The 267,370-nt window shown below is 40.0% G+C and overlaps 8 protein-coding genes and 1 long non-coding RNA gene across 24 annotated transcripts; 5 read left to right on the forward strand and 4 right to left on the reverse strand.

Moving 5' to 3' along the window:
* The first annotated feature begins 5,687 nt into the window (after positions 1-5,687).
* On the forward strand, positions 5,688-15,248 carry lyl1 (LYL1 basic helix-loop-helix family member). Of its 2 annotated transcripts, none has more exons than XM_084715549.1 (4): positions 5,688-6,297; positions 7,602-8,966; positions 12,157-12,248; positions 14,690-15,248. In XM_084715549.1, the coding sequence occupies exons 2-4, from the start codon at positions 8,236-8,238 to the stop codon at positions 15,229-15,231; spliced, it is 1,365 nt and encodes a 454-aa protein (XP_084571675.1). In that variant the 5' UTR covers positions 5,688-6,297; positions 7,602-8,235; the 3' UTR covers positions 15,232-15,248. The 2 variants fall into 2 exon arrangements, with proteins under 2 accessions (XP_084571675.1, XP_084571674.1); XM_084715548.1 differs by having other exon boundaries at positions 5,689-6,297; positions 12,157-12,254.
* A 6,666-nt stretch (positions 15,249-21,914) lies between these two features.
* LOC146330090 (GTPase IMAP family member 8) lies at positions 21,915-30,639 on the reverse strand. 2 transcript variants are annotated; one of them, XM_084715550.1, is made up of 8 exons: positions 30,499-30,639; positions 29,103-29,440; positions 28,717-28,827; positions 27,408-27,530; positions 26,510-26,885; positions 26,018-26,080; positions 25,572-25,885; positions 21,915-23,871 (listed from the first exon to the last, which is right to left on the reverse strand). In XM_084715550.1, exons 2-8 carry the CDS (start codon positions 29,436-29,438, stop codon positions 22,279-22,281), a joined length of 2,916 nt encoding a protein of 971 aa, XP_084571676.1. In that variant the 5' UTR covers positions 29,439-29,440; positions 30,499-30,639; the 3' UTR covers positions 21,915-22,278. The 2 variants fall into 2 exon arrangements, with proteins under 2 accessions (XP_084571676.1, XP_084571677.1); XM_084715551.1 differs by lacking the exon at positions 26,018-26,080.
* Positions 27,419-28,662, forward strand: LOC146330091 (uncharacterized). The gene is made up of 2 exons (XR_014769846.1): positions 27,419-27,548; positions 28,363-28,662. It is a non-coding gene; the product is annotated as an uncharacterized LOC146330091 (long non-coding RNA).
* Positions 30,640-32,776: 2,137 nt separating the features above from the next.
* hmgxb4b (HMG box domain containing 4b) lies at positions 32,777-37,530 on the reverse strand. 2 transcript variants are annotated; one of them, XM_084715555.1, is made up of 6 exons: positions 37,331-37,530; positions 36,142-36,178; positions 35,312-35,421; positions 34,742-35,047; positions 33,241-33,363; positions 32,777-33,096 (listed from the first exon to the last, which is right to left on the reverse strand). In XM_084715555.1, the coding sequence occupies exons 1-6, from the start codon at positions 37,442-37,444 to the stop codon at positions 33,052-33,054; spliced, it is 735 nt and encodes a 244-aa protein (XP_084571681.1). In that variant the 5' UTR covers positions 37,445-37,530; the 3' UTR covers positions 32,777-33,051. The 2 variants fall into 2 exon arrangements, with proteins under 2 accessions (XP_084571681.1, XP_084571680.1); XM_084715554.1 differs by having other exon boundaries at positions 36,142-36,181; positions 37,307-37,527.
* A 4,074-nt stretch (positions 37,531-41,604) lies between these two features.
* hmox1b (heme oxygenase 1b) lies at positions 41,605-44,425 on the forward strand. Its single transcript, XM_084715553.1, has 6 exons — positions 41,605-41,712; positions 41,870-41,926; positions 42,990-43,101; positions 43,217-43,432; positions 43,524-43,796; positions 43,967-44,425. The coding sequence occupies exons 2-6, from the start codon at positions 41,877-41,879 to the stop codon at positions 44,153-44,155; spliced, it is 840 nt and encodes a 279-aa protein (XP_084571679.1). The 5' UTR covers positions 41,605-41,712; positions 41,870-41,876; the 3' UTR covers positions 44,156-44,425.
* Positions 44,426-46,545: 2,120 nt separating this feature from the next.
* On the reverse strand, positions 46,546-53,593 carry rnf11a (ring finger protein 11a). Its single transcript, XM_084715556.1, has 3 exons — positions 53,167-53,593; positions 51,490-51,662; positions 46,546-48,298 (listed from the first exon to the last, which is right to left on the reverse strand). The coding sequence occupies exons 1-3, from the start codon at positions 53,263-53,265 to the stop codon at positions 48,127-48,129; spliced, it is 444 nt and encodes a 147-aa protein (XP_084571682.1). The 5' UTR covers positions 53,266-53,593; the 3' UTR covers positions 46,546-48,126.
* A 905-nt stretch (positions 53,594-54,498) lies between these two features.
* LOC146330095 (uncharacterized) lies at positions 54,499-56,913 on the forward strand. The gene is made up of 4 exons (XM_084713222.1): positions 54,499-54,697; positions 56,140-56,295; positions 56,377-56,526; positions 56,612-56,913. Exons 1-4 carry the CDS (start codon positions 54,695-54,697, stop codon positions 56,675-56,677), a joined length of 375 nt encoding a protein of 124 aa, XP_084569348.1. The 5' UTR covers positions 54,499-54,694; the 3' UTR covers positions 56,678-56,913.
* Positions 56,914-69,704: 12,791 nt separating this feature from the next.
* On the forward strand, positions 69,705-84,075 carry LOC146330096 (uncharacterized). The gene is made up of 14 exons (XM_084714472.1): positions 69,705-69,839; positions 72,267-72,366; positions 72,474-72,606; positions 73,610-73,859; positions 75,409-75,556; positions 76,553-76,646; positions 76,753-76,815; positions 77,700-77,899; positions 79,116-79,247; positions 80,608-80,795; positions 81,191-81,345; positions 81,442-81,687; positions 81,782-81,944; positions 83,945-84,075. The coding sequence occupies exons 1-14, from the start codon at positions 69,705-69,707 to the stop codon at positions 84,038-84,040; spliced, it is 2,103 nt and encodes a 700-aa protein (XP_084570598.1). The 3' UTR covers positions 84,041-84,075.
* A 6,520-nt stretch (positions 84,076-90,595) lies between these two features.
* Positions 90,596-224,546, reverse strand: LOC146330097 (nuclear factor 1 X-type-like). 13 transcript variants are annotated; one of them, XM_084715558.1, is made up of 14 exons: positions 223,558-224,530; positions 213,138-213,221; positions 178,167-178,698; positions 116,616-116,678; positions 116,232-116,306; positions 114,868-114,991; positions 114,333-114,368; positions 113,815-113,942; positions 111,508-111,582; positions 105,799-105,927; positions 101,621-101,790; positions 99,610-99,757; positions 96,753-96,841; positions 90,596-91,213 (listed from the first exon to the last, which is right to left on the reverse strand). In XM_084715558.1, the coding sequence occupies exons 1-14, from the start codon at positions 223,558-223,560 to the stop codon at positions 91,199-91,201; spliced, it is 1,671 nt and encodes a 556-aa protein (XP_084571684.1). In that variant the 5' UTR covers positions 223,561-224,530; the 3' UTR covers positions 90,596-91,198. The 13 variants fall into 13 exon arrangements, with proteins under 13 accessions (XP_084571684.1, XP_084571691.1, XP_084571687.1 ...); XM_084715565.1 differs by lacking the exon at positions 105,799-105,927 and having other exon boundaries at positions 223,558-224,546; XM_084715561.1 differs by lacking the exon at positions 111,508-111,582 and having other exon boundaries at positions 223,558-224,540.
* Between the last annotated feature and the right edge of the window lie 42,824 nt (positions 224,547-267,370).

A 267,370-nucleotide genomic window follows, 5' to 3' on the forward strand; every position in this document is an offset into this window, starting at 1 on the left:
ATGTGGCCATGGAGCCCACTTTAGGGAGTGTGTGTGTGTTTTCTTGGGCATGTGCATGTGTGTGTGTGTGTATATCCTCACGGTATGTTCATATGACTTTTATGACTCTAAGTTCACACATTCTGTAAGGGTGGAAAGTGCCATAAGAATATTGCTTTGGTTGCTTTCTCAATTCATTCTCCAATTATCTTTTTCAATCAATTATCTTACCACATATTTCCTTTGCAACACCACCTAATTCAGTACAATGCAAAAAGTTGCAAAGGCAAAATTCATCCATGTGTTTAGGTTTAGAAGCTTATTGACACAGACCTCCTCTCAAGACGAGCTGGTAAACTAATGTAGCACGCAAGTTAACCGTTAATATGCTACCCATCCACTGGGTATGCTAACACTCCTGAGCCACAATAACTCCCAACACTTTTTTTTTTTTAAGTTCTGGCATTTTGTTCCTGGGATTTTATGTCATTTCATAAAATGAAGAGGGGAAAAAAGCTAAAGAGCTTGTGAACTGACAAGTAGGGTTATTAGTCCTGTCATTAACGAGAGCAATACAAGTTCCCACAGTTTCTTATAAATATGTATTTATACCATCATCTCCTGTTTTATAACTGTCTGCTAAAAATGCTTCTTTACTACAGCAGAGGGTTTCAATAAAAGTCGATGGTGCAACACTGCTAATAAGCCACGATAGCTTCCTTCTTCTTCCACTCTTCAGGCTCCCCCCACAGACAGCAGAAGAAGGGGATGGAGCTTCTGGGTTTGAAAAGTGAAGCTAATGCTGAAGTGCCTTACCGGTAGAATCAGTAGGATTTGTCTGAGCTGTTCGTAAACACACCAGAAATATGCCAGGATGTCAAATACCAATGTTTTGGTTTGGCCCCAAGCATCCTGAGCACAGCAAAATTATGAGAAACTAAGGAAATACAGACAGAGGGCTGCAGGGTCTCTGCAGACACAGACACCACCACACACTTCTCATGGGTCATAAGTGATGATTGAGCAGGATTATGTTGATGTGAGTCGATACATTATCTTTAGGGAAATGTTGCCTATAATGCCTTTAAACCTGCATGATTCAGGGCGGGTCTACAGTTTGATTGACAAGTCATTCTTGAGTCCATCCAGTGCAACACACAGAACTCAAATCAAACTGTCAAACTTAGCAGTGTTGATCAAATATGGATCAAGATGATGCTACTGCACTGCCTCTTTCTCACTCAAAATGTTTTCAGAAGCATATTTTAGCACACTGTTTAGCTGTGAAATGAGATACTATATAGGTGAACCAAAACCAAGCAGCACCTAAGTTGCAGTATGTCACCTGCCAGCTCCATGCTCTCTGTGGTGCGACACTTGTTCTGGTTGAAACAAGATGGTGACTTCCATAATGCCAAATTCAAGGGTTCAGAATGGAAGTCTACAAATCAAAGGGGGTGATGACAGAGGCGTTGTCCACTCAGCTCTGTCATGGATTGCTATTTCTTAATTGTGCAACCTTATGTGACAAAGCTTCTTACAGTTGAACTCTACATGAAAAATTGTGCAGATTTACTTCAACTGGTCACAGTTCTACTCCCTGTGACATATGTATATTATTCAGTTTGGTTCCTGGACTACAATTTAACAGCTGATATTTTCTCTTGGTCACAAATAAGCCACAAGGTTTTCATTTTCCACTCGTCACACACACATGCTTACTGGCCCAGCAAGAAGATCAAAGTTGTCTCTGCAGGTGTGCACACACACACACACACACGCAAACAAAGTGAGAGAACCTTGACATCTCAAGGGTGTTTAGCCTTCCATACACACACACACACACACACACACACACACACACACACACACACACACTTCAGTCATGCACAAAGGCTCTCCCATCAATACTGCGTTTATTGAGTGGGGTATTTTGAGGGAGCCAGGAGGAGGGCGTGACAGCTCGGCTCTGAGATTAAAACAATCCTCTCTTGATTTCTTCCTCACTCAGGGGAAAAGCGGAAGCTGTCTGTTATCGTTTGTTTCTATTATTATTCCCCATTTACAGTTTGGGTGTTCACACGGGGCCTTAAATGAGAGAATAAACGATTTGTCTTCTGTGTCTCTCCTATTTTGAGGCAGCTGCCCAGAAAACTGTGACTGTCTGAGAAGTCAGGTTGTTACAGTAAGAAGGGGGAAACCCAAAATGTACATTGATTTGTTGCCCGCTGGCTCGCAAGGTTTCATCTGATATACTCTACAGTGCAGGGAAAACTGTGGCGTCATACTGTGACCAATAGCTTCTTTAGTTAAAGCAATTTAAAGGCTTTTGCAACTAAAACTGTATTTTCAAACCCTTTGCCCACGTTCAGTTTCAGACTTTATTTTATGCCTTTGTTTAAAACCTATTGAACCATCTTTATCCCACATGGTATCAGCACAAACTCTATGAGTCAGAATTATAATTTCTTCAATTTAACAAACTATAAAACTGCCAAGAACCATAAATAAATGAGAAATTTACAACTATGTAAAAATGCACAAATATTTCTTTATTAGATCATCTAGCAGCACATAAAGCCACAAATTAATGAAAAATAATAGGTGAACAGAGCTAATGGCACTGAAGGCACTTTTCATTCAAGCAATTACAAGAAACGTTCATATTTTGTTGATTTCTGAGGCCTCTGTGGGGAAAAGTGGTAATGTTTCCAATGTAATTACAACATGCAAAGTCAAAAATAAATTTATCTAAAGAAAAATCCCCTCTGGCCACTCACTCCGCCGGGGAAAATGTAAACACAGGCTCGTTTCATCTGATTTCAAGTAGAATCCACCCCAGGTATTAAGAACACCCATGTAGAAATGGCTGATCTTCTCACAAATGACCTTGTTTGCTTCTGTAGGTCATAGAGAAGCATCAGTATAAAACTGAGACTGCTTCATAGTTAAAAACTTTGGTAGCTTTAAAGTTATATTTTGAATGAACTCTAAAGAGCAACAAAATGAACATCTTTAAAGAACCAAGGCAGCAATGACAATATAACATTGTGATAGTATTAAATTATATTACTTTTAACAGGAGCACACACAGCTCTGGAAAATGTAATCCCTTAAGGACGTCTCTCTGTCCCTCGTGTAGCTTTTTATATGTTTCAGGCAAATTCATGCAGCATCTGCAGGCATAGTAGTGCCACTGCAACGTTATTCTGGCTCACAGAGAGTAATCAACTGGAACCACAGCTGCCGGACGGACGCAGAGCAGTGTGACAGACCAATAGATGACACTGTCTGCACTCTGATTGTACTCAGACTATTGTTACTTCGGCATACTCTGACCCCAGGGCAGTTATTGTTCATAATGATGATGATGATGGTATTGATGGCTACAATGACAAAATAAAATGTAAAAAAAACAAGGAGGTGGAGGATGATGAGGATGATGAAAGCGATGACAGATTTGTTGAGCAGTTGCTGCTTTGTTTCCCAGGACCTTGAAGGTCACGTAACTGTAAAGCCTTTATAATGTTTGTGTTTGAGTCTGTCTAAGAAGGAAATGACTGAGGGAATGTAAAAGAGGCGTCGACCCTGAGGTTGACAGAGACAGAGAGACTTTGGGAAGAAGAGAACAGGAATGGGTGAGCGCAGAGGAGAGTGGGCGAGAGATAGATTTAGGAAGGAAGTTCGGGAGCTCTTGCAGAGGAAAGTTACCACGATGACGACTCGTGTGTTGGTCATCAGCAACACAGGTGTTCTCTGATGTCATGAATGCCAAAATCTGTCTTGTGTCCAATGAAAAGAGATCCTTTGTGTTTGTACAATATTGTGACATGCATATACTGTATACACTGTAAAAATCATACGGGAATTTGGTGGGACCATCTTTTTTCAGTAACTTAAAGTAAACATAGTATTTATTGTATTTTCAAAACACTCCTCTCCTAACCTGAATTCTTTTGACTTCAAATGATGAGTTGAATTAATGTATTATACAGAGTTCAATCAACTCATTAAATTAAGTTTCTAAATAAAAACATGAGCAGCCTATTAACATACTTCCCAGCATGCATTGCTTGAGAGTTAAAAATCTCCTGAGACCATTGTTATTTTATAGTTTGAAGAAAACATATAAGATGAAAATTTGCTGTGTGTCTTTAATACACTTTAAATTCAGTGTGTACCCCCGTTCACTTAAATAAACGCACTGACAGCAGTTTCACATATCGAAGTGGCTCCAGCAGGAGCAGCTGCAGCTATAAGTTCTTTGTGTGACATGAAGAACCGACTCTTCAAGCTGAGAAAATGTAAAAACACTTCTCTTGTAAGGTTTTTGTAACACGTTTTCTCACATACAACTGAATTAACATCAAGTTTGTGACTAGAAAAGTCTGGGTTTTTTTTTAAATCATTACACGATTACCTCAATTTGTCTTTTCATATTCAGAGAACTTAAAAAAATTAAGGCGGTCTGGATACCAACTATTATAAGATGAAACAAAAAAGTTTATTTTTATAGTGTATAGGGGAGATTTGGGCTGCACCTAAGCATTATTTATAATCTGCAGATAATTTTCTTCAATAAGCAACAAATTGTTTTATCTAGTCTTTAAAATGTTGGGTAAATGTTACAAAACAGTGAAAAAACAAGCCCAATGTGACATATTCAAATTACTCATTTTATACACATAACAAAATCTCAACATCTTTAATTTACTGTTTTACCAAATTCTTCATATTTTAAAAGGGAAACCAACAAATTAGAATAGTTGTCCATTCACGTTGTGTTGATTGACCCACACCATCCACCTCCACTCTTTTCTTTGCTGTTATGTCTGTTCTATTCCTATGTAAGTACAAGGAAGTCCAATTCCTTGTGTGTAGACAGATATTTGATAAAATCAATATTTGATATAATATCATCAACTATCTCATCTCCTGGTTTTGTAATGCTGCTACAAATACATATTAAAAAGAAGGTCACCGCTGAATCACGATGTAAAAAGTACCATTTACAGCAGACATTACAAAGGACCAGAATTTAGCAGCATCCTTCCCCTTCAAGTGTGTAAGAGAATCTATTGAGGCTGCATGATTTGTCATTTGATTTGTCCATAAATCTTATGCCCTGGCCCCCTATTTTAGGACCCACAGTTGTTCCTCTTCTCTTCTTCTTACCTCCTTTATCAATTAGTCTCAAATACAGAATAAAATACAGAATAAATTAACACGTGTGTTTTTATAATGCTTCTACAAATACATATTGTAACGGATTCATTGGTTATAAAAATATGTAAAAATGTCAATTAATAGCCAACATTTTGAAGAAGATAAAGAAGGTGATTTCCAGTCTATGTATGAGTATGTATGAACATTCACTCAATGTGTTTATTAATAAGCATGTGCATATACACCTTTGTCTGTTTATTATATTGTGATATAAGTGCAGTTGCGGATATTTTCTTGGAAACAATCCAAGACCCTTCAAAGTCTGGGGACTGACCAGTCTGGTGTGATATGTGTGTGTGTGTGTGTGTGTGTGTGTGTGTGTACATGCACGTAGGCGTGAACCTGCTTGTGTGTGTGTTATGAAAAGTGTGTATGTGTGTGTAGGTATTGGTGGTGGAGGGGGAGGAGGGGTGGTGGAGGTTCCTTATCTACAGGCCACAGGCAGCTTTTGAGGCTCTTATCAGCAGCCACCATATTGTACGAGCACATCCTCTTGTCCAGCAGGGAGCGGAAAACTCTCCTTGCAACATGGTTCTCCCTCTCTCTCTCCCCCTCTCCTCTCCCTGTTTCTCTCTCTCCCACCTCATATTTGCCAGCACCAGAGCTCTCCGACTGGCAACCAAGTGGAGCATTGTGTCTTCTTGGCGAATGAGAGATAGAAGGGACAGACAGGACAGTGAAAGATAGAGAGGTGAGACAGCCATATATGGAGGCAGATCTTTGTTCAAAGGAGCAACTTCACAGCCAAAAAAACAAATAAGTACGTTTTGGACTGACTTCATCCCTCTGTGAATATTTGGGACTTTTATTTTTTTAATTTAATTTCATTTTGTTTTTAATTTGTTAGCCATTTTTAAAGAGATTTACATGTTTTGAGCCATGTCAGACAGTTTGGCTCCAGTTCTGATGTCAGAGATTGACAGACAAACACTGACAGGCTGCAGTGGAGTGTGAGCGACCTAAGGAGAAGGAGGAGGAGGAGGAGGACGTTAAACACTGAGGAGATACACCATGTGCGTTCACAGATCACTTCAACTCTGACGGATTTTGCATGACAGACAGACGAGCCACACTGGAAGCCACAATGCATCTGTGAGTACTTATTTAATATGGTAAATTTGATTTTTTTTTATCTTAGCTTGTAGAGCGCGAGTGGTCTGCAGCCGCTAACTTAAAAAAATAATAATAAAAACAACAAAAAGCATGTGATCGGTGTCATTTGTTCCATATGTCATAGACAGTGTGTACTTTTGGTGAAGCAGTCTAATTTCCGTTGAAAACTGGTTATGAAAATGTGGTTATTTAATGGTAAAGAGACACAAATTTAATATCAGGTCATGCCAGATGGTTTGCTGGATGGTCATTTACTGTACTGGGAAAATATATTTTTTCTGAGAGTCTTCTGGTTATGATAAATATTCATTATCGGGCTGCAACGAGTGATTATTTTCAGTTTCCATTAACCTGTTGATTATTTTCTCAGTTAATCGATCAGTTGTTTGGTCTATAAAATGTCAGTCAGTGTTTCCCAAAACCCAACAGGATGTCCTCAGATGTCTTGTTTTGCCCACAACCCAAAGATATTCAGTTTTGGGGTGAAGAAACAAGAAAATATTCGTATCATGTATTTGGCTTAAACAATAATATGGGGCAATAACAAAAATATATTTGTCAGAAAGAAAAGACATATATTGGGCAAACACAAAATATAAAATCTAGTGCAATGAAATTAAAATATTTTGATATAAAATATTTTTAAACACCTGTGCCAGAGAATACTGGCTTGAAATCAAACGCTCTATCATCTATAGTGCAACACAATATATGAGGAGTCATACTGGGCAACCACAGCAAAATTAATTAAAACTGTGCAAAAATATTACATTGTTACACTATTCCTTCGCTACGGGTTCTTCTCACTAAGATATTTATATGACACTAAATATGACAGTGCTGCAAAATTTGATGACAAAAAAACTCTCTACAACATAGTGAAAGAGAGAACTGTCCAAAATAAAGTCATGACCACTAGAAAAGACAAAACAGGAACAATTGCGATTGCAAAACCTGTGAAATCATAAGAGTGTTACTGCCTTTGCATGGCAGACTAAAACAAACGGTGAATTGACTTAATGTCCAGCATTTCAACATCATCCCTATCAGTACGTAGTATGAGATGCATCTGTAAATGTCCATGAATTAAATTCAGTTTTTAATGTCACTGAGGAAACCAGCACCAACAAGTACTCGTCACATTTTAACACCAGCTCTCATGGTGCTTATCTATAAAATCTTGACCTTTGAGCATGTTTTCATGTCTTGAACCTTTCACTAAATATACACCAAATATATATCCTGAGTGCATTTTTTTTTCTTCTTTTTCTTTTGTTCAACAGACTCTTTGATTTCAATCCAATCTTCAGCGGTCTGGGACGTTTTGAACGCTTAAAAGGATTTTGACTCACATCCTCAAAATACACACAGACACAGACGGACAGATTCATTAAGAGCAGCCACTGGAGACTCGTTCAAAAACCTAGAGTCTGCTGCTCAGGATGTGCTGTAAGAAAAATCCACACCAAATGAGACCGCAACAACCACCCGCCGACTCTACACTGCACCCAGAGACGACACCGCAGAAATAGTCGTCCATTAAAGACTAAGAGGACAGAAAACGTGTTTCTTCTGCAGAGTTGTAATGAGGGGATGAATTCAGGCTAATGAATTTCAGGTTTGCCAGAGGAAAATCTACATCTTTAGCGAGGTAGAGCAGCAGAATATTGCATAATCTACAGGAAAGCGGAGCAGAGGAAGAGGAAATAAAGGGTTAAAAGTTGCCTATATGGAAAATACCCACACATTTGGTAAAGAGAGGTTTAAAGGACTCTGTAGGACAAGCTGCAGGTGGTACATGAAGATGTTAGTTACTGACACACACATATAAAGACACCACTGGGACAAGACACACTGATACACACACACACACTGGAGCTTGGCACTGACAGAGATTCCTCCAGAGACTTCCCCACCATGATGGAGAAGCTGAACCCCACCAGCACACCTGTCTCGCCCCCCAACCTACCTCGCTCCTCTTCCTCCTCTCCCACCGCCTCCTCCCCATCCTGCGCCTCCGTCGAGCAGCACAGTCCCCTCCAGAACAAGACATCCTTGGACGCTCCCACCAGCTCACTTCCCACTAACAAGACAGGGCACAAGGGACACACGAATGTCCCCACGACGACGGTGTTAACCAGTCATCACGGAGATACAGCTGCTGCACCTGAGCCTATCGTCATGGAGACCGAGGAGGAGGAGGAGGAGAGGCAAAGAGGACCGACATCCACCCCAGCTGCCCCAGCTGCTTCTGCCAATGGCTCCCCAACTCTTTCCTCTCCACCTCCACTCCTGCCGGCACCAGCCAAGACGTCCCCATGCCCTCTTCCGCCTCCTACCTCCAACACGTCTTTCCCTTCATCCTCATCATCACTCTCTCCTCTTCCTCCACACATTCCGGTCATCAGCCTCGGTCACAGCAAACCCCCTCTTCCACTCACCAGTACACCTTTGACTGCCCTCCACCCGATTCCCAACCTCCTACATGGACCCCATGGGGAGCTTCGCCGCAGTCAGCTGACCGGCCTGCCTGCAACCAGCCCAGGAGCTTCTGGATCTTCTGTAGGCTCTGTTGGGCCTTCATCAGCTCCCTCCTCAGGGCCCCTGCTGCCTCAGCAGTACCTGTCTGCACACCCCTTCTTCACCAGGTGAGATATGGCTCATAAGCATTGTGGTTCCAAACTTTTCTCCTCTGTGGGAGGTAAGAAGAGTAAGTTGAATAATAAGAAAGAAAATAAGATAACTGTCTTGTAACTGCTCTTGTTTTTTTTAAGCTTGGAACCATAGCATCAGCAGACAGTACTTATCAGTGGTGTGGACTTGAGTCACATGACTTGGGCTCGAGTCACACTCAAATCACAAATTTGATTTGGACTTGACAACTCAAGATGGACTTAAACACAATGACTCATGACATCACTTGGACTTGAGCCTTTTGTCCTGAAAATACTTACTTCCCAAAAAACAAAGATTAAAAAGTGTGCTGATTAAAAAGCGTGAATGTATGAATCAATAAATTTCCCTTCATTTCCTGACTCTACTAACACTGGAGTCAAAGGTAGAATCAGTGGGATTTGAGCTGTTCATAAACTCACCAGAAAGATACCGGGACAGCAAATAGTGACACTGTGGGCTGGTAAAGCGTCATGAGCACAGCAAAATAATGAAAAATAGGAAACAGAGGCAGAGGGCAGGGTCTCTGCAGTTACAGACACCAACACACACTTCTAGTGGGTCATATGTGATGAATGAAAGGAAATATGTTTATATGGGTCTATACATTGTTGTTGCATATTATACCTTAAAAGCTATTTGTTCTCAGAAAGTTAACATTCAGTTCCCCAGATCTACTTTATTTGAACCAATCCAACATTTGAAGGAGAGAACCATGAAGAACTAATGTTACGTTACTGAGCTCTGCTTGGAAACATTATACCAAAGACAAATCTGTTTGTATCCAAAAACTATACAGTGGGCAACAAAAAACTAATTGCAGTATGGAAAGTGTGTTAATAGGGATTAATCTAGTGATTATTTTCACAAGGAATCAATCAATCCTTCAGTCTATAAAATGTCCAAAAAAAAGTGGGAGATGCTTCTTTCAATGAGCTCAAGATTATGTCTTCTGATTGCTTTTTTGTCCATAAGTCCAAAACACAGACTCTTCATATACTATCATAAAGGACAAAGAAAAGCACCAAATCCTCATATTTGAGAAGCTGCAACCACCAGATATTTCACATTTTTAAAAAAAAAAATTTAATGATTAATTGAATTACAATTGAATTTTCAAAATGGTTGGGACCTAGTTTTCTTTTGATCAACTAATTGATTAATCAACTCAGCTACAGTTAAAGTTACACAAAGAACGGCACGTCAAGGCTTTGCTCTTGAAATGACATACCGTTAGGTCAAGAGTGCATTATTACTTGATTATGACTCAGAACTCAACGATCAGGACTTATGGAACTTGCAAAGACTTAAAACTTTGCACTCACGTTGTTGTAGAAAAAATTACATGGTCCCACCACTAACTTCACTAAGCATGCAAACAGATGTGAAGCTCTAAATCAGTGGTTCTCAAATAGGGGTCTGAGGACCCCCCAGGGGTCTGTAGCACTCAGCCAGGGGGTCTGTGAAAAGCTTTTTTGACTCATTCATTAAAATGATCAAAAGTTATTTATTTTTTATGTTTGTTTATTAATTTAGTTTTTACAAAAGCCATCAGTATAGCCTGCATTTGTTTTATGATAAGACTTTAGCAATCCTTACTTATTTACATAAACTATTTCCTAGCCTTGTTAGTGTTGTTTTTAGTGTTTTTTTAGTAAGACCTATTTTATTTCACTTTTATATATATATATATATATATATATATATATATATATATATATATATATATATATATATACACACACACACACACACACACATATATATAGTATTGTATGTCATTAAAATACACAACATTTTCTGAAAAAAACAATGCACAGACTGAGAAACATAATCCCTTTCAATCATCACTTATGACCCACTAAAAGTGTGTGACGGTGGCTATATCTGTAGAGACCTGCCCTCTGCCTGTATTTCTCATTAATATAATGTGATTGGGACACTTTACCAACCCACAACATCTGTATTTGACGTCGGAACGAGACACAATAATAAACGATCTTTCTGGCGTGTTTACAAACAGCTCAGAAAACCCTACGGATTCTACCTTTAAAATAATCGCGTGTGTAATAATTCTGTGTTGATATTTCTAATGCATTTCTCTTGTGTTGTTCTTTCACATAACTCAGTAAAAGTGTAAAAAATACTCTTACTCTTGTAAGGGGTCACCGCCTGAGAAAAAACAGAGGCCCTCTGCTCTAAACTACAAAATACAACAAATATGCTTTCTTGAGATGTTACTTTATGCTGCTTCGTTGGTAACTATGGGAAGTTTCTGTTTCATAGGAAACCTCAACTGCTGGGATTTCGTGACTTCCCATTGTGATTAATAGTCTCTGTGCTGTATGGTTACATGAAATTGACAGCAGGATGTGTGGGACATTCACTCACATTTCTCACAATGCTCATGTTTGGCCATGTGTGACTACTGAACACGTTGCATCATGCAATTTCTTTTGTGTGCATTTAGGACCAAAATCCTGAGGAGATATTTTGAAACTATACATTTAGTTTTAATTGCAGCTAAATTTAGTTGCTGAACTGACAAAAGGTGACTTAACAGACCTTGTGAAGTACTTTTTGGGCTTATAAAATTGGCAACTCTTAGCTTACACTCATGAAGAAAGGCGTCCATTTGCAGACATTATCAAAGCCCTCCTACTGTTCATCTATTCACCACTCCAAAAAGGATTTTCCACACAGTTTCTGTCTGTAACAGAGGAGCATCAGCTATGTTAAAAGCAGAACTTTCTTCACAGTGACTACATCTATGGTTTCACCATCTGTCATGGAGGTCTGGGAATAAGGTTCCCTCCTCACTTCTCTCTGGTGTGTTTATAACAGGAAGCATTGATCTATTTCACCCACCCCTGAGGTAGAATCAGCTAGTAACCAGACTTAATGAGACTGGGCTAAAACTCTGCATGCACACTCAATCAATGCCACCAACATAATCACACCTCAGTTAATGGCTTCCACCATCTTCTTGATTTCTCCAGCCATTCGCTCAAGACTTCTCTCTGTTTAAGAGGAGAGGTGGTTGAACAACCTTAGATGTCTGTAAAATATTTTCGTATTCGTCTGCATTTTATCTTCTACTTTGTTTGTGAATGCAGTTACATAAAAGTCACATTTTCACACAAATTGTTCTGTTTCTATGTCTAGTTCTTACCTGGGTCCTTCAGGAGGAAACTATAGTGTCATCAACAACAGCCGGATCAAGAGAAGACCTTCATCACACTTTGAGATGGAGATCAGTGAGTGTAAGTTTCTTTGCGACCAAATAAAGAATTGGATGTTAGTTTTAATACAACCATAGTTATCGTATATGAACTGCTGATTAACAGGGGCGTATGACTGTGGGGAAAGGGGATGGAGATTACAGGGCCTTCATTAGGAACAGTGCTGACGATCTGGCAGCAAACAGAAGCACAGCTGCCTCTGAAAACGATGAAACACAGGCTCATATAGAATACAGTGCATCATGCTTCAACATGCAGCTAATGAAACAGTTAGCTTTGCAAAAACTTACAAACCATAAAAATCCACAGGCTTTTCATCACATAGACCAGAGGTCTGCAACCTGAGGCTCCAGAGCCAGATGTAGCTCTTCAGCTCCTCTCCAGTGGCTCCCTGTGACTTTGGGGAAAAAAAATTATATGGAAATGAGTAACATTATATATATTTTTTATATATTTTTCATGTTTGATTGTTGTAGGTCTATAAAAAAGTTTAGACAGCTCAAAATTTTAAGCCAACATACTTTATACATAGTACATCAGTTCTGAGCCCAAGTCAAATTCTTCAGTTTTGAAAAGGTTTTCCCAACTTTCTTTCAATCTTTTGTTGAGATAATTTACTTTTCTTCTTTAGATAAATGTAAATATTTGAATTTTAGAAATCCGAAAATGTTGGATTTAAAAAGATATAGTGTAAACCATTTAATTTTAAGGCAACAAAATAGTAACAAATCAGGTTCACAGTTAACTGTGACCAAATTTTGAAAACCTTTTTTTTTGTAGTTTCTCTATCTTTAGCTTTTATTATAAATGTATCAAAGGAAGAATAGTAAATTAACTAAAGGTTAAAACAAAAGGTCAGCGTAAAAGTTTGAGTTGGGCACAAAACTCAAAAATCTATTGCAGTATGTTGTAAACCAAATTTCAAAAAAGTGTTAATATTTCATCAACTAACATATGCATCAAAGACTGTGTTTATGGTTCGGTGTCTTTTCCTCTAAATTGTGATGGTGACTCGTCTTCTTGAGTCTCCATAAGCTATGACTGCCAAAAAAATGTCTTCAGGGAAAAGAGAGCATTTAATAGTTGCAGCTCCAGACAGATTTTTTTTTTCCCCCTTTTTTGGCCAAAAATTGCTCTTTTGATTGTAAAAGTTGCAGACCCCTGACACAGACCAATCCAACTAATGTTGTCTGTAGTTCAAATTAAAAATAACTTAAAATAACGCAGGAGAAGTTTTTCAAAACGTGCTGGACAGTTGTAACCTGACAGCCAGATGGTTTGTTACACAGAGCCCCCTGGGAAATCGTCCTTAGAAACTGTTTGAAAAAGAGCAGGCCAGTTCAGGAAAAAAAAAACAAAAAAAAACATGGGCTAACTTCAACCAATCAGATCAACGCCTCCCCAGACGCTTCTCTCCTTTTGTCAACTAGTCCTATGAAAAAAAACAGCATCACTTTCTCTCAGTACTTTCTTATCTCCTTCTGAGGCTTTCAGCCCAAAGCCCAGTTGACATAAATGTTTAAAATTATGCATCATAGATACATATTTAGATGTATTTAAAAGTTAGTTAATTATCCCAAACAGCTGGACACTAATTATTAGCATGTTTCTCACACAGATGTAACAAGTGCATTTGTTGGTGGACTATTTTCAGTGGTGTAGTAATACAGACTTGGTGCTCTAGTCTAGTGAGTATTTACAGCAGAAGGATAGACTTTCCACCAGAAAACCCTTTCTGGCAGAAATCTTTCTGTCAACTCTCGTGTAAAGGTTATTGTTGACTCATTATTTTTACACTTAGTTGACCTAGTGTCTCATGTTTCTTCTTCTTCGTCTTCTTCTCATTATTACTATTATTATTATCATTATTTTCTGTTTTCTGTTGCAGTTTGGCTGCTGTTATACTAATACACATTCTACAGTTTTATATTACTTAGTTACAGTTACAGTTCTCAGGATTTTCAGGAAATCAGACTCCTTTCTTAATACTATTCACAGTCTTCATTTTCTCTGAAGTAGCCATTCAATATATTTTTACATTCTGCTACTACTATTCTACTGTATATAGTAATCATTAAAGGCGGAGTCCGCCATCCCTGCCCTGGTTTTCAACACATAGTCTACCTACATACAAATACAGGACTTAGAACATGAGTTTATTTGTTGTTTAGGAAACAACAGACAGATTTGTTGGCTTCTAAATAAACGTAAGTTCCCATGTTTACTGCAATGAATGAACGTATCCCAGTGAAACAACGTGGCTTACTGACATGTTTTTTCATAGTTTTAATAGAGAAATAAGCTCTATCAGGCTTTGGCTACACAGTAGTACTTAATTGTTGGTGTTGGTCTTTTTATGGGATTTATTGACAATATGAAGAATATACTATATCAACATTTTCTTATATCTCTTAATGCCCTGCACACTAAACACTGTGTTTCTGTATATCTAACAGGTCCTCCTCAGAAAATTGCTCGCCGTGTCTTCACCAACAGCCGTGAACGCTGGCGACAGCAGAACGTGAACGGTGCTTTCTCTGAGCTGAGGAAGCTCATTCCTACACACCCTCCTGACAAGAAGCTCAGTAAAAATGAAATCCTGCGTCTGGCTGTCAAGTACATCAACTTCTTGGTCACTCTGCTCAACGACCAGGCACAGGACAAGAGCAGGGACTCAGCAGAGGATGAGGCCGAGGATGAAAACACCACAGCTGGGTTGGACAGCAACAAACTGAACCCTCTTTTTCAGTGTGAGACTCCTCCTCCGTCTCACCCTGCCCCGCCATCCTCAGCCCATCCCGCCTTGGCGACAGTCCACAGAGACAGAGACTCAACTGACTCAGTCATAGCTCTGGCCTCTCCAGCAACATCGAGTTGCTACGGAGACACGGACAGTGAGGAGAGCTTTGGGGGTAAGACCTCTTTGGTGACCCACGGTATTCTGGGAAAGGTCAAAGGTCAGATAAGGATGGTGGCAGCCACAAATGATGAGCGGTGACATCAAAAGACAGTAAACACTGATGTGTGCAGCTACCTGGAGTTTAAATGTCACACTGACGGACAGAACAGGACACATAACTATCACCAGGCGTCAAACGTAGTGTGAATATGTAAGAGAAGATTTATTTTTCTTTTCTGTTTGACTGGGTTGCACCAACAAAGATTAATTTAATCTAAGATTAGTCCTCATTAGAGCAAATGCAGGTTTAAAATGAATGAATCCAGATTTAAGATTAAGCAGAGCTCTGTTGTGCAATTAAAAACTAAGTTTACTAAGTTTGGTCAATCAAATTTTAGTGATGTGAACCAAAATTAAATAGTTTAAAATAAATACATAAAAAATAAATGTGTGTGCTGTTGGAACCTAGTAAGCATAAAAGAGGGGAGGTGGGGCCAAAAAGTAAAAAAGACTATATTGTTTGCTTGGTAGCTAAATACTTAACAAAACATTGCATTACTGGCTAGCTGGCTAAAATGTTCTAAAAAAAAAACAAAACAAAAAGTTATATTGTTTGCTAGCTAGCAAAACAGTTGGTTAGCCTAGTTAGCCTACTCATGATGGCTCAGCAGCGAATTATTTTGCTCAATCCATCTAAAAAAGGCAGCCATTTTAAAAGTGACACCTCCTCAAATGTAAACTTAAAGTTAATACTGGATCAAAGTTGAATCAGAAGTTAAAGGTTTGGTGCAAATGTGTTAAATTTAATTTAGATTTAGAGTAAAAATGAATAATTTCAAAGTTAAACCAGGATATAACTGGATTTAAACAATTAATCCTTGTTGGTGCAACGCAGCCTTCATGTTTTTTTCAGTAATGTGTAAACACTGAGTGTGAAGCTCTGTGTTTTAGGAATATACTGAACTGTGCTCTGGGGCAAGTTGAGACACATGAAACATCACAGAATATTCAGATAGACTCATACATGTTTTATATCCAAATAAAGTCACAATGTTCCTTTGTTAAATATAACATATCAATGTCAAACGATATGAATCCATTCCATGGATGAATTATGCAAAACAACATCCTGCAAATCTAATTAGATCATCTCAGACTGGATTTATGCAGCAACTAAATGTTGATTTCTTTGTGATAATATCAAAAATCGAATTATCCTTTCTCAGTCAAGAAATTAAAGATCTTGAATTCTGCCTCTGTAGACCGATACAGGTGTTAATTTTCTCACAAGAGAGTTAAAAACCTGATTTTTGAAATTTACATGTATATAAGCAGCATTGCTCCAGTACTGTGATTGTGCCTGCAGAGAGGTGCACGACACATGTATTCATGGATCAGAGTTGCCGTTTTGAATGTTCCTGCTCTTCTTTTTGTCAGAGAAACAGGGACGATGGTCCCACCCTGACATTGTGACACACTTGTACCAGACAGAAATAAAGTGTGTTTTAGTTTGCTGTTCCGTATTTGACATCCTCTTATTGCACTCCAGAGACTGCTCTTTGTCAGCATGATTTCTCAACACATCCAAATGTTTTGCCGTGCTTGCCAAATGTTTAGGGAACATTTGTGTATCCTCAGAGTGTTCAGTAAGTTGTAATCTCACTGTGACATGATCACAATAACCATCAGATCTTAAATGTGGGTTAGGATTATCAAAAGAACAAACTAAAGTACGAGTGCACACTTTAAACAACAAAATGAGAAGTCATGTTCATATGATCAACATAACAAACGTGTCCCCACATATTATACAGAATAGGGGCCAAAGCCAAACTCCATGATGTTTGTTTGTGCTGTTCACCAGAGAAAGAGATTAATAATGGTACTTTTAACAAGGGAGCTATAATCAACAAGTTAGAACAAGATAAGAATAGTGGGTGATGTAACACCCTGAAGCCTGCTATAACTGTTCACTGACAATCACAGACATGGGGAAAAAAAATAGAAAATGCTTGACTTAATTGTTGTTGATGAGGTGCTGAAGAGTTTTCACAACAGATTTGGGAAGTGTTGTAAATGTATGGTACATGTGTTCAGTGGTTGAAAAAGTACTCAGATATTTTACTTAAGTAAAAATAGCAATAGCACTGTGCAAAAATACTATTTAGCATTTAGCATCTAGTAAACTTGATTAGTATCAAATTTATTTATTTAAAACACCAAATGGAAAAATACAGAAAGGCTCATTAAAAAAAGGATATATTATACAGGGGTGGAAGTAACAAATTACAACTAAAATACATCAAACTGTAAAATTAAGTCTATTTTGCAAACGTGTAATTGTGTGTATTTTGTATGAATTGAGTGAGGCTCAACAGGCCAATGACAAGCATGACATAAACAAAACAATAACAACAACAACAAACACAAAAACAAACTACAATAACAGGTTATAATACATTTGACATAATATGATTTAGAACTGGCAAAAGGGAGCCTTATTGTAAAATGTCAAAGGTAAGCAATATTGTCAAAGCCTTAATGTACGAACCTGATCATTTGATATGATAACTTGACAAATGACACTATTAAAATATGCTGTTAGTGGTTAAATGCTAGCAACTTTAATTAACCCCTTAACAACCGGTTTCACCCTTTTATTTTTCTTTAAAATCATTATAATATCACAAATATATTCTGTACTCTCTTCGTTGAATCTACACTGAGTGAAATATTCAAACCCAAGACGTTTTATGGCTGCACCATTTCATCAGATGGAAATATTCTGGAAGGTGAATCATTATGCTCACATCTCTCCCAAAATTCAATCTGACATATTTAGTATTTTTGGAAACTTTGGAAACTCCACTTGAAATAAAAGAAAACAGCTCTGTAAGTTTTAATAAATCTTGGCTGAACAGACTCAATACAACCATGAGTTTATCAGCTTTATGAATATAGTTTATTGTGTGTTTATGGTAAAAACTGACTCACCCCCGCTGGTCAGGAGTGTTGGTCTCCCACATCCCACTGCAAGATATTGTGCTCATACATTGCTGTAAAATGAGACAGAATAATCATTATCAGAACAACCACCACCGTAAAAAAAAAAATAATAATTAAAAAAGACTGCAGACAGGGTTAACAAATATGTGATAAAGCTGACAGGTATAAGTGCTGCTGATGGAGAGGACAAAGTAAGCTGATTAAGTAATGTGATCTGATGCTTAAGAGTACAGATAAATGTGGGATCACTGTTTGGCAGGCAACAGGTCACTAATGTGTTGTAACAGCCTATTAATGATTTATAAAGTGTTTACAACTTAATTAATAACCTAATTATAAATCATTTATAAGGCAGACTTATTGGAAAGTGGTACCTTATTATGTAGCTTAAAATGGAAATACAGTAAAGAACAAAGACCTCAAAATTGTACTTAAGTACAGTACTTAAATAAATGTATTTAGTTACATTCCATCTTCATCTTTGTATGTTTTTGATGTGTTTGACTGTGACTGTGAACCTAAAGTTATGTAACAGCAACATTTGTAGGTGTGCGGTTGTGTATGAGGAAGGTCAGGGTGGATGTGGGACTGTGGTTAGAGATGGGGTTCAGCCTGGTGGTGGAGGTGATGGGGGACATGGGGGGTGCATCAGTGAGGAGTTTGTGGGTAAGTTGCAGCTGTGTGGTGGTACTTTTGTGTCTGTGCCTGTGTGCTTGTCTCTATCAAGTGGCCAGGAAATGCCTACAGTTAGTGCTGTCTCATTGACGGCCAACGAGTTTCCTGGAGGAGGGGTGGTGGTGTGTGTGTGTGTGTGTGTGTGTGTGTGTGTGTGTGTGTGTGTGTGTGCATGTTGATGGGTGTTTGATGGGTGTTCGGACATGTGAGGTGGCAACTGCTGCATGGAAGAGAGGGAGAGGGGAAAACAGAAAAAAGAATTACAGCCACCATGCAGGATGCTCAGGGAACCCCTACACACCCGGTTTCGGGTCCGCACAACAGGAAGAGCAGCTTTCACAACGCTGCTCCGGCTGCCTCTGACCGCGTTGCTGTGCCAGCCTGCACTGCCAGGCTGCTCTGCCCCCTCCCTGCTTGCGCTCTGAAACCACACAGAGGATTATAGACCGAGGCAGGGGTCACACATATTAAAGGGGGACTACACTTGCACGCACTTAAGATTTTGCTTGGGAGTTATTTAACAATGTATGAGTTGTAGATATTATTACAGCACATCCTTATGACAGGCCTCCTGGTATCAAAGTGTAATGCATTAGACCAGAAGTATCAAACTCAATTTCATCCTGGGCCACATCAGCATTATGGTAAAAAATGAAATATACATAGTGGTAATAAAGTCAAAATAACAATGAGGATTGTTTCAATTTGGGTAGCCAACAAGAAAGGATCCAAATCCAAAATGTATATATGTAATGGGTAATAATATTTAGAATGCATTTTATGATGTTCAAGCACATTGTCTATAACACAGCATAGAGTTGTATTGCAGGCCACATAAAATGAGGTGACCAGCTGGATTTGGCCTGCAGTCCTCGAGTTTGACATGTATGTATTAGGATAAACCAACAGATCTGTTAAAGGATTGTTAAATACGTCTTATGACTCATAAACAGACATCTAATCATATGGCGAACATTCAGTATTAATTTTAACTCTAATAACGTGAAACGGACAAACAAAATCAGACATTCTGCACCACAATGGAAAACTCAAAGGAGAACATGCTGGCTGTAGAAGCCAGTATTTCAACTAGGATGTTTCCTTAATCCTTGATGACAAATCATGGTCATTTTATGATTTAGTCTTGTAATCTGAATCTTGTAATCGCTTCTGTGTGCGCGTGTGTGATGCCTGAACCTACACCTCATCTGCAGCTTATCTTGAATACTACTAAACCGATCAGCCTAATTTTTTTTGCACGTTTATGACTGCATGCTGAAGGTCATCTGTTATTACGAATTCTTAAAAAACCTAGAAAAATATATTTTTTAATGACTTTTATGCCTTTATGATTTTACACACAGGCGTTGTTTTCAGGTCATCTCATGCCAATTATGACAGAATTACACACCAATATCTAACAGGATAAAATGACAAGGTGATGACACTTTTTATCCAAAAGGTCAAATGTCATAATGTTCACCTCTCTATCAGTCCTCTGTACTTCTTTGTAAAAACAGTCTCTAAGTGAAGAAAACAAGTTTCTCACTGGGTATTATTCCCTGGAATCATATTAACACCTTTTATTAAATTGCTTCACAATAATGATAGGGTGCTTATTAAAATCCTTCAAAGTCTTTGCTACTTATATTATATGGGTCTTGACATACAGTACATGGATGTCTGAACTTTGACTGGTTGGTGGAGACGTACAACCATAAGGTGATAGTTCTATTTTTTACAACTGCTCCGTTTTTTACGACCACTGACAGCTGACTTCTCACTCTTCTTAACCGCCTGCTAGGGCCACGAGAGATCAACGACTGCCTCAAGTTGAAATCTTGTTTCAGCTCTGGACAGCCTTTGTGGAGGTCATGTTAATGTTGGTGGAACCGAACAAATTTCAGCTGCAGAAGGTGCTTCACCATCTTTTGCCTGAGTGACCTCTTCTAGTTCTGATATTTTATGGACCAAACAACTAATCAATTAATTGAGAAAACAAAACAAACAGATTAATTAATTGTGAAAATATGTCTTTAGTTGCAGCTCTAGTCTTCTCCATCTCCTGACTGGGGAGAATTTAGTAAAATCAATTAAACATCAGAGCTTCTGCCTGCATTCAGTCTACTTAGAGGAAAGGGCAAACTTTTCTAATGTGTGTGTGTGTGTGTGTGTGTGTGTGTGTGTGTGTGTGTGTGTGTTTAGAGATGCAAGACTTTATTATTAAATATTGTGCCTCGCAATATAGGTAAAAAAGTGAAACCTTATTAAATTGCTGGGGTGTTAACATTCTCTCCTTCTCCTGATACAGGAGGCCAAGCAGGGTGATTCAGGCCAGCCTGGGACTTAGAGATAATGTCCCTGCCTCCACCCCTCCGTTGTGCCCCTCTTGCCACCAGAGTCACACCCACTTGCTCACAGAAATACCAGCAGCTCTATTTCACCAGTCATGCACAGACTAAACCTGCACATCCCACGTGAGGAGGAGTGGACATGCTGGAAGATTCTTGGTCCTTCAGCAGCTTTGCTATAACTCGCTGATGATGAGGATACAGCTTCTTAATGCAGACGCTCGGCAGGTTTAATTAATGCAAAAACAAAGTGTAGAATGGTGAAATTAGGGCTGCAAGTAACAATTATTTTAATTATCAATTAATCTGTCAATCAATTTCTTGATTAATTAATTGATTGATTAGTTGTTAGGCCCCTAAAACAAAAGAAAATGCTGAAAAATGTTGATTTTGCAAATCCCAACAACATCCTCAAATTGTTTTGTCCATATGAGAAAGATATTCAGTTTGCGGTCATAGAGGATTAAAGAAACAAGAAAATATTCACATTTGAAAAGCTAAAATCATTCATTGTTGCAGCTTTGGGTGAAATAGTAAAAAAAAAAATTAAAAAAGCTCATGATAAAACCCATCATATTTACATCAAAATATATTTTGAGACTTTTCCATACATTATATGCTGTGTTAAATTAACAACACTCAGATGCTATAATTTTTTATAATAAATGGTTTTAATTAAGTGCTCAAGAAAATTACAGTATTAGAAGAAGATAAGTGCTAAATGACATAATAGTTATGTAAAATATGTCTTACAAAAGTTAAGTTTAAATCCACCTTGAATTCACGGCTCACGTTATCAAATTTGACATAATTTGACACATCTTGCACACAATATATAAGACAAACACCTAAATACTCATCATTTACCCTACAAAGTCAATTTAGACAAATAAGAGTTTATTTTGTCAAAATCTGTAAAACAGTTTATCTAGTTTCACAGAAGTATTTTTGAAATTAACCTTTAACTTGCATTATAATTGTGTAGACAGAAATGAAAAAAGATTAATCAGTTAAAATAAAAATAAAAAAATATTCAACACTTGTTTTTATATTATACATTCTGAAGATACCAATTCAAAACAAATAAATGTTTTTACATTTTATATACATTCGATCATTCAGTTTTCAATACTTTGTCTCCTTGTTTGACCAGAGAGTCCATGCTGTCCCTCACTGTTCTCTCCACATTTCTTGCAGCTTCATCTGTCTTTTCTGATGTGTTTTTGTTCATGAATTTTCGTCTGCCCACCTCAGACACCGCAGACCCAGCAGCTGCTCCAACAGCTCCGCCGATCACACCACCTAAAATCACACCGAGCACCAGCCCCAGCAGTGCACCCCCTATGACTACCTTGGGCACCTGTTTAGCTGTAGTCCCAATTTTCTCCCACGCTGAGCTTTCAGTGACCATTTTGGCCCCTGCTTTGGCCCCAGAGCCCACCTTCCCCCACACTGGACTCTGTGCCACCTTCTTCGCACCCGCACCAAGTCCAGCTCCAAGTCGCACAGAGCTGTCAGCTACCAGTTTAGCTCCAGTTTTGGCCCCAGATCCCACTTTTCCCCACATAGGACTCTGCGCCAAATTCTTCGCCCCGGCTCCAATCCCAGCTCCGACACGCAAGGAGCCGTCTGCCACCAGTTTGGCCCCTGATTTGGTACCTGAGCCAACTTTTCCCCACATGGGACTTGCTACCGCTGCCTTTGCTCCAGATCCTACCCATGCAGAACCATCCACCACCACCTTGGGAACTCTATCTCCTACCAGTTTGGACACATGTCCGGCACCAGCTCCCACTTTTCCCCACACAGCACTATCAGCCACCATCTTCTGGACGTTTTGTGCTCCACTGCCAACTTTCCCCCACACTGGACTGCCTTTTACCTTCTTTGCTCCCTCGCTGACCCACACAGAGCTATCTGCCAACAGCTTGGGTAAATTCTTTGCACTAGACTCCATTTTCTCCATAATGGAGCGGATAAGTGAAGGGGACATGTTGGAAAGCGTAACAGGAGGAAGGCTCTCAATGTTCATTTTTCTTACACTCATCTCTGCCTCATCCCTTGTTTTCTCAATCTCATCTTCTCTCACTTCCTCTTCTGCCTCTGCCACAGGCTGCATGTAGGAATAACTCACCCGCCTTTCAGAGCTGAGCTGTCCAACGTCTCCTTGTCTGTCTTCCTCTAGTTTTTTCCCCTTTCTCTCCCTTGCTATCTCCACCTGTCTCTGCCTCACTCTGTTCTCTGCCTCCTGAAAAGCAGGACAAGAATAACACTGTCCTCCAGCCTCTTTTACTGTCTGATCCACCTTCTCTAACAGCTCCGCCACATTCTTGCTCTTCCTCCAGCCTCCCATCCTCTCCATCACATGAAACCTGTCCCCGCATTTCTCCACAAGCTTTAACAAATCCCCCCGCTGACCGGCGATGTATGCCTCCACGCTGTTGTTTCCAGCCTTTCCACTCTCCTTCAGTCGATCAGCGTAGGTAAAGAGGACCAGGGTGTGTTTCTGGACCGCCTCTGGGCCAAAAACGGTCTCGAGGGCCTGGAGGGCCCGCAGCTCGGTTTTTGCAGGTTGGTCCAAGGGGACACACAGGAGAAAAGCGTGAGGCCCGGGGCTGGCCAAAGCCACACAGGAAGAGATCTGAGCTCGCACCTCATCTGGAGTTCGCTCTGAATTGAACCAGTCTGGCGTATCCACCACTGCCACCTGCAGGTCAGAGAGGAGACACATGCAGAAACATAAAGAGTTGATTTATGGGAAATCAACCAGATAGTATTCAGGGTGCCTCCATATGTCAGAAAGCTAAATGTAAGACTTTCTAATGAGGGCCTGGCTCCTATTGGATTTTTGGGGTTGATACCGGTACCGACATTAGGGAGTAAGAAATTGCAATAGATATATTGAATGATATTCTTCATACTGAATATCTACATAATATAGAACATAAATATGAACACACATTCTTTGCAGTGATCCCTATAAATTGGCAGACATGTGTGACAATGATATATGTTGGAGACAGGATACATAACTGCTTAACAATAGATGTTTTTTTTAATAATTATAAAAAACTATAAATAACAAACACAAATAGACCAAATGTATGTATGTATTAACCCTGAATTAAAAAAAATAGGACCAAGTATACACAAAATGCTGAATGTAAAACTAACAACTAAAAACGATCTGCATTATCTTCTTGGCACCATGTTCCTTTAAAAGTAATAAAGTTTTCACATCGACGCTTACAGGTGCATACTGGACAACACTGATAACGATATAAACTGTCATAGGCCAATATCGGGCCAATAATTTCAGTTGACCAATATATTCAAGCTCTACTTTTAATGCCACTGTTAAATTAAATTCAAGGCCAATGTAGCAATAAAACTAAAGATCAAATGTGAATATGAGTACTCTTCTAACAAAATAAATATATTTCTAGTTCAAAATGGTAAGTAAGGTAAAATATCAATAACAAGCTGAGTTAAAAGAAATACATTTATTGGTTAATGACAGAAATCACTACAGCCAGAGTCATTAATTAAACCTCTGCATTATTATCGGGGTTCTCTCTTCCATAGGAATTAATGTAAATGTAAATGCCATCCTGTCTCATTTAGCCTACAGTCAGTCTGTCATCATAATGAAACAAGTCCATTTCCTTGTGTAGATTAGAATGATGATTGCCCCACTTTTTACATCTGTTTTACCCAAATATAGGTGGAGTTGATTGAACAATGTTTCCTTCACATGATTTAGCTTTTTTAGCAGTACATTGAAATTGGCTGAACAAATTGATTGAGAGACTGATGTTTGTATATTAAAAAAAACAGTTGAAGCTCTCTGGGATCCCTTACAAAAGGTGCAAAATGGTTTAGTCCATAGGATTCGTCTCTAAATGCAGCTTATCAAGCCAAGTGACTGCTGATGCTGGAGGACCAATGTGCACCGTGAGTCATGTCTTTCGCCAAAAAAGGCAAATCAGTGTTCCAGGAAAGACAAGAAAAGGAAATAAAGAAAAGGAAGAAAGAGCAACAGAACAAGAGAAAGAAAGAATGAATGAAAGAAAGAGGAACAGGGCTCACAGACTGCTTATGTATACGACCCACAATACCAGAGGCATTCAAATTCAACTCTGTGATTTTGCCAAGATTAAATATGCAAGCATTTTGAGGTTGGAGTCAATTTTAGACCATGTTTATAGCACTCAATAAATAAATATTTAAGACATTCCCAAAGATAATTTAAGACTGTTCATTACTTTTAAGGACCTGTAGCCACCTGGTATTCTTTCATGACACAAAACAAGACGAGCGTGTCAAAGGCTTGATGTTTTGGCACATGGTGAAACATGTGAAAGGAAAATGAAACCACACAAACAAATCAACATCAAAATAACTTACTCGTCTTCCTTCAACCACAGCTTTCTTTTTCTCACACTCCTGAGTGATTGCAGTGAGGCTTTCTGGGCGTGACTCAAACTCCTCCTGCCCCAGTATGTCGTTGCCAACTGCACTCTTCCCTGCTCCAGATCGCCCGAGCAGCACCAGACGCAGCTCCGGAGAGGATGAGGAGGATGTGAAGGGGAATGAGGAGGGAGTGGATGTTGCGAAGGTCGGCGAGGAGGGGGAAGAAGAGGAGAAGACTGGCGAGTGAGAAGCAGAGGTTGGAGATGCCTCAGGGGATCTTTCCTCAAAGCTGTTGATTCTGTGGTGAACTGAAAACAATTGGGTGAAAATTTGGCGTTTAATATGGAAAATTAAAAACGACAAATATTTTTAAACATCAACCATCGTAGAAGTGAACTATTAAGTGACACAATACGAGTCTGTGAGCTCTTGTGACTTACAAGTCGAAATCACTTTCGATGGTGATGATTTAACCTCAGACATTTGTGAGAGTATAGCTCCATCTATGGAGGAAAGACAGGAAAGATGAATCTGCCTTCTCATTTTCTGCCTACGTGCATTTTTCTTCTTTTATTTTCTGCATTGTGATGTACAACAACATTAGGTACAAAAATGGGATACTGAGCCAATTATTTAAGACTTAGCTTTTCATTCTGGCTTTTGACTTTTAATTTGGAATAATGTTGAAACCTTAGTTTTTAAGCTTCAATCATTGTTTTTTACATTATTTTTTATTCCTGGTTTCAGTTTTTAAAGTTTTATTGTCATTTTTACCAACCAGAGTTTATAATATACCAGTCATCATAGCTTCCCTGGAGTTCCACCAATCATAGCAGTCCCCCACAATGAACCAACTTCATGTTTTATTATTTATTATTTATATATTTTGTAAAGGTGCTATATAAATAAAGTTGAGCTGAGTTGGTTTTTACCTGCAGTTAGTCTAAAACTGGGCGTCCTCTTCACCTGCCTGTCATTATTTGGCTCTGAGTATGACTGTCGCTCTGGCGCTGGAGTTGAATGAAGCCCGTTAGACACTTGGCTGACACCCGTTCTTTCCTCCGCCACATCCCTCTCTTCTCTTCTCCTCCTCTCCAAGATGGTGCTGTACTCCTCTCCTCCCTCGACACTCCTCAGTGTTTCTGTGTTTGGGATGTGCCTTGAAGCGACCATCTCTCTTCTCTCCTCCTTTTGAGCTCTGAAACTTTCCATTAGTTCTCGCTTTCGGTCTTTCACCCGCTTCTCCAGGTCTCTCTCCTGAGCTGTTTTCATGTAGTACACCCCATTTTTCTCCACCATATTATCCACCTGTTACATAATAAATACAAAAACAAGCAAAAAATTTAGGAAGTATCGCCCCATACTCGCTTTTACACTTACAGTATCACATTTTCTAATTCGTGCAGTTGATCTCCACTGTGGAATGAATTCCCATGTCAGTCAGAGTTACAACATAATCAGTTTTGTCATCAATGCCCAGACTGGTCCTGGCTATTACTGGGTGTGATTGTAGTGTGTGAAACAGGGCGTTGCTGGGAAAAATTACTGCAGACAAAACAATTAAAACAAAGTGCTGTAACACATGCTGTATGCAGGAAAACAGGATTTCACTTTTTGAAAATCTTAAAAAATGCTTAACAAAAATCACAAAATCTGCTGCACCTCATCTCATGTTTTTTTTTTTTAGGTATACACCAAACCCGATAAAATTGACAGCCACCATAATAAGTATGAAAACAGAGAAGCTGTCAAAAATGCTTGCAAAATGCGTAAACTGTACTCATTTCAATATTACTTTGAATATTGAATATATTCATTCAGTATTCTCACCTTCTCCAGCAGCTCCCGGACCTGCTCCCGGTCCTGTCGCTGTCGGTTATTGATGACATGGTACCTCCCCCCACAGCGCTCAATGATCTCCCTCAGGCCTGGGTCTTCTTTCTGCAGGTATTCCTGTGGAAAATAATTAAGGTTTGTAAAGTTTTTTTTCGAATGCACAGAATGGTGGGGAAAAAGTGCAAGGATGTCAGAAGAGGCATTTTACACAAAATGATGTATCATTGTTTGACAGAAGTTTACGAACCCTAACCATTTTGTATTTTAAATTAGTGTCAGTGTAACAAGACTGACCAAAAGTTCAATCTGAACTGCTTCCACAACAAATCACAGGTTAAAACCAGCTAAATGTATAATATGGATGTTCTGCCACTATGGGGTCTCTTTCACATTTAAATAATAACAAAAGATGTAGTTTGATGATGATGAAAGCCCATACCTGAGGATAATCTATCTGAATCTGAATTAACTCAGGCAGAAAACGTATTTATGGCAGAGGTAATATTATAGTTTTATTCACGTCACATTTAGTCGGGTTCTCAGACTGCCTTTCTCACTTTTTGATGCATCCGATGTATCCCAAATTTCATCAGAAAATACAGCAGCTACCAACTACTAGCAATGGCTAGCAGGGAAGGCACCACTACCCTGAATAAATGATTGATTTCTCTGCATTTGAACATTGTTTGAAACATCTGGGGTAATGCCAGCACACAACCTAAAAAATATGTAATACAAGATTAGCATTTAGATACATTTTAATGCAAAAATGTTACATATTATAGCTTTCAGACAGCAGACTGACAAGAAGGGGGCAAGTAATGTTTTGACTTGTGGTGTACTGCCTTAACTATAAGCTTTTGTACACCTAAAGGTACATGTACGGTACCAAAGTGCATACAAGACTTTAAAAATACTAAAATCAAGCACATTTGTTTTGTTTACCCAGCACCCCAAAGAGACTGTCAGGCCTTCTCTATCAACAAGGATCCAGCCCTGTTTCATGCACCTTATTGCACCAAAAGTAAATTGGTTCAGAACCTGAAAAGTTGGTTTCCAGCTGGAACAAAACATAACAAGTTTTCCTTGGGACCCAAAGTGGGTGTGGCATGTTTCTACAGATTGCTGTGCATTGTGCAACACCCTCTGTTGATCAGGATCCTTGATCACAATAGTTCCACTCAAAACTGATGAAAATGATGGCTCTTTTGCTAGATAGCACCAAGGTTCCAAGAATCTTGAATGGAAGTGGTACAAAAAAACAAAAAAAACAAAAGGGGCCACGAGTGTACTAATCTAATACCTCCACTCCTCTTCCCATCAAGTAGTCCCCACAAGTCAGCAGGACCAGTGTGTGTTCCAGCACCTCCTCCCCAAACACCTCCTCCAGCTCTGCAGGCACACGACCCTCCATCTGGGAGCACCAGGGAAAGAAAAAAAATTACCTATCATGGAAAATGTTGGGAATTACTAGAATTATAGCAAACCCTTATTTCTTATACAGACATGATGAAAAAAAGGTAAAAAAAAAAAAAAAAAAGAAAGAAATATGAATGAATATTGCATTGGAAAAGAGGAATGTCAATCAAATCTTATACTTTAAAAACTACCAGAAATATGCCACTGCATGAGTAAATGAGAAAGAACACCAAAATGCAGATGGAAGGGCAAATACGGACTACAACTAACCTCTGTGAACTGGCTAACAGGCACCAGCAGCAAAATAGCATGTGGGCCTGGTGCTACCAGCGTCATTGCTCTCTCTGTCTCCTTCCTAACACTGTCCTCCACCTTGCTGCAGGTCCAGTACCACCTCGGCGCCTCCACCAGGGTCACACACCTGCCATCAGAGTCGCCCTGACGGAGCTGGCAGCTCCTGGAGGCAGTGGGAACAACATTTGACAGTTGGCCCAAGATAGTGTCCGCTGATGACGTCTTTCCACAACTAATGTTTCCCAAAAGAACAAGTCTGAGCTCCTGGGGCGGGGAGGACCCATAGTAACTCCTTCTTAAGTGTTCACTCATAGCTGGGAAGAAAGAAAAGGAAGAGGAAGAGGTCAAATGAGCTCTTTGAATGTAAGTCAGTACCAAAGAATACTAGTTCTATTTCTATTTGGTAGGAAGCAACCGAACAAAAGTAATGTATGCTGAATGTGTGCTCATACATGTGGCTTTAACCAAAGGTGTGTCTCTAGACTGAGGTGAAAATGAAACCCATTCAAATAAAACTGGAAAAACTGAGGATTGGACAGGTTGGGCAGGAGTTTAATCATCTTATCTGACATATGGACAGGATAACTTCTAAAAATAAAGATCAAAGTTGTGATGTCTGTCTTGTCTTGTTTCATCTATGACATGTGCACGATGGCCTCTCTTCTCTGATTGTTTAAACTATTAGACTCAAAGTACAGCCTTTTTATTTAGTTTCCCTTTAGCATCATGTTTCTTTTCTCCATATTTACTCATTGCCATCCCACCTGCTGTGCATGAGTTAACAAGAACTAAGATAATTGATAATAGCCGTGCTCTTACATGAATCTTTCATTTCACAGGAATCTTTCTTCCCTCTGTAACTAAATCCCTTTTTTCTCAGTGTGCCTGATAGGCCACACCTCACCAGTCCTGTCTAACTACATTCTACCTGGACTTTTATATTTGGACTGATATGCAAACATGCATTTAACACCTCCACCTACAAATGCACACAAAAATAAGGACTGAACATATGGCAACACACATAAGAGTAGAATCCTACAAAGACTTCACACATTTAGCACTAAGGTGAATTGCAAAGTTGACATTAAACTACTAATGCTGAAAGTAGAGTATAACTAGACAACAGGCACTGATAGTTTCATTTATTTGAAGCTCACAAAACGCTGACAACCATTTTCTTAGATCAACACACAGTAAAAATACATTACATTGAGATTAAATAGCAATATGGTCAAAAACTCTGTATGATTACTAATAAGCTACAATATGCTGCTTCGGTTAAACTCACTCAGTTTTCCAATAACTAGTAGTTAAAATGCCTTAGTTTAGAAAAGAGAAGTATTATTCAAACAATAAGAAACATACTTACTCAACTGTTTGAGGTGTCTGAAGTCGTGTTCATGCACTGCCTTCTCTGTGTGCTCGGTTTGTTCAGCTGCTACTGAAATATGTCTCTCATTAGCACAACTTCAGTACATGTCGATTTGCAGTGAACTATTAAAAGCTGCCTTCATCTCAGGGAGCTACCCGTCTCACCACTCCCAATTTTGAAGTCATGCACACATGAACGCACTCATAAGTATGTTTTTGCGTGCACAACAGGTGTCTTTGTCCGCAGGCTGCTAAGCATACCAAAATGGGGCGGAGGAGGAGGAGGTGTATCCTGAGGCACATGTGACTCATTCTGCTTTAGATTTATCTACCACACCCATGGCATGTCAAAACCAATAGATGACTGTCAATTAAGCTGAGTTTCAGAGTTTACAGTCGTTTAGGTTGATAATTGGTAAATATTTTGATATGCTGCAGTTGCCATCCCTAATCAGGAATGAGGACAGGTCACAGATAGAGATGACAAGTTTACAATGTAAAGTAAATCATAGAGCGACATCATGCTGTGCGTCATACGGACAGATAAACACAAATAAGTACTTCGAAGTTTCATCCTCCATAGCACATGACAGCCTTGAAGCCTCAGGCTTCAGTTCTTTAGAGCCTGTGACTTTTGCATTATCTATAATCAAATTCATAGGCTTTATTGATTGATTTTTAGAGCAATTACAGACACATGACAGACATCATTATCAAAGTGTCTGACAATAACATTTCATAAATGATAACTTAAGTGCTAGTCTGTGGTAAATGTGTAATTTATAAAACACTGAAATTACTATCTAATTATATACTTAGCTTGACATGAGTGAATTGGTCTTGTTGCAGTATTGTAGGTTTAAATGAACATCTCCTGTAAACTGTGAGAAAACTGGGAAAACATTAACTCATACAGGGTCAGTCTTAGCTTACTGGATGATGCCAACTGGACAACTATACTCTGAGTTTTCAGAGAAATGAAATAGTAGCCTCTGTGGCTCTTGGTCACATCTAGTCAAATTTATTGTCAGCAGTGGCAAAGATACAGTTAGGCTTTTCAGACATATTCTTAGACCAGGGCTATTGTTAACCCTGGGTTACGAGTTAACCCTGGGGTAACTTAAGCCCTTTTCCCACACACATTGTTAACCCAGGGTCAACCTAAGCCCATGGCTGTACGATTCACAGCACACATCCTCTAACCCTGGGTTTAATGTTGAAACAGCAACTAATGTTCTAAATGTTCTAGAATGTCGTGACTCTTTAATAGACTCTGGCCCCGTTTCACAGTGACACATTTTTGCCTGTGTTAAGTCGGTTTACAGGGGTAAACCTCACAAACTCTGGGCTAAATCTGTTCCGGAGCAAGGACAGCAAGACCAAGGCTAAAGTTGTGGTTAGCCCACAATGGCATGTGGCAGGATTTTGCCACACTGAAAGCTTTCTTAGCCTGAGGTTAACATCTCCATCAGGGGCTAAGAAGGTTCTAAAGGTCCAACTGCACTGAAAATAAAATGTGACATGCCCCATTAGACCTGTGATTGATATTCATTAGGTAGTCACAATAACATAGTTATTAACAACAATTTACAACAGTTGAAGGAGACAGCACACCAGCGCGGGGCAGCAGACTTGAACACTAACATAAATCAGGGAGGTGAAGAGGGAGAGACAGCATCTGGACAGTTCATTATAATTTATAATAACACAGCGTAGTGACAGACTAAGACAAGCATATAAAATGTAGATCTGTCTGTCACTGTTTACAGAGAGCCCAGTCAGTGTAATTCACTGATCAACTACAGAACTGCACAGTAAAACTATGATTCATAATCACAAAAAGTTTTGATATAATGTTCAGACTCAGCCCCATCAGCACCTACATGCCGTGCCCATGCCTTTCTTATTCATTTTAGCTCTCTTCAAACAGCCACTGCAGCTGCAGAAAAAAAGTCTATGTCTCATTTGAACCTCCAAAATCATTACTGGAGTAGGGAAGCCAAGACAGTTTGGTGAGCCTCATAATGCTTTTCGTGCAAGTTCAGCCATTTAAAACAATAGGAATACTTCAAACATGCATGTCGGACACTTTCAGTGCATTAAGAGCTTCAGAGTGCTTCTGGTCCTGGGCTAAATGCAGTGTGAAAAGCCTTTTATAATCTTTAAAATTAACAAATGAATATTTTCTCCAATTTTTGTTTTTGAGTATAAACTCAATAATGTGTCTATAGCAAATCTACTGTATGCAATGTCTGATTAATGCCACTGTGAAGCAGAAAAAATAGAAATTGACACTTTTATTGTGTCCACTGACACAGTCAGAAGGTATCTGGCCAATAAGAGAAAGTCTTTACACACACACCTTCTAAACAGAACAACTAATACAAGAAAGTAACTTGACATATTAATGTAAACTTGCACATTTGCTATCAAACAAAAATCGTTTTTACAATGTAAACAAATATTATTTTACAACAAAATAGATTCTATACTTATTTTTCAAGTGTGACACTGACCTATAGTGTCTTTCAGCGTATCAGAACATGCTGTGTCACATCCCAGGCATCACATAGGAAATGTTTTCCAGAGTGGAGGCCTTCAAAAAGAATGATTAAAAAAAAAAAAAACAGTTGTTTCCCTCTAAACACATAAAATACACTGACTCATGTGCTTGCCTGTGCATACAAACAGAGTGTAATTACGTGGTGTTAATGATCTGTTAAGTGGCTGAATCTCTCACCAGTGTGTGCTGTGTGCAGCTCCTCAGCTGCGGTATCTCTGCGGTGAGGCAGATTAGAGGAGCTAGGGCACACAACAGAGAGTCCAAGAGCAGAGACAAGCTGCTCGGCATACTCACCATTTTCTGCAGACACAAAGAAAGAAAATTATCACCCCTAAATACAGTGAATCTACTTTATATTGTCTAGAGGCTTATTGAGACCTGCCCTCCTTGATCATGTAGCCAGCTGCAATCATGTAGAGACTCGTGTTTGTGTTAAAACTGGAGCAGACAAACCAGCCAAGTGTTCTATCACTGCAATATTTCACAGCTTTCAAAATATCCTTCAACTTTCCTTAAAAATTCTGGCATAAATGAGTGTTGTTAACTTTCAAAGTCTTGTAAATCAAGTTGTGTCTAATGCATACCTGGCAGACAGGTGGAAAAAAAAATCAAGTTGAGCAATAGGACAAGTTAATATTGTGCACACTATCAGTGACAACAGATACCTTTTGAGAGTCATAACTAATCAAAATGTTCTGGTACTCGGGTTTAAATTCATTCAAACATGGGGTGCCCCTATAGCTCAGTTGGTAGAGCACATGCCCCATGTGGCTGAGACTGTTGGTCCTCTGCAGCAGCTGCTGGTTTGACTCCCACCTGTGGCCCGTTTGCTGCATGTCTCCCTCCCTCTCTCTACCTCCCTTCCTATCATATCTTTAGCTGTCACTTCAAAATAAAGGTAAAAGCCCCCCAAAAAACTTTAAAATGAATTCAAATATGATTAAAATCACTTAATGTCCATGAACAACATCCACATTGTGTGCAATTTTTGATAAAGGTAAAATGTGTCACAGCTACGATGTCATAATTTCAAAATCAAATGATCCACCTACAGTCACAACAAACCATTACAGACACAAGGGAACATGCTTGTTTGGTACAGACACCAGCCAAAACCACATCATCATTTTTTATATTTTTCAGTGAAAATGAAATGCAAGGATTACCATTCCCTCTAAAATCGTGGCTCATATCGCAATATTCTTCAAAATACTGAATGATGAAAAAAATGCATAATTTCCATTAGGATGTTTTTTTTTTTTACATTTTTCTATGATAAAATATTGTGCCATAATATACCTACAAAATGCTATTATTTAACTCTATTGCACTCATACTGCCTCTTTGTAACACAGATTCATGGGCCTTTCAAGTGGTCATTTAGTCTGGAGGTCTGGTAAAGTAAGCTGTATCCATTCATCTCCATTTGTTTTATCTGCCCTAAAACATGTTGAAAGCAACAGGCTTAACACCACTAATAAGATAAAAAAAGGAAAAACAGAATAATGAGTTAATGAAGTAACACATAATTAGTGTTACATCATGATTTGAAAGATTAAACATATAGATATGAAGGCACAGCCCCTATTATTTATGCTGATATCTAAAAAAGTATCCTAGACCAGTATTGTTAGAAATCAAAAATGAAAGTCTGTATACACACACTGAATTTACTCACACTTGTCTCCTGAAGATGGTGTCCAATCAGGGACAAGGATTCCCCCAACAGGTGTAGGTGAGCTGCAGCCCTGACAGGATCCCAGGCTGAAGCGGTGGGACTGCACAGAGAACTAATGGGACTACTGGTGTCAGTTATGGAGCCAGACACCATGGGACTGACTACAGAGCTCACTATAGAGCCTGTCACAGAACGAGGAACTGGTACGAACGGGTACGATCTGTGGGCTACTGGACTAGGACAGCTGGCCATGCTGTTCTGGTTATCTAGATACACCCAGTACTCAAATATGGAGCTTGGATTTGCCTGTAGGAAACAGAAAAGTAGACAAGAGAGTATAAATAAACTTCTAACAGCTTGCAGGATAATTATCTGATCGATGCTGCCCTCTGCTGTGCAACATGAATGCAACAACTTGTAGGAGACAGTTTTCTCATCAGTCACGAGCATGAATAGACAGGATGAAATCATTGATATTTTTACAATCTTAACACCCACAGACAGACTTAACCTGGCAGAGTAAAATGTACCTAATCCCATATTCTTTTTACACCCCATGACTTTTCTCACCTCCTCTCCTCCTCTTATTCCCCACCTGTCTTGTGGCACAGAGACTGGATAAGCAGGAAGGGAGCTGGACGACTCTGTTCCATATATTCCAGACTCACCTCCACTATTGCCTGCAACATGTCAAGTAATATTGTGGCATAAGGTAGTTATGATGGGCCCCAGTGCACGTTAGTTACTGGTTACGAAGCACATGCAAACAGACACACTATTAGTATATAATTTTGTTATCATTTATTACTGACCATTTTACCTCTAATAAAGGAGGAGGACAGAAACAGGACAGATGGGTTTGTCTTTTCAGGGGCATATGTACCAAATGACACCATTTTTAATTTAATCTGAATTCTTTTTGAATACAGGTGAATTTCCATGGTGCCAATCTTAAAAGTCATTCTCCAGCCATGTTTTAAACAATATAAAATGCTCTGAAAGAAGTAATAAATTGTGTCTGATGGGTGGCACATGGGCTGGTTTAAGTGATTAGAGGGCCTGCTCTCTCTTTGGGCCCACCGACTACATGGCCCCAAGAGCATGCACACTGCCAGCACATCTTCATTTACGCCCCTGCATGGATATCAAACTATCCTGTTGATTATCTTTTCATCTTACAAATTATTGGTTCAGCAGCAGCTTCAGACTGCACTGTCATCATCGATCTTATAATTGTTACATTAGTCATAGCGGTTTGAGCTGAAATGTTCTCACCATTTACCATAGACAGTAGGTCTCTGTGGTAAATGGTGAGAACATATTACGCAATTATGGATTTGTTAGAGTTGCAGTATAAGTACCCCCACCCCACACACACAGTTACATTAAAAGCGCCTTACCAGATCGTTGCATTTTCTTGTTGAGCAAGCCTTTTGGTTCCTGAAAAAAGTGAATAATAACTGTCACAACTGAAACTGGTAAATTAAGTGAAACACAAACTCCAAACATAAAATAACTAAAAGATAGTTATCTCTAATACGTAAAGATAATGGTGTAATCACAAATTACATAATTACAAAGGCGTACACCTAGTATATTTTAGAGATAAATACTGAACCAGTTATATATTGTATTTATTTACTTCATTACAAAAGCTGTCTGTTTCAGAGTTTTACTGAAGGTTTCCATAGAACAGTGTGTATGAAACTTCATAGTCTGAGCCTATTAAAGGGATAGTTTGGATTTTTTGAAGTAGGGTCGTAGGAGATACTAATCTATAGTCAGTGTATGTGCTACAGTAGATGACAGCTGGCATGCTCCAAGTTTGGAAAAACAGCAGGAGCACAGGTGTAAGAGGCTATGCAATGTACTGCTGTGGACAGGGTCAGCAGCAAAATATATAGCTTAAAAAATCTGTATCAGTTTAAGTGTGGGCTATATGTAGAATATTTTAACCACTTTACCTTGCCATCATAGACCCAACAACTCTTTTTTTCTGTGAGATAAAATTTCTGTTTCTGTCAAAGGAGTCTTGTGGCTTTGGAGAGAGTGATATTTGGCTCACAAGCAGTGAAAACACCCTAAATGGAGTGTACACTTAAACTGATTGATTTTTTGAGGGTGGCTTAAATTTGTTTTGAGGCGGACCCTGTCCACAACAATATAACTTGCTTAACTGCCTACTACAGTATTATTCCTGCTGTTTCTCCAAGGTGGGTGTGTGCTAACCCCCATCCCAACCACATACAACTCCAATTAAAAAAAAACTGAACTATCCCTTTAATCTACAGAGACAGAAACAGACAGACACACACCCACACACGGCCATAAACTGTCAAAAGGCTGCCACAGAGTGCCACAAAGCTTAGAGATTATTTTACTGCAGTTAAGGCTACACCTTTGACACTGGAACAGAGCACAGCACTGATGCCAGTGTATCATTAACACATACCAACACACTATGTCATAATATATTATATAATTTGTCACAGCACTAATCACAATTGTTGATACTCTTCAGTCAACTGTTTCTCCAATATTCCTATAACCACCAGTGAAGTCCACCTTATAAAGCCTCTTGGTGATACATTCCTCTAAATCTGAATCCGGTTCCTCCAGCTCCTCCTCATGCATCATCAAGTCATAGGATCTTTTCTTCTCTCTCTGGCTGCATCCACTCGCTTGGTCTGCTTCATCATCCATCTACACCGACAGGGAGGAGAGAGAGGGTGATTCAACAGTAGTGATGTAACTTGAGTACAAGCTCCCCTTGTGACTGAAAGGAAAGCAACACCAATTTAAAAAACAAATTTATGAAAACGTGGAATGAAAAGTAGAAGTTCAGAAATATTTCAGTCACACTATGATTTAAAGACCATTTCATTATAAAATATACTATATTCTAATGCCTAATGTGTGAGCCTATTTGAATTTGTTGTTAGGAATTTTACCAGACCAAGAAGGAGGGTTAACGAAATGTGTTCTGCTAATGTGTGAGTTTGCCACAAGTAGAGCACCAACACCTCAAATCACTGAAACAAACCATTAATTATTATTTAAGGGATTTGAGAGGACTATGGTAATGCCAAAGTAAGTGGTGGATAGTAACTAAGTACATACTAAGTACTGACTTAAGTACAAATTCAAGCTACTTGTACTTAATTGAGTATTTCCATTTTAAGCTACTTTCAGAGGCAAATATTGTGTGTTACACTTTCCTCCACTTTTTGGTCTGACAACTTTAATTACTTGTTACTTTTCAGATTACAATTTTTACCTCTTACTGTCCAGTCAGTTACCTTACCTTACCAGTCTTGTATCCCAAAAAATTTTAAATTTTTAAGGGTTTTTTTGTTTGTTTGTTTGAATAAACTTCAGGATTAAGTGCACCTTTGTGAGTTTAAAAAATTCTACTTTTGGTTTTTGATGGTTCTTCCTTCATACATTGTCTATTTTGACCATATTTGGTGCACTACATGATTATTTGTTAAAGTTTTCTGACCCTGACAGGGCTCATACAGGCTGGTTGGGTGCTTTCCTATTATTCTGAGTGTGCCATTTAAGTTGGAGTGGCCTAACATTATTCTGTTGCAGATGTACTCTTCTTGTCCTATCCATATTTCTGACTGTTGAATAGACTTTACCATTAACACTGTATGAAAACGTACCCCTTGTTTCAGTGTCCCGCTTCTCTTGCCATTCTTCTATTACTTTACTCCAGTTTATTTCCTTCCTTGACTTCCGTTTTGCTCAATGGGCAAAAAATTATGGTGACCACCTCCTCATTTCCCCTCAGACCTACATGTCAGACACGGCACCAGGATTTCAATTTTGGGTGCGCCACGGTAATTTTGGGTGGGCCTTTTAATTACAAAAGTGAACGCTGATTCCAACTTTCACTTAAACAAAAATAACTGATATCATGCTGTGGAGGGTGACTAGCACTGCCAGTTGATTCTGACACTTTTATCACTTAAATCTTTTTAAAAACAGTTTCAGTGTTGAAAGAAGTACTGCAGTGCTGCACAGGTGCCATGGCCTATAAATCTTGTTCTCCAGATGTACAAAAATATGTTTGTTTGGTACAAACCCAAACAAATGTCACATCATCATGATTTTAAGAGTTTTTTCCCCAAGGAAAATGAAAATTCTGATCATTATAACTAATCATGAGTCAATCTGTAATCACAATATTTGTCAAAATAAATGCAATATGATTTCTTTACCATATCATACAGCCCAATTGTAGATTAAAATACCCAACATTACATGTGGCAAGCTAGTTAAAATTAGCACAATCATACTGAAAAACTTAACGAACTAAACGAACTAAACTACTGATAGGTATCATTTTACATGCAGAATGACTACTTTAACTTTTGATACTTAAACTACACTTTGCAGTTAAAACTTAGCGTTACATAATTTTACTTGAATAAAGTTTTAAATGCAGGACTTTTTAAACTAGCTGCTAGCAAACTAACTTAGTTAGCTGCCTGGCACCATGGAGGTCTTCCTAATGTAGCACGCAACAATGATTTCGCTTCAGGGTTGTTGAACTACAGGAGAGTTGAGGGTTTTATTGTCGCTTATAAACTTGGTGCTGTCTGCTCAGGCTTTCCAACTGCTGAGCGCGTTTTTATCGAAGACATAAAACCGATGATAACAAGCGGATACAAGTCTGCGAGGACATGATGTAACAGTTAACTACGTGTCGCCATGTTCAATATCAAAGTCTGCCACGGTTGGGTAACAGCGACAGTTAGGAACGGTAACCTTCGCTGTAAGCTAACTAACGTTAGTTCAACAAAACCTTAGAGTAGGACATATCCGGTTTTGTCCACAGAACAATGAGCTAACGTGTAGCTAACATATTCAAACAAAAAAACTTTAAAACTGGGTCATGTTTTTCGTCTCGGCTAATCTCGCCGCCTGTCGGTCACGGGTCTGAACCGTGTGAATAAAATGGTGCTGACTCACGTTTAGCGTTTGGCCAGACTCTCTCCTACGGTCTCTCCCTCCCTCCTCTGTCTGCTGACTCATGTTAGGCTTCAGCGGCAGACCGATTTAATAGGTGACCAATTATTTATGGCTTTGGCTGCAGCTGACTGAGCAGATTCGTCCTGTGACAGATGTTTCACAGAAAATTGATCTTTTTATGGAAATATTTAATTTGCCTCACCAGTTTATGTCAGTTTAAAACGAAAAATGTTAAAAGTTAAATCTTTCAGCAACCTTAACATCAACAGTCCATTAAACCAAACTATCATAACCCTCTTCAAAACATAATGGTGAGTCAAATCTGAGTATTTGATTTTTGTGTTAAATTAAATACTTGCTTTCTGTTTTCTGGTGTGTGTCTTTTCTGATATATAAAAATATAAAATACAATAAAATAAAAAAATAAAAAGTACACAATATCAAAACTGTCATGGTGGGATTCCGTAATGGAGTGGTGTTACTTCGAGGCAGCCTTTACATTTAAATAGTTTCCCATCAATTAATTATCAAATATCAACCTTTACTCATCTATTGATGTTAATCAATTTTTTTTGCCAGATTGTAAAATGACAACAACAACAACAACAAAAAGACTTTTAAGACCATTTTTGTGGTGAGAGATGATGGAGTTGAACCATATGAAGAGGGATGCAAAAAAGGGATTCCACATTACTCCCAGAAAGTCATGGGACAAATTAAAACACTGTGCTATTAGTTTCCTTGGGACCCTGCCTCTTTTTTAAAGTAGTAAATGACATAGGGAGCGACATATAATTGGATGGATATGTCACCTAGAAGCACCACCATACCATAGAAGGTTAAGAATTAAAACCTTCATTATTCACGTCCTCATTCATTTCTAGATCTTTTTTCACAGCAGCCATTTGACATGAAATAGTAAGGTAAACACAGGTGTTACCATTGATTGCCCTCTACTTAAGGCTCCATTTGATTCAGGTCAAAAGAGTTAGGGTGCTGCTATTGTGCATGTTGGCTCACTGGAGTAGAACAGGGCCTTCATTATTATCACTGGTAACACCTGTGTTTATCCTATTCTGCTATTTATTATAAATATAGCTGCAGTGAAAATGGTCTATTAACTTCAAATATATTATTTTAATATTTATTTTTTATTTTATTACTTATTCATTATTTTTATTTCATGTGGGATCATACTGACAATAAATGCATACTATGCAGCGTAAATTAAATCCTGGGATATGATACTTTTAAAAGTATAATATAATAAAATATAATAAATTATACAATTATTTATTATATATTATTATATAAATATAATTGTAGAAGCTTCCAGTGCCCATATCTGCTCTACTCTCTCAGTATTGCCTCTTGTTTTACTGAAACCTTCTTTTTCCATGTGAACATTCATGCACTTATCAGTAATCTCTAACGTGGTTAAACTTGTTTAAGTTTCTGATGAACTTGTGGTGTATTTTGATCATACAATCATGTGATTGTTCTTTTTTTTCCTTTACCATTAGTCACTGTTTCAACACTTCCTCCCTCTCCGGTTCAGAAACTCACACAGTCATGTTTAGATTCGGCTCCTCCTCCCATCTGGTACAACTTTAGAATTCCAAAGCTGCACGGTCATGTTTAGCACTCAGCCCTCCTCCCTCTAGTTTTCCAGGGCAGTGCTAAAACTTCCTTATTCATGCTAAGTCCCATGGTCCCTCCCTCATGACTTCTCCAATTTGCTGTCATTGTTGCTGCATCATGTTAACTCTCAGTCCCTCCTACTAGTTTTTGCTGAAGTTGCTGTATCATGTTTAGCTGAGGTTTTCCTGTTTTCATTCAGCGGCTGGAGGGAGGAGACAGAGGTGGATATATAAAAGGGGGAGAAGACAGTTAGCAGAGAGAGCACAAAGTGTACAGTACATCCAGGGAGAACAGTGAACCGCTGAGGATACGAACCAAACTATCAAACCTACAGGACTTCATCCTAACTGGTGAGTTAAACACAATATTTACATTTCTGTTAGTCACACTTTGAATCACATCACCTCTTTCTTACGTTTTATATCTCTTGAATCCATAAACAGTGTTGGTGATCATGTTGGAGGATGTCCTGCGAAAGCATTTTTTTAACATCTTAATTTATTTCAGGGCCACAATGGAGACAGAGAAGAAAACTCAGACTGCAGCAGAACAGCTGACTGACAGGTAAGAATGAGCTGCTGTGATTTTCTTCCCCTAACTCATTGACATTTCATCAGCAGACATTGCAATGTTCATCCATGAAATGCAGCTTTAGAGGCAGGTTTAACTTCTGCTTAGTGCTGTTTGCTCAAACCTTTTCTCTTTGAGGGCCAGAACTGAAACTTAATGGTGGGCCGTGGACCAAAAGCAAACACATATTGTATTATATAGTTCAGCTGCAAAATGGTACTAAGACTTTCTCACAGTCAAGTGTCAATCTGCCCGCCTGCTTAGATTATGAAATAAAATAATCGGGGATCCTACATTAAAAAAAAAAAAAAAAAAAAATATATATATATATATATATATATATACATATATATATTTAGACGATTTTTGGCACCCCTTGAAGAGCATTTTTACATCAAAAATAATAATAGCAATTTTATTATAATATTTTTAAATTATTTTTTATTAAGTTTTGATTTAATTAGTTTTAGTGGCATTTTTACATATTTAGATTTTTTTGAACAAATACTTTTTGCCTCTGCTGTTGTTTTGTGGTGTTAACCACTTCATTTTTGTTTTTTGTGAGCATCTTGCCTTACTCTTTGACTTCATAGTCTAACTAAACCAAATTTAGGCCACATTCATGAAAGCTACTTAAATGTCTTAGTTTAACTAATACAGATTAAGGCCTACTCCTGGTTTAATCTAAGACCTGTCTGTAAAACCAGCCCTTAGAAAACATTAAAATTACAGAGTTAGAACAATTATATCAGCATTAGTTATGTAGCATCCAAAATTGGGTTTGTAGTGCAGTATGTGCTTGTACAGTTTTATCAGCTGCACGTTGCATATATCAGATAAACATCTACAGGTGCAGTAACTCCTATAATGTATCTTTTGTACTTTGGAGTCCTATATTTACTCTTTATGTTTTTTTTGCCTCTTACCCTTTGCTCTTCTAGGTCATTTAATAATAATAATAACTTTTGTGTCAGACCTGTATGTGACCAAAGTGGTCAGAAAGTTTCAGATGAAATTGACCTGGCTGCATTGATTATGATTCATTCTCTTTTTGCAGGGATCTGTCAGAACAAATCAAAAAGGTGACAAAGGAGAGTCACGTCAGGGCAGAAAACACGGAGCTCATGCTGAGCTTCCAGAGGGGACAAGTCACGCTTAAACAGTACAAGGTAATACAGTACAGCCCAATTTATTTTAAATCCATTTTTATCAGATAATTTCACTTTTTTCATGCCCTTTGGTATGATCTTCTTGTCTGACACCACCTTTCCTCCTCCTCTTCAGCTCCTCCTGTGCTCACTGTATGAGATCTACCAGGCCTTGGAGGAAGAGCTGGACAGGAACTCGGACCATCCCGGTGTCGCACCCATTTACTTCCCCGCTGAGCTGGCTAGGCTGGAGGCCATCGAGAAAGACCTGGAGTACTTCTATGGTCAGGACTGGAGGGAGAAGATCGTCGTCCCTGCAGCCACTAAAAGATACTGCCACAGACTCAGACAAGTATGTTTCCTTGTATCGTACATATGTATATTACACACAGTTTGTCTGCTGTTTGATTCCACAATAACACTCTTCATCTCTGTTTTTCCAGATTGGCAAAGAAAACCCTGAATTTCTGTTGGCCCACGCTTACACCCGGTACCTAGGTGACTTGTCTGGTGGGCAGGTCCTGGGTCGAATCGCCCAGAAGTCCATGGGACTGAAGAGCAGTGAGGGTCTGTCATTCTTTGCCTTCCCTGGTGTGTCCAGCCCCAACCTGTTCAAACAGCTGTATCGCAGCCGGATGAACAGCGTGGAGCTGATGGAGGAGGAGAGGAACGGCGTGCTGGAGGAGGCCGTCAGAGCGTTCGAGTTCAACATTCAGGTACGGGGTGATGAGAGTCAGACAGAGAGGCAGAAATGTCACTTTGAGAACAACTGAACAGCTTGCTCTTACAGTTTTGTTTGGGGATGAAATGTCCCTTTAACCTTTGCTCTTGCAATTGTTTTTGAAGCCAAAAGCAGCTGATGGATGTTTTTTCTTTTGTTTTACAGGTGTTCGATGATTTACAGAAGATGCTCAGCATCACTGAAAACAAGCTGCAGAATTGTTCGACACACTCCACACCAGTAAAGTTGCTCCAGATCGATGGAACCATTATCAAAACTGCCCCATTCCTCAGGATGGTCCTGGGACTTTTTGTGGCTCTGGCCACAGTCAGTATGGGAATCTATGCTCTTTAGAGAAGACACACAACAAGAAATACTATGTATTTAATGTTAAGGTTGTAATATTTTTTGCTTTTGTACTATAAGATCATTAAATATCTTTCCCTGTTTATAATTTTGTAAGATATTAATGGTCTGTAAATGACAAAATACTGTGCAATAGTGTTGTAATTTAACGGAGAACCACAATTTTCTGTATAACACTGTTAGTAATGAAATGTGCAATATGTGTTTTTATTACTGTAAATATGTAACCTTTTTAATAAAATCTTTTATCAAAAGAAAGTACTCTATATCTTGCAGTTTTGTTCAGGATTTTGCATGTTTCCGCAAGTTAAATTTGAGACTATTGGAAATGCAGTTTCAGGGAAAAAGTATCAAGGTTTTAGCGATGGTAGAAAGGGAACATGGTTTGAAACTGCTCACCTGTGTCTTCAGTGTGAAGGAGTTGCAGGAGTAAATGTTAGTACAGAGCAGGCTCATGTTGATTTCGTTGGGTACTTACAACCTGATCGATACATTTTATCTCGAACACACTTAAAAGAGAGACTGAAATTAATTCAACTTTATAAAATTAACATCAACTTCATAATCCAATCAATTTTTAAGACTGGTCAAACTTGTATTTTAGACATTTTAAGGCCTAAAATTAAGATGATTTTAGTTTAGACTTTTCAAGAACCTGCAGAAACTGTTTGCTAAATATTTGTCTGTCCTTTAGACAGCACCTCTAATGCACACAATTTTCTTGTACAACACTGCTGCTGATGTTCAGGGTCCAGCTGGATGACATTTGCACTAATGTTCTGGCACCAACCTGACCATGTGCCTGCTGTTCATTTGGCCCGCAGTGTTTTAATGGTTCCTGGTAAAACACTGGGAAAGATTCCCAGTTCATACAATTGCACAATTAATGAACATAGTTGCTGATAAACTACGTACAAATACAGAATTATTTTCATCTTCTCTTCGTCAGACTAGCACCCTCTGAAACGAGTGCTGCTGCTAACGATTACTGTCATTATTGCTTTATCTCTTCTTGCAATGGGAGCTCAACCACTATGCTAAAAAACAGTCTGTCCATTTTGCATTTTTTCCACTGTACATTAAGTTGTGAGTCAGCTCATTGAGCACATTTGGTACCTGTCAGCGACTGGAGGCTCTAAAAATTTTTCCAGCTGGTGTAATTATGTCCCATCACAGTATATTCTTGCCAGCTTTCATAAAGAAGAACTATGATTGATAAAAAGACGTCATGCTTTACCACGGTGACCTCTTCAGCTTTAAATGGACAGTTCATCCCACAAATAAAAAATACTGTGTTATTTATCCATTTACATTGTTTTGCTGTGAGCTGCAGATTTTGGAGATATATAGAGCAGCAGAGATGTCTGCCTTCTCTCGAATATAATGGTACTAAATTGTACTTGTTTTCATCTACTCATAGACGAGAGGCTCGTGCTTGTGACAGTGCAGGATGTCAACATTAACGGTGTCATCCTCGGCAGAGCTGTAAATAGAGATGCACTAATCCACTTTTTTCCATTTCCGATATTTGAATTTGTATCTGCGAATACTGATACCACACCAATACCAGGGCTCATTCTTCTTCTTCTTCTTCTTCTTCTTCTTCTCATTATTATTATTATTGTGATTGTATTATGAGGCAAAAACTGAACTTCAGCTTAATGGTGTGAAAAGTTCTGTGTCAGCTGATGTTGATTCACACCCAGTCAGTTTTCACTGTCAGAAAAGCTTGTCTAGTTTGTGTAATGTAACTTGTGTAATGGCATCCTTCCAGCATTGTGGGGTGCTGTAGGATTGTAGCTTGTGGCATTCACATATGCAGCTCATGGGATGATGAGACAGTCCTCATTTGCATAATGTTTCATGATGTTTTGTTTAAGTTAGCTATTTGACGTTCTAAAGTGTAAATGTTATTTTTGTTTGTCATGTGTTTGTAATCAGTGACACAAGTCCCATACCCATTTAATGATTTACCACAATATCAGATACTGATATTGGATTGGATCAATTCCATTTCTAGCTGTAACACTTCGATCACAAGTAGATTCACGCTGCCTTCTGTGCAGTTAGATGGTTGGCAGGTGTAGTTTACTACATAGAAAACAGTTTCTACCTGAAACTGCTCACAACAGGGTCTGTGGATTATCTTGAGAAACCAGGTCATGATTTCTGGAAAGAGACATTGCTTTTGACTTGTATTTATGGTGCTTTAAGCATCACAAGCCAAGTGCCAATTAGTTACATTCCATTATATTTGAGAGAAGGCAAACATCTCTATGGCCAATATCTGTAAAACTCTGCAACTTGCACCAAAGCTATCCAGAACAGCACTATAGGTAAGAGGAAAAACACGTACTAAACAGACATACACATCTTACTTGTGTAAAATTTGGTATCCACTTTAATTGTAGTTTCATGATTTTCCTAAAACATGTGTGCTAGTGGCACACATTATAAATTAAAACACAAAATGATTGTTAACAGCAGCCAGAGCAAATTTCTGGGTTCATCCTAGGCCTATTTCATAGTGACACAAATCAGTGCAGTGCTGGTATCTGTCTCCCTCTAGAGGACAACTAAAAGAAAACCAAAAGTCATGTCAGAAATGATTGTACTTCACAGGAATTGGCTTACCTCAACCTTAAAAGGCACAGCAGCCTGAGTAAATTAGAAATGTCACCTATACTGTCCAAATCTTTAAGAACTGAAATAATGCTTTACATTCAAAATACATTCTTTTTTTTACTGTAACTTTATCTTTCATTAGCAGATAGCACACATCTAATGCAAAAGGTAAAAGCATTTTGTCTGACCAGACCCAGGAGCTCTGGAAATACATCACTTGCTGTAAGAAGGCCATCAACACAACACAAAACCCAACAGCTTCAAACCAGGAAAAGAGAGGTAACTACAACATGTCTTACAACTGACAAGGTTAATTCACAACATTTCCTTGACATGCCAATCTCTACCCACCATCCTCTAAAAAATAATAAAATGACACATACACACATATCAAAACACACAATCATCTCTGAAATCTACAAGCTACAGAGTGCCAGATGAGGGGTATCCCAAGGTGCTTTAAGGGGGATTGCACAGCATATCTTGTCTTTGTAAATGTCACTGACAGTAAACAATGAAAAGGACACACTGAAGACTGATTTTTAAAACAAAACAGAGAGCACAAACTCAAGGCAAAGCAAAGGAGAGGATCCATATTGTGGAAAGGCAAAAAAACAGATCCACATTAATAAAAGCAGCTTCAAAGGAAAAAAAAACTACAGCACAGACAACAAGACCCTAACCACATAAAATATATTCAATTTTCAAAAGCTGAGATGGCACCATTTTAACTTCTGGTGCTGTAGATGTGAACGGTCATGGGACCTCATAGCATATCTTTTTCTGTGTTTTTTAATATTGCATATAAGTAGAGGCCTGTGTTTTTGTGACATTCAAGGCCATTTGAAAAAACACAGTAACTTCACTTCATGTTTTCACTGGATTTTCTGACAAACAAGACAAATTTCCTACATTTTCTCCATTGATAGAACATATTGCACATTATTTCTTGAGAGGGGAAGTAAATTACATTGGTGCCATGCATCTAATTACCATAAAAATCACTAAATTAATTGACTTTCAGTCATACAAAAGTGAAATTACTCTGCAGTAATATTTTGCTACGTGTACAGCTTTCCATATTCTTCATCTAGCTTGATTTGGCACGTTGTCCTACTGTAAAAGGCAAAGAGTTTCCAAAGCCCAAATAGGTGCATATCAGACCAAATCAATGTGCTGCAGGTCACAGTTTTCAACATCTGTCTGCATCTTAACACACCCTTCAAACATCTGCATAATGCCATATCACCTCGGCTACCTGTTTGAACAGCTAGGACATTTTCGGCTAAAAAGGTGCAGTTACTTTTAGGCAAAAGCAGCCATCATGGGGCCGCTCAGTTGGTTTCATAAGAGGACAGCAAGGCTGCATCTACCGGCTCCATGCAGGAGGGGCAGGTGAAGGAGCGCATCAGCCAGGGGTCAATGCAATCCACGTGGTAGATGTGAAGGCAGGGCAAGAACCGAATGGGATCGCTGTACTCAAAATCCATCATACAGATCACACACCTGCAGCAGAGAGAGAGACAGCAAGTTCTTAATCTTTAAGTATAAAGATACTGGGCCTCATGCAAGAACATCTACAATTTATCTTACTCTCTGTTGCACAAAGGGCTCGCACAAAACTATCATGTCAGATTCAGCTAACACTCTTAATTTCAGACTACAACGATGCAAATGATACATCTGGGCGCATTTGAGTGCATATACGTAAGACTTGTAAATTAGCATAATTAACACCCCGATAATAGCGTATAAGGCCTCACTTCATGCCCAACATGTCAGGAAGTGTTTATTCATGACAATGGCATTAAACAGTACAAAGAACTTTACAGATTCAGAGAATTAAGTCCTACTTTCAGAAATCCATAAAGGAAAAGTCTTTAATCTTAACTGCATCAGCAGTGGAATTAAATGACCTGCTAAAGCAAAGAACTGGAAAAATTAGTGCTATTTATGTCGCCTTGAGGGTCGTACTGTAACTGAAATAAAGAAGTGTCTTGATATGAAAATGGCTTCAAAGGAAAAAAAAATACAGCTGATGGGAGGAGGGGGTTAAGGCAAAGTCTCAATCACAGAAGTGGATGAAAAACATGTTATAGTAGTTACAGATGATATTGCAATGGAGGATGTTTCCTTGGACAGCAACTTGCATAAATGTAAATATATGCCTGACAGTAGGTAATTGCCAGTTTAAATGATGATAATATAGGTAGGCTATATGTGCATATACAATATGTCACAAAAGTGAGTACACCCCTCATGTTTCAGCAACCATTTATATCTTCTCAAGGGACAATACTATAGAAATGAAACTAGGATATAACTTAGTCAGTGTACAGCTTCTATAGCAGTATAGATTAACTGACCTCTGAAAATAACTCAACACACAGCCATTATTGTCTAAATAGCTGGCAACACAAGTGAGTACACCTCACAGTGAACATGTCCAAATTGTGCCAAAAGTGTCAGTACTTTGTGTGAGCACCATTGTTATCTAGCACTGCCTTAACCCTCTTGGGTATGGAGTTCACCAGAGCTGCATAGGTTGTTACTGGAATCCTCTTCCACTCCTCCATGATGACATCACAGAGCTGGTGGATGTTAGACCCATTTGCGCTCCTCCACCTTCCGCTTGAGGATGCCCCACAGGTGCTCAGTTGGTCTGGAGACATACTTGGCCTCTCCATCACCTTCACCTTCACCTTCCTCAGCAAGGCAGTTGTCATCTTGGAGGCGTGTTTGGGGTCGTTATCATATTGGAAAACTGCCATGCGGCCCAGTTTCCGAAGGGAGGGGATCATGCTCTGCTTCAGAATGTCACAGTACATGTTGGAATTCGTGTTTCCCTCAATGAACCGCAGCTCCCCAGTGCCAGCAGCATTCATGCAGTCCCAGACCATGACGCTATCACCACCATGCTTGACTGTAGGCAAGACACAATTATCTTGGTATTCCTCACCAGGGTGCCACCACACATGCTGGACACCATCTGAGCCAAACAAGTTTATCTTTGTCTCATCAGACCACAGGACATGGTTCCAGTAATTCATGCTCTTGGACTGCTTGTCTTCAGTAAACTGTTTGCGGGCTTTCTTGTGAGCCAGCTTCAGAAGAGACTTCCTTCTGGGACGACGGCTATGCAGACAGACTTGATGCAGTGTGCTGCGTATGGTCTGAGCACTGACAGGTTGACCTCCCGCTTCTTTAGCCTCTGCAGCAATGCGTGCAGCACTCATGCATCTGTTTTTTTGAAGCCAACTTGCGGATATGATCCAGAGCACGAGGACTCAACTTCTTTGGTCGACCCTGGTGAGGCCTGTTCAGAGTGGAACCTGTCTTCGAAAACCGCTGTATGACTGTGGCCACCGTGCTGTAACTCTGTTTCAAGGTGTTCTCAATCTTCTTATAGCCTAGGCCATCTTCATGAGAGCAACAATTCTATTTCTTACATCCTCAGAGAGTTCTTTGTCATGAGGTACCATGTTGAACATCCAGTGGCCAATATGAGAGAATTGTACCCAAAGCACCAAATTTAACAGCTCTAATCCACGACACACAAACTTGAATGGTCCAGTCAAGCAGGCAAAAACATGAACATGGTGAATAGGACAGGTGGCTTTGCATGTTTGAACGACATGTACAGGTATCACTAAGGGTGTACTCACTTGTGTTGCCAGCTATTTAAACAATAATGGCTGTGTGTTGAGAAATTTTCAGTGGATAGAAAATCTATACTGCTATACAAGCTGTACACTGACTACTCTAAAGTATATCCAAGTTTCATTTCTATAATATTGTCCCTTGAGAAGATATAATAAAATGTTTGCTGAAACGTGAGGGGTGTACTCACTTTTGTGACATACTGTACATGCATAAAATTGAAATTAGATTGTAATTCAAAATGCTGAGTCAAACAGGATAATGTCAACATAACTTAACATAATTATAATTCATAATTAATTATATAAGTGTAATTTAGGGTTTTCAAACTTTTAAGTTGAAGTTGCAGTGATGAAATATGCAGTCATTAATGAAAAACCTGTTTGGATAACAGCAGACTAACTGTGTACAACTTTGACAGGTCTGGATCACTCATACACTGTGTTTATACATTAGAAAAAATGCAAAATCCGAGAAAATTGGTGAATGCAGCAGCTTCTTGTAAATCACTCAAACCACTTAAGTACATATCTTATTGTACAAGTGCTTTTTGCATGAAGTTCAGTTCAGTTTGTAAAATTAGGTCTGGTTAATTGGTTTTACATATTTTCAAACAGACATGGACTATGATACAACATATAGCACAGCATAACATTAAATTTCTACAAGTATTAAAAGTGAGCATACTTAGCATTTACAAGTGGTCTTACTGTCTGTGCCACTGATGCAAAGACAACCAAATTGCTTTTCACGTTCCTCAGAGCTGAGCAGGAAATCATACCCAATGGCATAGAGAATTGCATAATGAAAGCAAGACTCACTGGGTAGCAATCTGAATGTAAATGATGTCATTATTCTATAGCCAATACATTTTGCTATCAATATTCATAATGATATGTTAGACAAAAAAACTTGTCTATTGCCAGTTAAAAAAAGGCACTAAAATTAAACCATTCCATTGTATTTCATCAAAATAACATAAAACCTTAAAACAGAAGAAAAATTAATGTGCTGAGTTATGCCTTTTTGTCACTCACTCTTTCACTTTCTTGTCAGAGGGGTCGGAGCCTGGGTCAAAGATGCCTCTGGGAAGGTGCTGGATGAGACCAATTCGCTGGGCGATGCGGACCTGTTCCTCCTCCGTCAGCTGGCAAGCCAGACGACTCTCACCTGGGGTTGGATGGTACACTGGCAGTGGCTGGGTGCGCTCCTGGAAAAGAAGGAACAGAAGACAACCTGTGTCAACTGTAAAGTGAGTCCTCTCTGTTGGGGGTGGGGGCTGGTCAGATGTGTCAGTGTTACCTTTGCAATAGAGCCTGACAGATAGCGGATTTCTGAATCTGATGCTGTTACTGATATAAGTCATTGATGATGACCATCATTTTGGTAAATTCTATGTCACTTGGAGGACATAAGACATGGCACTGGTCCTGTGCTTCTGTCAACACAAGGAGAATGGCCATCTTACAAGCACAAGAGTGGCTCTGGCTCAGGAGTCAGAGTGGGTCATCCACTCATTGGAAGATCGGTGGTTTGACAGGCAAGCTACTTAACCCCAAATAGCCCCCGTCGGCTGTGGCAGTTTGAGTGGCTGACAGACTAAAAAAGTGCTATACACAATGGGATTTTAGTTGTCATAAAATGTTATGATACAGCTATATAACATTTGAATTAAAGAATTGGACTTACTGTTCAATTAATCAACTAGTCAAACAAAAAAAAAAAAAAAAAAAAAAAAAACAGCAACTACTTTAGTAATGGATTAACTTCATTTTTTTAACATTACAACTTTTTAAAAGTAAGGATCTGTTGCCTTCCTTTGTAATTTATGATATCAAATTAATAGTCTTTGGGTTTGGACTGTTGGTTTGACAAAAGAAACAATCTGCATACATGATTTTGGGATTAATCAATTTAATCATGAAAATAACCAAGAGATTGACTGATAATGAAAATTACTGTTAGTTGCAGGCATACTGAATTATTATTACCATTTCAACCAATTTTCTGAATATACAGCACAGATGGACCATGTCTCTAATGGAATGGAATAGAATAAAAAAGAAAAGAATCAAACAGAACTGAATAGAGAATAATATCTTTATTATCTCTGCACAATTACAACAGGATGTTTGCAACATCCTTTTGATGTTATGAAACACAATAAATAATAATATAAACTGTAGAATAAACTAACATTAAGCAGTACAATAAAACAATAATAGTAGAACAAACAGGATAAGAATAAATAAAATAAAATAACAGCACAGCTATGGGTGCAATACAGATATGAGCACATAGCTGTTGTGTTGATACAGATGTTTCACACAGTAACTCAGGGTGAATATAGCTGTATATTATTTGCTGACTTAGTGCAGAAAATAAGTGCAATTTTGTGCAAATTAAGTCAGTACTAAGACAATTCATGGAGGATGCTTAGTGGTCTGATTCAGAGCAATTATGGCTCTCCACCAATTTACCCATCCAAGATTTCATATTGTATTATAGATTATGTGATTCTGAAAACAGAAGAATTCAACGCAACAGCAATACTGAGAGCTAACTAGCAGTTTGACTGGTATCATAATAACAAATTCTAACATTTTATAGCAATAGCATATTAAACTAGCTAAGTTTTAATATGCCACCGCATTGGACAACATGCTCTTAAATCCCCGGAGTGAATTTAACTTGAGTCCCACGCAGCAGCTCACCTGGTAGGGCGGAGGAGGCTCTCCGGGCAGGCTGCCCCCCTCGGACTCGTTCAGCAGCGACAGGTCATCCGCACCATGTGAAAACAAACAGTTCCCCATTGAACTAGGACCACCATGAGAGTGTCAACGTCGTCTGAGGGCAACAGACACAGCGTCAGCTGGAGCTAACCTAGCTAGCTAACGTCTGAACGATTTGGCGTCGCGTTAGCTTAGCAAGCTGTTAACCGACAGTCTGTTGTCATTCCGTTAAGAGTCTGACAGAAAATCGACGGGAGGAGCGACGTCGATCTCTTGACGAAATAAAAATCCACTGCTGGGCTCGACGGTGGCTAATCAAACAACTGGTGACATAGATTTTAACCGTCAGACCGAGGTGTTTATTATCTATCTGCTTGTGTGCTGCCTACTTGTGTATACAAAAACACAAACCGGAATATCGTCATTATAAAGCAACCACAGACCTTCAGAATAAAAGCGGAAAATTTTAACATTTAAGAACATTTTTATAGACGCTTACGGCATTCACATGAGAAAAATACTCTGCTTTTCAAATTTTATGATAAATTAGCTATAAAATAGGCTAACCTACTACACTATAATAAAAAAAAATATCAGGAAACCACCAAAGAAGACCTGAGATACAGGCTATATTTGATTGAAACTGAGCTACTCTGCTTCATTTATTTTAATTAAGGATGCACAATTATTTTTTTTTCCTTTGTGCAATATGCTGATGTTTTCCACCTCATTCTCAGCGATTGCTGATACCCGTATTCACATATTTTTTCCACCTACTTGCAGAGAACATCAAGTCTCTGATGGCTGACTGGCAGATGCAGACTTAAAATGCAGTGTATTTCAAACTGTACACATTCACTAGGCAAAATACAAAAAACTATTGCTTGACATTTTCTTTTATTTATTTGATGACCCAAATAAAATCTCCTGTTACCCATCTGTGGATCACGGCCCAGTTTGTATACAGTTTAGCCTTACAGTTTGTGGCTATTGTTGAGGGCCTGTGTCTTATTATTTTTTTTTCCCATTCACAGTCACAGTACATGTGATGGTGGTGTTTGAACATAGCAAATCAAAGTTGTCCCAATATATTAACATGTTAAAGGCTATTTTTTCTTCTTTAATTATAAACCGGGTGGTATTGCGGGTGGTGTGCTGGTCAAGAAAGTATATTTGTTGATTTATTTATTTAATATATAACGCATTTTTTTGTTTCCTGGACAAAAAAAAAACTTTTTGGTTGGTAACACTTTTATTCTGAAGGATTATTTTCGGATGTAATGTTGGGGCGGTGCATCACAGTATATATACACATGGATGTCATGTTTCCGTTCAGGGTGTTTCTGTTATTTTGTTCGAAAAAATACTGTTATTTTGTACATTTACGTTGTTAGTGGACAGAAATGAGCAGTTAACGTGTTTTTTTTGTTTTTCACTGAGCTATCTTCGTCATCTTCTGCTCCTTTTCCACGGCTGGTTTTGAGTTAAGAACGACCTTAAGGATTGAGAAATGGTAAGAAGAAGCAAAGCACGACAAACCTAAAAGTTACAGTTTTGTCAGTTTTATTTATCTCACTGTAATACATAGTTTTTTTTAGCGACAGAAAATATTTACTGCTATACTTAGGACAGCTAACTTTCTAACTGCAGTGTGGTGTTGATGTGGGTGGTGTCGTTTGTTAGCACTGCCTCTAGCAGTCGCCAGTTTGACACATGCTCAGATCCTACTTATACAGGGTATATGCCTCTGATTATTCACTATATGTACAAGTCAGTAGTAAAGCAGCAGGACCTTAAAAATACTGAAACATGAGTCCAAGTTTCATTTTAATTTAATATATTCCAGTCTGTCACCTTATATACGGAATTTGCACGTGAGTACATCACAGAAGGCTTCTTCTGTTTGGCAGCTTTGCTCTGTCCAAGTCACTCCTGCACAGAGCAGGAGACTGGGAGGTGATAATAGCAGGTGGATGCTGTGGTGCTCTTTTTTTGTTTTTGCCTATAATCAGACTAAATATATTCTAGAAAGAAGTGAATCTGCTTTAAAAACTTAACATAGATGGAGTTGTGGAGTGTTAAACTCTTCATCATGTTGTCTTCAACCTCCTAAATTTCCAGTTACATTATAGAGGACATGTTTGTGTGTGCAGTGATAGTCACAGCCCTGACTAATTCTCAAACTATGGCACTAGTACCACGGATGTTAGCTCCCAAGGAATCTCTGATGATTTTAAAAATGAATAAATTACTTTAAAACATTTCATCAAATTATATTACAACATCTCAAATGAAATTACCGAAAGCTACTATAAGGATTTTTTAACTGGTTATAAAATCGTCTCACTTTAATACTGATACCTACACATGACCTACATAAGCAGATGAAACCATCAGAGAGAAGTCTGGCTGTTTCTGTACAGTTTTTCATTAATGCCTGCCACTGCCATTTCTGTATCTCATTATCTCAACATGTGTTCCTGAAAATATACACCATACACGTGTTAAATAGTTTAGAAATGAGAAATAAATTCAATTAGGCTGAATTACTTGGCCATCTTATTGCTTTTATTTCCTCTCATCAGAAAAAACTATATAGCATTTTAGCAAACTTCATAAATGAGACAAAATAAGTGTATTTGGGTGAAATGAACAGGCTCTTGTTTCTTTCTCTTATCAGTAAAACAATATACACACTTTAAATAATATAAATAATATTTGCAGAATTTCTTGCATAGTCTCTTATTTATTTAGACACAAATAAAATCCCCTGTGGGTCACAACCCAGGCTGTGGGAATGATTGGTTTAATGTACAGACAGACAACCCTAGTATCATGTTTCAGTTTTCCTCAATTTTTTTCCACACCAATCAGAAATACGCAGGTGGAACAGGGCCCAATTTGGATACAAAGTAGTATTTTGCCTTTCCCTAATGTCAGTCTTCATATATTCAGGCCACAGTTCCTGCACCACCACCACCTCCGCCTCCACCCTGTGGAAACCAGCTTGGTGGAATCAGCTCTCCACCCCGCCCTGGACATGCTGCAATACCATTTTTTGAGAATCCTCCAGTCCCAGAGACAAGTCCTTCACCAGAGGCTCTACAAGTGGTAAGTGTTTCTTCCACAATCTGGGGCTATGTTGGTGTGAGACTTCTAAAAGATTTTGCTGTAACATCTCCAAACATCCAGGATGCACCAGCTACGCCACCGCACCCAGTGGAAAATGAACTCCAGTTTCTACCATCAGACGGACAAGAAAACAATCCCTCTGATAGTGAAGAGAAACATGGTCCAGTGCAGGAAACTGACCCTCCACCACAGACACGTAATGCCCAACAGGTAGATAGTAAATAGAAGTAAACCATCTTTTTCTCGTTCCATATTAAACAGATCATATAACCATTTGTTTTCTTTCTGTCTAAAGATCGCAGAGCATCAAAATGAAGCAGCCATGCAGATGGACCAGACTGGAGAGGACCCACTGCCATGAGGCACTTTAGTTACCTAAAAAACAAGCTTGAAATTGACAAGTACTTTTAAGTGCTGTCTCTACACTGAAATTCTGTAAAATCGTAGTAAATAACTCATAGTAAATAATGTCTTTATCCACCATTTTACAGCCACTCAGTTTTAGCTATGTTTGTCTTCCGTTAAAAGACAATGGTTGTAATGTTGGGCAGGAGTAATGTTTCAGTAAATTAAACTTAAGCCTGCTTTGAACATTCACATGTTTTTGCTTTACTGCTTCAAAGAAACTTCACAATACTTTGTTGCTGCTAATGCTTCAACATCCTGATGTAACACAGAGTCTACATCAGTGCTGTTCCATGTGACATAGGACTCTGGTATTATTTTTGTTCCTTTACAGGTTTATTGCTACATGTGGTCCTTGTGAAGTTCAAGAGCTGTGGTTCACCATTACTTTTTATTTGCATAATGATTCAAAACATGAGATTTGACCATAAATGGTAGAATCTAAAGAGTGTATTGAAATTTTTATATTTATTTCAGTTATAATGTACAACAACATTCAAACCAAGTAGGAAGTTGTCTGAATAAATAAAAGTATTCAATGTAAAAGTATTCAATGTAGAATACTAAATGAGGGGAGAAGAGGAGAGCAAAGGAAAGGATCGGAGAATAAAATAAGGAGGCTCTTATTCTAATTGTTGCAACTGAACACAGGCCTGCTATGTATTCTGCATATCTGTATTTGGAGAGTAGATTAGTTGGTTTATTGTTTAAGTACATTTTGAGTATTTTTGCAGTGTAATATTGATACTTTTATTTCAGTAAAGTATCTGAATACTTCTCCCACCACTGCTCAGCTTCAGCCACTGCTGCTGCTCTCTCTCCTCCTGCCTCTTATACACACACATGAACACCCACCTTATATAAACAAACAGAATACCAAAATGATTGACACAAATGGTCAAATACTGCCCACAGTGCACACACGCACCATACTCTAGTATGGTCTACGAATGAAAGAGGATGCCCGCTGAACTTTGAAAGCACTGGATCCCAGGGGGCTTTAAACTGCGGAAAAGGAGATGTCACATTACGTTACAGTGTGCTCTGTCATGTGCTGACAGATGGTAGCTTTTGAAAAGCAAACCGACCAGACAGAGGCAAGAATAACATCTCTCAAATGCATGTATAAGTCTGTTGCCCCATATGTGTCTCTTGAAGTAGCCAGGTATGATTCTGCTACAGGCCCAGTTCCAGAACAAAATGACTAGGGGTGCATCAGAAATTGGTGGGGGTGCACTAGTATCTGCAGTGCAGGCCAGCAACAGCAATGACGAACAGTGTAGGTGTTAGAGGTTCAGGTGTGGTCCCTAATGAACTGATAATACTGAAACAAAACTGGACATGGTTGTAAGCAGCGGTAATTCAATAGATGTTTTTCCATTTCAGCGACAGTAATATAGTAATAGTAATACTGTGCAATCCTAACTTGAATTTATAATAACTTGTGCAATAACTCACCATACAATACATACAGCACTGTTATTGCACCATTGTGTGTGATTGTAGCTTATTGCACATTTTGTACATATCTATTCATTGTTAACTTTCCATGTATTGCTGTTTTAGATTTATATATTGCTGTTACATATTGTAGATAAGACACATCAATGTTTACACATTGTATTATTGTATATATTTATTTTTTCTTATTGATATTGTTATATTACCTCTTTTATATATTGTAGTAGAATGTCTATATGTTTACATACTTTTTATTTTCTATGTATATAATTTTCTATGCTTATATATATTTTTTATTCTTGAACAGGAGCACCTGTAATGTCAACAGTTTCCCCCTGGAGATCAATAAAGTATTTCTGATTTTGACTGGCCTAACTGTTTCAAAGCTATGAGACCAGTGATGTGACTGAGAAAAATACCCTCTGAATTATATTCACTTTCACCTGCCCTTGTGCACGCTGTGCTGCTGTGCATACATTAACCAGAAAAGATGATGCATACGCGGGGCACTCGATCTGCATGGTTGTGTCTAGAAAAGTACCCCAGAACCGCAAAAGATCTCACCAAGAATAAATAATGGGCCAAATTTAAAAACTGAAACATAAACAGAAAAAGAAATGTGTTAAAATCTCTTACCTATCTGTCTTACTTATTTAGGCACCTGTAGGAGAGTCATTTTCACCCTGGGGCAAATTTCAGAGTCAGAACCAGCTTGTCAGCACACATTTCAGACAGTCCTTTGTTCTTTTTACAGTCTTCACTAAAAGAAATAAAGGAATGTTTTTGCTTTTCACTTGAGGAGATGATATGCAGCATGATAACGGCACCAACTGACAACACTATGACAGCATGTCATCTTGGACGTTATTGATGTACATGTGAGTGGTGGGTGCTGCAAAGAAGACAGAGAGGAGAGATTATGAAGCAGAACCTGCCCAGCTGCATTTCTACAAACTACTAAATTACCACAAAAAAGATTTACTCAAAGTAACTTTTGATCAAGTGTAATCAAATCAAACCATGCCACTAATCTTTCTGTCTTCGTGGGATCAACCCTAATCTTTACAATCTCATTTCTCAATAAGTAGAATGGGACATATTAGGCTCATAACTATTAGCAATAGGCATGTCATCAATAGCAATAAGAAAGAAAATAAAATGTCTGACAGTTTCATTTAAAAGCATTGAATGCAAACTGCCATGAAAGCACAAAATGACAGTGCCTGCTGTTTTTCGGTTGCCCCGTCGACGCATGAAAAACAATGTAAGTGATACTTGAGACGTACATACATAAAAATCAACAAAATGAGTGCATTGACTCCAAATCAGAAGTCATTATTATTACCTTTGCACTAGAAGTGTAAACAATCCCTCCTCTCGTCTGCCTTATCTAACAATATCTGAAAAGAGGCCCGCAACCTTGGGACCATTTTTTCCTCAGAGCTTTTGACACTCAGCTGACCAAGGTATTACAGTCCTACTTTGCACAACTGAGAGAGACAGCCAAGGTCGGGTCATTTCTTTCTTCTGTAGATTTAGAAAAGGTTATCCATGATTTCATGTCCTCCAGACTGGACTATTGCAATGTACTTTATTCTTGTTTCAGCAAGCGAAATGTCCAAAGATGGCAGCTGGCATCAAATGCTGCAGACAGTCTTTTAACACACTAAGAGAGGCGATCACATTACACCAATCCTTGCTGCCTCTGACTGGTTATTTGTCAGATTTAGACATGATTTTAAAGCCTTGAATGGTTATACTCCCGCCTACATGTGTGATACACCTTCCTATGAGCCTGATTGTTGCTTGAGATCTTCCAGCAGGGCCCTACTGAGGGTTCAGAAATCTCGACCCGTTACCAAAGGTGACCAGGCCTTTGCTGTTCAGGCCCCTGAGCTGAGGAACTCTCTGCCTGGAGATCTTAGACAGGCAAACTCAGTATCCTCTTTTTACTGTATGGCTTTTCTTAAATCATGGTATTTGTTCAAAATTTTATCTTGTTTATGTTGTATGTATGGGATCTTATTTACTTGTTTAACTATTTTTATTATTTGTTTTATTTGACATTTGTTTTTGTTGTGAAGCACCTTGCAATTTTGTCATCAAAAGGTGCTATAAATATTAAGTTAGTTTTATAAACTTTGACGCTAACAGCCAGACAACAGCTCTTGTTTCTCTGCAGACTGAGGAGGCTTAACATGCCCTTTTGGCCTCTGACTAGGTAAGTGCCCTTTTTATGAGACATTTTTTTCTATTTCATTTTCTAATTTTATTTTTTATTTTCTGAATTTGGTCCAAGACATCAGATTGTCGAGAGCTTTTACAAGCTCAGATTTGAAAGTTAAATGTATTCTAATTTGGTTGAAATTTTATTATATGCCCACAGTTTATTTTAAACTGACATGTAGCTACTTTAGCTACTAAATATTAGTATTTTGTCAGCATTATAGACAATTTAATGATATATAATGTGCATATGTTACTTTACAACAGTTGTAGTAACTTATATCATGTATTTACCTTAAACCTAATCAAATTATTAATATATGTCCAGATGTCTGTGCCCCTGGTACTCTGTTTGAGACTTGGTGGCCGTGACACTGGCTCTTCAGTGCCTGCTTGAACCCACCTGGACCTCACAAGGGCATGAATTGCAGATGGAGAGTGGGCACAAGAGGCAACGAGGGCAGTGGAGAATGCAGGGTGAAGAGAGAAGAGACCAATGGCTGCTGTTCAGATTATTTAATCAGTCACAATCATGTGTGTGCATCCTTGAGACGTTTGGGTCACATCACAACATTATCAGCTAATTTAATTCTGCTGTGTTAGTTGAAAAGTCTTGCAAGCTTAACTAAAATGAACATAGCTGATGATCAGACAGTAGTGGCCTTTGTTCTGTGTTGGTATAATTGAGTGCATTGTGCACCTGGGGCGAATTTCAGAGTAAGAACAACCCAGACGGCACCTGTTTCAGATAGTCATGTGTTCTTTTACATACATCACTAACAGATACAAAAGAATGTTTTTGGTTTTGGTCTGCATACGATGAGAAGGAAGGTATCTATGGTATGACAGCTGCACAAACTGGTGACTCTACATTATACCCTGAAGCTCGCAATATGGCAATATCGCAAATTATATATGACAGCTTCTCATCTTGGAGAATATGTAAGTACACGTGCATGATATGAATGACGGTGAGGAGAGATTATACCTGCTCAACTTCAGTTCTGCTGAACAGGGTCCAACTGTCTCTGTCTCTTACTGCTGGAGCTCTGTGCAGTCTTAACCAGGCGCTGACCTGAATTAAACACAGTTACAGTTTTTCTCACTCGCTTTGGCCCGATTCAGTGAGAGCCATAAGTTAAAATCTTTGAACAGTTAGTTTGTTGTTCACAACAGATTTTGATTTCTCATTCATTCAAGCAAATTGCGCATGTGTGCAAAAGAGTAAGTACAACTGTCTACAGTTTGCACAGCAACTACTTGAGCACAACCTGCTGATCAAAACTGAATTGTTTCTCACTTAAACTGTCAAACTCTTCACAACTCTAAACATTGTTTCATTGTTTGAGCCATCACATGCAAAATGATCCATTCAACTATCAAAATCTGGTACATACACATACATATATTCCTATGACATGTTTGTGATGTCTGCTCAATTGGCAAATGACCTGTCAAGTGAACCTGGAGTATATATATATATATATATATATATATATATATATATATATATATATATATATATATTATAAAAGTTAAATTAAACAGAAAAAATAACGGCAAAACATTTCACAAGGCAAAATATATACAAGTAAATAAATACCTCACTGGCTGCATGCTGCTGCAAAAAGGGAATTATAAATAACATCGATCCACCTGCAGAAAAGTATTCAACTGGCAGCTCACCAGTAGTCCCACTCATACATGAGCAAACAACAGGAGTCACAAGCAACTTCAAAATAAACCACTGGTACTTCGCAAAATAAAACAATAATTAAAGGAAAAATGCAACTTAAATTAAGTCTTAACATTACACTTCATAGAAAAAATAAATAATAAAAAAATTATAAAATAAATTACACAAATTATATAGACTATATGATATAGACTATAATGTCAACAATTACAGTAGTATTGGTCAATTTTCTGACAATGACTCACTGGCTTCCTGACTGTATAGATGTGTGTTTAGATAGACAGACAGATTTTTTTTTTTTTTCATTTGTGCGTGTTAGGAAGGATTCTGTGGCATGTGAATTGTACACCCAAACCCCCAAGGGACAAGGGTAAATATGACAACATGTCATCTTGGAAGACATGTGAATGTACAACAGAGGTGAGATCAGCCAAACCTACTCCATTGCATTTCTACAAACTACTAACCACAAAGATTTCTTCGAACCATACCATGTCACTAACTTTTTTGTTTGTCATGTTTCAAGTGTGGATAATTCACTAAAGCATCATAACTAATGAATAAATAACACAGACGTCTATTTAGTAAAGTCTTTGCAGAATGGGACACATGCGAGACCAGTGAAATTTTGAGCCCTTACGCTCGTTACTGACACGTTACTCACACCACACTGATATATTGCACTTTTAATCTACTTTTTTTAAACATCACAGTATACATATATATATTTATTTTATTTTTGTTTACAAGCCGTTAAACTGTCACAGTATGTACATGTATGTACATTACCTCAACTTGAATTTGATTTGTTCCTCTTCCATCTTTTCGCCCTCTTAATTCGTCACCAGTGGCCGCCGTTTGACTTCATGAATGTAATGGGAGACCAGTTGACATATTGATATGCTTTCAGGAATTATTTATCAGGAGTATGTGGCGAAAGCATCCTTTTTCAACAGTTAAGTGACCAGGTAGTCAAGTACTTTATTTGAAATGGTGTATATAAAACCATCCTAACCATAGTATGATACCAGTAAACATGAAGGAGTCTTCATGAATGTTGATGACATTTGTCATCAAGCGTCATTTGGTTAGTTATGTCATTTTTAATGTAAAGTTGACATTGTTTAAGATGTTTTTGTTATGGCAACTTGGCATTATCCAAGCCAATGTCTTTGTTATGGCAATTTAACATTATAAAAGTTAAGGAAATTGTTCAGGTTTATGTTTTAACATTACGTTAAACTGTCATATGTTGTTGGCCGTCATGTGACCATAATAATTGTATCATGAATATTTTCCTTCACCTCAAGTAATGTGGTACATTTTGGACTTGGAGATGTCATTAAGTTTTATTACGCTGTCAAATGCTTTCATAATGGTGTCATAAATAACTTCATAGACTTAAACTAAAGTGGTATCATTTGGACTTGTCATAAAGATGCCATTAAAAGTTATAAGGCCAGTTTGATGACTGAATACAGTATCAAGGTGATGACGCTCACAGAGTTAGTTGTCAGACACACAGCAGTAAACTAGTGTACTTGTTAATACAATAAACTAACTGCTGTCTGCTGTAGCTGGCTGTGATGTTAAAACATAAAGCTAAACAACTTTAAGTTTGATAATGTCAAGTTGTCATAACAAAGACACTGACAGGTCATGATGTCTTGTTCAAGGTTGTCAGGTTGTCCATGTGTCACAAAGACCTATCAAACAATGTCACTTTTCATTAAAAATTACATAAGTGGCCAAATGACATTTAATGACAACAGTCATAAATATTCATAAAGACTCCTTCATGTTCATGATAGGTGTCATGACATGGTTATAACACTGTAACCTTCAAATGAAGTGTTACCTTTCTTAAACACTGGGAATGAGCAGGTGCTTTTCAAGGTGTTTCTTTTAAGATTTCCTTAAAACGGAAACAATAGTCCGGAGGCCTGTATGTTCACAGTAACAGGAATAAATGGTACCTTTTTGAACATCACCAAAGATTGGAATTGGGAATTGAATGCATGATTTTATACATACTGTTTTTAAGAACGCATGCTTTGTGTACACTGAGAGTGACAGCAAGAACAAAATTATTTAACTGAACTGAGCATTAATGGATTTGATTTTCTCAGGCAAACATAGCATATTTATGATTACCTTTATAAATCATCTCTTCCCAAATAACTGTGTTCATGGTGAAACTGTGAGAAATTTTAAACTTGGTCACAAATGTTTTCTCAGCAGTTTCTCAAACATTGCTATTGCTCTTACATAATGACAGTCTTTTGCAATTAACTTCCGAGAAATACCATACATTCATCACTGTACAACCAGTTTCGACTCAGAAACTCGAGATTATATAAAACATGCGTCAGTCTTCAGGGGTGTGCACAAGAATGACCTGCATAAAAAGAGACAGAGAGAGATCCTTGGTAGGCACATCTGCCGGGGAGCAGAAGCATCCAGAGACACCGACTTCAATCTGCAGAGCTTCATCTACCTCCTGCTCCACCCAACCTCCTGACGGTAAGTCAAGCTGCATGCTCTTGCCCTCTGTGCTTCACGTGAACGACGTTTATGTACTTATGTAAAGGTTGACTGCAGATAATTAATATCATTCTGGTTCTATAAAGACAGTAACTCAGCATATAGACATGAAAATTCAGTGACTTCAATTTTGAAGGCAAACAGAATACACTGCAATGCTTATTAAAGTTATCTGGAAAAATGAATGGTTAGTTAAGAAAATACACCATTACCATTTCTCTGTTATATTCTTATAATTTAATCACATGATTGCTATTCATTTTAGAATTCCTCTGATTATTTTCAAAAGACTCAACAGCTCTTTTCTGATCTGAATTCCTTATTTTTGCACCAGATGTTAAAAAGTCAGATGATCAATATTATTGAATGCACATAAAAGGATTCACAAATATATTTCAGGACTTTTACACAAATGACTCCACAAAAAAATATTTTCTAAAGGCACTAAAAAAAGTTTTTATTATGTAAACAAATCTGCATGTGAAAATTAAAGTTAACAAATGTATTTCAGATGTAGATGCATATCTTTCTAGCAGAAAGAAAGTAGATTCTGATAGATTCTACATTCTACTACAGGAAGAAAGTAATTCAGGGAGATTCTACTGAATAAAGAAAACAGTTTCCACATGAAACTGCTCACAACAAGGTCTGTGGATTATCTTGAGTAACAGGGTCATGATTTTTGTTATGCCCCATTCCTCCCACTCCAAGAGGGGCCAGCAACACCAGTAAGCCATGTTCAAAAGGAGCAGTTTTTATTTTTCCTCAGAGGGAGAAAAAAAGCACAATTAATAAACAAATCACACTAAACCAACCCTAATTTCTCTAAACGAAATAAAGTTAAAATAAAAGAATAATTACTAACCTAACTCCTAAAGTAAAAAAGTAAAAAAGGCTTCTCAGTCCTACAAAGTACCAAATATTTATAGATATTTACAAAGTACACATTTTAACTTACTCTATCTACAATCTCAACATTCTTCCAATATTCACAGAGCTCAGACTACCTTGTGATAACTCTTGTAAGATGAGATTTATTTTGTGAAGATATATTCAGTAGATTCTCTTATTTTTCACTGTTTATTATTTTGTGTCCATATAATTTGCTTAATGGTAATTACAGTTGTATTCTGCTGTTAAAGTTATTCTGGACCTATATAATGTGGCGCACCTTATGTGCAGGTAATATGAGTTGTGATCGAGATTGGCGGAGTGATATGTTAGATGTGAAATGTCACTTTTGTTGTCAGTATTGACTTGTCCTACGTTCCTCCGGACATTAAAGTGAATTAAGTGGAAACAGTCGAAGCTCTCCTTGTGCTCCTTCTTCACCCACAGCCCTTCTAAAGTTTAATTAAGTGATACACAAAGTACCGTGTATTACACTCTTTTACTCAGCTTACACATGACAAAAACAAACCATAACACCATGCTGGCACTTTATTGTGGCCAAAATGTTAGAGGTGAAACAAGGTGTACCCAGCTGGAGGTTTAAATAGGCCGGGACCCTCCCCCTGACCAATCATGCTGCAGCAATCAGGCTAGGTTAGCCAATCACTGTGCATCACCTGTTCTCAATTCACTCACTCAGGAGAGAGGGAGATCGCTCACACACACACACACACACACTGAGGAGAGAGAGGACGTTGCAGCAAAAATGACATGCGAATCAAATGACCCACAGTGTCACAACCAGGGGTGGAAGTAACTAATTACAAATACTCAAATTACTGCAATTAAGTAGTAAGGGGTACTTACACTTTCATGAGTAGATTTTCAAGTCTGTACTTTTACTTGAACTTAAGTTTTCATTTCACCATGTAATCTACTTAGTTACTTCCAAAATCATAGTTGAGTACTGAGTACAATTTGAATTAATATCCAGACCTTTCATCTGCATTTTTGTAGCCAATCAGGTGACCTGATCCCAAACGAGCCAATGAAAACGAAGACATACAACTGAAAAACAAAACAAAATGGTGCAGCAGCACACATTTGGAGTACGGCTGCTATTGATAATAATGTACTCAGAATATTCTATATAATTCACTGCATGGGCCTCATCTAAAAGAAATCACATGGAGCCTTTTGCAGTTGTACTAAACTGTGGATAAGCTGCAACTCAAGGTAATCAGTCAGGGCTCATTTTAAGGATTTTAGATACAATCACAAACATTTAAAACTCTTTAATATCCTTGTGCAGAATTTAGAAATAATTGTGTCTCTCCCAGCTCTCAGACAGTTTACTGCCGGGACTTCATCATGGTGAAGTTGGGTGCTCTGTTCCTCCTGCTGGCAGGTAAGCAGCCATTATTCAGTGCTGACCTCATCATGTCATGTTGATGTCCCATGCTGCAGACTAGGGTTATAATGATTAATCGTATATCAATTAATCGCCATTAAGAATTTAAACAATTAAAAATAGAATTAGTCGACATTCTTGAAATGGCAGTAGTTGCGCCTCATTTGACATTGTTTTGTCCAGTTAAGGAAACTTCAAAAGAGAAAGAAAAATAAAAATGAGAGGGGAAAACACTGTTTTGTTTCTTTTTAATTATTAATGATTCATTCATTAATTCATTGTTAACTTTTGCAACTACTGATTAAAAATATGCAACCCTCGTGCAAACAGCACTTCATTTTAAATTATTTCAACTTCTTCACTGAGGAATCAAGTTGCTATGGAGACAAAGTAAGTCAAAACTACCTGCAAGCTGGTTCCCGTGTTGCTCTAGAGATGCCACCATTACTGGAGGCAAAGTAGAAATTAAGCTTATTTCTTTTTTTCTTCTTCTTCTGTTTTTTTTTTCTAAGAGAGAGATCTTTGGTTAATCAGGAAGCCAAGTAGCCTCAGTCAATGTTATTCAGTCTTAAACAAATGTGTAAACTGACACTGAGAAAAAACATTTAAGGTTTTATGTCTGACCTTCATCAATTTGTTAGCATTAGTTGCTAGGCTGTGATTATGAATGAACAAAATTTAAATCCAATTAGATGTAATACATTTTTTTTTTCAGCCTGAAAACACAGCTAACATTAACTAGAGATTTGCAGCAGACTGCCGTCAAACACCTCCGTTCAGTCCTTTGCTGGCAAGATCCAAGTGTGACAAAATAAAGTGGCAGGTATTTTATGAACTGTAGGATTGTGGATTTTGACTTTTGGTTTTTGCCAGTGAAAAGATACCCAGGTCTCCATTCAAACACTGAAAAGTTTTACGTGCTTTAGAGTATAACCTTTATTGTAAAGGCATTTGATGACTGTAGTTTTGCAGCAGGCTCTAGAGGACATTTAATTTTACACATTTCTTTCCAAAATCAAATCAATCTAAAACTGAAGTCCTCTAAGGAGACATTATGGTGTGATTCCAACATTTTTAAAACATATGTTTATCCATGTAACCAAAATAAATTAATAAGGGTAAAAACACTTTTTAACCATATAGTTAAATAACTTCGGGCAGTTTTTGTTTCATACACATGGAGTCTAAATATTTGTATTTTTTATTACTTAATGAGCTCCTTCTATCTTTTACATTCAGAAATCATTGCATTGATATTCATTTTAAGTCGCGTGTGAATTTGGGATGAAAGAAAAGAAAGTTGGTCTTCATGTGATATATATATATATACATATATATGTGTGTGTGTGTGTATATATATATATGTATGTATGACATCACTCATTTCTTTTTCCTTCAAATTTATTCTGTAGTTGCTGCCAGCCAGGTTGGCCTTTCAAGCACAAAAATCTTGGATATTTCAGGATGTAACATGTACTTTTATGGACGCGCCTACACAATGCTGGAGGTGAGTGAAATTAAACCTTGTTTGAAAAAAGGCTTGTCTGTCCCTCTGCTGCTTGACTGACTGTCTGTTGGCTGAGATATCTAATACAGATTCCACTGACAGTTCACCAATTAGTTTGACATTTTGGCAAACCATTTTATTTTCTTGTTGTAGTTTGCATTGCAGAGCACAGTTTCGATTGTATCTTATGCTGGTAATCATCTCCTGACCTTTCAGATTTGTTATAGAACCCAATATCGCCAAATTTTCCCCAAGTGTACAGTGAATTTTCTTCTTTATAATGCTGTAAAGATATTTTTAGCTTGGGTTAATGCACAGTTTGTTGGGTTTCTCATGTTAAACACATCTCTAATGAAATGTACAGTATAAATAAATCTCTAAATAAAGTTACCTTTCCTTGCCTAGAAGTATGTGAACTTGTTGGATTGAAAAGTTGTTCACCAAAATGAGAAAAATGTCATTATTGACTTTAACTCATTTCGCTTCAGTGTAATTCATGTATGATGTCTCATTGTTGTTGCAGATGGGGAACACAAATACATCAGCTAAAATTTGTTTCAAAAACAGCATAAATGAGACCACAAAGGACTGCATTTACCTAAATAAAGACCTTGCAACGGATTTTCAAGTGGAATTTTATAATTTTTCTATGACGGTTCAAACACCAACTCTGGACAAAATCGAGGAGACCATGTCAGACTGCAGTGCTAAAATTGTTACAGCCTTTTACTTCGACGGCAAATATATCAGACGATGTGTAAGTCACCATCCCTTCCATCTTTTTACATTGATTACCTGCTCAGCCTTTTGTACAACAGGAGCATTACAAAGATATTATTTGGTGCAGGGAACTTCAAATAAAAGTTAATTTATAAAAGTTTTTTGAAGTCTTTTCCTAACATTTTGTGTATTTTGTCTGTTTATGCTTTCAGCTGATAATCAGACTCTACAAGTTTGGTACACAAACGGCTCTTGAAGTCACTATAGAGAATAACTATCAAGCAAAGCAAGTGGTAAGTATATGTAAGATGTAACTTTGGTCAAAGTATCAACATACCAAAAGTGGATAAAGGTTGTAATCCTAAATAGATAAATAAATATAGAACAGAATAGGATGAAATATAAAATACTGTAAAACCTTATATGCAGTTATTTACAGATACACACCCAAGAAATAATTCTGTTGTGTATTTTGTTTAATTTGCATCCAAGGAAACATAAACATCAGCAACAAAATAGTGATAGTGATGACAATATGGTCGACATCTTCAAATAAGTTTGACATTTTAGCATCAGGCATCATCGATGTAAACACACAGTCAGCCTCTCCTCATCCAGCCGTTCAGTACGTGATCTCGGATGTTTTGGTGGAGAAGGTTTCGGTAAGATATTTGCACAGCCAACACAGTCTCTGAGTTCCTGTTGCTTGGCCGGTCCAATTTCATCCATTCTATTTTCCTGGCCAAACATAAGTCAGCAGTAGCCATAATGGCTTTTATCTTAGCTCTCTTCTTCTCCTGCTGGGGTGGTCACACAACCAACATTTAGTCTGGTTGGGTGGTTGAAAGATGCTGCAACCCAAACTCCACGGTTCCTTTTCCAATACATACGAGTTTATTTCTGTCAGAGGCAATGAGTGTTTCATCAATACAACTACATACAAAAATGTAATTTGAAGGAGCTACCAGCCACAGCATATGCAGAAGCTGAGTCTGTTACCAAGGCAACCAATCTGCTTTATCGCAGCTTAACTTGATGCTAACCTTAGGCTGTGATTTCAGCTTTTAGCTCGAAGTTAATTAAGGTTCATCAAATCTCATCAAGTCCCTGTTTGTTTCTCTCATTTATTACCGTTACAGTTGAGTCACTGTGTGACCCAAGCATTCAATTTGCCTAAATAATGAACACAGAGGGTCATTGAACAAGAATCCTTAAAGACTTTGAGGACCATCTTGATTTTTAAACAGTCCACCAGCAGCAGGAAAAGAGTTTTTTAACCTCTTTACAGCTTTTGGTTCTTTTTCTTCATTTAATCAAAGATGGTCGTCCTACACATCGCTACGCTCAATTTGTACATGCAGAACCAGACTTTTTTTTTTTAGAATGTAGAATTGCTTAAGTTTCCATGTATTGAAGTACATTTATGTTTCTTTCCAATATTTTTTGTGGAAAACAGTGTATTAATATTTTGCCTGTGTGTCACAACAAGAATAAGGAAACATCTCTTCTAAATAAGAGGCAGCTTGTGAAACTGGTTAAAAAATATTTTTTACTGTGCAGTTGTTTCTGGACTCTCCAGAACCACAGCACTTTTGAACCTATTGGGTTTAAGAACATAATTGATGGGTAATTATTGGAACTGGGAAATGCTTACATCTGTGACTTGAATCTAATGGTAATATATGATCCTACGGGATGATTAGCAATTTAGGAATTTTATTTGAAACATACTCAAGGTTAATATACAGTACAGTGATGTAACAATAATGCTGTGATACACTGATGTAGTATATACCCTGTACTGAAGCACACTGGATTTTAAATGAACAGTGACATTAAAGTAAAACTGAGCTTTTTGGTGAGTAACCATGTAATAAGCAGTAGTCTGTCACTTAAGCACTAGTATGTATTCTTTAAAGAGAGAGGTCACTTGTAGTCTAAACCAGAGATTTCCATGAAGATACAGCAGGTGGGCTGTAAGAGGTCATTAAAAATAAAGTTTTTCATTTTAAATATTGTAACTTAGTTTGACATTACCATAAAACATTTCTAATTAAATAAGCGTCATCAAAACTAATAAAACAAACCCATGGGATTCAAATTACATGTTATTATTCAATTATCTGACCTGTTTTAACAGGTGGTGCACCCTGTTTGGTGACCCCTCACATTAACACCAGAATGCATTTTATATCTCCTCAGTGGCAGAGGATCATAGTTGTCAGAATACCTCACTGGCAGGACAAAAGTTAAAATGGAAAGATATTCAGGTTTACAAACTGTTATATGTATATGGATGGTTTATTAATTTGTACTGCGTTGCTGTATGCTCATGTTCACATACTAAATAACTGTCTTGTTTATGAAACAAGAAATATATCAGGAAATATTAAATTATTGTAAATATATGTGGGTTTTCATCTTGGTTGGATCCACATGGTGACTAAAAGTTTGGGTGGGCTGCAAAAGATTTTCAGATTGGGCCACGGCAAGCAAGGATGTAACAATATGTCAAATATTGCAATATTTAATTTTTTTAAAAAGCCTTTATTTAATTGTTTTTATTTTATAAACAGAATGCTAATTGCTGCATTGTTTTTGCTTTGCACATAGAAAATTAAAGCTTTCATTGCACATGCTTTGTTACTTTTCTTTGTTTTTTAAAATTTTGTGATTATCATATCTTTAATGTAATCTTTTTGGTATTGTTACATCCCTAAAAGAAATCAAAGCACCTAGCTAGCTTTCTCAGGAACTGATGGAGGACCCCCCTCCAACAAAAAAAAAAAAAAAAAAAAAAAGAGCAAAGAAGAGCAAATGTTAGATTTACATGACCAGGGTAGCTGATTGTAAACATAAACATAATTATGAAAGGGTAAGTGTTGCTTTCAGACTACCTACACAGTTTCATCCTGCAAGTCTGGGAATTGAACTGGTTGCCTTCTGGTTATATGGAAGTTGATGCATCTAATAGTTAGGTCACCACTCCTCTCACTGCACAAATTATCCTAAAACTAGAGAAAATATTTACACAAACTGTAGTATAGTATTACATTCTTAACCTGGATTTTTATCCATTTCTTTTCTAGAGAGTGACTACAAAGGTTAATGACGCAGAAATTTTTGCAGGCATCTATTTTAAAGCGGACAGAAGATTTTACCTAGACCTAAGTGGATGCAGACGCTCAGGTAGGCAAATCCAGTGGTTCCCAAAGGACCAAATTATTCCCTTCTATTAAATTCTGTACACCCGTTGGTGAAGTTTAATATTTCAAAAACCCTCTGTTACTTCCCAGAGCTCCCTTCTGTAGTCCATTCACTCTTCACAAAGAGGATACCGAACACTTGCTTAGTAGAACAGTGTCCGACTGGAGTCATCAGTTATGGCACCTCGTGTGGACCCTTGGAGGATTGCCTGGTCAACAATACGTAACTACATTTATGTTTTTATGCTTATCTGTCAATCACCTAATAGATAATCTTTTCATCTCCAACTCAGATATGAGCAGTTTCACGCTAAACTGATACACTAAGAGTATCATCTGAATGGAACAGCATGTTGACGTCACATAGACGTTTTTTTACACCATTAATAATAGTAATTATGAGCAGTAAGCCCTGTGGTTGCAATGCAGCTTTTTCATAATTGACCAAGCAGCCAAGGGGTACATCTTCTCTTTGATCAAAGCTCACTGAATGATTTTTAAGATTATTGGCATGGATATGCAGGATCTGAATTACATGGGAGCTTGGCTTCTCTTCATGAGACATGAGCATCTGATAACATTATTTATGTATTTTTCAAGGGTCTCTTGAACCTTGACTATATGCTATTTTTGCAGTGAATTTCTGGATATGAAAAATATAGTACTTGTTATAGCCTTAACATTTTCCTAGATCACCATGGTAACTTCTGCTGAACTAATTACATGGTCCAGAGCAGGTTATGTTCATATAAATTCTAAACTGAGGGAGGATGTTATGGATGCAAAGTTGCTGAGTTGTATGTTAGTAGATTCACCAAATAAAAGTGTGTCATCTTTCAGTCAGTCCTATTTATCATGGGAAATATTTTATCAGTAACTTTCATTTTTCTTTGATTTGGTTAAAAACTAAAGTGAATTGCACATCATCTTCGTTATGGGGCAGACCAACAGCATCATCTGCTCTATAAAGTTTAAAGATTAATGTGCAAGTGTCACGTTAAAAGAGCTCATTAATTCAAGTCTGCCAGCATTCCTCTCTTGTCTTACCTGCAGCAAGTGTTGCTTTTTGCTGTATTTTTTATTTCTTTTTTTTTTTTTTATATTTATAGCTTTATATTCTTGGACATAACATCTTTAAATGATAAAACATATTTCTTTCACTGCTGTCCTTAAGTTGACAAGACAGAAATGACATGTCTCTTTCCCCTTCCCTTGTCTGTCTCTAGTAAATGCATACCACGCCCGACCGTGTGCACTGTGACTGGCTCCAGTGTCATTGATTTCTTCAACAGACACCGAGCTGTCCCTGATCGGTGTGTGTACAGTCTGATGAGTCCTCAAGACAGCCTTGCTTTTAACATACTGGCAGGTTTCCAAGAGCATCGCCGTCAAGATGTAATGTTTTTGGACCACTTGATATTAGTGGTGGAAAGTGAAGGTGAATCGGTTCACCTACAGCAAGGTGGAAAAGTTTTGGTAAGCTACCACGTTTCATCTAAATGCAACTAAGAGAGTTTATTGGGTTGTTTGTTTCCTAAAATTCTCCTTAGAGTTTCTTTGTTTGAAGTGTTTTAACACTTTCCTCGATGTTCTTGTTGTCTTGTTTTTGTTTAGCCTATGTTTTTTTAAGTTTCTATCGTAATTTGATCAGTGCCACTACCAATGAGCAGCTGACGACCTGATAACCAATAAAAACTCAACCAAAACTGACATACATGTACAATGCAGTCAGCTGGGCTGTTCTACCTACAAGGCGGCATTTCATCGTCATCCCCTGTGGTCAATGGGACGGACGAAGCGTGATGTCAGACTGAATTGTAAACTTGTTACACTCCATATTCATCTTCAGTCTGACATCACTTCATTCTAAGCGATTTCCCTGGGAGAGTGGGGATTCAATTTTCCCTAATCAATCAGAAGACATCATTTTAAGCTAATGCTGGTGTGTTGCCATGCCAACATACTTGGTTTAAATAGCACATCCATTTTTGCTCCCAGTCTTTGGTTTTTGAGAGTAATTTTGTGATGGCTGGTGTTGTTATTTTAGCCACTCATTAAGCGTATGGATAAGCTGTGAAGACCCTGTGATGTCACTAGAGGGTCTTCATGTGTTCATTACTGCAGAGTTTCTCTTGACTGGGAAAAGTTTAGCTAGTTAGCAGCTACTATTCAAGTTCAAGCTGCAACTTCCAAGGCTGAAAAGTGAAACTGGTGTGGGCGTAAGTGCCAGAAACTGCAGTTCCCCCTTGGGCCGCTTGATGCTGACTCCAAAAATGAGTCAATCCCAATAAGACCCCTGTGCTAAAATGCACAACTTTACAGCAGAAATGAACATGTAGCAGGCTGCTACAGAAATGTTTTGGGCTTGTATAGTTTTAATTATATCAAGGCCTAAACTTATGCATGATGAACGGCGTGTATGTTTTGAATGAGGTGGATACATCACAGTTTGCTAGCCATTAAGTAGCCATTTCATTCTGCCACCTCAGCTCTGCTCACGCTCCACCTGTTTTGGAAGGCACTACCAAGATGGTGACCGCCAGAGCCATCACACTACAAGCTCATAATGGCTCTTCTGAAACCTATGGGTGACGTCACAGAGGATCCACCCACTATTTAATATGCTGTCTATGGTCAGACTAAAGACAAAATAGTATAATATTAAAACCGGAGGTCTCCCAAATATGTTTCAGAGCTTCAGGTACAGTCTCATAAACATAAGTGCAACAGGAACATTGTGACAAAGGAAACATATTGATTTTTATTTATTTGCATGTGCTCTTGTTTAATCATCCTCTCAGTGACTAAATAGTGAGTGAAGAGAGGAGAAGTTTTAAGTTACAGTGCTGTAGTGTAATCAGAACAGCGGTAATGGTGGAGCAAAAGATAACAACCATTAGTGTAATTTACTGAGTGTTGCCATGAAAAATCTTTCTTTAGATGGGAACAAGCATACATGTGAAAACATATATTTGAGATGTTTCTGCCAGTTTTTACTTAACATTGCCTTTCTGCTATGATGTAGGCTAAAAACAAAGAAATAATTCTCAACACCACTGCTCAGATGGTTTATGGCGTGGAGCTCTCAAAGAGCGAGACTGGAGTTATTGCCAGGATACCTGTGGCCAACGCAACAGTCTTTTTTGATGGCCACACTGCACATCTGGTAGCAGGTACAGAAAGTTAAATTCTATCTGGAGAAAGTAAGGGACAAAATATATGGGCCATTCCACGGGCTTACCTTTTTCAAAGCTCATGTTGTTTGAATGAAAAAAACAATTGGGTGGGAGTGCACTCAAAAATCACAGTAAACCCCCAAAGAGGTAAGACTATTAAAATGTCTTTGTTGTCACTACACAGTAATGTAAGACCTTAGAACAAACAAATCCTGGTGTGTTTGGGCATCATCGTCATCTCTAAATGCTAAGGTTTCAATGTTTTTTTTTTTCTACTTTTAGCCACTGCTAACATTGGCAGTGGTGTATTTCTTTAAATGCTCATCAGCACCCACTTGGACCGTCTTTGCTTGGCTGCTCTACTCAAGATTATGTTTGTATTTAGTTTGTGTCACAGAGAGAACTCTTTCAGTTGTATGGGAGTTACATATTTTATGATTTTCCTTCTGATGCCCTGCTGCTGCTCCGCTCTCTCTCTTTCACTCTTTCTCTTACTGATGGAAAGGTATCTTTACTTGCCTAGCACTACTGCTAGTTAGCCTACTCTTGAGCTCCAAGTTGGAGAAATAGCTGCATGTGGACTAACCGAGTTAACTAGCATTGCCAGTGTTTTAATTTACCATATTCCTCTTTAACTCAGTTTTTGAGTATTGTGGGATAAACAATGCTATCTGACAGAGTGAATATATAGATGCCCACACCCTTTCTAGGCCACAGGGTCCAGTGGAAGATTTCTAATGGTGAAAGACTAAAATAAAAAGGCCTTTTGTTCCATTTGATCAGTTTGCCTTGCTGATGAAGGAGTGATGTCGAAACAAGAAGCTTGTTTGTTTTAAGGTCTAAAATGACCATGCAGTCACAGTACAGGCATTTTAATAGTTTCAAAAGAGAGTGCCTTGGACTTGTTTTGTGATTTTTGATTTGAAGAATCACAGTGTGTATTAGGTTCTGAATTCATTGATTTGTCTTTAATTCTCTCCTGACATTGACCAGAACCTCTTAACGTTAAGGGCTTGTGTGGCGTCTCCGTTTTTGCCGGACGGACCACCTCCCTCCTCGAGGCAAAGTCTATCAACAGCACCAAAAGGTACAACTCAATCCGAAACCACATTAATGCACTTACTGACATTACCTGTTCATAAATGTTATTTGGGTTTAAATTTTAATGTGAAGTGCTGTTTGTTGCCTCTTAGCTGCAATGTTCTGAACAACGACACCGCTGACAGTACGATCAACTGCACCCAAGCAACTGCATTGTAAGAACTGACCCATCACAACACACTAAACACTCCTGTCCTGTTGAGCCATCTCTATTATACATTCCCATTATAGGGGTGTCACATTTTGGATATCAACGCAAAATACAATTAAAATGAGCTTTCAAGTTTGATCATCTAAATTAAAGGCAGGAGCAGCCAGTCTCCTAGTATTTATTCCACGCATCTGGTGTATGTGTGAAGAAAGAGTTGGAGATGTAGGTTATCCAGGTCTTTGTGTCACACAGGCCACGTTAAGACTACAGACACAAGATCACCAGATCTGATTTTTTTGCTCATATGTGCCTCAGACTTGTTTTTTAGTGGCAGTGTGAACAGCACAGATCCCATTGAATCTGATCTCGTCTGTTCTGATTTAATTCATATGTGTGAAGTGTTTTGCTGTGAGACTCTTGAGGAGAGGCACAGATAGATGTCATTAAACGTAGCCTTGTGATATCCTAAAATTCTGGACTAAATCTATTTCACAATCACAAAATGTCTCCACAACCACACACATCTCTGTTCAGACATAGCAGCCAAAACTCGACAAAAAGCCATAATTATTTGGCTCTCATCCTTGTCTTTGTTATCATCTAGTCATCAACAGCACATCAACTTACAAATGAGACGGTAAACACTTATTTTAGTGACCTCCTCTACGATATGTTGATTACAAATAAAGACTTCGTAGTCTAACAATTGCATGGCCGTCTGTACCGAAAAAAATGTTTTAAATTGTGACACCCCTTATTCCTATGATACCATGACACTGTCAAATAACCGGGGATGATTGTGGAAACACGCTTGAAACACATAGTACTGTTCAGAAAAACTGCTAATTTAGTGTGAATCTTCCTCTCTCTCTCTCATCTCTGGAACAGATGTGATCTCATGAGCCAGGCCCCCTTCGCTGCTTGCCACAGTCACATTGCCCCAGAGCCCTACATAGCGGCTTGCAAAAACACTTTGTGCAGTTACCCACTGGTGGACAATCTCAAATGCCAGTTTTTGGAGGCTTACGCCAAGGCCTGCAGTCTGATCAATGATACACTGGAGGACTGGAGGTCAAAGGCCGCCTGCCGTAAGATCAACATTTCACTTCTGTGTTTCATATGATGAGATGGGAATAAGTTTTTGTTGATTTCCCCTGGCTGTTCCAGGCTGAAACAAATCCTAATCAAGCAGAAGAGAGAAAGAAGAATTATTAAGAGAAACAGAAGCAGAGCAGTATAAGTGAAATGTAATATAATATTGGGCAATTCTGATTCCAATTCTGCTTAATAATTTAAGTTCTTCATGATTCTCCTGCTTTCTTCGCAGCAGAGATGTGTTAAACTCTAACTTCCATGGATAAATGTTACCAGCGGAAACACTGAGCTAAGCTAACATTAAATAACTGTAACAATGGTCGTCTCTTATCTGGTTTCAAAACAAGTGAATAAGACAAATGCACCAGGAGACAGGAGGACATGCATGTATTCAAATCACATGTACAAAGGCCAAGACACATAGCCAGGTTAATATACAGTACATGACAGTACAGTACAAACTAGCGCGAGTGAAATTCATGTAGAAATCGATAACCAGAATCAAAATTTCCTCAGTCGACATTCTCCTTTCCTGTAAAAACATGTATTCACATCTTAAGCTAGCATACATTACCTGTGAATATAAGTAGCTTTTACGGGCCCCCCAGCAAAATATGTTAACCATCCTTCAAATCTGGTTTTCTTTGGAACATAGATAAGTCTAGCACATAACATATTTAAGTGGAAACAGGAAAGGAGAAAGTTGACAGATTTGCTCAACTGTTGTTGGAGGATAGAGCAAAAAGGGGGCGGGACTTAGAAAAGGTCAGCGCCCAACTCTATACATGTACTAGTATACAAATTTGGTGCAGTGTACATTTGTTTAGTTTGCTTTCAAGTAAAACTTACCCATTACATATTAAACTTGAGCTTAAGCCTGTTTAATTAACAATAAAAGATGACGCATTACATGTAAGCTGCATTTTAATGTTCAGTTTACGTGTTTATTATTTAAAAAAAAAAAATTTAGTTCTAACAAGTATTATATTTTAGTCCTCCTGTCTGATGCTCTGTTTTATTATTGTGAAGCACTTTGTGATGTCTGCTTGAGAGAGGAAACATAAACATATTACTTTTTACTAGGGCTGTGTATTGGCAAGAATCTGGCCAAAATCTGTTTACATGAATAAACAAAAGTTTTTTTTAAATATTATTTTGTATCATTCATCCTTCATTTGGTAGTGATGTCATCTATCTGTGTGTCTGTAGCTGATCCCCCTCTGGCGTCCTGTCTGGACCACTACTGTGCTGATAACGAGTTCTGCGCTGAGAGCTTCAATGGACCCCGCTGCCTGTGCCAGGGCAGTTTTGCCTCCAAGTACAGGCCCACAAACTCTTTCGGTACTGCGCAACTACTGCGACACAACGTGTCTCTGTAGAGGGAGAGTTAGTCCAAACATCAGATCCCAACATTAAGCATCAGACCTAAGCATCTATGTGATGATTCACTCTCTCTCTGTTCATCCAGGATTTCACAGGCTATTTTTGGGGATTACTGCGACCAAAAATACCTGATTTAATGGGAGCTTTTCTGAAAAAAAAAATTAAATGCACATAGTGATTTTTTTTTTTTTTAAGATTTTTTTTACTTTTAATAGTGACAGCCAAAGATACGTCAGGAAAGAGGGTGGAGAGAGAGAGATAACGTGCAGCAAATGGGCCGCAGGCGTGCGTCGAATCAGCCGCCGCTGCAGAGGACAGACAGCCCCAGCACAGGGGGCGTACGCTCCACCAACTGAGTCATATTGTGATGTTTTTTAAGTGTTTTTTACAATGAAGTTGTGGAACCAAGTGAAAATTGAAAGAAATATGTGCTTTTAATTTTTGGAGCTCAAACTCGGTCAAAACACAAAATTATAAAATATACAAAGGCACAGAGCATTGATAAATACTAGTAGCAATTATACACCTTACATTCTTTTCAGAATTAGTGACAAAACTGAAAAACAAAGATACAAAAAACTGTAAATCATAAAATATTGAGTCAGTTCATTCAGACATACATGTATGACTTTTGGAGGACAGCTATGATTGGTGGAACCCACAGGAAGCCAAGATGATTGGTCAAATTTGTAAAGAAGTTGTGGTGAAAAAATTGCAGAGTCTTGCAGAATTCACAGGGATTGCTTGAATTGCCGGCAACTGTTGTAAATTGCAATTGCCTGGAGGGAGTGAAGAATTTATTGTTAATGTTTATAACAAATCATCACCCAGCTGAGTTGGCATTCTAAACTATACAGACTTCAGCTAGTGGGGGATTTTAGTTTGGTTTAATTGTCATTAACTTGTCGGCATTCAAAATTAAAGGAATTGCAGGAAAAAGAAAACAGGAATTAAAAAGTAAATTGCTCTGCAGAGGGAGGCAAAAAAAAAAAATCAGTGACAGAGAACAGGAGAGCATATGACTCAAAAACCACCTGTTAATATCCATAAAAGATGTAAATTCATTTTAGTAATGCAAACACTTGGCAGAGGCACAGCTGTTTTGGGTTTTGTGGTTCGGCACAAAGCCTGCTGGCCTTGTCAGTCTAATGTCATTTAAGCAGAAAAACATATTTTTTCTCCTCCTGATTGCAATTATCACAGAAATATTTGTAGAAATCAGCACAAACTTGTTCTGCCTTATTGAATTCCTTAACCTCAAATAAATCCTTATTGAAGTGATGATAGTTTTACATCTTTGTCCTGTTCTGGTGTTCAGGTGAGCCGACAGTCTGCACACAGAACTCTGCAAATGTCACTCTGGCTGGCTGTCTGCTGGAGGAAAAAGGCATCGACTACTCTGTATTACACCTCAAGAACCAGAGCTGCACAGGTCACATGGACCACAAGACCCACATGGTGACTTTCAGCTTCGACAGTACAAACACCTGTGGGACGGAAATCATGGTGGGTGCTCGATCCTCTTATTTTTCGCTCTCAATAAATACAAATATTGTTTTTGCTGGACACTTTCCTGAAATCTGCATTATCTAGTTTGTTTTTTCACTCAGAGACAGCAAAACAAGATGAAAACTGAACATCTGACTTATTATAAACTTAGAAATTTTGTTAATGTGTAGCAAACTGTTGCCTATTTACACATCTAGCAATTATATACTAGGAACCTCCCAGAGAACATTTTTCACTGGTTTTCTTTATTTTGCTGGAAAGATAACCTGTGAACTACAATCTGGACCACGAAAGATATTTAAGCATTGCAAATGTGAGAGGTGAAGATGTAGATAATTAACTGACTCATTTTGTTTGTTTGTTTTTTCACCTGTATTTCTGTCACAATCTAGATGAACAACAGCCAAGTCATCTTCAAAAACACCATCATGACACCGAACATCTCCAGCAGCTCAGTCGTCACTCGCCAAGACCCAGTAGAGATCGACTTCTCCTGTCTCTACAAGAAGCCAGACGTCAAGAGTGTGTCCTTCAAGATCAAAGACAGGTGTGTGGAGGCCAGCTGAGCTTCACCTGCTTGTTAAATGTGCTGACTGAAGCTTGTTGAAGTTTAAGACAGCTGAAATGTGTCTTTGCCCTGCAGCTCTGTGGTGCAGCAGATTGTATCAGGAGTTTGGAATTATACTCTGACAATGAAGGCCTACACTGATCCCAACCACGCGAACCTTGTCGAGCCGTCCAGTACGATCCGGCTGAACCAGAAGATCTGGGTGGAGCTGAAGACGGAGGGGCTGGATGAGAAAATGGTTGCCACTGTGATCGATTCCTGCTGGGCAACCACCCAGCAGTCAGTTGATGGGCTTTTGCGATACTACCTCATCAAGGACAAGTGAGAAAACACTGTGATGTTGTCAGTGGCTCTAAGAACAATCAGGCTTTACAGCTGATGATGTCATCATGTTTGTTTTCCTGTTTCTGAGCAGATGCCCGGACTCTGCCGACCTGACAGTGAAGGTGATGAGAAACGGAGAGGGAACGTCAAACAGCTTCTCTTTCAACATGTTTGAGTTCGCTGGGCAAAACAGCGATGTCTTCCTGCACTGCAAAATGCAGCTGTGCATCAAACAGGGCAAATCCTGTGTTCCGGTAAGCATATGACATATGAAAATGTAAAAATACTATTAGGGATGCAAATCAATACGTTTTTATTGATACCAGTGCCCTCATCGATTCAGCTTATTGATTTGATTCTTTATCAATTCCCTGGCTGGTTCCTGTTTAACTCTCTTTGAGGAACAAACACAGTGTAGAAACAGAGGAGAAAAAAAGGTTGCAAGTTTCCCACAGTGTGGAAGCAGTAGTTTGACACACTGACTATAAGTAGAGATTGAAGACATGGCACCAATTCTGGAGCCAAAGTATCGCGGATATGAACGCTGTCATCTTGCACTGGTGACATCACTTGGGGCCAGAGTCTGTTCAGTAGTAGATGAGCATGGGAGCCGTGCTTTGGTGTTCTTGCCCACAAAGCCGGCCAAGTCAACCGCAATCAACTGTCAATCATGGCATGAAGCCCCATTTTTATATCATCAAATAACTGAGCAAACTGAACAAACACCAGCAGGATCAGAACTACCTAAAATGACAGAAACCATGTTAGACAAAAATTGATTTGGTGTGTAATTTGATGTTTTTGTTTGTTTCCATGTCAAATTTACAAACGTTTGGGAAGCAGGATTTTTGACCTGTACTGCAGCCAGCCACCGGGGGGCAATGGCGCCACTTTTTGGGGAGCTCTCATATTGTCATCTCCTAATGTATGTGCTGTCAGGAAAAAAACATGCTGGGAATTGATGAGCTCTGGTGCATATGATTCTGATAGATTGGATGATTTCCAGACGATTCTCAACTGGAATTGGCTCTCAGTTCCCATGCTTAATTACAGAGATGCTTCAAAAAAAAATGTATTGTAGTGAATGGCAAGAGACAATTCCTGTTTGAATTGTGCCACTAATTATACATATGTTTGCTAATTTAAATGATAATTTAACAAGTCACAGTTCAATGCCATGTTCCCTGTTGTCAACCTGATCTCTGCTGGTGTCAGAGATCATATTCAGTCATGGTTCAGAGTGTTGTCCGCAGTGTAAACATAAATGTTCAGCCAGTTCTCCAGGCCAGACTTGAGTCAGCTATGGGCCACTAGCTACACAGCTAACTGAGCTAACAGCAGCTAGTAGGTTAGATAGAGCCAAAGATAGTTAAAGCAACAAGTTTAATGTGGAGCAGTTAGTGGTTAGTCTGTCAATATTTTGCCATCTGTTTGTTTGGTGTTACCTTCAACAGAGGGCCATATTTTACACTTTTCTTCTTTAAGAATATTGTAAACTTTTTTAAATTTAAATAAACTTGTTTAGAGCAAAAAAGAAAAACAAAGAAAAACAATGCAGTAGAATTTATATAATACTCAGGGTTTGACAAAGACAAAAAGTTACTCCTTCATCAACATTATAGTTCTACAAACATCCAGATTCCTTTATGCCTTTTTAGTTCATTGTTCTACAAAAACAATGAACAGAGTTAATTAATAGTTATTTCACTGGTAACAAACAATATTAAGTATTTGTTAATGATTACCAAGACTTTTAAGAAATCCTTACATACAGGGATGGACTAGGTATTTGTAACACTTTGTTAATGGTCAATAATTAGCTTGTAAACCATCTACATAACTTATGTACACTGTATTATGTATGTGTAATGTAGTTATTTTAACCCAAAGCATGAACTTTTCCTGAACCTACCCAAGTAGTTTTGTTTCCTAAATGTCATTTTTGTGTCTTTATTTTGAAAGTCTGCCCGGATGTTGCATATTCATTATTTCAAACATGACTGCTGAGACCTGCACATGCAAAAATAACGCTGAAGGGGTCAAGTCTGTTGTAAACGTTATGTGAATGGCCATTACAAAGTTGCAACTGATGTTAATAAAACTTTCCAATTGCTCAATAAATGTTTATAAAGCATACATACAGATTTATACAAAATGCTAAATATTAACTGCACAATTATTTGTAGTGGTGCTGTCCTTCCTAAAGCTGTCACAGTCTGAAACCTAAAATCTAACCATCCTCTCTGTCTTACAGGTCTGCAACAAAGGTGGTACCAGGAAGCGTAGATCATCTCGCTCTAACCATGCTGTGGAAAACGCAGCCCTCATCACTATGGCCTGGAGTAATTAGGAAACGGCATCAGCCCTTTTGATTGATTGAAAGGTACGTATAAAGTCACTTTTAATAAGTAAAATTTTGATCTCATGTTTGTTTAAATTATGAGCTTTGCTCTTTTCTCAGAATCAAAAATCAAAGGCTTGATTGTAACTCAGAAGAGCTCCAATTACCCTAACCCAGAGCAAGAGGACTCACGCTTTCCTGAATTTATTTTCTTTTAATTAATGAATTAGCTGTCAGAGGTGATTTGATCATACCGACGATTTAGCTAAAAATGTAAAGTTAGTCGTGGGGGTGGCGCCAAAGACAAGGTCATAGGGTCATTAAAATCAGAAGTCTCAGTAGGAGGAATGTGGTCAGAAACCTTAATGGCAATATGAAAATTACGTTTGGATATTTTTTTAGAAAAAAAATCACAAATGACTAATCACGGTTTTGTCTTGGTTATCGTCTCAGGTGATCCCTGACTTCAGCTACGTCCCAATGAGAAGCCTCAGACTTCACTGGTTTTGACAAAATGTTTAAAAGGATGTTTGAAGTTATCGTTGCTGTGACACAAGATGTAACTGTCACATCACTGATCTTCATTTGATCTACTTACTGGCACATATTATTTCTGCAGAATCCATAATGATTCAGTCCAATAATTCAGGAAAATTATTAATGAGATTTTTTTTTGAGAGGGAATATAACCTTTGGTGAAATAATAGATGTGAAGTGTGCAGTGAAGAAAAATAATCATAGAAAGGTGATACTCAACTTGCGGCTGGGTGGTGGAGTGGCCCTGTGACCTCTGCTGAGGAAGATGAAGCTGAAGCTGTGGAGGAGCAAAGTCTACACGGAAATGTGTATTTCATACAAAATGTGCTTTAATGTGCTCTTCATTCTGTCCATGGTAGGAGCAGTTTATGAATCATTCCAACATTTCAGTGAGAGTAAAATATCTGATTTATCTGTCAATCCTTGCACCATGTAAATGTAGTTAATATATTAAGTCAATAAGTCAGTTGATTTGAAAATAAATAAAGATTAGTTACAGGCCTTTTAATTTGTATTAATAGTATTATGTACTAGCTAATGTTATTATTAATATGAGTTTATTAACTAGCCCCTGGCCTCCTGTCATTTGGAAAAGTGGCCCTTGGGCAAAGCAAGTTGGGTGTTCCTGGGGGTTTGATTTATTGTGTGCATGACTACCTGGTGCTGTGGGTTCTTTTAAAAACATATATACATTATTCTTTGCCGAAATGTTAACCGCCTACTTTAAATATACACACCCTATATGCTACCAGGTGAATGGGAATTTATGTTTTAGTGACATGAGGTTTAGAGATCCAGTGGAAGGAAAATACTGATGTGAAAATGGTGATTATTAGTAAGTTAATATAAATGAACATTGGTGGTTAAAACAGTGGCTGTATTTACACCGAGACGATTTAACATTATTATTACATTATTAATAACCCATAACCCCTGACCTTACCCCCCCCCCCCCCCTCATTCAATTCATTCTTTTAAAGCCTATTTTGCTTGCTTTATAATGGTGTGTGCAAATGTGTGTGTATGTGCTGTATGACAGTTTTATTTACCTTTTTGAGATGAAACCTTCTACAAGCTACATTTTACAGTATAGTATACTGTACATGTTTTAGTGTAATGGTTTGGGAAACCATTTCGTGACCTCTTCAGCATTTAAGGTCATTTTGATAATTGATTAATCATTTTGAGTCATCTTTTAATGAAAAAAGTTCAGAACTCAGATTTCAGCTTCTTAAATGTTTTTCTGGTTTCTTTACTCCTCTCACCTTGCAGCTAAATGCCTCCCCCTACCAGTCAAGTTGCCGTTTATGTGTTCATGTGTGTGTGTGTGAACTTTATTTTTGCAAAATGCCATCAATGCAATCGAAGTTTCAACTGTTTTTGCAGAATATTATAATGTCAAAGTGAACTGACCTTTGACCTTTTGGATATAAAATATCATCACTTCATCATGTTATCCTATTAGACATATGACATTTTGTATTAATAAGGGTATGAATGAGCTATGACCAAAAAGTGACCCCTAAATTCTAATCAGTTCATCCAAATTTGAGGAAAGCTGCATTGCTGATTCGTTATAGAGTCATTAGTTTATGGAAAGAAAGACGTAGCACAGCAAGATGGTACAGTCAAGAACATCCTTTTTATTCAATCAGGTGCTGCTCTTCTCAAACTGTGTTTTTCTTCTTATGGAAAAGAAACTGTAATTAACACATGCATTTCACCTAGAGCTCTGGGGGTGTTCTCACAAAGAAGTGGTGCTGCACTGAGGGCGTAGACAGAGGCATAGAAGAACTGGGAGTCAGGGGGCCTAGGGTGCTGCCTATTACACCAATAACCATACACGCTTTAAGATGATAAAGAACAAAATAAACAACAGAACAAAGACACGGAGCAGTCCAGCATGAGGTGGTCAGAGGAGAAAGAAATGGAGGGACTTCCCTGAACTCTCAAAAATCAGAGAGATCAGGTTCATGCTGGCTTTTTATCTGTCTGGTTGGTGTGTTGTAAATGGCTAATACTGCTGAGGGTTTCACTGTGTGAACCCCACCATGAACAATAAAACTTCACTTTAAAAGATTGGTTTGAATGAATGTGGGATATGTCCTGGAAATGCAACCCCCCTCTTTCGGCCTCGTGCAGGACAAGTCCGGTTATAAGGTGCTTGTAGCTTTCATTTACAGTCCAAGGCATCCTCAAAGAGAGCCTAAACGACAGCATACCCTGATAGCAAAAAAGAAATCCAAATTTAAAAGGAAACAAAAAAAGAGAGGGCAGGGGTGGGGGGGGGATAAAACAAAGCAAAAAAAATAAATAGCTAAAACAAAAGAGCAAACTCTTATCCTAGTCAAAGCAGCCCCCTTTCCAACATCCCAAAGCAGTCCATCCAGCCCTCTCGACCCCGTTCGTCTTCTCCGTAAACCTCTTCAACCCGAAACCCCTGAACCCCTGTCATCATCCCTTCCTATAACCCACCCAAGGACACCCCCAAAAGCCCGTCAGCGTAATTTGTTCACTTACATTAGCTGTTGAATGGAGAAGCTGAAGAAGATGGGTATGGTAATACAATGTGAAGCATACAGACAAGAATAACATGTGAGCTAACTGCATTCTGCTCAGACAAAAGTTTTCGGCAATTTTTTTTTTCACCCTCCCGACAGCGGAGAGGGCGGGAGATAGGAGAGAGAGAGACGGAGAGTGACGGACACACAGTTACAGACTACTCCAGTGTCTAAGAGAAAACAGACAGTGGAGACAGAGGGGAAGAAAAAAGCAAGAGCTGAACGAGAACAAGTTTTTTTGCCTTTTCAAAAAATTTTTTTTGTCATCATTTATCAATAAAAAGTAAAGAACTAATTCACACCAGTTTCCTTTTGTACTATATATATATATATGTATATATATACGGCTTTGAAAAGGAAGAGAGGATATAGGGGAGGTACAATGGAGGGGATTCATTTCGAAGATGGGAGGGAAAAAAAGTTGTCCCTGAGCGCTGAATGGGTGGCGACCTTTTTGCCTCCTCGCGGCACTCAGGGGCAACCTGCTACCTCGAGCCATTTCGAAAAAAAAGGGGGCGATCTGGATTACAAAATGGAGTCTGTGAACAAAAGGCACTTTTAAGGGACAACCTTTAACTGCTGGGAAACTATACACTACAGCACAAGCACTAAAAGAGTCATTTACAGAGGAGGGGGTGGAACAGGGGAGAGGCTCACCTTGCTGCCTGTTTCAGAAATGGTTCAGACCTCATATTTTTGCCTGATTCGAAGCTACTTTTTTCACCCCTTTTCTTTTTCTGTGTGATCTGTGCAGGAGACAGAGGGCCTAGCCTAATGCTCTTTCCATTGCATGGGGGTCTCAACACAACCTGCTGAAGGTTATCCAGAAACATATCAAGATGATAATGGCAGAAAGAGATTTTCTGGATGTGAAGCATCTCCGGCTGAACAGGGAGGAACTTGTCATGAATTTATGCCAAAAATGAGTTAAATTGGGAGGGTTGTTTTATTATTTGCTGGTGAGTTTCAGGCAGTGCATGGGTTACGCTATCTGAAGAGTTTCTTCGGCTTGACAGTATTAGGTTTGTTTTTTTTCTGATTTTTTTTTCTAAAGGTTGAACCAAAATGCCTTTTGTGTCACAACCTTAAGGAATAGGAACCTCTCCCCCCGCTCAATACAAATAGAAGAAGAATAAAAATAGAGAGAGGAATAATGCTGTTTCCTAAATGGTCTGTTATTTTTGTTCATTACCATTCATTTACAATAGTTCTGAATGTACTTTATAGTGTTAAAGCACCAGTTTTCATCTGATGATAGAGAATTTTTTTTTCTCAAGTTGTGTAGAATTTTTTTTCCTTCAGCCCTCCCACATTTTTATAAACAACTGATTACACATAAAACATTAAAAAAGAGACAAAGGAAATAAAAACAAATACCCCCAACTTACAAAGACTAGGATTTTTCATGGCCCTCTAGTTTAGAGTCCTGGAGCTTACGGACTTTGAAACAAATACATTTTTTTTCTCTTTTCTCTTAGCTTTCTTAAAAATCTCTAACAGACAAACACAATGATCTACCCAATGCATTGCACGTGGCTCAATCGACACATATTTTTCAATAATAATACTTTCCATCAAAAAACAAACACTTTTTTTTCTTCAAACCTACTGTCGATTTTTGACATGTTCATCTAGGTATTATAATGCTGCGCTGCAGATGGCGATGGCGTGTGTCGTTTGATCCGTACTGGTAACAGTAAGGTGATGTCACTGAAACGGGGTGTGTGGGGGGGAGGGGGAAAGGTGAGAGTTCATAAAATAACTAGACTGCCAACCAGCTCATGTAGTAAAAGTTAAAAAGGAGCATATATCATAAATATATATGTATAAGATCTCTCTCTCTCTGTCTTTACAAAAAAAGAAAAACGGTTTGCAGTCCTCCATAAAGATCTGTCCTAGGCCAATGGTTTCCACATGCACCAACGCTACCATCCCCTGTAGCTTTAGCTTATATGTGGGAAGAGAACCTGAAGTCAAGTTTATTACTAATTGCATGAAGGGAATACAGAGGCACTTTCATATAATGTTATAGTCTTGATATATGGTTTTAGTACATAGAGCTAATGTTACTAGAGAGGCTGAGAACAGGGTCTCAGCCGTGTTTACTATCCCTGCAAAACAGAACCAACAGCTAGGCAGTCCAGTTATTTTGTGAGGTCGGCTTTTGTTGGATTGTGTCATGATAAAAGTAATGCCGATAGCAAATTTCAATGTGAACATTTACATAGAAAAAAATATCTCAAATTAAAAAGACAAATCTTAAGTGAATGAAAAACCATTAACAAAGGCAGTTTGGAGAACCAAATATAAAGGCTTCCCTTTATTATATTATGTCAGGTTATTGGTGGTGTTAGTGTGCATTTTTTTATGTGTGTGTGTGTGTGTGTGTGTGTGTGTGTGTGTGTGTGTGTGTGTGTGTGTGTGTGTGTGTGTGTGTGTGTGTGTGTGCGTGTGTCTCTGGGGGTTTTCTGTGTCTGGACTAAGGGATACAGGGTGAAGCAATGCAAGGGATGCATGTGATGAGCTGTTATTAACTGTGCTGTCCATACGTGAGAGATTTGAGAAACTGCTGATACTGTTTCACTGCGTGATACTTAACCTGTTACTGCAAACTAAAGAAAAAGTGTTATGGCATGCAAGAGAAGGTTAAAACAATCCAAGTGAGACAAAACCAAAACCAAATCTGGCAAAAAAAAAAAACAAAAAAAAAAAAGAAAAGAAAAAAATCGCAAGAAAACACCTACAAACAAAATGAAAGCTAATAATATGAAGCTGCGTGTGCATTACTGTAAATTAAATTCCATGTCTATGAATAACAACAAGATGATATAATGAGTGGTTGCGTGACAGACTATTCTGAAGAGTCTGTATGTGCTGTATGCAAGCGTGTGTGTGTGTGTGTGTGTGTGTGTGTGTGTGTGTTTTTTTTGTGTGTGAGCATGTGCGCATTTGCGCTGCTGTGTGTGTCAGGGCCCGACCTGCCTGTTAGCACAGCCACATCCCTGCAGTGGCAGCCGGCCTCAACTCACTTCTCTGATCGCTCATCTGACCATCGATGTGCAATACTGTTCATCCCTTATCAAAAATTAATAGTGCATAGGTGAGGGGACGAACACGCACATGTAGAGTTAGTGTTATGACTGTCTGTCGTGTGTTCACTCGCTTGCACTCGCCTCATGGCTATCGCTTCTCCCACAGCAGGACGCCCTGATACTTTGACAGGTAAACAAAGACCAGCCACTTAGTGCATATATGTCACACCATCAGATGGTGTCACCATGATTGGCCAATCAGAAATGATTAAAAAAAAAAAAAAAAAAAAGAAAGAAAAGAAAAGGCTCAGGGCTGAGCGAATGAAGCGGCAGAGTGCGGCGACACGCAGGCATGTGGCTACAGGCACGGTCTGGAACCAGAGCAGCACTGAGATGCAGGCTGGGTGGTGGTGGTGGGTGGTGGTGATTGTGGGTGGGGGGGTGGGTCAGGTGGGACCATGCACCTGGCGGAGAGGTACGTGGAAATATACACAGATATGGAGGTGTGCAATTTGGGTTGCGATCTTTTCATCTTGCACATCCGACTTCACCATTTACCACTACTTGTTCTTTTCTTTTTGGATCTCCCAGCCAATGCATGGAGTTTCATTGTGGAGACAACAAAATGAAAAAAAAAAAAAAAAAATCATAAAAAAAGAAACAACAAATGTATAATTGGTCATTTGTCAGGTTGCCATTTTTGTGTTTCCTTTCTGACATTTCATGGTGTGTGAGACAGTTCCTCATCTTCTTCTTCCTCCTCCTTGCATTCTGAGTCTGTCCACTCAATCTCATTGAAGCCTCCTGCATAAAGGGGGACAAACGCTCCTGTTCGAATTGTGTTGGATTGGGAGTCCTCTTCAGGTGGGGTGGTGGTGGGGGTTGGGGGTTGGGGTTCTGTAGTAGTACTTTGAATAGTGTTGGCGAGAGAGAAAGACCTTTTAGTGTCAGCAGTCTGTTCTTAATCAGCGGCAATGTGTTTGTCAAATTTCCAATTTTCATGACACAATTTTAGCTCTTGATTCAGAGAGGCCTTGTCAGAGGAACCAGGACTGTGGAGAAAGAAAAACAAAAGAAAAAAATAGTCTTTAAAACTTGTCAGCAGGTTTACATTTAAATTACTTCTTAATTCTCATCTGTGTTGAGGTTCAGCTTACAGTGCAACAAAAAATGCAGCACATTAACTGCTAACAGAAATGCAAGTTATTGGTATGAATAAAGGAGGTAGAAGTGGTGGAACATTAACAGTATGAACAAAGTATGAACACAGAACAGCATATTGCACAGTAGATTCAACTAATCTTTTTTAATGATGAACTGATTAATCGTCAAGTCTGCAAAACATCAAAAATTGTGAAAAATGTCCATTACAATCTCCCAGAGCCCAAAGTGATGTCTTCAAATTGTTTATTTTTTCCAACAAAAAGTCCAAAACCCAAAGATTGTTCATTTACTGTCATAAATGACAGAGAAAGGCAGCAAATCCTCAAATTTAAGAAGCTGGAACCAGAAAATGTCTGACATTTTTGCTTAAAAAATGACTGAAACAATTAATTGATTATCAAAATAGTTACTAACTACTAATTTTCTTTCAATTGATTAATCAGTCTTCCTTATACAGGGTTTCTGCAAGTCCTTAAAAAGTCTTAAAAAGTCAATAAAATACAATAACTAAAACTGTCTTAAAATGCAATGTTAAAGTTAATTTTCATGAAGTTGGATTCAAACACAGTCTTGCTTTCAAACGTGATCAAAAAATAACTAGAAAATAAAACCGACACAGATCCAATCAACACTAATGCAAACTGTGTAATGTACTTTTTTTTTACCATTATGGATGTTAAATAGGTCTTGACTTACAGTCTTGGTCTTAAAAAGTCTTGTAACTTGCTGAAACCAGCAGAAACCCTCATCTTTTAACTCTGGTTTTACTCATTTCAGAACATTTCCTCTCATTTAGTAATTCATTATTTTATCTTGCACTCTTAACTTTTTATTAATGTTTTATCTACTGTTTGGAGTTTTTATTTATTGGTTGATTGATATTAATTTACTTTGATTTCTGCACTCTGCATCTTGTGTTTCCTCACTTATGATAGCGTGTCCTCAGTTCCTGTTTTCAATGAGTGATGCTTAATTACGCAGGCTTTGTTTTGGGTAGGGGTGTGATTATTGTTTTATTGTGTGAAGCCCTGTGTGTTACATTTTGTTTGTTTAAAAGAGGCTATTTAAATAAAGCTGCAATGATTAATTAACTATTAAGATTTTTAAATAGTAAATTAATTGCCAACTATTTTGATAACTGATTAACTGGTTTGAGTCATTTATTTTAAAGAAAAAAAAGTCAAAATTCTCTGATTCCAGCTTATTTAGTGTGAATGTTTTCAGTTTCTTTTTCCTTATTTATGACAGTAAACTCAGTATCTTTGAGTTGTGGGCAAAACAAGACATTTAGGTCGTCATCTGAATTTTTATACAAAAAAACTAAGAGAAAAAATAAGAAAATTACTGTTGAACTAAAAATACCATCTTGATGATTGACTGATTGATTGGTTTAATGATTGATTGATTAATCATTGTAGCGCTATTTCACATTGAACTTTTAAGCGTGGTGTAAATCACTGGTTCCCACACTTGGGACCAGGACACCGATAAATGGTCACACTGTGATAAATAAGACAGGAACCAGAAAAAAAAAATGAATTTGGTCCATTAAACTTTGTCTTTTTACGAGTGAATTACTGGATAATTTTATCTCTCCAGACCAATAAAATGAGTGGTTGTGAGTAGAGGATGCTGTTTTATGGGGTTTCCAAGTGTTGGGAACCACTTGTACAGCTAATCATTCATCCACTAGGTGGCCACATTCTCCTCCTTTTCCCCATCACTTACACCAGTTGCTGAGCTCAGCTGTCCCATACAGTGTTGAAAAAGTTACTACCTCAACTTCACCACTTGCTGTTTTTAAGAGGGCTGAGTCTGGCATTTTGCTCATTAAAAACACTTGTGTTATTTCAGAGCTACAAATAGTGTTACAGCAGCAGTTTTTTTCTGGCTTTCCAGTGAGCAAACACAGGACTGTAACTGCTCTGCCATGCGCTACCAGTTTACATGTAAGGCGATCTCGTTAATATGTCTCTGCTGTGTATGCCCGAGTGGTCTCAGGCTACACTGTAAAGCTATTGAGGGCGGCTACTCCAGGGATCCAGTTTCTCAGTTTGATAAGAGGGCAGAGAGGAGGCTTTGGCACAGGCCAAACTGCCCTGGCTGCCGCTGACATTCCACAGGCCTCGGCCCGGGGAGAGCAGCGAATCACCCCACCTTTAACAGCAAACTCTCTGTTGTCCCCCAGAATTTTAACCCTCCCTCAATGTCCATCTATCCTCCCTCTTTCCTACCCATGATTCTTTGGTGTTTGCAGATAACTCCTCCTCCTGGCTCCAACTTCCCTTAACCCCCTTCTCTTTTCCTCTCCCTCTCCCGCTCCGGCTCTCTCAGTGTAATCCTTGGCAGTGGAAAGTGACCCCCTCTCTCTAACCCCCCTTCAAGTCCAAGTTCAACTGCCTATGACATCATGTCTGGTTGCTGCGGGCAACCAGACAGCCGGGACGTGACTGTGGAGTGCAGCGAGCTTCGACTAACTCCCTCTCTCTTTTTTCCCTCCGTTTCTCTCAGTCCCTCCTACTTTGTTCCTACACATCCCCCCATCTCCCTCTCGCTGTCTCTTCCTGCACGGCTGAGGTCCTGCCACCAGAGAGCTCCTTAGACCAGCTTTTCTCTGCTTCTTGTCAGTCCCGACAGCAGTGGGAAGACTCTCCTCCCTCTGTCTTGGCTAGTTGGCGAGCAGGCGGCAAGGCGGGCTGGCAGGGCCATCGTCTGAACCTCTCCATATGCCAGAGAACAGCAGGATAGGCAGAGACCTCTGTTACTCACTCTGGCTGGGCTTGTTACTGACCTACTAGGCTCAGCTAACTGGGAGCAGTCGAGACCAGCGGCCAGGTTCTCACTGCCCGACAGAAATGCTCAAAGTGGACATTTTTCAATAATGTTTGATAAGCAATAGCTGGAGATAATAGGCGTTCGGAACAGATGTAAGCTGTTGTAAAAGCCGTGTTGTTTTTTAGGACAGAAAATGAGGGGGCAAGAGTTTTGGCACAGAGTTGGAGTGTGTGTGCGTGTGTGTGCATACGCGCTCGCACACATTTGGATGGTGTTTGGATGTCCCCTCAGTGCCAGGGCTACATCTGTGGGAGAGTGGTGCAGGTGGGGAGCTTGAAAATACTAGAGGGAGCAGCAGGAGGAGAGAGACAGAGAGGGAGGGTGGGCTGCTGATGCATGAGGGGAAGGGGAGGGTGGAGGGAGAGGGGGCAGAGCAGCCGAGCAGAGCTGCGCCGAGGAGGAATGCAGATTGTTTCCATGTGTGGGGAGGACAGGAGAGCCGAGTTGGCTGCAGGCAGGTGCGGTTAGCCCCTAATGAGAAAAGTTGTGTTGGTGATGGAGGAGGCCCAAGACACTGCAGCCCAGTGGCAGAGCGCAGCCAAAGCTGAAACCACAATGTAGTTCACTGCTGGCCTCACACGCTGCACTAATACACACTGTGGGGCCGAGCAGAGATAAATCAACACTGCTGGAGCTCAAACTAACTGGCACTGCTTACATTCACTGTGGGGAAACTACTGTGGTACAGACACTGTAAACCAATACTGAAACCAAAGGCCTTGATACATGGGCAACACTTTGTGTCAGTGTAGGTGGGCAAGTTTGCAAACAACGGATTGAAAATATCATGTCAGTGTGACATATGTGCCTTCACTGGCCTGACATAAAATTCCTCAGAAAGCATTTTAAAGATGGCAGTGTGGGAGATGTGGACAAGCACAACATTTTCACAAATGATTGTCGGCAAAAGAAGTTTTAAAATTGATTTTATAAAAACATATTATGGTTGGAAGTTCATTATTGACCTTGGAAATAGTTTGACAAACAATCCAAACTCGAGGTCCACTGACTCGTTTGCTCAGTTTTTATGGACATGAATCTGTTGACATGTAAGCTTAAGCATACTTCAAGGAGTTTTTAAATGTTTGTGAAACATTTTCAATTTAATATTGATGCCTCTATGTGACCATCAGAAGCATCAGAGGGAAAATGGACTTTTTCTGCATAGTATATAAAAGGTACCATTTTATAGTAAGACTAACATAATGATTTATAAATGGTTTATAATTAGACTATTACTTAAGTTGTAAACACTTTATAAATTGTTAATAAACATTATAAACAAGTTATTTGATGCAGGCTCACTACTTGGCAAGATTCAGTTACTGCTTACTACTAATAATCTTACTAGTGAGTTACTACATGGAAGCTGTATTGTTAAGTTCAAAATACATAATTTATTAATTGCTAATTACATTTGTAACAGAGCCTTATTGTTAAGTGTAAAACGGTGCATGCTGAAAAGATCAAAGGTAAACAATACTGTAAAAGCCTTAGTGTATTAATCTGGTAATGTGATATATTAATTTAAGACCAGATTAATTTTTACTATTAAAATATGTTGACAGTGGTTAAATGCTAGTATCTTGTTAACAAATGAGAGATGAAGCTGAGAAGTATAAATAATGGCTAACAGAGAAGATGAACTAAAGCTTAACAGTAATGTGGGCTCATTATTTAGCAAGCAACAGGTCACTGTTACCCTTTCTATCTAATGCATTGTAACTTTTTATTAATTATTTATTAAGTACTTAAAACGTAATTATAAACCATTTACAAATTATTTACAAGGCTAGTTTTATTGTAAAGTGGTACTGTTCTTCTTAATTCATGCCTTAAGGCAGGATTCCTTTTGAAATTAGATTAAATAATTTACTGCATGCTGACTACAAGAGCTTACATTCATATTTTTCCATGCAAAGTTACATTAGCCAAATTTTTCTTCAGATAATTTTATTTTTGACATTATTTTTCGTGGTTATGGCCGGTGAAACACTACTGTTTTTGTCCACAGGGGCCTCTTAAATCAACAAAATATGAGTTTCTGGAAGCTTTACCATCTTTCTTTATAACAGCTGCTCAGTTGGCATGCCAACAGATCTATGTCCATTAAAAATGAACTTTGCTGATGAAGACTGTGATGTGATTGAAAGCTCCGGAAAAAGCTTGTAAGATGACCATGAATTATTTTTGTCATAATAACGGCCTGATTTAGTAACAGTTAATAATGACTACAGATGTCATCTTAACTTTCAAGATGACAAAATATTCAAACTGTTGATCAACACTTGTACAATGAGCTGAATCAGTAAGTAGAGAAGAGTTGCCAATGCAGAGCAATTGTCTGAGCGCTGCCTCTGTATCACGACTTTTCGCTCTGAATGACATGCTTGTCCCTTCAAACCTGCAGATGCCTACAGTAATGGAGCAATGTTAAGTATCATCTACAAAGTGCAGCAGTCAGGCTTGTAGCAGTTGATGAGGGACATGGAGGAAAAAGACATAAAAACAGAGGAGGAAGAGGAGGAGGAGGTGGAGGAGGGAGAGGTGGATGGGTGGATGTTAATTAAATGAGGGAGGTTGGCGGGGTACCTGAGTCTGCTGGGGGATATTCAGAAAGTTGTCCCGTGTTCCGATGCCGACAAACCGGTTGGGAGCTGTGGAGCCTGGCGTGGAGTATGCTATAAACAGAGAGAGACAAGTGTGTACATGCTTTTACACACACACATACACACCGAGCTCATAGTAGAGTTTGATGCTCTCGTTATTATTATCGATATGTTTTAATATAATGTTAGCCTGCTGCTCAGACTATGACTACAATTCACTGTCATATGAATTACCGGGAAGAGACAGTAAGGGTCAGGGATACTGATGCCCTATTCATTTTGTGGGCAGGTTCGTTGTGATTTTCCTTCACTTAACCATTTAATCTGTGGTTAACAAGGGGATGTACAGCCTGTAATGATTAGCATTAACATGAAGAAGCTATTTCCTCCAAATATGGCTGTGCTGTTAGTCACAGACGCTCCTCAGCAGCCCCTGGCCTCAGTAACAAGCCACCGTAATCATAGAAAACCACTGAGGATTCACTGTGGACTTAATAATAGGGTGATGGATGGAGGAACTGCATACACCACCAGTGGTAACCGATGCTCCATTTAGGTTTAATAGGTTAAGAGGAGCATCTTGCCTACAAAGTGACACCATTCAGTGATGCCACAGGATCAAATTTAGGGCAGTTGTGCTCACTGGACTCCAACATGGCAGCTGGGTAGAACTTTTTGCTGTGCATGACTTGATTGAGGTTGAGGGGATGGGAATGTGTGGGGTGACAGTGACAGGGCTGGATGCATGAGTGAGAGTGAGCATGTAAATATGCGTGTGTGTGTGTGTGTGTGTATGTGTGTGTGTTTTGTGACTGTAATTACGATATCTTGAGAATCAGAGACAAAAGTAGAGGGGGGTAAAAAAAAAATACAGTGATAACAGTCACTGGAATGAGAAAAGAGACGGAAAGTACGATATTTATTTATATAGATGTTCATATAAATAAATAATAAAGTGACACGTTAATCTGAGAGAGTTGGAAGGGGGAGGGGAGGAAAGGTTGATAGGACAGGAAGAGGAGAAAAAAGTCAAAACAGAAGGAGGAGAAGGTGCCCCGGTTGCTCCGTCCAGTGCCCCCTCTTGGTGTGCCTCTCCCATGGCCCGACTCTCGCACCGCACCTGTCTGGGTGGAACCAACCAAAGCCTCACCACTCCCTGATGACACTCCTCTCTCCCGCTCCCCCAGTATAGCACTAATTAGACAGGTTTGATTAGATTTTATCATTCATGTTTAGAGAGGTTGGGTTGTTCTTGTTATTATACTGTGATTTCCATGTTTTTTGTTTTTCTCAATTTTTAATTGTTGTGAGATTTGTGTGAAAGTGGCGAGGGGATTGGGTGGGTAAAGTGGGGCATGATGTTTTTTTGGAGTCCACGCCAACTGCCCTAATTTTGTTCCCTTAAAAAGAAAAAAAAGAGAGAAATAAAGGGGAAAAAGAAACAAAGAAAGGAGGATATGAGAATATATCAAATAAAGAAAAAGAAGAAGGCAAAAAAGAAATGAGAGAAGGGGGTAGATTGTATTGCCGCTGTCACAGACAGACATGCAAAGTCTGCGTTGATCAAAGGCTTGCGGCTACAGAGGCAACGTGCACAGGGCCCTGCTCTGCTCCCCCCAAACTACAAAACACATCAAAAAGAAGGGAGAGAGACTACACTGCCTCTTGTGGTGCTTGCAGGAAACCGAACACCAGAGAGAGAGAGAGAGAGAGAGAGAGAGAGAGAGAGAGAGAGAGAGAGAGAGAGAGAATAAAAAGATTTTGAGGAAAGAGGCTGAGGAGGTTTGCAAAGATATGAAGGGAGAAAAGAAGACTGAACTTCAGAGCAAGAGATACAGAAGAGCTTGAAAGAGGATCTCTGGTTTGGCAAAGGCGTGGCTTCTGCCTCGACAGAATTGGATCTCGCTATTACAGTACGGTAGTACAGTACAGTGGCGTACACTTCATAAGGTGATGGATGAAATAGGAGTGAAGCTCCTGGGGCTGCTGAGTGTTTGACTGAGTGAACTGCAACCTTACTGGAGACAGACGGTCAGCTCAACTATAAAAAACTACAGCAGTGGCCATTGTAGAAGTCCCAGAGCACAGAGTGCTTTTTCAGCAATTCTACTCCAAGATGACAGAAAGTGTAGCTGCACCGCAGATAGGGTTGGGCATTAAAAACCGATTCCAAAATTACGATTCCAAAAGAATCATTAAGAAATTAATTCTAAGAAATCAATTCTGCTTAATGGAATCGACCAATTAAATTTCACTGATTCAAATTAAACTGTGTACTGCAAACAACAAACATATATCTATAGGTGCTGTCAGTGCCTATAGACATGCAAATTGAATGCATGCACATCTTCTTGTCACATAATGCATTTGTCTTATAAAGTAGCCAAGTAAACACCAAAATATTCAAGAAACCAGAGAAGAGACCTCTGTCATTATGGTTATGTAGCTAATGTTAGCTTAGCTCAGTGCTTCTGCATAATTATCCATTTAATTAGTGTTTAACACAGCTCTGCTGTGAAGAATGCATGATTACCCTCAATGAATTGGAATCGAGAATCATTAAGAACCAAAAATGATAAGCAGAATCGGAATTGTTAAAATCAAAATGATACCCAACCCTAACTGCACATAAATACTGGGACGTCTATGATGGCTACATCGGCTCTAGGCTAACAAACTTGAGGTCATATTGTTTGGGACAGAGAACAAATTAGCTACCAGCTAAGAGGTAACCAACCTACTGAAGGCTAAAATCGGTTTGGACTGGCCTCTATGGTCTGTGGGGAGACTGGGGCAGTAATGGGGTTTGTGGAGGGGAGTGGGAGTTGGGGGTGACTTACACGGAGATGCGGGTGAGCTGAGTCCGCCGTCAGTGGGCGTGCTGATGATTTTAGAGTCGGGCATGGGGAGGGGCACAGGGCGTGCCACCGGGGGTGGCGGAGGCAGCAGGAAGGAGCCCGGCATTTTGCTCTGGCCACCTCCATTAGGCTGCAGACGGACCATACAGACAGGGTGAGCAGGACACACCCCGAGAATATACAGTGCACAAGGGGCCAGACACACACACACAGAGTCCCGTGTAAGGGCAAGACACTCATATACAGACAGATGCCAACAGTCTCCACACAAGTACAATCACACAGACTAAAACACACACATATGCTCGCACACAGAGACAACAATGATCACACAATTTTAACATAAAACAAACAAAAATATCAGACAGTCTGGCCAAAATAGTGTGGTAAATAAAAAGTGGGAAAATGATGAACACTGTCAACACACAAGGGGAAAATAAAAATGGTGCTGTCCACAAGGACAGTTATTACAGTTCGATGTAAGAATTTAAAGAAGAGGGAAAATCAGCGATGAGAAAAGGGTGTGTGTGCGTGTGTGTGTGTGTATATGTGTGTGTGTGTGTGTGTGTGTGTGTGTGTGTGTGTGTGTGTGTGTGTGTGTGTGTGTGTGTGTATGAGTGTACGTGCATGTGTCTTCAATGTGTGAAGTAATGAGAACAAAGGATAAGAGAACATGAAAAAGGGCTTAATAAGTGGTTTCAAAGTTACTAACAAGGCCAAGTTTACAGTAGAGGTTTACAGTACTACCAGCACCCTGCACCTTAGTGAACATGTACCGAAATAAGTGTCCCTTTATGGCCAGTTGACAGTCAACTGTGTGCCGTGCCTATGTTTCGGTGTTTGGAAACTCTAGTTCTCAGGATGAATGGATGAGTGAGTGTGGGCAGGTTACTGGAGTCATCAAGGGGACAGCTCTCTTCACTGATGTTTTACTGAATTAGCCCCACAACACCTCAAAAAAGGCTTGACTGTGTCCCAGAAACAGACCCCTGTGTGCCTGAGTTAGCTTTCCCTCTCATCCAGAACCACTCACTAGCTTCCACAGCCTTATCTGACTCATAGTGTCTAAATAACTATTCTTCAATTCTCTCTGCACTCACATTTTGTAAAGATGAATATCTTTTATGATATATGATTACAGATCACAATGCAGACTTGAGAGGACATATTTGTTGAGAGTAAAGGAATGTTACTAAAAATCGCAGTGGGCCAGTGAGGGCTTGTTAAATGAGGAATCTTGAAAGTCTGCTTCAGTTTCCTTCAATGGATATCGAACTCTCCAAACAGTGCAAATCTAGATCTTTACACAACTAGACATATATACGTAGATGCCACGTTGCCATTTGAATGGTCAACATTATAGTGCTCTTTATCCAGGAAAAACACAGCTCCCCTGTTTACATGTGTTTGATCACAGACCAGCCTTTTCAGCAGCAGATGATCCAAAGGCCAATGTGGCATTTACGTATCTATGCCTCTATGCACCCAAGTTTGCAGCCCAGTTGCTTCCCCATAGTAAATCCACTGCTAGTTACAAGTCTCACCCAGGTCATACCTGCACTATAACTTTTCTGCCTAGAGGTTTTTTTTCCCTGATACTTTCTTCCTCATCAGCCTAAACATAACTCTGGGAGAAGCTTGTATCTTGAATGATGAATCAGTCAAATGTGGTTTGGCTCCTATCCCCTTAGTTTTCTCTAGCTGAGTTTTTTCTTTTGTTTGAGCACATCTGGCTGCCTCCTCCTGTTGACACATTTGCCCTATAGCCACATTGCTCTATTCCCAGGAGTAGGCTCACATGACCTTGTCACTCCTGTGTATCTAACAAATAAGATATGAAAGGATGGAAAATTTACTCTGTACATTAATTATGATGATAATTTCTTTTGTTCTGTAGCTTCTCCAGGAAATTCCACAAATATAAACTGACTTCTAGTAAGCGACCATTCCACTGTCCCCTCACTTTCCGTTGCTGAACCCACAGATCACTTACCTGTGCGCTGGGCTGTCCTGTGCCGTCGGTGCACACAAACTGCACAAACTCCTTAAGCGGGTCCTGGTGGTGATGGTAGCGTATGGTGGGGTGGGTGAAGTATGGGCTGGACTGTTGGATGATAGAGGAGGAGGGGAAGTGCAGGGCTGAGGCTGAGGCACGGGGGCTCCCTGAGGAAAAAAGTGAGAATGGGAAAGGGAACGGGAATGGGAGAAGAGAGGAGAAAGAGAAATGTGAGGAGAGGATAGAAGAGAGACCAAAAGTGTGAAAAATACAGTAAGAATCAGGTCATTCTATTCTTTTCTACTAAATCAGCTTACAGAACAGTCTACACACTGTGATATTAAGTACATTAGCATGCACACCTATGACAGTACGTAAGACATGCATATATTCAAACTAAGCACCAATACAGTTGGCATCAGAGAACAGGTTGCCACTTAAGCCTATTATTGTCATAACACAGAAAATAGCTGGGACATTCTCTTGAGGTTGACTGACTGAAGCTGTTTCTGCTTATAAATGACTGGCATTATCCCTGGTTATTGGGAAACATCTGGCCCCATTCATTTTATAAATCAGCCCACTAGATCTCTCTGTACCTCTGGTACGCCTGGTATCACCGCATATGCACACACACACTTTCACAGTCCAATACACGCTAGAGTGTGTTACAGTATTTTCTGCCTTCTGCTCCCTCTCAATTTCCCTCTCAAAGACATACACAAACCACTAGGGTATGACCCCCCCTCCCACACACACACACACATACACACACTGGGTTTTTCCACTTTTGTTTTATTGCTTGTCGGTGATGTGTAATCAATCAGCAGCATATCCTTGCTGTGCGGTTCTGCCCAGTAGTTTGAAGCTTGAGAGAGAATCTCCCCTCCGCTCCCAACCGACCACAAAACGCCTCCCGGAGACATTAGTCAGCCAGCCAGCCAGCCAACCCCACACACACACACACACACACACACACACACACACACACACACACACACACACACACACACACACACACAGACACACACACACACACACACACAGACACACACACACACACACACACACACACACACTAGGCTCAACTGTCTGTCTTCTGCTGAGATTCTATGGCTTTGGCAATTTGGCACACCAAACTAAAGAGGCAAGCTGCTAGGTGAGGGGAGCCTGGCGAACAAGCATCTGTGATTATGTCTGTCACCTACTATCTCTTGTGTATGCTGTACTCACAGACTGTGTCAGTGCCTGTTTGTTCAAACTTTGTATTTTAGTGTATTTCGGTGTATCTTTTTGTGCCTGGGTTTGCGGGTGTCTGCTGTTCTTTGTGTGCATGAGAATTTTGTGCATCTCTATGTCTGTATCTTGATTTGTATCTATTTTTGCAGCCTGTCTGTTTGAATGTGTTGCTATGTCTGTTGCAGCTTTAATGTGTCTTTGCATATATATTGGTGTGTGTGTGTGTGTGTGTGTGTAATCACCGTCACAATGGCGGACTCTCCAGACTGGTATAATCAGACAACAGTCAATCTGGCAGCTCTCCACATCAGTCTGGAGCCAAAAACAGGACATAAACCATCCAGTCCTTACCCCTGAACACCCACACTCACTAGACCTATACAACAAGCGCTAACAGCTCCAGTCCATCCAAGGCAAGCAATGATTGCTGACTGCTTCTTCCCCCTCTCTGTCTACCCCCATTTCTCTTTTCATCCCTCTCTCCTTCCCTCCCTCCCATCATCCTCCAGTCTCTTTATAGAACCAAGGCCTCCGAGGGACATTCCATTTGGATGGCAGCCATTTTAGCACAGAGAGTCCTCCACAAGAGTGTAAATTTACACATGCGCGTATGAGTGTGTATCTATGTGTATGTGCGCAAACGCACCCATACACAATCTCTAAACACTGTCTCATTACAGCCTCTCTATTACATGAAAACCTCTTAGCCAACAGTACACACACACACACTGTTTTGGAGAGTGTGAGAAGTTAGTTGGGGAGGAACAAAGAAACCTGAGCCAGTGCCTCGCACCTCTTCAACTTTTGCACAAAACAGTGGAGCAAATTTTAGAAATCAATTCAAATGCAAAATTCAATCTGGTGCTTTGGATTCTCCAGAGGGCATAGGACTGCTCTGTGCAGATAAACAACATGGCTTAATGGTGCGAGATCCGGCCTCGACTATATTTTCTAAATATACTGTGGGGAGCTCTGCAAGTAAAATTCAATACGTTTCAGCATGGAGGGCAATGAGTCCAAATGACCTTTACGTGGTAGGTCGGGTTTGGCTGCGGCCCAAACCATCCCTTTGAGAGACAAATAGAATGAGAGGGAGAGATAGAGAGAGGAGGACATATTTATTCCTTTGAAAAGTGAGACCAGCCAACAGGGACTTGTTGGCAAACTTGAGATCCCAGAGACTTTGGGACTAGAGATAGAGAAACCATGTTAATTGTCCTATAGGATCCAAAAGCTCTTATGAGGACAACTTGCCCTTAGTGCCTCTAATGAAACAAGTTCTTAGAAACACTGGATACAACTTTTGTTATGTTATAATTTTTGATACACTACAGTCTACAACTGTGGGTTCAAATACTGTTTCAATCCCTGTTACGTCTTCAAACTCCTTTTCAAATTTCTTATTGCTCTATACTGACGAGAAAAAAACACCTGCATATGATTGTATAAAACTAACACACACACACACACACACACACACACACACACACACACACACACACACACACACACAAACACACACACAAAAAAAGAAGAAGCTCTAAGCTCTAGTTGGCTCTAATAACTGACAGGTGCACTATGGCAAAGAAAGATTCCTGGCTGGTCCTTCGCTATTTTCTTTTTGCCTATATAATAAAGAATTGTTATGTTTTCCCTTCAAACAGTGTGTCTTTTCCTTTGGTTGACCATAAAGAGGTAGATATTTTCCAAGGTTTTTGATCTTATGTACTGTGTACAAATGTTTGATCTTATACAAAAGAAATTCAACTCTTGAAGTAGGAATATGTAATGTAATAAAATTGCAATGTTTTGTCATCAGAGATCAAGGAAATATTCTACATTTAAGTTTCTCTGACAACAGTACAGCCAGCATACTCTCCTTTGAATTTTTTACTCTGGCGCAGAACGTTGTTTTTTTTTTTGTTTGTTTGTTTGTTTTTTGCTCATTTCATATTTATTCACTTTACACAGAGATAAAATTAATACCAAATGTTTGAACTCCAGAGTGTGTATTTTTGGAGCAGTGTTTTGTTTTTTTGTTTTTGAGTTAAAGGCCTTAGGTTTTCATTGACAGACAATTGAGAATTGTAAAAAGCTGATCAACTTACTGTGTAAGACTCTTTGTCCCCCGTCATTGTCAAAGTATAATTTTGCACTGGGATCATTGTCCCTGCAGCTTGCAGGTTACCTGTCTGAGCTTTATGTCTGGGGAGGAGGGGGTGAGGGGAAACCACTGACTTCAAACATAGATTGTTTATTAAAAAAGGACTTCAGTCTATGTTATACATGTACATGGCTCCAACTTGCCATTTAGATTGCAGTACTCATTTTATGAGCACTAGGGTCCTACAAATTGCTCCTCTGAGTGTGCTGATAGCTCCATTTGGTACATTAACACACCCAGTCAAGTTCATTATATTAGACAAACAGCTTTGTCAGTTGTATATGCAAGAACGGACTTCCAAAAACATTATAATGGATGCATGAAGCAGTAAGATATGAGGCAAATCAGTCACAAAGGCATGGATGCAGCAATGGTACCATGCAATGACAATATTAAAACACACACAGGCACAAAGATGGTGATAAAAATGGATGGATGGAGAGAGGCTGAAAGAGAGAGAGAGAAATTTATGCCAAGCCATGATGATAGCAGTAACACTGAACAGGTGAAACTCTGCGGGCATATTGCTTCTCAGCAGTTGCAACTGTAGGATTTTAAAAGTTTTGTTTTTGCTTTCTCAGCAAGTACATTTGGGATTTTCATCATTTCCAGGCACACGATTGTCGAATTTATTTTGTTTTGTTTCCAGAAGAGTTTGGAGGTGTAAATATGGCATAATCTAGGATCAAGTTTGACACTCCCTTTCCTTCTCTCTCTTTTTCAGATTATAAAAAGGGGGATTGGGTTGTTGGGTTCATGGCAGCGCTCTCACCTGGTCTCACTCCTGCCAGCACAGGCAGCGGGTGGTGTGTGAACGCCATGCGGGGGGACCTCGTCTGGGAAGTCAGGGCGTTGAAATCAAACTTCCCCGGCTTCTTAAGTGAACCAGGCGAGGACAGTCCTGGCGAAAAAAAAAATGGGATCAACAAAAAAAAGTGGGGGGGAAGAGGGAGGAAAAGAGAGAGGTGGTTTTAATCAACAAAATGTTGCTTATTTAATTAGCTACACTAAAAAAAATCAATTTGATTTTTTATTGAAGGGGACTTGAACAATCATGATTTTCTGATTAGAGTCTTTAATTTCCTCATTGGTTGATGGCAGTGCATTGCTCCCTGTCCTTTTGGCTGTTGGCCATTCACTCCCGTTACGAGCCAGTCAGAGGACTCTAGGCTGTAATAACTCATTCAGAGATATACTGTAGGATTCCCAACTCCCAGCTTTATAGTCATATAATATGGGCTGAGCAATATTTCAAAGCCTAAGTGCAAGTCTTCAAAGGAAAAAAAGGGAAAAATAGCAAAATCCAATCTGAATCTGCTCTTTGTTTTAGAGCCAAAGCACATGTGTAGCTATAATAACCTCTACTGTGCCACTGTATGTTTTTCTGTCTCATCTCTTTTCTCTCTGTTTCTCTCTCTCTTTCAGGTGCCAACTGCAGGCTTTCTCTGTGTATGAGCGTGGCCGCCGTACAGCCACAGTCAGCTAGTTGTGGTCTGGCTTCAGCGAAGCTCACAGGCTGGCTGCACGAGAAGAAGGCTTCATTCAGAAATAGCACACACTGTACAGTATGGACACGGCAGCTGCTGAGTGCGAAAGACAAGCAGACGGACAGAGAGAGGAGACAGAGGGAGGGAGAGGGAGAGAAAGAGAGAGGCGAGAAGAACGTGGGAGACATGAAAATATGCAAGGGAGCAAGGGAGCGGGAGAGCAAAGCAGAACCTGTGAAAAATGCAGCAGTGTCTTGTTTTTCAATGCGTTTCTCTGACGACATGTATGAAATTGGAATGTCATAAGATGTTAAATATGGTTATTATCTCTCGCTCACACACACACTCGACATCTGAGCACACTCGAAAGCGCGAGCACACGTCCAATCACCCAAAAAAAACAAAGACCCTTACAACCAGAGCCACATTTAACTGATGAAACAATGGACACTTTTCTTTCCCATTAAGTTTTCTTCTAATCTTCCTAACAAGTGAGTGATGTGATAATGTTCTCTGTTTAAACTTTTTTTAGACTGTTGTTTTTGTAAATCTATTTCTGTGGACCCCTCCGCATCAAACAAGGCATTAAATACGATTCCTCCTCAGTTCTCCAGCTGGAGACGTGTGAAAGTCTATGGGAGTGTGGGGGCGTGTAAAACCTTCCCTCCCTGTGTGAAAGAGTTAAGTCTCAAGCAGGTGGGAGTGAATATGTGTGAACCATTTATGTCTTTAGCAGACATATATTTCTTTTTTTTCCCCCCACTGTAGCGGGAGTCTGGGGGCGTATTGTACTGTCAGACAGATTCCAAGCATGAAGACAACCCCAATCCCACTTCTGACACCAATAGTTAGCAGTGATTGCTATGACACTGTCACACTGGTGGGAGCAAACTGGAAATAAGAGCAGTCTGCAGAGACTTATAACAAGGAAAGGCACTTGAGGGGAGAGCTGGGATAGATTGAGATTTGGAAGAAAGTGTAAGAACCAGAACCTTATAGATTAAGCAGCTTCAGAGAGGTAGTTATGTGCTTTAATTTTGGAAGTATAAAATGAATCTGAAGTACAGAAATCAGAGCCAGGGAACACAGAGAAGATCAGATGAAGATTGACATCTGTATATATAGGAAGTTATAGCACTGTCACTATCACCGAGGGAATGTGAAAGACAATATTCAACACTTCAGAGGCTGTGCAATGGTCTGATCTGGATTGTGTGTGTAAGCGTGTGTGTGTGTGTGTGAGTCTGTGTATATGTGCCACAACTGCACTGTTTCCTCTCTTGGCAAGCCTTAGTATTTCACTGGCAACCAATCAAGCGCTCCCATGATGACCCTTCTGTCTCTTTGCACTAACAGGCCTGCCACCAGATGCGCCACTGAAGCACACATAGACGCACAAACAGACTGTCACACACACACACACACGCAGTTGGAAAAGACAGGAGATAGTGGTTTAAACAAGTGAAGGAAACTCAGGGAATTCTCCTCTCTCTAGTGATTTAAACCACATATGTACATCCAGCTGTATCCCTCCACGGGCCTGTAACATTTAACTCAAAGCACAGAGAAAAGGCCCCCGCCACCACAAGTCTCTGGTGTCCCAGGAAAATTTCACAATCATTTGGAAGTAATATGAAATCATGGTTGTTTCGTTTTTCCTCCACTAACCTACCCCCACCCCTCTTCTAGCCCCTGTGGAGCAGATGTCTCCAGCATCCTCACGGATCCCAAGGCTACACACACGCGGAAACACCATCTGGGTCCATGCTTCAGCTGTGCATGTGTGTGAGTGGGCTGTGTGATATGTGTGCACAAATCTACCACGTGTATTCCTGAATGTAACTGTGTTTGTGTGACTTATATATATAAATGCATCTTCATACACTGGAGTGTGCAAGCGAGTGTGTGTGTTGCTGGATGAGTGTTTTCTGTTGGTTTGGGGGAGTCAGGGGGAGTAGACGGTGCTGTGGACAGACGGTGAGGCGCACCTGTGTGTGAGTGTGTTTTCTATTTCTTCCCCTTGGTTTGTTTGTGTGTGTTTGTGTGTGAGAGAGTGTGTGTTGCTTGTTTACATACCCCCCACCTGGACAGGAATTCCCAGATGAGCTTTGCCTGTGGCAGGTGGGATTCTTTGGAAAATCGGATACACACCATACCAAAATCACACACTCTCTGCTAGCTCCATCCCTGCTCTGCTGTACCTCATTTTTGCCTTTTCTTGAGTGTGAACCACATTTTGCAGTAGCTATTGTTAAAAATGTCCAAACCCATACAACATTAAAAAATAAATTAAAAACGGCTGATAATTGCAAAAGCTTTTGGCTCACTAATTTTTCGCTTGGATTTTGTAAATTAATTGGGTAAAGGGTCCAGATTTGCATGCCATTCTACACCTCTATTTGCCAAACTCATTAAGAGGTGTACAAGGCTGTGTGTGGTGCACTTTGGAGAGTAAGGGGTTGGTGCACACAAACACAAACAAACACACACACACACACACACACACACACACACACACACACACACACACAGAACAAGTGCAAGTGAGGGAAACAGGAAAAAGATGGGAGGTGAGGCTCTGGTGCGCTAAGGCGTGCAGCAGCCTCTGTTGTGGCTCTGATGAACAGCCTCTTAATTACATTTACAGCTAAGTGGAGCAGGAGCAGGAGAGCAGCCGCTGAGGCTCGAGTGAGAGTAGACTGGGGCAAAACCTAACCAGGGCTCTTGGCTCCTCTACTTCGCATCCTGATAACCCTTCTCTCTCATTAGCTGTCACCATTTGAGTACACCAAAGTCTTCTTCCCTCCTCTCACCTCCCACTTTTCCCATCCACTTGCTTGCTTTCTGCTTCTCTCTCCTCCTCCTCTCCTCTGACATGTTTTCTCCCTCCCCAGGGTCCCTCCCGCTGTACACGTTTTCAATTAGACAGAAGGGAGACAGGGATGGAAGGGTTGAAGGGAGAGCTAGGGAGCAGGAGGAAGGGTTTTACACCTCTGATCCACAGACGGTAAGCGTCTTAATGAGGGATTTGAAGCAAGGGAAGGATGGAGCAACAAAGGGATGGAGGCAAGGCAGGCACCTGAACACCTGCAGGGGTGGGGAGCCTGATAAGCATGTGTTTGGATGTGTGAACGTCTGCATATGAGGGGGTTGTAAGTGTGTAAGTCATTGCACGTGTTAGACAGTATCTGTCTATGTAGTGATGATGAAACAATTACCAGTTTCACGATAAAGCACATTAAAACTCCAGGTGATTAATATTACCAGGGTTATCCCTGACTACAATTTTTTGTTTTAAAATTTTGCTGTTAAATTGGAATATTTAACAATTCATTCCTGTTTTTTTGTCCAGTTCAGCGAGCCACATTAAATTCTTCTTTTGGCCTATGTGAGTCTGTTTTACCAGTAAGGCTTGTGTTTTAATGCTTTTTCACAGAGTCAAAGAAAGTAAAAGTGGATGTCAGTTATAAAATCAGTGCACCAGCGAAGCTTTTCTCCCTGCTGTCTGTCATCACCTGCACTGTAGGCTCCATGCTCCATTTTTTTAAAAATGTAAATCAAAGCTGAGTTGTTGACTATTGGAACAGTGACAAGATGAGCCAAGATGTTTTTGGTGAGTTTGCATGAAGCTGGCAATGATGATGTTAAAATTACAGTTTTTTGAAGGGAGTGTGGTTAGTCTGGCGAGAGCAATAAATCATCTGTTTTTTGTTAAATATCTATCTAAAAAAAGGTCTCTCACTGTGGTGATTCCTTCCGTACAGTTATCAAACATTTACTTGTCTTGTCAGTGGGAAAAACAAGCACAAGCAAACAAGCAAGCATCACTTGCTCTGCGTATTCCACTGGTGCACCCTGGTGAAATGGCTGACAGCTTTTCACCTGCTTTCTGTTTATATCACTCTTCTCTGCTTTCATCACAATTAGTTTTGTGATCTGTGGTTATTTAGAGACTCTGTTGGTAAAGTTTATAGTCGCTGTGTGAATGTCACAGCTAAAAGACAAGAAGAGACACTTGTTTAATAACCACTTGTTTCAAGTTCTCTCACCAATTAACCACCAGCACATGTTGTCTTGTATGATTCCCCTTATTTATAATTTTGCATTCTTATCATATTCATACTCGACTGGGAGAATCTAAGTCGACTGAGGGGTCTCCCACTAATGAGTCAAACCTTCGACCAAACTATCATCATTTCAAATTTTAGTTACCATTAAAACCATGTTTGATTACTGCTCTTTGAAAACTTCACAGTAAATATTGGCCGGCATTGGCCAAAGTTAGCATCAGTCCCTGACGCAGGCAGTGCATGCAACATGGGCTTGTTTTACATTAATGAAAACACTGACATCGCAAGTTGTTGAGAGGTTTTCAATATAAAACTTGGTGAATTGATTTTAGTGAGCGTATCTCAGCTTGAAATTTTAATACTGTTTCATGTCTTTCTGAGGGACTGTGTGTATATATACAAGTGAGTGACTGTACATGTGTGTGCATATGAGGCAGAATGGTAACAGTATATGAATATGTCTGCTGGTGTTGTCAGTGTGAGCTTGGTGACATCTGTGCCACTGGAACAAATGACATGACTTCAGAGAGGTAAAGCCTGGGATCTCAGGTGAGCTATTTGCAGCCTCATGTTTTACACAGAAAATAAAGCCTGAGCTGGCTACTCCTTGACAATCCTGCTATCATGTTTCAAAGAAAATGTAATGTCAGTAAATTTAATTTTGAGCAGCAACAATGAAATCAATCTGAAAATAACTAAACATCACTGAAATTATTAGACAAGTATACTATACTCCTTTGTACCCTTGTCCTTAACACAGACATTCATACAACTCACATATTCACTCATACAGTATATATTATACACATATGTATATATACTGTATATACATACATATATACACACATACACAGAGGAATGACTGAGCTACATAAAGGCTGATGAATAGCAAATATATATGAGTGTAATCAATGTTGTTCTAACCATGGTAAGGAAACTGCACGCCATCGTTTTCATGTTTTATCTTCCTCTCCTGCACACTCGCCAAATGGTGCTGCACTGAAAGTGGAGAAGGGTATTGTTAACAATGAGACAGAGGAAGAGTGAGAGAAAGAGAGACAGACATAGACAGAGAGAGAATATGAGGGAAAGGGAGAGAGTTAAGAGTGAGCATTTGTGTATGATGGAGGCAGTGAGTGACTGATAATTGACACAACATCAGGGTAAACTTTATGTGTGATTATGGCTTTAAGGTGAGGATGAGGAAATGTGAAGCCTTGTGATTTGGGACACAAGTGAAGTAAACAAGAAAGGGTGTTTCTTTTCTTGGAGTTATTGGGTTGTTGGAGGGATGAGGTAGGATTACTGAGGAGGTAGAATAAAGAGGGTAATGTCCAGAGCTGAATCAGAGGTAGTGGTTACTGCCAAAACAATGGAAACACCGACATAAAGCCTTAATACAGGCTGCTGTAAGCTGTTATGTCATCATTGATGCATCTTGGCATTTATATTCTTGATGTCTGGAGCTAATTGGTGGATAACATTTAGCACCATTTATCCGTGTTTAATTCAATTTTCTGGGGTTGCAGTGATGGTGTTGAGAAATTGGTGACACAAAAATTTGCACAGACTGTAATTTAAAACATGTTGATGCTTTTAAACCCATTTACTGAACAATAAAGGAAGATACTATTCCAATCAGTGTAAAATAGCTTCACCACACAGTGAAGGTGATGAATGCATAACAGCTTTATTAATTCTATTCTATCATGACTAGAGCTAAACCTGACCTTCCAGTTTCCTTTATTTTGGCAGATATCATTTGAATGTTTTAGCATCTCTATTTCAAGTTTACATGGTTTAAATGCTTAAATGTAAGGCAGGGTATTTAAAGCTTTATAGTGCCAGACACTAGGGATGCCACGACAACCAATACTTTGGTACCAAGTTGACTCAAATATTCCAAAAACGATACAATGCTGTTTTTTTTCTATAGTACCATGGGTAAGGGAGATGCAATTCTTTCGGACCTGACAGGGACAGCATATATGCCTAAACATGTCCCTGTCCAGTGTTTCTCATGAGAACAAGGAAGCAGCTCTCAGTGACATCGACCCCTAATAACATCAACATATAGGGCAAGCAATAATATGCAAAATACATCTTGCATCAGGAAATGCAACAGCTACCACACTAATGGTTAAAATGTTGGAAATATCACCTTAACATTCTGCAATATGGATATTTTGTGGGGGTCACGAACACTAACCTCATTATTCTAGGGGGTCGCGACGCGACTGTTACATGCCAAAGGAAGAAGATGCTGCAGATGACAACAAGTGCAGCTGCAGCAACAGCTTCACCTCAACTAATTGACAAGAAAGACAGTAAACAGAGTTGTGTATGGAACTACTTTGTATTCAAAGCAGATCATCATGTGTGCAATAGCAAATTCTACTGTGTTTAAGCTATGGTAACGTAACTATAGCTCATAGTCTATCATCCTGACTCCTTATTGTTCAGTCTATGTGTCATAAAAAGCATTTTAAATAATTATTTCCAAACTAATGGCCTGTCACCATGTCAGCAAATTCAAACGACAGCTGCATTCTGAGTTTAACTTACATTCAAAGTTCGGCAGCAGAAGTCACTTTTGCACTACATTATTATTATTATTGTTATCATCAAAATGACTGAGAGTTTTTATCTTTGGAAGTGATTTAGAAAATAACAATGACTGAATTTTATAATTGTTTTTGTTTTTTTCACCATGGTATCAAATTGGATATTGGGAATTGTGGAATTTCACTGGTATTGCCATCGACTACTAAATTTCTGGTATCGTGACATCCCTTCTCAACACCAAGAACAAAAGACTGGTCAATCTTGGTCACCCCTTTCAATATTACATAAATTAGGCAGTCCTCATGTTTGTTTTTCCTGACAAATTATCAGTTAGTAAGTCTTGCTTTAGTATTTAAGAGCTACAGTCTTGGGTGCTGCTGTTTCTTTAAAGTGTAGAATAGTCAGACTGGGGTGAAAGGCCTTTGGGAAGGTGTGGGTAGGTAAATGGGAGATTTTGAGGGATGTTAAGAAACGTGTATATCACCAGAGTGAAGGCACGTGATTGAGGTAGGGAGTGTGGAGAAGAGACAAAGTCAGATGGTAGCATCAGTTTGGACTTTGGTGGTGGTGGTGGGGTGAGGGTCAGGCAGGAGTGTGAAACATTTTCATGATGTTTGCTTAGTGGGTAACAGGTGTGGGGCGGGGTGAGGGGGTGGGGGTGGGTACCTGCATCCATGTCGTTAGGCCACGCACTGGACTGGGAGGAGCTGGCGGCAGGCGAGCGTCCAGGGTAGAAAACATCATCTGTCGGACTCTCCAGCTCACTGTCATCTAATGACTTCCTCTTGGTGGAGCTGAAACCATGGGGAGGATGTATGGAGGGTGGAGGAGAAGAAGGAGGCAGAAAGAGAGGGAGGAAAGGCACAATTTTTAAAAATACAAGGACAAAAGGATACCTTCCAGAGCTTAAAAGTATTCATATAAGCAAGCATTTAAACATTTAAAGAGGCTTCAAGTTAAACATCTTAGTGGAAACAATATTACTGTCACAAAGTCTTGGAGCAGAACAGACAGAGCACAAGAAATGTCAAAAGTACGAATGAAGAAGGAGGAAACAGAAAGAAAAGTTAGGAAGTCGAGACAGCCACACAATAAGACTCTCTCTATGTGTGTGGGTGTGTGTCAGTGTGTTTTTCAGTGTGTGTGTCGCATTAGTTTGTGTCTTTGTAGGTGTTTATAACTACCTCCGGGGAAGGTTTGCGTACAACTCCACCTCAGACCTAAAGTGACAGCAGATGACAGAGGTAAGAAGAGAAAGAGACAAGTTAAGAAAGACAAAAAAGAGGAAAAAGCAGAAAGAGCCATCACACATTCATAAAGACGAAAGCAGCTAACAGGGACACACACATATATGAGGAGGTTCAGGACAGACTTGAAGACTGGAAATGGACTGGAGTACTAAATGCCAGAGCAAGAAACCTCAATGAAACGGTGTACTTTACTTGCCAGTGAAGTCATCCTTCTCATAAGAAGCGATATACTGTTGGCAGATATTAATGTGATTTCACACTTCCCTCCAGTCTGCCCTTGGCTTCACAGCCAATCACATACCAAGGTAGCACTACTATTGCCACATGGTGGCTTCACCCACAAGGAACTCTGCTAATGGTGGACAGCTGGACTTGTATAATGGTCGCTGGTGTTTCCTGGGCAACATACATCTCCGTACACCCGTACAACTGCTGTTGTCTGTGTGGAATCATAGTTTGGACTGCATACCTGGTTGAAGGAGGGGAGGTGAGGGAGCGTCGCCCCAGAGCCACAGGGTTGATGTTGTAGTAGCTGGGACTGCTGTCCAGGTCAGCCAGTGAGAAGTTAGGACCTGACGCTGTGGCTACAGGAGCTGACAGGGAGAAAAGAAAAGAGAAAATGAGTTAAGGTGATGCGTATATTCCAGAAATATTCTGAAGAGTTTCAATGGAGAAAATTAATCATCCATAGTTATACCTCAGTAGCACGTACACTTAAATGGCATACACTTTTTTGTACTGGGTTCCTTCAATGCACAAATGTTATCAAAAAAGTTTTGTTGCACTTTTTACTGCCCATCAAGAAGCTAGTAAGAGATAATGCCCAATGACGCGTCCATTATTCCTGATTAGGGACACCTTGAGGGCATTATCCTGCTTACACCATTATCAGACCAAAGGACAAAAAAGACCACTGATTTAAATTTTCATGCATTTTTCAGTCAAAATCAAAACGTTTTTCAAAAGTCTTTTCCTGCTTACCAACCTATAAGGTTCTCGTGCAATGGAAACATTGTTCACTACTCCATTAAATAGATCAAACCTTAGATACAACTTGGTAAGGGGAGCTATTCCTAGTCTGCTCAGATATGAGCCATAAAGCTAATGTTACGCTGGCAAGACTCTTACGTAATAACACACAGTTCAGAGTACAGTTCACAAACAGTAAATTTAATTCAACAGTGTGTTTAACAAGAAGACTTCCTAGCTATCCAGCCATGCCACTGTCCCCAAATTAATATCAAGATTTTCATGAACAAATGATATGTGACAAGTAGCGTGCCGAATAGCAGATTGGATGTTAGATGATCCCTTATGTGATACAAAGCATTGCTAACTTCAGAGGGGCAGTGTACTCCTTACAGCTTTTATGTTACTGTTGCCATCCTGTGGTGTTCAGACAATGAGGCATTTCATTCTCCAGGTGTTAACTCTTTGTGTCATTTCTCCCTGTTCTTTTCAATTTTCTTTCTTCAGCTGCATCTCAGTTAAAGTGGTCATGCTCTCCAAATGGGTTTAAAGGAAATGCTGAAGTCATTTGTCAGTTGTAATAAGATGTTAGCTGGTTAATGATTTGCAATAAAGTGTTAACAGAGGCTTTGAGTGTGTCCCTGTTGCTATGGTTAGTCATTTCAGAGCATTCATTTAGAACAGTGAACAGTTTCATTGGAACTACCTGGCAGATTTCCATCATAAGAAATTAATGGAAACCTTGCAGCCAATCAGAATCACGTATTCACCCACACTATCGTATGCGTCTATGTTAATCAACAAATCAAAGAGTGGGTATTGTTTTGCTGCTGTTCTTTTTCTTTTTCGTGGTTTATTACTTACTCTGTGACACTCTGACCAGCTCAGCCACGTTCCACACCCCTGAGGTGACGAAGCAGTCCTGGAAACTCAGGTGCCCTGTTCAGAAAAGGTTGTGATCAGGACATACACATACACACAAAAGCCTTAGAGGAAAGAAACTGCATCAGAAATTCCTGGAATACAAAGAAAAAATTAAAAGAAACCCTGAAAATCACATGCCTTTGAGAGGGCGACCATCTGCAACTATGTTTGTGGATCAACATCTGTGTGAGTGTGTTTGCTAATTGGATCCATAATTGGAAAATGTTAAGACTGATAAGCATGATGGAATCAATTCTAGCATGCTAATTTGACAGTGTTTGGACATGGATGTGTGTGTGTGTGTGTGTGTGTGTGTATACCTACCATTGGGCGGTGGTTTGATGTCTGTGTCCCCCTGTTGGCTGGAGCTGTCTGATTGTCCAGATTCTGCACAGAAACAGAGATCGGGAGGGGAGAGTAGAGAAAGACAAATGGTTAGGATCTGGTTTGTATGCTAAAAAAATAATCAAAAACATACTGGTAAGTGTACAATGTCTCACTGACTCATAGCCATGTATCCATGCTGCCAAGACTGTGATATTTGAGGTGTGAGAGGGAATAAGACGGACTTGCAGTATGTGCTGGGGCATGGTATACATCTTGTGAGTGTACGTGTGTGTGTGAATTCACACATTTTTGTATGGCAGTCTTGTATCTAAGAATGTTCTCTCCCATCTCCCTCTGTCCCTCCTGACTTAAGGTGCAATGATTTACAGTGTGCTGCTATGCCATTTAGTATCTAACCATGCAATCATATCCCTCGCTGTAATCCTATTTAATACCTTCTTGCTGGTAGGGATTTAGTCTGCGTAAACAGAGCACCTTACATACACACATGCATACACACACGCGCATACACACACACACACACACACACACACACACACACACACACACACACACACACACACACCCACATAACTATGCACACTTTCTCTCAATCTGTTTCTTTCTTATATTTTTGTTTCATACTTTAATACATGCTATAATCCTTGCATAGACAGACAGACAAATAGACACACACACACACACACACTGCGCGCATGCACACGTGCACACACACACACACACACACACACACACACACACACACACACACACACACACACACACAAAAAAAAAAAATACATAAACACACAGACCCTGTGAAAAGGCTGACCATGCCAGTCTGACTCGCCCCAGGGATTTGAGGCAGACGAGTATATTAAAGTTGAGGCAAAACTCTTCCTCTTGGGATCAAATGACAGCCGAACAACGCAAACATACACACACACCTGTTATGACTGGTCTACTTAAGCATTGGTGCTTCACTCACATGAGCAGACACAAACATGCCAAGTCTTGGCAACAAAGGGCCACAATCAGACCTGCAGGGGCTGCAGGCTGAACAAGGAGGGTGCAAGATGAGGTTTTGTAACACGAGCACTGAGAAAAGTTGGTCTGAAGATGGTGCACTCTCATCCAGGCAGAAAAAAAAGATGTGTGTATGTATATGTTTATGGATATGCTGTCTAACACAGGTCAGGGAGCTATGTGTTTCCTTGTTATTTGCGACCACATGTCTGAAGAAGACTTGAGCTCCATTTTCAGGACTGATGTGGTGTGTGTACATATGGTATGCTATGACCATCCATTCAGGCCTAGCTAGGCTGTAGCTAGCTAGAAAGCTAGCTAAAGGAGGTGTTTATCTGCAGGCTGTAGGTGATAACAGAGCACACAGACTCCTGCCAGCAGCACTTGCCTTGCAGCCACACTAAGCCACAGATTACTGAGCAGAAACAATAACAGACCTGTCTCGCTGCCTACGAAGCACTGCTTATCCACAGAGAGAAGGGCGAGACAGACAGGAGCGAGAATGAAAGACAGAAAGAGCACAGAAATGAAAGAGAGCTTCTTTTTCCCCTCTTTTCTCATGCAGAATCTCTTGCTCTTCTCTGTCTCTCACTGGCTGGGTGTAATCCTGGCAGCCATCTTAGAGCTTGGCAGCCATCTTAGCATTGGCGGTAGCGCCACATTCCAGCTAACTGACGGCACTCACTCCAAACATACGAGGCTGCGCCCCCGTCACACACGCACCCAGACACTCTCAAACACACACACTCATACGTGGACAAACATTGAGGTACACACTGAGAGTAAACATATATGATGGCCAATGAAAGCTGTTGAAAATACAACCTGACTTCACTGGACTTTTTGCCGTCGTGTAGTATTTCACCACGGGGCTCTACAATATTGTAAACACTCTATTTCTCACACCATACATGCACTGGTTGGATACACAGCCACCTTACTGTATGTACAGTATGCTAGAGATATATCTGATGTGTATTTAATGTGTACCTTACAGGGTGTGCTTTGCTGCCACACACCCTCATAAGACTACAAGGGAAAATACATAGATGGAAGTTCAAGGTACAAATATCACAGAGTTAAGAAGTTTCTGAATGTGACTTTGGCAAAGCCTGCTTCCTATTTACAAAATATTGTAATACAGAAGGCATTAAAAGAACAAGTTCGGGTTTCTTACAATACTGTCATTGACACCATAGAAGTCCTATCTCACTGATACCTTTATTTGGAGACTTTTCCTCACCATACCATATCATCTCCCTACTTTGGAATCATGTACTGTATATCTTACTATGAAACAGAATACAAATAGTTTTCAATGTAGACATATCACATTTAGGAAAAACCCTGCACTTGGAAACCCTGCCCTCACAGTTCCTTAAATCGACTATTGTTGGCCTGTCATGACCCCCAACATGTTATGCTGTTGCTGAGGTGTGAAAGACCAAGAGTGAAAACTGAGGCTCATAGTAAGAGACTGTCAGGCAGATATGTGCAGTAGCAGGGACACTGATAGCTGTCCTCAACATCACCCTGAGGCCTCGACCGGCTAAACCACTTCAGCTCATCAGTAAGGGAATGATGCATGTTGTTGGTTTACAGCAGCTACCTTTCTTTTTTTTCTGTGAATTCTTTCTAATTCTAAGAGAAGACTGCTGTCTACAGGAATAGAGTTTATTCATCTCCTAAAAAGCTACCTTGGAGACCGTAAAATTAGATGACCTGGCTAGACAGTGGAGCTTTCAACAGTTTCTGCCTCTAGTTTTCTAAGATCAAGTTCCTTAGCCAGCTAAGGCTGTACTTACAACACAACACTACATCATGCATTGGAAATCAGTGTCACTGTTGAGTTCAACAGTGCATCATATGGCTGGGTACAACAGAGGTGAGGAGGACAGGGGGAGAGGGACGTAAGGCAGAGGAGGTTTAGTTGCTGGTTATCACCGCTCTGCCAGCTGCAACCCACAACAGCAGCCACAACCCCCTTTTCCCCCTCCCAGCTTCCTAACCACACATCCAGCCCCTTATCTTCCCACCGCAGTCCCCCAAAGCCCTCCCTTCAGCAACCCCAATCAGAGTCCTGCAGCCCCCCCGCCAGTTGCCCCTCCACCTCGACTGTGAGCAACCCCATCTCTAACCTCAAACCTTTTAGCCTACCCCGCAGTCCCATCAAACCAGCAAATTAAAAAAAAAGACACAACACAGATAAAAGCACTGTGTGCACAGTGTGACCTGATGATGAACACACAAAAGCATGATTCAATCTAATGTAACACTTGGCAATGGGACGCCACAGTCATGAGCGAAAACTGGACTTTCTCCTCCAACTTGGTAGAAAATATTATTCAAGTCAGATTTTAAAAATGAATTTAGATTATTAACAAACTGTTTTGCTCTATACTCAAAAACGTTTGCTCACTTGATTTCACCAATATGAAAACAGCCTCACACACTAGTCAGGGAGAAAATTCTGAAGTCCAATTTAAGTAAGTAAAACTAAGAAACATTTTTTTTTGCAAATAATCAGAAAGAAAATCTGAAAATTCATGCCTTTATTCTGTATTGTAGAGCCAACATAAATGAGTAGCTGGTGAAGAGAATATGATCCAGTTCTAGTAGGATTAAATGATTGGGATGCTTTTTTAAAGGGGTTAGCAGACCAAACCTTTGCTAATGTTGGACACTGCATAAATTTGACATGCAGCAAGAAAGACAGTCTTGGAACTCATCTGCAATCATGGGACATCTCTGGAGGCAATGGACAATATTTTGGGCGCTTCCAATGATGCTAGTGAATATCCAGATAATGCTTATCTGGGCCAAGACTTCCTCTTCCATGCACAAGTCATTGTTTCCAGTCCAATTAGTAACTTGAAATGCGAGAATGGAGTTGGAGTCGAATGATGATGTTCAGATTGTTTCAAGATCACTACACTACTTGGCAATATGATACACTGTTGAACTCCACAGTGGCACTGATTTCCAATGGATGATGTAGTGCTGGGGGCAAAAGCCTATGTTTTGGGGGTCACAGTGGTGCCAGCAGATATCTGGCATATCTGGGTCTCTTCCATACACCGATCACTGTTTACAGTGATCGGTGTATGGAAGAGAGATGATATCTATGACTAGATTGTTTCACAAGTAGCCAGTATACACTCAATTAACAGTTGCAGTAAAATGAAAAGCTAAGTTGTCATCAGACGATAGCCGATGAGTTCCATGATTGCATTTCCGATAATGCGTTCCACCACTTTTGCTCTCCACGTGGATTGTTTAGCTGCATGCAACCAATGCCTGCTCAAAAGTGAATGGTTAATCATGGACTGCATACTAAATATAAATGGAAACGGTAACACTTCCAGTACAAAAATCTTGTCCCTTGTCTACAGACTCTGCATTCATATGGAGATATCTGTTTATAGAAATGACAAGACAGACGACTGAATGTTTGCTAACACATTCTCCCTTTAGCACACGACAAGTTGATACTCAAAGGCTTGCTGTCGTGAGTTTATGTTGGAGTCTGCTTTCTAACGCTGTCACTGGGTGCTGATTGCAGAAGTTTCCCTACAGGCTCCAGGGCAAATCTCACGACCCTCACCACAATCAACATAACCTCAGTCATCATGGCCTTGACATGCTGTGCAGCACTCTACCCCCCACTGTGGTTGCTCACTTCTCTCACAATCCTTCCATCATTGTGTGGCTGAACTCTTACAATCTCCAACATCCGGCGTATATTTCTGTTTTTCTGTTGCAACGGTTTAATCTATATTGCTTTCTCCTCCTCATCATCGTTTTTTTTTCTTATGTGACAATCTCATCTAGTCTTCCACAGTGCAACTCCATTCTTGTTCTCAGCCTACACAAATAATCATTCTCATGCCTCCACAACATCTTCCTCTATTCATTCCTTTCACTTTCCCCCATGATTACATGCCACACTGTTTATCTCTGGTCTGCTACTCTGTCTATCATCCATCCCACCAAGCAACCAACCAACCCAACATCCATCCATCAGTTGTGGATTAGGCTTTGGCTCAGTGACCTGTTGGATTGTACTGTTGACCGACTGGTGATAGGGGTCAGGCAGAGTTGCCAGTCTGTCTCTCCTCGTGGCAAGCAGACAGCCAGCAGAGCAGAGCAAAGCAGGGAACTAAAGCTCAGCTGAAAAAGCCCAGATTAAAACACATTCAAACATGACCTAAAAGCGCTGTGCACGCTACTGTAACAGACAAACTGAAACTCACAAATTAACATTTCTCCGAGTGTGGAAATGTACGAGCTGATGATTATAAACTCAGGATAAAACTGAAATAAAACTCAAGGTCAGAAATGGAAGAAGTGGCAAGTGGGCTCCACAGTGGCACACCACAGTTTGACAGATGCATAAACACAGCTCGTCGTTTGTGAGTCTGTGCAGTACAGACACACACACACCTAAAATCAACATACAAACCAACAAGCGAGCTAATGTACTCTGTAGCCACATCAAAGCGGTGTGTGTCCATATGTGCACACATGTATGTGTGTGTAACTACATGTATGTGCACAGACTGTTGGTTCACAGAGATTCCTCTCCTTGTTGGAACAAATGTCAACTCTACTCTCCCCTCTCTCCTCTCTTCTCCTCCCCAAAACACAGGATAACGCAGTACAGCCTCCCAATTGGGTTTCGCTTAAGAGGTTTATCGGTATGTTGCTAAACATTCTGACCTTTTTTTAATCCTTAATGCGCTTAAAATGTTCCAAACCCTCCTAATCCCCCCGGCTATCCCACACAGATGTTCACTCAGCTCTTTTATTGGACGTTATTTTATTATTTTTTTTTCTTTTTTATTTATATATTTTTTTCTGTTTTTTTTTTAATTATTTATGTCTGTGTCATATGAGGCTATATTTCTGTTTCTGCTTTAAGAAATCTTTATCATTGCTACTTTTTAGTGCGTGTGTGTGTGTATGTGTGTGTGCATGCTCGCAGTAATGCTTTTGTTCTTTAAGTGTTAACTAGATCCCCATGTGGTGAACCAGAAGTGTGAATGTGACCTTTTCAAATGTTTTCTGTTCAAAGCAAGAACTTCAAAGTGGAACTGAAAATCTTACAAAAGTCGTTTAAAAATAAAAATGTAAAAAAAAAAACAAAAAACACTGGTATATTCTATAGTGAAATTAAGTATTTTACATGTGTATATAAACTACTATTTGCATAGTGTATACACTACAAATACATGTACAAATCTGTGCACTGTATGCTCAATGTTTTTGTATGTACGTATGGATGTGCAAATGAATGTATGTAAGTATGTATGTATGCACGTGTGTCTGTGTGTATTTGTGTTTGTGTCCCTGTATCACTGTGCCACTGTGCCAGGCAAGGCAGGCTGTGTGGCGAGGTGGCAGAGTAGGGCTCTGTATGTGCGTTTATGTGTGTGTCTGTGTGTGTGTGTGTGTGTGTGTGTGTGTGTGTGTGTGTGTGGAGCAGGTGTGCCTGGCCGCCCTGCGCAGCTTGCTGCCCATCTGTGCTCCCGTCTGTGTGCCGCCTGCGCCCACGCTCTGCCAACAGCACCACACCACGGCAAGAAGACCCAGGAGAGAGGGATGCTGAGAGAGGAGGGGAGGGATGGAAAGAAAGCGAGAGATGGAGGGGAGGAAGAGGAGGAGGAGGAGAAGAAGAGAGGAGCGAGGGGGAAGGATAGAGGGACGAGTAGAGACAGGAGGGAGAGGGGGATTACAAGGCTGGGAGCATGGAGGATAGGAAAGGGAGCGAAAGAAAGTGGGAGAGGGAAAGGGAGGGGGGTTATGGGTCTAGAGAGAGTATGCATGAACTCCTAGGGAATGGGTGGGTGGATGATAGTGAGAGGATGGGGTGCTGAGTGGAGGTTTGGGGGGCTATGTGGCTGGCTGGATGCCCATACTACCCCCCCCCCCCCCCTCTTTAGCCCCTTCATTCCTTACCGTTGTTCCTCCCTCTCTCCATTCATCCTCTTATCCTCACCCCAGCATCACCTCTTGGCTCCATCAGTGCAGATTACTGAGAACCTGTGTGACACAGCTACACGGTATTCTGTAATGTTTCTCCATCCCTGGTTTAGGACCCAACAGTAGGTTATACAGGCTCCCTAAAAACTGATTCTGAACTGTTTCTTGAGACATGTTTTATCCAAAGATACTGGCGTTGTTAAGTCACCAGGGTATTCCCAAGCTGCTACAATATAAGCTAGGCTAATTATTAGGATGTAGGCCCAGAGGTCGTATCCCCAAAAGGCGTAGATTATATTAAATTAGTCTACCCAGTGGCCTATAAAAATCAATTTTGGGAAATTCCACGACTGAGAGCGTGAAAACCCAAGGTGTGCCAATTACGCTATTTTAAGTCATTAATTACTGCATGTGGTAAAAATGGCAAATAAAAGCAATTCTGATTTTTGTTAAAAGGCTTAAAACTGAGTGGATATGTTTGCAATATCAAAGGTGAACTCAGTCACTTGTGGCCTTTCAAGTAAGCCAAATGCTTACTCAGAATGACTTCTCATGAGAGTTACAAACTTAACTACAGGATGTGTGAATCTGCTGTTATGTGTGTGAGAACTGGGCCCGGTTTCACATGTTTCCATTAAACTTTGTTGGTGTATGTTGTATTTCTGACCAGGTTTTTCTACTGCACCCTCTCTGTCCCCATGACATCAAAGATGGTTGAGATATGAAATTAAAATTTCATACTCAACTCCCTCTGCAAGATTTAAAGATTTTATTCATTTTCTTTAATAAGGGGCCCCAAAAAGCCTGTTTATAAAGGCTTAATGTATTTTTTTCACTCATTTCATTTTTTTATTGTCCTCCTCTACCATTTTACTGTACTGAACCGAAAATGAGTCATAGACTTAGTGCCCTCACACGTGCCATGGCTTGTTTCCTTAAATCTGAGCGCGTGAAACAATGCATTGTGATAAGACTGCCGGTATTTAGGAGCTTGTCAGCTTGTTTTTCGTATATTGAAAGAAGAATAAATGCAGATGAAATGAAGAATAAAATAGCATCAGTGGAATAACTACATTATTGCCAGCAGTCATAAAATATGCTGAATGCTGATGCAGCAAAAATCTGCCAAATTACAGCCTAAAACCAACAGAGGATCTGTTAACAACGTATCTAACTCTGGATAAAAATATGGGTTTTAGTCACGTTTGAGCTCATTAAATGCTGCAGTTGTTCAGAGATCAGATAAAACAGAATCAATGTCACTTTGAAACAGGTCAGACCTCATTGAAAGACTTGGTTGAAGTATCTAATTGTTTTATTATCCCATTCTTCAAGCTACTACAAGGAGTTTTTAACTGATTATGAAACTCTCATTTCAATACTGATGCCTCTACATGACCTACATAAGCTAATGAGACCATCCGTGAGAAGTTGGTTATATCTATATAGTTATTCTTAATGCCTGCCAGCAAGTTGGATTCTCTTTGAAATCAGATAAAACAAGCCCGTGGTTACATTTTTCTGGGGAAGTCACAGTGAGTAGTACATTAGCCAGTTAAAGAGAAGCAGAAAAGATTTTAATTTCCCTAATTTTATTATTAAGGTTATATATTGTGGTCGTTACAGTGTAAACACTATCTCTGTTCTCCAGGGGCTTCTACATTCAGCAAACTATGAAAACTCCTTGTAGTAGATTTAATTTTATAAACTTAGTTATACTTATAACTTCTTACTGTTGTTAGCCTGAAGTTATGCAAAGATTTTGGTGTAGAACTTAAATTGAAAACATCTGTCTGGAACACAATGTATTAGTAGTGCTCTGATATTTGCTGTTTGGTGGCAGTTACAGGTGGCAAATACCATTTATGTTGTAACTATGTGTAATTCAAGAAGCTTAAATGTATGCAAAGACAGAGAGTTAAATAAAAGCAAACTTGGATTTCATTTGGGACCCCTATATGCCAAACAAAACAAGACTTCTGTAATATAGTTTAGGGCAACAATATAGTTTGTGAGACAGGCAGCCTTATTAGCATCCCATTTGGCTACAGTGATCGTTGCTATGCAATGCGGTCACAGAGGGCGCCAACTGAACTCAGATTCATAATTAATATGGATCGTTGAGTGTAAATAGGATTCTGTGATTTGGAGTCATGCTGACAAGACTTGCTTTTGGACAGCCGCTCAAAGTCCTGAAGGACTGCTAGGGCTCAAGGAGCAAGAATCACAGACACAGGAAGACACAGCCTCACACACACACACTCTTCCATACACTTGTCAGGAAGAGGAAGCACACGAGGCTCTGATATGAAGTGTACCTGACTGAAATGATTAAATTTGAATTTATAAAGCTCTTTAACACGCTATATAATTAGGGCTGGGTATCCGTCTTTAATTCCTTAAAGCTAATGATCAAAGTAACCAAGTTCCAAGTAGAATTGAGAGTTCTCTAATCAAATGATTCCTGTTACCGATTGATCCTTTTTGTATTCAGATCCAGAGAAAAATTACTATTTATATGGTTTAGTTCACAGTCAATCATCCTAAGTGTTCTTTGGTTTAATGCAAATGCAATGCATGCATAAAAGTGGACAAATAATTTCTGGAATGCTTCTACTCACATGACTGGTATTATTTACATGTAACAATGTGAATGTAAATATAATAAAAAGAACAGAATGAGAAAAAGTTTACATATGCTGAATTAATGTGTTCAACCTGTGTGTGCATGTGCATAGAAATATGTTTACTGTATATGAGTATGCACTTTTGCAGTCATGTATGTCTAAGCTGCTTCATTAGCAGGGGCCCGGGTGTACTGCATGTGTGTGTGTGTTGTGTGTGTGTGTGGCTGAGGCTGGGGGCCCCCAGCACGGTTCACGACCCAGCCTAACAGAGTGTGAACGTCCCCCTGCTGAGCTGATACTGATATAACTGTCCTGTAAGTGGTGTTGACACCAGCATTATTACCCTGTCAACCTCCATCTCTACTCAGCTTAAAGGCGTCAACTGGGGCGGGGGCCTGAGCGTGGTCAGGACCAGTGTCTCTGCACAGCCCTGCTCCAGCCCAAATAAATACAGCTGCACAAAGGCCGGAAAGGGAAAGAGAAGGGGAACAGTGGGGAGGGAGAAGGAAGGAGGAAAGGGGGGGGGGCGGCGGTGGGGGTACACACTTACTCCAACCACATACCTACGTGGCTTTCACAAGATACAAACATCAGAGGGAGACACACACTGAATGAGTAGCTGCAGTAGGGGGTTATCACCAGCAGGTGGCATTTTCCTGGCACATAGAGAGCATGGTGAAATGCAAATAAAGCATCAAGGCCTTGGGCCAGGCGTCTCAGCTAGCTCAGACTTCACTCTCTAGACTGTGGAGAGAAGCAGGCCAGGAATGGAGAGAAAGCGAGACAAAGAGATGAAAAGGGAGAGAGATGTGATGTGAATAAAATCAAAGTGAAATATGGAGCCGTGAATATTATTGAGATGTGAGTAGGTGCTTATCCCTCCTGCATTTTGCCCTTAGATAGCAAGATCCAACACATAGCATGCCTGCATACTATCGTATTCAAATAAAGTGTTTCGAATCAAAATGCCTTTGACTCTCCAACAGCAGGAGCTGAGTGCTGTTAGACAAAGAGGCAGTTTGAGAGAAGCAAACCTACGAGAAAAGTGCAGACAGAGAGGTATGTGAGCCTGGAGAATGTGCAAGAGAACAAAACATGTCTGAAAATTCAAAAAAATAAAGTAAAATAATATACAGCACTGTGACAGAAGGCATATTTGTGGCAGAAAAGAACTGCAATAAAATAATACAAAAACTCTGCAGAAAGAGAGCAGAGAAAAAAAAATTACAAGGACATCTGGGAGAATGTATGGGGGACAGAAAATAAGCCATGACAAAACTGTGCAGTACTGATACAGCACAGCATTGCTTTTAGAGGTGCAATGATTACTAAATTAATCCATTTGGGAATCTAGAAACTACAAAGACTGATGACAGTTATTTGTGGTTCAGACACCTTTGACATTATATGTCCATTTTTAGTATAAAAATATTGATTAGTGTAACTTAAGGTAAGACATTTTGATTACGTTAATTTAAAAAGTTTTACATGGTTTACTTTTAAAAAACTACCTGCAAAATCATTACATTTTCACTGGTAGAATGATTAGTCAGTTATACGATTAGTTGTCCACTATTAAATTAATCACCAATTATTTTGATAATTGTTTAACTGTTTGGAGCCAAACAAGTATTTGATTAATAAAGAAAACTGGTTAACCGATGATTAAAATAATCATTAGTTGCAGCCCTTATTGTTTTACTTTAAATTAAGCATTACAGTATCTAACACCTATTATTAGAGATAAACTCATAACTTGAAGCTAGTGCAAGAAGCCTCAGTTCAATACTGATGCCACTATATGACCTACATAAACAACAAACAAGACCATTCGCATGAACATAGACTGTTTGTATAAAGTTATTCTTCATGCCTACCACTGAGTCGGATTCACTGTGAAATTAGATGAAACAAGCTTGTGTTTTCACTTTTCCCAGGCAAAGTTACAGTGAGTAGTATGTGAGCCAGTTAAAAAGAAGCCGGCCATTTGTCTTCGTATAGTTTTATTTCTGATGTTATATTTCGGGGTTATTATCTGCTTTTTATCCACAGGCGTCTCCAAAATTATCAAAAGACGGTAGTTCTTTGTATTAGCTTTAAGAGGAATACAAACAGTAGTTTCAGGAAAAATATAAACAACAGAAAAGAGAATTAGGGTGAAGTAAAGCCCTATAGTCCAGAGCAGTTGAGTGCAGCTTTGCAAAAAGAAAAAGTTGGAAATGTTGCAGAAAAAAGTGTAGCACAGAGCTGAATATAGAGCTGGGGAGCGAGGGAAGGCCTGTGTTGAGACTTGGATTTCTCCTCCCTTGGTCCCTCTTCCTGCTGGCCCAGATACACACTGTGGGTCTTTGTGCTGAGGCTGTTACATACACTTCCTGTCTGGCCAGCAGAGGGGTGCTTTAAGGTAAGCCTCTCCCATGTTTTACCATTGGAACTGTTTTATTCCTCTCTATATAAATATATATGTCATAGTTAGTCTTTATTCATATATTTGGTTAAAATACATAATTCATTTCAAATTTCAAACAACTTTGACCACCTGGTTTGTGCCCCCATCCTTCCTTATTTAACATTATATTTGTTTTTGAGTGTTATTTTTACACTGGTACTCTTTTTCTCATTTTTAACTCTCAAGGTCTTTGCAGTTCTTTACAAGATACATAAAAGAAAGTGAATTACACTAATAGAACGCTGGAGCACTTGCACAGCCAAGGACACATTGATAAGAGTGAGAAAACATCCTAAACACACACACACACACACACACACACACACACACGCACACACACCCACAAAGTGATACTGAGAAAGGTTGCCAACTCCTCCAAAAGCACCACTGAGATAACAGTGATAACAAACATTCTTCCTGCAGCCAAGTCTTTTTCTCCCGAGGAACACTTCAATGAAAATTCAGAGCAAATGTGCCACTTTATGAACATAACAATACGTCAAAAAGTCAGTTGGGTGAATGCGCTGCACTGGAAAGCAAGAGACCCAATTACAGAGGATCTCTTAAGTTCTTTGCTCAGGAGAAATACAATGATGAAAGTAAAGAGAGAATCCATCCCATTTGAATGCATTTGAAAATAATGATTGTTCTGTTGGGACTGCATAAAAGCCATAATCAAAATTATTTTCTGCTGGAAAAAAAGAACCTTTTCAATATAATAACAATTAAGACATATATTTCACAGCGATAGTGTAATTTCAGTATACACAGGCAGTTATATACTGTAGGTATTAAACACTGTTGTCTCTGCTGGGTTGTACACATACAGTGGGCTGGACACTGACACAATATGTGTCTCACTGGGAAGTACGAACAATCCAAGTGACTCAATCCTGTCAATCTGTGCCAAGAGGACAGAGGGAGGGTGGGAGGCAGAAAGTAAGAGGGCTGTGAGAGGTAGATGGGGGGGTATCAAAAGAAAAGGAGGAGCAGAGATGCTAGTAGGAGCGAAGGACAGGAGCTGCTGGCAAGTAGAAGGGTAGAAGGAAAAGATATAAAGGCTGTGTATATTATATTGTATATATACAAGAAGGAAAACTCCAGGGGAGCAAACATGATCAAAGAGGTCACACTGTCATGTTCACAACACACACACATACATACACACATACACACACACACACACACACACACACACACATAACCACAGAGGAGCGGAAGGACATGGAGCTAGTGCTGCCAAGCGGTGATCACCTTTGACCCTTTGGCTCTGTAGCTGGAGATGATGCCAGCCAGACAGCTCAACGCAGGAAGTAGAGCAAACAGTGTGTTTGAATGTGCTTATATGTGTGTTTGTGTGTACATAGGGGTGTGGACACACACTGGCCAATCACAGCCACAAAGTCAGATCGTATGAGCCAATGAAAGCAAAGTTTGACAAGGTTGACAAGGGTTGATGATCGCTCATTTTGTGCCATGTCAATATGCCTTCATGTCGGCAAGTGTATGCATTTGCATCATTGTGTTGTGTGAGTGCCGGTGTGGTGAGTGTTGCTACACAGACTGAGGATTAAAGACCATGTAGGAAGAATGTGGGAGGGCAGCAAAAGAGAGGAAGCAAGGTAGAGGAGAGAAGTTGGCAGGTAAACGGCAGAGGAGGCAGACTATGAACTCGTGCCCTCAAGTGCCAAGTCTCAGGAGCTCAACTGCCTTCTTGTCACATCTGGCTCATGGTGCACACACTTCAACCACACAAAAACATAATACATGCTCATAAAGACAAGACATGTCATGTTGACACACTTTCACATAACCACACACACATCCACTCTTTAGGCACTCTTTGTCCATTGTGTGGCCTGTTGAGGGCAGATGGAGAGGGTGGTGAGGGGCAAAGGGTGAGGTCATGTGAGGGAGCTGGAGCCAGGCGCGACGGCCAGCCTGAAGTCAACCCAGTAGTCTGTATCACCAGTGGGTGACCCTACAAGGATGTGCTTGAGTGTCTGTGTGCCTTTGATGCACCTGAGGGTCACCAGGGCCAGGTAAAATGGGTGAATGTTATGTGTGCATGGATGCAAAGAAAATTAATGAAAGAGGGCTGTGGTGGTGTGGCCCATGCATGAACAGCTGGCTAGAGGATTCTCAGCAAAACATTCAACTCGGAAATTCCTTCTTACCACATCATCCAAACACAGGTAACCCCATAAATACCATTTAGAAAACACGCTGAAACAATACAAAAATGACTCAAAGGGACGTGTGTATGTTTAAAACACACACATATACACACACAGTGTATATGACTATTAATCTTAACCTTAAAAATGCTTACTTGCACATGTATGAACATGTTCACTGCGCATCTAAGGTACAAACATCACACTCTAACACATGCATACCAGCACATGCTGAGCGCTAATAAAGTAACAGAGAGCATTACTGCTCTGAGGAGGGCACAGATTGACAAAAAAATTAAACATTAACAAAAATGGGAGGAATATCAGTCCATCTGTCCTTCCATTTGCTCAACAACAATTCATCCGATTAATTTAAGACTTGCTGAGTGTATTGCAGAGGACTCAAGAAAGTGCAGTTTAAAGCATGAAGTATGATGGATGAGCGTTTCTCAAGGAAGCTAATCATCAGCACTGTAGATATAATGACTTAATGGGTAAAGGCAAATTATAGAACAGAACAGTCTATTAAGTTCAGAACTTTACAAAATTTTACTGTCATGCAATGTTTAAAACAAGGAAATAAACACATAAGCCATTCATGATATAACAATATACAAAATATAAGATGACACTTAGTCTCAGACAATATCGATATGATATTGATATATTGCCCTGCCCTAGCCCTGCTAGTGATGGAGTCAGCAACTGCGACATATCGGCAGGAATTCGATACCACGTCTCGAGTGCTATTCACATTTTCTGACATGTAGTTCATCTCATTTACTGTCAGTGTTCGAGGTGCAGCAATGTTAGACCCATAGTTTTAGACAGACGCATGAGCTTAAGCAACAATTGTGATTACATTATACCCTCAAAATTTTTAGGTTTCTCTCAAAGTCTCTGGTTATACCTAATGAGCCATCGCCTAATTTGTCTGTTAATGTTAACCCTATGCAGTGGGTAGCTGGCTGGCTTCAGAGTGAATTAATGAATTTTATCAGTAGTTTAGTGTGAGATAGCGGTAAAGAATTCACTCCTTCTGTTATGTGTGGATGAAAAATGTCTTTGAGTTGGCAGAGCTTTTCTTTCAGCATCTCCCTGAAATGCTGATACTGTCTACAATTGCATTTTTAATTGTGTATTTTGACATTTTGAATACATAAAAGTGTAATTTCAGAAATAACAATAATGATTATTATCATGAATAATTTAGTTGTGGCTTATGTTTTGGGAACTCCTCAATAAACTGCCTAAAAGTGGTGGCATATTGTAATAGTGTTGTGTTGTTAAGACAGTTTTAAAAAAGCATGTGTATATCTAAAACTGGGTCTGCAACATCTGCAGGAGATCCCCACTTGATAATACTGGAGAAAGCTGCTGCAATCGGCTCGTTCTAAACAGGCACATTTTGAATAGGCACTGCACTAGTACACAGGGAAAAGTGAGTAACTGTAAAAAACAATGTCAACAAGCTAATCCAACAAATGGCAATAGTGGTAACCCTCACAGCTAGGATTGCTTCGAACAGCTTGGAGTGTGGACAAAAAAGTGATGGCACCAACACAGACAAGTAGATAAACCAATCAGGATGTAGATGTACAGTAAAGCAGACCACCATCTGTCTGGTGGTATAGGCACTCACTGGGGAGTTGCATCGCTGCCACATGGGGTCAATGTTTGTTTGTGTGTGTGTGCGTGTGTGTGTGTGATAGAGAGAGAGAATATGAGAGGAAGACAGACAGATGACATCTAGGCGTACCTGTACCTGAGGTGTGTTTATGATCAGTACCATTTATATGCACAGACACACATTCTCCTCTCATAATCTTAGCCATCCTCATTGTCTGTCCCCTGAAAAGAGCACCCAGTCTGGGCAGAGGACAGTAGGAGACTCCAAGGCTTCTGCCAGACAACAGAGAGGCCTATAGTCTTTTTAGTGTTTGGATCACAGACAAAGCATGTGTGTACTCACAGAGCAACAAGTCACTGAAACACACTGAACATTTGTGTGTGCGTGTGGGTGTTTTTTTGTCTTTGTTTGCATGCCCTATACAGCCTTTTCTCTTGTTGTCTAACTTCAATTATATGTTACTATTTGATAGGCATTCATCTATTAATTTACCTCACTTTGCCTATGTTTGTGTCTGTATGAGTGCTAATATAAGGATCACAATAGAGCTGCAACAATTATTTGATTATTAATCAACTTCTAAATTAATTGCCCTTGAGGATGTCACCTTTGGCTTTGGAAAAGTCAGAGCAACATTTTTCACCTTAATATTTCTGACATTTTATGGACCGAACAACTAAATAATTCATTGAGAATATAATCGACACATAAATCGATAATGAAAATAATCATTAGTTGCAGCCCTAATCACATCCCCCACCACTTCGCAGTGCTTAGCCTGTAAGCCCATCCCGCTTAACATCTCCTCACTAATTCTAAATCTAATTCACCTCCTTACCACAATCACCCCACACATCATCCCTGTACTCGGCCCCAGCTAAGCTACACACAGACACACACAATATCTGACTAGCCACATGGCAACTAGACCACTGTATCTGACTATGCTGTATAGTTAATCCATATTAACAGTGTTTTTCACAGCTTTAGCCTACAACCCTAATCAATTAAATTCAGACCAACCCCTCATCCAAAGTCTGTCAAAACATACAGCGACAGGCTTCCACAAACACACCTGATACTAACTCAAGACATAAACAAAACACTAATACCACTGTTTGTTATTCTCTTCATCAAATGAGCAGAATTCATTAAACAGGCATGCAAGCTTTTAGCCACACTATACCTATAAAAATGCTATAAAACGGGAAGCAGTGTGTGTATGCTGGGGCAGAGGTTGTATGTGAGCAGACCTGATCCCCTGTAATCTAACCAGTGATGTAATGCCTGGTGCAGCCACCATAATAGGTTACATAACCTTATAACAGGCTTACGTACCCGAGGGTTCACAGGGTTCATTGTGAGTATGAATGGATGTTTTGTCAGGACCAGATGTATGAAGATCGGGAAATAAAATAATTCAACAATTAATAATCTGCTACTCAATAATTGCTACAGTGCTGAAGTCAGTGAAGAATTCCCACTTAGCGCTGTCGAATATTTTAAATATGTAAAAATCATTTAACTGCAATTAGCCCAGAGTATTTTCAAAAAGTGTCAAGAGTGCAGTTCCACTCTGAAGAGAACCTGTTTTAAAGACCTCGCTTCACTAAGGTCAAGGAGATGCAGAGCAGCAGCACTTACACAAATGGCTACATTCAGCCCTCAAAATGGCTATAGTCAAATCAGTATTAACATACCCACTCACAGCATACCTCCTCGGCCCCCAACTGTTCTTAGCTCAGAGGGAAAAGCTTTTGATTTGGTTGTGACTGGCAGCTCATGTAAACACTGCATCAGCTAGCGAGCGATAGTGGAGACGGGGAGAGAGTTGAATGCCTGCCAAAAGCTGCACAGCCAAGTTTGGCCATATAGCACACTGTGCATGAAATGTGTGTGTGTGTGTATGTGTGTGCATGTGCATGAAAAGAGGGTTTGTATGTGCAGGCACGAGTGTGTACATACAGTACGTGAGCACATGTGTGTCTGTGTTTAACCCATTTACGTAACAGGCGGGGTCCCTGGGTTCAAGCAAATTTAAAGACTGAGCAAGAAGGCAAGCAAGGGAGGCAGAGAGAAAAAGAAGTTGAGGAAGGAGCTATACAGGGAGGGTGAAAGAGGAGGGGGGCAGGCTAGCAAGTTCTGCCAAAATGAAAAAAAAAGTAGGGATGAGGTGGGTCGAGAATTGTAAGGAAAGACAGCAAGAAGGCAGGAAGGAAAATGTAGGAGTATAGACTTCAGGGTGGATAAAGAAAAGAAGAAAAAGGAAAGTAAGGCAATCAGAGAGAAAGAAACCCCCCATTTTTCCACTGCTTCCCTTGTTTCCAAGCACAGGGAGGTACAAAGCGACAGGCACCTAACAAAGGGATTTTGATGGAGGAAGTTTGATGAAGCAGACTTTCGAGGCCAGACACCGCACTGCTTGGACGACACTCTGCTAAGAGATTAGGGCACTAAAGATGTTGCCCTTGACAGAGAGGAGGGGAGAGAGTCAGACAGAGAAGAAGAGTGTGAGAAAGTGTCAGGAGAATGAGAGACAAGGAAGAAAGGCCGGGAACCGGGGACAGAAAAGGGAGAGAAGAGACAAAAAGCATGAAAGTGAGAGAGAGAGAGAAAACAGGATAGAGAGAGAGGGAGAGAGAAAGGAAGAAAAAGAGAGAAGCATGAAGGCTTGTTTCTGGTGGGACTCCAAGAGCCAGCATCTGTTTGGCTGGGGCTCAGAAAAGTCTAGTGTTTCACCCTGCAGCGCCCGGGGGAATGCTATTCCAGGCTGCATGGGCTTCTATGAAAAACAGCTTTATGTGGAAAAGGGGAGATGGAGGGAACCGGAGAAAGAGAGGCAACAAGGGAAGGAAGGAGAGCAGGAGTGAGAGGAAGGAGAAAGGAAAGAGAGGAAGGAGAAGAGGAGAGAAAGTAGGGAGAAGAAAGGGGTGACATACGGGTGGAGAGATGAAATCATAAAGAGTTGAGTCTGAGTAGGAGGAAGATGATGAATGACAAAGTGCAGCGCCTCATGAGGTATTTAGAATATGACAAAATGTGAAAATGAGAGGAATGACAGAAACAAAGCACAGATTAGGAAATGAGGGCCATGCTTTTCTCTGTCAATTTCACCTGTTCACAATACTTATTCAAGCCCATGTACACCCAACAACAGCCCCTACTTATTCAAAACTCAAATAAAAGCAGGGATGAGGGGGGTTAATGAGGCAACCAAAAAAAATATACTCACACACACACACACACACACACACACACACAATTTTTGTCCCTCCTTGGCATCTGGACTAGGCCAGCTGTGTTGTGGCTCTCAGCCCCGGGCCTCCTCACCTGTCAGTCAGACGGCTGAAACCCCTCAAGGGACAACAAACAGCTGGCAGACAGGTGCCGCTGCTGTCCACCTCCCTCAAACCAGCACCTGTGTGTGTGTTTGTATGTAGATGCATACTTGTACACTGATAACTGGATCTCTCAAAGTGTAGGCTATATATTATGATTGCAACTAACCATTATTTTCATTACTGTTTAATCTGCTGATTATTTTCATGATTAATCATTTAGTCTATAAAATGGCAAAGAAAAGTGAAAAATACAAAAACAATTCCCCAGAGCACAAAGCAACATCTTCTAATTGTTTTTTTCCCAACCAACAGTCCAAAACACATCAACTCTTCATTTAGGTTCATAAATGACAAAGAAAAGAGGCAAATCTTCATATTTAAGAAGCTGGAACTAGCAAAGGTTTAAATTTTAAAATGTCTGAAACAATTCATTGATTATCAAAATAGTTGGCAAATACAGAATGACCTGGGACAATCTAACATTTATGCTTAACGTTAGATACACATGCCTTCCGTCTTTCTGCGTTCATTTTGTCTGTATTTGTGCACATCTTCTGAAAGGTCACGCATACGGACAAAAAAGACCAGTACCGCTGGCATTCACAATGGCAGTGTAGTTGTGTAGCCAATAGTTCAAGTGAGACCATAGGACACAACAGAGAAGTTCACGTTGTGATGGCCACACAGACCCCAGAGTTTATTTTAGTGTCTCAAGAAGTACATTATTACAACCCCCTCCAGTGTCACAATTTTTGTTGATGCCAGAAACTTTTGAGTCTTCGTGAGGACAACTTCTGATTAGAATTTTTGCTTAACATCCATGACAACGTAGAGGACGCATGGAAGTATGTTTCAAAGAAGGTGATAGTTACAGTGTTTGAACTGGACAGATCCATTTTCCTCCATAAAAGGGGACATAAATAAGCCTTAAGGTGACTTCATTTCAAGGAGGGAGACATACTGTACAGGCAGCCAATCAGTATCTGGTTGCAAAAGCAAAACCACTCTACTGCTCAACAGCAAAGCAAGATATGATGTATGATGTTGGTACAGTGTGTGTGTTGAGGAGGAGGAGGGGTTATGGTATTAAAGCGGGGCCCTGGGCTTAATCAAAAGCAGAGGCACTTTCCCCTGGAAAAACAATGAGGGAAGGCAAAGTTTACATGAGCTAACTGACAGAGAGGAGGGAGGCAGGAGAGGAAGGAGAGATGGATGGACGAGTGAGGGAAGTTGGAAGGGAAGAAAATAAACATACAGGGGAGTTAGAGCATGGAGATAGATGGAGGGAACAAGAAACAGAATGGAGCGTCAGTGTGATGGAATAAAGTAATGAAAATGTGCTTCGCATTTCTCGATATCTCAGTCACCACCACCCTTTCTCTGTCTCTCTTGCTTCCATTATGTGTCTGAGATACTTTGCTTTGTGATATGATTCTTGTATGTTAATTTGAATTTTAAAGTGGAGTAACTCCTCTCTCTCTCTCTAACTCCATCTAGATCCCACTGGAACACATAAGCCTGTACTATCCCTGTACTATCAGCTTTGGGGGGATTTCAGTCATTTTAAGGCATTTTGCTTGTCCTGCCTGGATTGATGTTGGGCAAAGCAGCTCCCAAAACCACCAAACCCACACATAAAGCCGTTTAGGGTTGGCTGAGGACAGACCGAGGAGAGAGATCGACAGACAGAAGAGACAGACAGACAGACAGACAGACAGACAGACAGATAGACAGATAGACAGACAGGCAGACAGACAGACAGAGAGGTTGTGAGGAGGTGTGAGATGGCCAGAAGCCTTGAAAGTCTTGTGACTGAAATTAATGTGGAAAAGTTACCAGATTGATGCCAGAGCCAGCAGTTTTTCTGGTTGTAGTGTTGAGGTTTTGATGTGAGCAGGACGGCCTGGTATAAAATGTTTACCAGCAATAAATTTGGGAAATACTTAATCACAGTGAATGAATGGAGGTGAAAAAATTTAATTATTACATTAGTAATCAAAAGGAGATCACACTGAATAATCTAAATGTACAGAGATAAGAATTTTTTTCCAACCTCCCCAGTTATAAAATGACCTTATTTAGACATCTGCTGTGGTCTGAAGCTGTGTAAAACAAGATTAGGCAGTCTTGGCTTAATTGCTGGGTGTCTATGAATAATTAATAACATAAATATGATCCCAAAGTGATTCATGATTTGATCAAAATTAAGCAAGTAAACTAAGGGGGTCGCCTTTTTCTACACATTGTTTGAGCAGATGCCCACAGCCTCAGACTAAACCCCCGGTGCTAGATAAATGTTTAAGTGCAATCAAGGAGAAACTGACACAAAAGCACCCTTAAAAGATACAGATAAGGTTATTATCTATTTTTCAACAAATCTAATGAAAAGAACAAAAGAAACCATGTCCATCTCTCAAAGCCCTACCCTTTCCTATGCTGTCTATCGCAGTCAGTTTTTAAATATTTACATCGACATAATGGGATTAGGACTAATTACAAATATAATGTTCTATTTTTCAAAAAGGCAAAGTAATTTAGCTGGGCAACACTTGGGGCTTTAGTTAGTATTTACAGAGGGAAAGTGTATGTGGGATGGAGTTGAAATAAACTACAGTTCAATATACTGAAGGGAAAAGGCTAGTGCAACTGTGCTGATGTGAGTTCAGAAGTTTTGGACAACATTTGAGGCCTGTGACACAGCTATAACAGGCTTTGGCTACACAGACAATGGCTAGTTAGTTTTGGCCCTTTAATCACATTTTAATTGACAATGAGAAAAATGTAGATTGTCACCAGAAATATGTTTTAAACAAGATAATCCATCAATCACCACACTGGTCCTCACATTAATCAACAGTGGTTGTACTGGGCAGCTCTCACGTGTGTTAAATGCTCCCTCCACTTGTACATACTCCTCCAGGCTATCGCCTTAAATGAAAACACATAATCAATCATTCAGGCTGCCTGGGTAAATAAGAGTGAAATAAAACCACATAACACCACCATAGATACTGCATTCTGCATCACCTCAAAGGCTGGGACTCCTCATGCTATCTCTAACAAACACATCATTACTCTTCTCCATTCAGCTCTTTCTGTTTTTGAAGTGTCTCCCTCAGGCAAGGCTTTCTCTAGAAAACTGTAAATATCCCAGCTAAGTGACTGGCTTGAGCTTACAATTGCATTAACGTTATCTTTGGTTGTGTTGCTCTCCTCATGATTTATAGCCAGGGACCTTCACAGTGAGCAAAGAGGAGATGATTGGAGACGGCGATAAAGAGAGACTTCACAAGAGCCCACAGCTGGAGGTTCCAACTTAACGAACAGTATTTAACATTTTCTGTGTTTTTCATTCATTCCTCAAGACCAAGATGAACCCTTTCCAAGGCTGATCAATTTAGTCTTCTGTAGTCAGATTTTTTTTTCCTGTTGTGTAACCCCTTAAAAGTTTATGACTAATACACCTAATTACATCTGAATTTGATCTGAATCTGCCTTTAGACAATTATAATGGTCCAGTAAAATCTAATAATAAATAAAAGTCATGTTTCTAATATTACTTTAACAGATCGCATTTTCTAATAAACTGGTACATATGGTTTGATTGCTCAGTCTAAGCAAGTTTTGCCACAATGTTTACAGTTCTCCAAGTCCAACTTGTCATCACTTGCCTCACACAGTTTTCTATTATAATCGGTACATTTAAAAAGATCATGTCATGTGGTCCTTCTTTGACAGGAACAGAGAACTGATGAAAGAGAACTGATGAAATGGAACCAAAAACAAATGTCTACTGACATGTTTGTGGGGAATTCATCCTTCCATGAAGGAATGAATGTCCTTTTAAGCTCATGGCTTTCGTTCACTGGTGCCACTTCCATTCTTTTTCTACACCCAAATCCTAACGAAAACAGTAACTGTGCGACATGATTGGCTTGTATTTTTGCGTATTTAAAAGTTCACCTTAGTATGAGGTTGTGTGTCAGGTGTCATGGTGATGCTTTTTTAATTATGTTTTTAAAGTCACTGTTCTGCTTAGGCTACCATAGGCTTGGCATTAACTGTGCAGATGTAGTTTTCTTCTGGCCTGGTGCCACTGTGCAAACTTAATTGTTCAACCCTGATAATAATTATTGCATGGGCACGTACGTTACTGTATGGTGTGACTATTTCACACACAGCTACATACTCACTTGATTGCACTTGAGTTCAATATAAAAGCCACATGACAAAGTGTGGAAAATATGCAGATAAAGAATATGCATTAGAGGGAAGTAAAGACACACACACTCAGACACACTCACTCACAGAACCATATGGGCCATAGCATAAATGAGTTGGCTGCTTTAATGAGTGCAGTTGAATGAATGTTTACTGCTACACTGAAACCGTCGGCACTCATCAACACTCTCGCTCTCTGTTCTGTGATGAGACAGCCATATGATTTCACTTATCCACGGCCTTGGTCTGAGAGCCTCCAGACTGGGGATAGTGACGAACTAATAATCCCCCTTTCCTGCAATTATCCTCCTCCCCCTCTCCATCATTCTCTCTTTCTCTCTTAATTCTTCTCTTTCCCTCTCAATCACTGCTGAGCGTCATCTATTCCTCTCCTATTCTCACTCATTTCTGTTTATTTCTGTTTCACAAGTTAACCTCTCCATGCCTCAAACTCAATCAAGCTTATTTTTCTCCCCTCCCTCTTTCCACTATACACAAACATTTATTATTACATCTAATTTGTGATATCAATACACTTTCATCTTTGTACAAATAATATTTTGTATATATCAAACCTGCTCACCCTTTCCCTTCCAGCACAACTCTCTTAGAAATAAGGATTCTAAAAGTGTTCTTCCTGAAGGCCTGAGGTGTTACCCAGAAACACTTGCTTCTGAAGAACACTTTTTTGAAGAAATAGTTTGAACCAATCCTTATACCATGATATAGCCAAAGAACCCTTTATGGTTCTTTTTAGTACCTTTATTTTGCTGAGTGTATAGAAAAAATTCTGGCAGATTGAAGGAATGAGAATACAGTATGTGTATCCAATAGTTTATATAGATAGGTTACTAAATTCCACATCCTGTTACACAATCCTGCAGATGTGCACTGTATGGGGCTGTGTTTACCTCCAGAGGGACTTCTCATTTTTATATCATGGAGAAAAGAATGAAAGACTAAGTTAACTAAAAGCCACTGAAAATAATCAAAATCCAATGTTTTTTAATGAGGAAGAAGTCTTGATATAGCAGGTCATGGCTATGTCTCACTATGACTGGTTACAACTGGTTTTACTACTACAATAAAGTTGAGTAGAGGAGTGTATGAAGTCAACAATATGCTGATGGCTTGTGACAGACAACGTCGTTAACAGAGGTGGTGATGTAATCCACTTGGGGGCTTTGTGGCAAAACTACTGACGCCCTCACTGATTGTCTCTCTCATGGGAGACAGTGAGCAGAAAGAGAGACAGGAGGAGGAGGAGGAGGCAGAGCAAGGTGGTATGGATATTGTGAAATAGAAAAGTTTATGACATATTGTGTTAAGAGTTCACTCTGACATCGGGTTCATGCATATTAGCACTCACTCCCTTACACACTCTGATCAATGTGCGTGATCAATAAGCCAGTGTCAGATTGTTTTAGCTCACACTGGTTGGTGGTCCAATGCTCAGCCAGAAATCATACAGCTCAGCCTGGGGCGTTAAGGCCCACTGAGGCCTTATTATTAGCTCTTGGGTTGGACTAACAGCCGCAGATCCTCCTGCTTTGGTTCCTTAATAGCTGATAATGATTATTTGGGCTTATTGACAAGCTAATGGTGAATCAGGGCTATGAGGGATTGTTTAGAGAGGATTATTGTCTGAACTAGCGGGGATATAGGGACCATGACGACAGCAATGGTGGTGCTGATGATGGGGCCAAGCTGATCATCACTGGGATAGAGAGAGCAGAGAGGTAGGAGATTTACACTTCAGTATGAAGCAAACACAGGAGGGAGTTGATTGAAAGATGGAGAAAGGAAACAAAGAGTACTACAGTTCCTCATTCAATTACAGATTCTGCGATTAGGATATTGCACCTGGCCATATTGCCATTTCAATTAATCGTGCAGCCCTAAATGGAATACTGCTTTCCTCACCCTCTCCCTCCAAGTGTGTAGGAGAAATTACGGAGGCTGCAAAACTCTAAAAACTGCAAAAGGCCCTATCTTGAACCAGCGTGTGTCTGTTCTGGGCTACTTAAGAATTACGGCAGTTCAATATGGTGACCAATGTCCTTTGTAAAATGCCCATTCTAAGGTAACGAAAACACAATGATTCTTATTTTCAGGTGATTATGCACTTTTAAAACATCTTTATGAGTATTATATTCCAGTCCTGCCATATTCTGCCGATTGATCATCCCAAATCTTACACACTGGATGTTTAAGGATCATTTGTCTCACTCTCACCCCCCACTTTCAACTTATAAGTACCATTGATTATATTTTATGAACACTGTTGGACCGACTACTTGAAGCAGAACACAGAAATGTGATGCAGACAGAGCTGAGACGCAGAGCTGATCAAACACAAGGTGGAGTGACTCGCTCAGATTAACTCTCCTCTGGCTTTTCAAACAACACTGACAGATGCATACCCCTCCGCACTCCCGTTTGTCAGAGATCTATTCCTGCACTTAAAGCAGACTCTCTCTCTCTGACACACACACACACACACACACACACACACACACACACACACACACACACACACACACCCATGCACATGCTTACACACACACTCAAACGGCTTACGCTACCTTTGTCACCTCCCACACACTGGTTATCTCCAAGGACACAAAACCCACAAGATCCCCTACCCAATTTCCACGCATGCAGCCTAAATGGAGCTGTAAGCAGGCATTAAGCCTGACGGGGAGAAAGGGAACAGGAAAGAAAAAAATACCAATGCTGGAGGAAAGGAGGAGGAGATGGATGGAGGGAAGCAGGGAGAGAGGGAGGGGAAGGAGGGAAGAAACAGGAGGTGGATTTCTACTTAACACACTGACTTTCATCTCCGCTTTACAACGTACTTATGCAGGTTTTTTTGGGAAGGTACGTGCTCTCTGGTTTGTGCACACACAAATGCTCCCCCTCCTCACCCAGACAGAAAAAGACACAATGAACCCTCTGTACTTTCTACACCGGGGGGACACGCACAAAAAAGCACTGCAATCCCTGCCAGACTTAAGAACGTCTTGGTTTCTAGCCAAGGTATCTGAAATAATACTCCGCACTGCAGCTCACAATACTTTATGTAACTTTTTTTTTTTTAAATCAGAGATTAGAAGCGATCTCCTTTTACTGTTAATGCTCCAACCAGTCTGATTGGTGTATCTGTAGTTTGAACTGGATACAGGCCAGGAAAGGAACCATGGGAAACGGTCCAGGATGATAATATATAGCTGGATACTTGCAACCTAGATACACATACAACTGACCTAAGCCACCGTTTGACCAATGTTTTTGAATTCTATTAATTCAAGATACATTATAAGTCACACAACAAGATTTTTTTCACAAGGCTCCTTATCAAATGATTTGTTGTGAGTTAGGGGTGTCATGATTTCACTTCTAAATCAAAAACTGATCAAAATTAAAAGTAGGATTGGTGATACTCCCAGTATATTTTTTTCTCCACCAACACTTCTTGCACGCTCCCAGTACTCCCAGAAAAAAAACAAAACTTCAAACACAGCATATAGTTATCTAGTAGCTAGCTCAGTGTTTCTGCTTGTAACATTTATTCATGAAAAGAAATGTTCACACAACGCTGCTGCTGCAGTTTAATCTTAAACGAATTGTTCAAATGTGACCATATCACCTTAGGTACAGTCATCCCCAAAATATGGCACTTAAATCATGCTTGATATCATGCAGCTTATCCTCTAAAAGAAGAACAGAAATGAAAATATTATTAATACTTGTCAGAGCATAAACCCAACGATCAAGACTGGATGAGGAATAGCCGTCAAGGTTGGAAAAAAATGTTTAAATTGAAAATTGAAGTGTGACCTTAAAATCCAAAGTCAAATCGGATTGTGGTTTATGATAACTGTGGCACACCTAAGCATATTTGAATGTCTGCACTATCAGACTTTTATGAGAAAAGCTTCAACTCTTTAGTATTCATGCTCTTGTAGACTACCTTACAATCACTTGTGGGGAAATGAAAAGGTTTTGGGGACGTAATGCGTCGCAATGATTGATTCTGAACTTGATTCCGAATCGATTCACAAGAGTCAAAACCAATTTTCTACAAGTCAACTAACATGATGTTGACAGAGTGACAAACACTCAGAGTGAGAGACCACCTCTTCTCAAAAGGCAGCATCTGCAATCATGTTTTGATTTAGTGTCTAAATAATTGTGTTTGTGAGACGAATGCTCTGACGTTAACGTTGACATCTTAACATCTTAACTTAGTAGCAATCAGCTGTAACAAAGGTGAAGAGCTGAGCGCCACACACCCCATAGCATTAAACAACTTAAACAAACTGTAATGAAGAAAATCTCTCTCTACTCAGTCTGTTTCACCTCTAAAACTGGACCAGCTCTGCATGTTGGCCAGTAATATCATACAGGCAGGAAACTGTATGATGCTTTTGAAAAGATGAATTAATTAATTAATGCAGTTAACTTTTTTAAGTAAAAACACAGTGGCCCCTTTCATTTTTAGTGAGGTTTCATATTGTATTCCAGGGAAACTGGAGCAAGAGACTGAAAATTGTGCCCCCCTTTTCTATTCATTCAGGCAAGAATAGATTCTGAATCAAATCAGCAAAAAGATTCCCATCCATAAATCTAACATGTGCATTATGTTTACTTCTAAAGTGCTACTTCTAAACTTCCTCTGTGCTAGAAATGTATGGATATGAAAGAAATTTTAATTTATGCTTTGACATGGTTGTTTACCTGCGAGGCCTCAGAGGCCTAAACACTTGTCATACTTCATGTTGGGAGGCTCAGGCTGTCTGGAGCTACACATAAGATGGATGTTGGAGAAGCTTTAAACTCCCTTTAATATTGCCTGAGAAACAATACTGACCAAAATGTATCCATATTATTTGCCTCCTCCCAGGTGGCATGATTCTTGAGGACTTTAGGCATCCTGCTGTGCGATATACAATTCTGTTTAAGCTTTTGCTATCTGTCTCCATGTACACGGGTTGTACCAAGATCTTATCCGATTCTCTGATTTGTGTTGCATATTAATACATTCAAGAGAGAGAAGAAGTTTGACCAGGAGCATAAGCTTTCTGCGTCACCCTGTCTCAAACAAACCATGCACTTCATTCAGTGGCCACACGTCAGAACTCACACGCACACACTTATTCAGACCTTTGAGTGATCAATGACCAAAATAAATGAAGTTTCTCTTTTTTTCCCTCACTCATTCTCTCCCTCTTCTATCAAAAGCCTATGGGCCACTGATGCTTAGTGTCTCTGCAGCTGTGTTGGATGGCCCTTGATGTCATGTCTGGTGGACTCATCTCCTTGCTCTCTGCATCTATCTCATTCACTGAGTTTACATGCACAAAAGGTTACTGAGAAAAGACAGGTTAGGCTCAAATCTAAAAACACATTTTCATTCACTGCAATAGCCCAGTTGCCACAGGTTTAAAACAGGTTTGTTAGCAGCTGGTCAGATATTCCACTTCCCATTTATTTGAGCTTTTGAACATATGCTACAAAGAGACAACAGGTTCTGTGGTCAGACAGCACACCATTTTACTTATTGTGCAAATGTGATTTATAAATCAAGCAATTGTTCAGTTGTGGAAGCCAACTTATTTACACTCCATTTTTTAGTGTCAGCTTCACTTGTATTCAGATTTTGAATTCATCAATTTGGACACAAGGACACACCATTATGAGTAATTATCTCTCCTCTCATTTCACCACACTGATGTTGCAGTGAAGCTTTCCAATCTAACGTCTCTCTCATGCTCATCAGCACTGTGAAAGACTAGAAACAGCCAAGAAATTAGGTTTCTCCAGTAGAAATCTAGCTGCGAAAGCCCGGATCATTAACCTGATAAATGAAACAGATTTCATTTGTACATGAAAGTTATGAAATCAAGAAGCCCCATAAAAACCTGGCTAGACAAAGTATTACTATTTCTCTTTGGAAATAGGTAGACACATACAGCACAGCTACCTGACTGTGATGACACCTAATTTAAACACAGCAGGCTAATATACTATCCTACTAATCCACAGCATCGAAACAAAGACAGAAAAATCTACCAACTGAGTGACTAGCTATCTTATGTAGTCAGTCTGCTGACAAGCAGAGCTAATAAGCTGCTCGACTGTCTGGCTACCACTACTAGACAGAAGCTGACCTGCAATTTGCACCAGGCACGGCTGCGCTGTGTTATGGCCACGCTGCAGCAGTCGAAGCAATTCGCGGCCATTCTAGACAGTGCTTGTGATTCCACCAGAAGCACCGTGGCGCATTTCAGATTCTTCCCAGGAGTGGCTCTGCGCTCTGCTCCGCAGAGAAAATGCACCGGGTCTATTTTTGACAGATGTTGCGTCAATTAGCACAGAGCAGATCGAACAGGCAGGAAGCCAGACACGGAAAAGGCAGAGAGAATCCGGTTAATTTTCAAAGTAAAAGGTCCCGTGCAGACTCGCGATCATAAAGACAGACAGAAAAGAATCTATTTAACTACATAGCCTGCTTATCCATGGTAGAAACACAAAGAGCAAGGACAGGAGACCCAATCAACAAAATCTGAGCACGTAAACATAATCCGACGGGCAAAACGCTTCACTGCTGAAACGCTGCTGGTGGGCGCTGCAGCAATGCGGAGGATGGAACAAAACCGTTGTGTAAACGCGACATCACAAAGCCGCATCTGGTGGAATCCTTGGGTTATATGACCCGTGGCCAGGATAGTAGTCATACTGTTCATGGAATTCCCATCTTGGAAATTTCTGACTTTATCAAGACCTCTGGCAAACTGACACATGAGACTCACTGACTTATTAGAACAACTTCTCAACAAACTATGTTCTTTGGTACTGATGAGTAATGAAAACTATATCCTCCTATCATAACAGGCTCCATGAATGTCAAAGCTACCGCTATCCTGATTTTGTTCAATTTTATTGACAGTAATGTCTTGTTTGTGACTTCAGGTTAAATGCGTAACTCTAAATAGTTGCACAAAAACAAGATTGTTGCTCTTGCTTTCTTTAAGCAGTGATGCTTCCTCTAATCTGATAGCTGATTTGAGCTGCGACAGTTAGTTGATAAAAGTTAGCTGCCAGCTATTATGATAACTGGTTAATCACTTCAGTCATTTTCGAGCAAAAGATGGAACATTTGCTGGTTCCACCTTCTTAAATGTAAGGACTTGCTGCTTTTCTTTGTCATTTATGAAAGTAAATGATGAGTTTTGGGGTTTTGGACTGTTGGCTGGACGAAAGAAGCAATTTCAATTTCATTTACTGTGAGATTTCAAAGCGTGGTAATGAAACACAGTTATCACAATAATTAAAATTTTAAACAGTAATACTAATTATCTTGAAATCGATTATAGCTACAGTGAAAGCGCTATAAGTGAAATACGCTTTTTCTTCCATTCAGTGATAAACGTTTCGCTAGTATGTTATTCTGCCTTGTATGAGAGCAACTATTGTATTCATGTCAATTATTGTGTCTATTATTTTCTTGATTAACTAATTAGTTGTTTGTTGTAGTTGTAAAAAATGACTCAAAACGATTAACTGATTGACAAAATACTTTGCTTATTAATTTAACAGTTGACAACTAATAGATTAATTGAGTAACTGTTGCAGCTCTACCCCTCTATATTACCTTTAAGCTGAAAAAAATCCAGCTATTCACAGAAATGGACATTATGGTGATGGCTGTCGAATAGCACCAATAACCGAATTCACAAAACAAAGCCTATAAAGTCTAACAAGTACACAAGGTGTCTCATCATCCATTGACTTCTCTACACTCTATCTGGCACTAACAGTGGGCTTTCTGTATGTCAGCTGCCCTTTGCCTGACCCAGTCAGTCACCCAGAGGAAGGAGTGATTAGCAGGACTGTAGTGGCAGGAGCCCACCTGCTCTGACTCAATAGGAGCCCTCACACAGCTAGCTTGCTAGAGTCAACAGAATTTTAATCACATATACAAAGACGAACTTGCACAGACAAAGACCCACGTACACACATAGATACATAGGTGCACATGCACACACATACAGGGACAATTATGCACATAAGGAATGCTCCCTCACACGTACTCCCTCACTTGACTCTTTCATCCTAGCAGATAGATAGAAAGAGGAAGGAGGCAGAGGAGTGATAAAGGCCCAGACAGCAGTGACAGAGGGGGTGAGAAGGGAGGGAGGGAGGGAGGGAGGGAGGAAGGAAGGGAGGAGGAGCGTTTCCTGGAGAGACGTGGTAGGCAGGATATGCAGAAGGAGAAGGAGGAGGGAAAACACAGGGGTGGCTTGTTCCAAGCAGAGGTTCTGTCCTTACAGGGGCTCTGTACACACCAGTGTCAAACAGAGGGGGGCAAAACACTGGCTGACCGCTTCCTGATGTACACCAAACTGGAATGGAGCACTCACACTATAGAACACTGACACAAATAGACAGACATGTGGACTTGTGCATCGACAAGCACAAACCCACATGTGCACACAACACATGCAAATGCAGACATGCAAATACTTGTACATCTTCAGTTTTCCTTGCAGGTGGATTCAGGAAATGAAATACAGTTTCTGTGTTGCAACTTCCATGGAGACAAAGAAAAACCCTGGAGGACTCTACAGTATGTCCTGTATGTAAGAAGATCTCTCTCTTTCTCCCCTTTCTCCTTCACAGCCTCTTCTTTTTTCTGCCAAGCCTGTTTTGTTGACCGCTTTTCTTCAGCCTTCTGCCCCCTTCTATCTCTCTGTCTGCTTCCTTTCTTTCTCCCTCTCTTTTTTCATCTCTCCCTTGGCACAGTCTGGTTTGTAAGGCCTGTAATAGAGCTGCCATTGTTTGATCAGGGAAGCAACAGGAACCGTACCCTGTTAACCCAGCTCTGTGTGTGTGTATTTCAGGAAGGTGCATGTCAGTGTGTGTGGTTATGTATATAATGTATGGCTGCCTATAGCATGTGTTTGTGTGTCTGATAACAGTATATATATATTTCTCTCCAGTGAGTATTGCAGAGTTTCTGTTTGAAGTGTAAGTAAGTGTGACATTAGGCTTTATGTTGAACAAGTGCCTCTCTTCATTGCTCCTTATGACTACAAACTTCCCTCATGTACTCTTAAAAGACTTAACCTCTACACATGACCTCTCTTTGCTCCAGCGTTTTCCACAAATGCATGCTCACACACATGGTCTTATCCAAAACCACACTGTAACATTTCGTTTTCACACATGCTTTCCTTCCCCTGCCCTATAACCCTTTCTGTAACATTCTCTCTTTCCTTTCTGTGCTGTTAATACCCCCATCCCAAATCTCCAAATGCCCCCATCTCAAGTTGCAGGACCTGTCTCTCACGTCTGTGTGTGTGTGAATGCACACGTGTGATGCTCCATTAACTCTAGTGGTGACAGGCCTTTGATGCCGCCACCGCTCCTTAATCCCAACACAGAGGGAGGGGGAGACAGGGGAGAAGGAGACAGAGAGAGGGCTACAAGTAGTGGGGGGAGGGGAACTTCCAATTGCCTGACCCGGTCAAGCTCTGGTTCAGAGTCAAGTTCAAGTTCAATCTCAGAGGCATTTATAAATGCATTATTTCCCTTCACATAAGGATACTTTTGTTCTAGTCACAAATGCAAAGAAAGAGAAAAGTAGTAAGTCTATCATGAAGTAATGTGTGAAAGCATTTTGGATTTGACACCATAGATTGAAAATCATGGATAACAGGGTGTCTACATGTATCAGCAGGTTACATGTCAGACTTTTCAAGGCTACAGTTTCATTAAATATGAGGCCAATTTTCCAATAAAACTAAACTAAAACCTAAAAAAGCTTTATCAGGATAACAGAGGCATTCAACTTAAACTCTTGAACTTGGAGTGAATTTTAGACCACAAAAAATAAATATCTGAGACTATCTAATACCTTGTAAGGCCTTTTATCAGTAAATATGAATTGTAGACATTTTAAGATTTTTTAAGGACCTGTGGCCACTCAGGACAATGCTGAAAAATGCTGAATGCTAAAAGATGAACTGCTGAACATGGGTATAAATTATGTATTTAGGACTTTTGACTGCATGTAATTTAGATTGTCCAATATCACACTGTGATGTGAAATTTTACATTTTTAACATTTTTATGTTATTTTGCTTGGATAAAATATTGAACTTCATGATGTGGAACCCACCTTAAAATGGACATTTTTCAGCCCCCCCACCCCCTTGTGCTGCTGTGTCAGTATGTTCCTCCTTACCTTACTCTGCTAAGTCTAACCATAACCTTCCCCTCAAATGTGGAAGGCACTGCTACGGAAAACGCTATCTGGAACACACTCTGAAACAACTCCAGATCACTTTTCATTTCCTCAGAGCCAGAGCCAACCTCTGTGAACACATGATTAACACCACTATGGAAATACGAGAGAAAGAAGCATGTTCACTGAAGAGGTAAATTGAAATTGTCACAATTTTATACTGAGTTTGGGAACTGACATTAGCTATTGTAATGATGTGCATTGCAGCATACTTTGAGTAACTATTGCTTTGCAAAAACATGTAGATGCTGGGGTTGTGTCGAGGTTTGGAGGGTAACATTAGAAGAAAACATTAGTAGACACAGTGTGACTTTGCAATTCATGTAGTCTATAATGGAGAAATCATTTTTCTAGGAAAAAAAAGTGACTGCTGGCAGACAGATTTGTGAAAGCGAGGCTTATAGTGAACCAATCAAAAATAAGCACAGTATCATTATTCTACAGCCATTACACTGTACAATCCACATTTAATTCACAGCAAGCAAAAAAGTTGTCTGCTTCCACTTTAAAATTAGTCTAATTGTTTACCTGACCAACACAGATGGTCTAATTAATTAAGAAAACTTCCTGTGGGTGTCAAATGATTAACAGTACGAGAACACCATAACATAATGGTGCACTGATAAAACTACAGAAAATATAACAGACACTTTGGCTTCATGTCCGCTGTGATATATGTATAATCTTGTTCTGTGGAAGCTGTTTTTCATCCTGTTTGAGGAAAAAATGGCAGTAAATGTGTTATTATGAAGGGGAGGAAAACAAGCCATGCTAAATCCAACTCAAACTGAGTGTGTGCAGACACAATTGTGAGTGACAGACAGATCTGGACTGAATTAAAACATTTAAAAACAATGTATCTGAGTTATTGTTTCATATATGAACATCTGTGGTGTGTTTTATTAAACAACATAAAACAGAATGAAAACTTGAATGGTAATTATTATAAATAACGTCCGCCTCCACTTTCATGAATTTTGATGCTATGTTTGACTGAACAGTAAAAAATGTTCATACTGTAGCAGTGCAAATGTGTATCGTACTCTATAATGTCTCCATCCAAGAGTAGTGAGTATTGGCATTTAATGAGTTTATGATTGATTGTAAATGTCTAGTTTGGATAAGGATAAGGACCGCGGGCCACTGGGTGTGGTGGAATCATTATTGTAGCACAAAAGACTTCTAAAAAGGCGCTCTGCAAGCTTTGCAGTCTGAGAAGACAGCTTTGACATGTGTTTACCATTTTGCCATCACACAAGGGAAGATTTACGACAAGCCCCTCAACTTCTAATCAGAAGGGTATTTTTTGCTCTTCTTCTTTTTTAATGTCTATCTTCTGTGAGAAAAGTGCTTGCTTCACTCTGCCAGGTGGTGTGTGTATGTGTGCATATGCGTGTCTGTGTGCGCACATGAGCGATGAGGTATTTGGCAATCCGAGAGCAGGTTTAATAATAACTGATATATCCCTGGATGCTTTCAGACCCAGTTCCAGCTGGGAGCGGTCTGTGATGCCTCCAGACCCCAAAGTGAAAGAGAGAAGATGGGATGAGAGAAAAGGTTAGGAGGAATGATGAAGAGAGACAGAGACGGAGAATGAAGAAAGCGCCTGAGATGAAGAAAAAGGGAGGGAAGGTGTGAGCTGACATCTGCCTGGCATCCTTTCACCTTGCATGCTCTTTGACCAATCACTCTCCCCCTTCCCTCGTCTTTCATAAAGTAGAAGGAAAAATGACATCGCTCATCTGACAAAGGCAAACATCCAAACCACACAAATCCCCCCGACACCCCTGTCTGACACTTCTTCACTTCTCTGAGGCGCTGCGTATGAGTGTGTGTGTGTGTGTGTGTGTGTGTGTGTGTGTGTGTTATATTCTGAGGGGTGTATTTTTTTCACAGGCCTCTGGTCTCACACAGAGAGACGTTGAGATGAACCCAGTGCCTCTGCCAGGTTTCTACTCACTGAGAGATATTGAGGCGTCTCACACTCTCTAGCTGGCTGGCTCTGGTTGTGTGTGTGTGTGTCTGTGTGTGTGTGTAAAAGAGAGAGTGAGAGAGAGTGTGTGTGTATCCACTGGCTAAGGATGCCTGGATACGTCTGACTCTCACACACAACTGAGAGAACAGTATAGAACATTACACACACTGGCATGTCCTTGTGTACTTTGCAAACACACATACATACACACATGCGCACAGAGCAAAAGAGGGAACCATAACAGCATGGGCTCCAACAGTGCCTCTTTGACAGATTTAAGTAAATAGCAGCAAACAAGCGATTATTTTTGGCAGACCAGGCTGCAGCCCATTCCAAGAACTAGGGGAGGTCCAATGGGAATGGAGGGAGATGAAATCACATAAACAGATGTGATTAAAGTCAATATCATATGTGTCATTACTCATTCAGACGATGTACTCTTTCACTCGGCCACGCTTATACAAAAACAGGCCGACACAAAAGCTCTGCTTTTTGCTCTTTGCTGCTACACTCTCATTTAGCGTTCTACTTTTATACAGCCATCTATGTTCAGTCTAACCCTCTTAACATTAAACCAAAACACTTTAAACTAGGGAAGTGCAACATTTAACGATTAAATGTCGCTACCCTTGCTAGTCCACCATAAATACTAGTGAGTCAAATGATTTATTAATGTACAACATTGGTTAAGTGTTGCCTCTAAGATGTTAAACTGGATTTATGCTTTGCCGTAGTGTGCCTAGCATGCAACAAAAATGACATCATATCCTATGTCGGCTCAGGTGCAAGGGCTCCAAAAGGTGTTGCATCGCTTGGTCGTGCACCTCTGAATTTTTGTTGATGTGTAGGCCCTACAAGTCGCGCCTCTCATTTCAGCGTTGAAGACTGGGCGAGCAGGATTGCATGTACAAAAATCATATATTAAGACCATTGTGAAGTGACTGGACACTGAGTGTCAGCTACAAAAAGGTTTACACATGTGTGCACCCTTACAGACAGTATAGAGTGTTAAAACTGTGTGTATTCAAACGAGAGATCACAAAACGCCTGTGATGTACTGTATGCTAGGTCCCCTCCTCAAAAATCATTATTACAATGAAATACTCTTAAATCTGTCCTCAGAGATCCTACAGCCTTTTAAGAGTAAAATGAAAGCACTTTCAAGGTATCTAAACAAAAAAGTATGAGTATTGTTATTGTTGTTTACACTAGTATTGTGTCAAAATTTCAAATTCTAGTACCCTAACCAGCCAACCCTAGCCAGCCGCTGGTGCTAGCACTGCTGATGTTAGCTGCACTGTGTGGCAGCTAACATTAGCAGCAGGTAAACAATGTCATGGATGTTGAATGTTTTCCTTACTTTACTTTGGTACGCACAGAAAGCAGGATGACCATAATGCACTACAGGCAATATGTGCATGTTTGTTACTCTCATACTTGCTTCATGCATTGGGACTAACCACTTGGGAATTCATCATGTTCAAAACACTTATTTCAAAAATGCACATGAACATGAAGCAGTGTGGTAGGGCAGCAGGATCAGTGTGGGATCTGCAGCTGACATAGTCAAGTTGACCCACTATAAGTGGATTTGTAATCCCCGAGTGGATTTAAACTGTGTTTACTGTCACGGCCGGTGTGTGTGCGTGCATGCGTATGTGAGTGTGTCTGCACAGCTGCATCTGTTTCCCACAGTCACTAACTCTTTTGTCCATATTGCTTTTCGATCATATGCCACAAATCATATTACACACAAAAGCAGTCCTTATGAATGTAATGGAATTATCAGCAGCCTACAGTAGGTACAATCATTCTTTCTTGTATTTTAGGATGGGGAAGTCTACTCTAACAAAAACACATGCACACATGTGCAACAGGCTCACACAATCACAGGGTGTTCTGGCTGTGCCCCGGAAAGGCTAAGCTGCTTTGTGACTAAGGGGAGCTCTGATACTGTCACCAGTCGATTAATCAGCCATTACCAACACCAGGCCAGGCCAGAGAGTCTAACGCTAATATGGCTTTGCCACATACACTCTAGTGTGTCAGCATGTGTGCACGGTCAAAGGGAGATCAGACCACTCCTAGAGCTGAATGTGTCGTGACCCTAAATGTTTTGTTGAGGCAAGAGTCAACTTAGGTAAATCAAATCAAATTCGAATTAGGTCCCAGAGGACTTTAATGATGGGTACAGATGGAGCCACAGGTGATGGACTAAGCACTTGAAGCTAATTTACTGGAGTCATGAGAGGTCAGGAAGTCAAAACATTACATCCAAAAGAGCATATTTAAACATGTATGTTCAATATGGGTGGATAAGCTGCCTTCATGTTTTCCTTTACAATCTGATCGAGATACTTTGAAGGACATTTTTGAGTGTTTTATGTTTTTTTTTATTATTATTATTTAAAGTGGCTACAAGGAACTTGCATGGATTTTGGAAGCCTCTTTGGACAAAAGTGTTAGTGTTCCCACTGCACAACCACAAAATAAAAAAATAAAAAAATCTTCTCCTGTTTCTTTATAACTTATATATCTATATCTCTTTATTACTACTAACTGTAACTTTTCCTGGGAAAATGTAATAGGCTCTTCTGATCTGCATGCCGTAAATTGTTTTATCCGATTTCAAGGAGAATCCAACCTGGTGGCAAGCATTAAGAAAACTACACAGAAATAGGCAATCTTGTTGCTGATGGTCTTGATTGCTTATGTAGGTCACATAGAGGCATCAATATTAAACTGAGACTGTTTCAAAACCAGCTAAAATGAATGTTTAATTAAATACAGTTTTTGGCCAAGATATAGTTGTAGTTGTAGCTAAATCAGCCTAAGAAATAGTGTTCAGACCAGGAAACATCAAGCAACACTATCATCAAACTTAAATCTATAAAAACTAATCTTACTTAATATGGTAACAGGGAAAGCACAACTAGGGTGATGATTTCACAGCTCACTTACCAAAGGTAAAGCTATATTTCCATAAGCACTCCGCTGCTACTGAAGCCAAAGTTTAAAGATCAAGGCACTGTGAGAGAAATTATATAGGATTTGCCACCACAGACCACCTTCTAGATTTGCACGGGATGACGTCAATGAGCTTAAATCTGGGGAAAATCTTCTCATGTTTGTTTACTGAAAGGCTCATGGATCATTAAGTAAAGTCAAGACAGAACTGCAGGAAGAAAAAAACAGGTGGGGAAGTAAAAATAGGTTAAAATAAAGTCTAATTTTGTACAAGGTGCTTCTGGGCTTGAGAAGGAGGACATAATCTAATTAGTTCTATTAAAACTATTTAAGGACGTGAAATTACTATGTCTGTGTTGAGATGGTGAGGAAGGAAAAATTAGAAGTTGAGGGAGATGAATTTAGCAAAGGGTACTGCTGTGTCTGCAGTGATAACATAAAGACAGATTAGCTGAGGACATGCTTTGGGTCAAAAGGTCAAAATAGCAGATGACTAAATTAAGTTTATGGAAGAGATATATTGCGAAGTCTTGAGAAGTTTTAAAAGTTTATCTTAAGAAACTGCTTTCTATTTTAATAAGGAAATGGAATTAGGAAGTTATGGAATCCATGTCTTAGAGCAGTTGGCAGTTTTGTTTAGTTAAACCTACAACAAGAACTTTCAAAATGGCAGTGTTTCCATTGCCATGACCGCACAATATAACATCACAAATAAAATGATCAAAATAACAATCTTCTTGCTCTTCTTTTTAACAAGCTAACGTACCACTCATGGTACTTTGCCTGAAAAAATGCAGGCTCGGTTCATCTGATTTCAGGATTATTTCTGGTGGCAGGCAACAAAAAAAAGCATACAGAACTGTCCAATCTTCTTGCTGATGGTCTTGTTAACTTATTTAGGTCATTAGTAATAAATTGAGATTGTTTCATACTCAGTTAAAAACTCCTTGTAGCTTCAAACCAAAGTGAGTTTGGTTAAATCTACTTTAGGTTAACTTCATTTAGTAAAAACTTCATGAGTGCAAGTGAAGTGCGAATAATGCGAATAAAACATATCAAAGATGAGATAAAATGGACAGAGATGACTTACGATAGTTGGCAGTAGCAATACAAGTGCCACCCAGAGAGAGCCCTCAGGGAAAACATTTACTGGCCCCTCACTAACACCTCTATATGAGTGTGTGTGTATGTGTGCGTGTGTGTGAGAGAGAGAGAAAGTGAGAGAGAGAGAGGGACAGGACATGTGTTTGTGTGTGTATGAGAGTGAGAGTGTACATTTATTGGCCCCCTGCTGCCACCTCTGGAGAGGAGTCGTCCAAGTGCTGAGTGACACACGCTGCTTAGTGTCTTAATGGAGGGAGAGGAGGGCCAGCCAAACCACAGCCTTTAGACTGGGATCTCACAGCCTGTAATTATGGAGAGATGTTAAAGTCGCTGTGTGTGTGTGTGTGTGTGTGTGTGTGTGAGAGAGAGAGAGAGAGAGAGAGAAAGAGAAAGAAAAAGGGAGAATCAGAGAGGCGGGAAGATATGCTACATCCTTCTCCTCACAATAACAATTGGATCTTAGGCATGTGTGTGTGCCAGCTGACCTCTGTACCTCTGTTATGTGTTATTGTGTGTATGTGTGATTTTTGCACAGCGGTGTGTATCAGTGCCATGTGTCTCCTGCTGCTCCAGCTGTGGCTGTGCTCACACAAACACACATACACACACACACACACAGAAAAAAGGAGAAATGAAAGTTGTTGGGAACTGGAGCTGCGTTCAATTAGGGTAACCACATATTTACAAACAGTGGGGGGAAAGCTGCCTCTCTGTGACTCATCAGCCAAGCGGCACACTTGCACTTTTGACTCCGGGCCTGCCTCTCCCAACTGCACAGCTAAGAGCGAGGGAGGGAAAGAACAGAGGGACGGAGGGAGATGACAGGGTGTGGACAGAATGAAAAACACACACATGCATGCTGGCTGTACATGTGTGAGCAACCGCATAAACAAATACATATGTGTGCATACAAACACTTGCGCAAATTAAATGAGCTCATTTAAACTCCTGTGGTGTGAACAAAAAGCACACAAATCCACACAGAACCTGCCTACTTTTAGAAAATGACTAGTAGCCTCAAATGCAAAACATAAATTCTGATCGGAAAGAGTCCCTGCAGGACAAAATGTTGCCAATTTACAAAGTGGATTTTCACCATTTTATATTTTTGATTAATGAACAGGATTTTTACAGAAGTCTGGCTGCAGACCTCTAGCAACAGGTTCCTCTTTTGCTGCATGAGATGATGTCCGCCCAATTTCATGAAAATTTATTTGTAGTACTGACAGAAACAGGGACAGTCTTGTTGCATTCATAAGGAAACTCTCCTGATCAGATTGTTCATTCAAAATTTACTGAAGTTAATTTTTTTTAAATTTGGCATCTGGGGACCAGCAGGGATCCTTGAGTGCCTTGTATGGCGTTGTCATGTTGCAAAAGAAGGTATAGATTATTTTAACTTTTATCACATTTTTTGGAAGTTGGAACAATAAGACAATTTTGATTGACTGTTATTTATTGTGATCCCTGTTTGATAATTTATTGAGTATAAAAAAATTGTGTTCAAAGCTAAAAATTAAACAGTTAAGGTATTCCTTCTGACAAAATTCTCTCAAATTGGGGTCTGTGGTCTGATGTGCATTTAATGATGGGGTCCTCCCACATGATTGAGTTTGGGAAACCCTGCTAAAATTCAGAAATATGACATTTCCTAACTGGGAAGGGACAGATAATGCTATGACTACATAACCTGATCTTAGGTCTGGGTATGGTTCAAAAAATACGAAATCTGTACCAATACCTCTGTTTTAATAATGGTTCCTGAGGGATACCTTACTCAATAACAGTTTTATCAAATCCATTATAACAAAAGGAAATTTACATTACACAGTACAATTACTCACTTAAAAGGAAGAAGCTGGTCAAAGACCTGGGAGTAGCTGAAGAAAATGTTAGGATAACTGAACTAAAATGAAGAAATTAATGGAATATCTGTACAGTGGTGGACAATATTCAAAATATTAATAACTGACAAAACTCCCTGGATATCAAAATGTGGTGTTGACAAGACATTTTTCAGATATTATTGATGCAATTCAGTCAATTCCAGAGAAGCACCAAGGTTTGGTACCTGGCCCTGCCTGATCTTACCAAGTACAGAGACAAAAGTTTTTTCACCACAAGTCTGCAGCCAGATCATTCTGATAAATTCTTTTCCCAATAAAAAGTATCCTGTCTTTATATGTAAAAAAAATTCTTTGTGCATGCACAGTGTGCCTCCATGTCACACAGATGTACCCCTTCCAGTGCCTAAGGGCTGTAGCCAAAACCTGCTAATGTAAATGTGGTGAACATGAGAGCACATCAAAGTGCAGAGACAAGCACAGCAAAACCCCGTCCTTGTTTTTTCTCCTTGGCTGTCAGCGCCTTGAGAGAGAGCAAACGGAGGCACAAGGCCTTAAGTGTGAGCGCTGTTTGTCTTGACTTGACCTTGGTTCGTGTGTGAGTGTGTGCATGAGCACATGTTTGTGCGTGCATCTGTGTGGCGAACCACATCAAAGAACGATGGAGTGGCTCAGTTGTTATGACCTCTGACCCTGGCATGCTCCGAGACAGAGGGAGGGTGGCGGAGGAGGAGAAAAAGACACAGTCAAACATGCCCACACACACACACACACACACACACACACACACACACACGAAAAAGGGTGGGATACACAGTACAGCCTCTAAATTTACAACAGCTAGAAAAACAACCACGGATAGAGACATAGCAATTTGTCTTGTTAACTTTTATAGGGACCTGTGAGCGAGCACACACAAGTAAATCATCAGGACACATATAGGCACACATGTACTAAAACGGTCGCACAGGCTTTCCTGTGTGCTATCTCCATTCTCTGCGCATCTTTTTCTGTGGTGCCCTTCATCCTGTCGAACCTGTCTGAGTCAGTCTGTATTGCAGCGTCCTCCTCCTTGATTCAATCAATAGCAAATGTTTGGTGTGAATCTCATTTGACTTTGGTATGAACACGGAAGACAAATGGAAGAGTTTCTTGGCCCTTGGATGAGCACTTTATCTCTCCTTTTTTTATCATTTGCACTTGAAGTGAATTCTTCAAAGATGATCTTCTCCTCTACATCCTCGCTGTATTTATTTTTAGCTGACGGCGGATATAACCTAAGTCCTTGACAAAACATCAAACGCTGGTTTAGCATGTGTGTGCATGGAGTATGAGTCACTGGATCAGCGTATGTGCAAGTGTGTTTTAACATGTTTGTCCAACCTGCAGTAAATGACTCATTCATTCTGTGTGAAGCTATACACACATGTATCTATAAGTGTACGTATTTTGTGTGTGTATGTGCGTGTGCGTGCGTGTGTGTGTCACAGCTGTAATAACTTACAGCTCCCTGCATTTCAGCTATGCTGTCACGGTCCATTATAATGTTCCTTCCACACACACACACACACACACACACTAATGAAAACATTTCTGAATAACGCTCATTTGAGAACAAGAATATCCCAGTCGAGTAATCACGGCTGTAGAGAACTGCAGTTAAAAGATATCTAAAACTTGGTCTCTGATCACCGCAGGCCTCTTTGGTCAGCTACAGTTACAAAAATTACATCTTCTGCAGGTGCTGACAGCATGGCTGTTTTTTACAAGTGCGCATATGTGTGTGCACAGTGCAGTATATCCAGTGTCAGTGTGCGCCAGGCTTTCTGTGTGACTGTACTGTATATACAGTCATGCACATATATGACTGCATGTTTGTGTGTCTTTGTGTGTATATAAAGCAACCCTTGACTGCCATTGGGGGCGGCAGTGGCCCGGCCGGTGTGTTTGCCTTGGCAGCATTTCAGCATTCCACATTCCTCTGTGATATTCAGTACTGTGACCTCAGGAAACCCGCCCTGCAAAGAAGCTCTCACTCTTTCTCTTACGTTCCTCCTCTCTTTTTCTCTCTCTGCAGCCTCTCTTTCTTTTGCCACCTCCCCACTTCTCTCTCCTTCCCTTCCCTCCTCTCTATCATTTACTCCGCCCTCTTTTCATATCTGAACTTGGGAAATCATCTGTCATCCCTCTACCTCCCCCACCTCCCCACCCTCGGTTTATTTTCCCTCCTTTCCTCTCTCTCTAAAAGTTTCTCCTCAACGTTCTCCCCCCTTTTTTCTGACAGAGGTCCCCTGACGAGGCACCTTTCTCAGCGCTCCAAGCTTGAACACACATCTCGCTGCTGTCACTGAGAATTCACAACACTTCACGCTGTCCTGGTCACTCAATGTATCACTCACATGCATATTTCTCCTTTATTAGGAACTCCTTCTGCATCCACAGCACAGCCAGAGGCCAGAAGGAATTATTCCCCTGTCTCCCACTCCCAAGACATTCATTCCAGCCACTGGAATCTTCATACACAAGCATAAGTTAAAGGATAAAATTTGTTCTACATTTGAGACTTTTGTGGTAAGAATTACTGACTGGTTTCCTTATCGCTCCTCCTATAACTAACGTTCTATCTATCTTGTTGTCTCAACAGGCTCCTCCTCTGACTCCTCCCTCTTGTCTTTGAAGACATGCCCACGTGCCCGGAGAGACATTTCACCTGAGATGACCCTGCACCCGGGGCAAGGCGGTTCCTCCTCCCTCCTCCCTGCCTGCCATCCTCCCTGCTAGCCTCCCTCATTCCTCCCACTCATAGCTTGGGCTGTAAACTACTACACATACTTAAAACACATGGCCGCCACACCTGCCACTGAGAGGCAGAAGGCTGAGACACAGACAAAGAGAAGAGAAAGAGAGAAGAGAAGAGATAGCTGGATTTGAACTCCATGAACTCTGATGTGCTAAATAAAGTATGAAAAAAAAGTTATTGACAGGTTTTGGCTGTCCAAATAAAGGCTGTAGATTTACATAACTTCTCACAATAAAGACCTAGCAGATACTTGAGCTGCAATGATTAGTCGATTAATCGATTAGTTGTCATCCCTGACATTAATCTGCAACTATTTGGAGAATGGATTAATCCTTTGAGTCATTTTTGAAGAAAAAATATAAAAATTTCACTTTCTCAGGTGTGAATATTTTCTGGTTTCTTAAGTCCCTGATGACAATAAACTGAATATCTAAACTGAAAAACAAGTCATTTAAGGATGTAATCTTACATTTTTAACAATTTTCTTACATTTTATGGCCTAAACAAATAATCAATAAATAAAGAAAATGATCATTAGTTGCAGCCCTAATAAAATATAAAAAAGAAAGATATCAACAGGTCTTGAAGCTTCAAACAAATATTGCACTGTATGGTGAAAAGAAAGACAATTTAATTATTTTTAAGGCTGTACATTTATGTAACTTCAAACAATAAAGGACTAGCAGATACCACAACAACACGCTGGGTAAAACCTGAAAGCTATTATAAAGTTAAACTGAGAGAATGGTCACCTACAAGCTCAATCAAAGACAGTGAGAAATTGTTGCAATGAGACAGAGAGAGTTAAAATACAAGAACAGCAGAAAAGAAAGATAACCACGTTAGACAGTAACACCCCCAGGCCCCTCCCCAAAGAGGCCTCCTCATTTTATAATGTAGCTATCCACTGTGTGCAAGTTGTGTGCACTGTGTGGTTGACCCACATACAGCGGAGCAGAGCGGAGCAGGGGTGAACTGAGGTAAAGGGTGGAGCCACCAGTCAACCCTCTTATCTGCCTGTCACTGTGACACTTTTCTCTATCTCAAGTGTACCTTTATATGGCCTGAGAGTGCAGCAACAAGCCCTGTAAACCACTGAAGTCATAAAAATAAACACAGGAGAGAGAAAGACAAAGAGAAAGCAAAAGAGTGACTTTTTGTTGTTTGTGTGTGTATGTGTGTGTATCTAGAGTAGGGCTGCATGATACGGTAAAAAAAAAAAAAAAAAAAAATCATATTGCAATTATTTTGACAGATATTGCGACTGCAATATGATTCACAAATGGTTGGAATGATCATTCAAAAAAACTATTAAAATCATGATGATGTGATATTTGTTAGGGTCTATACAAAAGCCAAAAGAAACATGTTTTTTTACATCGGGAAAACAAGATTTGTGGGCCAGATTACCTCAGCAGCACTATAGTACTAGAATGCTTTTTTAAATCAAAAAATTGAACCTTCTGCCATTTGAACATTGCACTTGGTCATATTGCGATTTTAATATTTCAGTTAATTGTGCAGCCCTAGTATTTAAGTGTTAGAAATGAGGACAGTATCATCGACTAATACTATCCTATATAAACAAGCCTAAACAGATGCTTCATCCATCAAGAAAAACAAGCGGATAAAAGTATATCTGCGAGGTACAGTCAAACATGTTTGTGTGAGTTCACGCATTGCCATACTTTTGTGTATTATGTACAGCATATTTTTTGAAACACTAGCAAATAAGTTAATCATTTTCTTGGGAATTTCAAAACTTTGTGTGAATACAATTAACACAGAGGACAGAGAACATGTGTATGTGCATATGTGTCTTTGTGGGGGGATGTGTGTGTGTGTGTGTGTGTGTGTGTGTATGTGCATATGTGTGTTTGCAAGACTATGACTGAGCGTATGTGTGTGTTTCGGATTAAGAGCTTCACCCCTGGACCTCGAAATTAGATAGGGGATTAGCGGGACACATCCGCCACCTGGCATTTTAAGCCCCGCAATTACAACAACAACTTTTAATCAACAACAGCCACACGTGTCACATACAGTCAGAAATCAGCAACTCATTCATCTTCTTCCTCATCCTACTCTCTCTCTCTCTCTCAGGCTGTCATTGGGCTGACCCCGTAGTAACAACAGGCCACATAGAGGGCAGCTGTATGCTAGCTTTTAGGCTGATCATGACCCACTGTATTAATAAGGATCAGCCTAGATTGGGACTTGTTAGCGCGGTGCAATACACAAGGATTTAGCATCCAGAGTGACTTTTACTTGGCACAAGACTAGGAGATAGGATGTGAAGCAGCTCGCGCTAGGCTAAGAGGTAGCATCCCATTAGCACCTGTGCAAGGCATTTACCATCCAAAGAGCATGGTGCTATGCTAGGAGTTACAAGTAATGTGAAACCTCACTGATTCCCTGTAAAAATTCTTAACCATAGTTGCAATGCTCAGTGGGGTCAGAGGCCAGGGTTGGTAACAGAGCAGCACCTCTGGAGCTGGTAGGGATTGAGTGTCTTATTTGAGACCACTTAAACTGGTTGGGTGCTTGCCGACCACCGGAGCTTTAACCTGACTCAGTAAGCCACCCTGCTGTGAATCAAAGCCCTGGTGCCAATAGAGCTGAAAGCTAGGAGCAAGCCGTGACAGTGAAATTAGTTAGTCATTCAGTTTTTATGAAAAAAAAACCCCCTCATACTTGGCTATGATGTTAAAGACACAAAAAGATTATAATGCTTAATAAGACTGAAAACATGTTTTAATAAGAGGTGACAAAAGTACAGATATTCTTTACTCAAGTAGAGGTACAGATACTTATGTAAATAAAGAAACGGGTAAAAGAAGAAGTACTGATTTAACTTCTTCACCCTAGTAAAAGCTCTGCAATGTACTGAAAGTATATGAGTAAAAAGTAACCCTGTGAAGAACATTTCTACTGGGTGTTCTGTGCAAAGCTAACAAAGCCTAACCTTTTCTCTGCTGTTTCTCTGCTGTCTCTCTGCTTGCAAAGCAAGACATGAAAGAAAACATCTTTTCTTAAATCTCACTGTTATGTGTTTCATCTTATTACACCTTGTTATGTCTTTTATGCCATTTTCATCGTGTCATATCTGTCGGGCATGATATGCACTGATGGATACACCAAGGAATTGTCTTCGCTATGTGTTACTGTCCCATTGATATTAGGCTGAAGTTGGTCTTGATGTTGGGAGGGCAGTGCACAATGATGCAAAATAAAAACAAAATTCCCCTCAATAAAAAATAAATTAACAAACCATTTTTGAAAATGTAAGTAGTGGAAAGTGCAGATATTTGTGTTAAAATGTAGGGAGTTGTCAGAAAAGTAAATATTCAACTATATACCAGAAAATGTACTTAAATGTACTTCCTTTCTCTGGTTTAACTTTGCTATACTCACTGCACATATGGAAATATCTATGGCCTCCAAGGCTTTTGTTGTCCTGCAGAGGCTTTCACGGTGGAAGGTAGGGATGTTCAGGCTTTGCGTCAAAGAAAAATAAAAAGTAGCACGGGTAACCAAACCCTGGACAATTCTGCTCTATTTCATGGCCAGCGCGCAGTGAGGATGAAGACACAGCAGGCTAGCAACCAAACTAAACACAAACAGCAGCCAGGCACCATGAAAGGAAAAGAAATCATGTTTTTTCATGCACACCTCAGGTTAAACACATTAATACACATATACAAAAGTCCTCTTGTGGTTAAGAGACAGCTGAGACCACAAAGTGAGTGACTGGAAAGAAAGAATTAGCCTATATACCAGGATTCACTGCCAATATGCCAAGAACCGAGACTCATACATGTAGAGTATAAAGTCAAATACATTTTCCAAACCTCATTAAATATAATAAAAAAATGTACTTTTGATTATAAGAAAATGTGATTTGGATAGCACTGAAGAGAGAAGAAATGATGAAAAAAGAGAACTATTTTGAACCAAACTGGAGAGAAGGCCAAAAATAAAAACCCCAATCAAATGAAAACAAAGGAGGGAACAAAGAGAAAGGGAGCACAGCTCTGCATTTTTTCTTTATTAACAAGCAGCATTTCCATCCAACATCTCTGATAGCAATCTACCACAAATTAGGACCAGATTACTCTAATTGACCATCATGTTGCTTTTAAAGATGAAGTGCCACCTTGATTTACCACTACTCTTTAAGAGGGTGACAGCAAAAAAAAAGGAGAAAGAGAGGGAGAGAGGGAAACAGAATGATGAAAAGAGAAAATGAACAAGACGAACAGACAAAGCTAAACAGAGAATATGAGAGGGTGAGGGAAATAGAGAGAGACAGAGAGAATAGGAGAGAGGAGGGTAATTGCAGGAAAGGGGGCTCATTAGTCCGTCACTATCCTCAATCTAACCCCCAATTTCAGGTCAAGAGGAACACAGGGAGAGACTAGAGGAAAAAAGAAACAAACAAGGATGGAGCAACTTAATAACGCTCCATCTCCTGTTTACGCAGTCTCAAACAACGTAGTTTCAAACTTTTCTCCCTCTGTTCAACTTTCTACCTCTGGCCTCTTTACACTAGCTGGCAGCGCTGAGCGTGCACACTCCCGCCAGCACCGTCATGGATCACACACCATATCTCCTTACACACCTCGCATGACGAATCCACTGTCTCCCTGCCACAGGCTGAACTCACTTAGGAGCGAGGAAGAAACACTGACTTTGTCCTTACAAAGAGAAAAAAAGTCAAAGGAGTGGTTGAAAATGGACGAGACTGAACTATCAGGGAGACGCACACAATACCAGGTTGCAACTCAACTGTCCATAAACCGCTCTGCAAAGTTTCTTGCTATCTGAACCCAAACTCAGGCAACTTGTACACTGCTACTTTCATCAAGTGGACACCTACTGCTGCAGTGATTGGCACATGACCAATTACGAACACTGACTCATAGTTTAAGAAAGTAGGGTGATGAGATATCCATTCCTTCCCTGCAGAGTCAATGTGTTGCCCTACCCACCCTTTGTGCAGTTAAGATCTGGAATGTACTGTACAGACAGCAGCAGACTTTTCGTCAGGCTCCACTACAGAGCAGCAGTCTGCCTGCTGCCTTGACTGCATGATGTTTTGATATTATGAAAATGTGAGTCATACACTTTTTTAGCATTTCATTCACACTGTCAAGCACCACTTTTAGCTCCTGGAGGTGTGCTGCGTTTATTTTTCATTAAGGCTGGATGGACCATAGCATTCTCCTACAGCACCTACTGATATAACGCCAACTCCCTACTGGTGTCTAATGCAAAAGAGCTGGTCTCCAGATTATGTGTGCTAAAGAGCATAGGTGTCATTTACACTGAGGGTGCTGGGGATATCTGCAGTACTTTAACAATGTAAAGGTAAAGTTGATTCATTAACTTTAGTGAAAATTAAAGTTATTCTTTCATTGGTTTCTATTTTGTCATAATTTAGGGCATTGATATTGGATATTGTTAGCAGTGGATGTGATGATGACTGTTACTTGTGCTATCAATGTTGTTTTGTAGTTTATATCTGCATTGTTAACTGTGGTAGGCTAGGCTATGCCCCTCTGATGCACCCTTAAACAGTTTTTTTCCCCAACCTACTGTTATCATCTACTGTGACCTCATACTGATCCTCCCATTTCATTGCCTACAACTGCATATATATTGTATATATAACCATTTAAAATCCTGAATGAGCCCTTACGTCCCCACCACCTTCCAAGACAAAATTACACCCTTGCCAAAGATTATCAAAAGCACTGTACTCTGCCTAACTATAGACACTATGTACAGCTTTCTCCAAAGTGCTGATATTTTTGGCAAATTGTCAATTGCCAGGGAGGGCAGTGTAAATTGGAAAGACACAGTGTGAAGATGCTCTAAATCAGCAGGACCCTACAGCTCCAGTCTCCTATGTTTACTGTGCCACAGCAGGAAAGCCCAGCTGGAGACAGCTGAGGTAAGGAGGAACACCACATGGATCCCCACTATACCAGCCTACCCCAGAGAAAGGGACTACGCAGGTCTCAGCTGTGTATGTGTGTGTGTGTGTGTGTGTGTGGAACAGTGGGTGGACGCACGGGCTCCAGGTGCCAATCCATGCAATGAAATAATACGCCCAAAGTGTTGCAGGATTTCTATGGTATCCAGAGAAAGTGCAAATAAATACAAACAAGTGTCCTTTCTATTTAGCATACAATCTGGATCACACTAACATAATCATCACATTAAGTATGAGGACTCTGTGTGTCACCTGCTTGCTTTGTTTGCAATTAAACAGGGTGAAGCAGATGACCATACATTCACTTTCACACTGGAAGCCATGCACTCACACACAAGCACACCCACACACACTTTGTGGAGAAAAAAGTATTATGAAGAAAAATACAATAAAACAACAACCCCTCGTGAATGAATTTCATCTCTCCTTCACACTGATGGTTCTGGTCATAAAACCATATTGCCTCAACAGATGCACAGTGCTGTACACATCATAATCATGCATTTAAATATCATACACGTTTTGGCAAGACATGCAGCGCCGAATGTGTGCAGCTGAATATTTACACACCACAGGAGAAAGGCATTGTTCAAAAAAACATATACGCTCATATATTATACATCGAAAATGCATCTCTGTGCTGTCTTTCTCCCTCTCGTCTCTCCCTCTCTCCTGCGTTCTCTCATGTGGGAGGCAGCACTGGGCACCCAGCCATGCCACATCAATATGCGTACTGGTGAAACGCTTCCTCTGCTTTCCCCTGTGCTGCAGTTGCCGAGGCCTGCAGCAGTGGAAGCGGTGGCTAATGACACCGGATATGGCAGGTCATGTTAGCTGGTAGTTAGTTAACAGAGGTTAGCGAGCTAGCACTCCCAACGCGGCCGTGGCAGGCCAGAGCCAGGCTGGCCTTGTCGTAGCAACCTGCCGCGGCGACAGCCCGTTGACGCAGACAACGCCAGCCAGTGCCACCCTGGAGGCACCTTGGATTCTACCCAGGCAAGGTTCCCTGGGAGCCTTGGTTGCCATGGTGCCAGCCAAATTTGGGTCCAATAAACGTGAGGGGAACAGGCGGTGGGCTAGGGAGGGGGACTTTGGGGTGGCAAGACAGAGGATAGAGAGGTGGAAAGGGGGGTTCCTGAGTGCTATGGCAACATTACAATCAATCCCGTGGTTCTAAAGAATTGACTCCTTTATAACCTGTTTGGATAAAGATTTATTAATGGACAGACTTTAAAATTACATCATTGATAACCTATAAAAGACAAGCGGCAACAGAGAAATTGAGAGAGTATGTGTGCTGGATGCTGCTGATAACCTACACAAAGGGCCTTTAAAAGAGTCTCTTGGCAATGTGAGTGACATAATTAATGTATGTCTTCTCCTATTCTGATCAGTCGAGTTAAAGTGACAGACAACACATCTCATATCTTACGCCACAAGGCCACTGCGACATCAAGATGTGCTCTGAAACGATCAGAAGCAAATTAAAAAGGAATTGTTAACATTCACACTAAAGTGTGGCACAATTAAACATGAGATAAATTAAAGCTCTTGAAAGACACTTCTCTGTCATGCTCTTTCAGTCAGAATTCTCTAAGTGGTTGGAGGTGACTTAACCCTGATCTCTACATTCATAAATTCTGCTTCCTCTTAATTAAAAAGTTTGCATGATGGAATGTGCAAAAGGACTTTTTAGAACTTAGTTTACACCTGGCTCCGTTGGCCAACAGGCTGATGGGCTGAATTATGAACAGCTGAAGCAAAGAGTGATGCACAGCACCTTGCTGTGGCCGGTTCACCGCAGTGTCCCTGAGACCCCAACACTCTGCTCTTTCCAAACTCTTTCTGTCTCTCATAAAAAAAGACCTGCTGCTTGGCTCATAAGACTGTAAATCATGCAAAATAGAGCATAGCACTCGGTCTGGAAAAAATAACCATGTATAATGAGCAGATAGAGACATATGCACATATGCACTCTCACACACATGTACGCCTGTGCATACACACACGCAAGCCTCTGCCAAAAGCGCACCACCCCCTACACGGCTTTATACTAGACACACAAACGCACACTGTCATCGGCCTGTCCCACAGTTCTAACCCCAAGAACACAATCCTTCCCTGAATCCACGCTAGTGATAAAGAACAAACAAAACACACTATCTCTACCCCCACCTTACCCCACTCGTTAAGACTATGTCCACCTCCCACCTGCTCCGCACCCCCTCAAATTCACACAAACACGAGCGAACCCGCACACACTAACGCCATTCCACTCCAAACTCATCCTGTTATCTAAACAAGCGCCGTTCTCTCGTCAGCGTCAGTGGGTTCCTTTCTCTGTCTCCTCGGAGAAAAGAGAGACTCTCCTGTTCACAGATGAATGGAGTCTTTTGATGAAGCGCCGAGCCTTGTTTACTGCCACTCCATTTATTTACCGGCCTGTTTTTCAAGTCGTCATTGAGGGACACTCTACCAAACACCCCCCTCCCCACACCCTCCTCACCCCCTCAACCTCACCCACCAACCCCCTCCATCTCATCCTCTACTTAACTACACCCCCCCGTCGCCTAAACACACATACACATATACACACTATCCCCCCCTCTCAATCCCATGTCGTTCCCTATCCCGTTTCATCCTGCTTTCTTCTCTCCGTCTAGTGTCCTAGATCTGTGTCCAAACTGATTTGAAGCTTACTCGCTTACACAGACGCATGCCAAATTTGATTCTCTGCATTCTGTTGTGCTTCTCAGCTAGCTCGCTCATTCGCCCCCCACCCCACTTTCCATCTTCTCTAAACTGCTCTCCTTCTCACGGTGTAATGAACACCAAATGACACCCTCATGAAGGTTGTCTCTCAAGAAGAGCGAGTGGCCTGCTGCGAAACAGCTCCGACATTTTTAACCGAACCACTACATAGAAAATCTATGGTGTGGAAAATTTTAACCAGGAAAAAAGTGCCGAAACTTAAGCAGTGGTAAAATGAAATGTTCTGAAAATTAATTTAAAAAAAAGTCTAAGTGTAAAGGTAATACATTTAGACAAAACAACAGAGAAATTGAACTCCAATGAAGCCTTAAAGCATATATACTAATTTTTCTACTGAAAATATTTTACAAAAAAAAAAACACCTGTAATTAAATATGAAATCTATACCATTAAAAAAAGGCAGGATGCCAGTCTTTAGATATATCAACTGAATGGCTGGTGGCAAAACATCTTTGCATACTAAATGAAAGAAACATCAGAGAATTGAAAAAGAAAAAAAAAAACTCACAGTCACGGCCCACAGCCCCATGATGGCCTGCTTTCATGAAAAACAAGGATAATGGTTCTATTGAGTGCTAAAATGTTTGTGCTTACAAGTTATTATACATTTTTCTGTAGCTGCAAACAGGAGTCCAGGGTGCTAATGAGGCTAGGGGAGGGCATTCATTTGAACCCTAAAGAGGAATAAAAGAAAAGGGGAACAAGTGAAAGAAAGAAAAGAAAAGAGAAGAAAGCGAGGATCAGAGGGAGGAGGTTGGCAGGGACTGCGTATGAAAATTTGGCGTCTTCCATACAGAGAGATAGCATCGTGCCAAAAACGGCCGCCGACACAACTCCTCTCAACTCCTCTCACTTTCTGAACATCAGCGTTAAACTCGCCCACATAATAATTTCTTTATTCTTCAACCCACATGTGCAAAATAAAATGAAAAGGGGTTTTAAATTTTTTTTTTGTTTGTTTGTTTTCTAAATCAGTATTGACCTAACTTTTATTAAGCAAAAAAAAAACTTCTTACAGAAAACAACTATGGGGGGAAAAAAATGAATAAAAACAACAAAAAGAAAAGTAATGGTGCTTTGGATTTAAAATGCAGTATTGTGGCTCCCATTCTAGCATGACTATGGCTGTGTGGTGCTGAATAGCGTTGTTAGCCAGACTTAGCAGCCGATGCCAGGGCCTCGCTGTGAGTGCAGTCCGGTGAATAAGCCATGTTCCCTGGCTCTCCCTCCTTTCTGGCTGGCCTGCCTGATAGTGAGCATTGGCCACTGCACTCTTTCTCCTGCTCCTTCTCCTCCTCCTTCTCCTCCTCCTCTCTGTCTCTCTGAGGTCGGGAAACCCTCCTGAGTGGGTATATGGTTTTTGGGGACAGACACATTTCATGGTTGGCGCCGCTACAAAAGCCTGAAAAGAGACCCGGCACTGGGAAGACACAGTATTAATACAGACAATACCACCCCCTCGCTGCTTCTGACTCTCTCTTTTCTCAATAACCTCTTTCTTGTCTTTTCTTCTCCTCCTTTCTCTCCCCTTCTTTCCCCCCTTTTCTTGCTCTCTCTAGGTTTTTTTCCAAATAAAAAACGTAAAAAAGCCCACTCAGCTCAAGTGAAGAATGCAGTTTTTATCACTGCGTGCTTAGCTTAGCCTACACCCATTTTTATTTGACAATCGTTAATGTGTTTTAATGTGTAATTAAATCTTAACAGTAGGTATTAGACTGGGTTCAGCAGTGTGTAAAACACCCTTTTTCCTTTAGACAAAATGAAAAATTGCTAGGGATTTATATAAATAGCATTCCATAGATCACATAATAATTTATTGCATTATTATTATTATTTTAATAACAGTAAAAAAAAAAAAACTTGATTTCTATATTCAGCAAATTAATTTTAACAGATTATGTGGCCCTACATATGGATTAAAAAATGGGAACTTTATATTTTACACTGATCAATGTATCCTTTACTTTGTGGAAATATAAATTACAATGTAAACAAGGTAGCTTTAATTCAAAATGATAAATGCTGTAGTGAAGTAGAATACCACAAAGGAAAAAAAGTTTGCACCATTAGTAATGAAGAAAACATGTGTAATATTTAATTTGACAGCGGTATAAGATTTCTGTGTTCCATCATGCAGAACCGCAGAACACAAAGCTGAAAAATGTCTGTCAATTCTTCTGCTTTTCTACCTGCATTGCCTTTACAAAGGAAAGGGATTCCTGAGGAGAAACAGGAAAAAAAAATCTGACAGCTGAGTTCATTCAAAAAGAAAGAGGGGATCAGAGGAAAACTGATAAAGAGAGCCAAATAGCACAAACTGCCTCATTTGTCTGTTCCACCACGATGATGGCCTCCTGATTTCACTGGAATAATCTGTTTACCTCATATCTCCCAGTGCTAAAACTCTTCACACAAAGGAAACAGATGCGGGTAGACCAGAAATTTTCAGGGGTTTTTCTCTCTCCCGAGTCAGGCAGAGCCAAAGAAACTGAGGCTTATGATCGTTATGTAAAAACCAAATAAGCAGAGAGCTGTTTCTAGGACAAAGGCACCGTATCACGGAGCATGCCAGTTTTCACTGGTCAATTTAATGGGAGACCAAACATAACAACATTGTCTTTGACTTGTCTTTCTCATGTTTTTTTTTATTTTCCCTCGAGTCTTCTCGTGTCATCATGGTCTCATGAGATAAATGCAGACCCTGCGGTTTTGGACCACTCTATGTGCGTGTGACACCCCAGTGTTAGCCTTGCGTCTGTGTGTGTGTGTGTGTGTGTGTGTGTGTGTGTGTGTGTGTGTGTGTGTGTGTGTGTGTGTGTGTGTGTGTGTGTGCATGTTTTGGAGCGAATGAGCACACAACAGGGCTTTGGCTAGGCCGATACCATTAGCTATCCAAATACACAGACTTTTTTCCGTAGCCAAGAATAGTGTGAGAAGACTCCCTCTCACTCTGTCTCTCTAATGTGACGGGGCTCTCCCTCTGTCTTAACCCTTCAGATTTGATATGTAGCCACCTCGACGTGCCCCTGACGCCAGACAGAGAGACAGGGACATGCAAAAGAAGACGCAGGCCTGGCTAAACAAGAGCCATCAGCGAACATTAACTGATGCCAAAGCCGCTCTGCATGTGGAGGGCTTTTCTTAGCCGGCGTGGGCCCTGTTCCCACCACACACAATATAAAAGCCTCAGACCCGACCGACTCCCTCAGTGTCAAGATTTCATTTAATCAAAACTCAGTGCTTACTTCACCGCTGAGGGTCATCCTGAGCTGTGTGCACACACACACACACACACACACAGACACAAACAAAAACACTTACACACAAGGACAGTCCACTCAACCCTTGTGATGTCATGGGAGCCAGAGAAGAGATCCAGGAAGTAATTAACAACAGATTATTTTCACAGGAAAGAAAGAAATACTGCGGCACGGAGCTTCGGGAACCTGTGGAATCCATCATAGCATCAACTTTTAGCACAATGTGAGCTATTCATCATGTCAACCATGACAGTCTGTCAGAATGCTTCTCTTTTTCTCTCTTTCACTCTCCTATTCCTACTTTCCCCCTTCTTTCTCCCACATGTGTTGTTTCCCCCCATAAATCCACAATACTCGGGGAGTTTTCCTCAGTGATGAACACAAGTGGAGTTTTTATTTGTGAATCCTTCCTGTGGTCAGTGAGCTGGCCGGGGGGCTGGCCACAGCACTAGGGTTTCTCTGGGCTTTCTCACAGCGTCGTCCAAGGCATTACTATTGCTATAGCGAGAGGGAGGCGGGATCTGGCACCGTGGAGCGGGGAGTGTGGAGCGGTCATGGCAGAAATGGCACGGCGAGCACATTTCACACCTCCCTCGGAGTGACTGCAAATTTCCTGTACTGCACTTTTGATTGGAAACACATTTGAAACATCTTTTCATGATCACACTTATGGCGCACAAAAGAAAGAAAAGTAAAAAAAAAAAAAAAAAAAAAAGAAAGCAGTAAGAAAGAGGTCCAAAATATGACTAAGTGCACTGAGCTAACTTTGGACCTCACAAATGTTTTTTTTGTTTTGTTTTTTTTTTTTTAATCTTCTATTTTTCCAGCATTGAATAAATCAGAAATGTGCTGAGTGCAAGCTAAAACATCACAAAGGCTATAAATCAAATAGTCTGCTGAACACTATGAGAAGCAGCTAAATGATGGTGTACAAGTGGACCCACTTATGCAGTAGTCAGACTAACAGAAGTGAGAATTATATCTATAAACTAGGACTGTGAACTAAGCCTATCCAACACACTCCATTCATGGGTTATCAAAGGGACGCTGCCAGTGTGTGGTGCTCTGGCAGACCTTTGCCTCTTCCGGGCCAAGGGCCACTCTCTCATTATAATACCAGTCACTCACTGTCTCCATTATGATACCAATCACTCACTGTTAATAAAACACTAAAAATAATGCACCTCTCACTGTACTTTGCTGCACCACAACCACTCTCCCCGTCTCATCTATTCTCTGCCAGTTTTTCAGTTCAATAGTGCAACATTCAAAGACACGTTGCTCTGTCTGGTTTGTTGCTCTTTATCTGAGGTGCCTGAAAAACAGGGGAGAAGGTTGTGTATTGTGGCAGCGTGGTTTGTTCTGTTACGGCTGCAGTGTGTTATGCTCCGTAACAGAGAGGATCTCAAAGGCTGGCTGGCTGCAGAACAGCCTGAGAAAGCCTGACGGCAAGCCCAGAGATTCCCCGTGGCAGCTTTTGCCACTCTGTCATAAACAAAACACAAGACGTCTTTCTCTTCTTCCCACACCAACGGGGCTCGGGCGCTGCCAAACAGAACAATCACTATCGCAGCCTCTTCTCCTTTCCAACGCGCTCTCTCTGCCTCTCTCTCTCTCTCTGTCTCCTACAATATAAACAAAAGAGATCAGCAGAGGCTTTACCTCTGTGAGAGCAACAATGAGGGCGATGTTTAAGGAGACAAAACAAAAGTGTGCACGGGATCAAAGAGGAGCGAGGAAGACAGAGATGCTAAAGACAGACAAAACGCAAACCAAACAAAAACAAACAATGAGCACATCTTGTCATTCATTGCGCGGCTAAGGCAAAAAAAAACGCAACCACACATTACTGTAACAAATAAATGTGACAGATAAATGCAGGCCTTTAAGCCTGTTTACTCACAAATATGAATTTACAACTTTAAAGTAAAAGAGCCAAGTGTAGTAACAGTGGCGACATTATGACAGGTTTGCAAACAGTGGTTTGTCCTCTGTGTTTTCCCCTGTCCCTCTGTCTCTGTCTGTAGACCCCAAAGCATCTCTCCAACCAGGACTTTAACTGAGCTCAGGCTCTTTGGAGGCTGATAAAAGTGCCAAGGCACACTGTGTTAGCCAGATAAGATAAAGGGAGCACACAGTAAGTCCACATTATGAATGGGCAGCGCACTGGGCAGCTCCTCCAAGCAGCCATGTGTTTTACTGTACTGCTGTAAACCAAAGTGCTGTAGTGACGAGCATGCAGCAACACATTAATAACTGGACAGCCAAAGATGTCAGAAGAGGGAGAGAAAATTACTGAATGAAACATCTACATTTTGAGAGTGCAGTTTCACAGTTTATGTAAAAATAAAAATACAATATTTCAATATTTTTCCACATTTTGTTATGTAGTTCTCCCTCATCATATACAACCAATTTACAAACATTTCGAAAAAGTCTGTATCTTAATTAAAGTCACATATAATTCTGCAAATAAACTATTTACACCTTTAAGTGGACTTCTGAGGGTGGATTTGCCTTTTCTGTAAGTTTTAAAAAATTGTTAGGTCTAAAGAAACTTAGACCTATATAACTGCTTTTATAATATTGATTGAAACACCAAACACTTTCATAATAATTTCCCTTTCAAAACTAAAAATGTATTGGTAAGACAACATCTTTTCTATTTAATTTGCAAACATTGTTTTCCTGAACACATATAGTAAGCTAAAATTAAACAAACATAATACTATAATTTAGTACAGTCTAACACAGCGTTAGGGAATCACTGGTCTAAGAGTATAATTTACAAGAAAAACAGCGCTGCACATTTCATAATAAACTGAGCAAAAACAGGCTCTGCAGATATGTTACTAAATCCCAAAACACGGCTCACTGACCCACAATCCACAATAAGTCATTACAAAAACTCTGTTTTTTTTGGCGGCACTGTCTCAGATATAACGTACGAACAAAGTCAGTGAAAAAAAATAACATTTAAATCAAACAATTATATTTGAGAGACAATTTATTGGTAGAAATAAACAGTAAGACAGATTTCCTCAGTCAACGTCAGGACTGCCCGCTACCTATGGTTTATCACCGCCACAGACAGACCAACAGAGTGACGCTGGAGCTGCTGCCAGGGTTTGGCTCGGCCGTGCGAGGTGTTTGGCCCGGACCGAGATTTTTTGTGTGTGTGTGTGTGTGTGAGTGTGTATGCATCACAGAAGGAGAGAGAGAGAGAGGGAGAGAGAGAGACAGAGAGAGACAGAGAGAGAGAGAGAGACTGAGGGGCGGCTGTGATAGCATTTGGCTTCACTCATGTTAGCGGCTACCATAAGAATTCTGCCTAGGCAGAGAGTGAGTGTGTGAATTTGGGTAGTGACTGGAGTATGTTGTGTGTGTGTATATATACATATAAACACACACACACACACACACACACACACACATACATATATATATATATATATATATATATATGTGTGTGTGTGTGCCTCTGTGTATGTGTGTGAAGCTGGTTGAGTCACTGTTTGAAATTTTCAGAAAATTCCAGCTGAGATAATATTAGGTCATGAGCGTGTGTTTGTGTATACGTAGCCAGCGAATGGTGAAGCAGTGTGTATTTGCAGGATTTGGCTGTGAAATGTGTTTCGTGTGTATGCGTGTGTGGTTGCTGTGACAGTGTTTTTTTGCAATGTGGGGAAAAAACTACAACACAGCCAGTGTTTTGGCTGTGTGTGTGGAGTACGCGCACTGGAGGCTACAGCGATGTTTGGCCGAGTGTGAGTGTGTGTATCCATGATGGTGGCTGAGATACAACAATGTTTGGCTGTATCAAACTGTATCTATGATAGTCCTTGGCTGAGAGTGTGTGCTGTGTGGGTGTGTGTACGCAATCGTGACTAAAACCGTGTTTGGCTCTATGTGTGAAAGTGCGCTACAAAGATGACAGAGTTGTTTTTCTTTTTTTTTGTTATCAAATGTGTGTATCTTTATTTAGCTGTGTTTGTATGTGTGTGTATGGGTGTGAAGGTGGCTGCAATAGTACTGGCTGTCTGTGAGCACTGGCATTTTGTGTGTGAGAGTGTGTGTTTGGCAGCCAGGTCCAACGTGGTGCTAGCATTCAGGCAGACGGTGAAGGCGGCAGCAGCCTGCGGCCTGAGAGCAGGAGACTCGCGGCTCTGCTCTCCCTCTCACACACACACACACACACACACACACACACACACACACACACACACACACACACACACACACACACACACACACAATCTGGGCTGTGGCCAAACGACGATCCCTGGCTACAATGGCCTTATCGTGGCACATACACTTCAACAGACTGAGTACAATCTTATAAACAGCGAGTCTCACTCATCGCACAAAAACACACAATTTGACAGTGGTGATCATCTCATAAAAAAACACTTGCGCACACACACAGGCATGCAAATTCCTTCCTATAAAAATCGCAAAATACACGCTCATATGAAGACGCAAATGCCTTGCTCAGAAAAATGAACGTGTACTTGCCAGACCACGCTGGCCGAATGCCCTTGACACACACTCACATATTCTTTTTTTTTTTATTGTTGATACTATGTTGTCATGTAAACAAACACTAAGAAACAGAAGAAAAGAAGGAAAAAGGCAAAAAAGAAAAAAGCAAAACTATTTGTTGTCTGCTAAGAAAACAAAATCAAGAAAGGTTTTTTTCGCTTGTCAGGGTATACGCATTCTGTATTTATTTAGCAGAATATTGTGAAATAAAAACTTTTTCATACAAATGTATTAGACAGCTTAATTATAATCCGAACTCTCTCCTAAATTTCAAACACATTTTTAGTGTGTTTCTGAAACTTACTATATTTAAGCTTTATATATTGATAAATTTTTATTTCCCTCATTCTCCCTGTTTAATTATTTGTCACGCAAGTATTTATCTGCTAAGTGGCTTCTCTGTGTGTGATTATGCAAATGTGTGTGTACATTTATAGACACATGCATACAGACATGTATGACAAGTGTTTATGTGTTGGCATCCCTCTCTCTTAGTGTCTAGCATCCAGTTGGCCACATACCTGGCGTGTGGACGAAGTAGGCCAGGTAGAGGTCCAGCTCCTTGACGGACACTCCGATGTGGTGCGGCTGGACACACAGGCCAGGGTTGGTGCACTGTGGTGACTTGACCAGCCGTTCCCCGTCCGTGCTCTCCAGGGGGCTGCCCTTGAATAGGATGACCATCACCAGGTCCAGCCGCCACACCTTGTCGGCCTGGCGCAGGCAGTCGATGCGACGGATCTTGCCCTTCTGGTCAGGGTTGGACAGCACACAGCAGGGGGGCTTTTTCCCCGTGATGGTGAGCACAAAGTCCTCACGGAACTCGGGCCGGATGTCCTTGCGGAGCTTGGCCAGCAGGCGCGAGGCCCACTTCTGCTTGATCTCTGGCTTCTCCCCCAGCAGCTCGTCCTTCACCGCGCGCTCTTCCTCCTTGGACATGCGCTTCTCGTGCTTCTTGAAGTATTTGCGCTTGCGGGCCTGCAGGTTGAACCAGGTGTAGGCGAAGGCGCGGACGTGGGGCAGCAGGGCCTCGATGAAGGGGTGGAATTCATCCTGGATGAGAGAGGAGGAAGATGGGGGGAGGGTGGAGGAGGAGAGGGAGGAGGGGGGGAAGCAGGAGGAGGCAGTGGAGAGAGAGGGGGAGAATGGGGGAGAGAAGGATGGGGAGAGAGGGAGTGGGGGTGAGGAAGGGAAGAGAGAAGAGAGGCAGTTAGCACCGGCACGCAGCATGGAGGAGCAGCGCCTGCTCTGTGTGAGCGGAGGGAGAGAATGAGCGAGAGGCACAGAGAGAGAGAGAGACAGAGAGAGAGAGAAGGGGAGAGAGAGAGAGAGAGAAAGATGCTATACACTCTCTACCAAACACCTAACACACACACCACACTGAAGAACACACTTAACAAAACACTGAACAACACAATACTAAAAGACAGACAGGTATGACAGGACAAAGGGAAATTAAATATCTTGTGTTTGGGTTATCTTCAAAAAATAATGTAAACATTAAAGTGACTGCCTAAATAAATAAATATAGACAATTGTGTACTAGAAAAATATTATTAATTCTATAAAACATCTATATCAACATCTGGGAAAAAAAACTAAATTTAGCAATTATTTAGCAAACTGACAACATTAACTAATATATAATGCATACCACACTGAAATAATATGAGATAACTCATATGCCAAATTCTAATTATTAAAATAAAACATAAAATAATTGTCCATAAATAATTTAACAGCATCCGCACTCAAAATGATCTAATAACAATCACATATGAATAAAACAAGAATAACATTGTAGTTACCATTTTGCTCTCTCATCATAAATTCACCCCGCCGATTGCAAAGAAACTTAAAAATGCGCCACCAGGACAGTAACTGGATAGTTCAAGTCAAAATGCTCTGAAGTAATGCTGTGTATATTAGAAAGCAAAAGAAGCACAAAAAAAATAATCAAAAAGAGATGCTGAGAAAGTGTCCAATGAAAGCAGCAGGGGGGAAAAAAGCTGAGAAAGAGGAGACAGGCCAAGGGGGCGCAGTGTAATACCAGCACAGGAACACAGGAGGTACTGTAGCAGGAGCTGCTGGAGAGGTGCTGTTGAAGAGCACAACAGAAGGAGAGTGTAGAGAAGTTCAGCAATCTCTCTGTCAAAAAGGATTTTTTTTTTTTTTTTAAAGAGCTGGCCGTGCACAAGCAAAATAAAACAGATATTGCAGCAAAAAGGATGAAATTGTCAAAAACTTCAACAAGCTTCTTTGTTTGCAAAAAAAAAAAATGTCGAAAAAATATCTTGATGAAAAAACAACAAAAAAATGCTTGGCAAAGCGGTGCGTGCTATTGGTTCAATTCTCTAGGATCTGCATAAGACTCACGGAGAGGGAGAGAGAGAGCTGGACAAGGGGGGAGCGGACGGAGGAGAAGAAGAAAAAAAAAAAAACAAAACAAGAGGACCGAATCAATGTTGGAAGAGTGTGCACGACCGCTGGCAAACCCGAGTGCAGCTTCTTTTTTCCCCCTCTTTCTCTCCAACTCTGTCTCTCTCTTTCTCTCTTCCTCTCCACTTTCCTTCTCTAACCATTGACTGAGTCTGTGCCAACATGCAGAGGGCCCACCTATTTGGCACCGAGTCTCAAACAGCCCAGCCAATACGCACGCTCCCAGCGCTGAAAAGGGAGGGAAGAGAGAGATGGCAGAGGGAGAAGCAAAGATGTGGGGGGTGGATGGTTGGTGGCTGGTAGTGGAGAGAGAGAGAGGGAGGGAGGGAGGGGGAGAGACGGGGACTGTGTGTGGTGCAGGCAGAAGGCACGTCATTAGCCAAACAGACAAGTTCCAATCTAGTGCAAAGGCAAAGTCCAGAGGATATTAATTTTACATGCATCCAATCCAGACAGCGCCCGCCTTCTAAAGCCCTCATATGCCCCCCTCCGCCTTCATCGCCTTCGTCACCAGCATGGTCACAGCCATCCCAACAAACCAGCTCGCTCTCCAACTGCACCCCCCCCAATCCTGCACCCCTCCCTCCAGAAACACCCCTCTCTCTCTCTGCTCGCGTTACACCACCTTGGCATGGGATGGCATGAGAAAACACAGGCCCAAAATCCCACTAGACCCTGAGACCAGCAGCTGCTCCTGGATTTACCACACAAACAAAGAGAGGAGGGGGAAGAAAATGCCCGTTACCCCCCCTCAACAAAAAATACCATCCAAAAACATGCTCTCCTGTTTCAAAATGCACTCTCACATCCAAACTGGCCCCTTCTCTCCCTCTTTTTTTTTCTTAGTCCACTTTAAAAGCCCCAACAGCACAGACACAGAAACACATTAAAAGTTTCTGTTACCAAATTAGAGAGCAATCCCATTTTGTGGGTAAGAGACAGGATGCAGTGGACAATGACGGCTTAAACATGCTGTGCTGGACAGCTTCATGTAAGTAGCCTATACATGCTAAGCTGTTGACTAAGGCAAGCAGATATTAAAACTGTCTAAAACAGGCTATGCCGCTTCTCTGTAATTCACAAAGCTTAGTCTAATTCTTTCATATTCAGATACGCTTGTCTTTGTAATAGAAAAATGAATTATAGTTTCCCTCTGCAGCCACTAAATTGCCCATATTTTCATCGTGTTGCATTGTGAAGCACACAATGATACATGATTGGGACCGAACAGTGGCAGAAAGTGAGGGAGCAAAGGGCTGTATGGCTGCCCTGGCAAGCACGTCGTCTCGTCCTCATTGGCTGACCCACATGACCTCAGAGGGACAAGCTGTGCCCAGCGCACTATGGGAGAAATATCTCCCAGACAAAGGCTCTCACCAACGACCGATTCCATGTAATCTGATGAATGCATGGAATATGTATGGACCATTCCTCTCATTAGGAGTGCATTTAAATATCATTCTTCCAAATTACAAAAACAAAATACATTTGCTCATTCATGCTGTCCAAATTGCATGAATTAGTCAATGGGACTCAAAAGAATTATAGAGACATTGTCAAAACTGGAATCTCTGTGGTGGGCAGCCACAAAAAGCTAACTTGTCATGTGGCAAAGTTGAGGGCCTGGCCATTTGATTGTGGGTTGAAGCCCCCTGCTGTGCACCGGGACAGGCTGTCTGTGTGAACACCCTACAAAGGCCAGAGTCCTCTGGTTGGCTCTGAGGACCATCAGATTTAGCCTGGCCTGCTCCCTCTGTCAGTGTGTGACAGAGGAGCCGCAGCCTGGATGACTGGCTGGTCCACTGACTGGCTGGCGAGCTGGCTGTTAGGTTGGCTGAGAGGCTACATGACTGGCTGTGTGAATGACTGGTTGGCTACCCGGGTGGGTAGCTAGCTGGCTAGCTGGCTGCCTGGCTGGTTGACTGGCTCGTCACTGCTACTGCTACGGGAGGGGGGCAGACCCCATCTGGACCAGACCAAACCGGGCCGGGTGCCGATTGTTCATGCTAACATACGCCTGCCTCACACAGCCACGCTGAAAACGTGAAAAATGTGGGAATGAGAGAAGATGGCGGAAGCAGGGGGAAAAAAGTATGGGCAAAAGGAACATGAGGAGAAGGAATTAAAGAGGATGTGTGTGTGTTTGTTTTTGTTTTTGAAGAATAATGACAGAGGTGTGTTTGTCACTAATTTGAAAAGACTGAGAGGATGTAGACTTTTTGATGAATGGGCCGCAGACAAAGAAAAGGAGTGATATGTGCCAAGTATTACTGTCACATCCTGTAATATCATCATGCCATTACTGACAGGCAAAATGATAATAACCAAGATTAATATCAGGGAAATCCAAACCGCTCCTTTGTCCATTCAAAACTAGCAACACACTTGCTTTTGTAGTTCCTGCTCTGCAACATTTTTCAAGCAACATAACTCTTAATAACTCTTTATATAACAAAAAAAAGGATGAAAACTGGCAGAAACCTATTATGGAACCACAAATTAATCCATATTATTAAGCAAATACTATTTGCATGAAATATGTAATCCTTCCAAAAATCCCCCTTTTTAAAATCACTTAGTTAAATCCACTGCCAGGCCTATTATGATCATAAACTGGACCAAATACAAAATTATACACAACAGCATAACACAGGCTTTGAGGTCTGCGCACAATTTGCAGTTAAGGCAAGATCTTTTATGATTTTGGCCAAGAAATGAGTCTGTGTGGCACCGTATTATTTAATGTGTCAAATTTTTTTTTTTTACTTTTTTTTTTGACATTTTCAAACCCACATTCCCTCAGCTCATTAGAGAGGGTTTCTCCTGTTTGCCCGGAGTTCTTCAGGGTAAAACGAACAGAAGGGATGGCAGGCGGTTTTTCAGGCCTTGACCACTGGAGTCTTTAGGTATCTGCTCCACAATAATTTGAGCAAGAGAGCTCATCTTATCTCTGCGTGCCATGCTCTGTCTTTCAGAAAACGACGACCTTTGTTCGCCAGGCTGGGCAAGACAGACAATCTCCCCTCCTGCCCCTGACTGGTTACAACTCAGAGAGCAGGAGGAGAGAAATGAAAACCACCTCAGGTTTTATTAACAGGGCCAAGCTTGGAGCAGGGGCAACTGCCAAAAACGCAAGACAAAGGAAACATATAAAAACTGGAATTATTGTATTCAAGGTTTTGGTGGTATTAAACTGAAAAAACAGTGCTTGGTGCAAATTAACCTATTGCACCATTTTCTCATGTATGCGAGGCCGAGTATGTCATACAGTTGTGAGCAGTTTTACAACACGTTTTGTGGACTGTCTTTAGGGCCCGACCGATACTGAAAATAGAATCTAATTTTTTTGCAAAGATTTGTAATGAAGGCAAAGATTTGTAATGAAGGCAGGATATTTTACATTTTAACAATAAACGTTATTGTCCAAAATTGTGTATTGTGTCAGGGCATTGAAACAGTGAACTTTGACTTGTATTTTTAATAATTACAAATAACACACACACACACACACACATACAATAAACCTGAATTCAGAAAAAAGATCAAATATACAGAAAATGCACAGAAAACAAGTAAAAACAATCTGCATTATGTTTTGTTAAAAAAATAATCATATAGGCACATATCAGTCAATATATTTTCTCATATTGTTATAGCTGTGCAAGTATTGAGCCAATATCAGTCAACTGATATATTAGTCAGGCTCTAATTATTGTCAATAACTACGTCATGATTTCTGAAAAGACACCTTGCTTTTGAGTTTTTTAAAAGTTTTTTTGTTGTTTTTTTTTTTTTTTTCCACTTTGAGTACCACAATCCAAGTGCCATCTACTCTCATTACATTGAAGAGAAGGCAGACATCTCTACAGTATCTCCACAACTTTGCAACTCACACCAAAACTATCTAAAAGGATAAATAGCACTACAGATCAGAGAAAAAAAACAAACGTGTTTTTGATTTTGGGGTAAACCGTCCCTTTAAAACATACTGTGGTGGCTTGAGCAATGTGAGATGAGGCCTAAAAATGAATAAGCAGTCTAAAACGGCACCAAATTCAGATTTTAGGCACATGGTGACTGTAGATCTCACCGTTGAAAATGAGCTAATTTTAGGTTCTGGTTAAGAAGTTATCCGTGTAATCCGTTGATTAAGGGCACACACCAAAACGTCTGGGTTTGTCTTTTGGCTCAAAACGGCCTGCAGCCTGCGTCTCTACATTTGTAAAATAATATACAATTAATACCCCTAACGTTGCATAGGGAAAAGAAGAAACCTACCTCAATGTTCACCATTAAGTTATAATCTTCCCAACACCGGTGTAACGTTAGTTCTGGCAAGTAACGGCTGTTTTCCTCTGTCCGTTTACCTACCGGACGGTGTCGTTAACCTCCGCCCGTCAGTTTGAAACTAAGTTAACTCTTTGTTTTTTTACGTTCGTTAAAAATAAATTAAAACATCTCATTCTTGATAGTAAAATTGCTTTAAATTGTGGACATGTTCAACTCTAGTGCTCCTCTTTCTTCCCCCATGCAGGCACACAAAGTGAACTTGAGCTTCAACGGGCTCCTCTCTCCTCTCAGCCTCGCTTCCGTCCGCCTACGTTGAACGAAAAGGGTCAAAATAAATCCCCCCAAAAAAGTCGAGTTGTAATCAAAAGGAGCTGAATGTGTAATAGCAAGTGGAGCTAATAAGTAAAAACAGCGTGAAGAGTGACCTCGGTGAAGGCAAACATTCTCCAGAGTAAACGAAGCAATTACATTTGCACAAAAGCGTTTGGAAATGAAGCTCTCCTACTTTGCTTACTACGGATTTATAACTGCATCAACATTTTTTAAATAGACTAACACCTTTATGCAAATTCAAATGAACTATTAGTTTCTGTCTGTGGGATATATTTGCATACAATTGCTTTTAACAACCGTAACTAGGCGTGTTTCCCACAGTGTTGTCAAAAGCTCTAAGAAGCAATTACCTTAAAATGAATTAGTGGTATTTTAGGTATGCAAATAAATGCCAGAGGACTGACATCTCCACAGGAAGATCAGGTCATATTTTTATTTCATGCCACATCCTGCGTGGTGAGGATGCATTGGTTGTTAGTCAGCAGGCTGTAAATTTCTACTTTCAGGCCCTTGGCATTATAGTAACAATATAGAGGGTTTTTTTTTTTTGTTTTACCTTTTCTTTTTGCTGTTAAATTGCGATTTTAACAAAAGACAAAACTGAATTAAAAAAAAATAGAGTAGAATTAAAAATAAAACACAAAACTTCCAGCCTGATTTTAAAAAAGCTCAAACACCCCAAAGACAGGTCTGGTTTAAATAATATTATTAAATGCACCCATATTTTCTAACCCTATTATAATATATAACATTATTAATATATTTTACCACCAACATAAACTAAAGTATCTAAACCCATTACACGTGTGGTTTTAAAGTTTAAACTCATTGGTTTAAAAATTTAAATTTCTTACAAATAAGATTAAAGACACATTTTGAAACACATTAAAAATTTATATAATGAATTAATGAGCACTAATATCCTGAAAATCTATATATCTATATATGTGAAATGTGATTTTTCTTTTTTTTAATAAAGGAACAAAGAGGCTGTATTTAAGAAAAGAATTTAACTTGTGCATTAATTTGATGGAGCTTTTCATTTTTTAGTTTACTTCAAAAATTCAGGACATTTTAGTCTTAGTCATTTTTAAATGGCTGTTTCCTGTAAATACGTGTTCATAAATTGTTTGATTTATAAATATTAATTGTTTAATAATAGTAACAACAACAACAATAATAATAATAATAATAATAATAATAATAAATCAATTTTACTGTACATTTGCTGAAAGAACGGGAAACCTAGAAACAACATTTTATTTTACTTCTTAAAATCTAATTATTAAGACAAAAGCTACACTTATTTTTTTTTTAAATGCTGGAAAAATGTAACTGAAGGCCAAATTTGTCAGATTAAATATATCTGTCTTAAACATGTCTTTGTTGTTAATTCTGTTCAAGATGATCCTGTAAGACAAGAGTAGGAAACACACACACACACACACACACACACACACACAGAAAAAGCTGATGAAGGTTACAACGTGTCAGGACGTGTCACGACTGGAATTCATCTTTGACATCTGCTGTGTGAAATCACATATTGACAAGTACTGTGGTGATGTAAGGGAAAGACTGTAAGAGATCTGAACTATTTTCCCTTTGTGTGTGTGTGTGTGTGTGTGTGTGTGTGTGTGTGTGTGTGTGTGTGTGTGTGCTCTGATCTCTCGGGATGGTCTGGAATAATTTTAAGGTTAATGTTTCAGGAGCTGTTTGTGCTTTGTCTAAAAATCAAATGTTTTTCAAAACTTTTCAAAACCACAGTGTTTGACATAAAACAGAGACATTGGAGCCTTTTTATGCAGTGCAGGAATAATGCTGTTTCTGTCCGCTGTGTTAAAAAAGAAAAAGGAAAAAGAAAAGAAAAAAAAAAAAATCTGCGGGTTGAGCGAAGTTTCCATAGCTTTTTGCCATGAGGAAAAGTAAGGTGTGCAGGCCTGACTAGCGGTGAGTAACAGCCTGCCATTAGGAGGTGATGGGTTGGTAACCTCACAAGCCTCAGGGATATAAAATAATTACGGACAAGTTGACATAAACTACTATTTCCTCGGAAACTCTCATGAAACAGAAAAAATAAGTGTCCTTTTTTTCTTCTCCTTTCATTCACTTATTCACTTATTCAAGGCCACACACATGCATTCACAAACAGACCCACATTATTCTTCTTAAAAATTTCCTCCTTAGCTTCATCACTGCCAGTCCTTCCATTTCCATCCAGCTCCAAAACCTTTTCATCCATTCTACTCCTGCTGGAAGAGGAAAAAAACTTCCCCTCTTTCTGCTCTCTTTCTCCCATCGGCACAGATTGATGTTAAAAGTGTGTCTGCGCATCGTTTGTAATTACGCCTGTTTACACACTGAAGCATTACTATGTGTGAAAGTCTGGAAGCCATTTGTGGCATGAGGCTGAGAGGGAAAGACAGAGCGAACGAACTTTAAACAGCTCCAGAGACACAAGGACTGATGGCAAGCTGGGGCTTCTGACATGACTGCAGACCTGGGTAATTTTAGACTGAAAATATGCTTTCACGTTTGTGCGATGGATTTGTCTGGGCAGACTGTTTCGGCCTCAAAATGTAAGCACATCAAAAGATAAGATCAAGGGCTCATCATGATGATATTTTTTAAGTAAGCCAAAATTTATTCAGCCAGGATTTTCTTGAGGTTTGTGTGGTCTTTCTGACTCTGACCTATCTGCATAAATTTCAGCTTATACAGTTAATTATAAACATAACTGCAACCTCACAAGTGAGTTATAGTCCCAGTTTATATTCTGAAAATATTTAGAGAATTGAATTCAATTAAGACAACTTAAAAGACATTTTGCGATGATCATTTTTTAAATAGATTTGGGGTTTTTTTGGCTTAGATTTGGTGAACAGAATTTATACGCAGCATACAGCAGAATGTAAAAAGGGCTGCGTGAAACCTTATACATTTACCCCTCATAATGCAAAACCAAATGTTAATCTTGATAACAGTGCCTTCAATTAGAAAGAATGTTTCTCTTAGGGTTGATGATGTTATCGTGGTATAAATAAAACTGGGTAAAATTATAGATTTCAAACTAAATTAGGAGATTCTGGCACCGCACGCTGCAAACAATGATTTAATGAAATCATTTCAACATGTGGCTGCAGCTAGATGGGGCCATATAGGATTACATGTATGCTAAGTGAAGACATATAGACTACTGCATGTGTGTTTACATTGCAACGGTTTCAGTCGCGTCACCATGGCAAATACACACACACACATAAACCGAGTCAAACACATACTCATACTGTTGGTGTGGCATTTTCCGACAGGACGCTGCAGTAAAACTGAGAGTGCAGCGTTTCCCCTCGACAAGGGCGGCCATTCCTGATAAGGTCAAGTAGGCAGTGTGATACTTGGAGTGTGTGTGTGTGTGTGTGTGCGTGTGTGTGTGTGTGTGTGTGTGTGCAGCTTCAACCATACAAAGAAGGAGAGTCTCACTCTGTCTGTCTCACCCCTCACTGAAGCGCATGCTGCACACACCTCCAGTGTTCCAGTCGGCACATGCCAGCGGCACACACCGGCCACCATGGCCTGCCTACAGCTGCACAGAGGGCTTTGAACCTCATGGTTAGCAAATACAGCAGGAATCAAGCAGATAATGAAACCCGATATACCCCCCCCCCCCTCCCCTCTGTGCCCCTGCTCCACCAACAGCCAAGGCCTGCCTGCTTCTCCTCACACAAGAGATGCACTATTGAGAGACTTTCTCTCTCACTCTTTCGCTCCCCCTCATTCTTTTATTCCTCCCTGGTCCTCGTTCTGCCAGTCGGCAAGGCGGGATGCCAACCTCTCCCCAAAGCCCGGGCAGAGTGCCCTCACCCTTTATGCAAATGCTTCACCACTAGCCCAACTCACACATTCACTCTGTGCCCCCACCACCACCACCACCACCACCACCATCACCTACTCCTCCAGTCCTTCATTTATTTCTTTCACCTCTTACTCTGCAGCCCCTCTTTCTCCAACACTTTCTCCCTTTCTTGCTCTCCATATTGTTGTTGCACTTCATCTCTGCCTCTGCTTTCTGCTGCTTCACGCTCTCGCTTCAACAAACTGCTTGTGCTCTCCCTCTCTCTATATCTCCATTGCTATCCATCTTCTAGCATCTCTTGCTCCCTCTGCTCCCCCTCACTCCTTTTCACTGTGGAGCTCCCCCTCCCCTCCTTTTATCTGCCTCTGCTTCTCCCTCTCACACACAGCTTGACTCACCCAGACTCAAACTTGTACACTCATTCCTCGATCACTGCCAGACAGGCAAGTGCAGAAACTCCCTTCACCCTCACTCTCACACACACACACACACACCCATGCCACAACTCATGTCCTGGTACTTCCCTTGAAGGGAAAGTATCTCCTCTATAAATTACAAGTTACTCTTTATCTGCTGTGGTGTGTATAACCATTATATCATCTGTCAACATATTAAATGTATAATTTGCACAAAGCCAGCATGTTTATTCATACCTTCCCTGTGTATTTTTTCCCTGTTTTCATAAACATGCCAAGATGTCAAGTACAGACATTTTGGGTTGGTTAAGTGTCCCTGCCACAGCTAAATAAGAAGACAAAATAAGGAAATACTGGCAGAGGCCGCCACAGATGCACCTCACACACTTCTAGTGGGTCATAAGTGATGACTGATTGTTTATTGTTAAGGAAAACGTTCCCTTAGATCTGCAACTACTGATTAATCTGTCACCATTTTCTCAATTAATCAATCAGGTGCTTTGTCAGAACAACTGAAAAATGTTGATCAGTGTTTTCCAAAGGTGACATCCTCAAATAGTGACAAAATATTCAGTTTACTCTCATGGAAACAGACAACAATCACATTTGAGGAGCTGAAAACAGAGAATTTGGACTTTTTTCTTTAAAAAACATATTATTCAATTATCAAAGTGATTGGCAATTAATATAATAATTAACTAACAAATCAATTAATTAATTAATTATTAATCAATTACTTAACTAATCATTGCAGCTCTGTATGTATCAGCTTTGTTGTGTTTACATGGAAAAGTAAAACAGGATATTGTTCCAATTTAACATCGCAGTACACAGTAAATTCATGAGCGATGGGTGAAACTCTACTGATTCCAATCTTGATGATTAAAGAATTATTAACCATGAGATGGGATTTTTTAAGATGCTTTTTAATTTTAACAGCTTATAATTCTGTGGTTGTCAAGCTGGAAACATGACTAGTTTTCTTACTGAAATTTGTGCAGACACAACAGAAATATTGACAGGGTTTTAATGTGGCAAATTGCTCTAGGTTGTTGTGTTTTTATTACACAGTTTTGAATTATGTCAGATCTAAACCAAAATCATTTAATAGCTACATGTAAAAAAAAATCATCAAAAGAGTGTCGATTTGCACTCCTAAAATCCCAAACAAATAAAAGCAAATTCCCAATAAAGAAAGAACAAAACTTCTTAGCCTGATAACCACAATTTATCATTTACAATTAGAACATTTCAAATGTCTGTGGCTTTCTGTTTTGTAGATGAAAAACCAAACCCTGTTACATTAGCATCCCATTTCTGCATCAGCGAGCTCCCTATCAGGAACACTGAAGCTTGCGGATTTAATTCTGTTTATCATGTGAGCTGGAGTTTTGCCTGTGCTGAGTTGGCGCTGTGAGGGTTAAACGGTGCCCGCTCCCTGTGGCATGATATGAGCTGGGCCTTTGCCTGTGCACTCTGCCTTGTCTGCACTGAGTTGGTAGTGTTAGGGGTTAAGAGTGGGTGGCTGCTCCAAGTGGCTTCATATGCGACTCTGATCCCATTAGGGTTAAAAGGTGTCTGTTCCAAATGGCTTCCTGAGAGCCGGGCCTTAATCTCTGCTACGCATGACTGTGTTTGGGTTAAAGGGAGACCAGTTCTTGATATGGCAGCGAGTTATGCCCGACTCTGAGCTGGCAGTGTGAGGGTTAAAGGTCGCTCTGCCCATTTTGAGTGGCATTCCCTGTAGGGCGAGCACCATGCCGGGCCGGAAGAAGCGGAGGACACACACAAACACATGCAAGGCGAGAAAACAAAGAGCCTTCACAACCGCACATGCACACACACAAACACAAGAGGACACGTGCACACACACACAACGGCTAAATCATTTTGAAACTTTTATCCTCTCAAAACCAGCGCTTTCCTTTTTTAAAGATGTGTCTTCCACCAGTGCAAGGGGAGGACAGACAGACGCACGGCGGAGACGGGCGCCTCCGGAACAGCGTGTGTGCAGTTATCTCCTCTGTGACCACGCTCGCTGACTTCCCCGGCCTAAACTACCACCTCGCACAGACCTCAGGAGCACCACAGCACCACAGGCAGACGGCCATAAGTACATGTCCTCAGAGGGGACATAAAATGAAAGAAACCCACCTCGATAAAAAGGCACCTCACAAACAGGCGGGGAAAAAAGTGCTATGTCACTGATCCAAACCTCAAATTAGGTTAGTGTTGGTTTTCTATGTATTATTTTTTTTATTTTAGCAGAAAATGTAAAATTTTATGTCTCTTGTCTTTTATTTCCATTACCAGTTGCATAATTGTAGCAAAAGGACAGTGTATGCTTCTTAAGCTACCATATGAGTGACTATTACTTAGTACCTTTACCTTTACTTGCAGTACCTTTCCATTGTAATAAACACAAAATATAACATAATATATAAATCAATCTAAATAAAAATCTTCTTTTTATTTGGCTAATGTACTACTCATTGCAACTTCATCTGATTGCACAGAGAACCCAACCTGGTGGCAGGTATTAAGAATAACTATGTAGAAACAGCCAGTCTTCTCACTGACGGTCTTTTTTATCTATGTGGGTCATGTAGAGGCATTCGTAATAAACTGTGACTGTTCATAACCAGTTAAAAACTCCTTGTAGTAGCTTTGATAGCTTGCATCTGGTATATTTTATAAGTAGTAATTTGTATTGGACACCTCAAAATCCCTCACAATTGCGCTGAGAAATATAAGTGTAATCCTGTATACGTGTAACCAAATGTGCCCTCGCTGGCCTCAGATTAAATCATGCCAGATTTTTTTTTTCTATCTCTTCTCCTTCACTCAGTGTCCTGCTCAGATTGACTGTTGTCTCATTGAATAAAAGAGAAATTCTTAACTGTAATAAATATTCTCCTAACTGGTGCCATGTTATTTTGCAGCGAATGGTACAGTGTTTATCGACTCTCAGCAAAACTGGTCCGGTATGAAATACCAGTCAGTCTCCATTTATAAACATGTGATTGTATGAAAAGATAGTATCACAGAAAAGTGAGCCAGAAGGAGAGAGCTGGAGTGAAAGCAGCAAGAGCTGCCACGTCAGATGCTGCTGAGGCTTCTTGGCTGTCAGGACTGAAATGCAAACGCGCACACACACACACACAAACACACACACAGTGCATAGACACACACGCACATGTAAATGCAGTATGGCCTGCACATCCACACAAACGCACATGCACACACTCAGACCAAGAAGGGTTTGCCTTTGCAGTGCTGTTTAGGGAGTTGGAGTCATCAGCCAAGCCTGACACCCTTGCTCAGTGTAGCCATCACCGCTGTCTCTCTGTGAGTCAACATGGATGGAGCTGCTCCATCAACAACACACATAGGCCCTAATAATAAAACGAGCAAATCCTCCCTCACTCCAGTTCGCCTGACGCACGGCAGAGAGGGCCTGCCCCGGGTCTGATCATATCCTGCTTCTGGATTTACACTTATCATTTGCTTACACTCTTGTTCTACATATCAGTACAGCTGAGGTGGGAAGTAATGAGGTACAAATATTTTGTTGCTGTACATAAGCAGAGTAGGTATCTTTATTTTATTTGAGTTTGTCTTTTCACTTTTTACTTTTACTCGTTACATTTTAACGTGTCTATACTTTCAACTCCTCAAATTTTCAAAACAAGATCAAAATTTTAGTTTTACTGCATTTGAGGGGAACGATTGATTATTTTTTATTTATTTTGCATCATTGTGCACCACCTACCCGATATCGACCCTTTGACCAATGACCCAATAACAAGACCGATTTTGACATAAATGGATGAGACAATAACACATAGAAAAGATGATTCTTTGGTGTATCCATCAGTAACAAGATTAAAATGACATAAAAAGACAAAACCAACATTAAAGACATAACACAACAAAAACGATAACAAGGTAACAAGACATAAGAAGACGAAACAATGTAAAAGATGTAACAAGACAAAAAAAGACCTAGCACAGAAATATCTAGCACAAATGTCTTCCAGAGGTCTACTTTTTACTTTTATACTTTGAATACATTTCAGAGACTATACTTTTTCACTTTTACTTGAGTAAAGAAGTTAAATCAGCACATCTTCTTTTACCAGTGTTTTTTTTTAAACAAGAATGTGAACATTGTGTGGAAAGAATGTGTGTCCTTTTGCCACCTCTGCAGTGTAGTTTTTTCTTTTCTTACAAACATTTTACTTTAAACTGTGACAATCAAATTATAACACTATATGAAAAATATTTAAACATTTATCCAGACAGACGACAGCACAGTACTGGATTGTTTTCACATAAGTATATATAGGGAAATGTTGTGGGCAACATTCAAGTACTTTGGCTGCCCAAAAAAAATCAAATGCAAAATAGGATTTGGCCTCGTCTTTATTTAGGCTAGCTTTCCAATTCCTGGAGAAATTGCATTATTGAATACAACAACGCCATTGTTTCATCAAATTTTTAAGAGGGGCTTTTAGCTTTCTATATTTCCAGAGAGGAAAATCAAAATGAGAACACCGTTTTTCAATCTGAAGGGGAGATTTGATTCTCCAGATAGCACTTGGCACTGTTTGCCTTCTCTAAGTACTGTAATATGGTTATGATACATTAGCATTCCTTCACATCACCAAAGAAACCCAATATGTGTATTATCAAGCATTTTAGTCAGAGAAGAAGCAGAGGGAAGAGAATGAGAGAAGGGAGAGGAGGAGGAGGAGGGTGGAAGTCTGGAAGATGGAGAGGCAGGTAAAGGATTAGCATTAAGAGGCGATAGGGAGTAAAAAAGTTGCCCGATGAGCAGCATTCCAGCGGACAAAGCCTGGCGAATGGTGAAACTGTTTTAGATAGCCTGCGCTGTTCTCAGGAGAGGCAGACAGGGAGTTAGTAAAGTGGCTTTTAAGCTCACCAAATCCAACATATCCTAGATAAGACTGTGGCTCTTCCTGAGGGAACGAAAGAGAGGAGTAGTAGCGGAGGGGGCTGGAAAGAATGAGGTAAAATGGAGAAAGAGACAGTTGAAGTAAAAGAGAGCAGGGAGAGTTGAGGGATGGGGAGAGAAAAGCAGACACAGATAAGAAAACGCATAAAAAAAAAAGCTAAAGAAAGACGGATGTTTTGAGAAAGAGACAGAGAAAAAAAAGTAGGAATGAAGTGGAAGGAAAGTGAGAGCATATTTTCAGATGAGAGCACATGTGAGTTTCGGTGTTGGTTGATTCCATCTCATACGGTGCAGCGAATAAACCCCCAGACACTGAGCAGCCCTGCCTGCCTCTCCAGCAGGATTTTATCACCTGCGTGAAAGGCGGCTTGAATACACACAGGCCAACGTCATCAATCTCTGCTCTGCTCTCAAACCTGTGCAGGCCTTTTATCTACTCTTTGGTGCTAATGTGGCGTTTTGTTTCTGTGTTCTAGGTGTATGGACTTAATTGCCTCGTGCTTAAATGACTAATGTCAGTTTCATTAGCAGTTAAGTCTAATATTGTGCATAGGAAGGTCATGGCTACCGTGTTTAGCTAAGTTCGTGATTATAGTAACCACTTTTAGATTATCCTAACATTGTTAATTAATACCATCTTTGTGATTGTTATTATATTACAGCTTATATGTTTATTGTAGCTTATATTGCTGGTCCTTATTTTACTCTCCTTTCCTTATAGACCACAAGGAAAACCATAATACAAATGCATAGTCTACATTCAGGGTTTCTGCAAGACTTTATTAAGACCTTTTTAAGACTGTTACACCAACAAGTAAATGTACCTTTTGCATTAGTGCTTTTTTGGTCAGTGTCGGTTTTGGTTAGTTAAATCCATCTTTATAAAAGTACTGTTAACTTCATAATTCAATTCACAACCTGTCAAAATCATATTTAAGACATTTTAAAGCCTAGAATTTAGATGAATGGACTTTTTAAGACGTTTTAAGGACCTGCAGAAACCCCGTACATAATGTGCAGCAAATGAGAAATAAGGCTCCTTATGAATGAAAATATTTCTCCTCTGGAACCTGATTTTTGACTGGAGTCAAATCTATGTCTTCCCCTCAACCAGCCAAACTGTGGGAGGCTTTCATCCGCCATTTCAGTCATAATGCAGAAGTGCAGGAATCCCTTGTCACGTACTGAAGCAGAGCAGTAGGTGTGGTGGGTGCACAGAGACATCATTATTTGTATCTGTATCTGTTCAACCAATAAAATAATCTGTCTCTGCCTTGATGACCAGATGTGGACATGGTTCATACCAGAAGTCACGTTAAATCAGGCAAATGCTATTTTCTAACCTAATATTCATTGACAAAAGTACTGCTGTGCCTTCAAAGCATCAAAGTTATTTCATATTAGCATACAATTATGAATTATATTTCCACATCCTCATACTGTCTCTCTATCGCTCTCTTTTTATTTGTATCTGAAACCCACCACCAACTCCACTTTAACCAGGGAATATTGCAAAACCAGAAACTGAAAAAAATGAGCTTTATAAATCAAAAGATTCTGTTCTGCATTGGTAAAAGAATCTCTACAGTAAAGACAGACAAGTATATAAAAATATTCTTCAGTTGAACAAACTTGGTGCATTAGATCACTGATTGATTGAGGTAGATGCTGAGGTTGTCATTGGGCTCAGTTTTTCCAAATAGTTATGAGCAACTTCGGATAAAAGAAATATATGTTTCTATTGCATTATTTTTGCTTTCCCAAATAACGTATGTAGATTCGGGCGCATCCCTAATAGGAACAAAAAAAAGTTTCTGGCTTTTTTAAAATTTCCATTTTCTGTTTGAAACAGGCAAAAACACACAAGACAAAACAAACAGAAGCATGTGTACTCCGAACCAAATATTACATGCATGTGCATAAATATTCAGACCTGTCTTGTTGCATTCATCTTTTTTAGACTCATCTGTATAGCGGCCTCTATAATTTAGTTAAAATAATTTTGCTCTTTCATGTGGGTTTTCCCTCATGCATGCATACATATTACAACACTGTTAAGTGTATGCTGCATGCGTGCACATAAGGCAACAGGAGACAGGTGCACACACACAGGCCAGAAGGCAGAGAGTCAACAAACAGGGGTCAGTTTTTAATCATCCCTAGTTTGTTTATTTAGCAGTGGTCAGGTTTTCACTTATACACCTCCCAAACTCCACTGCAAAATTCCTTCTTTTAGACTCCAGAGAGAACATTCAAACAGTATTAATTCCTCTTGCTGGGAAAAGGGACGGCCTTTTCCCGGAGCAATCCATAACATCTGAATATAAAAATAAATACGAAGAGCGGGCGCGCTCTTAACCCCAAACTGAGGAGGGAAAAAACCTGCCGGGAAGTTTGACGGCGGCTGTATGTTTTTCCTGTGTTTCACCAGTGTCTAGGACAACATTTCTCTCTGTGTAGTTACTCTCGCTGTGTCACCTTCTCTTCTCTTTCTCCTTCTTCTTCTTTTAATCAGTCTCTTTATTTAGGTTCCCTTTTCTGTCTCTGTCTTCTTTATCTTTACCCTCTCTCTTTCTCTCTCCCTCCCTCTCTCTCTCTCTCTCTGCTGGACGCCCCTGTGCCAGTTAACTCACCACAAGCCAGAGGGAGGACCGCAAGAATGCTTAAATCAGCATAATTAGGCCTGTGTGTACTTTAAACACACACGTTTCCCCCAAACCTGGACCCCTGCCACCCGTACACCGCTGTGTACGCAGCCACGGCCCGTCTCTTTGAGTCAATAAACACAAACATATCAGCAGTCAGCCTCACACACACACATTCACACAGTACACACACAAATACATATGCAATACATGAGGTAAAAGATGAGGCTGTATCCCTCTCAATTTATCCCAACTATTGGAGCTACCTCCCTCATACGGCTGTCAGCCCCTCAGGCCCAAACCACCATCAACACACCAACACAGTTTGACCCTTCACACCGTGTAGCTGAGGGGGAGGAAAGTACATTTAATAGGGAAGGGGGGGGCTCTGTGCTTAAAAGTTGCACGTTTGTTGAAAAAATTTCCATAAGCAAGTCGGTAAAAATTAAGCACGAGCATGCACTCAAACAATGGCAGCGCTCTCAATTGAGTTTGCGGTTTTGTCCCACACACATCTGCATGTGTTTTAGGTTTCAGTGGTGCATTAACAAACAACAGCCTCCCAGTGAAGCCAGGGTGCCCGGCTGCATATGGGGATTATCAGTAGTCATTACAGACCATTTAATAATAATCACCACCATCAAAAACAAATCAGTCCAAGCATGTGATATTTGGATGGCCAATATCACTGGCTGAGTGGATCATATTAGTGAAGACGAGAACTGATTGGACAGTGTTTGGCATTTTGTCTCATTCAAATTATCACACATGGATCCTCACACACTGTCAGCAGCTTATTATTGTCTGCATCTAGTTTTTTTGTGGGGCAAAGTGAAGCTCAGCATACTGTACACCGTAAAAAAACACACACAAAGGAATTAAGTGGAATCAGCTAATCTTTTCTCATTAACTTAACATAAATATAAAGTTTTATTTATATAACTTAATCAAACTTAAATTGTCTGTTTTTTATTTTCAGAACACTTATAAACTTAACTTATAAATGTGAATTCTTTGAACTTGAAGTCTTGAAACTTGAAATAAAGTTAAAACTCTCCTAAGATGCTATAGTTTGAAGAAAACATGCATAATGAAAACTTGCTTTGTGTCTCCTATGCAGTCATGATTGCTTGTTTCAAAATAATGAAAACACTGTGAACCGTGATGATGGTTTGTATTGAATTCATTCTCCCTGCTCTCCTTCCCCCTTACACTTAAATTTAATACATTTATTTCACATTTTGTCTTTATAACGATGCTGAAACAAAGTCGCTCCAATGTGACTTACAACTGACTCTTCAAACTGTGAAAATGTAAAAGAAAATCTAATTTGTTTCTAATATTCATCAGTGTGAATGAACAGTTGTTGGTTAAACTTAATATCTTCAGCTTACATGTTCAACTTAATTCATGTCAAGTTCATTTCACTAGAAAAACATTTATTTTCAATCACTACAACTTGTCTCAACTTGTCTTTCCAAATTTAGTCAAGTTTAAAATTTTAAGGCAGAGCAGACAACTAACTTTTTAAAGCTCAAACAAATACTTTTTTTTAAGTGTATGCCTCTGTGTGAGATAAGAGCAATCACAGACATGATACCTGTGAACTTGCAGTATCAAAACACTCCACAGGAAAGTTCGAAAGTCAGTGACTGAAGCCTACTATAAAGGCGTCCAATAAAAACATTACACTCCCTCCCGTCGGAGCCCAAACACTCACAGCTCCTGAAGACGCTTTAGGTGCAGATGGACACTGCAAGAGAGGCCTGCACTTGCACAAACGCAGCAGCAAACGCATCAAAAACCGGATAAGAAGAGGAGTGCCGAACATGAAAGGCCCTGGTAGCCTCTCAGCCTGCGGCCTTGTACATTAATTTCCATTCTAAAGATATGCACAGAGAACAAGTAACTCCAGTAGTGAGTGAGTATCACTTATTATGCCACTGGCTTTGGAAGCCCAGCTGTGTTGCCATGGAGTTTATATGTCATTAAAACAAAACATGAAGTTAATTTGATTTCCATTTTTAACATCAGCTGCCTCAAAAACAGATAAATTTTATATGGCCTCAGCTTACTTTCCTCTTGGCACAACACTCCAGAAAGTGATCAGAACACCATGCTCGGTCTACTTTGGAAAATATTTTGTCAGCAGCATTTGATCAAAGTGGTGTGATACTGTTTATATGAGGGTGCACACTGAAAACTAGCCACAAAGAAGCCACTTTGTGTGTCTTCTCTCCCACTGTCTGTCCTGTCAGACACTCGTTGCTCTGTTTGTGTGCTCACACAGCTGTGGATCTTGTGCAGGGTTCAACCAAGGTAAAGATATGGTATATTACGCAATGGCTTATAGATTTTTCCACCCCTGGCGAGCTGCCAGCGCTCTCAATGGGAGAGAGAAAAAGAGAGAGAGAGAGAGTGAGGATCAGAGAGCAGCACACTTTGTTCCACAAAGTCTGACTCACTAACTGGATTCACTGGCTCCCTTGCTGGGACTGCAGGCCTCTACGACCAGTAGTTACATTGAGGAAATAGGGCTGAACAAAGGCATGTGAGTGTGTATGTGTATGTGTGCGTGTTTGTGTTGATAATACGGAGAGTAAAAAACTGTTGGTGCTTTTGCATCAAGTATCAGACACATTTATATGGTCTGGTGGATATTTCAGCTAACACAACCTCAGGCGATATGGTGCTGCTGCTCTATATTAGTCTGATTCTGCACACACACACACACACACACACACAGTACAGGCAAAAAATAAATGACCTTAGGTAGTCACTCAACACACTGGGGTGTCGGGGCCATACAGTCTACCCTATGCATTTCCCTCAGCGACACTTTAAAGACACAGCAAACACATTAAGACAGGTTATGCTCCACATGCAGAACATTATTGCTTATGCTGTCTTTACTGCAAACGGCCACTATTTAACTTAGTAATGCTTTACGCTTTTAAGTACCATGCAAACGTATTTGACAAAGCAAAAACAGTCATCAGACTTCATACACAGATAAATGCCAAATAAATAAATGCCTTTGACATGATCAACAAAAACCGTAATGTGCATGCATGACAGACATTTCATTGGAGACTACTTCCAAAATGAGACTTGGAAGAGTCAGCTAGAGCAGCCCAATCTGTTTTGAATCAGACGCTCGCCTGTCAGGATGATCAATCCGACTGTTTTCTTGATTTACTTACTGAGTACGTGACATGCATATGTTAATGAAACTTGTGTGCTTCTCATATCAGTGGTGTCCATATTCTCTCCCGCCTGGATTAGGAAGGCAGACATACTGTTCACACACAAGGCCGAGAAACGCATTCACAGAGCTGATTTGGCCTAGATCTTGCGCACCGAGGTTTCCCCTACTCTTTTAATTGGGCCCTTGATGCTCGACATAGGGTGTACTTCCTCTAATTAGCTATATCTATAGCGTATGGGAGGGTGTATGAATGCATGCATGTGTAAAATCCTCTTTTGAGCAACTCCAAACTAACTAAGAGCTTTAATTTCACGCTAGGCTGCATTGTCCCATTCAGTGGGGTTACCCCCACAAAAAAGCCTCTGAGAAAATCAAAAAGAACGGGCGACGGAGGAGGGGGATGGAGAAAGACAGGGAGAGAGGGAGAGACAAACAACAACAACAACAACTGAAGCTCATCCTTGAACAATGCAGATCTCTCACTAACCGTTACTTCGCTTTTAAAGGGAGCTAATTGAGGAGGTGGAGGGGGTGGAGGAAGAGGAGCGGGATGAAGGTGAAGGGGAGTCTGTCACAAGCAGCTGCAAGAAGAGTGCTGCACTTTGGCTCTTGTATCTTCTCATCATTCGATTTCTTTTGCGGGTTCTTCACTTATCAGCTGTCTGATCACCTTATGGCTTGATCCCTTTGCAGGTTCTTCACATTTCTGCAGTCTGAGCGCCCCGTTGCTTGCTGTCAAACTAAAGTCTTTTTATTTCCACTGTTTGTGACTGTAAGCTGCTAGTTGTTGCTGCACCTTTGATTCTCAAGCCTGAGAAAAATTTTTAGCAGTCTTGCACAGAGAGGATATGCAATTATCAGTCAATCACTCGTTCACATTACACTAATTCTTCCCCTCTGCCAAAAATAAAATTGCACAGCCACTGAGCATTGCAGCAATGGAAGCTGTGCGGGCTGATTGCATATATTCAGAGGTGGCAAAAATGCACATATTCTTTACTCAGAAAGTTTTGGAAAAAATAACTAACTCTCTGATTTAACTTCTTTCTAAAGTAAAAGTGAAAAAGTTCAGGCTCTGAAATGTACTCAAAGCATATAAGTAAAAAGCAGTCCTCTGAAGGACTCTGACATTTCTATCAGCTGTTGTGCTGTGCAAAGCTAACCGACTCTCACCTTTTCTCTGCGGTCGAGTCTCTCTCTTGTCTCTTTTGTCTTGTTACATCGTGTCTTGTTACGGAATTGTCTTTTCTATGAGCTATTGTACCATCCATTTAGGCTGATGATGGGAAAGCAGCATGCCCTGATTCCCCTCAAAAGGATTAAAACTAAAGTAAAAATCTTTTCTGAACATGCAAGGGAGAGAAAGTACAGAAATTTGTGTTAAAGTGTGGGGAGTAAAAAGTTTTCAGAAAAATAAATACTCAAGTAAAGTACATATACCTGAAAACTCCTCTTAAGCACTGTAACAAAGTATTTGTACTTCATTACTTCACACTTCTGCATATATTTAAGTTCTGGCGTACTTTCTACTCTGAAGACAAAAGCAAGGCCAACCTGAGAGAGATGTTCTCAGTGTCAGCACACTGAAGTGCTTGTGACTCTCCTCATGCTCCTCAACCACATGTGTGTCTATCTGCCTATAACATACGTGAGTGTTCAGTCTGATTTCAGATGAGTGTGTGTGCACGTACATGTGTGTGCCGTATGGCTCTGTAAATACAACTATATCACAGACCAACATAAGACCGCTATAGGGGTCGCCTGCTTCCACTGGCCACAGATCAGCCTAAACCTAATCCACACTAGGAGGCAGAAGGAGGGAGGGCTACACATATTCACACAGACACACATGTATCGGACACACACACACACATGCCCATCCATCCAGGGGACAACCACCTATTACCCTGTTGTGCCAATTGCCTCAGTTAAGCATGATAAATCCATTTTCTATGGGCGGTCAGCAAGACTGCACAGATAAGGGATGAGCAGAGCAGCACAGTGCTGGATTTAACTCACCTCCAAGACAGATCCACACACATTTACACAAACACACACACAGACGCAGAAGAGAACTGTCCAAAAGCTACCTCTGGGTTTTGCTTGGTGGTCTTCTACAGGCTGTAACATTTTTTTTTAAATGCTGCAAACAAAAACTATTATTTTTCACTGGTGCACACATGTAATTCTTAAATGAACAATACGTAAATTCTGCAGATAGGGGTCTCTCACATTAAAACAATGACAAAAGATGTAGTTTAATGAAGTCGTGAAGTGGCGTGGGATCATGGTAGTTGTTGAGATGCATCAGGCAGAAATCATGTTCATGGATGAGGTCATTTAAAAGTTTTATTTAAGTTACATTTTGTCACGTGTGCTAAGTTCCTTCCTCACTCTCTGACGTATCCGTCATATCCCCATATTTTCCCAAAAGTTATAGCGACTAGCTAGAAACAGCTAGCAGGAAACACATTGTTACCCTGAATAAATTATGTATTTCTTTGTGTTTGAACATTGTTGGAAACATTTGGGATAATGAAGGGTACAATTCAACAAAATATAAAAAACATAGGTCTCCCATTTTTAGGCATTTTAATGTGGACATGTTTCTTATTATAACTTTAAACATGATGCACAATGTGTGATTTAAAATACATGAACTCAATTTAAACGTCTTAAAAAACCTCAAGAGTCAGCACGTCCCTCACACAAATCTTTAACTTTTTTATTTCTTTCTTTCCATGTAATCAAAATTTATTCAGACACTGTTTAACTGACATGGACATGTTGTGCCATTTCCCACTTCCCTGCACTCCTTCCTCCATCCCATCCCTCCGTCCCTGCCTACCAGCTCTCACTCTGGGCCAAAGCAGTGTAAGGTGGACCTGGTCGGCCTCCAGCAGAAAGGATGAATAAGTAAAAAGAACACAATGTACCCCTGGGTTCTGCCTGCAACCCACTGCCTGCCTGCCTGCCTGTCGTCCTGGCACAGTTGGCAGGCCACTTTTTACCCTGCCTACCGTCCGTCCACTACTTTCCCTGCTGCCTTTGCTGTGCCTACCGACTAGCTCTGTGCAGGCAGGATTAGTGTGTGTGTCTGTGTGTGTGCGTGTGTGGTGCAAAGTGATGCCGGTAAGGATTGGTATGTTACCAGATCATGCAGGCCCACCTCGGCTTACACCAGCACTGCAGCCATCACCATCCGGTTCCACTGAAACCAGAACCGAGGGCTGACGCAGGAGAGCCATCGGCCCAAAACGGGGCAGGAGTAAGAAACACACACGTACTGTACACGCACACACATGGACAGGTATGATGGCCTGACGTGGACATAGGCCTTGAACTTGATTTTTAATTAATTGATTTTGCTGAAAACAGGTGAACATAATAAAACATTATTCGACTAAAAGGTCTTTTCCTAAAAATGTGTACATTAAAAAAAATTATCTATGACCCACTAGAAGTGTGTGACGGTGTCTGTATCTGCAGAAACCCTGCCCTTTGCCTGTATTTTCTTGTTTTCTTATTATTTTGTTGTGCTTGAGATGCTTTACCAACCCAATATGTTGATATTTGACAACCTCAGAACAAGACGCAACAATCACCTTCTCTTCTGGTGCAGATACAATCAGTAGCTGACAAATCCTGCATATTCTACCTTAAAAAAATGTTTAATTTAGAAGATATTTAGGACAATATAAGTCTACAAACTGATTGCGTGGGCTCCACACATATTGCCACACAGACTTCATGCCTCTCCATATGCACTGATTCACAAACACTTTAGTTGAGATGATAAGTTCTTTTATATCCATCACCAAAGATACTGACTACAAAATCTCTTTTTTTTCTGTTGCTATGGCTATATGGCATGGCTACAGTATGTGCGGTTTATGGTTTTCACTGCGTGCTTTCAAGTGCTTTGCCAATCTGCACGGCTGAGTGAATTTCAAGGATTCATTTGATCTCCAAAATCTAAAAAAACACTTCAGATGTGCAAAGAATCGGACATGAAGCGCTTATGAGCAAGAATCGAGCAAGCAAATAAAACTTTTTTTCTTTTCTTTTTTTTTTTTTTTGCGGGAAACAGTTAAACAATCTCCCGCACAGTGTTAAACATCTCAGAGAGGGAGAGAAAGAGAGAGACAGAGAGTTTGCAGCAAAAGCTTCAAAAGTTGGCAGTGTTTGTGAGAGACGCGCTTGTATATTAGCAGCCCACATCTCATTTGGATAAGCGGGACTTAAGTGGAGTCTGAAATAATTGATTTCAAAACGCAGCACATAAAAGTTTTAATTAACGACGCCTCCGCGACCTTCAAACCGCATTAAAACTTTATGCAAATGCATTTCCGTCACAGGGATGTGAAACAATGCCACGTAGCCCGTAAAAAACCTCCCGGTGCTGTTTGGCAAGTGCATGTGTGCACCACTTTTGGCTGATCGGGCCCGTCACCTACCTACCAGGCCATTCCAGCAAAGCTTTTATCAGCATTAATAATACATTGTAGATTGTTTACACCGCTTTTGCATGTTTTCTGTGATTTGTGAATTATTTACATGAGTGAGATCGAAGAACACAGTCTTAATGGAGTCATAGGGCGACAGGAGTTATGGGCACATTACGCACATTATGATCCACGTGTGACTGGGTGTGGACACACAAAGAAACTACAAACAATCCCGCCTTTTGCAGCTTCAAGCCACAGATCATTAAAACGGGCGATTACAGCTCATTAAAGGCGGACGTTCACGTCCAGTTTAAATCACAGGTGTGAAACAGAAAGGTATCACTCACAGGCCTACCTACAAGTAGGACGCACGGACGCTTTTCGAGTTAATTTTTGACTGGTGTTATCTTTCAGCCGGCGTAATATCCTCTAAGTACAAGCACAAGTTCTCAAGGAGATATGAGAGAATGCAAACAAACTCAGCCCTGCTTGATATCCATCAGTAGGAGCGGGAGAAGACGCAATAACAGCAGCCTTAAGCAGATCAATATGTATCGCGCATATGGGCAGCACGCGTCCATGCGGCGCTCGTGTGAGAGGATCTGCTGCCAATTAATTTTAATTAATGGAAAGAAAGAGGAAACTCGATGCGGACCTCTGCCTCATACCACCAGGCTTGGAAAATTATCTGTGCTAAATATGCAGTAGGGCTGTTGGACTTATTTTACGGAGCAAATCAAATAGAGTATTGATTAGAAAAAGTCTCAGTCGCTTTAAAAAAAAAAAAGAAAGAAACTCAACAGACGACAGAAAAGTCAAGAGAAAATAAAAAAAAGGAGCAGAAATGAAAAAGACAGACGCGTTTCGTGTGCAGTCTGTTTTGCAGCCATGCACGGCTTCTGACTTTGTTACAGTCGTAAAATAAAATAAAAATGAGATGTGATGAAATATCATTTTGCATGTGAGCAGTGCTGTTCTCTTGTTTCTGACAACTATAAACAATCAAGAGAAAACATATTGACGTCTGGTCAGGAGGCCTGAAATTATACTGAGAAGGAATCCTGCATGTTTTCCACGGAGCTCATCAAAGTCGCACACACACTGTTCTGCTTGAGATTGTAATTTATCTGCTTCATCACATGTTACGCAAAGGTCCAATATTATCAAAAATATAAATATTATATTATCCCATAATAGCATGTCAATGCAAAACAGCGTTAGTCTGAAAAGGAGAGGCCGTGACCTTCCTGCTGCATTGCAAATGTATACAGGCCTGAAGCTAAACAGGTGTGACTCCATAATGCAAAATCATTTCACAGTGTAAATTAATAAGCAAAAATTATAGTGCATAAGCCTGATGATTAAGTTTCTTGCAGTATATAACTCCTGACTAACGGAAGCTCTTGACCTCAGATAAAACCACACTGCCTTCTGATTAATACTGATATTATAATGTCTTGTTTAACTTGACCTTTAAAGACAGGTTTAATGATTATTTACTGGTAAAATACTGAAGCATAAAAATGTCTTTTAACCCAGTTTTAAATGCTGGTTAGCCGAGCGCCAGAGGGGAAAAACGGACCTGCGGCGGCCTGAAGCTGGAGCTCGGCGCGCCTGCAGCTCTCCTCTGTTAACTCTGCAGTGACTGAACTAAATGTCTCATCTGCATCTGCGAACTGAAGCTTCATTTAAAACTAGAATAACTTTAAATATGTGCTCATGAACGGTGCAAAAAGCGCGGCGCTGCAAGAAAAACAAAAAAGGTCATTTATGAGTTGACCTTTGCGGTTTGCGAGCTGTTATGTGATGTTGTTTAATTTACAAGTAAAACTATCTACACATCCACATAAGGCAAATTCAGAACGTGAAGAAAACATAATTACCGTGATGAAAAAAAAAAAAAAACATGAAGAGAGTAAAACATGCCACTTGTGTCAAAGCTGCTTAACCTTTTATTGTGTGAGCATTAATCAATTAAAGGTTATTTCTGCTGCACATTTTTACAGATATATAACAAAGCTAAGGGTGGATCCAGTCTTTAGCTGATAAAATAAAAAGATAAGTCTTGACTTATTTCTGCAGTGCTAGAAGTGCGTGCGTGCAGAAGGATGAGGCCCGAGAGGTCAAAATTGAGTCTGTCATTCTTCATTTAATAACAAAAAGTGACCTAAATATTAAAAATGGATATTTTAATTATATTATATATTTTATTCTATTGTTTTAAGACATATAAAACAAAAACTAACAGTTAATCACCTGTATATAACTCCTAACTGAAGCATTATCCCAAACGGCCTTTGAAATTACGCACAAGATAGAGCGAAATTTAATTTTACAGTCATTAGATCCATTTAAAAGTTCCCCTTTCTGCTCTATTTAATGTAATAACTATATAATTAAGGTAAATAATTTACAGTAACTTTATTCTTCAAAGGTAAACTGTATTTTATGATTAATCAAACTGCAACCATGCAGCTCGGACTCTGCACACAACACACGCCCACCCTTCCCCGTGTCGCCTTCAGGATGCCCCAAAAAACTTTTTATTTTCAAAAACGCTGTTGTTTAAGTGGACTAAACTAAACGAGGGATAGTTGTGAACTCGTCCACGGTGACCCTAAAGGCCCCCAGTGTCGACCGCCGCTGGAGACCGACCGGCAGACCCCCGTAACAGCCGCAAGTCAGAATATAAAAATATAAACTGTCCCACAACCCAGCGAGCCGTATTAAAACTCGATTCGTGGTTTATTATGTTTGTCGATAAAGCCGATTATTGCCTCTGGGCAGCTGTAATTAGTCGCCAACTGTCAGGGCACCGAGCCCTTCTTCCCCTTTCTCCAACCTCCGTTTTATATAAAATAGATTTGGGAGAAGCGCCATTTTCTACTCTCTAAACCATGCGCAATGAGACGCACAAGAAAGCCCGTTGGAGGAGTGCCATTAAAAAGAAAGGGGGAGAGAGAGCGGGAGAGAGGGAGAGAGGGAGGGAGGGAGGTTAAACACTATCGGGGAAAAGAGAGCAGAGCTGGGAAAAAAAGGTCCTTAAAACGCAACAAATGACAAGCAGCAGCACGGCAGACAACACAACACTGTAACCACATACAGTACAAACACACCGGAGGCGCACAGACCGGAAAAAAGCAGCGAAGAAGAGAAGAGGAACGGCGATTATTATTTTTTTTTTCATACCTGTGTCAAGCAGTAAGGGGAGTACATGGTTGTGTCTAGAGATGAAAATTGGAGTAGTTGATAATAAAGTTGGATGGAGGTTCGCTGCGGTGCCGCATTGCAAAGCCGCTGTGGCTCAGTCCAGGCTGTAACCCCGCCTCACTCACTCACTCAGTCACAGTGAAAGCTCCGCACTAACTTTAGAGGAAAGTTTTTGCTGCTCTCTCTCCCTCCCACCCTCCCTCTTTCTCTCTAACTCTCCCTCTCTCTCTCCCTCTCTGCCGCTTCTCTTTCACGTCGATTCACATCTAACTGTATTTAAAATTATCATCGGCTCTTCTTTTTTTTAAAATCGTTTTTTTTCCCCTCTTTTTTAAAAGATTCAGCGCTTCGCTAAAATCCCAAAGAGGAATCGCAGGATACCTTATCCCTGCAGAGATGTAGGAGCTTACAGTGCGCATGTGGTACTCAGTGGTGAGTGAAGTCACCTCGTCGTGTTTTATGTTAGGCTATTTTATGAAATCAGAAGGTATATAATATATTTTTTCTATAATATTTCCATCTGAACATGCAGTTGTGCAGTAGTATCTGTCGCCATCCTCCTTATATTTAGTGCAGCATTTTTTTTCCTTGCTTTTCTTCCCATGCAATAATCATTTTGTCATAACGTTATCGCATTTTTTTCTTAATCTCGTATCGATAGAACAGATAATAACAGCGTAGACAGACAGATAGATAGAATGTTTAGTTTAGTTTATTAGGATCTGCATTAGCCAGAGCACTGCAGCAACTATTCTTCCTGGGGTTCACAAAAGCTTTACATGCCACTACAATTTACATCATAACACAAAATATCTATCTATAAAGACTAGAACACTCATAGAAACAAGACAAGACAAGCTCCCAACAACACAAAGTCCATATAATGATATTCAATGACTTAATTCATAGTTAATTCCATTATCTTTACACTGCACAGATAGATAGATAGATAGATAGATAGATAGATAGATAGATAGATAGATAGATAGATAGATAGATAGATAAGAAAGTTCCAAAATTAACAAACATGTAGTCAACATTTCTGCCTCACAACTGATAGTTTGTTCACTGTTAAGTTACCACTGACTTTATGACTCCTTGGTATTTTATTGCTAGCTAAAATACTATTTATCTCTCATGGTAACAATTTAAAATTCCAAAGAAACCTTGTAAGATTTAAAGTTTTTTTCCAGAGTATGCATATAGTGTATTTTTGACTTTGTAAGTATTGAAGCTAAACTTTTGTAATCAGTCCAGAGCAAATGCAAATGCTTTAGGAGGCAGATTTCCTCACAATTATCTTTTTCCACTTTCATATCCTTAACCGTTACACGAAATGCAGAAGGAAACCCACGTGTGGCCAAAAATAGAAACAGAGATTTGAAATTTACAACTGAGATTTCTACTACTGCTGCTGCTGCGGCAGCCTGTTTGGTCAGTCCCGTCAGCTGGAGAGTGACACAAAGCTTTCAGCACACAGTAAACTCATTCAAGTGTCTTAAGTGGAAGAGGCCCCCCTGTTATACTGTAAATGAAAAGTGTGCAGTGGACAAAGTGTTTGATGCAGCGGAAACATCAGCTCCAAAGTTATTTGTGTTTAATTCATTTTACAAGGTGTCACGGCTGGATTTGAGGCCCGAGTCTTGGCTGAGGATGGTCGTTGCTGCGCAGTTTGGGTACGAGAAGCTCCACGCCTTCTAACCCCACATTATATTTCCAATAGAAGGAGCATTCAAATATTCTTAATATTTCCGGGATCTCCTTGAATGTTTCCAAAGAGCTAAACACGTCCAAAGTTATTACAGCAAGTTGAACAATTGTAATTTATTCAGCTGTGATACCCCTCGGATTCCTGTTTTTCTCTGTTTTTAACCCTGTCCAAGTTATATTCCAGTGTACTGTGAATGTATACGGAAACAAAAGCTACCTGAACTTGGACGAAGTGGTCTAAACCGGTTTCATTGTGACTTCTATTGTATGGAAGCGATACACTCTGTTTCTAATCAGGCTTGGCTTTATCCTCGCCCGCTCCCTGCTCCTCAGCCTAATCAAACTCATATATGCAGGCAGAGTGCCTGCAATTATACATAAGCCCCTGCCTTGTGCATGTGTGTGAGTGAGAGTGTTTGGAAGTGTGTGTGTGAATACAATTCTGCATGTGTGTATGTGTGCGCAAGGGTGCGGTTTTCGGGGGTTGAAGTCACCCCAGAGCTCGAATGCCAAGTTTTTCAGGGGGATATGAAGCTGTGCAGCTTTACGAGACCTCAGCCTATGTTGGATACTTAGACACTCACACCACAGACACACATGCATATAATATACAATATATACACACATACATGTGCGCTCACACACGTACACAGCCACAAATGTCTTGCGGTCAAAGATATGCTGGCAGGAGCAGCTAGAAAAGGAATTAGATTCAGAAACAGGAGAAAAAATACAAAATAAAAGTGGAAGAAAGTGAGCATATTGAGGTGTAGCTCGTCTATTCCTTTCCCATAGTCTCTCCTCTTTCCAAACCACACCCCAACACGGCACAGGCCCAAACCCCAAAGCCTTTGTGTGCTCCCTCGCTTTCTCTCTTTTTCCTTCGCTCTACCTCCTTTCTATTCTGCTGTGGTTCTTTTTAGTGACCTTTTTCTATCTTATAATCTTTTCGCTCTTTCTTTCTGTCGTCTTAATCACACACACTGTCCCTCTGGTCCGTCTGTCTGACTTCAGCGTCCGTCTTTGTGTCTTTGGCTGCAGCCTGGACCAAGACGACCATCTCAGTATTCAACACAGGCGCTTGGCTGCAACAAACAAACTATAGCAACCACAGGAGTTACAAAACACTGACGCTCAGGTTTTCTTTCCAAACTCTCCCTCTTTATTTCTCTTTGATCAAACACGTCCCCTCTGACCATCACCTTGAAAGCCCCTGGAGCGCGCAGGGCTCTAGTGGATTCTGAGTTTGCCATTAAAAAAGCACACGAGAAAAACATATGGTGTGTCTAAAGTTAGCATGTTGTGGTCTCCCTTTTACACACAGCACTGCCCATATACTTGCTGTTTACCATCGCCTGTGGCTAGGCCATTAAATATTGAAAGTGATGTAGCATACTGATACTGCCATTAGCATGCTAAATGTGTGAGACAGGTGGTTGAGGCTGCCTTTGAAAAGGCAGGAAATATGTGAACGGAAAATGTGTGTAACTGTGCCGTTTACTACGCTGTACAGTGTAAATATTGTTGGAGTAAGCTGTTTATGTGTGCTCTGGGAGGGAGCACGCCAGTCAAATGCATACAGGCATATGCAGTCAGAAAGAAATGGCTGACTGGCCGTTATGGCTAACAAGCATATCATACACAGTGCGGATCCCAGAGACTCTATGGATCTGTTTGCAATCTGAGTGTGTGTGCAGAGCAATGTGTTACGCCTGCTGCTTTTTATGTGTTTACTGTGTGAAATGGCTGCATATACGTTTTGACTCGACTGGTTTGGATTACTGCCCTTCTACCGTGTTTGGATTCAACAGGAAGAAAACGTATAGATTTATATTTCTAGTCTGATGTCATAATTTCATACTTAAAGCGGTAAATTCAACATGTCAGATTACAGCACGGAGGGCAAAGGAGCGGTTTTCCAGACACAGTTGTCTATAAAGTCAGCCTGAAAGACGATGTGCTGTTTAAACAAAAGAGAATAAAATGACCACACACCACACACGCAGAAAAAAAACAAAACAAAACAAAAAAAATCTCATATCTTTACTTGTATGAACCCTCATCCCATGAACAAATTTAACACACGAAGACTAAACACTGTGATCACTGGCCAAGAATAAACGACTATAAAAAACAACCATCTTAGTTTACTTATTTTTTTCTTATCACAGTATTACTTGTGTAATTGATGTCATCTGAAAAAAAAAATATTGAGCAGATGCTCTTTGCATTCTGGGAATAATGTGGGTTTTTACACCCACCCAACCAAACAACTGAATGATAGAAAACTTAAAATAATAATTATTTGAAAAACTGTCAACTATGTCTAAAAATTAAATTTAACGCTGACTCCTAATTTCAGACTAGAGTCAAATCCCAGTTTCCCAAGACAGGCCTTGAACCCTGGTCTGTGCTTAAACCATTCAACCAGTGCAATCTCTTGTCTCAGGGACTTTGCCATGTGAATTTGGGTGTGAATAGCCAAACAGCTGATATTTGCCTTTTCTCACCTGGGTGCGAACAGACAGTCCAGGTGATTATTTCTTTAGGAACATTGCAATTAATTTGAGTATTGTGTAAAACTAAAATAGAGGAAATGTGTGTCTGCTGTGCCCCTACCCTACCCTACCCATAGTGTGTGGGACTTAGTCTGCAGCCCCCCAGGACCCCAGTATATTGGTATTTTTAAAGAGACCACCAAAAAACTTTGGATTTCACCCAGGGGTGGTGCCTTACGTCCTGTGTCACATAGAGTGTTGTGTGCCTGTCGGCTCTCAATGGGTTGTCTCATGACTTTTTGAAAAAAACATAACCTGAAATGTAGTTTATATTAAAGATTAAAAATACAAGAGCTTTATTATAACTTCAAACAGAGATGATTTTTATTTTTTGTGATCATTGATTGACATAGATACACTACACTACACTAAATGTTTACTCCTTGTACTGCTGGCACTGTATTCTGATATCAATGTGAGTTAGTATCTTGCATCTATAGTATCAACAAGAGATATGAGACCAAATAATATGTCCTCAAACTTCAAACCGATTTCATACTGTATACGGTCACGGAGCTCACCAACGCATGCTCTGCAATGTCCTGTCAAACCACGCCGGGCGAAATACCAAATTTTTAGGGAGACCTATTTTTAAAAACACTAATTACAACAGAACAATGATATGAAGGGAAAATTGATTGACAAAGCCATGAAAAATTGAAATGGCAGAATAAAGCACCTGTGAGATCTGACAAAAAGTATACCTCTAGAGTCTGCAGGTACCACCGCACCGCAGGATTAAGGTTAATGTTGTGCGTTTTATTTCATTTTAACTGGCTGCTGGCTTTGTGCCCCACATGAGGAAAATGTGTGTGGACTCTGCTACCAAGCCAAAACTACTGAGATACAGTAAATTAAACTTATGGTAAAAATACATGTAACATAAAAGTGACATTTTGAGGAAATACGATGTTCGTGCAGGGCACTGTTACCACACGTCAGCACAGTCGACACATGGTTTCAGGACATCCATGATGACATGAGGGAGATTTTACAGGAAGAGGATATGTGGGTATTCTAACGGGCACAATGACAACACTCAGAAATGTGTGTGTGTGTGTGTGTGTGTGTGTGTGTGTGTGTGTGTGTGTGTGTGTTTCCTGGACACATTAACCCACAGAACCTCCAATTCAAGATCTAAAGAATGAAGATAATATAGTGGTTGACATCCCCATGGTGAAGTCTGACCCTGTAAAAATTATTCTGCAACATGCACTGATGAGTCTTTTGTACTCTGAATACTCTCCTCCTCTTGACTGCGGTAAATCTTTGTAAAGGAGAAAAAAAGAGATTCTTTTTAATGGAGTGGGCCTGTTTAAGTGTCCAGGAAATAAATCGGTGAGACATGACAAGGACAGACATAGAGAGCTTGTAGTGTGTGTGTGTGTGTGTGTGTGTTTATACCCTATATGTATCAGACACAAGGAAACATTCAGGCATCCCTGGGCCTCTAGAAGGATCGTCGTTCACCAGGTACGTGTCAGTAGCCTAAAAAAAAGAAGAAAGACATAGTTATTTAATTAAAACTTTCAATCAATTGAGTAATACAGTGATTTTTTTCATAATATTAACAACTCTCTTAGGAAGCAGATCTCAATCATTTTTGGCACTAAGGCACTAGAAATTCTGGCATTTGGAAATTTAGTGGCTGCTTAAACCTGTTACTTTATATGAGCTTCCAGTAAGAATAAATTTGCAATGAATTTAGAGATCGATACGGACAATTTTAATCATTGAACTGTCTCAGTATTTTACCAAAATACAATATTTTGTGTGGCATTTGTTATTTAACAAATTTTACGTGTCACTAGCCCTAAGATGTAATACCCGTAACAAAAAGTTTGCACATTCACATAATTCTGAGAATATATTCAAATCCCAATGAAAATTTGTAACCGATCGTGTCCTGAAGTCACCCTGAGCAAACATGAATGTTTTTTGGTTCCACTGAGTGAGACAACTCTTACAATTTACCTGTACTACTGTATATGAGACAGCCTCTGAGCCTCATAACCCCAACTGGTTTCATTTCTCCACAGAAAGCACAGCGCCTGCTAACAACACTTTGCACTATACATCCCCAGCCAGACTGTCTGTAAGTACCAGTGTGCATGCATGCATGTGTGTGTGTAAGTGTGCATTCAGGGAGCTTCATTTGTATTCTAAGTCAAGCAGGCAGGCAGGCAGGGTTCTGGCAGGGCCCGGAGCTGTGAAATGGGCTCTCCTTGCAGTTCTGCCGTTGATTGGATCAACCTATCCCACTCTACTTAGCCGAAGGGAGCCCAAATCCCACAGCCGCTGTGCCGTTCTGTGAAATCCTATTTCATTTCACAACTTTAACGGATAAAAAAGCGTGCACACACGCTTGTGCCAGCCCGAGACCCCATGCCACATTTATTTAGCTGAACAGGAGCAGAGAGAAAACAGTGTCTCTGGTGTGTGGAAACGCTTAAATGCACATACGTATACTCTCACCCTCTTGAAAATATAATCACCTGCGCATACAGTATGTACGTTTTTTTTCCACGCCCATGTGCTCATGGCCACGCACACAAACGCACAGAAACACACACACAAGCACACACCAATGCACACGTGCATGCCACTTACGCAGACACACAGACACAAACCCCATAATAAGAGCCAGACATTGGCAGACCACACAGCCCTGAGTTGTGGTGAAAACAAAGGCTATTCATATCCTTCGCAATGAGAGGTCTGTACAGCTAACTCTCTTTCTCTCTCTCTCCCCCATTTCTCCCCTCAGCTTTTTATTACAGATAATCTGCACTCGCAAACCTTCCATTTTTCTGCAATTGTGCGATTTCTAATCATCTTTATTAGTCCATAAACATGTTTTTTTTATTTTTAGTCTCTCTTTATAGCTGAGGCCTCGAGCTCCTTAAGGGGGCAACACAGTGCCCATTGTTGAGTTGCAAGAAGAGGATGAAGCCAGGAACGGAGTGAGAGAGGTCTGCTGATAAGGCTGCACAGCATTATGGGAATGGGGCAGCAGAGTTCCTCAGATGCACACATACACATACATGCTGATACATATAGTAAAAAATAAGTACCCGCCAACATTATGTGATATTTATTGTTATTTTATTTTGTTGTCGGCAGGATACGTGAACCAAACTTAGCTTAAAACAAAGTCCCGTCCTGACACACACACACACACACACACACAAGACAAAATGCAAACACTCAAAGTCTGCCAGACCACGTGTGATAATGAGACGATGCATTTGATTGGCTGGTGGTCAGAATAATGGCCCGGATCCACGGCACCTGTGTGGTGGTCCAGCACCAGCACGAGCCTGCCGACTACCAGCAAACAGTCCACAATGCATCAGGTGTGCCGGAGCATCTGTGATTGGCTGTCCCCGGCCAGAAACAGGGTCAGGTGCACTAGCGAGCCTTGTCTGATTGGTTGAGCCAGACCCAAAAAGCTGCGGGTGGGAAAGAGCTGTTTTCATTGGCTGCCACTGCCTCATTCTGCTGGTGAATGGTAGTCTGGGAGGATGGCACTGGGACAACTGGTTCAACTGGGAGTGTGTGAGGAAACATATTAACTATTTGAGAATCTGTGTACATATGTAGGCCTTCATATACAGACATTTTCAAATACTTCTCATCCTTTAGTTTGACCCAAACAGCTCTTTGAAACAATGCACAAAAAATATCAACTACACTCCAACAATAGATCATTTGCTCTCATTTCATATTAACCAACCAACAAAGAAGAATTTAAACGCCCTCTTTATGTCGTCAGCCAAAGAAACAGGTGTTGATGAACCTCAATCCCATTGTGCAACAGTGAATAACATGAAGCTAATGAATAGGCTAAGCTCTGTACCTGCCACTGGGGAGGCCAGAACATACTGACTCCCTTTGTAGTAAACCCCAAAAAAACTCCAGGGCCCCCAAACACTCTCTCCTGCAGCAGTGTATGAATTATATATTGTACTATATATATAGAACATATGCCCGGCCCATATGGCCAGCCCTGAGCGAAAAAATCTCAAAGCCCTCCTTAATTAACATTTTAGAGGGAAGATTCGGAGGCGGGAGATTGAGTCAGTGACCTATTTGGAGTCCATCATCGCCCAATGCAAATGTGTTAATTGAGACAGATTTTCCCACTCCACAAATATGTGGAGTAGGGGATGCGATGGAGGATTTTTTTTTGTCTGAGCCATCTGATCTAAGGTAGGGGTATAGGATCTGTTTTAAACTGTCTTTCCTCCACTGACAAAAGAAGACACTTCTCTTTCACTTTCTCTCCTCACTATCTCACACAGCCTTTCCTTGGCTCGCTCTCTATCTGTCTCTCCCTCTCTCTGGGTATATGTGTTGACGACCATATGGCCAAATTCTTTGGAGGTGAGATCTCCGAAACCTGCTCACACACTCACACGTGCACACATACACACACACCTCCACAGAGCTTTGCGTATGAAAGGCCCTGATGGTGGAATTTGTTCTCAGATGGCTCCATTTTAAAGCACATGAATGGCAACATATCAATGATCCTCCTCTCTATCTTTCTGTCTCTCTGCATCTCACACAGACACACACACACACTAATTCACCACCTACACACACACACACACACAAAAACTTACACTGCTCACACACCTGGTGCAATCTTTTGCTTGTTTCCAAAAAGCGTTTATTCTGGCTGTTGCACAAATCATCAGCCGCAACCACTATCAGCGCTGTCAGTCCATCTTTTTAAAAACCATAATTATTATCACCACCATTGTGTCTTAAACGCGTTTTTATCATCATGCATGATTCGGTGGCTGAAAATAACACTGCCAAGTTTAAGGCACAGGATGAAAATGGGGGGGATGGTGGAGAGAGAATGAGAGAGTCCAGCCAACCTGCGTGAGATGGCAACCACTTCAAAGACGCCGGGCCGCACCGGCGATCTGTTCCACGGTGTGTGAGGGGTGTATGAAAGGCAGAAATGGCCGCCGTGTGAGTCCCTGCCAAAGCTACCTCAGGGACAAATGTTGGAAAAATACAATTTTTCACACAGCCATCTCAGGGGGGGTGAAGGGAAAAACGGGGAGAATAAGAAAGAAGATGAGAAACTGAGGGGCTGCATTAAAAAAAGAAGGATAGATGGATGGCTGAGCAGAGTGGGGCTAATTATTTCACTCTACTTGTGAGTCCTGAAGGTTTTGTTGGGTCAGAAGTACAGCCAAGATGCAGTGCTGAAGATTGCATTAGGCTAAATTGTGCAGTTGTGTTTTACACAATAGTAAACGGTGGGATTCTGGAGAAGGCAAGAGGCACATGGTGTGAACAGTTTCTGTTAAGGAGCCCTGACTGCAGGAGGCAGGAGTACAATATAATTTCAGATGACTTAAGCAAAAAACAATTCGACATATGCCGGCAATTCAGCCCTGGGTGCATGTGTGTGTGCGGGGCTGTTTCTAGCTACATGCAGACTATATGTAGTTGCATGGGACCCCCAAAGCCACCAGTGGGTCCCTAAGCAGTGTAATGTAGTGATGATCTGAGTTCAGTGGCAGATCACTGCCATTCGGTATCCCTGTCGGCCTGTCTGTCCAGAGACCAGTGAGGAAGTTTTACTCTGTCACATGTTATATCAACACATCACTCAAGTGAGCACACTTTGCAAGAATGCTAGCAGCTAGCTGGGAGAAGTATATGATTAATCACAATATAATATAATAAGTTTATAGCTTTTAATTCCTATCATCCTATCATTTAAAATAAACATTTTAAGAAAAATTCAGCATATATCTCTTTATACGATACACTATGATACCATTAGTGGTGCAACTAACAAATATTTTTATTATCCATTCATCTGCTGATTTTTTCACGATTAATCGCTTAATTGTTTAGTCTGTAAAATGTCAAAAACTTATTTAAAAAAAGCTTGTCACAGTTGATAGAGTGTAAGCCCCATATACCGAGGCTGTGAGTCCTCTGCAGTAGCTGTGGGTTTTGACTCCCACATGTGGCCCTTTGCTGCATGTTTCTCTCCCCCTTCCCTGTCTTCACTTCAGTTGCCCTATCATATCAATGCTCACCGCAATTTCCCAGAGCCCAAAAATGACATCTAGAAATTGCCCCCTTTATCCAACCAAAAGAACCAAAGACTTATAATTTAATAATACAAAAAAAGCAGCAAATCCTCACATTTAAGAAATTGGAACCAGTAAATGTTTCACACTTTTGCTTGAAAAAATGAAGGAAATGATTAATCAATTATCAAAATAACTTCTTTCTTTCAATTTACTAATCAACTAATTAGGTAGTTCAAGGTATGATACACTATGAAATTCATTTTGAAAGATTATACTCAGATTAAACAAACAGAACACATATGACACCTACGTCAAACATGAAAACACAACAAACAATCATGACAAATACACAGTGCCTGTCACATGTGACACGCCATGTCACTAAGTCACTCATATGAGCACACTTTGCAAGAATGCAATATATATGTATATATATTTTTTTTATTCTTTAACAAATTTATTCTTGTCAATAAAAATGAACATTTTAAGATACAATATGATACAACTTTATTGTCAAAGACTGAAATTAATTTTGCATCTTTGGGCACCTTCTGTTCAAAAATATTATATTTTGATGTTTGATATAATAAGATATAATTCAAATGAAGAAAAATGCAGCAAAACATAAATTATTTATGCAATATGGTACAGTACGGCACGGTATGGTATGGTATGGTATGGTATGGTATGGTACAGTACGGCACGGTATGGTGCGGTGCGGTGCGGTGCTGTACGGTGCAGAATGGTATGGAAGGGCACGGCATGACATGACACAACACAACACAACACAACACAACACAACACAGCAAAACTCTATAGCCAGTACATACTGAAAATAATTTCACTCACAGATGAAGCATACAGTGCACATATGACACTTTCCACAAACGTACAACAAGCAGTCATGACAAATATTAAGTGCATATCACATTATATCCTCTGGGTTTAGAGCTCAGTTAGCAGCACACTGATTTTGGTTTAGCAACAGGATAGACTGATGTATAAAACTATTATTTTGCCTGTTGTGCATATACGTATGTGTACGCATATTTGGCAGATGTAATTCCATTCCGTTTTTTTTTCTGGAATTTTTCAGGATTTTCTTGATGTTGGGGAACCGCTGTGTTTCCTATTCATTATCATTATCTGTAGATTTAAAATGTTGGGGTCAACTTGAGATTTTTGATTTGAATTTGAGTTTTAAAAAAAGTTTTTGATCTAGCCTGCTGTAGTTTGATGACGTCGTGACGTAGCGTGATCATGGGATCTTTACAACCAATATATCTGATCAAAATCTATCTCCCATGACTCAGTTAGAATATTAAAGTTTTATTCACGTTACATTTAGTCACATGTCATCTTCCTTCCTCACTTTCTGAAAAATACTATTCCTTGTTTTCACAGAAGTTATTGCAGCTACCAACTGATTATCAACAGCTAGCAGGAAATGCAGTGTTACCCTGGATAAATTATCGATTTCTCTGCATATGAATATTGTTGGACACACATAATGTAAGTACACAGCTTAACAAAATATATCATATTTGTCTAGCGTTTTTAGACATTTCAATGCAGAAAAGTTGCATTTTGTGGCTTTAAAGTGCACCAGATTGATTAAATGATAATTTCATGCCACTGGACCACCTTAGAAGGTTTGGAATCCCTCCACCATTATTTCACAAAATAGGGGCCCCCAAAAAAATGTTGTATCAGGCCCGCAAAAAACTATAAACGGCCATGTGTGTGTGTCAAATCAAATGTGCTTTTATGCAAATCAGCTGGGTGAGGTGAAACTTTTGAATGCTTGAGTAACGAATGTGAAAGTATGCCAGCCCTAACAATGCAGTCCAGATCCCATGCAAAGAAATACATCCTTTCACCAAAACTGTTACGGTGAAACAAGTTTGAACAGAGCACACATTGTGACACACCCCAAGATTCGCTTGGCCTGGCACCTTGCCTGTCAACTACTGATCTTGCTCGACAGGCTGGCCTTAAGATAACAACCATGCCAAATGTAACACTGAACTTCCAGAGCTGCAACATTTATTTCTCTGCCCACTGCTCGCACTATACGCCACCTCCGTACACTAGGTAACCCAACGCCACTGGCACCTCTTTTCCTACACAGATCCTTTTTTAATGGCCAAACCACACTCAGTTAAGGCCTTGCCGCAGTGCCTATGTGCATTTAACAATGAGGTTTGGGCTGGTACAATCAGGCCTTTGTGTCACACAAGGACTGATCCATGGGGAGATTTTCTTGTGGTTATGGTTCTAATACAGCAGAGTTTACCACAAAGACCAGGAAGCATAGAGTTACATTACAAAACACACACACACACACACACACACACACACACTCAGTATGACTCAATAAAGCAGCACGTTGAGCTCGTGCAAAATGTCTCACCCACTTCCAACTAAACTCAAACGATACTCTAAAAATTTACTTAATAATATGCTAAGGTGCACGCCCACCTCCCGGCTTGGCACCAATAACAGTCTTGGCTTTGATTTGACTGACAGGTTCTGTGGTTGGCAGGTTTTTCTCTGCAACAACCGCGGTGCAACCAACTGTGAAATTATAGGCCTACAATCAAAACAAAATGAGGATTGTTATATCACTGCCAATTACTAAGCATTGTCTAATGGTGTGCTTACCTTAAGAAGAAATAGACAGATAATTGGACAACTGATATCACAAATCACATATGGCCTGTAATTTGACATTTTGAGGCCTGCCTGTGTTGTTGTGCAGGTATGACTGAGCCGCATCACGTAAACATTTTTGGCAGGTAACCTTGATAATAAAGTTATGTAACACTGATATTTAAAACGCAGGAAAATATGTGTTCACATCCTGCCGGTGTGACAGAGCGTGCTGACAGTGTGTCACTCATCTCATCTGGGGGACAGGAATCAAGTTGCTCCTATAAAGTTGGCTGCGTAGAGGCAGACTCATAGATGCTCTGTGTAGTTTTACTTTAGCTTACTGTTGATTACACTGAACGTCTACTCCGATATATGATGGATTCATAAGGCTGCATCATATGGCTCATAAGTAATATCTTAATATTTTTAGGATATGCAATGATGCCTGTTCAAAGGAGGTTTTCCTCGCCACAGTCGCCTTAGTGCTTGCTCTTGGAGGGAACTATTGATTTCACAAACAGTGCGGTCTAGACCTGCTTTATATGAAAAATGCGCTGACTTAACTCTCTTATGATTTTCTGCTTTATAAATAAAATTGAATGGAACTGAAGTTGAATATTTTTGATGAACACATTTTCACTACATACCAAAAAATCTCAAATAGTGCAAACATACGATGATGCATTGTTGTAGATTTAACTGCCCAATGGTATATTAAAAAGTTGGGTGATATGGATACTGATGTGTTCATAAAATATTAACATTATGAGATTTTTGATATGTAATCATCAATAATGTGGACATAATAACTAAATGGGTAAATGAAAATAACAGAACAGCTAGAAGTTCAGAAAATTATATCACTTCACTGTAATGCCTTTAAAACTAGGAAAAGACAGCACTTATTACAACATATCCAAAATCTAACAGGATATTTAGTGCCATACCATGATATTGATATGATATATATATATATATCAGTCCTATATATGGATTTGTTCTACCATATACAATCAGTTTAATAAATTAACATGAGTAGAATTAATGCACATGAGAGGAGTTTTTACTTACAAAAGCTATTTCAGTTATCGCACATATTCTTCTGTATTGCTTTTGCTTTATGTGACTATTTATTTATTTTTTGCTGTTTATTGTTTCTATCAATGAGACAAAGAAATTACCATTTCAAAATTAAATCAAAATAGTGTTCCAATATAAGCAATTCAATTTCATGTCTATGTTTATTACAGGAGGTCCAGACCACAGAGGACTTTTGACCTGCTGTTTCTGTGTAATAGTATTAATAACCCTGTTTAAAGGGCCACATTATTGATGCAATATGAACATTATGTTGCCAAAAAATGTCATTTTAGATCATGTGCATTCTGTATTCTTCCCCTCTAAAGTGTTGTATTCCTATGTTACTACAAAAACCTCCTAAAGACACTTCAGAATAATTAACCCTTGAATTAAAAGCTGAATATTTAACCAAAGACAAATCCACTTCTTGCTTTTATCTTTCCACTTACTATGTTGTTTGTTCTGCATTAAAACACAAATTCCTCCTATGTGTAAACCTACAAGAAATAATAAGCCTCATTCTCATTCGAGGTGCATGTCAAATTACAAAACACATGACATACAGTCAAATTATGACACCTTTACTGTAATCTTTTGGATTGATAATGAAGATCAATTATAATGTACGTCACAATCGTAGGGTATTATAATAATTATAATTTAAGGCCATTATAATTCAAAAGCTTTGAACTGCAGCATGATAGGGACTGTTTAATGTCAAATCACTTGAGAAAAAGCAGTGGGGAAAAAAACAAAACTGCAATGAGAAGATAATAAAAAAAAGAACATATATATCTCTAAATGCTGCAGGATTTAAAAATCTAATAAGATCATCATCATCTAACCAGATATGCTTCCTTTTTATTTTCTGATCATCATGAAGAGCTGCGGAGGTTCTCGCATCCACGCTGCTGCTGTCGTTATAAACCCTCTGAGCGCTTGTTCTGGGGGCACAAAGACGGTCTGTGTGTCACCTCACCTCCCCACCCCCTTGTAGTCGCTATAAAGTGTCATCAACTACGCAAATGAAGTGCCCATTGATAAAACACAACAGCAGCCGCCGCCTCACACAGAAAAAAAAAAAAACACAGACCGCGTGCAAGGTGGAGGAAACCGGTGCAGCAGCCCTGCATGCGGGCGTATAAAACGCTTGGATGTCGTCGTCATAATAATAGCAGTAATGATGATGATGATGATGATGAAAACTCACATGCTATCTCTATGCTGGCCGTTCAGATCTGCTCAGTCTGCAGTCGCTTGTGTGTTTTATTCTGTTTGATCTGAGCAGCGCAGGAAGATCAGCCTCCACTTTGTCAATCGGTGTCTACAAACGCCTCTGCAAACAATTCAGCCTGCAGCCTCTTAACCCACCACTGAGGCTAAATCAGTTTCATTTGGGAAACAAGTTTTTTATGTCATATAGCAGAGGCATAATTATGCAGCGTTATTGTGTCTTTCGGGGATTTTTTAAAGAAAATAGATGAAAAGGAGCGCAGTTCTATAAAAAAAAAGGAAAAAAAAAGATATTTTATGGTTAAAAATATATAGAAAGCTGCATTAAAATACAGTGTTATGTGGGTCACTCAGCATATTAAATGCTTTTTAATTTTTTTTTAATCAAAGTGAGTTTAGGTGTTTCTGAATTCTAAAAATTGGCAGGAAAGCAAGGTGATTACACTTATAACACACACACACACACACACCTCTCTGTCTCTCCCCTCTGACACACACACACACACACACACACACACGCACACACACACTCACAGGTGTGCTGTATCGTCATCTCTGGCCTCAAGCTCAGACAGCCAGCTCTCCCTCTGCACGTCCAAACAAAGTGCAGACTTTTACAAAGACATTAGAAACCTTTAAATAAAAAAAAAACCTCCGCAGCAGCAGCAGCAGCAGCAGGGATGATGCAGTTAAACACACGCAATGTTTGGTTTATTTTCAGTCCTATAGACTTTACCCTATAGACCAACCAACAGAGGGGAACTATTGAGTTACACAGCACGTACCATTATAGCGTGGGGAGATCTGCCAACCCTCTCAATGCCCCATTTTCCTTTAAAAGTTCAGCTTCCAAAAAAGTGAGAGAGGGAGTGAGGGCTGAGGGAGGAAGACTTGGTCTCTTCGCTGTTGCCGGAAGCAAAAAAAGGACCTTTAAACAAGTCGGCCTTAGGCCCAGATAGAAAAAAACACGCTCTTTCAAAAGTGGGTCCACTCTGCGAGAGATAGGAGGAAAAGGAGGACAGCAGCTCCGAGCCCTCCGTCTACCGCTGTTTGGCCTCAGATGCGCCCATGTCCAGCAGCAAGAAGTCAGGGAGACGTCTGCGTCAAAGTCCCGAGGTGCGTTCTTCAGCCGCCAAACTTGTCCAGCAGATTGGGAGACGCTCAAAAACTCCCCGAAATAATATTAATAAAAATGAATGGACGGGAGAGGAGAGGTGATGCAAAGTAAGTTGTGCTTCTTATATTTTTCCGTGTTGCAGTCGGGCAGCTTGTGTCTCCAAAACGTGTCCAAAAGCGGCTGTCTCCTGTGCCGCGCGTCCGATCTGTTTTACCCTCGTATCTCTCTCTCTCTCTCCTCTCCTCTCTCCTCTCTCTTGTTCCAAACACACACAAACAAGCGGCACGCACACACACGGTGTTACACACAAAACGGGGGGACACCCCTGGTCCCTCGCCGCCTCCTCCTCAAAGCTGACGAGATGAAAGAGCAGCTTGCGTTTTCGCTTCTTCAAATCGCTTCAGCCCCGCCGCCGATAAGCAGAATGCCTGCACTGCACTGCACTGCACGGCGACACGTAGCCAGTCGGTCTAACACGGGCTGCAGGCAGCGCGGGGCTCCCGGTGCCTCGGTGCGTAAAATGGAAGCTCTCTCCGTGCGCTCCGGCAGACAGACAGACAGCCTCCACTTCCCTCCCCAAAAAATATCAGCCACTAAATAGCTCACCTCAGCAGCGTGCGACCTGTTTACACGCACACACAGACACACAAATAATAGACGGGGGAATTAGGGCAGTTGTTTACAGTGAAGGTGGGGGCAGCGTCGAACTGGTGAATTATTAGGTGAATTATTAATAAAGCGAGCGGTGTGCAGTCTGTCGCGGAGAGAGCGGAGCGGCCAGGGGAGCAGCTGGGGCTTTAGGAGAATTAGGAGGACCAGGGGCTAAATCACGGACGGCGGGGATTAGGGCTGCACTGGCTCCTACCTACCGCCTGCATGTACTGGAGGTTTCAGGCACTGTGGGCACTGTGGGCATGGCCGGGCACGACCCGAGCTGCTCCCATGTCTGATTTCACTGGTGTTTCAATATTACAATCTGGAGCTATAAGGTTATTGGGTTCACTTTAGGAATAAATAAGAGATCTCTGTTTTCATGCAATTTACCACCAAAATATTTAAATAAAGGATTCACCAAAATATTAAAAGCCTCTGTCAGTTGTCAGTGTGTCCCCAGGAACTCTGAGGATATGAGGAGGTTCAGAGGGCTTTGAAGGCATATTTTGAGCTTGTTTGTTGAATGAGGTTAAATTTATTCTGTTAATTCATCCTGGTGGTAAGTGTGATGGTGGAATTTATCGAGCTTTAACTTTAAAGCATTTTATAAACACTTCACACAGATTGATTGTCACAGTGTCTCCCAGCAGAATGACGCAGTGAAGCAACAGGATTAAATGTGACTGAGATATTACAGGCATATTGTAAGCCATAAAAGACCTGACTTTGGGGAAATAAGACAAAGAACACAAAATTTGCTTAAAAAAAAAAAAAAAAAATCAAAGTGCGCATAGTAGTTTTGGGGGTAGAGGCCTGACGCAGAAGCAGCAGCAGCAAGCAAGCAAGCAGGGGCAACAGAGACGTCCAAGACAAAAAGACAAGAGTAAAACACACGTGGACGTGCGCTCTGATTATTTAGGAAAGGGGCCAGAGAGAAGTTCAAAACGTTAGTGGAGTTTTAAATTAAGAAAAGAGTTATTTATGTAACCAGTACATGTCCTGGAATGAAAAGCCTCGAGTTTAACCGTTTTGATATAAATTGATTTGGCCAGCAGGACTTGTAGGGACACCATGGTGTCCAAAAAGGGGGATGGCACAAAGAAAATTGGCTCTCGGTAACTGCTGCATATAAAACTGACTTCTCCAAACATAAGAAAACGTAAAAGACTGAAACAATTTTAGAAAGCATGTTCAAATATAAAATCAAACCCTTGCGCAGCTCTGGCAACGAATCAAATTTTAAAAGCTGTCCTTTTTTGTTTTATACTCAGGTATTTTCACATTTCTGGCTTTGCTAAACAAATAAAAAGACTTGGTTTTAATCAAGATAACAGAATAAACATGTTCGTTTTTACTGCAGATGAATGTAGGATTATTGATCCTCGATAAATCAGTATTGAGCTCAACTGTGTGTCTGCGTGTAAAATGTTCCTGTTTTCACATATGCGTGTGTCGTTATCCGTCTTTCTTTAAAATCAGACGTTTAATGACATTCCTCCAACATGACGGCTTATCAATAATTAAATGTTGACCTCCCCACACATTTGGCCTCATCAATTATTCATCTGTAATTGAATTTGTGATTTAAGTTTTTGTTTCAGCCTAATTTGGATGATTCAATTTAGCACGAAAATGAGTCTGTGCTGGATGACGTTTGAGGGGTTTTTGTTTGTTTGTTTGTTAGAATTTTGAGGTAACGGAGGCCGTCATGGCTCCTTTACTCAACATCAGAGAGATAAAATGTGTCGTTTCTGTTGGTGCCATTAAAACATTAACATTAACCCTTTAATCAAAAGCTGATTCTGTTAATTAAAAGACATATAATGCAGCCTGACTCTAATTCCTCCTGCCCATTAAGAGTTATGGGCCATTTTTCTATACTTAAGTCGGAGATTTGATTTTATATTTCGATGTTATTTTGAAAATAAAATATTCTCATCACACCAATTTCATTATTTTTGACTATATAAATGTGCAAGAGATCAAATGTGAATATTTTATGTGAATATTTTATGACATATATCCCAAGAATCCTTGCTGAATTTGGATTATTGTGAAATTATTTTTAGCTGTTAATATTATTACTTGTAAAATGATCCCTGGTCATTAGTTTGGACATGCAACAAACTACAAGTTAACACTGTTGACAAATGAAGCAGTCACTTATAATAATGGAATAATTACTGGAAATGGTGAAGGGCTGAATATGTATCAAAATTATTATCAGCCTACTTTTACGCAAAAAAAAAAATTAACAACAACATAATCATCAAATCTCTGAGGTGAATAAAGATTCTTAAAATAGAAAATTAAACAACGACAGCAACAATGACAATAATAAAGCTAATAATAAAATAATATTAATGCAATAAAATATAATCCAATTTATAATTCCACACTGATAATTTATTGATTGAATGACATCAACCTGAAGCGGCTGTATAATATTAACAGTGTATACTTTGACCTTCCTTAATTTGTTCCATTTTGTTTGAATATTAATTCTGGTGTCTTCTTACAGATGCTGATGATGAGTGGGAAGCTCGCACATGCCCGACGGCCTGTTTGGAGAATGACCAGTTGATTGGAAAAACACCAAACTGTGCCTCTAAACCCCAAATAATCCCACAACACGATTTTTTCTTAACCCTTAATTAATTTACAAATTACAGTTTGTACAGTTAGACCGCACTGCGTGTTCTCAACCAGCACGACCGACCAAAGCCCGGGAAGTTAAAGAGGAAGGCCAGACACATTTTCTTTTCTACAAGTCTCAGGTAACAAAACTGCACCCGAAAACAATCATTAAAACCGAGAAAACGTTTTTCTAAAACGAAAAAAATGTGCGGCTCTGTGTCATACCTGTAAGAATCGAAGGTGACATTTGTTAGCATCACAATCAGGTGTTTATCTGACATATAAGTGGCCACTAATCAAAAATATCTTTTTAGGCTTTTTCAAGTAAACTAAATCTTAAGATATGGCCCGCAAACATGTTTCTGAAAACAAAAAAAAATGCAGAAAAAACACATGTTGTCTTTTACCAGTATATCAACCTGCAAAACGGAACTGAGGGGGAAATGCGCTACCTGTGAAGTTTATTTAAAAATGTCACAAACCCGCGTTGAGTTTATTCATCAGGTAGATTCATCATAATGGTGGATTTCAAAGAAAAAGGCCCAAAATTAAAGCACCTGAACTACGTGTGGATGAACTGTAAAGTGTTAAATTTCCAATAAAAACACGACGGTGGTCTTGATTATTATTATTATTATTATTTAAACAAATATAACTTGTCCTATTAATAATATAAAATATAATTTTGTCTGATTGCCAAAACAATGAGCCAAATTCGACATTTTCTCATTAATAAAAATCTGTAAACTGAATTATTAATCTTACATAGAGGACTTGCATTCTTCTATAAATGTGGTTTAAATAATAATTTATACTCCCTTGTCCTGATGCTGATGCACCATATGCTTGTAGTTGACCTCATTTCATTTCAGTGCAATAACTGCCATGATTTTCTTAAAATAATGTTCATGAAAATGTGGTCTGCTAGTCTCAATTTAACTTGATCCTCCTTAAAATAATTTAGTTTGAACCATCAAAATCATTAGATTGTTTTATTTTGTGGAAACGGGGTATCTAAAAATAAAATAACTCAAATGGTTTTTGTTATAAACCCTTGATTTATATTATTAAAACAACATAAAAAATAAAAATAGGAGCCACCCTCAGAAAAATAAATGAGTTTTGGTCCTTTTAAAAAAGAAAATATACTCAATTATGTCCCAAAAGTTACAAAACAAACTGTAGGAAATTTGTTGGCTTGACCGTCATGTGAGGCAACCTATAAGCATCAGTTAGGCTGAGCTTTGGGTTAATGAAAGCCCTGAGCGGTGTATCTCACCACAGCCCCCTTAAACCAGCCATTACTGCAGACCACAATGGCTCTGATACCACACTGTTTTAAGAGCCAGCATTATGTGGGCAATAAGTTCCCTAAAACCTCACTGTGAGAGGAAAAGCGGGGCACACTGTGGGATCAGACAGGCAAAGTTCAGACAACATGGAAGGACTTTTTCTAAGTCTGAAAACCCTCAAAATGAATCAGGGTGAAATTTTCCCTCAAAATTACAACTTTTCGGCCCAGTGCTGGAATATAACTTCAAACCATGATTGACTTGTTGGAAGTAATTATCAGAAGAGACACCATGCGATAAATTGCTGGTCAATGGACGACACTGAGGTAAATTGTGGCTGATAAATATTCATTCTTATCAAAGATGGACTTGGCACCAATACTTGTTTACAAGTTTAGGATAGAGGAAGAAGCCAGAAACATAGATTGTCAGATTGTGGTGCACAGCAACATGACTTTAAATCAACAGGTACATGTTTTATCAAAGAAATTATTAAATGATAAAGTGCATATTATGGATAACAGTATGAGGACACATGTTAAATTATTTTTGATTTTTTTTTATTTTCATTATTTGTGATTACAGAAAGAATATGGCTTCAGAAATCAATCAAACAGATGTTTTATGTAATAGTCTACTTAAGTGTTTCCTTCTTAGACCAAACCAAAATCTCAAATACCCTGATTCTAATTTATTAATTTAAAAAAATGATGGTGACAATAATCTGAAGTCAGGGTCAAAATAACAAAATAATAATAATAAAAAAAAACTCTCTCGAGAAGGGCTAACAAACTTGGTGAAAAAAAAACAAGGATAGCAACATAAGGAAACATTTTAACTTTTTTTTTTTTTTTTAAATGATCACAAAAATCAAACAAACAGATAATGCACATGTCTACCAAGCAGGAGCACAACCTAAAAGTTAAATGTTCCTTTCTCGGTCCCTAAACAAAAACCTCAACACCCTGACTATCATTTGTCATTACAAAATGAAAGTAAGTTTATTTGTGCATCACCTTTGGAGAGCAGACATCAAAAGTGCTTCACAAAAACCAAAGGAGAAAATAAGAGACCAAGCAAGAGACATTAAACTTTAAATAACCATCTAAAAACAAAAATAAATGGAACAGATTAGGCAAAAGCAAATCCAAACAGATGGTGAAAAGAAACAAAAGATGACGGTGACAACAAACTGAAGTAAATATAACTCAGGGTGAACCATGGTCAAAATAAAAAAAATACAGAAATCAGTTTAGATAATGGTGGTATCTATTATTGATTTTATGCTTTGTACTGTTAGTGCATGTTGAGCTCTGTGAATTTTAAAAGCCCGTCTAGGGTGAGAATTGCCAATTAGACTATAAATGCTATGGTGTGTTGCACTGGTGTATTTTGAACACTTGTGCCTATAAATAAATAGTAAATACGGTGAATAAATTCTCTTCAGAAGTTTCAACAAACCTGCTAAAACAGAGAGAATATGAAGACATTGTAAGATTATTTTTAAGTGGTTACAAAGAGAAATTGGCTTCAGAAATCAATCAAACAGATATTTAATGCACTCATCTATGGGTCAGGAGCACAACACAAAAGTTACATATTCCCTTCTCAGTCTCTGAACTAAAATCTCAACACCCCAATAATAATTTGCTATTATAAAAGTTGATGTTCATGATAAACTGAAGCAATATAACTCTGTATAAACCAAGGTCAAAGTAATAAAATCTATCTATAATGTACTTACTTTTTGTTGAGTTGTATGTCTTGTACTGTCTTTTGTGTATTTGTTCTTGAGTTTCATGTATTTGAAGGGCCTATCTTGGACAGGCATTGCAAATTAGCTTAGGCTATAAATACTGTGAGTGTGGCACTGGCTTGTCCCTATACAAATAAACAGTAAATAAATAATATATATCTGCAGAAGTGCAAACAAACCTGGGTAAAGCAGAAAGACATTCACTGAACATTACGTCCTAAAATAAAGGAGGGAGAAAAGCAAGAAAAAACAATGCAAAAAATTAAATAAATCTGGTAGATCATCCACTCTGATTTATTGTGCCATTTACAAAATGTAGATACTTTATCTACAAATGTGCAAAAGTACTCACAGTTAAAAAATGAGGGCTCTGGGCCTGACAAGATCACAAAACATGAAGCAAACTCAGGGTGAACCAAGGTCAAAAAAACAAACGTTAAAAATATATCTCCTCAGTAGTGCTAACAAACCTGAGTGAAACAGAAAAACATTCTCTAAATGTTATTCCCCAAAATAAAGGGGGCGGGGAGGGAGGAGGAAAAAACACAATGTAAAAATATTCTGGCAGCTCACTCTGTCAACTTCATTTTGCAATTTAAAAAATGTAGATAGTTTATCTACAAATTTTCAAAAGCACTCACAGTTAAACTACGAGGGCGCTGGGCCTAAGGAGATCACAAAACATGAAGCAAACTCAGGGTGAACCAAGCTCAAAATAATCGATATTAAAAATATAGCTCCTCAAAAGTGCTAGCAAGCCTGCATGAAACAGAAAAACATTCACCAAACGTTACTCTCTGAGATAAGGCGGGGAAAAAAGGACAAAATAATCTGGCAGCTCAGTCTTACAGATTCTTTTTGATATTTTAAAAATGTAGATATTTTACAAACAAATTTGCAAAAGTACTCACATTTAATCTAGTCGGGCACTGGGCCTAACAAGATCACAAAAAGTCAATCTAACAGATCTTTAAAAAAGGCAAATATAGCTGAGCTGGAGAAATGCGTAACTATTATTCCTATAACTGATATGACAAAGTTTGGTATCAGTGGCAGCAGTACACAAAATACCACTACACATAGTACAACATGCAACACAAATCAAAGGCCTCAGTCCTGCTGCCACCTATTAAGAGCACTTCACTCTTCTTCCTCCACTGACATCTCCTCTCAGCCTGCTCTCACTGCCCTCTGCTGCAGCCAAGTCAGGGGAAAATTAAATACTCAGTTGGCCTTATATATAAAATACACTCTGTACCAAGACCATATATCAAACTGCAACAGCGGAACTATTTTTTTCCTCTCCACAATCTTCATTCCTCTCCCCGCGAGAAGAAATGGCCCGGAGAATTCTGCGTCTCCATGCGAGAAGTGCAATAAGCAGTAGTGGTGGAAAAGGGAAAGGGAAAAAACAAGGCTCTTTTTGTCTGCGGCGGTGGCCGAGGTTTTATCCCTGCATTGCCGAGTGTTGTCTAGCATTACAAATCTCAGCCCTGGCCTGGATGGACACAGGAGGGCTCTGCTGGCCCTGCGCACACACTGTCTGCATCCTTTACGCTCTGCCATGCAAATAAACCCAAATGAGAGAGCAGCTGAGGGAGAGATGGAGATGGAGGGCTGTTGAAGAGGAGAAAAAAAAAAAGATGGAAGGAAGGAAGGGAAATGGAGGAAGAGTGAAGGATGCAAAGAGGAAATGAAGAAATGTATGTGGCAAGTTAGGAAGGAAGGAAATAGATGGTTTTGAAGTAGTTGCATAGGGACAAAAAGAAAAGAGACGTCTGTGTGTGTTTGTGTGTGACAGAAAGAAAGGAAGAAAGAAAGAGAAAAAGAGTGGGTACTAACCGGCCATTGGAGGGGAGAGGAATGCCCGGCCCTGGCACAGGAGAATGGGATGGAGGGTGGAGTATGTTCACATTGCTGCTGCCAGCCGAGCACATTCCCTCTACAGAGTCATGGAGACTTTTTAACCTACAGATTATGAAGCTGCAGCAGCAGTTTCCTTCAGGGGAGTTTTCCCACCATGGTATACATTAACATAGGTCTAATAGGGTTTTATTTTATGAAATGTTGTAGAATAAAGAGCTCTGAAATTATTCCAAGTGATGCTAAAATAATCTTCTGTTTTCTTTTTGGCATTCTTGTCTTTTTATTCTGCAGCTGACAGCAGAGATAGACAGGACATTTGTTGAGAAAGTGTGGGACCGAGGTGTGGGTGACATAAAACAAAGGTCCCCGGCCAAAGTCGGCCAGGCAGCACTATGATTATGGTCTGTAGGACGTCCCAAACAATATATGTTTTTATTAAAGGCTGTATCATCCTCATTCTAGAAGGGTGGCCTCCATAACACAGATACAGACACACATCCTGATGAATAAGAGGGGAGCACGCTTTAATTAGACTTAAAAAAAAAAAAAAAAAAAAAAAAAAGAAATGGTATGTATTTAAAAAAAAAGGTTACCTACTGCGTTTTGTTCCTTTACTCAAAAGTGTGCTCAGTGGAATGAAATTAAAGTGTTGAGACAATCTAAATACACTGATGGCCTTAATCTTAAAATTATCTATTCACTCAATTTGCTTTAAAATACATTATTTGTCCTTCAGGGTCATTTGAGGCAATCATGTTTGCAAGTTCATCCACACAGATTAAGACAATCTAAAAAATACAAAATGTTGTAATGTAGGAAAATAGTACATAATATGGAAATGATTAATCCATTTATGGCCCCTAATATCCAGCACCACAAAAGGCAAAGCTGACCATCTCTTCTGGAATAAAAACAAATTTCCTTCTGTGTGAGAGGCGAGCTGAAGTGCGTTACTGAATTAAGCAGTCATGAGAACACGTGTGGGGTCACTGGTAATATTGTATGCTTTTTTAAAGACGTATGCTGCATTAATCTGATCTGAAGTGATCTGTAAGAGTTATTGTTGGATAGTGTCAGAAACAAATATTTTCAATAACTTCTATTTTAACAATGTAATAAAACCAAGTAAAAATCATACAGGACTTTAACTGAATCAACATTTTTCTCTCATTGACTTTATGAAAATTGACAATTTTTACTTTTCAAGTTGAGTTAAGCTTAGAATTTGCAGTATTTCTTTTCAGAACACTTCTAAATGTAATACCATGACTTCTTCTAAACTAAAGTCTTCGGACTTGAAATGATGAGTTGAATGAATGTACTGTACAGAGTTCAATAAACTCATTAAAACACGTTTCTAAAGATGCAGGATCAGCATTATAGCAGACTTCCCAGCATGCCTTGGTTGACAGTTTGAAGAAAACCGATATGAAAACTGTCTCTCTAATAAATTTTAAGATAAGTTGCGGTTGTTTATTTTCACAACGATGAAAACATTGCGAACAATGATGAAAGTTAGTATTTAATTCAGTCTCTACCCACTTAAAATTTAATAAATTCACTGAGAGCAGTTTCACATGTTGCCTTTGTGCCAGCTCTGGAACACAGGAGCTCCTGTGTGAAATGAAGACTTGACTTTTCAAAATGAGAAGATGTAAAAGGAAATCAAACTTGTTTGCAGTTTTCATCAGTGTGACTAAAGAGTTGTTGGTTGAACTTAATGCCTTAAGCCTACTGAACATTTCTCAGGTACAACTGAATTAATATTAAGGTATTTGGCTAGAAAGGCTCATTTAAATATTACAAAATTACATCAACTTTTCTTTTCAAATTCAAATTAACTTAAAAACTTAAAGGTTGCCTGCACACTAACCTTTTAAGTTAAAGCAAATAGTTTTTTTCCTCTTGAAATAAACAAAGCACATCTCTCATGTGTCCAAGGTATTTATGTGGAAAGTATCTACTCAAGTACGGCACTTAAGTACAATTTCAAGGTACTTATCCCCATTTTATACTTCTTTAAACTCCCATTTCACTGAATTTCATAGGGAAATGTCACTTTTAACACCACTGCATTTATCTGACAGGTTTAGTTACTACTTGCCTCGCAGATTAATATTTTATACACTAAACATTATATAAATTATCACGTGTTATTAAAGATTAAAGAATAAAGATTAAACTACACAACATCTGCAACATTAAAATGCAGCTTATATGTTAATATATCAGTAATAATAATCAAGTAATATAATATACAATAATATAACACTAAAAGGTGGTATTCATCTGCTTACTTTTATACTTTAAGTACATTTTGCTTGTTATTCTTCATTCAAATACTATTTTAAATGCAAGGCTTTTACTAGTAATTTCTTATTGTACATTGTAACATTATTATTTTTACTATAATAAGTAATTTGAAATGAGGATTATCCGTTTCAATGCTTTGTTAAGCTTTGCACGTACCACAGTCACAAAACACGTCAACACATCAGGAGAGAACGACCACAAGCCGTTTGTCTTTGCGCAGATAGACATCACCTTTCCAAGAATTTAGCTGAGACGTGCGTGTCGTGTGCGCAGATGTGTCTTTGTGTCTTCGTCACTGCAGTGGTTTATCAGTGGCTGACACAGGGCTCAGCTTTGATAACACACACAACACAACACACACTCACGCTCACAGTTATACTGAAAAAGCATGAGATTAGTTTTGATTCAGATATTTTCTATCAGCAAAAATGTGGATAACAAATAAAACAATTATATTATTATTATATTTTACTTACAATACTTAATAATTATTAGAGCAGAAGTTTTTAGTTGATGAATCAATTAGCTGATCCACAAAAAAAAAATTCTTGAACTATTTTGATATTGAAGTAATTGTTTTTTCAAGCAAAAATGCCAAAACATTTGCTAGTTTCAGCTTCTCCTGTGTGAGGATTTGTTGTTTTTCTTTGTCATATATGGCAGCAAATTGAATATCTCTGGGATTTGGTTTGTTGGACGGACAAAAGAACACATTACTTTGGATTTTGTGAGAAATTGTGTTGGGCATGTTTCACATTTTTTGCACCTTTCATAGACTAAATGAATAATTGATTAATTGAGAAAAACAATCAGATTAATTGTTAATGAAGACAATAGTTAATGGCATTATTACTATTGCTGTTATTATTATAAATGCCACATATACATACACAATGGCACCCTGCGGTCTGTATTTGTGTGTGTGTGTGTGTGTGTGTGTGTGTGTGTGTGTGCGTCCACGTCCCTCTGAAGCAGCCAGATAACTCCCTGACATCACTCCTCTTTGTGTCATAAACAGTTAGCAAACGTGACCTGATGTGAGGTCATCTAAACTGCAGCACGCACACGCACGCACACACAAACACACACACACACACAGGCTGTCATTGTGTCTCCGTGTCTCCACCCCTCTCTGTCGGTGGGGACGAGTGGATTTGTTTTGGGCTGGGCAGGTCAGTGTAAAAGTTAGTTAGTTGTATGTTTGTGTGAAGAGGAGGAGGAGGAGGAGGAGGGCAGTTGAATGGAGGTTGTGTGTGTGTGTGTGCGTGTGTGTGTGTGTGTGTGTGTGTGTGCTCCCCCAGGAGAAAAGAGGACTCCTAATCTGTTTTCCTGGCTCTTCTTTAAAGGGAGAGCAAGACACACTAGAGGCTCCCTCTGATCTGCTGCCCCATCCATCCCTCACTTTCTCTCCGTCTCTCCTCCATCCATCCTCTCCTCGCTTCCATCATCTGTCTCTCGTTCCCTCTGCTTTTAGCCCTCGTTTTCTCGGCCCCCCGTCCCTATGCTCTCTCATCTGTTGTGTTGGCCCGCTCTGGTCTTTGTATGGCGACAGCTCCCATCTCCAGATACTGCCTAAGAGCTCTGATTCCACTTAATCACTCGGTTTTTTATTAGTTTTCCCTCGCAGGGTATTTTGTGTTCTGAATTGCGTTTATCTATTATGCTGTTTCAGATTTATTGCTTTAGGAGGCAGACTGTGTGGCACACTACCCACCAATACGGTACACGATGCTGTGATCTCTCTACGTCTGCCCCTCTTTATGCCTGTCTGCTTTCATCCCTTCAAAATTAAATGAACAAATACACAAGGAGGGTGCTGTGCCACGCTCGCTCACAACTCCTCTCCTACTTTTCCGTATACTTTTTTATTAGTTTTCTTTTATTGGGCGTCTCAGGCAATCAACCGCATTTATTTAGCGTGCAGTTAAGACCACAGGGGACGGGTATGTGGCATCAGTTTCTCGGATGGTACTCTACTCTTGGATCCATCTGTCCTGGCATCTTTTGCGCCTACTTTTCCAATTTCAAAATAAAAATGAAAGTCACAGGTATGGCTTTCTCTGTGAGCACAGATGTCTGTCTTTGAAAGAATTTTCAGTAATTAGCAGAATATTTAGAGTGGCTTAGTCGTCACTGTGGCACCTTTGAATCACATTGTGTTCTAAAAAAGCACAAATCTACTGTTAATTATTCATTATTCGTGCGCTATTGAGGATTTTTAGCAAACAAACACGGATGCTTGAGGTCATTCTGTTGCCACTGCGGTCTGAACTGCTTATTTCGGCTTATTAAGGAGACATGGCATGCATACTCAAAATATTTTGCCCCAAAATGGCGGCACACCATCCCCGGCCCTCCATTTTGTTCTGTCACTGGATTGAGTCTGGATCCTGCACCTGACTTGTTGGACCAGTGTTTGCATTTGAAAATACCCTCTCTCCATGCCCTGCTGTTACTATGCACCCCTCCTCTGGTCATTGGTCACCACAAGTGTCGTTAACCCGCTGCGCCCAATAGAAAGATGCCCTCCGCCTGACGTTCCCTCCTTCTCAGCTCTGCTTCCAGGAGCTTCCTGTGACCAAGGGGGGTAAACATGGGCGCTGGCCATCACCTCGGCCGAATCCAGAACCAAATGAGAGAAAGAGAGTCAGAGAAACAGAAACAGTGAGTGAGCGTGGGTGCAATAAAAAACTATAAATTATAAAAATTATATCAATAATCAAGACAAAGCAAGAATCATGATGACCACGTAAACAGCTCCATGTTTAGGACGGAAAAAAGAAAGAAAAAAAGATTAATATTCATGACCCCATCCTTCCCATCCAAATTCAGCACCCACCCTTCCTCCCTCCCCACCCAAATCCTCCCTCCTCCTCCTCCTTCTCCTCCCCCTCCTCCTCACTTCCTCTCCCCTCCATTGGGTGGCAACACTTGGTAGGGCACATGGTGAGACAGCTGTTGCAGGGCAACATGGGCATCTGTGGTGCTACATAGAGGAGAAGGGATAGTACGGGGGCTGTGGGGGGGTGTTTGTAGGGGGGTGCAGACGGCATCGAGAGAGGGAGATGGTACCCATCCTCTGCCCTGCGTACATATGTGTTTGTGTGCGAGTTTGTCCTGAAGTTTCAAGGATTATTCGTGGATCTATGTGGGAAGGTGGAGGGGTATTTTCGGGACAGATGAGAGAAACTAGAGTAAATTCAGTTTATTAGTTTATTTGTAAGCACAAAGTACAGAAAAACACTGACAGTTACATAAACAGTGCCCGATGCCCCTTGCACATGTTTAATATCCAATATCAGTCCCTTGATAGACACTGATAGTCCAACCAATTGTTCAAATTACATGTTGCAGTGTAAAATCGTAAAAATCAGTCCATATATTAATCAAGAGTAGGAACAGCCATCCATGACAACACACAATCAGATTTTTTTAAACTGATTTTTGCATAAGTACAATTTCTATTTCTATTCTTATATTTACCATTCTATTCTTGAATGAGAGCAACTGTAATGCAAACAATTTCGACCCAGGGATCAATAAAGTATTTCTGATTCTGATTGTGATAGACCTTTATTAATCTCAAAGGAAATAGGCCAGTTTGCTCCAAAAATTTCAGTGAAAATAAAAATAACAACAATAGAATATAAAATACAGTAATAATACTGTATACTTCAATAATAATAGAAGTAAGATAAGTGAAAACGTAAGCTAAAAATAGAAAATGTAGGAGGGTTAAACATTAATGTTTTCAAGTGGGTTGGAAATCTCCTTGCCTGAATTTTTACTTGCCCCTGTGCAAATTGTGTTATTTATTTGCAAGTATCAAATAACAACAAAGACTAAAGTTGGTTATCATGTTTAAATTAGGGCTTCAAGTTCATCAGAAAAAAGTGAAAAAATGTCCCATCCCAGTTTCTCAAAGTTCAAGGTTTTTACATATTGTGATGTGTCAGCCCCAAGATACTCAGGTTAATATGATAACAAACAGATAAAAAGTGGAAATCTCCAAACTTGAGATTCTTAAACAGCATATTCTGGCACTTCTGCATGAAATAGTACTTAAAGAATACAGAGTTTAATTAGTTTAATTCTTTTTGAGTTGCTAGATTTAGTAGCCTGATGTGGCATTTCACTTGCCTTGAGCAAGCAGACGCTCCTTATTGTGGAGCCCTGAGTATTATTGGCAGTTACAATGAGAGTAATATTTGCAGTGATACTGAGAAGTAATAAAAAGTAATATAGCACCAGATAATGAACGCAAAAATTGCACACGATCATGTTCATTACAGACAAATAAAAACAAACAAAATCATCAGGAACTCAAGTACACAAATAATAGCCTACCTATTTAGTGTCATGATTACAGTTCTGGCCAAGTTCTAACCAGGATATGACTGTTGTAGAAAATGTTTTAAAATCCTGAAGAGGATGGATAAAGAAGGCATGTCTTCTTCTTCTTCTATGCCAAGCTGTGGATGAAAAGTAGCACCTGTCCTCCAACTAAACGACATTAGCATAAGAACACTAGGATGGACGGCTCCAAGACGGGAGTTAGTGCCTTCAACACCCTACACACAGACACACGCACACACCCTTCTCCATGTCTGCATTTCATTCTGTCTTCCCCTCACACACACACACACACACACACACACACACACACACACACACACACACACCCTCCCTCCTCCCGCAGCACCTTCCTCTTCAGAGGGAATGGGCGTTTTCCCAGGGTTATTATCACATGCCAGGTGCCCCCCCCCCCTCGCCTGCCTTCATATACACACACATACACCTCACCCCCCCCCCCCACCCATCCATCCCCACTATTCCTCTCCCCCTTCTCTCCCAGCACCTACCACACACCCTTGCCATTTCTCTCTCCCCCAAAGCGCCAGCGCAGCCCCACCTCGCGGTGCCAAAGTGGGCAGCCTCTGCCTTGGCGTTGCCTGGGCCTTCTGGTGCCCTAGATAGCTGCGTGACTGTGTGTGTGTGTGTGTGTGTGTGTGTGTGTGTGTGTGTGTGTGTGTGTGTGTGTGTGTGTGAGCACTGGCCCAGCTCTGTGCGGCCACAGCCAGCCCTTTAAACTGTGTCAAGGCTCCAGATGCTGGGAGAGACTGGGATTAACACAGGCGTTTGTATGCAGACACATACGCACAAACAGACACAGAAAATACTCTCTCAGCTCATATATTGCATCATACTTCACATGATTTGTGTTGCATGTTTTGACCAAAGCCTGAGAAGAAGAAAATGCGAGAAAGACAAAGATAAAAACAACCACCTGCTTCAATATATGTTCAAGAAATCCACTTCTAGCATGTCACCGTATACGTTACAAACCCTGTTTAATGACGTTAATAAAATGGCAGATCACACACAGAAATGTATGAGACGGGACACAAAGGTATCAGAGATCCTGTGACGAACCAGCAGTCCCTGGCAGTGGTCTGAGCTGATGTACTCATGCCAACGCAGCACCTCAGAAAGTGGATTTGGATTAGGCAGACAGAGAAAAGGACCTCAGAGACCTGACATACACACACACCCCAGTGTCCGTACACTAGCCCTTTAGCAGCATGCCACTACCCTGAGGGCATGAATGCACACACACACACACACAAATATGGAAAGATACACACGAATACCAACCAAGTGTCCACCTACTGTTTCTTTAGTGGTGTGCCACTGCCCTTAGGGTATGCAGATTTACACACAAACCCACAGCAGCTAGTGTGCACACATTCCACTGCTGATTCTGACATCATTGCAACTGAACTCATTGAATAAGACTGAAGTGATGTGAATGATAGCGAAGACAGGCTAGCAAAGGCTACAGACTGCTAATTACAAGTATGCAAGCATGTGTGTCCAAGTGTGTGAAACAGAGAGAGTGAGGGAATGTTTTCTTCCAGTGTTCGGCGTTGCTCGCGCACTCTGTGTGTCTTGCTGAGCAGTAGTTATGGTGCCAGTTATGGAGTGTTTGCCATAGCAGGGAGCTGCCTTGGCACAGTGCCCTAATTTAGGGGAATTAAAAAGCACTAGACAGGCCCCTTTGTGGCACCGTGCGCCCGCTTTAATCTCCCCACGCCTCAGCGGGCACCCACAGCACCAGGAGTGGGCACCGTGCCCACATGACCCCAGGCAATATGGAAATTGCCACCAAAAATCCTAACTAAGCGCCGAGCCCTGCCCCTGGTGCACAGTGTACACAGTACACACAGACATGCGCAGAGCAGTGCTATCACACACTCACACACACATGCACAGTGCATGAGGGACAACACCCAGTTCACAATGCACACTGTATACACACACACACACACACACACACACACACACACACACACACACACACACACATATACTTACACATATGATTAAAAACATGAAAAAGTAATTGCAGGCTGTTCACATTTGTACATAATTACAACACACTGAAATACACACATGCAAACACACGTGTAGTAGTTTCAGGGCACAGGGGCATGAAATGAAATACTCCCGCTGTTGTCCCTGTTGGCACACATGCCAGCATGTGTAGACACACATGCACACACACTCACACACATGCATGTTCACTTTTCCACTCATCCAAAGTTGGTGTGTGCTCTTTTTGAAGTGTAGGTGAGTGTAATGCTTGTCATGAGGTCATCCATCAGGGCTAATGAAACTGGCAGACCCTGACACCGTCTCACTGGGCAGCACCGCTGGCGCCGCAAGCTAACTCAAGGAGAAATGGACTGATTTAATTACACAGTGAGGGCACACGCGCACACACATGCACGTGTAAACACACCTGCATGTACATGCACAGAGAGAAAAGCACATACATGGACACACACTTTGCATACAGGTACATAATCATGAATAAAAATGCAATCACACACACAATCACACACGTTAAAAAGCCAAATGTTAGAGAGCGCACACACACAGCTCACAACACTCCATCAAATATTGCCCATTGGCTGCTTCTTGCCAGCACAGTGTACTGCCAGCTAGCAGACCGGTGCAACCTTTTTTAAAGTAGATGAACGTGTGTGTGTGCAAGCTCAACATTGATGTTAACCTTCTCTGATGAACACAACACTACATCATCATGGTCATCGTAAGTTACAGTGGACTTGTCATGAGTGCAGGAAAACTCATCGAGGGCACCATTAGTGAGCGAGCTGCAGTCTCCTCACTGCAGGTTCACAATGTTCCCTTCCCCTAAAACAAAGACCCACTTTGGCCCTGGAACAGGACGCACTCCCATCATCCCTCTCTCTCTCTCTCCCTCTCTCCCTCTCTGTCCATTTGTCTCCCTACTGGTTTCACTTAATAAGCTTCAAAGGTTTCTGGGCAACGTGGCTTTCAAAAAAAAAAAAAAAGTTACCATGGCATTTTTTTGGCACACAGCATCTTCCCTCTTGCTGAGGATATGGGGTTGCCATGACATCAGTGGGCACCTTATAAAGCATACAATTGTGTATGTGTGTGTGTGCGTGCACATGTGTGGACATCTTGTGCCAACCTCGGCTAAATGCTTAGACAGTGGTAGGAAACCCAGGACAGCGGTGAAGCCAGTGAGTTCAATTTTGCCCGCCAACTCATGCTTACACACCTCTATATCCAGGGCTGGGAGGGTTACTTTAAAAATGTATTCTGATACATGTGCCTGGTAAAAATGTAGTCAGTGACCTGATCCAACTATTACAATATTAAAGTATTATAACTTGATTTCTTCTTCTTTGGATTACCTCAATAGCAAATATGGTGAAACTGTTTAGTCTAATTAATGTTTTATGTTAATTGTTAGGTTTATGATTTGACCAGTATCTCTTCAACTGTTAAGATTGATTGTATGTTTTACATCAATAGCAGTAATTATCCACATCTGTATGTGCTTTAAGTATTTTATTCACACTTCACATTTAAACTTTATGTAAACTGCCATGAACTTATTCTGGTCTGGCGCTTGGTTTTTAACATTTTACCAGCATCACCAACTACAGTCCCCAAATATTTTTCAGTATTAGTATAATATAGGATTAGGAGTAGCAGTAGCAGTAGTACAAGTCGTAGACTAGAAGTAGTAGTCTGTTGTTGGAAAAAAAACCCCTCAGATGGGCCAAAACTCTTCAGGTTCTCCAAAACATACTTTTCTTAATATTTTCTTAATAAACTTCTTTGGAAAAAACTGAGAGAGTTCAAGTGCAAACACACCAAATCAAGGGCTGGTCCACGGAGAGCACACCGACTTACAGTCCCTTTGACGCCTTCTTTTATATCCAGTGTGGTTCTTCCTATCATGGAGCTTAGTTGTCGCTTGGTCTGTCTCTTCCTTATTTTATTATTTCAGGATTTTGACACCATTAATTAATTAATTTTTCATTCAAATGGGTTTTCATCCACCATTATTTCGACGACCTAGACCACTGTTGCCTTACATTTTCACAATATGTTTTGCTCGACCAATATTTCTGGGATTCCCTTGAGCGTCAACATTAAAACAAATGCCACAAGGCCTTTCATACAATAACGACCTTTCAGATACAACAAAAAGAACAAATTGCCGCAAATGCTGACAGGTTAGCTGGCTAACTGGATTTCTGTAGAGCTAATGTTAGTGGTTCATCTGTGTAGCTAACATCAGTGGTTGTTCTGTTCAAGCCTGACCATATCCCCCAACACACACACACACACACACACAAATGCACACACTGAAACTCTCTATTTCTCTGGTCTGTTCTTGAACATTTGCATTTAATCTCACTGTTTCAATGCTTATCAAACTGTATATGTGTGAACATGAAATAAAAACATAGCATAGCATGTTTTTTGGCTGTGACATATTACTGATTAATAAACTCAACAACAAAAGAACTGGCTAAGATAAACAGCATACATGCATTGTCTGCAAGTACATTCTGTGTTTGTTTTGGTTAAACTTACCCCAGAGAGTCTCAAATCCAAGTGCTAACTTTAAAATTGGCTCTGGATTTACACTGATGGTTAATGTTTTCAGACTGGCATCTTTCTTTGTTTCTGCTAATGTTTGTGTGTGTGACTTTGTGTGTGTGTGTGTGTGTGTGTGCATTTATCTTGAGCTCTTTCATCCAAAATAATTAACAGTGAAAGTAAAGTAACCTGAAATTCTTAATCTGCAGCAGACCTACACACAATTAATAATGATGAATGCAAGGGTCAAAGCCACGGCACTCACGCTAATACAGTATTAATAAACTGTGTGAACCTCAGTGACGTGCATGTCACTATATTTGGTTGATCTGCCAGGACGAATAATAGGGAGCACAGATACCTCCTGAAAATACTGACTGCATCAGCAAAAAAGCAATCACATTCAAGTGGTTACAGACCGACCCACAGTAGATTGAAATAATCAAAGAGATTTATGAGAAGGAAAGACTGACTTTCATCCTGAGACTGAGAAATGTTTTATACATCACAAGATGGACAAAATTTATTTGTTGGGATGAGGAACATAACTGGTTCTTTCCCCCCTCATCCTCACTGCTAAACTTTCATTTATCTTCTTTCTGCTGTTTTCTCTGTTAATCATGTATAATTAGATACAAATGATATAGAGCTTTAAAGACTAAATCCTTAATATGCAAGGTCTGTTGTGCGAAAGTTTATGAATGTCACAGTGCCTGGAAACGTTGTTGTTGTGCCGTGCTGTTATTTATTTATTTATTGTTAATCAAAATGATCTAATGATATCTAAGTATTAAAATAACAATAATAATAATAATAATTATAATGATCTGTGTGTGTTTTGTGTAAAAGTAATAACAATGATTTCTCCTGTTTCTTTTCATGATAGTCATATAGCTCCTTGACCTCAAAGTTGCATTTGCTTGAAATGAAACTACAATTTGGTGGTTTGGCTTCAGCAGTCGCTGCACACTTGAGCGCAACTGAGCCTCTACTAATGTGAAATGAATGGGAGCTGAGAGCAACTGCAGCGTGTCTCTAATTGTGGCCAAATCTTTCCACACATAGAACAAAGTTCTGATTTCAATTTAAGCTACTTAAAGACAGCCCGCTCCCTGACTGTGTAACATACAACAGTTACCCCTATAATTTCATCTTTCTTTTCAGTAATAGAAGTGGCAAAATGGTCGTTTCTTTGTTTCTATTTAAGGCAGTGAATTCTCAAAGCAATCACCACACCATGACATAGGAAAGGAACTGTAGTTGTAAACCTTTCTGCAAAATGAAAAACTTCACCAGCCTGATTGTGCTCTACATGCTCTCATGTGTACGTCTGTGCAGTCCTGCGGACAGGGCTTCTAGTGGCCTCTAGTGGTTTGTATATGTTGTTACTATGATGTTACAGCAGATTCACTGAACACAGTGCGCAGCTGTGTCCCAGTTCAATACTACGTACTAATGCTGCTGTGCCACGTACAAATCATCGTAGTGCTGTTTTAGCAGTAAGTATTCAAAAAATATCAACATACTTTCCTATTTCATACTCACAGGAAATTATGTGTGTGATGTGGGCTGTGAATAAAACTGCAACGCTGGAAAGACACAGCCAGATAAACCAGAGAGAGGGACATCGAGATAATTCTGGAGCACAACCATGGTCCCCCATTTCCTTTGTGCATTGCATTATGGGAGAATAGTGTCCATCAAAAGCACAATCAAAGGTCGACTGTAATAGTTTGCAAACTGCAGTCTGCTTTGAGTGGACTTTATTTTGCTATTCTTCCAGTGTGAACACACTATATACCAACACTGGTGAGGAAGTATTCTGACCTTTTAGTTAAATAACAGCACTAATAGATGATTGTAAAAATAATGATTTGCTAGCTTCACAATGTTTGTTTTGTCCAACCAACGGTCCAAATCTCAAAGTTATTACAAATAAATACCAATTATTGAAAAAAACAAAAAACAAAAAGAGGGGCAGCAAATTGTGAAGCTGGAACAATGAAATGTTTTGAAAAATTACTTAAATGATTATCAAAATAGTTGACAATTAATTTTCTGTCAGCTGACTAATTGATTAATCTACTTATTTATTTCAGCTTGTAAAAGCTTTTGGCTTGAATTTATAACAAAATATCATATTTTAATGTAAAGTTGTCAGACAAATGTAGTGCAGTAAAACAACATGCGCTCATCCCAACTAATATTTTTATAGGAGTGAAAGCAGAAAATGTCAGAAAAAGGAAAAACTCAAGCAAAGTACCCCAAATTGTTCTTAAGTACAGTACCTGAGTAAAAGTAATTATGTGACTGTATAATGAAAGAGATGCAAGATTACACATTTTTCAAACATGCTGACTGACCAGTCAAACAGATTGTTATACTATTTGCTGTGTAATGCACATGTAAGTACTCATCTCTACATGGACTTGGACACCAAAAATACCACTGTAACTGCAAAATATTTGTCAGACAAGAACATAACTTCTTACATATCACCAGTGCTGGGAAGCAGAACTACATATAAATAATTCCATATAATAATAATTCTCTCTCTCTCTCTCTCATATATATATATATATATATATATATATATATATATTTTTTTTTTTTTTTTTTTTTTTCATTTTATTGCTGTTTCTATTATTTTGTTAATAATAATCTCCCTTTGCTGCTGTAACACAGCAAATTTCCCCATTGTGGGATTAATAAAGGATTTTCTTATCTTAACAACGTTTTGCAGTTGTTTGGTGGTAGTTAAACTAAAACTTAAAATAAATAGTGATTAAAGTAGTTAAATTACTTTTTTTGGTCATTTGGGAAGAAAATGCAAAAAAAAAAAAGAAAAGAAAAGAGAAGAAATTATTTGTAATTGTTAGTTCACCATTGTTTCTCTGTGACTGTATGCAGCACCAGAACTGACATTTTAACTTTTGGTTTATGTATTACTTGTGAACAACTGGGCACTTTTTACTATAAACTCAACTGTCTGGCACTTTTACCAACATGACTTTTTGTATAATATTTTGCATCAAACATACATTTGCAATTTGATTTTTTTCTTTTTGTTTTACAAAATAGTTTGTTAACTTATGCTGCTCAGAAAAAGTAGTTCAAAGTACATTTCTACTTCTCTGTTGTAGCTTTGCTGCAGTTCATCATCTCAAACTTGGAATAAATGCTATTTTATGCTGTGCTTTCAAAGTAGCTTCCCCAACATTGGATATTATATTATAATATAAAAAACTTTGTCTCCTGTTGTAAGCTCTACTAATTTACTATTTATTTATTGGTTTATTTAAAAGGGACAGGACACATTAATTAACATTGCTGTAAATGCATCAGAGTTAGCCAAGAGGCTGTTTTTCAGCTGTTGTCCCAGGACAGATGTTAAAAGTCAACCTAAAACCAGATAAAACAGGTTATACTAGAAAGTGTAGCCCTTGAATCATCATATAATGAGCAATGAAACGTGACGATAATACAACAGAATTTTTTTCTTCAATGTCACCCACATCACATAACAAAAAAAAAAGCTTTTTCTGTTTAGGAAGGACATCTTAGATAGGAATGGGACTGTTTATATAGCTGATGGTAATGTACCGGGACATAACACAAAGACCATTGACTTTTGGTTAACTTCTGCATAACAAGGTCATTTTTTCTCACCAGGCAAAATCATTTTTTGAAATTAATGCAATGCACTTTCTTTTTTTCAAATTAAAGTAAATGTTAAAATAATCTTGTGTCTCCCTCTGGGTTTGTGCAATCTGTTCTATGTCCATTGAATTCACGACCATTCTTGTCTGCTCTTTCAAATCGATGTGTGAACTTTTCCAAGCTACCAGGAATGTGGATCATCTTGGGCTTTGCCAATATCTCCCTACATCTCCAAAAACTGAAGAAAACACTTTACATACTGTAAATATGTTGAATGGTCAAAAGTCAGAACTATATCATTGATTATAATTATCCAAAGTGAAATGTTGGTTAGATTTCTAGATCTAGATTTCTTTCCCAAAACGAGACAGATTCTGTTTTGTGGGTGAAACGTGAACAGGCCAATAAGAGAAAAGAGAGGATTGTGACGGCTTTGGGAAATAAGCCTTTTGACAAGTTCTTCAAATTGCAATGCATATGTGCAGTACTAATCTCTGTTTCACCCCAGCACTATAAAACTGCCTAACAGAACCCAGGTCACATAATTCTTAACAAAAAATCCCTCCCTGGGACCCAGAACATGAGTTTAATAGTTATTCTTATTAGCTTGTACAACTGCTGGGAGGCTGCAAAATAAAATAGCTGTTTTTCTGTTGATCTGTTTACGCTCGCCTGAGGAACTTTACAACCGAAAGAGCCAAGACTTCAGAGCAACCAAAAAAAAAAAAAAAAACCTTTCTCTCTCTCCCTCACAGCCAAAGTGGACTTATTATGTTACTGATGGCAGAATTCCCAGTGTGGAATTAGGACTTTGAGCTCCGATAACGTTCCTGAATCCCAGCACGGCGCTGCTTTTACTGGTGGTGGTCACACACTGCTTTCTGTATCGCCCTGAGCCAAACCAGCCGAGGAATTAGTCATTAATAGGGGGACAACTTCAGGCTGCTACTGTTTCCCATACTGATGAAGAAAGAATATAATTGTACAATGATCTTTGTGATGTGGTGGAGGGTTCAGAAATGTTTCACTCTGTGTTTTTGAGAGAGTGTGTGTGCGTTTTTTGACATTTTAACCATATCTCTGCTCCATTTGAGAATTTTTGCGTGGATTTATTTTGGGCAGCCCCCTAATAGTTGACTAAACTGTTTGTTGACGGGAAGAGTCTCGGCTGACCAAGTTTTCATTAGTCCGTTAGTCGCAGAACCAGCCCCTAAATTCCATCCAGGAGTTCTGTCTTGCCGTTAGGCCCAAGTATCGGGACTGTTGCAACACAGACCCAGACCCAGCGCCAGCACAAACTGACTGAAGGTGGCATTCAGAATTTTCATAAAATAAAGTTAGCAAATTAGCAATAAAGTACAGTGAACAGGTCATTACTGAGAAATAAACCCCAACAATGTGATGCAAGACTCCAATGCAAAACTTATCCCATACTTACTTACCAAAAAAAATTAATAATCTGACATAAAATTTAAAAACTGATTTTATGGATTTTTGCTACACCAGAATAATCAGAACTGCGTCCATAGCAACAGCCTTTTCTTCATAGCAGCGGTCTATTATGCATAGCAACAGTCAGCTATGAGGTAATAGTAGAAATTAGAATACCGTAATTGACCAATCGGAACAGAATACTAAACCAAGCAGTGTAATAAATCTGTTTAACTTTGCAATAGTCTCAGAAAGTCAACTGTTTCAAAATCAAAGAATACTTTTATTAATCAGAGCACTAATATAAGAATGTAGCACCAACAGAGAGCAAATTCTGAAAAATTCTCTGTTAAAATCAGCAGGATGGGGGGCACAGCTGTTCATGGCTTGTAACTCTCTCTTGCCACTGTTGTTTAGAAAGGTTCCTGCCCAAGGCGAATTTTATACGTCACACTAGATGCCATTATCGTGTTACATGTTATGCCCATCACGTCACTTTTGGTTCTGCAATAACAGCACGCTGAATAATATCAAACACGAAATTCTTAATCAATATGGGGCACTTGTGCTTAACTGGAGCGTTGGTGTTTGCTTACACCACTAACAGGGGAGCTTTGAATTGCAGCCTCAGAGGCCAACGGAGGCCAGTTTCATGACCAGGAATACAGTGCCAAGGTGATTTACTGACCAGAACCCTGACTCCAAGAACCATGAAGACACAGCGGGTTCAGGCGGGGACATGAGCCCTGAAGCAGTTGAGAAGCAAGTTTGGAACTTAGCGAGTTAATTTCTAAGTATGCATCATCCATCGCGTCGATAAGTCAGAGAGTATTTCTTTTTGTTGAGTGGGAAATTATTTATAGACAGACGAAGTCCCTCCCCTTCCAGTGTGCCCCGTGGAACATGATTTTAGAAAAATTATGAATGCTAGTCTATGGCAAGGGACAAATAACTTTTTTGTTCCTGCTTGATCTGTGTTGCTAATCACACCTATGATGTTTGTCAATTTAAAAGATAATTTTACACATCAAGAAAGTGGCAGTTTGTTTTAGGTTTGGTGTAGTTAAGTTTTGTGTGAAAACGTTCGGTGAACTACACTCTTACATAGTTCACATAATCAACACCATCATCACTGCTCCCTCTAACGTCATCTTGACTGAAGTGTGTTACTGGTCCATTTATCAGGTGGTAAGAGAAAGAATGAGCAAGATCTGCTGACCAAATGCACAAAAACACACAGGCATCGTAGCTTCAGTGGCTGGTGTTTGCTTTTGGAGGGAGAAAGTCATGATGCCACTTATGCAGCCAGTGGGTGTGTAGCCTCTCAAATTATGTATCTTCACAATCTGATACTTCAACAGTTTTATGACAAACTTGAAACTGACAAACATTATATGTGTGATTTGTGGCACAAATAAAACCGGATCAAAAAATAATTAGTCCCTTACCACTGGCTACCATTTATATTTTTTTCAGTGTGAGGTCACAAGGTTGTCCACTGGAAACAGACTTTGCCTCACTTTTTCCATGTTTTGAATGAGACTTGTGTGAAGTTATACTGTGTTGAAATAAACTATTAAAATGTTGAGTGTCCTTGCTGGTTGTTCCAACGCATTCAGATTCATTACCACTTTTTCCGTTTCATTTTACTGGCGACTCACTTCGTGCTCCAAAAATATATACTTACTTATTAAATGAATATAACAAATATGTCACAACTAGTCGATGAACAAGTTGACAACCAGTCAACTTAGAAAATCTTTAGTCTGGGTCAGATCTCGGTTCTTTTAGTCACCTCCTTCTCGTCTATTTAGAGCCTGTCCGTACCTCTTGTTCCTCGCCATTTGCAGTGTAGCCTCTGTGCCCCGGTGTTGCCATGGTAAAACAATAGAGTGCAAATCTTCCAATCTCCTTAATGTTCACTAATCTAATGAGTGCGGCGGGGATATTAAGCAGATTGCTGAGCATTACGTTTTACCATTAGAGACACAGCCACCAGCTATTTCAGCACTTCTGGGCTGTTTTCCTCGAAAGCCCTCCCAAAAAATCTGATTTTACCATTATTTCTCCAGTCTGATCCTATCGGCCTGCTGCGTCTTGGGTAGATTATGATTTGGCATGATGGAGAGTGTGGTTACTGCTGAGTGTGGGAGAAAGTGAGTGGGAGTATGTGTGACCGTACATGTGTGTGTATGTGTGTGTGTGTGTGTGTGTGTGTTTGAGAAAATGGCATGATAACAAGCCAAGTTAATAAAGGGAAACAATTAGGACATAAAAGATTGACATGGCCCACAGATTTTAATGCTCTTGTCTGTCTTAATGAAATCCCTTCGACTATATCTGCTCCACACACACACACACACACACACACACACACACACACACACATATAGACATGTACACACTCATTATACATTAGTGGTCTCATTGCCTCCCTCAGGCTCTCCTGACAGGTGTGGCTCCCACACACAGACGCACAGATAAACATTCGCAAACACACACACACACACACACACAAACCAGACCCTACAGGGCATTTTCCCTATCCTGGTACTGCACAATGGGCACTTTGTACCACCCCAGCCCTTACCATCAACCCCCCACCGGCTTCCAGCACATCCCTCTTTAAATGGGAGATTATGCAAATGAGCTCACACCACTGCGGCACCCCACATATAAGTGATGTGCATTCAGTGAAATCTATAGTCTGTCTATGAGAGCATGTATGGGAGTCAGCAGCACATGAATGTTCCTACTCACTGACAGACGGATGTGGCCTAAATTCATAGTCGACGTCCCAGGTGTTTGAACCGTACCAGAATATTACCTCTGTCAATCACAAGCTTCAGGGCTTTACTGTTGCTTTTCATGTTCTGAATTAATTTTCTTTTTTTTTTTCTTTCTTTCTTTTCTTTTTTACCTCAAATATGTTTTGCAAATTTCTGCTTACACCACTAAAAATATCCCTTCAGCTTGCAGACTCTCGGCTGAGAAAATAAAAGACATTTCTCTGATCTGTAACAGCTGTGAATGGACTGATGGGAGAGCACTTACAATATGGTGCTTGGAACAAATTAATTGAACAAGTAGTCAGAAATGTGTCTCATATCAAAAGGACGATTAATTCCAGTGGTGAACGAAGTGTTCAGATCCTTTACTTGAGTAAAAGTAGAAATGCCACACTATAAAAATACTCTATTACAAGTCAGTTTTACTTTAAACTAAAGAAGTATTATCAGAAAAATGCACTTAAATATACTACGTACTGCATACTGTGAACTCCTGCACATTTCCAGGAGGATATTTCACACATTCCTGCACAAAACTGTACTTTTAAAATACATATTGTACATATTTTCTATATTTTTTTCTCTCTCATATTTATTGTCACTTTTCCTGTTCATGCTTTTAACCTTGTAGTACAGGCCATTATATGTCTTCATATTTTTTATACTTACTATGTATGTTCATTATTATGCATTAAATTAACAAAATTCCTTGTATTTGTACTTGGCAATAAACATGATTCTTATTTAAGTTTCAAAAGTTATGATGCTCACAACTGCATCTCATTATGCAGAAAAAACAGCCCTTGTCAGTTTTATATTGCTATATTATTGGATCGTTATTGATTATTAATTCTGATCTAATTCACTTGCCATTTTTAAATTGGAAGGAAGGAAGTGTCACTAAATTAAACTTAAGTAGATACAAAGTAAACATCATTTAAGACTAACGTAATAATAATTTTCCAAACTGATGATATGTTTTGTATTTATTAATCTGAAAAGCACAGAAGCTATTGCTGTTAGATAAACGGAGTGCTGTTTATTTAGTTTACTTTGTGCTTAAGTATTGTACTTTAATAAATGTACTTAGTTATGCTCCACCACTAGTGGTGGAAAGTATTCAGATCCTTTTCTTAAACGATACCACAAAGTAAAAATACCAAATAAGCAAAAGTCAATTTATTCAACATGTTAGTAAGTTAGTTAGTCAGTAATAATATATTACCAGCTGTAAGTAAGCAGTGTCAGTGTTCTGTACATATTATTTATTTTCAGGGACAATGCAAGAGATATTTTAACAGGTTATAATTCCATGATGATAAATGTGTAATTTGCGACCTCTGGTTAGGTCTTCCTACAGTTCATAATAGTTAAACAGTTCATAACATAACCAGAGGAGGACAGTTGTTAAAGTGATCCCATGAATAGTGACGTTCTCATGTGACATGATCATATATGTGATTGAATTATAATTAGTAATCCATTAATGTGCATGCAGAAGTTTATCTTACAGCAGGTTTAAGGTATATAACTAATTTGAATTTATATGACCTGCAGCAAAACATTCAGTTTTATAAGCTCATATAAAAGTAAACTTGTAATTACAGCTCTTAAATAAATGCATCGAAGTAGAAGTACGAAGTAGCATAGAATGCAAATACTAAAATAAAATAGTTCATAGAAAAAAAACTCAAAAAAGAAGCTGAATAAATGTACATTCCACCACTGATCAATTCACATGTCATAAAAAAAAACACTTTGATTGGTCAGTGATTTTGCATATAAGCATTAGAGGTGGACAGAGATGTCATCATCTGTATCTGTTGACCCAACAAAGTTATCTGTCTCTATATCTGTTTTCAGAGAGAACAGAAATGGCTGTGGTTCACACCAGAAGTCACATTAAATAATGTATTTTCTAACTCAGTATTCAGTGGCAATACAATCGCTATGCACATAATGCATAAAAATATTTTAATATTAGCATATAATTAATTATTACACACGTCTCCATTTATTTTTAGGTAAACTAAGTTTCATGAACTGAAGCACACCACCACCTCCTCTTTAACTGGGAGATACTGAAACGTAAGAAACTGAAAAAAAGTTTTATAAATCAAATCAAAAGATTTTACTTTGAAATAGAAATCCTACAGTAAAAATATACAAGTGTATAAAATTATGCTTCAACTGAATAATCTTGGTGCATGAAGTCAGTGATGATGAAGTCAGATGCAACCTTTTTTTAAGTTTGCAGAGGTAACGATGGAGCTGACTTTTTCTGAATAATAATGCGAAACTTTGAATCGAAGAATTATCTGTTTTCATTTCATTATTTGTGCTTCCCCAAATAACGCATTCGGATTCAGGTGTGTGGTAAATCACGACGGAACTACAGCAGCACAACCAGAAGTGAGCGATATCAACGCTGAGAGACTGCTGATACTCTCTTCCATAGGGTGCCGATTAAACGAGTGTGCAGACAGAGACGTACTACAGATGAACATGCGGGTGTACACGCAAACACACACCGACCGCAGGCTTGTTACATACAGCAGTTAGGTTCGGGGTCAGGCCGGGACACAGGTTACCACAGGGTTAAAGCCTCGTGCACATGAGAAAAACAGCAGAAACAGATTTAAGAGAGAGGTGCATGCCAAGAGTGCCATCTGCTTTAGTTACCCCCCCCTCTCCAGTTTCCTCTCTCCTCTCCTCTCCTCTCCCATCCCTCGCCGGCTTTCTCCATCTTTGTTTCTCTGCACATTCCCTCGTTCCCATCTCCCACTACTAAAGCCACATACATATTTTGTCAACAGCTAAATATTACCATTCATTATTTGTTTTCCACACTGCTTGAGCGCCGATAATAAACTAAGATGGTATAGATACAAGGACGGGTGTGGGGGTGGGGAGACGAGGGGGGTAAGATAAGTCCAAATCTGGCAACCGTCTCAAGTGTAATGACACCTCCATCTCTATGGAAAACCATCCCCTTTTGTCTTCACTTGCATGGGAGCTCTTTCTTTTTACTGTTTTGTTCCCAGAAAACCCATGGAACATTTGCCAACATTTTTAAGAGCTGCGAAAAGCAGGATTTTTTTTCTGCTGGTTTTTTAAGTCTTCCACCTCGCAGGTGTTTCTTTTTAAGGCGTGCTCGACAATGCCAAGCTCGTCTTGGCTCGTCTTGAATGCCGCGGGCCTCAGGGGGGAGAGAGAAAAAAAAAAACAAGGTTGGAGAAATCTTATTGATTAGCAGTTGTCGCTTCCCTTTTCTTTATCTCACTATGGCTCTCCTTTTCACTCCATCTCCACACACTTTTTTAAAGTTCTGATAGGGGAATGAGGAACCTTTGAGGGACAGGCCAAGAAAAAAAGAGAGCAAAAGAAATCTTAACTATAACTTAAAAACCCTCTGCTCTCTCTCGTAGGAAATGACCGCACTTGAAGTGTGACAGAACAGAAGCGAGACTCGCTAAAATAATGTTTAAAGGGTGTTAATGCATTTGAGCATATGAAGTTAACGTGTCACGAGACTCTCAGAAAGTTGCTTGAGGCCTGAATGTGGTGCTTTTATTAAGTGGTGTCTAATTTATCTCAGACCTTAAGGCTAAACATTAGCTTCATAGATGCTGTCAGAGCTGATTTATGATGCACGCCTACATGTAATACGGAAAATGAAAAAGGAATAATCAATCTTATCTCATTCTGATGTGCTCATGTTTTTTGCTGATTAGTATTCTGTGGGTAATTGACACAATTGCAGCCAAAGCTCAGTTCATTAATGTTAAGACAGATTGCTGCTCGTTAGAGCCACCATGTGGCGCAAACACAAACAGCAGCCATCTTGCTGAAAAGTTGATAACTGTGTAAGCCGTGTTTAGTCTTAACAAAATGTCATGTAAAAGTAATAACTACAATAAGTAATAATAAAACTGTGTTATTGCCCCCGAGAGAGAAGAAAAATGATGCAGGTTTATAAATTAAGAGTGGGGTGGAGGGGGGTGGGAGACAGAATAAACAGGTGGACTGCCAGTTAGGATCAGTGATATGCCGGCTGGATGGAAAGAAACACAGGACAAGGGGGGGGGGGCGCGCTCAGAGAGAGGGATGAAAAGAGGGAGCCGGGAAAGAAGTACCATCTGTTTTTTAGGCACAAGGAAGATAAAAATGTGAGTATAGCGCTCAGAGGCAGAGTGTTAGTATAGACTCAGGGTGTGTGAGAGGACTCTGCGTACAGGGGGCACAGAGAGGTAAGGGAGAGAGGGCAGATAAGAAGGAGGCAGACAGATGGAAGACAGGAAGATGAGAGAGGGAGAAAGAGAGTGAATGTGGAGGAGAGGGGGACCAGAGATGGGGTCTGGCAGCGGTGCGAGCGCACTGGGCACGCTCACATCAGGAGGGGACATGACTCGACATGCCGGCTCAGCCCAGCTGGGTCAACGCTCTGCACTGCCATGTTGTTTTGGCTTTACTTCTCCTGCACACACACGCACATGCACAGGCACAGGCGCACAAACCGACAAACAAATCCAGTTACCCCTCATTCTCCCTCTCCCTGTCTCATATCTAGACACACATTCACTCAGAGGCAAACACACACAAGCTCACACCCAAAATGCCATGGTTTTGGCTAGAGCCGGCCAGGCGGGCGAGGGCCCTGGACTAATGGAAACGCCAAACTCGTTACTCTAACGCTGGGTGACAAGGGCACCTTGGGCTGCAGATGTTCCTGCTGATGACAGATGGAGCCTGGCACTGCCAGGGGACAGTGGGCCAGGCCTGCGCCAGCTCCATGCCACCTGCACCCCTCCTCTGTACCCCTCCACACAAACTCAAACATGCACACACTCCCTCGCTTTCTCACTTGGCCTATCTCTCTTGAACACTGGCACACTGCTCCCCCCCCCCAACCTCCTATGTGTCTGTCTGTCTGTCTGTCTGTCTGTCTGTCTGTCTGTCTGTCTGTCTGTCAATCACTCTTCCTCTGTCTCTCTCTCACACACACTGGCATGCCCCTCTTCCTCCCCTGCCCACTGTGAGGCTGACTGTTTGTGGACAGATATCCATGACACTGGCAGAATGTGTTGGATAAATTGTGTCTGTGCTGGTATTGATCCGGTTAAAGGGATAGTTCAGATTATTTGAGGTGTGGCTATATGAGGTACGTATCGATAGTGAGTGGATCAGTTACAGTAGATGTCGGTTGACATGCCCTCAGTTTGGAGAAGCAGAGAGGAGTAACAGCACAGAAGCTGAGTGATGTACTGCTGTGGGAGGATCAGCAAGACAAGGTATTTTAGTCACTTAAAAAAGCCCAAAAACCTAAAAAAAAGTCAATACTTTGCTGTCAGACATTTTTTTTCTGACAGCAAATGGACATTATAAAACCTAAGTATTGTTCTCTCCGAACCAACCAAGCTCCATGGTTGAAATCAGTAATTTTACCTTGCAGAACACAGGGCTTGCTGCTCTACTGTTGCGTCAGTCTGTTAGTTAGCTTGTGTTGTTGTGTGACTGTGGTGTCTTAAAAGTTTAGTTCAGATTCAGTGAAGTCACACATTAACACAAGCTACCTAAAAGAGCGAGACAGCAACAGTTTGGCAACTCCTGTGCTCTGCTAGGTAAAATGACTGATTTCACCTACAGAGTTTGGTTGGCCTGAAGAGAGTGATATTTGAATCATTTCACAATGGTTTTCCACTGGAAAAGGCTGTCTGACAGCAAGGTTAAGTGGCGAAAATATTTTAGATATAGCATACACTTAAACTGATATTGATTTTTTTCGGTGTATCTTTTTACGTGGCTAAAATACCTCTTGTTGCTGACCCTGTGCAAACCAGTACTTTGCTTAGCTTCTGTCCTCTCTGACTGTCAGCGTATTACTGTGGATAATACACTGACTGTCGATAAGTACCTCATACAACCCCATAATTCAAACTATCCCTTTAACAGACAGAGCAGCATTTAGTTGTTTCATGACATTAATTCAAGATGAGGACATTAACATTAACTGTTTTTGCTGCAGCATCCTGATGAGCACCATCACAAAACGAGTTAGCGATGTTTGTCACACATTTTGTCAGTGCTTTCTCATGACTGAGTGTAATCCATAGCCATTTCCACTTTTGGGCAGAAAGTGGATTCCAGATCAGCTAATGCATGATGGAGACTGTGTAATGATACCATTTATCTTCATGGAAGTGGTGACAGGCTTCTGGAGGTGATTCGCCGGCCTGGCTCAAAGAGACAGTCCACCAGGATAATTTGCTTGATGCTGTTAGTCGCCAGATTACCAAAGTGTGCTCAGCTGTAATTTTGATGATGGTGGTTTTCACAAGGCTTCTGCTTTCAACTCACAGTGAAAAACGGCCTTGAATGTCATCAGTGATCTTCTCACTGTGTCACTACGTGCAGGGACAGAAAATGAATGCAGATTTACTCCTGCAAGCGCCTGGTTGGTTTTTAACATATTTAAACATACTACAAGTAATTTTTAGCTGGTGATGAAAAAGTCTCAGTTTTAATACCGATGCCTCTATATTACCTAGACAAACAATTAGCGAGAAGATTTCTATAGTTATTCTTAGAGGGATAGTTCTGATTATTTGAAGTAGGATTGTATGAGATACTCATAGATAGTCAGTGTATCAACTACAGTAGATGCCAGTCGGCATGACCCTAGTTTGGAAAAGCAGGGTTAGCAACAAAAGATATTTATAGTCATTTAAAGACTTTAAGTGTACATTATATTTAGAATATTTTCACCACTTTACCTTGCTGTCAGACAGCCTTTTCTGATAGGAAACTGACATTATACAAGCCAGATATTGCTTTCTCTGGTTGGTTTGGAAAGAGCAATATTTGGCTTGTATAATGGTGGTTTCCAGTCAGAAAAGGCGCCTACATGAAAATTCCTGTGGTGAATTTTTTTAAACATAGCGTATACTTGATTTTTCTATTTTTTTTAAGTGGACTTTTTTTTAGCAGCTAAAACAGCACTTCATTGCTTAGCTTCTGTGCTGGTTCTCCTCTCTGCTTCTACAAAGTGAGGGTGTGCTGACCAGCATCTACTGTAGCTGATGCCCCCTGATTATCGATAAGTACCTCATACAACCCTGTATCAAATGATCCTAACTACCCCTTCAATGCCTTCCACTGGGTCAGAGAGTAATATTTATATGTAAGTGAAAAGAAGCAGGATTTAGTTCATTTAATATCTGACATTATATTTTGTGGATATGCCAGTGGAAACACTGACGCTTTTGTCCACAGGAGCCCCTAAAATCAACAGAGTGACTTCCTTGTCACTGCTTTAATTAGACTTTTTTTTATAATAAACCACAGGTGCATTTCCCCACATTACCGTCTGGTAAAATGTCACAGACAATAAAATGGAAATGGGCTGAAGTGGATGGACATGTAAGGAAAACAGAGGGAGGTGAACCCACGGTTCACATCAAAGTCTTTTCCTCACAGAAAATGCAATGAAATTCTGGAGAAGTGTTTGTGCTGCCACGCCAACTACAAATCCAGGAACATCGACCGTCAGTCTGGGAAAAGTGTTGAAAGAACACCAAGACACCAGAGATTCATATGTTTGCCGTTTCATAAATTTTGATAAATCTGACCAGACCCGGTAGCCAAAGTTGTGTCTCCAGCTTGGCCCGGCTTGGTCTTTCCCACTGTTGGAATTTGTGGACTGTGATATTGAACTACACTTTGATTAATGTGTATTTTGACATTGAAATCTTCTCCTGGAAGACAACAATGTGCATTGACCAAAATCAAAGCTTCATGGGAGCTTGTGAATCTGTCAGCATGAGAAACACATAGCAAATTGCAATGTTTTACAGTTGTGGCTGCAGCTTTTTGGAGCCTTTTTCTGTGCTTCATATGCCGCTGCTGCAACCCCCTCCTCGACACTTTCAACACTCTTGCATCAAGCCTGCATCCCCCCTCCCCTCCCTTTGCCCACTTCATCCAAAAACCATGTGTGGCGTGTCATTTCAACTCCCTCCACGCTGAAGAAGGGCCCCTAACAAAACAAAACAATTATCTCTCCCCTCGTTAGGACCTGGCTCACATCCCCTCTCCCTATTTAACTCCCCTCTTTCCCCTGCCGGACCCGGTCTTCTCTCGCTCCCTTCCGTAGCTGTCTCTGCGACAATAAGTTGAGCCGAGGGTCTCTTAAGTGCTTGTGGAGTGGAGCGTTTAGCTGATTTTAGGCTTCATGTTTCTTTTAAAGGCCTCAGCAGGAGCAGAGGTACAGGACGGCTGTTGCGTGAAGGAGAGGGTGAGGCGCCCATGAGAGGAAGATTAAAAGAAGGCGAAGTAGCCTGACGGATGATGGCATGTAGTGGTACGAGATGAGGTGGGCGCTTATGTGTTCTGGTGAAGAGGAAGGGGAATGGATGGGTTGGCAGCAGGCGGGTGAGCAGGTTTCACCGTGCCAGCTCTTAATTACTTTAATTGGAGTCATTAGCTAAGTGAGCATGAGAGACATCACCTGCATGGCACGCAGGACCGCACCTGCCACAGCGACATTGCTATCATCATCACACTCCAGCAGAGGGTTTACTGACAGCTCGATACTCAAAAGCACTAATGGTGCCACACGGAAGCTACAGTCAGCGCGAGTACAGTCAGACACACAACGAAAACGACCACAAAAACACATAAATATCGTACAGACATTTGCTACCTGCAGATAAGCGTGTCTTCCTCAACTACCAGAAAAAAAAAAGTTACAAGTAATTCCTTTGGGAGCATCAGAAAATGTAATTGTAGTCATTACAGCATGTGCTTTTAGTGAACTTTTTTGGTTTGGTTTATTGATAATATTTTATAACATTTATACAGCATACAACATGTCAGACTCATATCAGAGATATAACAGTAAAGTCCTGGACTTAATTCCATTGTTGTCTCTGATGTTTATGCAGTCAAGGAACCACCAAGAAAATATAAACTGAACAACTATAACCTTTTTTTCTTTAGAAAAGCACAACATAAAAAGTAACATACATACCCAGAAAAGAAATCAAATAAAAGATCATTTATGATGCAAACCTAAATCTAACAATTGAAAAATATGTGAAAAACAGCATTATAGTGAAGTACTACTGCATTGATGCACTGGCCTACAAATCTTGTTCTTCAGGTGTAAAAAAAATGTTTGTTTAGTACAGACCCTACAAAAAATCTCATCACCAAAATTCTTACAATTTTCTTTTTCAGTGAAAATTAAAAATCCACATTTGTTCAAGTCTGTCTAAGAACAACAGTCACATGCACATATGTGCATTAAACAGTTTTTGCTCGCTATATCCATTCTTCTTGTTCATGTGTCTCCATGGTGGAGGCATCCATTTTCTGACATTAATATTTATTAAAAAGAAATTTGTTAGAGATCAAGTGAATTGAATCAACACTGATGGTATATGTTTTTAGACTACATACAAGGGAAAAGGTATCATTCTATATACCCCCCAAAAAATCACATCAAAGACAATAAATGATGCAGATCTAAAGGTTTTAATTTAGAGAGCATAATAAACATACATGATATGTTATAGGATATGTGAAAGGTGAGCAAGGACACAGATCTTATCACAGTTTGGAAAGGGGATAATGGTGCACTAAGAAAAAAAAATTTGGCCTTGGATTTAAAAATAAATGAATGGATCGAGGCAGTGGCAAACCAGGAAATAAAATTACTGTTTTTCTAAATAGAGTCTGGTGACTTTGAAGAGAGCAATATAACCACTTTTTGTGGTGTATCCATTAGTTATTTAGACACCAAAATATGTAAATATAGGGCACCAATTTATCACTAGATTACCATCTAAGACAGTCTCTCCCACAGACTGGGTCAAGACCCACAGGTGGGTCACAGGAAATTTTATTTGGGTGACCAAATAAATAAAATACTGTGGAGGGAATTCTGCAAATTTAAGATTTATATCTGGAGTGCACCTTTTATAAAACATGTAAAATGTGTCTATTTTTTTTACTGATGAGAAGAACCATCTACATACCCACCCTAACCTGTCACAAAGTAGGGGCCTCCAACCAAAATTTTGCATAGTGTCTCTCAAAAGCTAGAAACAACCCTGACTCAAGGCATTCCTGAGATACCATGTCCACAAGAAGAGATAGAGAGATTCAGATGAATTTTGAGCTGATTATTTTCTGTGAATATTGCAACAGAGATGTGTTTACAGTTCTATTTTTTTTTAACAATTATACAAACTTAATAGGTTTCTTTTTAAAAAAAAATCCAGTGTTTTCTTGAAGCTTGACCATAGTTCTAGTAGCTCTTTGGTTGTTTTAAATGTGTACTTTTCTAATGTTTGGCAGCCTCTAGAAACCTGGGAACCAGAGGCCAAGATGATGACGCGCACTGCTCTCGTGGCCACTGGCAGCGGGTGTGTTTGTGTCTGTGCATTTTGGTTGTTTTAAAGTTGTTTGCAGTGATGGTTTTGCCATGTCTTCTTTGTGTGTGCACATACTGGACTGTCTGAAAAAAGAATTTAGAGAACCCTGGTTGAAGTGCAATAGGACAAAAAAGTGCTTCATCTCTTGTGCAATAATTTTACTGAGTACTGTGTTTCTATTGTTTTTATTGTATTCTGTATAAACGCACAGGAGTCATCTGTTTTTCTTGTCTGTCTGTACTTTGGTTGTTGGTGCATGTTGTTTTTATTTATGCTGGGGTTTTTTTTATCTTGTGCCCTACCAGTAAGTCAAGTTTCCCACTTGGGATTATAAAATTATCTTAATTATAAACATGTAGATCTACAGGACTTAAATCTGTTATTTTTTTATTATGGCAATGATGAGACCGCCAGTGTCCAGTCAGCAAACGTCAAAAGGCAAAAAAAAAGAAGAAAAAAGGAATACATATGTACAGGCACGCAAACACACACACACACACACACACACACACACACACACACACACACACACACACGCTTCTAAACGTTAGTGTGGTACTTTTAGCAGCTGTGGAAGTAGTAGTAGCTACTAAAACCACTGCAGGATTTTATCCAATGACAAACTTTGATGTTCAGATCCGCAGGCTACACCTTTCTCTGTCCTCCTCAGCACCCAACAGACAGCCTGGCAGGCGAGCTGGCAGCCAGGCAGAATGGCAGTAGGCTGGCAGGCTTAGCCCGGGGCACCATCTCCTGCAGAGCCAACTCTGACCAGCTGGTCCAGACTAACACCACAGAGCGAGCGTGTACCAGTGTATCAGTGGGGAGCTAGATGTTAGCCGTGGTCCAGACACCCTCACACCCAGAGCCTGACACCTACAGCAGTAAACCCGCGCCGGCGGGATTCAGGTGAGAACACTCTGTCTGTCCTATGACTTAACAGGTCGTCACATTTCTCCCGGCGTACCCTGTCACCGTCCCAGTTTCTTTCCAGGGTGCGCATGATGGACCCCTGTTCGCTATCACTTAATGATGCCAGATCTCAGAGCCTGATCCGCAGTCCAGTCCTGTCCAACCGACCGTGACGGTTCAGCTCCAGCAGAGCCCCGAGCGGCCGCGGAAAATCTGGTGGAGCGTCCTCTTCCAGCAACTACTCAGCTAGTTAGTTAGCTTAGCGCTGTTTGGTCTGCTTAGCCATAGCTATAGATACACAGGGACCCAGAGGAAGACATGGGGGGGATCAGGGGCAACTGTAGAGGGGTTTTTTTCCTCACATTTTCCTCTATAACTTACAGACTTCTTGAAATACACTACTCATATATAGAAAACACCAGGGATGCACCGATACCAATATCGGGTATCGGTCTGATACTGTACTCTTACTCATAAAATACTCTGATACCCCACACCCGATACCACGTTACGAAAAGTAGCCGCTCCATACAAGTAAACATCGAAAGAACCGCCATGATGCAGAGTTCAAGATGCTTACCTTCTTATTTTGGACGCGCCATCATCATCAGCGTTGTCCTCCACATTATCCATTAATGACCGCAGCGACTTTGGAAACTGTCCATAAAATTGTAAGTCCAAGTAAAACTGAAATAAATGCACAGAGTGCAGCTGTAGACCGCAGCCAGCCGCTGTCCAATAAATCCTGCCGGGTGTAAACTAGTTGAATGCTTCAGCAAATTAATCAGAAGACGAGGAAAAAACACGGCCGTCCCTTTATTCCTAATAAATTGCTACAACTTCTCTTTGTGTACTTATTCTTCACCAAAACGGCCTGACAACACAGTGCACGCACAGTGTTTGTGGTCCACAGCAGAGTCAACAAAACTGTTGCACATGGCACCACACTCATACCTGTCCCCCCAAAACAATGACAGGTAGGAACTAATTAGCTCTTCTTCTTCTTCTTCTCTGGATTTAATGGCGGATCGCAAACCAACGTGTATGGGTGCATACCGCCACCTACTGTACCGGAGTGTGTGGCCTCATGTACTTCAGGCTACATTCTAATTTAAAGTAAATGAGAAGGAAAGACAAAATAAAACAATACAGAACTACCAAAAACAAACAAAACAAACAAGCCAAATAATAATAATAATAATAATAAAAATAATAATGTTAATAATAATAATTAAAAGAAGAAACTTAAATACTACACATATAAATGTTAAATTAAAATACTAGTTAAAATGCTGTGAATGATAATGAAATAATTATCATATATAACACCATTTATAATAGTTAACTTAATTCTGCAAGTCCATAATAATGTTGTGAAATTATCATACTGAAATATACACAGTAAACTGCACAGCTTAATAAGTAACACAAAATCAGTAAAGTAACTTACTACAAATAAGCTAAAATGTCATGTGTATAGTTAACTATGGTTACACTTGTAGCACAAAACAACAACAATGATTTGTTACATTTAAAAAGTGACCATCTAATGAAAATAAAACATGTTTTAAAAGTTATTCTAAGAATTTTAATGGCATTATTAAGTACTCATGTCAGTACTTGGTATCGGCAAGTACCCAAATGTAAGTACTTGTACTCAGTCTGAAAAAAAGTAGTATCGGTGCATCTGTAGAAGACATATATGTACACTAATTAATAGTACAATTGATATTTTCACCAATATGGACAAGACTATGATATTAAATTTAATACAACAAGTCCACTATTGGTGGGGGCAATTCTAACATTGGTTGGGGAAATCATGATGCTGAAAAAATAAGTCATACTAACCCATTTAATCTCAAATAACAGCACACCTCAAAGTACTCACTTTACATTAAATTCTTTTAGATGTCAGGCATCATATGCATTCAAAGGAAAAGTCTGTTTTTTATTTTTGCAGAAGACTAGGCAACTGTTCTAGTGGTAACTAGATTTTAATTAGAATTTGAATTGAGTTTAAAGTATTTTTACATTTAAATTTAGTGAAATATCTTCATTTTCTAACATAAAAGTATGTCAACACAGACAAAAATAGCCTGTCCTCACAAGAAAAATGAGCTTGTTGGTTGCATGTGCAAGCGTCTAATTCCAACTGATACGTCTATTGTTAGGTGGCGACCCCTGGTGGATGTAGTAAGTATGAGGAGAACTATAAGGAGCAAAAAAGTGTGCAGTGGGCGGAGGTGGGGTGCATGGATGTCTCAGACAGACACTAGCCAGGAGTCTGGAGTTTGAGTCCTATGTGAAATGTTGCTTTGGAAGTAACTGGCAGTCAACCTGTCTCCAACCTGTCCTACTTTTGTCTTGTAGGTATGAATATGTGTGGTTCAGGAGCAACTGTAACGCTGTGTTACAACTGCCCCCGCTCTTGCAGCCATGATAAAGTCTTGTATGTCAGCTAGAGACACCTACATGAACATAGTCTGTTCATCTTAATTTTTAACCGGTAAACTAGAGATAAAATTAATGTATGTGATGTGAAAGTTTAAATTTACAGTCACCTAAACTTTGTAGCAAAAGCAGCAGAAGAAATGCATCCACAGTGTATCCACAAAGTAACTTTCATACCTGAGCATGTGCAGAGTAAGCTTCTTGCTGTCTGGAGGAAATAAGTTAATCACAATTGGCCTCTGTTACAATTGCCCCCACTTCCTCCACAGCATCAAAATGATCTAATGTGGGAATATTTGTTTTCAAGCCAGTTACAATTAGGAAAAAACTCACATGTTAATTAACTGTGTTACTGGTCTAAAAGAAAAAGCATTTTTCAAAATAAAACTTTTAAGTAAAGGTGAAAAAATCCATCCATCAATAATTCAGATTCCCCTTGATACACCTTGATTGACCTGATATCGTTCAGGTCCACCCCCCTCCACCTCCATCACGCACACCTCCCAACCATTTCCACGTCTGACAGTTAAAAGGCCTACACACACAGAGAAAGAGCAGGCAGCTCATTGTGCGTTTTAAAGCGCTAACTAGGCCACTTAGCACCCCGTGACGCTGATCTGATCCCCGAGGCGCTGAACTTGGCAGCGGGCCCTCCTCCTTTCGCTCCTTCCTTTCCCCTCGCCATGGGAACCAGGCCATCCTTAATGACGCAGGAGTGCTCCGCCGGATCCCACAATGCAAAGGGGGCTGACATCTGTCTTGCTAAGTGGTGCACTCTCTTGTGCACCTTGTTTGTTCAATCAACAACCCCCCCCACCCCCACCCCCCTCCTGTCCCTCCCCTCCCTCTACTATACGTGTTTTCTTTTTTATCTCAGAAAAAAGACAAAAGATTGGAAGGAGAGAGGTGCAGAGTTAGGAGAGAATAGACAGCAACATAGTGAGATCATGACTCTCCCTTCGCTGCCATCATCACGCGCACTGAAGCACAGAGGCTGGATTATTAGAGACAGCAAGTGCACCATTGTGTAAAGACAGACTGATGATGAGACGCACGCAGGTTCAGTTATGAATCACTCAGATTCTGCCGTTTTACAAACATCCATCTTCGCTGTGAGGGATGGGAATTTAAAAAGCAGAATTTGATCACTCTCAGCGCGCCTTTACGAGCCTCCCAACCTCTCCACCTTCTGCATATTAAGAAAAAACAAGTGCCTGATTAAAAGTGGCCCCTAATTCCTCATAGTTAAGACCTGGGCAAATATTTGTCCCATCAATCTTGGAAAATATAGCCATCAACCCAAGATGTTAATCACATGCTAATGGAATCCAAGGGACTCAATGCACCCCCGTAGCGCAATGAACGCTTTCACTTTTTCAGAAAGCCCACGTGAATGCAAATGGCCATCTAAACAGTCATTTTGACAGCATGCCAAGGCAACGTAAAGAGCCCCCTTCTTTATGCTCCTCTGGGAATGTATGTAAGGATGTGTGGGATGAGTTCACTTTACCAGGCCCAGGTGCCAGGATATAAATGAATAATAGGTTTTATGGGCCCTAACTGAAAAAAAGGCACATAGACTCACATAATCACACATGCCCACTAGCTCAAGTGCATCTGTGGTGAAGGATGTTCAAATTCCCACAACTACACTGAAAAGAGATTGGGCATGAGAATAGGTGGTTCCTATACATAATTCAGGGGTCCATGCTGAAACAATTATGTTTGCTTACTGCTAAGTACCCGCGCTCAATAGCTCGTTTGCTCTCTAGTTTGGTGCTTTCAAATGTAAGTGCTATGTGCTAAAAGTCGGCGGAACATGGCTTTTTAATAAAATATAGGAGCTGACACTTGAACGCTTGAATGCGAGAGTGGGTGGAAAAAAACAACAAATGCTCTTCATGTTTTTACTCGAGCGCGGCATGCAAACTAAATTGCACTTGTAAATCTAACAGTGTTGGCAGAAAACTAATTAGCGATGCCAGACAAAAGGAATGTGGACAAATAGAACATTTTAATGACAATATTACACATCACAATATTTCAGTTTAGATTAATCTAAACACATTTTTAAATCCACTGTGGACATCTCTTGACAGAAAATTGCATGACCAAAATTAAGGCCATTTTGTCATAAATCAGAGGTGGAAGAAACCACCAGAATATTTTATTCTGAATCACAAATTCAGACTCATAACTAACACAGACAAAATACATATGTAAATGGTGCTTACAAGTGTCTTCATAATTATCACACAAGCCATGAAAATAGTCCTGTCTTATAGATAGTCATATCTTGGCAGTGATTTGACAGAGAATAAAGGTGTCAATC

This window comes from Lutjanus erythropterus, chromosome 3 (assembly GCF_056507025.1).
Source record: "Lutjanus erythropterus isolate fLutEry1 chromosome 3, fLutEry1.hap2, whole genome shotgun sequence".
Lineage (NCBI taxonomy): Eukaryota > Metazoa > Chordata > Actinopteri > Lutjaniformes > Lutjanidae > Lutjanus > Lutjanus erythropterus.

Coding starts and splice junctions, on each gene's coding strand:
- lyl1 (XM_084715548.1), top strand. CDS start 8,236: ATGATGGAGAAGCTGAACCCCACCAGCACACCTGTCTCGCCCCCCAAC. Junction 8,967..12,156: donor GCACACCCCTTCTTCACCAG/GTGAGATATGGC, acceptor TTCTATGTCTAG/TTCTTACCTGGGTCCTTCAG. Junction 12,255..14,689: donor TGAGATGGAGATCAGTGAGT/GTAAGTTTCTTT, acceptor TATATCTAACAG/GTCCTCCTCAGAAAATTGCT.
- LOC146330096 (XM_084714472.1), top strand. CDS start 69,705: ATGACAATATGGTCGACATCTTCAAATAAGTTTGACATTTTAGCATCA. Junction 76,816..77,699: donor TGCACCCAAGCAACTGCATT/GTAAGAACTGAC, acceptor TCTCTGGAACAG/ATGTGATCTCATGAGCCAGG. Junction 81,945..83,944: donor AGGGCAAATCCTGTGTTCCG/GTAAGCATATGA, acceptor TCTGTCTTACAG/GTCTGCAACAAAGGTGGTAC.
- LOC146330095 (XM_084713222.1), top strand. Junction 56,296..56,376: donor CACCAGAGGCTCTACAAGTG/GTAAGTGTTTCT, acceptor CCAAACATCCAG/GATGCACCAGCTACGCCACC. Junction 56,527..56,611: donor AGACACGTAATGCCCAACAG/GTAGATAGTAAA, acceptor TTCTGTCTAAAG/ATCGCAGAGCATCAAAATGA.
- LOC146330097 (XM_084715557.1), bottom strand. CDS start 178,875: ATGCTGCGTGCCGGTGCTAACTGCCTCTCTTCTCTCTTCCCTTCCTCA. Junction 116,679..178,166: donor CTACTTCGTCCACACGCCAG/GTATGTGGCCAA, acceptor GTTTCTGTGCAG/AATCTGGACAATCAGACAGC. Junction 105,928..111,507: donor CGTGCAGTTTCCTTACCATG/GTTAGAACAACA, acceptor TTTTTTCGCCAG/GACTGTCCTCGCCTGGTTCA.
- hmox1b (XM_084715553.1), top strand. CDS start 41,877: ATGGAGACAGAGAAGAAAACTCAGACTGCAGCAGAACAGCTGACTGAC. Junction 41,927..42,989: donor GCAGAACAGCTGACTGACAG/GTAAGAATGAGC, acceptor CTCTTTTTGCAG/GGATCTGTCAGAACAAATCA. Junction 43,433..43,523: donor ACTGCCACAGACTCAGACAA/GTATGTTTCCTT, acceptor CTGTTTTTCCAG/ATTGGCAAAGAAAACCCTGA.
- rnf11a (XM_084715556.1), bottom strand. CDS start 53,265: ATGGGGAACTGTTTGTTTTCACATGGTGCGGATGACCTGTCGCTGCTG. Junction 51,663..53,166: donor AGCCTCCTCCGCCCTACCAG/GTGAGCTGCTGC, acceptor CTTCTTTTCCAG/GAGCGCACCCAGCCACTGCC. Junction 48,299..51,489: donor TCTGACAAGAAAGTGAAAGA/GTGAGTGACAAA, acceptor TCTCTGCTGCAG/GTGTGTGATCTGTATGATGG.
- LOC146330090 (XM_084715550.1), bottom strand. CDS start 29,438: ATGAGTGAACACTTAAGAAGGAGTTACTATGGGTCCTCCCCGCCCCAG. Junction 26,886..27,407: donor TCCGGGAGCTGCTGGAGAAG/GTGAGAATACTG, acceptor ATTATGTAACAG/GTGGATAATATGGTGGAGAA. Junction 25,886..26,017: donor ATCGAAAGTGATTTCGACTT/GTAAGTCACAAG, acceptor AATTGTTTTCAG/TTCACCACAGAATCAACAGC.
- hmgxb4b (XM_084715554.1), bottom strand. CDS start 37,444: ATGGATGATGAAGCAGACCAAGCGAGTGGATGCAGCCAGAGAGAGAAG. Junction 36,182..37,306: donor TCACCAAGAGGCTTTATAAG/GTGGACTTCACT, acceptor CACTTTTTTCAG/GAACCAAAAGGCTTGCTCAA. Junction 35,048..35,311: donor GAATAAGAGGAGGAGAGGAG/GTGAGAAAAGTC, acceptor TGTTTCCTACAG/GCAAATCCAAGCTCCATATT.